The sequence below is a fragment of the Pituophis catenifer genome, unplaced genomic scaffold (genome assembly GCF_029215685.1).
Source record: "Pituophis catenifer annectens isolate HBS135680 unplaced genomic scaffold, rPitCat1.0.hap2 SCAF_16, whole genome shotgun sequence".
Lineage (NCBI taxonomy): Eukaryota > Metazoa > Chordata > Lepidosauria > Squamata > Colubridae > Pituophis > Pituophis catenifer.
Genome location: NW_027256896.1, coordinates 678948 through 967305, shown reverse-complemented (window position 1 = coordinate 967305; position 288358 = coordinate 678948). Strand labels below are relative to the sequence as shown.

General features: G+C 43.2%; 7 protein-coding genes and 2 non-coding genes across 10 annotated transcripts; 4 read left to right on the top strand and 5 right to left on the bottom strand.

Moving 5' to 3' along the window:
• Positions 1-10092: 10092 nt before the first annotated feature.
• GFER (growth factor, augmenter of liver regeneration) lies at positions 10093-17031 on the bottom strand. Its single transcript, XM_070955061.1, has 3 exons — positions 16864-17031; positions 12586-12788; positions 10093-11990 (listed from the first exon to the last, which is right to left on the bottom strand). Exons 1-3 carry the CDS (start codon positions 17029-17031, stop codon positions 11828-11830), a joined length of 534 nt encoding a protein of 177 aa, XP_070811162.1. The 3' UTR covers positions 10093-11827.
• Positions 17032-65636: 48605 nt separating this feature from the next.
• Positions 65637-80943, top strand: NOXO1 (NADPH oxidase organizer 1). Its single transcript, XM_070955315.1, has 7 exons — positions 65637-65711; positions 65796-65871; positions 66739-66919; positions 71153-71346; positions 78174-78278; positions 79284-79401; positions 80304-80943. Exons 1-7 carry the CDS (start codon positions 65637-65639, stop codon positions 80941-80943), a joined length of 1389 nt encoding a protein of 462 aa, XP_070811416.1.
• Positions 80944-82927: 1984 nt separating this feature from the next.
• Positions 82928-137504, bottom strand: TBL3 (transducin beta like 3). Of its 2 annotated transcripts, XM_070955459.1 has the most exons (23): positions 137406-137504; positions 124538-124589; positions 124349-124444; positions 123719-123766; positions 123073-123214; positions 122808-122892; positions 119018-119188; positions 118061-118136; positions 117081-117177; positions 112842-113050; positions 111967-112108; positions 107762-107820; positions 104013-104116; positions 100025-100166; positions 97932-98162; positions 97114-97184; positions 95770-95926; positions 91752-91810; positions 90445-90548; positions 88964-89035; positions 86301-86459; positions 84179-84262; positions 83056-83128 (listed from the first exon to the last, which is right to left on the bottom strand). In XM_070955459.1, exons 1-22 carry the CDS (start codon positions 137441-137443, stop codon positions 84186-84188), a joined length of 2391 nt encoding a protein of 796 aa, XP_070811560.1. In that variant the 5' UTR covers positions 137444-137504; the 3' UTR covers positions 83056-83128; positions 84179-84185. The 2 variants fall into 2 exon arrangements, with proteins under 2 accessions (XP_070811559.1, XP_070811560.1); XM_070955458.1 differs by lacking the exon at positions 84179-84262 and having other exon boundaries at positions 82928-83128.
• Positions 137505-139275: 1771 nt separating this feature from the next.
• On the bottom strand, positions 139276-139405 carry LOC139325539 (small nucleolar RNA ACA64). The gene has a single exon (XR_011601098.1). It is a non-coding gene; the product is annotated as a small nucleolar RNA ACA64 (small nucleolar RNA).
• A 2457-nt stretch (positions 139406-141862) lies between these two features.
• RPS2 (ribosomal protein S2) lies at positions 141863-149781 on the top strand. The gene is made up of 7 exons (XM_070955033.1): positions 141863-142054; positions 142680-142769; positions 143272-143379; positions 145264-145437; positions 145624-145783; positions 149393-149484; positions 149655-149781. The coding sequence occupies exons 1-7, from the start codon at positions 141884-141886 to the stop codon at positions 149736-149738; spliced, it is 879 nt and encodes a 292-aa protein (XP_070811134.1). The 5' UTR covers positions 141863-141883; the 3' UTR covers positions 149739-149781.
• Positions 148006-148145, top strand: LOC139325537 (small nucleolar RNA SNORA64/SNORA10 family). The gene has a single exon (XR_011601096.1). It is a non-coding gene; the product is annotated as a small nucleolar RNA SNORA64/SNORA10 family (small nucleolar RNA).
• Positions 149782-151864: 2083 nt separating the features above from the next.
• On the bottom strand, positions 151865-154519 carry NDUFB10 (NADH:ubiquinone oxidoreductase subunit B10). The gene is made up of 4 exons (XM_070955231.1): positions 154320-154519; positions 153432-153570; positions 152684-152823; positions 151865-152124 (listed from the first exon to the last, which is right to left on the bottom strand). Exons 1-4 carry the CDS (start codon positions 154465-154467, stop codon positions 152021-152023), a joined length of 531 nt encoding a protein of 176 aa, XP_070811332.1. The 5' UTR covers positions 154468-154519; the 3' UTR covers positions 151865-152020.
• Positions 154520-156160: 1641 nt separating this feature from the next.
• Positions 156161-212153, top strand: RPL3L (ribosomal protein L3 like). The gene is made up of 10 exons (XM_070954835.1): positions 156161-156264; positions 170519-170711; positions 172075-172243; positions 201147-201282; positions 202810-202996; positions 205491-205651; positions 206722-206823; positions 208167-208262; positions 209338-209457; positions 211627-212153. Exons 1-10 carry the CDS (start codon positions 156262-156264, stop codon positions 211681-211683), a joined length of 1224 nt encoding a protein of 407 aa, XP_070810936.1. The 5' UTR covers positions 156161-156261; the 3' UTR covers positions 211684-212153.
• Positions 212154-213909: 1756 nt separating this feature from the next.
• On the bottom strand, positions 213910-263535 carry LOC139325371 (testis-expressed protein 2-like). The gene is made up of 12 exons (XM_070955208.1): positions 263514-263535; positions 249400-250742; positions 245305-245505; positions 239505-239820; positions 238608-238828; positions 237564-237710; positions 236519-236618; positions 235103-235235; positions 228499-228636; positions 216620-216832; positions 215533-215653; positions 213910-214441 (listed from the first exon to the last, which is right to left on the bottom strand). Exons 2-12 carry the CDS (start codon positions 250714-250716, stop codon positions 214316-214318), a joined length of 3033 nt encoding a protein of 1010 aa, XP_070811309.1. The 5' UTR covers positions 250717-250742; positions 263514-263535; the 3' UTR covers positions 213910-214315.
• Between the last annotated feature and the right edge of the window lie 24823 nt (positions 263536-288358).

The following is a 288358-nucleotide window of genomic DNA, read 5'->3' as shown; positions in this document are numbered from 1 at the left end:
CTGTTTCATTGGTTCATCGCTGCCATCTCACCACAAGAGGGGGCTGACCAGCTAACCTAACCACCGTGAGAGGGTGGTAGGATCTATTGCCCCCCTTGGATTGTGGTCATCTTGGTTCTGGACTTTGTCCCCTGTTGTGAGGGGACAGTGGACTTGGTCCTGTAAATATGTTTCTGAGATCCCCCATTTCTTTGTCTTCTCCCCTGGTCCTTTTATAGACCCTTAGGATATGGTTGTGCTACCTGTTTGGTTAAGATATATTCAGCGGTGGAGCTTCTTGGTCTGTGAGACTCCCCACTCTCACAGGCTTGGCCCTCCACTCTATCGAGGGCCTACCTCGATGACGGGCTTTGGAATCCCGAGAGGTGGCATGCCACAAAGAGGGGGCTGCGGGGTTTTTTGAAACTGTCTTTGTCTAAACTTTTAAGGGGTCTGGGGAGGGGGGAGGGGGGTTGGACAGGAACTAGGGTCATGGGTTTGGGGGATAACCCACTTAGGGGAGGGTCGGGCCGGGCCGGGGTTGCGCGGCGGGGGTGGGGGCGATCCGGGGGTAATAGGGGGGGGTCAAGCTTGTCCAGACTGTATTTCCATCATCGGTACTGTGAGTGGGAGGGGTAGATATGGCGGGAGCAGGGGGCCATATCATGTTAAGGGAGCACGCACCCGCTGTCTTCAAGCGGTAGGGCGCTCCGGCCCCCAAAGCTCTACTCGTTTTCCAGGTTGCACAGACCCTCAGGGCCTGGGCCTTCGACTGATGTTGTGCAACGCCAGGTCTGTAGTAAATAAAGCCCCCCTTATTCAGGAGGGGGGAGCGGACCTGGCGGGTATTACGGAGACCTGGTTGGGCCTGGAGGGAGGGGTCCCTCTGGTAGAAATGTGCCAACCAGGCTTCCATGCAATTCCATCAACCGAGGCCTCAGGGGAGGGGAGGGGGAGTAGTGGTTATTATTAGAGAAGGCCTTAGGCTGAGGGAAACCACTGTTCCTCAGATGGCCGGTTGTGAGTCCCTCCTTGTGAAGTGGGGTTCAGATGGGCTTGTTGATCACGTACCTGGCTCCCTGCCATGTGGATGCAGCCCTGCCCGAGCTACTCAATGTTATTGCCGCGGTGGCGGTTGATACCCCCAGACTTATGGTCATGGGGGATTTTAACCTGCCATCCACGGGTGAGGCATCTGAGGTGGCTCGGGAGTTCATGGCTTCCATGATGGCCATGGACCTGACCCAGCTAATTCATGACCCTACGCACAGGGGGGAGAACACACTGGACCTGGTTTTTGTCTCTGGACAGTGGTTGAGTGATCTTGAGATAGGGGACATAGTCATCGAGCCCTTGTCATGGAGATCACTCTCTCCTTCGCCTTGACCTTCGAACCGCGGTACCCCGCCGCAGGGAGGCGGAACCGGTAAGATGGTACCGCCCCAGGCGCCTGATGGAACCTGATAGGTTCCAGATGGAGCTTGGGCCAATCCCCGAGGATCTTGCACACGCCTCGACTGGAGACCTAGTGACCGCCTGGGATAGAGCGGCTGCTGGAGCTCTGTTTCGAGTCGTGCCTTTGCGGCCTCTGACCTGGCGCCGTTCTCACCTGACTCCTTGGTTTACCAAGGAGCTGAGGGAGATGAAGCGCCAGAAAAGATGCCTAGAGAGTAGTTGGAGGGCTAGTCTTTCTGAATCAGACCGGACACTGGTAAGATCTCATATTAAGAATTACCTAGTGGCGATAAAGGCAGCAAAATGTACTCATTTTGCTGCTCTTATTACGTCATCAGATAATCGCTCGGCCACCCTGTTTAGGGTGACCCGCTCCCTGCTCCACCAGAAAGCGCGGGAGGACCCCTTGGAGGGAAGAGCTGAGGATTTTGTTCAATATCTGCATGACAAAATCACTCAGATTCGGGAAGGTCTGGACTCCGACTGGGTAGGTCCAGCGAGGGTGACGGAGGCAGGTCTTGAGAATGTTATCTGGGACGAGTTTGATCCTGTGACCCTAGATGACATGGACAGGATTCTGGGTAGATTGAACGCGACCACATGTTTGTTGGACCCATGTCCCTCCTGGTTAGTGCTGGCTTCCCGGGAGGTGACGCGAGGCTGGCTCCAGGGGATCATAAATGCTTCATTGGGTGAGGGTGCCTTCCCCGCCACCTTGAAGGAGGCGGTGGTGAGGCCTCTCCTCAAGAAGCCTTCCCTGGACCCAGCAGTATTGGCTAATTATCGTCCAGTCTCCAACCTTCGCTTTGTTGCGAAGGTTGTTGAGAGTGTGGTTGCGTGACAGCTTCCCCAGTACCTGGATGAAACGTCGTATCTAGATCCGTTCCAGTCGGGTTTCAGGCCTGGGTACAGCATGGAAACGGCATTGGTCGCGTTGGTTGATAATCTCTGGAGGCCTCGGGACAGGGGTTGCTCCTCTGTCTTGGTCCTGTTAGATCTCTCAGTGGCTTTTGATACCATTGACCATGGTATCATGCTGCAGCGGTTGACAGGGTTAGGAATAGGGGGCACCGTTCTGCGGTGGTTCTCCTCCTTTCTCTCTGACCGGTCGCAGTCTGCGTTGACAAGGGGGCAGAAGTCGACCCCAAGGCCCCTCATATGTGGGGTGCCACAGGGATCGGTCCTCTCGCCCCTTTTGTTCAACATTTATGTGAAGCCGCTGGGCGAGATCATCCGTGGTTTTGGGGTGAAGTACCATCAGTACGCTGATGACACCCAGCTGTACATCTCCACCCCGGACCACCCCAATGATGCCCTTGAAGTGATGTCCCGATGCCTGGAGGCCGTACGGATCTGGATGGGGAGGAACAGGTTCTGGCTCAACCCATCCAAAACTGAGTGGCTGTGGTTTCCGACGTCCCGATATAGTCAGCTGGTGCCATCGCTGACTATTGGGGGCGAATCACTGGCCCCCATGGAAAGGGCTCGCAACTTGGGCGTCCTCCTGGATTCACGGCTGTCTTTAGAAGAGCACTTGACGGCCGTGACCGGGAGGATTTTTCATCAGGTCCGCCTGATCCGGCAGTTGCATCCCTTTCTAGATCGGGACTCCCTACACACAGTCACTCATGCCCTCGTCACCTCTCGTCTGGACTATTGTAACGTTCTCTACATGGGGCTCCCCTTGAGGTGCACTCAGAGGCTCCAACTGGCGCAGAGTGCGGCCGCGCGGGTGGTTATAGGAGCAACGTGGAGCTCCCATGTAACACCTCTCCTGCGCGAGCTGCACTGGCTCCCGGTGGTCTTCTGAGTGCACTTCAAGGTTCTGGTTATCACCTTTAAAGCGCTCCATGGCTTAGGACCTGGTTATCTACGGGACCACCTGATACCACCAATAGCCTCCCACTGGCCAGTACACTCCCATAGAGAGGGGCTCCTCCGGGTGCCGTCGGCCAAACAATGTCGACTGGCGGCCCCTAGGGGGAGAGCCTTTTCTGTGGGGGCACCTACGATCTGGAACGAGCTCCCCCCGGAGATACAGAGGATCCCAGATCTGCGCACCTTCCGTCGCGCGCTTAAAACGTTTTTATTTCATCAAGCTGGCCTGGCCTAAATCTTCTCCCCTTTTAAATATAAATTTTAAATACAAATTTTAATCTGTTTAAATTATGGGTTATTTTAAATTCAGCCAAATTATTTAATTTGTTTTTAATCTATTTTAAAGTTTTGTATCTCTGTGTTTTATCTTCTGACTGTTCACCGCCCTGAGTCCTTCGGGAGAAGGGCGGTATAGAAATTTAATAAAATAAATAAATAAAAATAAATAAATGATCTTGGCTTACGGGTTATACGGTTGAAAACCCTATAACTTTTGAACAGATGGATGGGTCGTTGTTGGGTGGGGCACCGGTGACCCACATAACAGTGGGTGTGCACCTGAGTATCGGAGAGCATACCGAAACCATCCGGTTTATTATAGTGGAGAAAATGTTTGAACCAATAATTTTGGGTTTAGCATGACTTGATAAATGGGGCCCTACGATATGGTGGGAAGGGAGTTTCTGCAAACTCCGGTTGACACTGGGACCAAACCCACCTGACAAGGTAACGGAAAGTGCAGGGGGAACAGAATCGGGGAAGCCATCTACAACCCCAACATTCCCTAGTGTCTATAGGGACCTAGCTACTGTTTTCAGTGAGGAGGAATGTGAAACTCTGCCCCCTCATCGGTCAACGGATTGTGCTATCGAGTTGATTCCTGGGGCTAAGTTACCAAAACCTAGGATGTACTCGATGACACAAACAGAATTAGAGGAGTTGCGGAAATACAAGAACCTTGCTAGGGGCTTCATCAAACCCAGTAGGTCTAGGATGGCGGCTCCTGTATTGTTTTGTGGGAAAAAAGATGGGGGCTTACGTTTGTGCGTCGACTTCAGGGATCTCAATGCCGTGTGTGTGGAGCACTTATACCCACTCCCGTTAATGAAAGACCTATTGGCCACCCTGGCGACCGGTCGTATCTTTACAAAACTCGACCTACGCGAGGCGTACTATAGGGTACGAATTAAAGCAGGGGATGAGTGGAAAACCACGTTCAATTGTCCCCTGGGAAGCTATCAATTCCAGGTCATGCCGTTCGGGCTGCAGGGCACCCCTGCAGTTTTCATGCAGCTGATCAACAAGGTCTTGGTGGGCGTCACATCCTTCCGAGGTGTGGACGGACCATAAAAACCTAGAAGCCCTGCAAACGCCCAGACAATTATCTCTGAAACAAATAAGGTGGGCACAATACTTCCAGCATTTCTCTTTCCGATTACTATATGTCCTGGTTGGGAAGAATTTCCTGGCAGATGCACTATTCCACATGCCACAGTATAACAGCAAATGAGAGGAGGTCATAGAAGCTCTTATCCCGCCTTCCCAAAAAACCTTAACAATCACAGAATTGGATAACCCATTCCGTACTGAAATGAAAACAGCCATACAACACGATCAGTGGTTATCCCAAAACCCATCCATAATAACCTACAAGGATGGGTTAGCTTGGAGGGAGGATAGGATGTATATTCCGGAATGCCTCCGGAATGTGGTATTACGAAGATGCCATGATGCCAAATCGGCAGGGCACTTTGTATACCTAAAAACCCTACATCTCATCAGAAGGCAATTCTGGTGGCCATGGATGCGTAGAGAGATCAAAAAGTATGTGAAAAGTTGCACAACATGTGCAACAGCCAAACCCTGGTCTGGACGACCATTAGGATTATTATAGACAGTAGCAAACCCTAATAAGCATTGGGAGGAGATCGCTATGGATTTCATAGTCGATCTCCCCTCCAGCCATGGTTATACTGTGATTTGGACGGTAGTGGATTTATTTTCAAAGCAGGCCCATTTTGTGCCATGTAGGGGCATACCGTCTGCACGGCAGCTAACCGAACTATTTTTGCAACATATCTACCGACTCCATGGGGCACCAAAAAGGATTATATCTGATTGTGGTGTTCAATTTACTTCTAAATTCTGGAGACTTTTTATTCGATTGATCGGGTCCTCTCAAGGGTTGAGCTCGGCCTTTCATCCGAGTACCAACGGAGTGGTTGAACGGGCCAATGCCATGGTCGAAAGGTACATTAGATGCTATGTCTCATATCAACAGTCCAATTGGTCAGGTCTCCTACCGTTCGCCGAGGTGGCCTATAATAACATACCGCATCATAGTATGGGCCTTTCCCCTTTTCAGGTAACATATGGCCGAGATTTTTTAGCCATTCCAGAACTGGATCCCCCTGTAACAGACAGTGACACTCCATGCGGGTGGGCAGAGAAAATAGGCTATGTGTGGCCAAGTGTAAAGATAGCTTTACAAAAAGTGGCAGACGAGTACAAAACATATGCTGACAGGAAAAGAGGGGATCCAAAACCATTTCAAGTGGGAGATAAAGTCTATCTGTCAACTAAATATCTCAAACTGAGGTTACCCAGTAGAAAATTAGGACCAAAGTATATAGGGCCTTTCCCAGTAACTCGGTAATCAATCCTGTTACTGTAGTTCTTAAACTCCCCCGTCTTCTAAGTAGGATACATCCTGTATTCCACAGCAGCCTGTTAAAACCCGTGACAATAGAAAGACCCAGTACGTCATCTAGTCCACTGGGTCCTGTGCATATGGATCAATATGAAATAGATCGGATATTAGACTCCAGGGTTCGTAGAGGGGTTCTGCAATATCTAGTGAGATGGAAGGGATATCCTGTAGCACAGGCTACATGGGTAGCAGCACCTGATGTTCATGCTGCCCGATTAATAAGACAATTTCATCGCAAATACCCAGACAAACCAGATGCGAGAACTTAACAGTTACTTTAACATCTGCACTTTCTGTTTACAGGTAAGCTCCTGGTAGAGGAGAGCAGCCTGTCGAGTCCTATCGGAGCTCGCCATTGCTGGGGGGTGGGGTCTGGGAAGCTGCCAGGACGTTGCCCATGTGGAACGGGAAGCCGAGAGGTGAGATGGCCAGTGCAAAATGGTGCGGCACACACATCCATCAGCCTCCCACTCGGTTCCTGATCGGTGACGTTCGCTGTCGGCAGTGTTTGATGACATCAGGATCCATCAGAATCACCGTACCTGCTACACAGCTGATTGGAGGGGGGGTTTATTGGTCTATTAAGTGCTGGATGCTAGTTTGAGGGTTAATTTTGTGATAAATAGCGTTGTGCTGCGGTTGCGCACAGCGCTGACTTTGAACCAAACAACCAACTTGTGCTTTGCTTTTGGCTGTGAATCTACAAAAACCTGAGTAAACCTTGAAATCTCATCCCTGCTTGTGGTGGTTTATTATGTTCGCAGCTCGAGACGAAAGACAAGCCGAGATGTAGGAATGGAGGAAAACATAAAGCTGGACAATAACTAAAACAAAATGCTATGAACCAGCTAAACAAATGAAGTTAGGAGTGGAGGGAAGCATGATTCTGGAGAACAGTGAAAGAAAAGCTGTGATCCATTCTTACAAATAAGGTAGGAGTGGAAGAAAGCTGGAGAACAGTTAAAGCAAAACTGGGAACCAGTTAAAAAAAAAAAGAGTTAGGAGTGGAGGAAAGCACGTGCTAGAAAACAGTTAAAGTAAAGCTGTGAACCAGCCAATAAATAGAGTTAGGAGTGGAGGAAAGCATACACTGGGTAACAGTTAAAGCAAAACTGTGAACTAGCCATAAAATAAAAAGTTAGGAGTGGAGGAAAATATATCTGGAGATCAACTGAAATAAAGTTGTGAACCAATTAAGAATAGGGGTTGGAGCGGAGGAAAGCATTGCTGGAAAGCAACTATTTGAGTTGTGAACCAGTTTCATAATAGATCTAGGAGGAGTGAAGGAGGTAATGTCAGTGTGTGGTTAAAATTATATTGTGAACCAGCCTAAATAAGTAAGGTTAGAAGTGGAGAAAAGCATCGCTGGAAAGCAGCTGATTAAGTTGTGAACCAGTCAAAAAATAAACCTAGGAGGAAGTGGAGGAGATAATACCGGAGAATAGTTAAGCCAAACTGTGAACCAGTTAAACAAATAGAGATAGAAGTGGTGGAAAATACCGCTGGGAAATAGCTACTTAAATTATGAATCAGCTAAATTCAGACTTATTAGTATTAGAGAACAAGCCTGAAGTAAATGAAATAAAGTATTTTGGGAGTAACAAATTATAGATGGAAATGTTGATTGATTTTGAAATGACTTTAAGAGAGGAGGAAAATATTCTTTGTCAAGATCATGGATACTAGCTGCCATTTAAGAGAAGTAGAATATAGATTTGATGTAATGGGTCTTAGGAATGAGGAATATATATGAAGTATTGATTGTTAAAATGACAAAGATTTGGAATGGTGTTTGTTTGGAAATAATTGTTTAGAATTTTGGGTGATATAGTAGAAAGATAAATGTTTAGAATAAGATTTTTTTCTTTTCTTTTTCTTTCTTTTTTTTAAAGATATAAATGGAAAAATTTGGAACAAAATTGGTTGAGGGAATGTGAGTAATTGTACTTATTTTATTTCGGATCAAATCCTTGCTCTAAAAAGATGTATTTTATGTTGTATGTCTAAAAAAATAAAAAAAATATTCAAAAAAATTATTCTATTCTAGCCGTCACTAATAGTAAGCCATGGCTAATGAATGCTTCAGAAGTTATCTAATACACATTTTACTTGCTCCAGGCCATCTATATTCCTAATTTCTAGCTGAGGTCTGCAAAATGCCTAACTCTTAGTTACCTTTATCAGCTTTTTAACCACCCAGAATTGTTACAAGCTTTACACGCACGTGTATTCCCTGCAAATAAGCATTCTTTTGTTCTCGCTACACAGACTCCACAATTAGAGGCATCCCAGTTCATTTCAAGTGTATGCCATAACCTTGCTTTGCTTTGGCAGACAGCCCATCAGTATCTTGATGGATAACAATCTGAATATAAGCCAAAAGAATGATGCAGCTGCAAACAAAGTGAACGTGATGCCTGGCTGTTTCAAAAGAAGCAGAGGTTCAAGGCCAAGAAATGCCTTTTCTCTTAATTTGTAATCTTGGAGTAGGCATGCAAGGTGACAGGGAATTGCACAGCAGGTGTCCAAATGGAGTCAGAGATGCTGACATGAACTTCTAGTTTTATATAAATAAATATATTTTACATCTATATATACAGCAAACTAGATAGTCAGGCACGTCCCTACATCATGAGGTAAATCATAGAGCACATAGAGGACACAGAAGAAAAAGAAGAAAAAGGCCCTCCACACCCACAGCAACCAATTACAGTGCAGGAGCTAGCACAATCCAACCAATCAGCTGTAACTGTGTGTATCCCCACTGATCCAGCTACTGTATTTAAGTCTCTTTAGCGGTATGTGAGAACTTCCCTGGGGGGGGGACTGCACCTCACAGGACTCAGGAAGGGCGTTATTGGAGAGCCACTGGCTCTGTTTGGCCAAAGAACTTTAAATCTGGAAAGGGAGGGAGACTAATCTTTAGGACCTAATCCCAAAACAACCAATCCAATGCAGGTAGTCCTCAATTTATAACAATTCATTTAGTGACCAGTTACAATGGCAGTGAAAAAAGTGACGTATGACAGTTTTTCACACTTATGACTGTTGCAGGATCCTTATAGTCATGTGACCAAAATTTGGACATTGTCAACTGGCATATATTTATGACAGTTCAGTGTCCTGGGGTCATGTAATCTCCATTTGCGACCTTCTGACAAGCAGTCAATGGGGATGTCAGATTCATTTAACAATTGTGTTACCAACGTAACTGCAGGGATTCACTGAACAACTCTGGCAAGAAGTCATTAAATGGGACAAAATTCACTTAACAACCATCTCAGCAACAGAATTTTGGGGCTCAATTATGGTCATAAGTCAAGGACTACCTACTGTAGTGTGAAAGAAGGGGAACTCAGATATAAAACGGACCCTAGGAAGCAAATGCAAGGTCAGCCATAAAAGGCTCAGATGCCAATACGCTAATGCTCAAAGTATGGGGGACACCTGAGCTAAATTTCAAGTGTTGTTGCAAAAGGTCTGAATACTTATGCCAATGTGACATTTCAATTTTTTCTTTTTAATAAATTTAGACATTTCTAAAAATCTGTTTTCGCTTTGTCATTATGATGTACTGAGTGTAGATTAATGAGCAAAAAATGAACTTCTACTGTAGAATCAGGCTGTAGCATAACAAAATTGACAAAAGTGAAGGTCTGAATGCACTATATATGGAGAATTTGGGAAAACTGTTTTTTGTAAGTCACTGTCCTGCAGATCAGGCACAGCTCCTGGGGATGTAAGCGAGGCATCCAGTTTTCTTGCCAACGGTACAGAAGCAATTTGCCACTGTCATCTTCTAGGTCTAAGATGTTTTCTTTCCAACTCAGCCTATCCATCCTATTGCTTGATATTCCTTGCAAGTTTGTTTTCAACTTGGTACATCAATCATCCTTGAATGATAAATATTATCTGAAGAGATACAGTAATATCCTGACTCCAACACTATATAACATTGGGAAAATGTTTACTTTTCTTTTAAAAAATGGCGAGGAAAACAAATGAATATTTACTTTTATTTGATTAGCAAGCACAAAAATAAATTCTGAGACACACTTAAAATTGCCCTCACCAAATGCATTTAAACAATTAATGTTTTTACCAATGAAAAGCATACCACACATCTGCCAACAGAAATTTGATTTTTATTATCTTAGATACAAAACCTTAGACCTTTCCTTCATCAAACATCCATTTAACTTTAGTAAGAGTTGTGTAGTGCTTGCCAAATCCATGGCCACAGGGCATGGCTGTCCTTTTAAACGCTTCTAAGAAGGTCCTTTGAAAAGGACCAGATGCCATTTCATCACCAGCCTTATTTCTCTGCTGCAAGTTTTCAGATACTGAACCAGAGTAAACAGAGAAAGAAGACCGGAAGAGTTGTTCTTCACTGTGCTTTGCTTATCTGCATGTGTATTCACTTTGCATTAATTAATGGGACCTGCTTTGCTTGGGCAATAAACCTGGACCTTAACCAACCTCTGTAAAATTAAAATATTCAGGTTAACGTATCTTTTCGTAGTAGGATCCCCAAATTTAATAGGTCAAGTAGAACCGACACCGAGAAATAAATTCATCAATCTATAATTATAATTAACAGGGTTTGATAATTATCTTTTCTGTTAAATGTTGTATATCCAAGCCAAAGTTTCCCATATTCAGATAAAAGAAAGTAAATTCTTGCAAACCATAAATTTCTTCCTAGAAGTAGCTTATCAAAAACTGATATATAAACATGGTTACCTCTGAACAATCAATGTCTCCCACATTTATCTCTTTAATCAGTTTTGATTTCATTGGTGATCTTATATATTGTGGTATAAAATAGAACTTGAAATGAAAAACTTCCTTCATATTTATTCACTCCAACCTTCTGCTTTTCCTCACAAGGCAACGGTTGGTAGTTTATTGTAGCCAACCTGCTCTACCACAAACATGATTCACCTTCAAGGTGGTATCTCAGAGCACACTTGTTTTCCGCTTCCAGGTCATGAGACACACCAAGTTCAGATAGGTAAAAAGAACACTTACTTGAAATGGGAACTCAGCAATTTACTGAGGAATGAATACAACCTTCACAATCCCCCAATCCCAAGAGCCGTGCATTTTGATATATAACATGAGCTCATGATTTCTATGGCTTATTTCATTAATCAAAAGTAAATTAATCTAGATTGTCCTCTTTTGTGAGTCTGGCCAAAAGGAACATAAAAAGAAGATACCCTTTGCTCACACCTTAAATGAGACCCTGTTCTACTGCAGGGCTCTATGCTGCAGAAAAGTAAGCAGACCTAATTTATACTGTAGCACTTTAAAAAAAATAGAATTAAGTGTAGAGTTTGGGGGGGGGGGGAATCTGCTCAACACAAAAATGCAAGCAACACAATGAAGGCAAATGATGCTGTGCTCAGGGGAAGGCTGCAAATAGTTGCAGATGGGCCATCTCAGATTTCCAGGGATTAAATCAGTACTGAGCTGAGAAAGCACAATGTCTTCATGTTCAGAATAGTTTCTTCTAGCATAGTCTAGGCTTCTGAAGAAAGCAATTGCTGGTATTTGAAATAATTCAAGTGATCAGGAAAACAGCACAATCAACAGGTAGAGGTTCCATATGGAAAATTATTACAGAGATCCATATTAAAATTTCAAAACCAGAAATGGAAAATACATATCAAAGCCCTTTGCCTGTTTCCATCACCTCCATTAACAAATGCACAATTTTGTCTCCATTAATGGTCCATAATGGATTGCTTTTGGGGTGTTTTGTTGATTTTTTTAATCAAGTTGGAAAAATATCCAGCAGATCTAATCACAGGATCCATCCTTCCATCCATCTCGCCATCGCTGGTCTACAAGAGAGCAGTCAAATTCAGGCTTCCCCAGCTTCTTGTTTACTTCGTTATGAATCTGGCAAAACCACTGTGTTAAATTACGTCTGTTGCTCGCATCAGGTTGGTTTTTTTGTATTCTGTGTCAAAGGAAACCAAATGCAATTAGTTGCCATTTTATTTTAAACTCCACCTCACTTCATCACAAGGTTTTGGTTGGAAACATACAGCTGCAATACTTGTGAAATGTGATTAACCCCCATCATGGATTTCTTTCTGCTACACTCAAGAATGCACTTTAATGTATTGTAGCAATTTATTACCTGGATCATGTGCAACTCAGTAAACAGCTCCATTCAGTAGCCCCACTCCCACCCCAAATGAAAGGATTACAGGGTCATTAAAAAAAAGAACAAATTATCTGGATCTTGCACAACTAGACTCAAGATTGGGGTTTAATGACATCAATTCGGACTTAATGTAAATATTTCCATGAAAGAAACATTAAGTACATGAGTAGCTTATATAGATAATAGTGGCAAATTCACCTTTACTTTTTTGATAGTTCATTGTTAAAAGATTCACAAGTCTGCTTAATTTTAACAGAAAAAAAAAGTCACAGAACTAGAGTTTCTACTATGTTAAAATTAAACCATCTCATAGCAGAAAGTTAATTCCTTTAAGATAAAGGATACATAAATTTCAGACATTCAAAAAAAACCCCAAATCCCTCACCTATTCCTGAAATCTTCTCCACATTCATCACAAGGAAAAACTTTGGAAAATAATTGGATAAACTGTATCATTTCTTGCTGCTGAATTTTACTGGGCCGGTTAGGATAAAATGCTGCCATTGTATGTAGAAATGACCACGAACATCTTCCTAGTTCTTCTCTGTCTAGGGGACAATTAGATGTTGATTCCTGGACATTTGTTTCCTAGTTAGAAGAACACAGTACAAGTGAGAGAAGGCAGACAAAATGCCTACACACTATGCAAACAATACATGAAACATCTTAAGCAAATTTCACAATACAGGAGATTCTTGGTGGAGGTTCTGAGAAGTTGAAGTTTGGCAGGCAAGTTTACTTCCTGTTTCTCCTCCTCCTCTGATTCAGGAAACTCTTCTCACAGTCCTGTTTCAGGATGTCCCTATATTGTCTTTTAAGAATCCTCCCGAACAAAAGCCACAAACAAAGGCTTATTCCCATAGCAAGGTTATCTGCAAGATGTCTACCTCCACTGAAATTGGCAGCATTTGAAATGCTTATTTTTTTACGATTCCAGTGACATGAAGTCACCCCCAGTTCATGTCACTGGGGGCACCCCCAGTGCCACACAATAGAATGAGCTCCTATCCTCCCCCCATCTCCCGCCCATCTAGCAAATGTGAGTAGATTAATAAGTACCACTTTACTGGGAAGGTAACAACATTCCATGCGCCTTTGGCTCATGGCCATGCTGGCCACATGACCATGGACAACGCTGGCTCCCTCAGTAAGACACCCTGACCCCTGGAGTCAGACACCAGTGGACAGGGAAACCTTTACCTTTTGGCTTCTTTGCCCCTATATCATTCAGCAAAGAGGAGTAAGGGTGTAAGGGTCTGCCGCAACTCCTCTCCCAAGAAAGCAAAACTCTTGAAACCAGTCAGATTTCAAAAGGAACTTTTACTGAGAGACAGTGACTGCAGAAACGTCAGGCAGAGTCTGAGTATCAGGCGCCAAGCGTAAAGCTAATTTTCCCTCTCAGCCCCCACCCCAATACCCCATTGTGTCCCTCGTTAGCCAAACATCTGCCGCAAAGGTGTTTTGACTTCACCGAGAAGGCCTGGTGCAGAAATGTCGATGGAAATGGTGTGAACCTCAAGCTCCCAAGCAGTTACAGCGAAGCAAAAGCCTGTCAGTTATTTCTTTTTTTTTTATTGTAAAAATTTTACCATTACATTTTCACCCCATTTTCACCCCCCTAACCCACCCCAACCTCCCCAAACCCCCCCTCCCTAACCCCCCCTAACCCTCCCCTCCCCCCCGGACTTCCATAGAATGTACCCCATCATTATCCCCTTTATATAAAAAAAACCTTGAACTCTAAACCCCCCCCAACCCCCATATCATTTTTCATCTTCACATAGTTCAAATATTTCTATCTTAGTATAATATAATATAATACTATCTTAATATAATACTACTTTCAGTGAAAAGCTATTTGATACTTCCTAGTTTGATATTTGTTCTGCACATAATCTATCCACTTTTTCCATTCACATTCATAAGTCTCTTGCGAGCGGTCTTTTAAATATGCTGAAATCTTCGCCATCTCAGCGAAACTGGCCATCTTCAAAGTCCATTCTTGAACAGTAGGCAAAGCTTCATTTTTCCAATATTTACCTATCAACAATCTCGCTGCTGTAATCATATACAAAATCAATTTCGTTTCATCCACTGTAAAACCCTTAACTATACCCAAAAGAAACAATTGTGGAGAAAATTGATTTTTTTTCTTCAAAACATTCTGCATGACCCACCAAATTTTTATCCAAAAAGCCTTAACTTTCTTACAGGTCCACCAAATATGATAATATGTAGCATCTGTGCAATCACACCTCCAACATTTTGGCTGAACATTAGGGTACATACACGACAATTTCTTAGGATCTAAATGCCATCTATAAAACATTTTGTAAAAATTTTCCCTCAAATTCTGCGACTGTGTAAATTTAACATTCTGAACCCAAATTTTTTCCCATGTTTCCAACATCACTGGTTCTTCAAAATTTTGTGCCCACTTAATCATACAGTCTTTAACTAGTTCAGTTTCTGAGTCCCTTTCTAACAAAACATTATAAAGTCTTTTAATATGCATTGGACCTTTCTCTTTTATATGTCTAACCAGCTCTTCCTCATGCAACATAATACCAATTTTTTGGTCCTCTTTCCATCTCAATTGTAGTTGATTATATTGAAACCAAGTTAAATTAATCCCTTCGTCCAACAGTGTCTGTAAAGTCTTCAACTGCCATCTGCCCTACCACCTTCATCTGCTTCTATAATTTTAGCAGACAATCTTTTATTTACATAAATAACCACACCGTTCTTTTTTTCCGAAGTTGAAGCTATAAAATGTGTTCCTAATTTAGAGTTTATCAAGTATTTATGATCTTGAGTTCGAATATGAGTTTCTTGTAGACAAATTATGTCATTATTAAATTGTCTCAGATATGTAAATAACTTCTGCCTTTTTTGTGGTGAATTTAATCCGTTAACATTCCAAGATAAAAGCCTAATTGTCATCTTGACCTTTCTGAAGCGATGAGCTGCCTTGCCTCGCTTCTTCTGAGGTCTTCGGCCTCGCTCCCCCCATGGCTTCACTTTGTGTGGTGCTTTTAGCTCCCCTTTTATGTTGACTTTCTTGTTGTTGTTTTTCTTTTATTTGCTTAGAAATTGCACGAGGTATGCGCTGGTCCTTAACTTCAGGGATCCGAGCTAGATCCAAAGCGGCATCTCTTGTTGACAAAATTGGTGAAGATTCTAACAGGGATTCCTCCATAAAACCTCCTCCTCCAACAGCTCCCTGCATTTCCACTAATTCCATCTGCTTGGACTGTTGTTCCCTCTCATGCTGAGGTTGCTTTTCCTTGTCACTTTTTGTCTCCAACATTGTAGATGTACGTGGGGATGATGATCTTTCTTTAAGAATATTATAATAAAAATATTCCGCCTTCTGAAAAGTATTCAATCGATGGCTCTCTCCATTATATTTCAAAATTATACCAGTTGGGGCATCCCACCGGAATGGTATTTCTTGCTTTTGCAATTCATTCACTAGAAACCTATATTCTTTTCGATCTTTTAACATCTTAGGTGGTAATTCCTTGTAGATTCCAATTTGAGCTCCCTCCACTTGCACAGAGGAAAGAAAGGATCTTTGCAAAATATCATTTCTTATTCTTCTGTCAGTAAAATATATCACCACATCTCTGGGCAATTTTCTTTGTCTAGCCACCCATGAGTTCACTCTGTAAATTTTGTCTATTTTATAAACCACGTCTGCTGGGTCAATTTTTAACAATACAGCCAGGGCATCCGAACAAATCTGTCTCAAATCTTGCCTATCATTCTCTTTTATTCCTCGAAGCCTTATAGCAAATTCCATGGATCGAAACTGTATCATTGTAATTTCATTTTCAACTCTCTGCACTTTATTGTCCACATCAACAATTTTAGAATCAGTATCCTTCATTTTGACATTAACTTCTGATTTGAATTCTTCCAGTTTGGAATCCACTTTGGTAATGGTTTCTGCCAAATCAGAAACCACATTTGACAATTTGTCAGACACCTTGTCATAATTCTCTTTCATTGCCTCTTTAAATTCATTAATTTCTTTCTTCATTTCCTGTTGTGATTTTTGAAATTTATCATCCAGAGCCTGGGTAATAAAATCTTTCAAACTTTGAACATCAAAATCCTTTCCCTCACTCTGCTGACTGGGAGGGGGCTGCTGTTCCGGTTTGTGAGTGGGAGATCCCTCCCCTGCAGCCTTTCCTTCCTGTTTCTTTGAAGCCATTCTGCCAAGTAAATTAACTTTTCTGAAAAAAGTTTCTGTCAGTTATTTCCCAATTCCCTCCATGGCAGCGTTCGGACAGGAACCTGACAAATGCGGGGAACCTGTAATTATGAGATCTACAAGGGAACTTTTATGTCTGCAGGATAAAAGAGCACCTTAGAAGCTTATTTATTTTCTTATGAGATTTCCGGTATTCCCCCCTCCCCCCATATTGACAATGAGCGGGCTTGGATCCCCATGGAGCGGTCCCGGGGGCGCCCTCTGGCGGCCACCAGCGATAGTTCTCGCCCAGCCTTCAGTGCCAAAGGTCTATTAACCCCCCCCCCCCTTCCGCCTCAACGCAGAGGTGGGGAAAGGAGCTTACCTCTGCCGTGCCACAGCGGTGCCCCTCCCTTTCAGCCCAGCCCGCCTCGGCCCCAGCAGCCCGGCCACCCACTTCCTCACCGGGCCCGCCTGCTTCTTCTGCTCCCGCATCCAGCTCCTGAAGTCCGTACAAGCCCGGCAGGGCGGCTTCTTCCGCCTTTTCTCCTCCGACGGCGGCTCCTCGTTCGCGGGATGCTCGCTCGGAGAGCCCGGGAAGGGGAAAGCGCGCCCTGGGCTGGGCGCTGCCATTTTGCCCGCGCGCAAGGCACGCTGGGTCGGAGGCGGCCTGCCCAGGCATGGACCGCTGCCGTTACCATGGCGACGGGGGAGCGGAAGGCCGGATGCAGGAATTGAACATCCCCGACCCGACAGAGCCAAGAGCTCTTTTTAATGATGCCGCAGAAAGCCCGGGCTGCTATCCAGCGGCTGAAGCTTTCAGAGAAAATAGGAAGGTAGAGAAAGTCCGAGGCAGAGCTTTCTGTGGCTCTGGCTTTGGAGGCCAGTTAGTGCCGGGATTTGGTGGTCCAGGGAGCTTTGAATTCAATACTCCTCCAGGGCCTGCCCAGCGGTTGGCACCATGCTTTGAAAAGTTCAGACTATGTGTTGGCTCCTCCTAACACATTGATGTGGAAGTGAAGAAACCTCCATTGCAAGCTCTGCTCTTTTGTGCTTGCATCCTGAGGTTGTACTTCAGTGCAAGGTAGCAGAGTTGGTGGATTCCTATGGATTCCTTGTGGATTCCTATGGATCGTGCAGCAAGCATGAGCAAAGGATTGAGGGCCTGAGTTCTCAACCTTGAAAGCACTTCATTTAAAAAGGAACATATTCTTTTCAATTCTTTTCAGTCTGCTTTCGTCTTGTTTGCATAGAGAGTCAGAACAGGAAGCTGCCAGCAGCTTAGCTAAATCAGAACAATAGTTGCACACTTGATAAGGAACACTGAAAGCAGACCCTGCAGAGAAACCATAGCCAAGGGTGCCCAGGATGTGCGCCTAGCAGATTGTTGCAGCTTAGGTTGAGGGGCCAGCAGGGGTTTAGGTTTCTTAGCAAGTCATGCTAAGAATGTCTGAACAAGCATGACTTGTACAGTGCTATTCTACACTGAACTACATTACTTATACACCTGCTATATTGATAAGAAATTTGTAACCAATCATTGTATTGCTAGTTTGAATTTCCTGTATCTTGAGGTATAAAAACAGAATGCCAGTCCTGCTCAGTGCTCCTCCCAGCTACTTTCCTACAGAGAGCCCCTTTGCTCTGATCAGAGATAAAGTGATACATTTCCACTTTCCTAGGCCCTGCATTATTGACTGGCTCTTGCGCTGGGTAAACAACTCCAGATTGGTGCTTGGCCAACAGAACCAAAAAGAAGATTTAGGGAGATGAGTGTGAGTAGCTTTGAGAAGGCTGTTGTGGGCAAGCTGAGTGAGGAATCTCCATGAGTACTTAAAAGGACACCCAGGAAGAGGTCAGGACCGGATTTCTTTCATTCCAGAATGTAGGATCAAGGATAATGAATTTAAGGTACAGGAAGGCATAGTCCATTTGAATTCCTAACAGACCGGTTGGACAATAAATGACCCAGAGGTGGGAGGGGGAGACATCTCTCTGCTAGATGTGAGGTTTTGGGTTGGCATGTATTGATGTCAATGATCAAATTAGTAATTCCAACTTCAGAAATTTGTGGTTGAGCTCATGCAGTATGCCAGCACTGCATGTGGTTTACGTGGTTTTAGCTTAACTATGTGCGGGACCCCTGCTATTGTCAACTAAGGCTTTAATGGCTGGTGGGTTATAGTCTGATCCCAACCAGTTCACTTACTACTATTTATCAAATTTTGAAACTGCCCATTTATCTCACAAAGGGACTCCATATAAGAAGCCTATCCCAGATGGATGTAAACATTTTTGTACAATTTAGCTTGTCGAAAATTTGTTACAAAAGAAATTGTAGAAAAGAATATAGAAAGACAAAAAATAAATCAGCCAGGAATTCCAGTGTGAACAAAAATAACAGAAGGGGGATTTTATTTTGCATATATTTTTGGCAGAAATAATTACATTTTAAATCTTAAAATATTAATTTAGGTTTTTTAGGTGGTCAAGTTAAAACAATAATCTTTTAAAATGTGTGTAGTGTTTTGTTTTTCCTCTGTGCTTGTCAACTATTTCTCCAAATCAAGCAATGACTGGCAATGACTCTTGTTGCTTTTTCCTCTGGGCATTTCAATTTCTCTACTCATCTTACAATGCCTTATGGTACAGTCTGTTGGAACAGTTGTAATACAAGTATGGTACTTATTTATAATCCCTGTTTATAATATCTCAAAATAACCCTAATTAGCAAAAAGAATTATCTTTCATTAATGCTACAATCTGTAGGCTATTTATTTTGAATTAGCTCCTTTATTGTTTAATTTCTTTTGCACATGGATATTCCTTGGAATAGGGCTGGAAGGTATCTTGGAGGTCTTCTAAGTCAACTGGCTGCCCAGGGCAGGAGACCTTGCATCCTGGAGAAATGGGTATGCAATCTTTTCTTGAAGACCACCAGCGATGGAGCACCCACAACTCTGGGAGTTAAGCTGTTTTTAAGTTTGGGTCAGTGTGTCCTGGAGCTGATTCTATATATGTGGTTGTTAAGAGCTGACACCAACTTCATGGAACATAGTTTTTGCAGAGAAAATTGCCTACAAGGAAGAACTTTTTGAAGTTCTTTCATGATTATATACAGTTTAAAAGTATGCTAATTAAACAAATTTAGAGACAGCTTGGGAAGGATTCCATGGATGAAAATCTTAAAGAGGAAGACAACTCAAGAACCTTGGGAAACTGAAAAATATGATTATAAAAGCACAGTCCAGCACAATACCACTGAAAAAGAAAAATAAGAAATCCAAGAAGAAACCAACATGGCTGCACAAAGATCTCTCTTATAAGCTAAAGGACAAAAAAGAAAAGGACAAAAAATGGAAAGAGGGACACATAACTAAGACAGAATATCAGCAGATAGCCAGAATCTGCAAAGACGAAGTCAGGAAAGCAAAGGTTCAGAATGAACAAAGACTTGCAACAAAAGTCAAAGATAATTTAAAAAGTTTCTTTCAACATATAAATAACAAGAAAAAAATCAAAGAAACAGTCGGTCCATTAAAGAGAGAAGACAGCAAGGAAGTAACAGGCAGGAGACAGAAAGCAGAGCTGCTTAACTCATTCTTTGCATCTGTCTTCACACACAACCCCCTCCCCCAAAAGCTATAGCCCAACCTACCAAAAACACAACTGTAAAAGACCAATTAGAAATAAAAGTTAAAATAAGCAAAAAAAAGGGGGGGTATGATCCTGTCTGATCTTGATGAATATAAATCACCGGGACCTGGTGGATTACATCCCAGAGTTCTAAAGGAGTTGGCAGATGTCATCTCAGAACCACTGTACCACATCTTTCAAAAATCCTGGCGCACCGGGGAATTACCAGAGGACTGGAAAAGAGCTGATGTGGTTCCCATCTTCAAAAAAAAAAAAAAAAGGGGGGGGGAAACAGACCCAGGAAACTACAGACCAATCAGCCTAACATCAATACCTGGGAAGCTCCTGGAAAAGATTATCAAAAACAGATCTGCCAACATCTAGAAACGAGTAAAGTAATAACTAGATCAGCACGGGTTTGTTAAAAACAGATCATGCCAAACTAATCTTATTTCATTCTTTGACAAAGTGACTAAATTAGTAGGCCAACTAAATGCTGTGACCACGCCCCACCCACCCGACACCCATGGATTCCTTCCCCAACCCCACCCGGTCCCCACAGGCACCACCCCACGACATCAAGCTGGCCATGCCCCCAGGCCACACCCAATTTTATTTCATTCTTTGACATGATTAAATTAGTGGATCAGCAAAATGCTATGGGCATATGTGCTTGGAGTTCAGTAAGGCATTTGACAAAATAGATCACAACCTATTTCTTAGTTAAAAAAATGTGGGATAGACAGCATCTCCACCAGATGGATTTGTAACCAGCTGACAAACTGCACTCAATATGTAATAATAATAATAATAATAATAATAATAATAATAATAATAATAACAACAACAACAACACGCCATGACCGTGTTGCTAAAATCATTCACTGGAAATTGTGCCAGAAGTTTGGATTTGAGTACAGCAAAAACCACTGGGAACATCAGGTTGAGAAAGTTTTAGAGAATGAGAAACTCAAGATCTTGTGGGACTTTAGGATTCAGACTGACAGGCATTTGGTCCACAACACACCTGACATAACAATAGTTGAAAAGAAAAAAGTATGGTTCATTGACATTGCAATACCTGGTGATGCACAAATTGAAGATAAGCAGCAAGAAAAAATCACAAAGTACCGGGACTTACAAATTGAAGTTGAGCGACTGTGGAAAAAGAAATCGTGTGTTGTCCCGATTGTAATTGGAGCCCTCGGAGCAATACCCAAAGGGCTACCCCGCTATTTAGAAATTCTAAATTTGCCGGACTTGAACATTTTGACTCTACAAAAAACCACCTTACTCGGAACAGCTTACATCCTCCGACGATACCTTAACAGTTCCTAGGTCCTTGGTTAGGACTCGAGCTGCTGAGCTATTAACCAGCCTCAAAGGCTGTGAATCTCACTAAAGATTAACCAATAAATAATAATAATAATAATAATTTTATTTCTATACCGCCTTTCTCCCGAAGGACTCAGGGCGGTGTACAGTCTATTAAAAACACAAAACAACATCAGTTAAAATAGTTTAAAATTATTAAATAAATTCGGCTGAATTTTAAAACCCCAGAATTTTAAAACCCAATTTAAAATTGTTATGTTGATAGCCCAGCCTGGCGGAACAACAGGGTCTTGAGTGCGCAACGAAATACCCGGAGGTCGGAGATCTTACGTATTTCCGGGGGCAGTTCATTCCACAGGGCTAGGGCACCCACAGAGAAGGCCCTCCCCCTGGGTGTCGCCAGCCGACATAACTTGGCCGATGGCACCCTGAGGAGGCCCTCTCTGTGGGAGCGAACTGGCCGGTGGGAGGCTATTGGTGGCAGAAGTCGGTCTCAAAGGTACCCGGGTCCTATGCCATGGAGCGCTTTAAAGGTGGTGACCAGCACCTTGAATCGCACCCGGAAGACCACTGGGAGCCAGTGCAGCTCGCGCAGGAGGGGTGTCACGTGGGCGCAACGAGTTGCGCCCATAACCACCCGCGCGGCCGCATTCTGGACCATCTGGAGCCTCCGAGTGCTCTTCAGGGGGAGCCCCATGTAGAGAGCATTACAATAGTCCAGCCGGGAGATGACAAGGGTGTGAGTGACCGTGCGCAAGGCGTCCCGGTCCAGAAATGGCTGCAACTGGCGAATCAGGCGAACCTGATAAAAGGCCCCCCTGGCCACGGCCGTCATATGCTCTTCTAAAGACAGCCGTGCGTCCAGGAGGACACCCAGATTGCGAGCCCTCTCTGTGGGGGGCAGGGATTCACCCCCAATAGTCAGAGATGGCACCTGCTGACTATATTGGGACGCCGGGAGCCACAGCCACTCGGTCTTGGAGGGGTTGAGTCTGAGCCTGTTCCTCCCCATCCAGACCCGCACGGCCTCCAGGCAGCGAGACATCACTTCAAGGGCATCGTTGGGGTGGTCAGGGGTGGAGATGTACAGCTGAGTATCATCAGCGTACAGATGACACTTCACCCCAAAACCACGGATGATCTCGCCCAGCGGCTTCACATAAATGTTGAACAGAAGGGGCGAGAGGACCGATCCTTGCGGCACTCCCCATGCGAGGTGCCTCGAGGTCGACTTCTGCCCCCCTGTCAATACGAACTGCGAGCGGTCAGAGAGGAAGGAGGAGAACCACCGCAGAACGTTGCCCCCTATTCCTAACCCTGTCAACCGCTGCAGCATGATACCATGGTCGATGGTATCAAAAGCCGCTGAGAGATCTAATAGGACTAGGACAGAGGAGCAACCCCTGTCCCGAGCCCACCAGAGATCATCCACCAACGCGACCAATGCTGTTTCAGTGCTGTACCCCTGCCTGAATCCCGACTGGTACGGGTCCAGATAGATAGCTTCATCCAGGTGCCGGGGAAGCTGTCGTGCCACCACGCTCTCAACAACCTTCGCCACAAAATGAAGGTTGGAGACTGGACGGTAGTTAGCTAATTCAGCCAGATCCAGGGAAGGCTTCTTGAGGAGGGGCCTCACTACCGCCTCTTTCAAGGCGGCAGGAAAGGCACCCTCTCTCAGAGAAGCACTTATAATTCCCTGGAGCCAGCTTCGTGTAACCTCCCGGGAGGCCAGTACCAACCAGGAGGGACACGGGTCCAATAAACACGTGGCGGCACTAAACTTACCCAAAACCCTGTCCACATCCTCGGGAGCCACAGGATCAAACTCCTCCCAGATAACATTCTCAAGACCTGCCCTCATCTCCTCCCCTGGACACATCCAATCGGAGTCCAAGCCCTCCCGAATCCGAGCAACTTTATCATGCAGGAATTGCACAAAATCCTCAGCACGACCCTGCAAGGGATCTTCCCGCACTCCCCCCCGAAGAAGGGAGTGGGTTACGCTAAACAGAGCAGCTGGGCGGTTCTCTGCAGATGCGATAAGAGTGGAAAAATGGTTAGATTTTGCCCCTTTTATCGCCACTAGGTAGGTCTTGATATAAGACCTCACCTGTGTCGGAATCGGATTGACTAGTCTTCCAAATGCTCTCTAGGCGTCTTTTCCGATGCTTCATCTCTCTCAGCTCCTCAGAGAACCAAGGAGCCAATTGAGATCAGCATCGGGTCAGAGGCCGCAAAGGCACGACGCGGTCCAAAGCTCCGGCGGCCGCACTCTCCCAGGCGGCCACCAGCTCTTCAGTCGAGTCGTGTGTCAGAGTCTCAGGGAACGGTCCAAGCTCCGTCAGGAACCTTTCGGGGTAATCCTGGACTACACCTACATGGAGGGAAGTAAGCAATGGAGTACATCAAGGTTTTGTCTTATATCTTCATAAAATGATTTTAATGAGGGAATAGAAGGGGAATTCTTCAAGCTGGCAGGATAGCCAATACCGCAGAAGATAGACTCAAGATACGGTGGATATGTCTAGTCTACTGAAAAGAAGGACTAGGGCTGCCACAAAGAAGAGGGGACCAACTTATTTTCCAAAGCACTAGAAGGCAAGACAAGAAACAATGGATGGAAACTAATCAAGGAGAGAAACAACCTAGAACTAAGGAGAAACTTCTTAATAGTAAGAAGAATTAACCAGTGGAATGGCATCCCTTCAGAAGTTATGAATTCTCCATTACTGGAGGTTTTTAGGAAGAGATTGGACAGCCATTTGTCCAAAATGGTATACGGTCTCCTGCTTGTGCAGGGGGCTGGACTAGAAGACCTCCAAGGTCCCTTCCAACTCTTGTTATTATGTTAATTCTTGAACAAAATTCAACAGACAATCAGATGCGTTGCTTACTCGTGATGCAGAGGAGAAATGGAGAGACTTTCCTGAAAAGAGCATCCATCAATGATTTTAAGATCTGGGCAGTCTTATGAAGATGGAAGGAATCCTTCACATACCCAGACCCTGGAGTCATTTACATCAGAGGTAAAGTACCTGCAAGTTCCAAGATGTGGTTATACTACAATTCCCATTATCTCCTCCCAACCAACTACGCTAGTTAAAGCTGCTTGACCGCTACTTCAGCAAGTCTGGGCAGTCAAAAACCTTCTGACTTTGGTTTACAGTTTTGGAGAAACCCTAAACATTGTACTGTTTGTACATTGTACTGTTTGGCTTTGCTATAAGTAATGGAGAGTCTTGAATAGGTTATTCTGGACTACTTAACTTGGAGATCAGGCTAATAGTAATCTAATTAAAACAATCATAAAATGTGCCAAAGTGTTAATCTGCTTTCTGAAGAGTCGCTGAAAAAAATGGAACAGCTGTTCAATGTAAGCAAGCCTTACAATACTGAGAAATTAAAGAGTCATCACTTTGGCTTCAACTGATTAATTTGGCTATTCTTTTAGAATTTATAACAGTTTTCCATAATACAAGCCTTCTAGATTGTTCTATGTCACAGATCAAGACCCGCTCCCTTCTCCATCTGGGATCACGGGAGGACCCCTTGCAGGGCCGAGCTGAGGACTTTGTACAGTATCTGGATGATAAAATAACTCAGATTCGGGAAGACTTGGCCGCCGACCGGGTTAGTTCAGACGTGTCCCTCCTGGTTGGTGCTGGCTTCCCGGGAGGTTACACGAGGCTGGCTCCAGGGGATTATCAACGCTTCCTTGAGTGAGGGTGTCCTGCCGGCCGCCTTGAAAGAGGCAATGGTGAGGCCTCTCCTCAAGAAGCCATCCCTGGATCTGGCTGTTTTGGCTAACTATCGTCCAGTCTCCAACCTTCGTTTTATTGCAAAGGTTGTTGAGAGTGTGGTGGCGCGACAGCTTCCCCAGTACCTGGATGAAGCTGTCTATTTGGATCCGCTCCAGTCCGGCTTCAGACCTGGGTACAGCACAGAAATGGCATTGGTCGCGTTGGTGGATGATCTCTGGAGGGCCCGGGATAGGGGTTATTCCTCTATCCTGGTCCTATTAGACCTCTCAGCGGCTTTTGATACCATCGACCATGGTATCATGTTGCGCCGGCTGGAGGGACTGGGAGTGGGGGGCACCGTTTTGCGGTGGTTCTCCTCCTAACTCTCCGACCGGTCGCAATCCGTGTTGATGGGGCAGCGGTCGACCCCAAGGCGCCTTGTTTGTGGGGTGCCACAAGGGTCGGTCCTCTCGCCCCTCCTGTTCAACATTTATGTGAAGCCGTTGGGTGAGGTCATCTGTGGTTTTGGGGTGGAGTTCCATCAGTACGCTGATGATACTCAGCTGTACATTTCCACCCCAGACCATCCCAACGATGCCTTGGAAGTGATGTCCCAGTGCCTGGAGGCTGTGCGGGTCTGGATGGGGAGAAACAGGCTTCGACTCAACCCTTCCAAGACCAAGTGGCTGTGGCTGCCGGCGTCCCGGTATAGCCAGCTGACGCCATCGCTGGTTATTGGGGGCGAATCATTGGCCCCCACGGAGAGGGCCCGCAACTTGGGTGTCCTCCTGGACGCACAGCTGTCTTTAGAAGGGCACATGACGGCCGTGGCCAGGGGGGCTTTTTATCAGGTTTGCCTGATACGCCAGTTGCGCCCCTTTCTGGACCGGGACTCCCTACTCACGGTCACTCAAGCACTCGTCACCTCTCGTCTGGACTATTGTAACGCTCTCTACATGGGGCTCCCCTTGGGGTACACCCGGAGGCTCCAACTGGTGCAGAATGCTGCCGCGCGGGGGATTATGGGAGTGACGGGGCGCTCCCATGTGACTCCTCTCCTGTGCGAGCTGCATTGGCTTCCAGTGGACTTCCAGGTGCGCTTCAAGGTGTTGGTGATCACCTTTAAAGCGCTCCATGGCTTAGGGCCGGGGTACTTACGGGACCGCCTTCTGCCACCAATAGCCTCCCACCGGCCGGTTCACTCCCACAGAAAGGGCCTCCTCAGGGTGCCGTCGGCCAGACAATGCCGGCTGGCGACCCCCAGGAGGAGAGCCTTCTCTGTGGTGGCACCTACCCTTTGGAACAATCTACCCCCAGAGATACAAGTGATCTCCGACCTCCGGACTTTTTGTAGGGCCCTAAAAACTTACTTTTTTCAGTTAGCCAGTCTGTCTTGATTTTAGGATTGGTTTTAAAATTTTGATACTGATTTTAAATTGACAAGTTTTAAATTACGGGCCAAATTTATTAATTATTTTAAGTTTGAATATTTATTTATTGATTGATTGATTGATTGATTGATTGATTGGTTCGATTTATATGCCGCCCTTTTCCGGAGACTCAGGGCGGCTTACAATGCGTTAAGCAATAGCCTTCATACTTTTGCATATACCTGCTCAGTAGGGCTTTTGGCCCACCCTAAGCGGTGTTCTTTTTTTTTTTTTAATACAAAGTCACTTTATTGCCCCCACAATCCGGGTCCTCATTTTACCTACCTCGAAAGGATGGAAGGCTGAGTCAACCTTGAGCCTGGTGAGATTTGAACTTGCAGTAATTGCAGGCAGCTGGTGCTACTTTAACAGCACTTAGTCAGCTGCGCCACCAAGGCTCCTAATGATTTCATGAAATGATTTCATGAAAATCATTTAAATTTTCATTTTTTGCAACTCCCCTCTTTGTAAAATGATAAACCTGTGATATTCTCAAAAGTGCTTTTTCAAAAGGCAACTGAACTATGTTTTTCCTTTTCCTTTTCCTTTTTACTTCTCATCCAAGAAGCAAAGAGTTAGAGGTCTCCATTCGTTCTCTGAATTTGTGTCCCAGATATGGTAGCTTTATGCAAAGCTTTGCTATGGAATTGCTCTGACTACAAGCAGTCCTTGTTTAGCTACTGCATTTGGGAGCAGAAACTTGGTCATTAAGTAAAGCAGTTTCACTGATTTTACTTCAGATTTTCTTTGATTTACAGACCTGCAAAACTCATAAATACAGCCGTCGGTCACTAAGTTACTTTTTCACCACCATTATAGCTACAGATGGCTGCTGCCTAGGCAGTTGCTAAGAGAGGAAAATACCTGCAGTGCAGTGGTGTCATTGCCCTAAACTGGCCGCAGCTGTGAAATTATCACAGAAGCCTTAAAATAGGCTTAGCCCATAAAAGGTAAACAAAATAATGTATCTGGGGGGGGGGAGTGGTGCAGTCACTTGGCCTTCTTAGACTCAGGGTGGTGCTTAGTGCCCTCCCTGTCCCTTCCCCTCCCAAGGCCATCTAGCCCAGCAGCCTGAAGAAGGGAGTCCCAGGTCCATGAAAACGATGAGTAGCTTCACTTGAAGCTGGGACTACAGTGATGGCTGTCTGAGCCCAAGAAAGAAAGAGGAACAAGCAAGCAAACTCAACCACCACAAATGACAGGCTTAACACGTTCCTCTCTCTTTTGCCTGTAAACCAGCTCCAATCTATGACCCAGCAACTAGTTTGGACTTCAGTTCCAATAGTTCCCAAGAGTTCCTCATTTTTCCCTCTTTACATTTTCTGCTTTTCCCTCTTACCTCTGTGTTTGCTTTCTTTGGCCTCCTTTGCTTGTAACGCCTGTAGGTTTTCCTCCGGACAAGAAGAGACTTTGAAGGTACTGAATAGATGGTCGTTTTCTCCTGAGGTGGGACTTTATATCTGGTGCTTCTCCTGGGATGAGGGGGCTTTGCTTTGCTCCTGGTGAAGTAGGGTGAAACATGGGGCTCCTTGCAAGTGGAGGAAGATATATATGAATTGGCAGATGTGGGACATAATTTCTTATCTGAGACCCTCTTCTTCACCCAATAGAACACCAGCATCAAATGGCGCCTTTTCTTCTTGCTTTTCTCTTCCATTTTAGCTGTGTGGGGCTAAAAGTTTGGGTAGTAGTCATCAGATTGTCTAAAGTGGAATATTGTTCCTGCAGTAATGCAGGAAATTGCCTGAAGGTGACAGCAAATTCACCCAAATGTTAATTCAAACACAGAGAATTCTCAAACTCCAGTGAGGAGAGAATTCTTCAAACACTATAAAACCTTGGTGTGGTCTTAACTGACTGAAAGCCATTGTCTTCTCTCCTCTGCTGACTCCTGTGTATCATCTTGCTGAAATGGGTTGTGTCATAATGGGTCTTTCAGGCCTAAAAAGCAGGTTGTCAGCTTGAAAACTGTCCATATTCAGTAATGAATCCTTAGGCAAAAAGGTATTGCTTGAAAGTAAGTTTCCACTGGTTAAACACAAGGGGTTGCGGTGCATTGAGCTTCATTGCAAATAAATCACTTTAAAGGTTTTGGTAGAAAAGCAGGATATAAAGAACAAATTTGAACTGTATAGTTAAGTCATGCTGGTCATTCCATTTTGATGCAACATAGAGTTCTAGGTATCAATAAAATCCAGCATAATTGGTTTTTGGTGACCTCAGTTCATTAAGAGATTTTCCTGGCACCAGCTCCATAGTTCTAGAGTTCTCCCTTTCTGATCTGTTTCCTGTATGGCCCCTTTGAGTGTTCAGAACTTCAGTTTTTCACAAAGCCACATTTGATTTCTTCTATCGTAACTTTCACTATGATTGCATATTTTATAATATTGTCTTCCACCAGGGATGAAATCCAGCAGGTTCTAGAGAACCGGCAGCGGAAATTTTGAGTAGTTCAGAGAACTGGCAAATACCACCTCTGGCTGGCCCCAAAGTGGGGTGGGAATGGAGATTTTGCAGTATCCTTCCCCTGCCACGCCCACCAAGCCACGCCCACAGAACCAGTAATAAAAAAATTTAGATTTTACCACTGCCTTCCACCCACCTTGAGCTGCTTTTCTTGCTAAGAGATATTTCTTTTTGCTTTGACTTCATTAAAATCTGTTTTTTAAAAATCCAGCCAAATGTTTATTCACATATTTATTGAATATGTTATATTCACATTTATTTTCCCTCAAAATAGGTTTATTCCAGGAATACCTGAGTAAGGTCCCAGAAGTTTCCCCGAGCCACTGAGATGCCAAAGGGAGTTGACACTCAAGACAAGGCTTGCAAAAACAACAGCTTTTTTTTATTCTTTGGCCAAAGCAAAAAAGAGATGGGTGCTACTATTTCCAAAACACAGACAAAAACATGTAAGGAATAGCCACACCCTGCAAGAGTGGCTCAGAGTATTATATACATTTTACGCCGATAGAATCAAAGTTTATCCAATCAGAGACAAAGGTTTGTCACCAACGTGATCTTTAAAGCGTTCTTTGTTCAGGCCCCTGTCTCCATGCTTTGCTATCTTACAGAGTATCCCTTGTCCTTGTGTGTTGGGCTCCTAGGCAGCCCTCCCTCCCCTTATCTATGGAGCAGGATGTTCCTGAGAACTGTCTCCAAGGATGTGCCTAGCTCTGAAGCAAATTACAAACGCGAGAAACTAGATAGAAAAGGATACAATTCTCTTACAGAATGAATTTCTAACAATTCCTAATTCCTAACCATAGCAAAATATTATAAACAACTTTAACAGAAGGAAAGAGCAAAGGTTAGATTGATTTGTGTCAATTTAAAATTTCATTTTATTACTGACTTCCTGTTCTTCAGATTCCTCAGCTGGGTCTTCCCTGTTGATTAGCATCACGTCAAGGTTGGTTATTCTCTTCTGGCGCAGAAGGAAAGTCAGGGATTTCCTGGAGGGATCCTGCTTGCCAGTTTGTTTCCTGACCGATGCCAGGTTAATTCAAACCTCCCATCCCTGTGACTACTCCCTGCCTCGCAGAAGGCTCTGCAATTTGCTTTGGGAAGGCAGCAGCTGCACAGTCTCTTCTTCTTGGGGGGCAGGAGTGGGAAACTAGACTCCAACAGCTGGACTGCGTATAGTTTACAGATCCCTCCCAATAGTGCTGGCAAGTTCATTGACTTGGATTCGGAGCAGGAGTGGGACTCTACCACACATGTCCAACTTCTTCTTTCTTTGTCCTCTGTTCCTTTTGAATGCATCTTATCCTTCAGGTGCTCAAGTCATGGCAATCACTCCATCAGGACTCTGCCATACCTATTAAATCACACTGGTTTTTTCCTTCTAAGAATTCACCCTCTTGTTTATTTCCATATGCTGAGCGCTAGTCGATGTATAATGAAGGTGGCATTCCACACCCCCAGACAGAAGTTTGACAGCTGCTCCTCTGACAGGAAATTGAGAAACTTTGCCATTAAAACCAAAAGCACATGAATTTGAGCAAATATGCAACATTTTCCCCAACTCCTCCCTTTCTACTAGTCAGGAGAATATTTTTTCTTTTTTAAAACCAGTCGCTAGAAATAGTTGGAGCAGAGTCCTAAGCTATGACCAAAATAAAGGTTTGGTTTGATTTTCATTTAACTGGAGGAGAGGCAGAAAATAGAGGGATTTACCCACCACCCTCAGGAAGCTGGATTTTCCATGGCGCAAACTGCCACAGAGTAACATCTGCTCCAAAGCAGATCCGTTTTCTAGAGGAATATATGGAAAAGTTAATGAAGGACTGTATTATTTCTTTTCTGTGTCCTCTTCTGTGTTGTGATATTTATGTTTTCCCAATACTTGTGAAAGAGGTATATAACTATAAGCAAGTTTCTTGAAATTACAAGCAGATCAAAATCGTATTGTGTGATCTAGCCAAGATTTTACACATTCCTTTCTCTTTTGTGGACTCTTTTAAATTGCTTTCTGTGTCTATTTTGCTGTTAAATGTTTGATATGTAACTACTCTCAATGCTAAAATAGAATTTTTGAATTCTCATTTTTCTATTGCCAATTAACCATTTTGCAGTTTGCTCATTTTAATGAAATAAACATCGAGCTATTTTTTTTTGCTACTGTGTTAAGTAAACATGCTCTGAACTGAATATAAGGGTTGACGGGAAATGTGCTGGGTACAATTTCAATGAGAAATTACCAGCAGAAATTTTCCACGTGCATCTCCCCCCAAAGTGGAAAAAATGTAATAGAGAATATCTGTCACTCAGGGTGGGAACTGTGAAGTTCTTGGTGCTGATGATCTGACCTAGCTGGGTAATGAAATATCTGCAGGCAAACAACCAAGCAAGCTTGAAGACCAACTAAGAATTCCACAATGGAAAGGTTTAAACCCCGGAACTAGACTGCATTCGTCAGAGGACCAAGCTCCTCCGTTGGAAAGGGGGAAACTGAAGAGCAGAGAGCCTTCTCCTGTGACTGAGCCGTCATCCCCAGAAGCACCCGTGGAAGAGGCGGCTTTCCAACATACAGGGAGGATGGGCTTCTTCACCATTTTCTGGACAATCTTGAAGGTTGTAGTGATCACAATGACTGTGGGGTCACCAGATATCTGAAGAAGCAAAGAAGGCTATAGACAGTTGGAAAGGAGGAAATAACATGACAAAAAGTAGTGAAAAACTTTTTAAAAAAGTACTTAGGCCTACATGCCTACGAAATTACTTTTTCTGGCATCAGAAAAAGTGGTTCTTCTATCGCAATATTTTTCCAACAGATCTTTATTTATAGAAACAAACCCTACTATTAGTACAGAACTGGCAATGATGTGCTTTCCAAATTTTCCAAATCATGTTTCCAAATAGAAACATGAGTGAAGTGATCCAGAAACCTCAGTGACCATAGATTTGAAGGGCTGCAATCCAGGAGTATGTAGACAGTTGAGTTTGTTGACATGCAAAAAACTATATATAATTTATGAGATCATAATGCAAATGTTTGAATGTTGTCAAGCAGTTGTGAAAACAATCCATTTTAAAAAAAAACAAACAAACCCTAAGATACTCAAAAAGCTGGAAATACATTGTAAGGCTTATTCCTGCCAGATGGAGAAGACAAGGAGAAAAAAGATCGATCACCTGCTAACCTTATTCGCCCCTCCATCCATGGGTTGGCAGAAAGTTATACCAATATGAAAATTGAGGTCGCTGTTGCTGAAAGCCTGGAGACTAATGGAAACTAATTAAAGGGAGAAGAAACCTGGAATTAAGGAGAAACTTCCTAACAGTGAGGACAATTAACCAGAGGAACAGCTTGCCTTCAGAAATCGTGGGCAATCACTGGAGATTTTTAAGCAGAGTCTAGACCCTTGATGGTGAACCTATGGCCTTGAAGAGCCTTGGTGGTGCCGCGGACTAAGTGCTGTTATGTAGCACTTAGCTGCCAGCTGCCTGCAATTAGTGCGAGTTCAAATCTCACCAGGCTCAAGGTTGACTCAGCCTTCCATCCTTCCGAGGTAGGTAAATGGAGGACCCGGATTGTAGGGGCAATAAACTGACTTTGTAGAAACACCGCTTATGGGGGGCCAAAAGCCCTAATAAGCAGGTATATAAAAGAATGAAGGCTATTGCTATAATTGCATTGTAAGCTGCCCTGAGTCTTCGGAGAAGAGCGGCATATAAATTGAACAAATAAATAAATAAATGACACACATGCCAGAAGTGGCATGCAGAGCCATTTTTCCGGGCACCCAACTCACCAGCAGCTGCACATGCACACACGCTCCAGCTGGTGTTTGGGCCTCTGGTGCGCATGCGAGCAATTCAGGGGACCCAGCTGTTTCTTTGGAACAGCTCTCCTGCGCATGTGTGCACATTTGCACATGCGTGCAAGAGTACTGGTGTGCAGCATGCGCATGCACAGATGGCATTCGCGTGCATGCATTGCATGTGTGAAAACTATGCACATGCACAGATTGTGTGATTGCGTGTGCAGTATAAGGTGGGCGTGCGAAAGCTGCGCTTGTGCAGATTGTGTGCTTGCGCACACAGAGCATGGCATGTGAAAGCTGCACATTTGGATAGCGCATGTATAGATGGTGTGGTTGCGCACACAGCACACGGGGCTCGTGAAAGCTGTGTGCATGCGCCGATGGTGTGGTTGCGCATGCAGCACATGGGGAGGAGCCGCACGTTAGTGCAGATGGCACGCGCGTGTTCAAAGCATGGGAAGCACGTACCCATTCGGCACTGAGTAAAATGTTCACCACCACTGGTTTAGACAGTCACTTATCTGAAATAGTATAGATTCTCCTGCTTGAGCAGGGGGCTGGACTAGAAGACCTCCAAGGTCCCTTCCAGTTCTATTCTATTCTATTCTATTCTATTCTATTCTATTCTATTCTATTCTATTCTATTCTATTCTATTCTATTCTATTCTAAATACAATTTACCAAGCACATTTTATTCATATAAAGTATTATTGAATCTCAGTGTCGCCTCTAAAGGGCAGGTGTGTTAAGGATATTGTTGTTGTGTTACCAACCAGCAGAGTGTAGAGCACAGAGAAACGTTGCCGAGAGCAATGAATAAGAGATATGCAAACTGGTTTATCAAAAGTTTACTTTATAGTGAAAAAACAATCTCATAGTCTTTAAATCAATCCAAGTCTTTGCCAGTTAAATCAGTCCAGTGGTACAAAATCTTCTTACCACACAAACAGTAGTTGGTTAGAATAACAAACTCACTCTGGTTCACAAACCACGATGGTAGCAGATCCATCCAACCGATGATAGCACAATGGTTGCAACTCCACACACAATAGTAGCTTATCATCAACTGAATACGTTACAGTACCTTCCTTAAATACGTTCACAACTAATTACAGCATGACTCAGCATTACAATGAATCAGCAGTAAAACTTTAAAGTCACACAATATATATCCATGTTAAAGTTACAGTACACATATATTGCCTGGACAACTTGTTAGGCTCAAACCATATCCTAACAAGGTGTCAAATATATGAGATGGTGGATGCAGTGTTGCAACTAAAGTTCCAAATCTTTTGTACATGCCGCAATATTGCACACAGGTAGAAAAGGTGTGGGGCTTTGATTGTAAAGCTGGCCTGCCATTCTCTCCCATACTTATTCTGCTCCCCTTTGCCAATGCCCACCCAGATCCCTCTACTGCTTGGTTGCCTCTATTCCCTTTCACTGCAATCTCCTGACTTCCTTCCATTCGAATAAAAATCCGGTCCAGTTCCAAGCTGGGAGAAAAACGCTGGAAATAAAATGGAGGCTGGCTACAAGGAAAGAAGGTCTCTGTTTATTTGGTTTTCCAGAAACATCTGTGAAAGTAGCATGTTTCTGGGGTGGCTGACCCATTGGCTGGGTGAGTAGATGGATTTTTATAGGGTTCTGGGCTTTTGTGATTGAGATGCTTCAGAGGTTGTGCAATGTGGCAAGCCTTGTGTCTTGCTATTCTAATGGTGGTGGGCAAATCCTTTTATGTTTTAAAGGTCACATCCTGTCCTTGGAATTGGGTAGGGGAATGCAGATTTTAAGTCTTTATTTTTCTATGCTTTAATCCCATCACCCCCAGCTTTCTGTGAGACTGGTGGCTGAAAGCGTTTTGTTTATGAATAGGTTGGCCAGGGAGTTTAGTGGAACTAAGATGGTGGACAGGCAGCAATAGCTGTAAAGAGCTCTTCCAAAAGTAAAAAGGTTTTTTTTTACTTTGTACTTTTAACCCATTTTAACCCATATCTGACTTTTTATAAAAGCATATATATTGGAGAGGCTACCAATTTGTTTTAGCTACATTTTAACAGTACTAGAAGCCAGAATTTTTAAGAATTGGGAAAAGGAGAAAGAGACAGCACTCTGCAGCACAGAAATCATCCAAGCCATTGAAGCAGCAGAAAATGGAAGATTATACTGCAAGCAGACAGTCTGCTCCAGTAAGTAACTCATCTGCAGTCTCCTTACCAGATAGATCTAATTTATGTAGCTCATTGGAATGGGACTTATAAACCCGAAGTTGAAAGCAAACAGCATATAAAACTTTCTTCTTCTCTCACAGAAAATATCTCTCCTCCTTGGAACTAAGTGGTCTGCTCGGCAGCCGCTTTCCTTGCACAGGATGGGAATGTAATAAATTTAAAAGGGGAGACTGTAACAGATTTCCTTTCAAGACAATGTTTGCTTACAGCTCAAACGGTAAATTCAACCTATGAACTTTTATCAACTGTAATAAATAAGGTTGACTGCTTGAAAGCAGGGCCGGATTTAGATGAAAAGAGGCCCTAGGCTATTCCACTTATGAGGCCCTTTCACCTATAGTGAAAGTGTAATTTTAATTTTGCTAACAATTTGAATGTAGGCCCCTCTTGATCTTGAGGCCCTAGGCTGAAGCCTAGTTAGCCTATAGGAAAATCCGGCCCTGCTTGAAAGAGTCTGGGAAGAAATATCCATCTGGTTCAGTTCCAAGCTGGGAGAAAGACACTGGAAGCATGGAAACTGATTGGAAAGAGGGTTTAATGATGAACAGAACTACCAGGGTTTGTGGTTCTGGTGCAGCTGACCAAATGGAGTTGAGAATGGTGTGTGTGTGTTATACCTTCTTTGGATTTTGTACTTGAGCTTCCTGTTCCTGTGCAAGAACATGTCCTTTAATATTCTGTTGGCTGTTGTCAGATTCCTATGGGGTCATGTAGCGATTATGTAGGCAAAAGAGCTCTATAGGCAAAAGAGGAAATGCAAATCCTAGGTGTTTGTCTGAGCTAATCTGATCAACCTCTGGTTTATTGTTTATCAGAGCTCCCAGGTTTACTGCTCTGGGTGTGGTGCAATGAAGAGGTCTGAAAGGATGTTGGGGAATTCCTATTGTGGCTAACAGCTTCTCTCCTGTGTTGGATCTTGGGTGAGGAGTTGCTTCTAATCCTATCACTCTGCTTTTGTTAGCAATCAAACTGTTGTAAGCAGTTTCAAAATACCCTGTCTTGAATAGATTTTCTGCCTGCAGTATTTGCTTTGCTTATGAATAGAGCCATCTAGATAGTAGGCTTCTTCTTTCAATAAGCTCTTTGTCTCTTAAGTGCTGACATCTGCTGTGGGCTATTAAGAAAAAGTGCCTCTAAAAAACACGTTTCTTCATTTCTCCCTTTGGGGAAATATAATATTCTGCTTTTTTAATATTCCTCAAAATATTTCATTCTTCTAGGAGCGGGGGCTTCCCACAAGTCTTTCAAAAAGTTTATTAAGAGTCACTCAAATTTTGCAGAAGGACTCAGGAGGACATCTACTGATAGACATGGGGTGGCTAATTCAGAAACTGAAACTAGAGCAGGCCCTTCTCTCCCTCCCAAAAACGTGAGAGGAAAGAACACATAAAGAAAATAACACTCAATCAGATAAAGATCCAAGAGGGAATCAATATAACTTCTGTTTGCAGACCAACCAGGTTACCTTGCAAATTTACGAGATTGAACGAATAGAGGGCGTTGGAGTGACAGGAAAGTTTTGTTGCTTATGATGACCCCATAGCAGTGGTGAAATACTGCCGGCTCATGTGAGCTGGTAATGCTGGTGGTGCATGGTTCAGCGAACCAATAGTACGAGGCTGCGCCCACCCACCCAGACATCATTACTTCCTGGTTTTTAAACCTCTACGCATGCGCAGAGGGTCAAAAATTGGATGTGATGATGGCATGCACACTTCTGAACCGGTAGGGAAGGTATTCACCCCTGCCCCATAGTCTTGCAAAACCCCTGCCCCATAGTCTTGCAAAACAGGCCTAATTCTTGGTTAAATGCAGGGGTGGGATTCAGCCGATTCGGACAGTTGCAAGGACTGGCTGACCACGCCCACCCCGCCCCACACCTCCCAGGAGTCTCCACGCGGCCTGTTTTGGATGCGAGGTAAGTGCAGGGCCCGCGTGGAGGCTCTGGGAGGGTGAAAAACAGGCCCCCAGAAGTACTGGAAATCTGGAAATGGATCCATTTCTGGCCTCTGGAGCCTGGAGGAGGCTGTTTTCGCCCTCCTGGAGGCTCGAGGAAAGCCTCTGTAGCCTGGGGAGAGTGAAACACCCCCCCCTTGCCGTGGTGCAGGAGGCTGAGTAGGCCACACCCCAATGGCCATGCCCACCCAGCAACTGGGCAGAGAACCGATTGCTAAAATTTTTCAATCCCACCCCTGGTTAAATGCATCTAATAACAAACAGTATCTAGCTTTTGATGACAACATCACCCCTCATAATTATCTTCCAACAAGCGCCCCTACTGAGAACACGAGCTGGCAATGCGAAGACCAGTGCAAGAAAAATACTTTAAACATTATGTCATGGAATGTAGCTGGATGGTATCTATTCAGAGACCTTAATTACTCTGATCTTCTGATAGGTAAGGATATCATTTTGGTGCAAGAGACTTGGATTGTTGATGACCTCCTGCTTAATGGCTATCATTTGTATAAGTTAGAAGCAAGGCCAGGCAGAGGCCCAGGCGGACAGAAAGGAGGGCTGGGTATATTTATTTCTACCAACTTGAGAGCAGAGCCCGCACTTATTACCCCTTTAAAAGATATGGCTATGGCCCTTCTTCTCAAGTTGCACTCAGTTCTGCTTTTAATAATATTTATTTCCTTCCATCACTAAGAAAAGCTGAAATCACTGCTGTATGGATGGAGTTGGAACACTATGTTAGTAAACTCCTCATTGAACACCCAAATGCCAGGGTCCTACTAGAGGGAGACTTCAGTGCTAGTTTGGGACCAAATGATTATACATTATTGATGAAATCAATACCCACCATTGGAGGTTCCCATACAAACTAGCACCTCCCTCATATGACTCTTGTTATGTATCATAGGAAGTGTTATGACCATATAAGGAGTGAGTCATAGGCTTCACTCAGGTCCTCCAAAACGGCGGGAAAGTACTTGAAGCTCACTGGTTGCACTGGTCTACTAATAAAGAGCTGTTGTCAGTAAAGAAGCAGTGTCCATCTCTTCCATCATCGAATCAACGAGGATGGGATTGGAAGTGTTAGATCAGGCGCAGGAACAGAAGACGTGACCAGCTCGATACATTTAATAACTTTATTAGTTACAAAAGTAGCAAGACAAGACTGCTGGCGCGCTGCCGGAGCTCTCCTTATATTCGCTCCCGGCAGACGCACCGCCCCCTTGACAGGGATTCAAATCTCCCGCCCGATGGCTAGCAGCCAATCAGGGCGGATGTCCTTATAAGGACATAACACTCCTCCCCCCTTAGTCCGAACTGTCAAATCTCATCCACAAAAGTCACGTAATCGCGCAGGTACGTAGGACGCCTCGGCACCCTAGCTGACCTGCGCAGTCTCACTTCTTCTCCGTCTCCGGCCTGGATGGACGGGGCTCCTTCGTCTCCTGGTTCCCTCTCCGGAACCGGGCTCGGTTCGGCTGTCGAGTGAGCGGGGTCACCCCCAGCGCCTCCGGCCGGACCGCACACCTTGGTTGGCTGGTTCTGTTGGTCTTCCTCCTGGCCTGTGGATCTATCGCCTCGTCTCGGTTGCTCGGTTCCGACCCGGGAAGAGCGTCTGAGTCTCGGTAAGTCCGTCGCTTGCTCCTCCCTGGTCTCCCGGGCGCTGCGGTTCGGTCGCGGTCCGGCCTGCTGCCGGTTGGGTGGTGGTTCCGCTCGGTGCTCTCGGGTCCGGTCCGCCGGCTGCGGGTGGTGCTGGCTATGCTGGCTACCGTTGTGCTGTCCGACCTCGCAGGGGTGGCGTTGGTCCCCTCGGTTGGGCTGGTGTTGGTCTACCCCGTCTGGTTGGTGGTGGTCGACCTGGTCGGGACGTTGTTGCGGGACTACCTCTGCGGAGCGGCAGAGGTCTTCCCTGCCGGGGTGGTGTAGGTCTCCCTGGCCGGGTTGTTGTTGGCTTTCCCTTCCCCCTAGTCCCTGGTCTACCGTCGGGTGGTGCCTGGGGTCATCCGGGTCGGGTTGTTGTTTCCTGGCTGTCTTCTGTGATGGGCGGGGGTCCCTCTCACCGGGGAGTCGTGTGCCACCCTCGCCCATGGGTGGTGGGGTGCCCGTCTTGGCTGGGTCCCGGTCTACTCGCCTGGAACTGCGGTCTCCCTGGCTGGGCTGGCGGCGGCTGCCGTCACTGGTGGGGTGCGCTGCTCCTCCTCTGGGCAGGCCCTGGTCTACTTGCGGGCTGGGTTGGTAGTCCCTGGCCCTGTTGTGCCGGGTGCCCACCTGGCTGGGTTGGTGTTGGCATCCCCCGTGAGGTTGGCCCCGGTCTACTTCGCTGGACTGCCGACGTGACAGTACCTGGTAGTGTGCCGGGCCGACCTTGTCGGGATGGCGTTGCTCTGCCTCGCAGGGGTGTGGTAGGCCTACCTCGTCGGGGTGTCGTAGGCCTACCTCGCCGGGGTGTTGTAGGCCTACCTCGTCTGGGTGTGGTAGGCCTACCTCGCCAGGGTGTTGGAGGCCTACCTCGTCTGGGTGTTGTAGGCCTCCCTCGTCAGGCTGGTTTTCGTGTGCTCCCCCCCACCTTATGGATCCCTCTTGCCTTTATCATCGCGGCGGCTGCTTGCTCCGATGTTTCGGCTGCTGTCGCCTCGTCGAGGATGTCTTTGAGCGGGATCCTCTTTCGGCTGAGGAATTTCTTCTGCAGCCCCACATCTCGCATTCCAAAAACAACGCGGTCTCGGATGGCATTATCCACGTTGTCGAACTCGCAGTTGGCAGCGATTTGGCGAAGCGCTGCCACGAATTCCTTGATGGATTCACCTTCCCGCTGGTTTCTTTGCTGGAAGGTGAACCTGTTTGCGATGGGGGTGCCTGTAGGTGCGTAGTGCTCCTGTAGGACTTCCTGCAGGTCGTTCCAGGACATCTCCTCAATGTCCCTGGGTGCCACGAGGTCAATCGCCATCTCTAGGACATCCGATCCGCAATGAGCCAGGAAGAGGGCTCTTTTCCGCTCATCATCGAGGTTCTGGTAGCCATTACCTCGCAGGAACTGTCGGAATCGGACCATGTATGACCTCCACTTCTCCCGGGATGGGTCGAATGGGTTCAGCGCGGTCATCGGGGCTTGCGGGGTAGCCATTCTGGAAGTCGCTGTGGTGTAGTGACTTCAGCTCGGTGGCGATCGTGCTGTGAGTCTTTCTCAGGTTCTCTTCTCTTAGTCCTTCGTCGCCAGTGTTAGATCAGGCGCAGGAACAGAAGACGTGACCAGCTCGATACATTTAATAACTTTATTAGTTACAAAAGTAGCAAGACAAGACTGCTGGCGCGCTGCCGGAGCTCTCCTTATATTCGCTCCCGGCAGACGCACCGCCCCCTTGACAGGGATTCAAATCTCCCGCCCGATGGCTAGCAGCCAATCAGGGCGGATGTCCTTATAAGGACATAACAGGAAGAATAAGGACTCGTAGACCGGAAACCCAGCAGAGTAGGGAGCAACCGGCATTGCCTGCCAGCATGATGACCGCGTATGCCCCACTGGCTCCGTTCAACCCAGCCACCGACAATTGGGACTCATATGAATCGTTTCGAGTGCTTCATGGAGGCAAACGACCTCCTGGGACTGTCCGCAAGTGAGCACTGTTCCTCAGTTATTGCAGTATAGATGTGTTCGACACGGCCAAGGCACTCATCGAACCAGTCGCAGTTCAAGCGGTACCATGGGCCACGCTACAGAACACACTACGGGTGCATTATGCCCCAGTGCAGTCAAAGTTTGTACTATGGCATGAGTTTCACTGCAGAATGCAGGAAGAAGGCGAGTCCATGAACCACTATGTAGCAGCACTTAGAAAAGCCACCGCATACTGTGAGTTCCGAGAGCTGGAGGATGTGCTGTTAGAGCAACTCATAAGTGGGGTGAGGGATGTTAGCCTATAATAGCAGTTGTTAGCCAAGCCAGCCCTCACTTTACAGACGGCCTTAGATGAGGCCAGAGTGGCAGAGAACTCACAGAAATCATCCACTGCCCTGCAAAAAGCAGGAAACGTGCCGACTTCGCACCAAACCACCACAGTGCATCAAGAGAACACTGAGCTGATCAGGTTGTCGGAAGATGAAAATGATATCTACCGGCTACAAGATGACAAGAAAAGAGCCTAACCCGATGCAAAATGGAGACAACCCTTGTGGGCAGGGTGCGGAGGGCCACATTTCAGAGCAACAAGGATACTGTGTGCCAGAAGTGTGACCATAAGGGATATCTGGCTCAGGTCTGCCGTACTAATATGCCATCTGCATTCAGAGCTATACAACAACTGGTGGCCTCTGCAACGCTCGAAAAGAGGAAACCCAGACCATGGAAACCCAACCACAGGGAGAAATCTCCAGCTACTGACAGAGAGGCGTATCAGATGAATATACGACAGACCAGCTCTTCGGCCAAAAAGATCCATGTGACAGTATTGATTGAGGGGACAGAGTGCAAGATGGAAATTGACATGGGATCAACCCTAACCATTGTTGCATGGAACACCATGATGAACATTATCCTGGGCATAAGGAAGAAAGACTTGAGGCCATAGGGGTTTTAACTCAAAGACTACCAAGGAAACCGCATCCCCGTTGTGGGCAGTGGAACATTCCAAGCGCAATTTTGGGGGTTTTCAGGTCCTTTGAAAATAACAGAGGTCGAAGGGGCTTTGCCAAGCCTGCTCGGCTTGGACTGGTTCGAGGCCCTGGGCATGGGAGTGACTGGTATCAACGCCATCGCAGACGCAGATGCCGAGAACCTCATGAAGGAGTTCGAGGACGTATTCATCAGTGGCTTAGGCAAGTACAAAGGAACGTCTATCTCTTTCAGCCTAGATCCCAAGGTGGCACCAATTCAAATTAAGCCCCGTAGGGTTCCCCTTGTAATTAGACCTAAAATTGATAAGGAATTGGATAAATTGATTGGCCAGGGAACCCTTGAGCCGGTAGACCATGCCCATTGGGAGACCCCCATGCCAGTCAAAGCTGACAGCTCGGTCCACATCTCTGCGGACTATAAGTGCACGATCAACAAAGCCTTGCAGCCTATCCCATTCCCATCGTTCAACACCTACTGCATTCATTGGGAATGGGAACTACATTTGCCAAACTCGATCTCTCGCAAGCATACCAACAACTACCGGTCGATGACAAACGGATGAAGCCCAAACTATTGTCACCCATAGGGGTGTGTTTAAATGCCGCCGCTTGCAATTTGGGGTCAGCGTGGCATCAGGATTGTTCCAAAGTTTAATGGAATGGCTGTTACATGGCATCCCTGGAGTGGTGCTCTATTTTGATGATGTCCTGGTGTCTGCTACTGATAAACCTGCCCTCTTTGCCAGTCTCAGGATTGTCCTGTCCAGATTCAGAGAAGTGGGCCTTAAAGTTAAGTGGGAAAAATGCCACATTGCAGTGCCCTGGGTGGAATTCCTAGGATACATGATCGATGGCTCAATTTCTACAGCATAAATTTCTCGCAAAAGGCCACTGTGGCTGAACCCTTTCATAGGCTGCTAGGGAAAAAGGTTTCCTGGTATTGGGGTCCAGCCGAGGCAGCTGCCTTCGCCACAGTAAAGAAACTGTTGACATCTGACAGAATGTTGGTCCATTATAATGACTCCCTACCCCTGATCCTGACTTGTGATGCCTCGCCTTTTGGGGTGGGGGCTTTTCTCAGCCATCAGCTTCCTACTGGATGGGAGCAGTGCTGTGGAGTCGGAGTCGGAGTCGGAGTCGAGGAGTCGGAGTCGGAGGAAATTTTGGGTACCTGGAGTCGGAGTCGGAGTCGGCAAACAATGCACCGACTCCGACTCCGACTCCTACTAAATTTAGATTGGAATTTTAAAAAAAGCAAGTTTAAATGTCCCAATTCACAAAAAGTTATAATTAATGACTTCTCTACTGTAAGAATAAAGACCAATGCATGCAGTGCCTCACGTAACCGCAAAATGAACACGTTAAGTGACCGTGAAGAAGCATGCTTTTCATGTGCTTCACTATAAGGCACGCAACGCACAATTAGGAGTGGCAATACTTATACTTTCCATAGTGTTGTGTTCTGCTGTTACAGGGAACGCAGCGCCCATGGGTAACCTAGCCTCTCACTGATAAGGGATTAAGTAAATATGTTTTTTGCAGGACTAGAGACACTTGCATAAGTGAAGGGAATGGAGGGTCAATAGTTCAAGACTGAAGCTGTAAACCATTGGAAAAACTGCTGTCATTCAGCTAAGGCTATAAAAACTTGTAACTCTGATTGTTAGCTTAAACTTTAAACATGACTAAACACTGTTTAAATTTATGAACCGGCCAAATACTCTGTTCAAAGAAAATACATTGTATGTTTGTATGTGTGTTTCTAATTATTGTTATTTATTCATATTTGTTCTCTTTTATTCTTTAAAGTTTAACAATTCATTCTTTATCTTAATATCTTTATATTTCTTTGGGGTTGGCTTTCTTCCCTTTCATCTTTTTTATTGTACAGCAATCTTTCTCCTCAAACCTACCACCTCTCTCTTTTCTTTCCTTCTTACTTTCTCTTCCTCACCCTCTTCTTCTCCTCCCTACTTCCTCTTCCTTTCTCCTTCTCCTCCTCTCTTCCTCCCTCTCTTACCCTCACTCCTACTCTAATTTCCCTTCCCTTCCTTCATCCCTCTCTATTGCTGTATCCTTTTATGCAGAGCTGTGGAGTCGGGAGATAAATGTTCCGACTCCGACTCCGACTCCGACTCCTCAGTTTTTTGTACTTCCGACTCCGACTCCGACTCCGACTCCCCGACTCCGACTCCTCTGTATTAATATGCGAATGTATTTTATACATTCCTTGAAGGAAAGAAAGGCAACATACATGTCATTACCACAGGACTACTGGCTGGGAAGCCAACAGTCTACTGTATTGAACAGTTTAAGCAAAAGACAAACACAATGAAAACAACAAAGTTTTATTAATTTTTTTTTATTAATTTAATTAATCAAGTTGCTGGATAGTAGCAGCAGGCATAAACATCAGGAACAGGAACTTTACCAGTTCAAAAATACAAACCACATTATTTGGTTGTTTTAGAACAAAAACAAAGCTTATCTATATGAACCAAAAACAAAATCTGTAAAACCTAGAAATGGTTTATATTAATCTTGAAATGTAGTTATAGGCTTAGCAAATGCAAATCAATTCAATGTAGAGTTCTAAGGAAGAGAATTGCCTCTGCCAGATCCTCTTTCATAGAGGCTCTTAAGTCAGACTTTATTATTTTTAGGGCTGAAAATAATCTTTCGACACTGACTTGGGTGGGTGGCATTGCAGTAACTATTCTGGCCACATCACTAACGATCTCTGGATAAACAAGGATGGCTTCTTCAACAGTAAGTTTTGATGAGCGATCATACTTTTCAACTTCTTTTAGTGCTTTATAAAACTCCTGTTGGAATTTTTTTATTTGGACATTTACTGGTTCTGTAACGCTTATGCGACGTCGCTTTCCTTTAGCAACTTCCATTTTGTCTAAGAAGGAATCAAAGTCTAATTCTTCGTTTGAAGAAGATGATTCTGAGTTACCACTATTGCTTAAAAGAACTCCATCCTCCTGTGGAGGTATTTCAGGTCGTAATCCCTTCATGCGAACTGCTACATCATAGAGGGCCTTTTTCCCAGTAGCAATCTGTTTACTGTTCAATAAAAGTCGGCTCATTGGGTCGACATAAATAGCCACTAACAAGATTTCATTTTCCAGCAAAAGACTCTCTCTTTTCATCATTGAAGATGCAATGCCCTCAGCTATTAACCCTCCATTTTTGTTCAGGCGATATAACAGGCTCTTCCATTCCAAGAGGAATTTACCCGGGGTTAGATCATCACATTGCAACCTCTTGGTGACAGTGAAGGGGTGAGAAAGAAGGTTCTCCAGCTCTTTTGTTTGTGTCCACTGGCTTGCAGTTAATGCAAGATTTTCATTGTCCATTTCTTCTATGAAGTCTTTAAGTTCAAGCAAACGCTTCACCATTAAATAAGTGCTTCCCCAGCGAGTTGTTTGATCCAAAATGGCTCCTTTTCCTGCACGTCTTTTCAAAATTGCATCTGTTTTTGGGGCCCTGGCTGCAACAGTTACTTGCCGTAATTTGCCAATTAATGTAGCTGCATGGCGATCTTTTAATCCATCTCTTATGGCAAGTTGCAGTGTATGAACAGCACATCGCATATGATGAATAGTAGCAAGCTTCAATGCTTCTTCAACAAAGTTGTCTAAAAAAATGTCAGCATTCTCTTCAGTTTCTAAACTTTCTCTAATACTTGCAGAGCTGTCTTCCTCTAAGTCTAATATCTGTTTGATACCTTCTTCATCTGCCTTCATCTTCTCAATTGTGCTCAACATGTTAGAAGCGTTATCTGTCACAACACATAAAATCTGTTCCTTTTTAATTTCAAAATCTTCTAGAACACCCTCCACTAACTTCTGAAGGTAATCACTGGTGTGATGTGCCTGAGTGTCCTTTACTCCGAGGGTCCGTGTTATTGTTTTGTTATTTTCATCCACAAATCTAACATTAATAGCGAAATAATTGACTCTGTGACGTGTGCATGCATCCATTTTAAGGAAGACAAAACGTCCTTTCATAACTTTCTGTAGTTCTTCCTTTTTACATTTGGCCTCCTCAATTATAAGTTTCCTTATACTTTCTCTTTCCAGAGAAACACCAAGTTTTTTTGCCATTTCTCCATTTAGGCCTAAAAAGGCTGTCTGTGAAAAGAAGGATAGTGGTACACTATTCTTTACTACCATTTCAATAATGTGGTGTTTGAATTTTTCTGGTGTCATCCTTATGGTAACTTTGTCAGATATAAAGAATTTTCTTATTTGTGATTGTTCTCCAGTAGATTTCTGAACGTTTTTTGTCACAGAAGTAGATGCAATGTTTTCATTGCTATCTTTCTCATTCACGGCTTCTAACACTTTGGGATGAAAACGCTGTAAGTGTCTTTTCAAATTTGATGCTCTTGTAGGTGCATTTTTATCAGGCCCACTGAAACTGCTAATTTTTGCATCACATTGTTTTTCACCATCATCATCTTTTCTAATACATTGGCACACGTAATGTTTTCCATCACTTGATAATGCAAAGTGCTCATAAACAGTAGACTTTGTTGTGTTTGTTGTTAGCAGTCTTTTTGCCATTGTTTAGGATGCCTCTTTCCCTAAAATATAAAATATGTTATACTAACTGGCATATAATTAGATTTTTAATATCAACATACACAGTCTTGTAAGTTGTACGTACATGGCTTTATACAAACAAATAAGCTATATATCCCAGCACTAAACCTAGACATGATTTGTCCTATACAATATAAACACTTACAGTTGAATCCAAGAAGCTGTTCCACCAAGTTCTTCTAAGCCAGTGGTTCTCAACCTTCCTAATGCCGCGACCCTTTAATACAGTTCCTCATGTTGTGGTGACCCCCAACCAGGGGTGGGTTCTAAATTTTTTTACTACCGGTTCTGTGGGCGTGGCTTATTTTGTGGGCATGGCTTGGAGGTTATGTGACTGGGTGGGTGTGGCTAGCTGGTCATGTGACCGGGTGGCCATGGCTATGTGTATAGAGGGCTGAAAAAAGTCATTTCTGACAGGTCCTCGCACTTTTGACTGGTCCTCACACTTATGACCATCCTCACATTTATGCCCGTGCAGCATTTTTAACAACCATGTCACTCATTTCACAACTGCTTCTCTTCACCATGGTGACAAGATAGGGCAAAAACGTAAAATGTGAGGACAGTCGTAAGTTCGAGGACTGGTCAAAAGGGAGAGGACCAGTCAGAAATAACTTTTTCAGCCCTCTGAGTAGTCCATATACATAAAAGGATACAGCAATAGAGAGGGATGAAGGAAGGGAAGGGAAATTAGAGTAGGAGTGAGGGTAAGAGAGGGAGGAAGAGAGGAGGAGAAGGAGAAAGGAAGAGGAAGTAGGGAGGAGAAGAAGAGGGTGAGGAAGAGAAAGTAAGAAGGAAAGAAAAGAGAGAGGTGGTAGGTTTGAGGAGAAAGATTGCTGTACAATAAAAAAGATGAAAGGGAAGAAAGCCAACCCCAAACAAATATAAAGATATTAAGATAAAGAATGAATTGTTAAACTTTAAAGAATAAAAGAGAACAAATATGAATAAATAACAATAATTAGAAACACACATACAAACATACAATGTATTTTCTTTGAACAGAGTATTTGGCCGGTTCATAAATTTAAACAGTGTTTAGTCATTTCAATTAAATTTACAATTTCTATATTTCCTTTTTGCCATATTTATTCCTCATCTATTTTTGTAAAAAACCAATATTACCCTTCATCCTCATCTCTAATCTTAATCAAATTCAATTTTTCCCTTCTATTCTATATTATACCCCTTCCCATTGTCATCTATTTTTATATCCATCCTCACATTGGTTAATTATGTAATATTACAGTTGTTTAATATGAATTCAACATTTTAATATAAATCAATTAGTTATATAACTACCTTTTTTGTATATTAATCAATATGAACATGAATATTCCAATTATTTCCATGCAATCCAATTTCTTACAAATCAATTAATTATATTTACCAATAATAATAAACCAAATAATTTCCCCCATATATTCCTCCAAACCACAACTTAACCATTTCTGCTTTCAACACAATATACAATTAATAGTATCTCAATTATTACAATTCCCTAGTTAAATAGAGCTTTTTTTCTTTTGTGTTTTAAAATCTCCTTTTTTCCCTAAATTTCCCGTTGTTTGCACCTACCTTTTTTGGTGAGGAAAAAGAAAAGAAATCTGCCTGCCTAATTTTCTAACATGCAAAACCAACAGCCTGCTTTACTTTCTCTTTCGTTTTTCAGTATAGCTAGGGGGGGAAAAATCTGCAGTCTTTCCAAGCAAGCAAAAGAGCACTGAGCAAAACAGGTAGTTGGGCAGAAGCTGCTGCCTTCTCCTTTTTGTGTGCTGATCTGCTGCTGAAGATAGGGCAGTGGGAGGATCCAGGAAGGGGCATTTATTATAAAACATGATTTCCCTAGTAGAATCCCATAGTCATGTTTAAAGTTTAAGCTAACAATCAGAGTTTACAAGTTTTTATAGCCTTAGCTGAATGACAGCAGTTTTTCCAATGGTTTACAGCTTCAGTCTTGAACTATTGACCCTCCATTCCCTTCACTTATGCAAGTGTCTCTAGTCCTGCAAAAAACATATTTACTTAATCCCTTATCAGTGAGAGGCTAGGTTACCCATGGGCGCTGCGTTCCCTGTAACAGCAGAACACAACACTATGGAAAGTATAAGTATTGCCACTCCTAATTGTGCGTTGCGTGCCTTATAGTGAAGCACATGAAAAGCATGCTTCTTCACGGTCACTTAACGTGTTCATTTTGCGGTTACGTGAGGCACTGCATGCATTGGTCTTTATTCTTACAGTAGAGAAGTCATTAATTATAACTTTTTGTGAATTGGGACATTTAAACTTGCTTTTTTTAAAATTCCAATCTAAATTTAGTAGGAGTCGGAGTCGGAGTCGGTGCATTGTTTGCCGACTCCGACTCCGACTCCAGGTACCCAAAATTTCCTCCGACTCCGACTCCTCGACTCCGACTCCGACTCCGACTCCACAGCACTGGGTTACCCATGGGCGCTGCGTTCCCTGTAACAGCAGAACACAACACTATGGAAAGTATAAGAATTGCCACTCCTAATTGTGCGTTGCGTGCCTTATAGTGAAGCACATGAAAAGCATGCTTCTTCACGGTCACTTAACGTGTTCATTTTGCGGTTACGTGAGGCACTGCATGCATTGGTCTTTATTCTTACAGTAGAGAAGTCATTAATTATAACTTTTTGTGAATTGGGACATTTAAACTTGCTTTTTTTAAAATTCCAATCTAAATTTAGTAGGAGTCGGAGTCGGAGTCGGTGCATTGTTTGCCGACTCCGACTCCGACTCCAGGTACCCAAAATTTCCTCCGACTCCGACTCCTCGACTCCGACTCCGACTCCGACTCCACAGCACTGCTTTTATGTATATGGACTACTCAGAGGGCTGAAAAAGTTATTTCTGACTGGTCCTCTCCCTTTTGACCAGTCCTCGAACTTACGACTGTCCTCACATTTTACGTTTTTGCCCTATCTTGTCACCATGGTGAAGAGAAGCAGTTGTGAAATGAGTGACATGGTTGTTAAAAATGCTGCACGGGCATAAATGTGAGGATGGTCATAAGTGTGAGGACCAGTCAAAAGTGCGAGGACCTGTCAGAAATGACTTTTTTCAGCCCTCTATACACATAGCCATGGCCACCCGGTCACATGACCAGCTAGCCACACCCACCCAGTCACATAACCTCCAAGCCATGCCCACAAAATAAGCCACGCCCACAGAACCGGTAGTAAAAAAATTTAGAACCCACCCCTGGTTGGGGGTCACCACAACATGAGGAACTGTATTAAAGGGTCGCGGCATTAGGAAGGTTGAGAACCACTGGCTTAGAAGAACTTGGTGGAACAGCTTCTTGGATTCAACTGTAAGTGTTTATATTGTATAGGACAAATCATGTCTAGGTTTAATGCTGGGATATATAGCTTATTTGTTTGTATAAAGCCATGTACGTACAACTTACAAGACTGTGTATGTTGATATTAAAAATCTAATTATATGCCAGTTAGTATAACATATTTTATATTTTAGGGAAAGAGGCATCCTAAACAATGGCAAAAAGACTGCTAACAACAAACACAACAAAGTCTACTGTTTATGAGCACTTTGCATTATCAAGTGATGGAAAACATTACGTGTGCCAATGTATTAGAAAAGATGATGATGGTGAAAAACAATGTGATGCAAAAATTAGCAGTTTCAGTGGGCCTGATAAAAATGCACCTACAAGAGCATCAAATTTGAAAAGACACTTACAGCGTTTTCATCCCAAAGTGTTAGAAGCCGTGAATGAGAAAGATAGCAATGAAAACTTTGCCTCTACTTCTGTGACAAAAAACGTTCAGAAATCTACTGGAGAACAATCACAAATAAGAAAATTCTTTATATCTGACAAAGTTACCATAAGGATGACACCAGAAAAATTCAAAAACCACATTATTGAAATGGTAGTAAAGAATAGTGTACCACTATCCTTCTTTTCACAGACAGCCTTTTTAGGCCTAAATGGAGAAATGGCAAAAAAACTTGGTGTTTCTCTGGAAAGAGAAAGTATAAGGAAACTTATAATTGAGGAGGCCAAATGTAAAAAGGAAGAACTACAGAAAGTTATGAAAGGACGTTTTGTCTTCCTTAAAATGGATGCATGCACACGTCACAGAGTCAATTATTTCGCTATTAATGTTAGATTTGTGGATGAAAATAACAAAACAATAACACAGACCCTCGGAGTAAAGGACACTCAGGCACATCACACCAGTGATTACCTTCAGAAGTTAGTGGAGGGTGTTCTAGAAGATTTTGAAATTAAAAAGGAACAGATTTTATGTGTTGTGACAGATAACGCTTCTAACATGTTGAGCACAATTGAGAAGATGAAGGCAGATGAAGAAGGTATCAAACAGATATTAGACTTAGAGGAAGACAGCTCTGCAAGTATTAGAGAAAGTTTAGAAACTGAAGAGAATGCTGACATTTTTTTAGACAACTTTGTTGAAGAAGCATTGAAGCTTGCTACTATTCATCATATGCGATGTGCTGTTCATACACTGCAACTTGCCATAAGAGATGGATTAAAAGATCGCCATGCAGCTACATTAATTGGCAAATTACGGCAAGTAACTGTTGCAGCCAGGGCCCCAAAAACAGATGCAATTTTGAAAAGACGTGCAGGAAAAGGAGCCATTTTGGATCAAACAACTCGCTGGGGAAGCACTTATTTAATGGTGAAGCGTTTGCTTGAACTTAAAGACTTCATAGAAGAAATGGACAATGAAAATCTTGCATTAACTGCAAGCCAGTGGACACAAACAAAAGAGCTGGAGAACCTTCTTTCTCACCCCTTCACTGTCACCAAGAGGTTGCAATGTGATGATCTAACCCCGGGTAAATTCCTCTTGGAATGGAAGAGCCTGTTATATCGCCTGAACAAAAATGGAGGGTTAATAGCTGAGGGCATTGCATCTTCAATGATGAAAAGAGAGAGTCTTTTGCTGGAAAATGAAATCTTGTTAGCGGCTATTTATGTCGACCCAATGAGCCGACTTTTATTGAACAGTAAACAGATTGCTACTGGGAAAAAGGCCCTCTATGATGTAGCAGTTCGCATGAAGGGATTACGACCTGAAATACCTCCACAGGAGGATGGAGTTCTTTTAAGCAATAGTGGTAACTCAGAATCATCTTCTTCAAACGAAGAATTAGACTTTGATTCCTTCTTAGACAAAATGGAAGTTGCTAAAGGAAAGCGACGTCGCATAAGCGTTACAGAACCAGTAAATGTCCAAATAAAAAAATTCCAACAGGAGTTTTATAAAGCACTAAAAGAAGTTGAAAAGTATGATCGCTCATCAAAACTTACTGTTGAAGAAGCCATCCTTGTTTATCCAGAGATCGTTAGTGATGTGGCCAGAATAGTTACTGCAATGCCACCCACCCAAGTCAGTGTCGAAAGATTATTTTCAGCCCTAAAAATAATAAAGTCTGACTTAAGAGCCTCTATGAAAGAGGATCTGGCAGAGGCAATTCTCTTCCTTAGAACTCTACATTGAATTGATTTGCATTTGCTAAGCCTATAACTACATTTCAAGATTAATATAAACCATTTCTAGGTTTTACAGATTTTGTTTTTGGTTCATATAGATAAGCTTTGTTTTTGTTCTAAAACAACCAAATAATGTGGTTTGTATTTTTGAACTGGTAAAGTTCCTGTTCCTGATGTTTATGCCTGCTGCTACTATCCAGCAACTTGATTAATTAAATTAATAAAAAAAAATTAATAAAACTTTGTTGTTTTCATTGTGTTTGTCTTTTGCTTAAACTGTTCAATACAGTAGACTGTTGGCTTCCCAGCCAGTAGTCCTGTGGTAATGACATGTATGTTGCCTTTCTTTCCTTCAAGGAATGTATAAAATACATTCGCATATTAATACAGAGGAGTCGGAGTCGGGGAGTCGGAGTCGGAGTCGGAGTCGGAAGTACAAAAAACTGAGGAGTCGGAGTCGGAGTCGGAGTCGGAACATTTATCTCCCGACTCCACAGCTCTGGATGGGAGGCTCCTTTTTATTCCCGCACCTTGTCTGCCATCGAGCGAAACTATAGCCAGCTGGACAGAGAAGCACTGGCTGTGGTCGCTGTGGTCCGGCGGTTCCATGACTATTTGTATGGCAGACATTTTACCCTTGTGACTGACCACAAGCCCCTGCTGGGTTTGTTGGCAGGGGACTGCCTGACTCCGACCGTCATGCCACCTCGAATGGTGCGATGGTTGCTATTCTTGGCAGCCTACAGCTACTGGCTAATTCACTGGTCCAGAAAGTCCCTGGGCCATGCTGATGTGCTGAGCCACTGCCCCCTGCCTGCTCTGATGGAAGACCCTGCCAAGTCCTCCTGTTAGAGGACATTGCTTTGGGGCCGATCACAGTTGGACTGAATGTATCCAAATTATATTGCTGACACTCCCCCTGATTCCACTGGGAAAATTAGGAAGTTTGAGATTGGGGACAAGGTTTATGCCCACGATTATGTCGGGGGCGCTCTCTGGATTCCTGGCACAGTTGTGGAACTATCTGGTCCTCGCTTGTACAAGGTTGAGCTAGAGGACAGGAGATTGTGGCATCATCATGTGGACCAACTCCGCAGCCAGATTTCAAACTCTTTGCTTTGCACGCCAGACCAAACTCAAACCGACAAGAGGTTAGACCCTGACTGTTTTAAACTGTTAAATCCAATGTCTAACACTAACTCAAACCCGATTGTACAGCTTGATTTCCCACCTGTGGAACCAAGACTCCAGTGCAGACTTCCTGAGGGGTTGGGCCTTCCAACTCCTACCACGCCCAGCGACGTGTTCCAGGAGGTTCCATTGGCGGGTCCAGAGACTGTAAGTAATCCACCCGCTCAAGTCAACGCCCAGGAACAAACTGAAATGCGCAGGTCTACTAGGGCTCGCACCAGCCCCAGCTACTTGTATGATTACGTCTGTAAATATGTACATATATTGACTTAAGTATTTGTATTCTAGGAGGGAAGGGGTGTTATGTATCATAGGAAGTGTTATGGCCATATAAGGAGTGAGTCATAGGCTTCACTCAAGTCCTCCAAAATGGCAGGAAAATACTTGAAGCTCATTGGTTAAGTTGTCTGGCCGCTCTCTATAAAAGAGGACATTGCCAGACAAGCAGGTTGTTGGGTTGCATTGGTCTACTAATAAAGAGCTGTTGTCACTAAAGAAGCTGTGTCCGTCTCTTCCATCATCGAATCTAACAACTCTAAAGACAATAGAGCAAATTATGCTGGTCTCTGTCTTGCAAACATGGCAAATAAACTTAATTTTTTCATATTCAATGGTTCATGGGCTGGCGACTATCCTAGTGAGTTTATATTTATGGCAGGGACCAAACTAGCACCATTGATTATATCCTAATTTCTATGGATTTACTACATTACATAGACATTTTTGAAGTCCTAGAAAGTGATCATTTACCACTGTGTATACTATACACATGAAGCCCTTTATCTGGCAGATGCCCTCTGGGGACCGCTTTATTCCTGCAATTTCTCCAGCTGGCCTAACTTAGATGTCAGGCCAAATGGACCCAACAATTTGACTAGAAGGTAGGAGATCCCTAAGAGGACAACTTTCAAAAACTCCGTTCAGCCTTTATATCAGCCAACCCTACTTAAGATTTACTAGAACTATATAAAAACATAGTTCATAAGCTACAACTACTACTAGCACATGACTGAAATGTCTCAGCTAAGAGGCCCTGCATTGCCTTCAAACCATGGTTTGACAAGGACTGTGTAGAAGCCAAGATAGCTCTTACCTTGGCATATAAGATGTACAAACGTGAGAGTGGAAATGCAATAAAACAACTCTTAAATATCTCAATTTAAACAATTGATTGCACTTGAGAAGAGACACGATACAAGGTCTTCCTGGGAACAGCTTATTGAGGCAGCAAAGCAAAAGAACTCTTCTCTATTCTGGCATCTAAAAGCTTGCCACTCTGACAGAATTTCTACCACATTAGACTCCCATATACCTCCTACAATCTGGGAACTTCACTTTTGGAGAATATATGAAGACCCCTCCAGTGAGAGAGTAAGTCATACAATGAAGGATTTACCTGAGTGGCCCCCAGTCTCAGACTCTGAAATTAAATCTCATTGGCCAACTCAGGACTAGGAAGGCCCCAGGAGCTGACTTCATTTCTGCTCAGCTATTAAAGAATGATATGGAGTGGTGAATACCAGATCTGGCGGCGCTATTCACCTGTATCGACTCCACTGGCCATGTCCCAGAGGATTGGGGCTTGGCAATCATTGTCACAATTTTTAAAAAGGGAAAGAGAGATGACCCTGCCAGTTTCAGACCAATAAGTTTGCTAAATATAATCAGCAAACTCTACGCCAAACATCTCCAAGATAAATGAGTGGCTGGATTTTGAGAACTTGATTGCTGAAGAGCAAACTGGGTTTAGAGAGGGGAGAGGCTCCATACATCAGTGCTTAGTTCTCCATCATTTGATTGAAAAATACATATCAAATAGATCTGTATAATTATATGCCGCCTTTATAGATCTCAAGGCAGCTTTTGATACAGTTGCCAGGACTAAGCTATAGGAGAAGTAGGAAGCTCTGTAATAAGCAAGGGCCCCTCTCGAGGTTGGTCAAAACTCAAAAGGGGATTAAACAGGGGTGCATTTTGGCCTCCTTGCTTTTCAACTTTTATATAAATGACAAAATAAAATGGTTAAATAAACCAAGTTACCCAAAAATAGGTGACGGAAGCATCACCCTGCTGCTCTGTGCAGATGTTGCTGTGATCCTCTCTAGGACACCTGTAGGCCTTAAAAGAGCCTTGCAAGCCCTTGTCCAGTATTGTAATTACAATAAACTGGACATAAATTACCAGAAAACCAAAAGTTATGACATTTGCAAAAAGGCCAAAATGCTGCTCCTGGTATCTTAATGGTTATAATATAGAGCAAGTAACCACTTTTAAGTACCATCCATGCCACTGGCTCAAGAAAAACACATGGTGAATATGTGGCTGCCTCTGGCCAAAGATCAGCGAACACCATTCTCAAATTCTTCTGCACAAAGGGAGGACCCTACGTGTCTGCCACAATTAAGCTCTTTCTGGCCAAGTTGTCGGCACAGTTTCTTTATGGGGCCTTGCTCGGACCCTCAACTTCGTGTTTCACACCATTGGAAAGAGTTCAATCCAAATTTATTAGAGCAATTCTCCAGATGCCGTGTTGTGTCTCAGATGCACTTCTGCACCTGGAGACAGGGTTGATAAAACTTGAAGCAAGAATCTGTATAGCTTCTTTAAACCTTTGGCTGAAGCTTAATTTCTTCCCGCAAGGCCTTGCTCCATTAATCCTCACGACTCTCGTCATCATGGATCAAGGCTGTCAAGTTCAAACTTGCCAAACTAGGCTTTTCTCCAGCCTCACTACTCAAATTGGACCAAGACCAACAAAACAAACCTTGCAACAAAGGATAGAGGACATCTACAGGCAAACGGACTTAGGGAAAGCTCCGTCATTTCTGGCTCCAGACTCTATTAGATATGTTGTTACTCCTGCCAGTTATCATAGCTAGTTGGAAATGGTGAACCACCGGAAATCATTTTTGTTCGCACAGTGCCATGCGCTTCCATTGACTGTTCTATATGGCAAGTATAAAAAGATACCATTGACTGAAAGACTCTGCTTCTGTGGCTCAGGAGAGCTGGAGACCATTGGACACATACTCCTTCAATGCTCTTTCTATAGAGATATTCAAAAAAAACTTATCCTCCCAGTAATCAATAGGTATCCTGGCCGTTCCAACAATGATTATCTCCAGTGGCTGCTTAAGGATGAACAGACTGTGATTACAGCGCAGGTGGCTAAATTCTGCAGAGCAGCACTGGGGATTCATCAGAAACACCATAGCTATTTTACACAACTAATGTAGCAAATCTTTTTGCATTACTACTCTTTTGCATTTTAGTATTTAATGACTGTGGACCTCACAGTTTAAGGGTTGATATTATAGTATAGTTAGGCCATGTGTAACTAACAGATTGGATGCCAAATTGTGATTTTAACATAGATTTCATCTGTTAAGTATTATTTTATTCTAGAATTTTTAATTTTTAAAAATCTCCATCTCTAAAGACTTCAGGCTTTCCTATAGCAAGAAGACTGGGGCTGCTTTCTGCCTTTAAGAACATGTTTCTCCTCTTTTCCTTTAGGGAAAATATAATATTCTGCCTCTTTTAATATTCCCCAGAATATTTCATTCTGGGGGGGAAGGGCTTCCCACAATTCCAAGGAAATAAGGGAGAAAAATATCATTTTAACTACTACTATAGCTAAGCTATACTAAGGCTGTTTAAGGCCGTTTTATTTCCAGGCAACGCCATGAGGACATGGCAGACAAAAGGCTTGCTGTGGTTTGTTTGCTTTGTGCTGTACAGCAAGCAGGGAAGAGCTGCTTATTCGGAGCCTGCCCTGCAGGGTTGGGCACTTCCTGGTCAGATTTCATTTCCTTTGAATCGGTTTCAGTTTAGAAAATTCCCAGCACTGAAGTTGAATGTGTGTCCGTGTCCTTCCGAACTTCAGAGTGCCCACTTGTTTGTAAGTCTGAATTTGGGCTGCCCTATATCTCTGTCCCTTTTATAATATTTATTTCATCAGGGTTCAATGGTGAATCAAATCAAATGATAATGAAATTCTAGGAAAAATGTAACATTTGATAGCGCTGTTACTTCTAGGGTTACTTAATTCAGGGAAGTGTTACCACCAACTTGTCTGCTGGGAAGTTGCTGATTTGGGCTCCGTGTGTTGCTGCTAACAGAGCCAGAGATTTAAAGACCTTTCATGAACTCTAAAAGGAATAATTTGCCTCTGAACATAAATCTGAGGCTTTATGTATCAGTTGGAAGGTAAATCGAACCCAATTGAAGGCATCAGTCAGTACTTTTATCAATGTCTGATATGTACAGATAGACTGCCTTTCAAGAAGAAGGTTCTACTGTATGTATTGCATGTTCAAATTATATTGAAAAATATATTATTTTAAAAAATATCTATATGCAGCAGTCTGCATGGTTTTCTGCAGGCTTCAATGTGCAGGTGTGCCATCTCTCCTGCGGGAGCTGCATTGGCTGCTGATTTGCTTCTGGGTTCAATTCAAGGGGCTGCTACATGGCTTAGGACCAGGTCCTTTGAAGAACCATCTTTTCCTCGTCACATCTACCCAACCACCAGAGCAGGGAGGCAGGGAATGTTACACGTCCCCTCTCCTAAAGAGGCCCATCCAATGGGACCAAGAAGGGCTGTCTCCATCGTGGCTCCCTTCCTGTGGAACATCATCCCCACAGAGATAAGATTAGCCCCACTTTGACATCTTTTAGAAGCTGCTAAAGATGTGGCTTTGCTGACAAGCTTGGGGACCTCAGAGAGGGATGGAGCCCATCAAATGGCATATATGATTGTTGTTGATGGGGGAGGAGGAAGAGTTTTTCCAGAGTCACTGAGAGTGAATTGGGCAGTCATATAAATTTTCTTACATAAATAAATATCCTGTTCTTTGTAATAAACACAACTTCAGCAAAACAACTTTAGGAATCTTACAGAGCAGTGGTTCTCAACCTTGGTTGCTTTAAGATGTGTGACTTCATCGTAATGTGAATAAGGTAAATAAAATAGGAATCATACAGAGTCAGCTACATGGACTCTAAAAGACCTCTCTATTGTAAGAAAGAAATGTGCTGGTTTGGAAGAACAATATTTGTTTGGAAGATTACACTAAGTCAGATAAATTACATCCTGGATAATATATATATCTTCTGAAGGGACCTAGTTGTCAAGGACCGCTGGGTGAGATCATCCGTGGTTTCGGGGTGAAGTACCATCAGTATGCTGACGATACTCAGCTGTACATCTCCATCCCGGACCACCCCAACGATGCCCTTGAAGTGATGTCCCGGTGCCTGGAGGCCATGCGGATCTGGATGGGGAGAAACAGACTCAGGTTCAACCCATCCAAGACCGAGTGGCTGTGGTTTCCGACATCCCGATATAGTCAGTTGGTGCCATCACTGACTATTGGGGGCAAGTCATTGGCCCCCACGGAGAGGGCTCGCAACTTGGGTGTCCTCCTGGACTCACGGCTGTCTTTGGAAGAGCACTTGACGGCCATGGCCAGGGGGACTTTTTATCAGGTCCGCCTGATTCGCCAGTTGCATCCCTTTCTGGATCGGGTCTTGTTAAATACGGTCACTCATGCTCTCGTTACTTCCCGCCTGGACTACTGCAATGCTCTCTACATGGGGCTCCCCTTGAGGAGCACCCGGAGGCTCCAGCTGATCCAGAACGCGGCCGCGCGAGTGGTTATGGGAGCGGTGTGGTGCTCCCATGTGACTCCCCTCCTGCGCGAGCTGCACTGGCTCCCGGTGGTCTTCCGGGTGCACTTCAAGGTTTTGGTTACCACCTTTAGAGCGCTCCATGGCATCGGACCGGGGTATTTACGAGACCGCCTTCTGCTACCAATAGCCTCTCACTGACCAGTACGCTCCCATAGAGAGGGGCTTCTCAGGGTGCCGTTGGCCAAACAGTGTCGACTGGCGGCCCCCAGGGGGAGAGCCTGTGGGGGCACCTACCATCTGGAACGAGCTCCCCCCAGAGATACGGAGGATCCCGGATCTGCGCACGTTTCGTCATGCTCTCAAAACTTTTTTATTTCAGCAGGCTGGCCTGGCCTAACTCTCCCTTTTAAATTTTTTAAATCGTTTGATTTGTTTTATAAATTGGGTGTTTTAATCTATGTTTCGGCCAAAATATTTAATAATTTTAAGGGACTTTTAATGTTTGTATTATCTGTATTTTATCTCAGCTGTTCACTGCCCTGAGTCCTCCGGGAGTAGGGTGGTATAGAAATTTGATAATAAATAAATAAATAAATAAATAAATAAATAAATAAATAAATAAATAAATAAATAAATAAATAAATAATAAATAAATAAATAAATAAATAAATAAATAAATAATAAATAAATAAATAAATAAATAAATAACATCCTGGGTAATATATATATATCTTCTGAAGGGGCCTAGTTGTCAAGGATGTAAGGACATCCATATGGAACCAAGGAAAACATAAATCTATGCATCAGCAATCACAGAACTAATAAAGGATGTTTAGCTACAATAATCTTATGAACTAGAAAATATAGGAATTTAGTAATTAGAAAATGTCAAACGACAAGCCGAGAATTATCTTATAATGGATGTATGTTAACCATATATGGAAAACTGCTGTGCCAGCAAAGTCCTTTGTCTTGGATATGTATAAAAGCAGTCCTACCAGGGCTCTTTCTTTGTTCAGATAGCAAGAACCAATCTGCCTCTGAACCTTGCGCAATAAAAACTGTCTCTGGCTGACCCAGGAATGTTGTTTGGTCCTATCATTCCATATCAATCGCATGGCTGCTTGGAAAATTCTGGGAGTTGAAGTACACAATTACACAATCTTAAAGTTGGTAAGGTTGAGAAGCAGTTGTATAGATTCTCAAAGCAAGAGGTAAGCACACTTTAAATAAACAGTTTTCAGTTAGCTTGTAACGTCCATTAGAGAAGAACAGTAAACTGTCAAAAATGAGGCCTATTAAACATGGGCTCTGCTCACTGTTTCTCTCCTATTATTCTGGTCTGGCTTAGCCCATCCCAAATCTGATTCTTCTAGATGGGCTGAGATTACACCTCCTAGCAGTTTCCCAAAGTCATTGGGTACGTGAGGGTGACACTCAAGCCAACCTTATTTCATTATCACTAAATGCCAGAGTTTCAATCTACTTGTCAGTCAACCCCAGGACACTGTTGGTTGTGCAATTGGGGCAATCAGGTATAAGTGCTGCATGTAATCAGAAAGAAGTGCTTCATATCACAATTGAGAAATGGACACAAACATCTGAATTTAAAAATGGTTGATCCCTAATTGTACACATATAATAATCTCAGGACATGTTGGGACACCAAATTGTAAAAAGTTGGTTTAGCTCATATTAGCCAGAAAGGTGTTTTCCCAAGGAAGTAGGATAAGAAATTATTGTAACTGAGGTGTGATGTGTGCAGGAATCAGGGAAATATTTGCACTGAATCATGAGGAAATCAGATGGCACAAATAAAACTCCTGCAATACATTGTCAATATTTGACCATCTTTTACTGACATTGGAATAGATTTTTGACACTACTTTCTTTATTCAATTATATCAAAAATGGTTTTCCATCAGCCTTGCCAGTTACCACCAGAGGCCAAGTTTCTGAAGCAGAACTTAAAGTGAGATGGTTATGATAAAGGAAAAAGATTTCTGCTACCTTACATGAATTGTGGGATGCCCATAAATTCTACAGTGGCAGCTAGAAGTAGACACACATGGAAATTCCCCAATGAATTTGTGGGCAGAGGAATAAAAAGCTCAATCTTACATGGACATTGCCATTAATTTAGGGTTGCCAAGTCTGCTTCCAAAAAATAGCGGACAAGCGGGGTGGGGGGTGGGGGTGGGGGTTAAGTAGTAAAAAAATAAAAAAAAAATTTATAATTAAATTATATATTTTCTTACAAACATTTTAACATGTATTAAAATAATCACTTCAAAACTTTACTTAAAATTAAAAACATCAAATATATTATAATAATATGTAAAATATTAAATTACATTTTACTTTGCTGTGTTTTTTATTTGACTGCGCAGCTTTGATCAATTCTTTGTGTTTAAGGAATAATTCTTTAATTTCAGTACAACGTTGAGAAATATTAAAAAACATACAATCATAAAGCTTTTGAATAAAAAAAATGTCCACTATTTTGTGAAAAAAAATAGTGAACATAATGTGAAAAAAGCAGACTGTCCGCTCAAATAGTGGACACCTGGCAACCTTAGTTATGCTTTCTTGGTTGCAGTACACAAAGGGTACTGCAACCATTGCTTTCCTCCAGAATGTATTGCCACCATCTGAATTTAGCTTACAGGACTGATAGTTCCTGGCAATTGCCCATCCAAGTGCTAACCATGTCTGACTCTAATTAGCTCCAAAGCACCAATTGTGTTGGTTACCAGCACCTGCTGAGACAACTGGACAACTGAGAACCCACCTGGAACTAAGGAAAAAATTCCTGACAGTAAGGATTACAGAATGACAGACTTGAAAGGGTCATGGAAGTCTTCTAATCTAAACCCAGTGATGGGATTCAGCCAGTTCGCACCACTTCGGGAGAACCGGTTGTTAACTTTCTGAGCAGTTTGGTGAACTGGTTATTGGAAGAAATCATTAGGGCAGAGAACTGGTTGTTAAATAACTTGAATCCCACCACTGTCTAAACCTCTGCTCAAGCAGGAGACCCTACACCCGTGATGGCAAACCTATGGCACGCGTGCCAGAGGTGGCACACAACGCCCTCTCTGATGGCACGTGAGCAGTGGCACCAGTTCAGCTCTGCTGCACATACATGTGCGCAGCTGGCAGCTGGTCTTCAAGTCTCTGCCACGCATACTCAGGGGCAGGATGCGTGCGGGGGGCTGTGTGTGCATGCACATGGGGGTGGGATGCATGTGGGGCACATGCATGGGGTGGGGTGCATGCAGGGAGCCGTACACCCATGCACGGAGGCAGAATGCATACAGGGAGCCATGCCCACATGCACGGGGGTGGGGTGCATGCACGGGGGCCACACATGCATTGGATTTTGGGAGTTTGGGTGTGTTAGCCATTACTGCCCTACACCATTTCATATAAATGGCTGTCCAATCTCTTAAAATGTCCAGTGATGGACAACTTCTCAAGGCAAGTCATTCCATTGATTGATTGTTCTATCAGGAATTTTCTTCTGATTTCTAGGTTGGTTCTCTCTTTAATGATCTTTCACCTGTTACTTCTTGTTGCTTTGGAAAATAGGTTGACCCCCTCTTCTCTGTGACAGCCTCCCAAATATTGGAAGACTGCTATCATGTCACTCCAATCCTTCTTTTTGCTGGACTAGTCACTATATTCCCAGTTACTGCACCTGTTCATCATATGGTTGAATCTCCCAGTCCCTTAGTCATCTTTTTTGCTCTTCTCTGCACTCTTTCTTATACTTTCTTATACTGTGGTGACCAAAACTGTCGTAGCATTCTAAGTGTGGCCTTACCAGTACAGTATAAAGCGGTACTAATAGATCACATGATCTTGATTCTATCCCTCTGTTAATGCAGCCTAGGATTGCATTGGCTTTTCTGGCAGCTGCAGCACACGGCTGGCTCATATTTAAGGGATTTAAGTCCACTAGGACTCCTAGACCCTCTCAGTTACTGCTGTTGAGCCAGGTACCACCTATTTTATATTTGGATTTTTTTTTTTTGCCTAAGTGTAAAACCTTACTTTTCTCACCACTGAATTGCATTTTGTTGGATAATGCCCAGTGTTCAAGTCTGTTAAGATCCTGAGTCTATCTTCCAAAATGTTGGCAAATCTCCCCCCCCCACTTGTTTGGGTGTCATTTGCAAATTTGATGAGTTCTCCTTCTATCCCTTCAACTAAATTACTTATGAAGATGTTGAAGATTACTGGGCCCAAGACTGAACCTTGAGATACCCCACTGCATGCTTCCCTCCAGGTAGATGTAGCTCCACACTACACACACTGAGTTTGCTTGTTAGCCAATTATTAATCCAGCCGACTCTATGATCACATGGTGATTGAAGGTGAGATGGGAGGTGTAGAAATGTGATAAATAAATAAAATAATGTGACCATCATATTGATTCTTTTGATCCCTCACCCTTCTCCCATGCCTACTATTATTTGCTTCTCCTGCATGGTTTGTGGGAGACATAATTCTTTTTCCACCTTCGATTTAAAAGGATGGCCTTGTCCTTTCCCCCAGATCAACTGAAAGTTTAGTTATCTTGATCAGTATTTGATCAGTGCTTCTAACTTCATGAGTCTCATGATCTCTTTACACTTTTTATGTCTTGACAAAAATAAATAAAATGCTAGAATGTTTCCAAATTTCCTCCTTTTATGGGCATCAAGCCATTTCTTTCTTGAAAACTCACTTAAGAGTCACATCTGAGTCAGAAGGCAGATACATCAGAAATGGGGAACTGATGGGGTCCCTGAGCAACATGCTTGTGCTACCTGGAACGTGCTTTTTTTTTCCCAAGGGGCAACTGGACTTGTTTTTCTTTGAGGATGTTTCGCTTCTCATCCAAGAAGCTTTTTCAGCTCTGACTGGATGGTGGGGAATAGAAGGATTTATACTCCTTGCAGACAGCTGGTCATTTGCATTCTTTTAGAGAGTTGTTGAGGCTCTTGGAGGTTTATCAGTGTCCTCAGGGTCACATGAGTGGTGCAATTGGGTGTGGAGCCTTCTTGGAACTGTCAAAAAGTCTGTGTTGTAGACTGTAGTTAGATGATGTTGTAGCCCACCCCCTCTGTTGTGAAGGGTTGTTCAATTTTGTCATAGATGGCCTCTTTGATCCCTCTTTTAAACCATCGGTCCTCTCTGTCCAAAATGTGGACTTTGCTGTCTTCAAAAGAGTGGCCTTTGTCTTTCAAATTCAGATGGACTGCTGAATCTTGTCCTGTTGGATTTGTTCTCCTATGTTGTGCCATGTGTTTATGAAGTGGTTGTTTTGTTTCCCCAATGTACAGATCTACACATAGCTCACTGCATTGTACTGCATATAATGGATAATGACATGAAATCTTTCCATTCCCGACCATCCAATCAGAGCTGAAGAAGCTTCTTGGATAAGAAGTGAAACGTCTTCAAAGAAAAACAAAGTCCAGTTGCCTCTTGCGGGAAAAAAAGCACCTTCGGGACAACCATGACCTGGATGACTGAGAATCTCCATATTTACCTGAAACATTCTTACAGATTTTATGGCCCAACTGTTCAAATCAGTCTTAATCATTTATTTTTTTATGCCACCTTCATTATTTTTATAAATAACTCAAGGCGGCGAACATACCCAATACTCTTCCTTCCTCCTGTTTCCCCAGCACAACAACCCAGGGGTGAGTTGAGCTGAGAGGCAGCAACTGGCTCAAAGTCACCTAGGCAGCCTTCCTGCCGTTTCCCACCGTTCCCATGAAAATTGTAGGTAAGCACAACTGGCAAAGTGATGGGGCTACGGCACACAAACCCACACAGGGGAGGTTGGGGGGGGGGCTTGGTAATCAAGATTGGGGTGGCAGGCAGAGCAGCTGCTGCTTCCAGATAGCACACAAGAAGGCAGCATGACCACCCACTGAAATGAGGAAATGATGCCTGGGGCTTTTGATTCCTCTTTGGGTAGGGCAAGGGACTGTGTGTATTTTTTCTACACCTTTTCCTTAAAGGATGCATGGCAGCAAAAATCTCTCCCCCCTCCTCCCCCTCTCTCATTCTCTGAAGGGGATGGCTTCACTGCTGGTCCAGAGTGAGCCTTGCCAAGTGGAGTTTGAATTGTGTGTGTGTGTGTGTTTCTAACCGAGAAAAGCCTTGGCGTCCGCTCTGCATCCTGCAGTGCTTGGCAAGGGCAGGTCCTGTGGAGGGGAGGGGCAGAGGGGCGGGCAAGGTGGGCCGGCCAGTGGCCCCTCCTCCCTGCCACTGCTGCGGCTGCTAAGACACCTGTCTGCCCAGGCAGGGCTCCAGAGCTCCTCTCCAGAGCAAGTCAGAAGGATGGGCAGCAGCAGGTTTCCTGTGGAGGTGAATGCTGTGGGCTTGCTGAAGCATGGCCGGCAGAAGGTAGTTTGGCCCTGAACCGAGTCGTGAGACCCCCTGGTAATCTGCAGGAGGTCCTTGGGAAGCCTGGGCTTTTATGTGGCTTTTTGGTACTAATTTCCATTTTTCCACCTATTTTGAATATTTTGAAATTTGGATGGCATTGTAATGAAGTCTTTTCAGATGGTTTGGATCCGTGTTAATTGCCAGGGCTGGGGTGAGACATGCCATTTTTGGAGCCATTGTTGGCAACTGCAGTTTTTTTGGCCCGCTGCTCCAGCGCCAGCTGCTTCTGTTCCTGCCTTGGCACAGCTGTAACTGCCGTCAGAGCTTTCCAGGCTCAAATTAGCCCACGAAGGCGAATTCTTTTCCAGCCAGTTTCCATCTTAGCATCTGAATGACAGGTTGGGTCATAGTGGTAACCCAGCCCTGGCAAGGTGGCAACTTTGGATACTTTGGACTTCTCTTTTGCTCCCTGGAAGATGCCTCAAGGCTTAATCTGTTCTCCATTGCAACTAAGTTGCCTGCCTGTTATGACTAACATTGTATTCTTTTTATGTCTTTAAAATAAAAGAAATTGGTATTTCTTGGTAATTGACTTGAGTTCCACTTCTGCTAGAAAGAGAGCATTGTATGATTTAGATTAAAGTGGATTTCGTGTGTTTTTTTCCCCAGACCAGCATGCTTTCTGTCTCCTGGTCTGACCAAACCCAGGTTCTCATTTACAGGACATTTGAAGAATTTAGGACCCTCCATGTAAGTTTAAGTTGAACTCGAGTTTGACCGTTTCCCTGCAGAGCTGGCCAAACAGCACAAGCTCATTTCTGGTTTTCTTTTCAGAAAGGGCTGAAGAGAAAATTCCCCATTGAGAGTGGCTTATTGAAAAAGTCCGACCGGACCCTCCCAAGATTTCGAGGTAAAAGGGAAGACTGGGCTTTTGTTGGGTTTTACCTTGAATTAGACTGGTGACACATTCTGCTCACCATCCTTGCTGCTCTCATCAACACTCAGGAAGATTGAGAGAGATACGTAATTTATGGCTGGACACCTGTGACCAACTAAAATGGCAGCTCCCCTCCTGGTAATGGAGGTGCTAAATCAGCAGCCCCTTGTTATAAACCATCCACACCATCCAACCATCCATCATGTAAACTGAAACACATAGTGGCTTCATGCAGAGGGGAGTAAATCTGGGGGGTGCATTTATTTGGCCTTTGGAGGCCACAGAATGTGTTGGGTACCTTATGATGTGGGCTTTAGGGGAGACTTGGAGGACAGGGGGAAAATGGGCACTTTAAGTTTTGCCGAAGTTTGCCTAATATTCTCTAGTAGAAAAAATACCATTTTAGTTTAAGGGATACATTAATTTAATAAGGCTTAAAACTCTTCAACTGTCCACTCCCAGGTCTACAAATGCAGGCTTTGTCTGGCCACAAAGATCACAACAGAGGGGCTGCTTTGGGCTCAGGGGAATTACAAATTAAAAACAGCTTCTTATCATCCCAGATCTCTGTTCTTTGTTCAGTCATGGGAAGAAAGATTTGCCAAATACAATATATAATTTAGCTTCATTCCCTCCTCCAAAGGAATGATTTTACAGCATTGATGCCCCTTTAAGTTCACAATGAAAAGGTCTGTTTGTGCTTTTCCACTCCTGCAGAATTCCACAGTGCCAGGGTCTTCCAGAGTTGGACATTTCACCCCACACAAATTGTAGTGCTGCATGGAAGCATGCCCAGAGGGGGAACTCCTTCAGGTGTAATTCTCCCCTCCCCCTTCGCAGATGCCAATGCGATGCTGAGGAAGAATCAGAAGCTGAGCCGCTGCATGGAGACTCTGAGGCTGCTGGAGGTCTATTGCCAGGAGCTGCTAAAGACTCAAGCCAAAATCTCCCGAGGAGAAGACGTGGTTAAGTTTTTTGAAGCCCACAGCCAGGATCTGGAGCCCCCCTTTCCAGAAAACAGGTACATCTAAGAAAAGCGGTTTCTTGGGGAAGAGCAGGGAAGAAACATGCATTTCAGGAGGCTTAGTGGCATAACATTGAGTTCAAGCCACTCAAAGTGGAGTTTTCCAATAGTTCTTTTATTCTTGTGTGATTCAGACAAAAAGCAAGGCAAGCGTGCAATTAAGCTTAATTAGTTCTTTTATATTTGTAGTTATACTTGTCTAATTTCAAAGTTATCTTACTACAATAAGTTATGCCCACTCAAGTTGCTGTAAGCATTTGCTGCCCAACTAGGCTACTCATTCACACAATGCTCACCTACACTCTCAACACAGGTGATGTGTTAGAGCCTGCGTTAGAGTGGGCTGGGAAGCAGACTTGGGGCGTCCCCTTCATCCTGAACTTAGGGTCTGGGTTCAGCTTTCTCTTTATACCCAACACATTTATTCAGAATCCACGTGGATAGTACATCTTGCCCCATCCACGTCAGGAACTTTACACCCTCACTGTTTGTTCCAAGACTCCACTGATTTCCTCACACCCACTCTGCCTGGTATCACCAACAATAAATCACTCATACACACACTCAGAAACTTTCCTTACACACATTCCAGCAACATGAGTTTCCCAGGGAGTTCATGAAAAGGCTAACTATGGTTGCATTACAGGCCCTCTATACTCATAACTTATATTTGTGATATATTTGTAACATATAACATAAAATACATTATACCAGTTGAAACATCAAATTATGTTGTGGTTTGAAGGCAGAATTACCGGCAGCCATAGTTCAAGCCATGGCCCTGCTTTCATCTCCAGAATGCTTTTCCTGGAGACCCAGAGACAAGGGGGGAGGGGAACCCCTTGACGTACACTTGACATACAGTATTTGTTGCCTCCTGGGGAGAAGAAAAGTTGCCTCAGGTGAGGATTTCCCTGTCTTGGTGAACTCTGACTTCAGGCTTCATGGCTGTGAGGCCATGCAGTGGGGAGGTGCCTGACTCATCTTTGGGAGGCCTCCCTTAGGCACGTAAGTCAGCTGGGAGATTTTGAACCAGCACAACCTACCTCACTCTTGCTGTGGGAAAAAGGGAAGGCCAGAGCATTATGCATACCATTTGGATTTGTAAGAGAATAAAGGTGGGATGTAATAATAGTTGCAGATATGCCTCCTCCATAACTCTCATCCATGCCCAAGGTTGCAAAGTACTTCATAACAAACCAAAAGCAAACCAATCAAATTATGCCTTTTTATGAAATACTTCCTTTTCATCACCCACCCTGAAGCAAAACTTATTGAACATGGAGAACAGCCCATTGTTTGGCTAGAGTTGTTATTCCAGGAGAGTTGGAAACAATTTGTATCTCTCTAAAATAGCTGGTATACACACACATGCGCGCGCACACACACACACACACACACACACACACATACACAATTTTAGAGAAATGCAAATTGTTTCCGATTCTCCTGGAATAACAACTCTAGCCAAGCAATGGACTGTTCTCCATGTTCAATATGTTTTGCTCCAGGGTGGGTGATGAAAAGGAAGTATTTCATAAAAAGACAGGCAAAATCACCAACTCTGGTATCTCGGAGAGTCCTGGAGAAGGACCAGGGAGAACAGACTGCCAAGTATCCCCCCACCTCCAACCACCGAGAATAAGTACCTGGGAGTCAGGCACCTACTTCTATTCCTATCAGGTTGTGGTTGTACCTGAGGGGAAACTCAGATGCAAGCCATCTCAGAGGAAAGGCTAAGTACCCGAGAGCTGGTGTCCACATCAGCAGAGGAAAACAATTTCAGTTCTGCCATTACAAGAATAAGAGACAGGTGGAACAGACTCTCCTGCCAACTAGCTCTTTGTACTGTGAGACTCAGAAGTATGGACTTTGATTTCACTTGCTTTCCATAGACAACAGTAATTTGAATTCTTTCATGTTGGCTTCTTAGCTTTCCTTCGGTAGCTTCTTGGCAAAGGTTCCAGGATTTCTGCCAGCCTGCTTCAAATGGCTTCAATCCAACCTGCAGAGGAGAAAAATTCAACAAGAATTGTTTTCTGATATTCAGAAAAGATACAACAAAATAGCTTTAGGCTACACAACTTCATTACTTGGCTTCATTAAGGTTGAGAGGGCGGCTTTGTCATTCCAGAGGTTCTTCCATTGCTCTCTTCTGTGTCTGTGGGTGGCGGTGCCAAAGGTCACTGCCCCCCCCACTCATGCCAGCTGTCATTTTGACCCTAACATCCTGCACACTCTACTCTAATAGGCTGCCTCTCCAGGTGAGCTTGCAATAATAGCTGCTGTTATCTCCATAAAGTATCACTAAAACACCGGACTCACATAATTTGCATAATTTAACATAGTTCCAATATACATTTTAAAAACAACAACATCATAGTTTAGCAGAAACAAAATGCATCAAAGCAATCTCTTCCAATCTGCATAGCATCTGGGGACGATAGTAGTCCGACCATCATCTGAAGGGCACTGGCTGCATCAGAAGTCAACTCTAACCATTGACTTGCTGGTAGTACAGCATTCAGATTTCATCATTTTAACTGTGTGCAATGCTAGATAGGACAGTAAAAGCTTTTGTTTATCAGATGAAATGTTAATAAATCATCTGTTTGGCTGTGAATGTAAGTTATTTATTCAGATTTATTTTTTTTAGAAAATTTATATAGCTGCCCATGTTCCACACTTAAATGACATAATTTAGTTAATTGTAAACCAATTCATAGTTTACTCAACCAATTTATGAGGTTCACATGATACATAGGACAGAACTCTAGCTAAATACCTGGGTTGGATTTGCCCCACCTTGTGAGGATAAAATGTAGTTTAGCAAGTCATCCATCCTTTGAGGTGAAACTGAAGCCTTTTGTGATTTGCTGCACGTTGCTTAGCATGAATGCAAGAGCACTAAGTGCCCATGGAAGAAGCTCGCCCTACAACCACAATTGGGGCCAGGGCTGCTGTTGCTAACCAATGCAATCGTAAAGTGCAACCGATTTGCTTAGCAACAGGAACCCAGGAAGTCCCGGTTGCCATCGTTAAGTGAATGCCAGGTCGTTAGACAAAGCTATTTCCTGCTGACTTCTCACAATGAAGCCAGTGGGATGTTACAAGCCCAGACGCTGCTGGGTAGGGAGGGAGGTTCGGGGGTGGGAGTTTGGCCAAGGGTCAGGTAGTGGCCAGGTGCCAGACAATTTGATCTTTGAGGATCCAGAGATGAGGATGAATGCAATAGGTAAGGAGATTTTAAGCTTTATTGTTGAATTGTAGCAGGCAAATTAAACAGAAACACATCAAACAGGATGTTCTCCCTTCAACTCTGGGAGCCATTTTGACAACAGTGGAGATACTCCAAAGCCCTGGGAGCACAGCACAGAGGGCTCAACTTGTGCAGAAGATCAGAATTAAAAGGGAAATTTTATTAAAATTTGGCATCAAGATTTCATGCCCTGCTTCCAAATGTATAAATATAAGTGGTCCTCGACTTACAATCACAATAGAATTTTTTATTGGCAAAGTGTGATTGGACACACAAGGAATTTGTCTTGGTGCATATGCTCTCAGTGTACATAAAAGAAAAGATACGTTTGTCAAGAATCATAAGGTACAACACTTAATGACAGTCATAGCGTACAAATAAGCAATCAAATCATATTAGGAAACAGTCAATATAAATGGTAAGGATACAGTACAAGCAACAAGGTTACAGTCATTCAGTCATTAGTGGAAGGAGATGGCTGATAGGAACAAAATATGAACCAATTGCCAAGCATCTGAATTTTGATCATGTGGGGATGCTGCAAAAGTTGTAAGTGTGAAAAACAGTCATTTTTTCAGTGCTGTTGTAATTTTGAATGGCCACTAAATGAACTGTTATAAGTCAAGGACTACCTGTAATTGAATTGTGAGACTGCAAGATCTGATCTTTACTGGGTAACTCTGGGATGGGAAAGAAAAGTCAGAACTTCACAAGCTGTTTTCCTTTATTGGCAGAGATCGGGGACCTTCCCTGCCAACTTCCCCCGCTGACTGGCCAAGCACCCAGATGGCAATCAGGTGGCCGCAAGGGCCTCCCAAGCCCCTTCATTCAGCGCTGGGGTACTTTGAGCATTCGCTGAACAAAGAGTCATAAGCTGAGGACTGCCTGCAACGCTGTTACAAGCTTTAGGATTCTCTAGAAGAAACTGCGGTTGCAACATCTATTTGAATGTCATGACTTTCCTCTTGCAGCATCATCGTTTTGCCTTCTGAAATGGGAGACAGGAAGAAAGAGGCTCCCAGGGCTCCCATCCTGACCATCACACAGCCGGTCATCTCCCAGATGTACCAATGCGTTGCACCCTTTCGAACACAAGACACCCAGAACAAGCCCTTCGAAGCCACCAAGGCAGAAAAGCTGGAAGTGCTGATGAAGGACAGGACAGGTAGGGAGCCCAAAAATGGGCCTTTCGGCAGAAACTGCATGCCATGGCCTGGCTGTATGTTGTCTGCGGTCACTCCTAAACCATGGTTCATTTGTTATCTATTTATATAATTTAATGAATTTATTTATATCTGCCTTTATTATTTGTAGAAGTAATTCAAAGGGGTAAACATCTCTAATACTCCTTCCTATTTTCCCCACAACCACCACTCTGTGAGCTGGGCTGGGCTGAGAGAGATTGACTGGCCCAAAGTCACCCAGCCAGCCGAAGGCGGAACTAGAACTCCCACTTCCCTGATGACTCAATTGGCTTTCTTCCTTTCTTTTTTTAATATTCTTTTTATTTTTATTTCTTATAAACTTATTTACATGTACAGTCATTTCCATCATTTTTCATTCATCTTTTCTTTTAACTTTCATTGTTCATTTTTACTTTTTCGGGACTGCTCTTTTGCCTTTTACCTTTACTCCAACTTTTCTTCTTCTCCTCCCCTTCTCTTCCTTCCTCTCTCTTCTCCTACTTCCTTTGTTCTTTCTCTCCTTCTCTTTCCTACTTCCCTTTCTATTTCCCACTCCTCTCTTCTTCCCCCTTTCTAACCTTCTCCTCTGCTCCTCTTTCCCCTCCCTTTTCTTCCTCTCCTTTTCCCTTTCTTCTTTCTCCTCTCCTCTCCTCTCCTCTCCTCTCCTCTCCTCTCCTCTCCCTTCCTCTCTCTCTACTCCTTCCCCTCTCTCCTCGTTTCCCTTTTCAGTTCAATCTAAAGTGGTATTCGAGCAGCCCCGATTTTCTAATTATCTTTATTCTCATTTCAATTTCTTATTCAATTATTATTTATTTTTATTTCGTCATTTGCGTACATTTTTATAAAATCTACACTTTTCCCTTTTACCTCCCCTCCCCTTTCTCCTTGACATCATCTGGATATCTATTTTTCTAATTGTTTTCTCCCATCTATCCTCTATTTATTTTATTTCTATATCCTTATTCATATTTCTTTTCTAACCAATCATAACATTTATCCCATGTCTTGAAATACATCGATTCCTCTTTATCTTTTATTCTCAATGTTAATCTATTCATTTCTGCACATTCTAAAATTTTCTTTATAATTTCTCCTTCCAACGGGATTTTATCTGCTTTCCAGTTTTGTGCAAATACAATTCTAGCCGCTGTTATTATATGAATAATCAAATATGTATCTTCTTTACTATATTTCTCTGGTACAATTCCCAATAAGAATATCTCTGGTTTTAACTCTATATGTTGCTGCAGCATTCCCTCTAACCATGTTTGTATTTTCATCCAATATTGTTTTGCTTCTTTACACAACCACCACGTACAGTGGGGCAAAAAAGTATTTAGTCAGCCACCAATTGTGCAAGTTCTCCCACTTAAAAAGATGAGAGAGGCCTGTAATTGTCATCATAGGTAGACCTCAACTATGAGAGACAAAATGAGAAAACAAATCCAGACAATCACATTGTCTGATTTGGAAATAATTTATTTGCAAATTATGATGGAAAATAAGTATTTGGTCAATATCAAAAGTTCATCTCAATACTTTGTTATATATCCTTTGTTGGCAATAACAGAGGTCAAACGTTTTCTGTAAGTCTTCACAAGGTTGGCACACACTGTTGCTGGTATGTTGGCCCATTCCTCCATGCAGATCTCCTCTAGAGCAGTGATGTTTTGGGGCTGTCGCTGGGCAACACGGACTTTCAACTCCCTCCAAAGGTTTTCTATGGGGTTGAGATCTGGAGACTGGCTAGGCCACTCCAGGACCTTGAAATGCTTCTTACGAAGCCACTCCTTCATTCCCTGGGCGGTGTGTCTGGGATCATTGTCATGCTGAAAGACCCAGCCACGTTTCATCTTCAATGCCCTTGCTGATGGAAGGAGGTTTGCACTCAAAATCTCACGATACATGGCCCCATTCATTCTTTCCTGTACACTGTCGTCCTGGTCCCTTTGCAGAGAAACAGCCCCAAAGCATGATGTTGCCACCCCCATGCTTCACAGTAGGTATGGTGTTCTTTGGATGTAACTCAGCATTCTCTCTCCTCCAAACACGACGAGTTGTGTTTCTACCAAACAGTTCTACTTTGGTTTCATCTGACCATATGACATTCTCCCAATCCTCTTCTGGATCATCCAAATGCTCTCTAGCAAACTTCAGATGGGCCCGGACATGTACTGGCTTAAGCAGGGGGACACGTCTGGCACTGCAGGATCTGAGTCCCTGGCGGCGTAGTGTGTTACTGATGGTAGCCTTTGTTACGTTGGTCCCAGCTCTCTGCAGGTCATCCACTAGATCCCCCCATGTAGTTTTTTTTTTTTTAAATTTGATTTATATGCCGCCCTTCTCCGGAGACTCAGGGCGGCTTACAATGCGTTAAGCAATAGCCTTCATTCTTTTGTATATTTATACAAAGTCAGCTTATTGCCCCCACAACTGGGTCCTCAATTTACCTACCTTAGAAAGGATGGAAGGCTGAGTCAACCTTGAGCCTTGGCAAGATTCGAACCTGCAGTAATTGCAGGCAGCTGTTCTTAATAACAGGGTGCTTTAGACCACTGTACTACCAAGGCTCTAGTTCTGGGATTTTTGCTCACCGTTCTTGTGATCATTTTGACCCCACGGGGTGAGATTTTGCGTGGAGCCCCAGATCGAGGGAGATTATCAGTGGTCTTGTATGTCTTCCATTTTCTAATTATTGCTCCCACAGTTGATTTTGTCACACCAAGCTGCTTGCCTATTGCAGATTCAGTCTTCCCAGCCTGGTGCAGGTCTACAATTTTGTTTCTGGTGTCCTTCGACAGCTCTTTGGTCTTCACCATAGTTGAGTTTGGAGTGTGACTGTTTGAGGTTGTGGACAGGTATCTTTTATACTGATAACAAGTTCAAACAGGTGCCATTAATACAGGTAATGAGTGGAGAACAGAGGAGCCTCTTAAAGAAGAAGTTACAGGTCTGTGAGAGCCAGAAATCTTGCTTATTTGTAGGTGACCAAATACTTATTTTCCATCATAATTTGCAAATAAATTCTTTCCAAATCAGATAATGTGATTGTCTGGATTTGTTATCTCATTTTGTCTCTCATAGTTGAGGTCTACCTATGATGACAATTACAGGCTTCTCTCATCTTTTTAAGTGGGAGAACTTGCACAATTGGTGGCTGACTAAATACTTTTTTGCCCCACTGTATGATAGTATGATCCTGGCAACTGGTGACATTTCCAACACTTAGCTGATTTATCTTTAAACATCTTAGCTAATCTTTCTGGTGGCAATGCCATCTATAAAACATCTTATACAAATTTTCTTTATAGGCTGTTGCCATTGTTAATTTGTAGTTTCTTTCCCAAAATTCTCCAATTCTATGGTGTATCCAAAATTCTTTGCCAATGCTATCATTGTTTCTTTTAGTTCTTCATCTTCTAGTCTAATACGCAGTAAATAATTATATAATTTCTTAATAATTTTCTCATCTATTCCTGTCAATATTTTGTCCAGTTCTGATTTCCCTAAGTTAAAGCCATATTGTCTACGATCTGCTTCATATCTTGATTGCATTTGCAGTCTTGTATACCAATCTATCTCAGTCCCTTGACTCTCTAGTTCTTCTTTTTGTTTCAGTTCTCCCCGATCTGTCAAAATGTCTTTATATCTAACAATATTCCCCATGTTCACAATATTTGGATATGTCACCGCTTCTATTGTAGAAAGCCACATTGGAATATTCAAATAATGTTTTTCTTTCACTCTCTCCCACATTGATAATAAACCATTTCTTACAGCCAGAGCCAGATTGTTGGGGGCAATATGCTATTTAGTATACTGTCTTTGGTGTAAGCTGTCCAGAGTCCTCGGAGAGTGGGCGGCATAGAAATATGAAAAATAAATAAATAAATTAATTAATAAATTAATTAATAAAGTCTTTGAAATATCCATGTATCTTTGTTTCCCGTACCATAAAAAGGCATGCCAACCCAGTTGTAAATCATGACTCTCCAATGTCAATAGTCTTGTATTCCTTAATAAAATCCATTCTTTAATCCATGTTAACACTGCCGCTTGATAATACAATTCCCAATTCAGAAGGCCAAACCCACCTCTAATTCATGAATCTTGTAGCAGGAAAAGGAAATAAAAGGAATAAAAATCAAAAAAGAAGAATATAAACTACAAGCATTTGCGGATGATTTGGTGTTTATCATGGAAGACCCAATAGAGACAGTGCCAAAACTATTAGAACAAATAGAAGAATATGGGAAAGTAGCAGGTCTGAAAATCAATAAAGATAAGACAAAAATATTAGTTAAAAATATAAGAGAAAAGCAAAAGAAGGAAATGATGAGAAACTGGACATCCAAATTGTGAAGAAAGTGAAATATTTGGGCATCTGTCTGACATCAAGATGTGCAACGCTTAAGGAAGACAATTATCATAAACTGAAAAAACAAATTGAAAGAGACCTGGAGAAATGGAGAAACTTGCAATTATCACTAATGGGAAGAATAGCATTAATAAAAATGAATGTATTACCAAAGATATTATTTTTATTTCAAACTATGCCAATAAAACCGGAGAAAAAATATTTTGAAGAGTTGAAGAAAATAACATGGAAATATGTGTGGCAAAGAAAGAGAGCAAGGATCAACATAAAAATGCTACAAGATTCGAACACTCAATTGGCTTCCATGCCTAAGGCTGGACTAGAACTCACCATCTTCGCTTTAACAAAATTGGCTAGGTTTGCACAACAGTATGCCTTATAATCCCATACAGGCATAGTTTATAAACCACTTCTAAGCCACAAATCATGATTTACAAGCTACCCCTGGAAAGTTCGTACAACAGGCTGAACCAAAACCAAACCAACCATATCATGCAGAGGAATAAACCCAACCGAGGATAATAAGAACGGTATTCTTTATCCAAGCCTGCTTCTGCAGCATACTCCTTAGATTAGCCAGATTTATTTTCATCCTGGGCTTCCCTACCTTGCAAAAAGCTGGGAGGAGTGCAAAACCTTTCAAATTTCGTGCAGAGAGTAGCTTTTCCAGGAATGTTTGCTGCTCAAGTGGTCTGGATGGACAGAGCAGGAGGAGTCAGAGCAGGGTTTCTCAACCTTGGTCACTTTAAACTGTGGACTTCAACTCCCAGAATTCCGCAGCTAGCCATGATGTTTGGTGAATTTTGGGAGTTGATGTCCACACAGCCAAGGTTGAGAAATCCTGGTTAGAGTGCCAATCCCTTTTCAGAATTCCCTGGGCTTCAGCAAACGACTCCCTTCCATTGGCTGCTAGGTGCTGAAAGAACCCCCCCCCCTTTTGAATTGGGCTCTTCGTGGCTCTGGCTTGTTTCTCTGGCAACAACAGAAGTAATTTGCCCCTGCTGTTTACGTAATCTCCCATTTAAGTATTTTTTAAAAAGATTTTTTAAATTCCTGCCTTTATTATTTTTATAAATCATTCCAGGCAGCAATCGTATCTCATCTTCCTTCCTCTTCTTCCTTTCCACCCCACCACAACCTTGTGAGGCAAATAACAGTAAGCAACAGTAACAGAATTGGAAGGGACTTTGGAGGTCATCTAGTCCAATTCCCTACTCTTACATGAGACCTATACTATTTCTGATAAATGGCTGTCCAGTCTCTTAAAAGCCTTCAGTGATGGGGCACCTACAACTTTTGAAGGCAATTTTAATTGTTCTCCCTGTTAGGAAATTTCTCTTTAGTTCTGTGTTGCTTCTCTCCTTGGTTAGTTTCCATCCGTTGTTTCTTGTCCTGCCTTCAGGTACTTTGGTAAATAGGTTGACCTCCTCTTCTTTGGGACAGCCCTTCAAGAATTGGAAGATTGCTATCATGTCACCCCAGACCTTCTTTTCACTAGACTAGGTATACCTAGTTCCTGCAATCTTTCTTTGTATGTTTTAGGTTCTAGGCCCCTAATCATTTTTGTTGCTCTTCTCTGAACTCTTTCCAAAGTCTCAAAATCTTGTTTGTATTGGTGTGACCAAAACTGGATGCAGTATTCTAGGTGTGGTCTTACTAAAGCTTTATAGAGTGGTATTAGTACCTCACTTCATCTTGATTGTATTCCTCTGTTAATGCAATTTAGGATTGCATTGGCTTTTTGGCTGCCGCTGCACACTCTTGGCTCATATTTTGACTGTCCACTAGGATTCCAAGATCCCTCTCACAGTTACTAGTGTTGAGCCAGGTTTCACCTAGTCTGTACCTGTACTTTTTATTTTTCTTACCTAAGTTTAAGACCTTGCTTTTCTGTACATTAAATTTCATTTTGTTAGATAGGGCCCAGTGTTCAAATCTGTCGAGATCCAGCTGGATCTTGAGCCTATCATCCTGGGTGTTGGCTCTTCCTGCCAGCTAGATGTCATCTACAAATTTGATGAGTTCTCCTTCTGTTCCCTCATCTAAATCGTTTATGAAGATGTTGAAGAGTACTGGGCCTAATACAGAACCTTGTTCTGTATTATGAAGCCCCCAGTATCCCAGGTCAACTGAAGGAAAACTTTGGAAGCACCTCAATGCAAATGGAGGGGAATCATTTGCTGAGGCCCAGGAGAGGCCCAGATCCAAGCCTAGCTGGCCGTTCACCAGGCCGTGTCAATAGGTCTTCTCCCTTGACCTGCTTTTAAGGTCCAATTATGGCTCTCAAAGGAAGCTAAGTGCCTTTGGGTGGGAATAGAAGATCGATGCCAATTTGCAATTCCTCTATGCCTGCATGTCTATCTTTTCCCCCAAAGAATGCCAGGGAGCACCCAGCTCATTTCTTGACCCCTTCATGATCTTTTGTCTTAGGATGGTGGCTAGTGGAAAACAACCGAAAGCAAATTGCCTGGTTCCCAGCTCCGTACCTGGAGGACAACAAAGAAATGCCCATCATGGAAGAAAATGACGAGGAAGGTGAATCCTAACTGCTCCCCTAACTCTTTCTTACAGATCGTATTTTCCAAACATTATAACTTTATAGCTTATTAACTTTATAACTTCAACTCCCTTTGGGTCCTTCTGGGAGCCAAAGTCCACATATCTTAAAGTTGCTAAGATTGGAAAATACTATTGTAGTACAGAGATAATGGCATTAAATCGTGCAGATCCAACTATTTTTTTCTGTTTCTAAAGGCTGTGGAGTCAATCCATAGCCAGATTTTCAACTCAGGAATTGGTGTTGTGTTCTGGTGGTCCCAGTGTCCCTGCAGACACTTCAGTCTGTTTTAGATTATTTTACTTTTTTAAAAGGAATGTTATTTGGCAAGAAAGTTCACATGAGCCCACTGGCATTTTTACAATATGGGCAGTCCTTGACTTATGACTGTTTCTTTAAAGACAGTTCAAAGTTACAAGGTCTTGGAAAAAGTGACTTACAACCTGTACTAGCGCCACTCTGCAAGTACTGGCTCACAATTCAGCCACTTGATGACCAGCTCACATTTGTGACTGGTTGTGGTTACATGATTGCAATGTGCAATCTTTTTTGCAAATTTTTGGCAAAAAATGCCCATGGAGGAAGCTGGATGCACTTAATGATTGCTGTAAAAATTGTCGTAAAATCAGGTCTGTCTCAACTTACAACTGCAACGATTTACAGTGGAAATTCCAATCCCGGTTGTGGTTGGAAGTCAAGGACTATTTATATTACACTCAAAATAGATTCAAGGACTAGTTGGCCACTTCTAGCACTTTTTTGTGAAAAGAACACATCTCACAGCATATCCCACTTTGTGATAGCAGAATTCTCAAAATACTGAAAGCGTCCATTGCCTCAAATAATTGCCTATCTAAGTAGAAACTGTTTCCTGAGTTAATGTCTCTTGTTTTGAAGCTGGATGGGAACTGATGCAGCTGCTTTGTAATAAGAGAGATAGTGGCGTCTTTGCACTCACACTTCTTCTTTCCTTATTCTGCCAGGGATGCTATATTATGTCACCCAGGCCTACAGAGCCAAGCAACCAGATGAACTCTCCCTTGAGTTTGGGATTGTGGTGGAAGTGCTGGAGAAAACAGACAGTGGCTGGTGGCTGGTTTGGTAAGGCAGGAGGTGGGCTGGACTGTGGGGGAGGAACTCTGTGCACACCAATGTGGCACTGGTCAGTTTCTGCCCACAGACCATGACATGGTGTCTACTGGTTGTTGAAAGCCTGATAAAAAATACCGAATACTGCATTATACTTGCTTCCTTGAAAGATTAATAGACAAAATCTTGGGATCTCTTAACATCAGGAGGATCTGGTAGCACCTTTTCAGATTAACAAATGTTATGAAGAGATTGCCTTTCCTGAGTTGTAGTTCACTTGGTCAGAAACAATGGAATGATTAGACATTAATTCTGTGGAGGTCCTGGGAGTGCTGTGTTTCTTGTTGGGCTGGGTTGGATTTCAAGGACAATCAGTGACGCATCCTGGAAGAACGAAAGCTTGCAATCAGGGAGGCAGGCCTAGCAAAGGCCCCTGAGGAGCTGGGAAAGGTTACCTAAGATCCTCCACAGGTTGATCAGCTCTTAGCTGTAGCATGATTTGTGTTGAGGAATGAGGGGAATTATGATCCATTGGAACTGGAGTCTCCAACAATGGCTGTTGTCCCCTTTCTTGCTTTCTCCTCTTTGGGGAACAGCATCCAAATCTCTGTGGAGCTAAAGGAGAGTTCAAAATTTCTTCCAAAATTCTTTCCCAAAAGTAGAAATTTTGCAAGAGAGTTAATATTAGAAATCAGTTTTTATTGAAGAGATTGGGGAAATCCGTCTTCCCACAATGCCATGGATCCAGTTCTGTAGTTGCTGAGAAGCAGCAAACTTAAGATGTTACTGCTGACCCAACAAAAAGGAATTCCCTCTGTGTTGTGTTGTGTTGGGTTAGGCTAATCAAGCAGACCGTGTCATGGAGCTGAAGTGATGTCCTCTCCTCTTGACCTGTCCCCCTTTTGGCTTTCCAGGTACAATGGAACCACAGGCATTGTTCCCTCCATGTTTCTCCAGCCATACAGAAACCCACTTAGCAAATTCCTGGCTCTTGCCTCTCCCTCCTTATGCAGCTCCTTGCCAAACCTCACTGAAGCCCCCAGTCTCAGCAGCAAGAATTGTGCAGTCCAGCAAAAGGGGAATCAGGTTTATCTCAGCCAGAAGATGCAAAGCAAAAACACTGGCTCACTTGAGGGCAAAGGCATTCGTTCTCCAAGTATAAGTTCCACCTCAGGAAATTCCAGTCCAGCCTCTGGGAAAGAGAATTGGTCCAGCAGCTCCGGGAACATGAGTGACCAAGGATTCTGTGGTCCCTGTGATCCTGAGGTCCACATTGTCCTCACAGAGACCCTTTTACAGACATCTGGCAACCCAGGAAGAGCCTCCTTAAGCCAGCAGAACAATTCGGGCTTTGAAGAGGAATCTTCTGGAGACCCTGTCCATTTGCTTCCTTCCTCTGGTATGGGCTCCTTGCCTAGTTGGCCCATTGTGCCCCCACGCCCCTCCCCTCATGAAATCCTCCAGAAATGCAGCAGCCTAACCAGAAGGGCTCTGCAGAGATCTCTGGAGCAGCCCAACTGGTTCCCAGCTGTAGAAAGCAAAGGTGCCATCTGACATCATTGGACTCTGAGGTTTATTAATGTACAAAATACCTGTTGTGTGTGGAAGGAATCACTCAGTTCCTTATGCAGGGTTAGAATTGGGATGTCCTTCTAGTCAGACTGAAGCGGCTCAAGGGATGATGTTCTTCCAAAATGGACACACCTCCATTTTCCTAAAGAGAGATCAAGTTGAAAGCACCACTTTAAGAGCTTTTATCTTGGAGTCAATCCCTTGGAAGGGAAAGGAGGGTACATTTTTCACCAGGTTGGGTGACATCACCTCCTGCAATTGAGGCACCATTTGGCCATGCTGGATGGAGCACTGAGAATATTTTGTGGACTTAACCCAATCCTGCCTGAACAAGAGAGACAGGCAGGTAGAACTAAGGCCCACGTGGCCCTTTGAAGCTAATAGTCCTACCTTCTGCTCAACTATCAACACTCATGAGTTGTTGACTGCCGTATCCAAGTTGGGGTCTACAGTAGATATTTATTTAATAATATAATATACTGGAATGGACACATTTTAATACTTTTAGGTATTCCTTATTAAGTACCTGATTTCTGTCTAGAGGCTTAAGGGTTATTAGACTATACAAATATGAATTAATAAAATGGCATGTAATTAATATGCTGTACTTTCAAATTCCAAGCAATCTGCCTGTGAAAAATAAAATTACTTAGTTTGCAATTTCTTTGGAAAGTCTCTTCCCATTTTTTTAAAAAAAGTTCAACATGTTGCATTTCACAGAACCTTTCCTCACTTCTCTCACTTGCAGAATAAAAATTCCCGTTATGGGGAACAACTTCATCCACTCATGAACGTAACAGGTTATGTATTAAATTTGGAAATTAGTGCGCAACTCACTGCTAGACATCTACATTTAAATAAGCAAATAAAGCACATAAAGCAGCTGGGTTGCTTATTTTTTATTTATTTCTTAAATTTGTTTGCCACCCATCCCGCCACAAGGCAATTCTGGCCATTTTACAAGTTGAAGTCTTCTATACTGTAAAAATGCTATCCAGATAATAATCATGGGCACTAGAGTCACTGAATTTGATGGGGTAAGCCTGGCAGCTCTGCTGTGATTGCTTACAATCTGTGTGGTGGGTGGTACTCTTTCTTACTCTGCTCTTTGTCATCCTAATGTCCAGCAGTTTTAATGTTTGTAAGCTGCTCAAAGGAAGGCACATAAATCTACTACATTAATAAATAAAACAGCCCTTTGAGGTAGGTGCAGATCAGCAAGCAGACTCCGGAAGGACTATTGGAACTATCCTTTATTGTTAAAGGGTGTAATAACGGAACTCTGAAAGTCTGAGCAAGATGTTCTCTCCCCACCCCCTTCTTATAGCAACGAGAATCCAAGTGAGGAATCTGGAGTTTCTTCCTCACTTCATCCTGTTTTGGGGCTAAGCTGGTGTTAAGCTAAAGGTTGCTGCATCCCTACTGTGATGCACTCTGCAAGCTCCTATTCATCACAGCTGCAAGAGATGGGAAGCAGGTCCTGCAAGACAAAACCCTTCGCCTGTATCCCAATCTGCTTCATCTCGCCCAAAGCTTACAACCATCCCTGAGGAAAGTCAGACCAGCAGAGACTTTGCTGTCCTCTTGGATCTCCAAACTCTCCTTCCTGCCTTTATGGCCATGACATCTTCCTGCAGAAGCGAGACCTAATTCATGCATTCTACTGGATTATCATTTGGTTTGTTTGGTTTAGCCTCAACATGTTGTTCCAACCATATCAACTGTGGCTTGTTCAATCATCTATGGTGAAGAGCAACCAGGGTCACTAAGCCATGCCGTCCACCACCCTCCCAAAAGGTGACTGTGAAAGTATGTAGATTAGTTCATCTGTGAAAGATCAGTATTGTTAAGGAATTAAGTGTGTTATTTTTTAAAAGACACTGGGGTGGAGAACTTGTATGGCCCAGCAAATGAGAGACAAGTTTATTTATACAAATAAGTATGTATTTATTATATATTTATTATATAAAGCATTCTTTAAAACATTGTTGGTGAGGGAGTGTCAAACTGTTTTGGGATGTGGACAAGTACTGGCAGATGAGCTTCAGCCATCATGTCTCCATCTCTTCGTCCCACCTGGGAGCCTCAGCCAACCTCATGTTTTGCCACATGAAATCAAGGAACATGGAGGCCTGGAGTAGCCGGCCCAGCCTCTGGAAGTGGCGTTCTGCAAAGAGGAAAAAAGAAATGAAAACTAAGGAGGCAGGCAAGGGCAGCTGTCCTTGGTAATGGTTGGTTACCTACTCAGCCTCACTGGAAGTTGGTGGTTTTTAAGGCTGGGACCAAATTTATCACATTCTTTCATGGGAAGATTGCTTCCCTCCCCTTTGATAACATGCCGTGAAAGGCAATGTCAAGTGTAGTTAAGGTAATGCTCTCAGTGGTGGTGGCATTAAGGAGGCTTGGCTACCTCCATGAGTGACAAGAGGTAGGAAATGTGGCTGCCAGATGACAGTCCAGTCTCTTCTTGAAAGCTTCCAGGGATGAACCTCAACTTCTGAAGGCAACTTCTGTTCCAATAGTTGATTGTTCTCACTGTCAGAAAATTCCTCCTTATTTCCAGGTTGAATCTCTCCTTGATCAGTTTCCATCCATTGTTCCTGGTCTGGCCTTCAGGTGCTTTGGAAAATAGCTTGCCCCCCCCCCATCTCTGTGTGGCAGCCCCTCAAATATTGGAAGGCTGCTATCATGTGTCCCCTAGTCCTTCTCTTCACTAAACTAGCCATGCCCAGTTCTTGCAACCATTCTTCATATGTTTTAGTCTCCAGCCCCCTAATCATCTTTCTTTAGGACAATTGGGCTGACCTTTTACCTTTTGCAAGGTAGCCTACAACAATTCTTGGCATTGGAGCACAGGGTTCAACCCACTTAAGATGGCCTCTGGTCAGAATTTTGTAGCTATGCCAGAGCTGCCCCAAGAAAAACAAGAAATACCTTCCCTAATGGACTGGACAGCACAACTCCAGAGCACTTGGCCAGTAGCCCGTAAGGCACTGGAAGATGCACATCAGGCACAATAGAAACAAGCCGACTAAAAACCGTGTGAAGCCAAAAGATTTTAAAGAAGGTGATAGAGTTTACCGCTCCATGAAATATTTACAGTCCACCCAACAGTTGAAGAAACTGGGACCTAAATATGTGGGGCCATTCCCCATTGTTAAGGTAATTAATCCAGTCACTATGCATTGGAGTTGCCTAAGAATCTCAGCGTATTCACCTGGGTTTCACTGCAGCTTGTTGAAACCTGAAACTGTGACGCCTCTTTGCCTTGCATCTGATGCCTCTCCTGGGCCAATTTTAACTGAAGGAGAGAAAGCAGCACTTTGAAATTAAGGAAATTCTGGATTCAAGGAAACATAGAGGCAGGCCCCAATAACTAGCTGTGGGGAAACATTTTCCCTCTGCACAGTCCAAACGGACTCTAAACATGTCTGAGCTCCTAAACTCCTCCAAAACTTTCACCGACCGTACCCTGAAAGCCCTGAATGTGTCAATGTCCTTCTGTGCTGATGTGTTATTTTGTTCTGTGTATTTTGTGTTTTTCTTTCTTGTAGGGCTGAAGCCCTGTGACGGGAGGGGGGGAGGGGCACGGATGTCAGCTTCCTTCTTCACTTGCTTGCTGTCAGCTGCCATGGGAAGGGGAGGGGGGGAGCGATGGGCACGTGTGTGTGTGTGGGGGGGGGGGGGAAGCGTGCAGGAGGAGACCGTGGAAATTTTTCATGAGGCTTTGCAATGGCCAGCTTGGACTTTGCTTATCTGTCCAAGACCATTTCTTTAAGCTCTGGTATGCAGCAGCCAGAGATGATGCATCTGAATCAAAGACTTTTGGCCATTGTTTGAACTCTGGTTGCCTAGTTAGGGCTCTTGGGGTTGTTTCATGTGGTTTTGCCTCAGATCTTGCCTGGATTAACTGCAGTAAAAATACTTTCCTAGTAAAAGTCCCTTTTCTCTAAATCTATGGACTGAAGGGTTTTTCTTTCCTAGGATTTGAGTAGAGGCAGACCTGACAACTCTGCAACCACAATATTTTTCCTGTAGGAAATCTACTATAACCAAGAGAAACAGAGGGCACTTGAAGCAGAGGGCAAAAATAAATATACTGGTGCATTGTAGAAGACATAGCTGTCTCTTGTCAATATCTGAACTCAATTTTTCCAACAAGGAGCAACGTGAAGAATTGTCGATCAAATTTCTGTTCCATGATCACATATTTCTAGGCAATTTCTTATTTAACACATAATTATTTAGATCCTATGAGGTAATAGTTTGAATTGATAAAATATGCATGGCTTCAGTTGCATGGTCAAAGTCACTGTTCTAGCTTCTTTAGCACACACACACAGGTGTGGCTGTCCCTGCATCATCTTTCTTCATTTATATCCTTCAGATGTATTGGACCCATAATATCTTCCAGCCTTTGCTGAACCAGCTGAGGATTAAGACAAATGCAGTTATTTGGGAATCTTTTCCAAGGCTGAGAAAAAAAAACCCTCAGCAGAGAAACATTTAGTTTCACATTCAAAGCAACAGAAGAAGATGCTGCAGGCCCACCAGGAAAATTGGAAGTTACATAATTACTCTGATCACATAATAATGAAACACCCTAATCTTTGCTTTCTTGGAACTTTCTCAGTCCCCAAGCTGCCCTCTAATGGCCTGGGAATTTCCCTTTTGCCTGGAGCTACAGGAAGTGTGTGGGGGCGGGCGGTGTGCTTGGGTCTAGAGAAGACTACATGGAGGGATTTTTCTGCCTTGATGAGGCCTTCCTGGAAGGATCAGAACCCATCTATACTCTAAGGCCCCTTTTGGCCTCTGAGGAGCTCACACTCGCACGTACACCCACCCTGAAACCAGGTTCATGATGATGCAGGAACTAATTTCTGCCTGGCAGAAAAAGCTGATTTGCATCGAGTCTCACTGAGCAGCCGGATGATGTAAGAGGAAATCAGGACCCGCCCACTGAAAATTTTCTTGACCTGAAAGGCTGAAAATGGGGCTGGGGGGCAGGGTCATTGTCCCACATATATTGTTTGCTTCAGATTCAGACAATATAAGGTACCCGGGTGTCAGGCCCCACTTTGAAGGTGAGCCACGATAGGCTGAAAAGTAGAAACGTGATGAAGAGCCCAGACCTGCAGACCAATCAGAGTTGTTAGCTTGTGATAAGGCTGTCACTAAAAACTGAGCCTGAGCACACAAGAACTTGTGTGTATTTCCCAAAATATCAAATGTACATTTCAACTGTTAAAGTCAAAGCCATTTAATCCTATTTAAGAGCAGATTTCTTGGAGAAACAAGGGCCACCATTTACTGATGAAGTTGGAAGAAGAGCTACTTGCCTGTGTATGGCAGGAGAGACTCCACCGCAGTTTTGATCCCTTCATACTTCAAGAGATCCTCTGGATTCTCGTGCTTGAGGAGGATTTCCACCACTGCCTGGGCTTCGTGGCAGTTCCGTGTGTTGGTGTTCCACGTGATGGAAAACTTCAGAACTGCCTCTGGGGAAAAAAGCACAAGAAAGACACATTAGCAATGAGGGGCCGCTGAATTCATACTTACCCTGTTAAGGGTTGTGAGATTAGATGCCTCTTACCTGCCTGCTTTATTAAACAAACTAACAAACAAACATGGCCAGTTAACTCATACAAGATGATCCCAGGCAGCTTACCATATGAACATTTCACCATGTAAGAGCCCATAAACATACCATCCCACCTTCCAGCCCCCATGACAGCAACCATGCAATCACACCAGCCGCCTTATTGGCTCTGTATCAACCAGGGGTCTCCATGTCTTCAGGGATTTCCAGAAAGTAGAAAGTTGGGAGGGAGGATCAATCTTATCTCCAGGTAAATGGTATTCCAAAGGGAGGAGCCACCACAGAAGAGGACTTTTTCCTTAGTCCCACTAAACGTACTTCCCTAAAAGATGGGATCTGCAACATACTGTGCCTTCCTGCTCTGATGGGCTGGAGTAGGCCTTTAAAGGTGATAACTAGCCCCTTAGGTTGTTAATCAGTAACCAATGCAGGTCCCATAAAAAAGGGACTTGTGCAGAAGTATGTGGACTGCTGCATTTTGAACCAACTTAGAAGTTTTGAAACATAATACAATGAGACTTTGAAAGTTGGACACTAGAGGAAATTAGAAGGAACTAAAGATTACAATTAAAGAAAAAGAACACTTGCATTTGACTTACAAATACAATATGGAACAAAATATATGTATTTTAACATTCAACACACTGAAGGATATTTTTTAACAATGGACCCACAAGTTAATATTAAGCATCTGCCTCTAAATATAGTATTTAAAATACGTTATAGAAGAGAAACAAATTTTATCAGACAAGGCTGTGACGTGAGACTGATCTGAAAATGGATTTATAAATTACAGGCTACAAGAATATGTAAAAAGATGCTACTCTGGATATACAAAATAATTCTGTTGATGTCTTAATAATTAAAAGGGATATACAAGTAACAAACCAAGAAGTGACCTGGATAATTTTCCTATATAAGAGGCTTGTTAAAGCTTTGAATAATTTTGTGAAAAGGAACAAAGAAAAAAAGGAAAAAAAGGAAAAAAAAAACCCAGGTTCTAGAATATTAATTTGAAGGAACTAAAGATCAAGACTGTTAAAAAGAAGAGCATACTTAAAAGACAGGACTCAAGAGACTTATGTATGGGAGTGGAAGAAATGGATAGATTATGTGCAGAATAAATATCAAACTAGGAAGTACCAGATAGCTTTTAGCTAAATGTTGTGTAGAAATGTATAGTTTATAGGGGGCAAAATAGTTTATTGTTATGTAGAAATGTATAGTGCACAGGGGGGAAAATAGAGGGGTGGTAAAGTATGTTATAATATAATGTGGATGGATTTCACCTTGGGGAAGTCACAGGGAGAGGGGCGGGCTTGGGGGGTTAGGGAGGGATGGGGGGGAAATGGGGGAAAATTGATATTTGTAAAACTTTTTCAATAAAAAAAAAGATTGTTAAAAAGAAGGAATATAAAGTTGGTTTATTTGATCAAATTTTAAATAGATATGTGGTTATCTCTGGGCCCTTAATAAACTTTTGATGATCAGGACTTAAATGATGAGCTTTTAAGGGTTTGTTTATAGATATGAGATGGGAAAAGCAGATTTGTTTCATTTTTAGAAAAGGTGATAAGTTATTAAAATCATTTATACTTGTGAAGGAGGAAGTCATTTCTTTATATATTTCTTTTCATTTTCTTTACTACACTCTTATTTTTTCTTTTGTTTCTATTTTCCTTTTTCTGTGACATTTTTATTCCTATTTTTAGTTTATATTAGTTTTTTATTGTTGCACCTCTATTTTTTAATAAAATTACTATAAAAAAAGAAGAGTGGCATTCTTCCAGCTGGACTAATGTTTCCTGGCTCTGAAAGGCAAAGATTCTTAGTTTGAGTTTCTTGGCTAGAGGAGGAAGTCCCCAGGAGAACTGTTCTATCTGTAAAGGAAAATAGGTAACTAGGTTGACTTGTTTCCAGTCAGGAGAAAAAACGTCGGGAATGGGAGTATTTAACCAGAAAAAAGAAGGGGGCAAAGGTCAAGCTGCTCAATGGTCTTTTGTTCCAAAGGGATTATTCCCCCTTCTGTTCAATCAAGTCTGATTCTCGGAGACTGCCTGGACAAGTCCTATCTTTGCAAGTTTTTTTCAGAAGTGGTTTGCTATTGAGTCTTTCTTAAAGCTAAGCGACTCCAGCCCAAGGACACCTAGCTGGATTTTGTCTAATGTGGGACTAGAACTCACAGTCTCCTTTTCTGCAGCCTGATGTCTTAACTACTATACCACACTGTGTCCCTCCAAAGGGCCAATTTTCAATAAAAAGAAAGAAGTTTGGACCGAGAACTTCCTCCTATGACCTGCCTAGTTTGTCTTTTGTAAACACGCATAGATGTCTGCATGCACCTGTATACATAAAAAAACCCATGTGCACGCAGAAGCTGGGCCAACTGGGGTGCATACTGACCCTTTTGGTCTTTCCGTAACTTCATCAAGTTCTTTGCCAAGTCTTCTTTTCCTCTGGGCTCCTTTAGGATGGCTGAGGGAGACAAGGTAACCAAACGTTATCAAATTCCCGGTGGACAGAAAACAAGGGGACAAAAATGATCACTCCACCTGTGATCCTGCTCTTTACTGAGAAAGACACCCTCCCTCCATCATATTCTCAGGGCTGCGTTGGACAAACTACAAACCTTAACTTATGACTGTAATTGAGCCTGGAATTATGGTCATAAGTCATGGCAGCCATTGCCATGTGACCACACCCAAATTTATGACCATTTCTGTGATGATCATTAAATGAATCCATTATACACAATGGGTGTCTTTTGCTGTAAACCAGAAATAAATGCTGAACACAGCCAAAAAACCTTGAAAACTGCAGTCACGTGCTGCAGGACTCTGCAAACGCAAGCTGGTTACCAAGCACCCAAAATCGATCATGGCGTGGCCATCAGGCTTTCGAAAACAGATGGTAAGTAGTTCCGGAGAGGTCCATTATAACTTTGAACAGTCCCTAAATGACCACCGGTGGTGTGATTGCACACCCAGGCTGCAAATTTTTACCAGTCTCATCTGAATAAATGTAGTATGCTGCAGATATCTCTTAAAATTAATACCCTTAAAGGACATTACAAGGACAATATAGTTATAATATATAATTATATATTTACTTATATAATAATATAATTATAATCCTTGACGTCCTTGTATGTCAAGATGTACAATGTTTTGGGACCTAGAATCCTGTCCCTTTAGATGTTGCACCAGGGGATATACACTTCATAAGAAAATAAGATCACAACCAAAATGGATCAATTTAGGACAAAATTAAATTGGATTTAATGAAATAGAACAAATGTTATTCTTCCTGTGTATTTACCATAGCTTTAAAAATCATGATTTTCTGGCAACATTTAGATTGGCTCTTGAGCTAAAATTTCAGATTTAACCCAAGCTGCTGGTAGCTCTCTAAATATGTTTTCTTTCGGTTTCCCCCCCCCCCTCCCAATAGCAATATGTCCCAAAGAGGCAAGAGCCACTATTAGCACAAATACACATTTTTTGGGGGGGGGGGGGGGGAGAGGCCGCTAGGTGAAGGAAATCCAGCAACCACTGTGTTCTTCGAAGTGAATACCTCCCCATCCAGCAAACTGGTAATTATGATTAGAGTGTGATTCTAGCTGCACATTCTGTATAGACACCCCATAACATCTCTGGATGATTCACATACAAAACAACTCTATTATGAAATCTGGGAAAAATTTAAAAACCCTTTGAAAAAGTAATGTTTGGGCTGTCTTGGAAATAAGCCTATGGAGGCTGATCAGACCTCCTTAGGTGTGATGTGCAGCGTCAGGCCACTGAGTGGGACTCGGGGCGGGGGGGAAGGTCTGAAGCCAGAGGAAAGTGAAAGCCTTTCGGGCTTCCTCTGAAACAAGGTCTCACCCTTGATGACGGTCAGCACTGTATGAGGCCAGTCCAGGGAGAGCGCCAAGCCCAGGGCCTTCAGGAACTGCTTCTTGTGCAGCAGATTAGCCAGCTCCTGCTCTCTGGAAGACATGGAGAAGCAAATGGGGGCTGGGCTAAACTGAAAGCAGCAAATCCACCCAAGGCAGCTGAGATTCTTAGATTCACAGGGGGAGTTTTTTCTATACCTGAGTTCTACCCCTATTCCTCTGTTGTGTTGGCCATTTAGCTTTTACCACAACGTTAAAGTTTGTCTGACTGAAACACAAAGTAGCCCAGGGAAACACACTCATACAGCCACTGACTGACAGACCAAAGCCAGCAATATGGAGATAGGTGGCAGCAAGAGATGATGTCCTTCTGCCAGCCCAACAGGTAGGGAATGGCTGCCTTTCTAATAGTAATTCAGCAAAGGTGAGCGCAAGGTAATTAAAAGGCACTGGGCAATTTGGCAAGGATTTCCCAAAATGTTCATAACAGCAAAGATCACAAAGAGTGTTGCTCTGCTGTAAGGCCTGGTTCCACTTCTGAAAACAAACTCCTAAATTTAAAATTCCTAAGTATGTGCTTTCTACTTTGTTTGGACTGGTAGTTTTTCATCCTGCTCTGAAGCATCTAGTCCATCTTTTCCACAATCTAATTGTGCTGGAACTATTCTCGATGCATTAGCTGGGAATTATGGAGGTGGCCACACTGTGCGAACGAGACCGAGACCCCAGTCAGTATTAATTATATAATCCTTTCAAATAGCCACTTGCCTGGGTAGAAGAAGAATTGCTGAGAAGCTGTCATACATGAAAATTGTTCAAGTGTTTTTTTAGCTGAAGCTCCCTAGTCCAAGTATAGCATTCCTTCATAACAGGCAAATGAATTAGACATTTTATGCAAATTCATACTTTTCATAATCTTATTTGCAAGCCTGCAACTTGTACACTATATCTATTGCAGTTAATTAAGCAATGTATTAAAAAGCAATTAGATGCCACCAATTACATGCGATTTGGAAACTTGATTTTTATCTAAATAACCACATTCAAAATAAATATACACAACACATGGCAGATTCCCAAAACAAATTTAGAGACTTCTCTTTGCACAATTACACTTTTTCAAAATACCTAAAAGCAAAGCACAGATATTCGCTAACTATATGCAAATATATAACTATATGTAATCAACGAGAAAAGCAAACCCTGCCATGCCAGCCAGAGATGACGGCGCCTCTTGCCTAACAACTAGAAGACGCCAGATGAAAACATGCTAAAATGCTGCTTGGGGATACTCACTTCAGGATCTGTTCCTCTTGCTTTGCTTGCTCTTCTTCGAGTTCTGTTTGAGTGACATCCTTTTAACAGACAGAGACATGAAACACAAATAGAAAAATCGCCAAATGGAGTGGTTGGTGCTTCAGAAGAGAATAAAACCTTTGAACCACATGAGATCCTGCCAGCTTTTTGGAACCAAAGCAACAGCCATGCATAGAACACAATATTGTTTCAAACTGTTGGGCACATAGCCATGAAAAGGTGCAACCACATTAATTTGTCAATAATACCGATTATTCTGAGTCCAGAGTAAAATTATATAGGAAACTTTAAGAACATATTGGAAGTGATTTTATGTTTTAAAATCTTTGGATGGCTTTGAAAGGAAAGCAACAGACCATAGATCTGTCCAATAGACGGGGAGCATGTGACAACCTCCCCTCTTCTCCCCTCCATCAGCGGCAATGGCACCAGTAAGCATCACTCTCCACGAACTTTGGACAGTGGGTCTCTGGCAGCCCCAGAGCATCAGGTGGGGCTGGTGTTTGAACACTTTTCCCCTTCAGGATTCTACTCTGCAGAAGGTTAAGAGCTGGAAAGACAGCATCTTCTCTTAATCACTGTTCTTCTTGCTGCTTGTAGAAAGTATCATAAGTACAATTTTTACTGGACAAATTTAATATAGTGATTTGAGTCGCTTGGCTATTGCCTAAGTTATCCCATGAGGGAGGACTGAAAACAATCTGGGTATCGCTAAATTTGTTTCATAATTTCGTGAACATATTTCCTTGGTGGCAGCACTGATTCTTCCTGCCTCTCTTGGAAGGCCACTTGATCTTGAATTTCTCCATTCATCTCTGGAATGCTCTAAAATGAGATGTTATTAGGCTGCATTGACTCTTTTACATATAACTAATTTGGAATTGGATTCAGGCACGTACAAAACCAGAGGAGGAGAAAATGTCTGTCAATCCTCACTTTCTCTTCAGCAGCCTTGGAAGACAAAATTCAATCAACCACTTCGGCTCCAATACCTGGCTTCAGATTTGGGGTTGAAATATGAAAATCCCTCTTTTAAAAATTAACTAAGTAATCCAATACTATATTGACTGACTGAAACATGCTCAATGATACGGATATGTTTTATATGAAAAGGTTCAATTTTTAATGAATTTATTATTTAATTTTTAAAAATTACAGACTACCTACCATTCAGGAGATCTCCTGATAGGTTATAATCCAATTTGTTACATATCTATTAAAAATGTATCTAATTAATTATGTCATGATGTACCTTCAATTATGTCTTTTAATATTTTTCCTATAGTGATTGATCTTTAGGCAGCTTGGTCTACATGATACCCGCTGGTTGTCTCCAAGCTATATCGATAATTAAAATAACATACTACTACAATAACTCTCACTCTGTTTCTGAGATCTTATTCTTGTGCTACTAGACTGGAGGGCCAAATTTCCATTCTTCTATTGGTAGAAGTACATCTACAGTATAACCATAGAATGACACCAATAAAAGTTGCTAGCAGAATTTGAAAATTTTGCGCATCTGCAAATCAAGTTCAACATTTCCTTTGCAGTGTTAAAAGTTCTGACTCAGACTAAAGTCTATTTCTATTTCCTCCTCTGAAGTTGGAGACAAAGCTCTGATCAGGAAGAAAATATGGTATCAAATCCTCTCAGTGGCTTTTGACTCTTTCTAAAGTTGAGGAGTCCTAAGTATGAAAGCCAACACAAGAGGAAATGGTGGAACTATAGGAGGAAGTTCAGAGCAGCTCACTGGACTTTAGGATTTACTTGGATGGGATCCCTCCCTGGAAGAGTCTTGGAGGTTTAACAACTGAATTTTAGTTGCTGTTACAGTTGCTATCTTGGCACCTACCTGAAAATGAGCCTTTCAGGTAAGCTATTAAAGTGCAAAACAATCTATTAGCACTCCTGGAATGAGAAGATCCATCCTAAGTATTCTAAAAAATGGGAGATGCACCACAAACACAGAACAATCTTCCCGATGAATTCATGCTACAAAATTTTTCTCTCATATAAAGTAAAAATAGTAGACTACAGTTGAAGAAGCAGCTTCATTAAGTGGAAGGGCTTAGCAGACTGTCTTGTTTTTAAATGAAACTGCTATAAAGCAACAATTCATCCATAAACCCTTTGGAAGAGTTCCAGCCTATCTCAAGTACTGAATGCCTTCTATCAGTCTGAAGAAATGCAATACTGAAATAAAAATGCTGACTGCAATCTCAACTGCCAAGATTCTTCTTGGTAAGAACTGTATTTATATTAAATTTAGAAGCTGGAATGCTCTCTGGTAATCTGCAATCCAAGCAAACACAGCACTATTGAAGAAGGACAGATCTAAGACTCTTTTAGGTACATACAATATGGGAAACTTACCAAATTTGTGACAGCTTGCAAAATTAATTCATAGATTTTTTTAAATTAAGATTAAAAAGGACTCAACCAAGAAAGCATTGTATATATATTCTCTTACCAAATGTTATTACATTCAATCCTTTACCTGTATTAATGAACTAGAGAAAAACAAACAAACAAACAAATAAATAAAAATAGCTGGACAAAGTACATTTGGGGGAAAAGTCGATTTAAAATACTGAAATTCAGGAGCTATCCTAAAAAACACAGGTGTGCTTTTATCCTCTCTACTGCTGATCTAGATGAGATGGGGTCTCTAGGTGGATTCCTTCCCTGAAGAATCAGGAAGGTAAAGAAGGTGACTTCTAGACCGCAGTGCTTTGCACAAAAGAAGCAGCAAGCTAAGTAAAATAGTAACACCCAGCAGAGAATGCTGGTTTGCAAAATGTGGCCATGTAAGAGCCCTGGTGGAGCAGTGGTTAGAATGCATATTTCAGGCTGACTCTGCCCACAGCCAGGAATTCAATCCTGACTGGCTCAAGGTTGACTCAGCCTTCCATCCTTCCGAGGTCAGTAAAATGAGGACGCAGATTGTTGGGAGAAACATGCTAACATTGTAAATGGCCCAGAGAGTGGTGTAAAGCACTATTGGGTGGTATATAAGTCTAGGTACTATTGCTATATCTGCAAGAAGCAGATTTGGCTTGCATTTGGTTGTATTCATACAATAATACTGAAAAGCTCTTTCAAAGGGGCTTTCAAAAGTTCAGCTGTGCAGAATGCTTTTGGAAATAAAACTCTGAGTATATCACACCAAATTTGTATCAGTTGCTCTAGTACTTGTTTGTTTCAATTTAAGATTCTGGCTCTATTTTGTATAGGACCAGATTATTTGAGGTTCCATCTATATTCATGTGAAATATAAGAGCCTTGATAGTACAGGGGTTTAGTGCACCCTGTTATTAACACAGCTGCCTGCAATTTCTGCTGGTTCGAATCTCTCCAAGGCTCAAGGTTGACTCAGCCCTCCATCCTTTCTAAAGTAGGTGAAATGAGGACCCAGTTTGTGGGGGCAATAAGCTGACTTTGTATAAAATATACAAAAGAATGAAGGCTATTGCTTAACGCATTGTAAGCCGCCCTGAGTCTCCGGAGAAGGGCGGCATATAAATCAAATTAAAAAAACAAACAAACAAAAAACAAACAAAAAAAAAAAACTTCCCAGGTCCTAAGATCAACCAATCTTTTTCTCTGGCCTTCCATTAACATCAACCAAGTTAACAGGTATAACAATAAGATATGTTCAGTCGTAGCTCTATGTTTGTGGGGAAATGAAGAATTCCGGGATGACTTCAGTTTCCAAATTTTAAATCAATGGCACAGATTGATAAACTGATGGGCTTGGCTCCATGAAGAAATGAACAAGTAGCATTGACCAATGTCGTTGAGAAATGGCAGCCCTTTATTACAGATTGAATCAATACTGTGACAGGATCCTTTAGCTTTTTGTGAAGAATACTTAGTCCTAGGGAAGCCTAATAAGGAGAATGATAAAAATCAAAAATAAGAAAAAAAAGAAGGTAAAGCACATAAGCCAGGCTAGAATTGGGAATTTAAGATCAGCCAACTTTGCAGGTTCTACCTTCCACAATAAGACCCGTGAATCTGTGGAGCCGGTCACCACGGTATCATCCTTCTTGTTAGCATGCAAGGCCCATACTTTGTTGTCGTGAGCATCTAAGGTCTTCACACACTCATTGTTTTTGATTGTCCAGAGTTTCAGGAGACCATCAGCACCACTTGGGGAAAGAGAAGCAAGAATTAAGAATGACCTGGGGTTAAGTCTGTGGCATTTATAAGTTGGTATCCCCACCCATCTTTGGAAAGGAAAATTCACTCAAAATAGTTTACTTGTCAGAATTAAAATAATGGGAGGAAAACCCAGCAAAGTCAGAAGAGGAAAAACCCAAACAGAAGTAAAACTATCTACAAATGTATGTAGAAATAAGTATTCTTCTAAGAGGAGCAGTGAGGAAGCCAGGCCAAAGCCATGAAATCTCACATGGCTGATAATTTGTCAGTAATGTTCTTCCTTGTAGAAGAGAGGTGGACAGGCAGTGTGGGAATTTGAGGCCAGACACTGATTTTGGATGAGGGGTGGTTTCTCCCCACTTCACCCAAAAAGTATGTCCAGGAAAGGAGGAATCCTAAGTGGGAATCCAAACTCAGTACAGTAAAGATAAACTGGAACAGAATCAACCAAAGAGAAAAAAAAATCCATTCTAATCTTGTGACCAGCAAATTTCCTTTCCTTTTCCTCAGAAAACATAGCAAAACTTCATTACACAAGAATGAGCCAGAGTGGAGCCCAACCCTTAGCCACCCAGCCTGTTTTATCCCATGTGCTAACTGGGATGTCTGAATGGAGGCATCAGAGGAGAGGGAACTTTGTGCTGATCACTGAATCCCACTTTATCTTAGTTGGGGATGTGGATCAGGCCTGCATCTCTGCACCCCCCCCCCAGGCGGCTCTTCCCTAGAAAGCTGTTTTCAAGAAGTCCTATCATAAGTGAAACTGCTTGCACACTCAGGACACATAAGAAACCATGGAAAACCTTGTTCCCAAATACCATGGTTTGGGAAGGAGATCAACTATGTGCCATTCTTCTGTTTATCTGACTTTGACTTGTTCTACAAATAAGAGTTTAGCAGTGCTGTTTCTTTTCAACAGGGGCAGAAACAGGGAATAAGATTCCTGTGCTGGGGGGAATAAGAAACTTAACAAATTTTTTAACCAGCCAAGACATGAAGAAATTTTTTGCCTATCTTCACTGAAAGATAACATTTCAAATACCTTTGACAACGCAGATTAAGCACCCTGGCCAGCACCAGCTCTCCAAGCCAGAGTTTTACTAGCCCTGCTTGGAGATGTTGAAGTTCTGCCACATCAGCCTCAGCAAACAATCCCTTTCTCTGGTAGCCATACCTGCTAAGCACCTGTCCTCCTTCGCTCACAAAGATGACCTTCAAAACAGAGGCATCATGACCTTCGAAAGTCTGATGAGGAAGGAAAGATGAGAGATGAGCATGATATTGAGGACACTCTAATTCCTTCAGGCACATAAATAGCTGCATAGGTCAGAGAAATGGTAAAAAATGTGTAAAAATACTCATTTGCTTTCATGCAAAACAAAATCTGTTATTCCAATCAAAGAAAAGCTAAGAACCATATGACTTTGCTTAACAACTGCCCTGTTTAGCAACCTTTCAAAGTTATGCTAGCACTGAAAAAGTAATTTTATGACCAGTCCTTGCACTTGCAACTGTCACAGTGTCATGTGGTCATGTGCCCACTATTTGTGCACTCCACAACTGGCTTCTGATAAGCAGAATCAATGCTTTCTTAGCAGTAAAACCGCAAATCACGGTCATGTGATAACATGTTTAATGACCTGCAATGCCAAGTTAGAACAGTTTTCTAGTCCTATTTTTTTCTTTGAAAATGTCTACTTCTGCTGTTATTTATAAGACACAACTATTTAATAAAAGTGATGCTTTGTTCATTTTTGAAACATTTAGTCTTATTCAATAATGAAGGGAACTATTTAGCCTTCCATAATTTTCAATATCTTTTTTTGCAGAGTATTTTTTTTCTTGCTTGCTCCTATAATAGATAAATTCCACCTTCTCTCAGATAAACAGTTTTTAACTTCTTGTAGATTATTCCACCCACCCTGTAATTTTTATTTCTCTACTAGATGGAAATGCATTTATGTAAGCTGCTAAGTTTTTTCTCCACAATACCTTCAGACAGCTAAAGTCCTGCAGATCCCAGATTTTCACAGTCCCGTCTGCTGAAGAGGTGGCCAAGACCTGGTCTACTGGGGAGAACTGCACACACCAGATGCCACGTTTGTGTCCGGAGAAGACTCCAAGTAGCACACAATTTTCACAGTTCCACAGCTTGGCTGTCTTGTCCTGGGAACCTGTGGCGACTAGCTTGTCATTTGGAGACACTGCCACACTATTAACATCCTAAAAATGAAGAGAGAACAGTGGTGTACCTGCAGGTTATAGGAACATTTATTATGGGGTAAATTGCTACATTCTGCCCTGCAGCATGCAAGATCCCCAGAACCTCAACAGCTCAAGCTCCTCTCAGGTAGGTGTGTTTCACACAGGGGTGAAATCCAAAATTTTTCCCTAACAGTTCTGTGGGCGTGGCAGGTGAAGGACATTGCAAAATCTCCATTCCCACTCCACTCCAGGGGAAGGATACTGCAAAATCTCCATTCCCTCCCCTCCTGGGAGAAGGATATTGCAAAATCTCCATTCCCTCCCCTCCTGGGAGAAGGATATTGCAAAATTTCCATTCCCACCCCACTCTGGGGCCAGCCAGAGGTGGTTTTGCCAGTTCTCTGAACTACTCAAAATTTCCGCTACCGGTTCTCCAGAACCTGTCAGAACCTGCTGGATTTCACCCCTGGTTTCACATCACTTCAAGTCTAGTTTATGAAATCTGCAATTATTTCATTTATTTGACCTAGTGGTTAAGGCACCAGGCTAGAAGTGGGAAACTGCAAGTTCTTAGACATGGGTGACTAGGTGACTCTGGGCCAGTCACTCTCTCTCAGCTCAATCCACCTCACAGGGTCATCGTTGTGTGAAAAAATCTAATAGTAATTAATAAATAAATAACGTATAGCCAAGACATAGATTGCTTTTCTTTGATTATGAATCTAGTCAGGCAACTTAATAGATGTGGATCTCTCTCTCTTTCTCTCTGTGTCTGTGTAAGTTAGACTACTTATAACATCATATTTCTGATTTGATACGACAATAAAGCTTGAGGGATTGTTATAGGAAAGCAATAAAACAACAATCTAAACTTTTAAATAGCCATTCCAAAATCAGTATTTTTGGCTATCCATATGAAAAAGCAAATTGGTTAAAAACACTTTCCTTTTTCCTTTTAGCTTTTTAAAATCCACTTTCTGGCCTAGTGTGATCTGCATGGTAACCACATTTTGGCTGAGTTAATCTAATCTAGTTTCTATACCACAAGCCAAAGGATGTTATGGGTTCAGCTGCCTCCTGCTGTTCATTTTAGGGATGTAATTGTGGTAAGTATGATATCAAGATTTATTCCCACCAGTTTTAAAAAAAGGTTTGAAATTCTATCTCCTACTCTTAAACCATAGGGATGATGTCCTTATTTCATCCACAGATTTACTTTTGTTAAAAAAATACAGAATATTTAATGCCAAAATACAGAAATTCTGGTCTGAAACCAAGCACAACCAGAGTTAAAATGCATGCAAACATAATACTGCCTTAAAATTAGTGATTGGAAAAGGATGGGAGGATTCAGGTGGAAAAGGGTAGAGGTGACAGATATTGACAAGATATTACCCATATCTTGATTATGGTCAGGAAATTAAACATAGAGTGATCTATATATGGAGAACTGTTCATTGCGCATCCTGAACATGACATGCTGCAGATCCAGAAACTTCCAGGGAACCCACCGGTTGCCTTTGGTGAGGCTCTTTGACTGGATTCTGCAGAGCATAGAGATGTCTATCCAACCCACTCTATTTGCTTTTGTAACGGGCATCTGCATCGGAGAGGCAGGTTGGTGTAATGGTTAAGGCACCAGATTAGTTCTAGTCCTGCCTTAGGCACAAAGCCAGCTGACTGACCTTGGACCAGCCCGAGGAAGGAGGCAATATCAAATCATAGCAGAAATGTGGCCAAAACCTTGCAGGGACTTGTCCAGGCAGTAGCTGGAGTCCAGTCTGATTTGAAGGCATACACACACTTACACACACACACAAACCACCTCCCCCAGCATCCACATCCAATCCCCAGCTTTTCAGATCTTCTTAATGTATTACCTTATCATGTGCCACTTCTGTTTTTGTGGCTTGTAACACCACTATCTGGTTCTCTTTTTCATTGATAGTAGCAAATTTAGGAAGAAGCCACACTTTGATTGTGCGATCTTGGCTGGCTGTGATCAGAAAATTCTCTTTTGTTCTGGAAAAAAGACAAACCAGGTAGAAAAAGAGTGATAGAAAAAGGTGATGATGATCATTATTATTTTTGTTGTTTTCATATTGCTTTTCCTTAAAACTCTCTGGGATGTTTATGTTAAAAATGAGGCACGGCAAATACATTAAAGCACCCAACACTCATATGATTAGGACTCAATACTGCTACAATGATTAAATGCCAAATTGAATGGTGGGCATAAAGGTGTCCTGAAGCCCTGTAAAGAAAACATTTAGTAGCAGCACTGCCCACACTGGAAGGCGAAACCCAGGTTTAGAGCACTGCTTGTCAACTACGACAAGTTCCAGGGACAAGGTTCAGCTTCCCAGGATGACCAACTGCCAGAATTCTCAACAATAAGTCCACCTTCTAAAATTTGCCATTCTGAAGGTTGTCAAAATTCCTCCAAGATCCCAGAGGTTATCATCTTATTCAACCATTTAAACATTTGGTTGTAGCTACTGGGAATAATCTCTAGAGTAGTGTTTCTCAACCTTGGCAACCTGAAGAGGTGAGGACTCCCAACTCTCAGAATTCTGTAGCCAGCTTTCTGGACAATTTGCTCGGTGGAGAATTCTGGGAGTTGAAGTCCATACATCTTCAAATTGCCAAGGTTGACAAACACTGCTCTACAGGCTCACAGGATGTGTGCTATACTGAAGTGAGAAGCCAGAGCAGGGAAGTTGTTGAGGGCCACAGTGAGTGGAATTTAGGGAGCACACTGTAAGCATTCTCACAAAATAGCTGCTATTTTATTTTATAGTCCAATTTATACTCTGCCTTTGTTTATTCCAATAATCAAAGAAATGTCTTTGATATGGAATAATATATGGAAGCTTGCTCATTACTGCCCCCTTCTGCTCCTCCCTTCTAACCTGGCCTTTTTTTACCCTTTTAACATACATACATACAAATATTTACAGAAATTTAGGCCCCACAAAGAACCCCCTGGAGTACTGGAGACTTTTACTGATATGTTTGATTTGTCTTTTAGTCAATGGGTGCCAGGTGACTGGCCATGCCCCCTTATAGTAGCTGTTTTGTGACAGCAAAGTTGAGTGTGTGCCTCTATCACACTCATGTTCTAAATATGGCCACAAACCGACCCCTCATCTACAGGGTCATTCCAAGAGGAGAGATATACATCCAGTAGAAACAAGTTTTTACATTTAGTCCTCAAATTACAACCATTTATTTAGTGACAGTTCAAAGTTATAATGGCACTGAAAAAAATGGTCTGTGTTTTCCACACTTATGACCATTGCACCCTCATGGTCATGTGATCAAATGGCACCTGCAACTGGCATTGTTTATGACAGTCTGGGGTCATGTGATCCCCATCTGTAACCTTCCTAGCCAGCTTCCCACAAGAATAAGTCAATGGCGGAAGCCAGATTTCCTTAATGACCACATGATTCACTAAACAACTGTGGCAGAAAATGTCATAAAATGGGGCAAAGCTCACTTAACAACTGCCTTGCTTAGTAACAGACATTTTGGGCTCAATTGTGGTTGTAAATTGAGGACTACCTGTACTGTGGGTGAAAAACTTTAGAAAAAAAAATACTGTAGGCTAAACTCTACTCATAACAGAGCATTAAAGAGTCTGGAGATGATGACTGTGAAGAGAAAATGCAAAACTGATTAAATAAACCCTAATTCACACCTGAAGAAGAGGATGAGAAAAAAACCCTCAAGACAGCCTGACCATGAGCCTCTTTTAGTATAAGGGACAGAGGGAAACGATATCAGACATTGAAGATTCTCTTACTCTACTACATATTCCGACCAGCAGAGTCCAGAAAGGCTTCTGGCCCCAGAAGTGAGGCCTTCTGGAAGGGTCGGAAGAGCCGGCTCTGCCCACTTGCTTGGGGTTCACAGAGTGGCTGGGTTGACTGGAGCCTGGCAGGCCCTCCTTCCCTTCCTCACCGGTTTGACTTTAAGTGCCTCTTGATGGGATATATCATTTATATGGGTTTTTTGGTTTAAATGCATACTGCCCAGAGTCACTCTGAGTAAGATGAGTGCTTTCCAAATAACAAGCATGCACGCACGCACACACACACACACACAGCCACTGTACTACAACAGGTAGTTCTTCTGGTGTTTGTTTCCTGATTTGACATGAATTAATGTGCCTGGCTGGAACCCTGACCAAATAAATACACCCCATGGTGCAACTTGTTGTCATTGACAAGAAATTCTGTCCAGATTTTTTAAATATAGCTTTGGAAGCATTGCTATGTATTGGTATTTGAAATTTCCTCCCCATGTCCTTCAAAACAGGGACTGCTTTTATAAACTGACACAAAGAAAGCCACACAAAGAATTTCAAAGATGTTTTTTTTTATTTAGACTTCTATACCACTTCATAGTGCTTTACAGCCCTCTCTAAGTGGTTTACAAAGTTAGCATATAGCATATTGCATATTAGCATATTGCATTAGCATTAGCATATTGCCCCCAACAATCTGGGTCCTCATTTTACCCACCTCGGAAGGATGGAAGGCTGAGTCAACCTTGAGCCGGTGAGATTTGATCTGCTGATCTGCTGAACTAGCAGTCAGCTGAAGTAGCTGCAGTACTGCACTCTAACCACTGCGCCACCTCAGCTCTTTCCTGTTCCAGCCTCATGCATTATTTTTGTCCTGGCATCATCTCAAAATGAAGAAATTTGATCTATCTATTTCTGTCTTCAACCCCCCCCCCCCCCCCGACTGTGATATATGCCCACAAGATTTCAGGTGCACAGCACACACCTTGAGGAGTTACTAGCACCTGGTACACCTGTTTTCTGCCAAGAATCTCATAGCTTTCAGCGGCTGCTTTCCTGGGCTGAAGCCAGCTCAGAGAAGCAGCTGGTTTACTTGCAGTGCAGCAGTTGAAAAGGAGTCACAATGAGGAGGGTTTCCATAATGCATTTGTAGCAGCCCAATGGGGCCAGAGAGGTTCTTCTGGGCTCCCCAAAAGTGGGAGGGGATCATCACCTCCGACACTTGCCCTCCAGCAACTGATACTAAAAGGCACGCTATGTCACTCCTGGAGATAATACATAGTACAAAAACCAAGTCCTCCCTGAATTGATTTAATTAACAGATTAACAGAGTTGGAGGGACCTTGTAGGTCTTCTAGTCCAACCCCCCGCCCAAGCAGGAGACCCTACACCATTTCTGACAAATGGCAATCCAGTCTCTTCCTGAAAGCTTCCAATGATGAAGCTCCCACAACCTCCAAAGGCAACTTCTGTTTCATTGGTTGATTGTTCTCACTGTCAGAAAATTCCTCCTTATTTCCAGGTTTAATCACTCCTTGTTCAGTTCAGTTTCCATCCATTATTCCTTGTCTGGTCTTTGGGTGCTTTGGAAAACAGGTTGACCCCCCCCCCCCTCTGTGGCAGCCCCTCAAATATTGGAAGACTGTTATCATGTCTCCCTTGGTCCTTCTCCTCACTAGACTAGCCGTGCCGAGTACTTGGCTTCTCCCAAATGCCTGGATGAAAGAGCCAAATCTGTTAGGCCCTGTTCTAGTGGAAGACTCTGTTTAAGAATCGGGGTGCACATATAGAATGTGCCAAAGGAGAAGCTACTATCACTTTCCTGGCATTTGCAGGGTACTGAACACTTGATAGTTTGGGATCATAAGCATGGCTGAAAGGTTGTGTCCCAACCCTCATCACAGTGTGAAGCAGCTTCCTTGAAAGTATGGCCACCTGCCACATGACCTGTGCCCTCACCCCATCCTGAGGATAGGAAAAGCCACCAGGTATCCCAGCCATCGTGCACAAGGGACTGTCCTCAAAAGCAGATGAGAGGGAGGGAAGACTTCTCTTACTTGGAGCAGGCAAGGGCACCCACTTGATGGGTGTGGCCCAGCCCTTGAGCCACACACGACACCTGGCCATCTTCTGTCATTTGCCAAATCCGGAAGGTCTTATCCTGAAAGCAGAAGAAGTCTTTTGTTTTGTTCTGAATGTCAGAAAAGGCTTGAAAAGATCACACTGAGATCCTAACAGGTTATGGAAGAAGTTGCTTGGTAACACAGAAACAAGTCTCCAATGTACTTTGATGTCTACAGCCCACACCAACACCTCAGTAGAGTTTGCGAGGGAGGGAGGGAGGAATGGCAAAATGAGTGTTGTAACAGTACAACGCAAAAAACATAACATATATACCTTTATCAACCATTACAATGGAAGTACTAAGCTGAGTCCCTTTTGGGATGTTGCACTGTTGTTACTCTGATGTGAACATCATTTATTATGATGAATGCCACTGTCGCCATCATATTGCCTCATCCTCAGTGACCTCAAGCTTTAGGCCCCAATCCACGGCTCTTTTTAGCTGGCTTCTCTACCTCATCCACCTCTTTGGTTCTGCATCCTGCAAAGAAACTTCTCCCTTTCCCCACCAAACCATCAAAATCAGTTGTGCTACTCTGCTCCCTTAATTCCCAACCCGTTTTCCTTTGGGGCACTAAGCACTTGTAGGAACTGCTCCCCTGAACAGCAGGGCCTTGCTGAAATGAGAGGAAAGTCTTAAAATACCTATCTTCCTCCAGCCTGCCTCTACCAGAGTTGGGCTTTTAAACATGGCTCAGGGGTTACATTCCCTTTACACAGATCTTTAATATCAGCCTTTTGATTTTCATTTGTTTTACCATATCAACATTTTCCTTGGCTCTCTGATCTCTGTTTATATTACTGTTCAACACCAAGAGAATCTTTTGTACATACAGTCAGGTCCAGAAATATTGGGACATCGATACAATTCTAACATCTTTGGCTCTATACACCACCACAATGGAGTTGGAATGAAACAAACACAATGTGCGTTAACTGCAGACTGTCAGCTTTAATTTGAGGGTATGTACATCCAACTCAGGTGAACGGTGTAGTACTTACAGCAGTTTGTATATGTACCTCCCACTTGTTAAGGGACCAAAAGTAATGGGACAATTGGCTTCTCAGCTGTTCCATGGCCATGTGTGTGATATTCCCTCATTACCCCAATTACAATGTGTAGATAAAAGGCCCAGAGTTCATTTCAAGTGTGCTATTTGCGTTTGGAATCTGTTGCTGTCAACTCTCAAGATAAGATCCAAAGAGCTGTCACTATCAGTGAAGCAAGCCATCATTAGGCTGAAGAAACAAAACAAACCCATCAGAGAGATAGCAAGAATATTAGGCGTGGCCAGAACAACTGTTTGAAACATTCTCAAAAAGAAGGAATGCACCGGTGAGCTCAGCAACACCAAAAGACCCGGGAGACCACGGAAAACAAGTGTGGTGGATGACCAAAGAATTCTTTCCCTGGTGAAGAAAACACCCTTCACAACAGTTGGCCAGATCAAGAACACTCTCCAGGAGGTAGGTGTATGTGTGTCAAAGTCAACAATCAAGAGAAGACTTCACCAGAGTGAATACAGAGGGTTCACCACAAGATGTAAACCATTGGTGAGCCTCAAAAACAGGAAGGCCAGATTAGAGTTTGCCAAACAACATCTAACAAAGCCTTCACAGTTCTGGAACAAGATCCTATGGACAGATGAGACCAAGATCGACTTGTACCAGAGTGATGGGAAGAGAACAGTATGGAGAAGGAAAGGAACTGCTCATGATCCTAAGCATACCACCTCATCAGTGAAGCATGGTGGTGGCAGTGTCATGGCATGGGCATTTATGGCTGCCAATGGAACTGGTTCTCTTGTATTTATTGATGATGTGACTGCTGACAAAAGCAGCAGGATGAATTCTGAAGTGTTTCGGGCAATATTATCTGCTCACATTCAGCCAAATGCTGCAGAACTCATTGAACAGCGCTTCACAGTGCAGATGGACAATGACCCAAAGCATACTGCAAAAGCAACCAAAGAGTTTTTGAAGGGACAGAACTGGAATGTTATGCAATGGCCAAGTCTATCACCTGACCTGAATCCCATTGAGCATGCATTTCACTTGCTGAAGACAAAACTGAAGGGAAAATGCCCCAAGAACAAGCAGGAACTGAAGACAGTTGCAGTAGAGGCCTGGCAGAGTGTCACCAGGGATGAAACCCAGCGTCTGGTGATGTCTATGCGTTCCAGACTTCAGGCTGTGATTGACTGCAAAGGATTTGCAAGCAAGTATTAAGAAGGGAAAGTTTGATTTATGATTATTATTCTGTCCCATTACTTTTGGTCCCTTAACAAGTGGGAGGAACATATGCAAACTGCTGTAAGTCCTACACTGTTCACCTGAGTTGGATGTACATACCCTTAAATTAAAGCTGACAGTCTGCAGTTAAAGCACATTGTATTTGTTTCATTCCAACTCCATTGTGGTGGTGTATAGAGCCAAAGATGTTAGAATTGTTTCGATGTCCCAATATTTCTAGACCTGACTGTATATTCTCCTATAAATCAGTAAATCCTAGGTAAACTAACAAATCCATAGGCATAGGGAGCCCCTCGAAAAAAATGAAGGGATTTATTTCCTGCAGGACCAGTTTGGGCAGTAGAGGGCAGAACTCTCTCTGAGCAGCAGGACGTTCAAATACTCAGGTGGAGGGTGGCAGTGCAACTATTCAAATGCTTTCCAAACAACTTTACTGCCAGAGTTATCTCTGTATGCATGTTGCCCTTAATCTACAGCAAACAGGAAAGTTTTTTTTAACATATGCCATTATATATTCCTCAACTCCTGAGTTAAACTCTACAAGACAAGATGAAGTGCCATTTCCTTATTTAGTGCACGGCATCTCACACATGAACTAGCAATATATACTAACATTAATTCATGAAGTGCCATTAATTCAATATTAGTGCAGAAAGCACATCTGAAATATGCCTGCAGGTAGCCCTCAGCTATGACCATCACTGAGCCCAGAATTGTGGTCCTGCAGCTGTTAAGCCAGTCCTCACATGCTTGGCCTGCATTTTATGAGGAAATCTTTTCGGTGGTGGTTGTTGGCCAAACGCTGCAGCTGTTCAGTCAGAGCGGCAGTTACTAAAAAAACCTATGATACCCAACGGGCATTTTTTTTTGCCGGAAACGGGACATAAATGCTGATTTTCAGCCAGACACCCTGAAAACCTGTCATGGGACCCTGGGATGCTATAAACAGCCATAAATGCAGGCCAAGTGCTCAAACTGCAATCACGTGACCGCATTGGTGGGGGGGATTTGAACTTTGAAACCAGGCTACGTGCAGGTCCACTACAACTCTGAACAGTTGCCAAGCTGTAATTGCGGAAGGGGGGAACTGACCTACATGGCAACTATAGAGCAACACCCTCCCGCAAAAGTGCTGTCCTCAGGGACCCTCCCATTGCTGAGTCTGCTCTCCTTCCAAAAGGGGAAGGACACACAAGATGGGTTTTCCAGTTTTGAATGGGAAACTCTGCAAGTCTCTGAATTTTGTTCATGATTTCCTAAGAGGTCATGAAGAATAGTTTGACAACTTCCAGCTTAACAAGACAGGTGAAATGTCTTCGAGTTGCTAAATTTGCTTACATCCCAACAGCTACTATGCATGAAGTTCCTAATTCAAACTCTAATATTCCTGTTACTTCTGAAATGAATTAAAAATTAAAATGCTTGATACCTTTGAACAGCTAGCAAATAACCTCCCCTTTCGGAAGACGTCCAAGGCAAGAACAATATCTGCAAGAAAGTTGCAGAGGACGAATAAATCACATGAACACAGGAGAAGACACAGCTTTTGAGCAATCATTTCATATTGATATCTGGTATCCAGCAAATGTTCAGAGAATTGTTGTAATTAGACTAGCAACTTCCTGGTCCTAGTTATTTGTTAAGTTTTCAAGAAGTCATGGAATGCTTGCAAATATTTCTTCACTACTCTGGATGTATTTGGCAGCAAACATAGTAGTTTCTGAAATGGAAACAAATCTGAAAAAGGGAGGGTTTTTTTAATTTAGCGTATGGCATCTACGCATTACAAGACTAATTAAACATGTAATACAAACAGAAATATGTTTAAATAAAGCATCGGTGTGTGTATGTATGTATGTATGTATGTATGTATGTATGTATGTATGTATATGGTCCTATGGTTTTATGTATCAGGACATAATACAAATCATCTCAGCAGTTCTTTAAAATAGGTAAATACAACCTCAGATGAAGAACAAGAAGTAGCATTTTATACCATGTCATCATTTATTTTACAAAAAGAAAGCAGAGAAGCTTTGTGTGAAAACTTGAGTACCCTAACTGCTTCCATAGGTATGAGGAGGCTAAGTAGCAGCCAGGAGCTGCTAATCTGGTGCCCCTGATCAACTGAGCATCAGCAATTGTGACAACCTCTAAATCATTGGCATCCTTCAGTCTCAAGAGACTATGGTATCGTGCTCTGGAAAGAGTTCCTAAAACAGCATCTAGTGTGACTAAAAAGGCCAATTTGAGAGTGGCAATCCCTTCCACACTGAGGGCAGATACATTCTGTCCCCTGCCCAACCCCCAGATTTCGCTGGTTCCGGGACTGCCTCTTTGCCTCGGCCTGCCGAACAAGTGTCTCTTCGAATTGGAGAAGGCCATGCTGCGTCTTTAGCCTCCAAGCTGAATGATTGGAGGTCAAAGTTTCCCAATTGTTAATGTCCATTCCCAGGGTCCTTAGGTCCCTCTTGCAGATATCCTTATATCGCAGCTGTGGTCTCCCTCTGAGGCACTTTCCCTGCACTAATTCTCCATACAGGAGATCTTTCGGAATCCGACTATCAGCCATTCTCATGACATGCCCCAGTCAGCGTAGACGTCACTGTTTCAATAGTGTATACATGCTAGAAATTCCAGCATGTTCCAAGACTGCGCTATTTGGAACTTTATCCTGCCAGATGATGCCAAGAATTCGTTGGAGACAGTGCATATGAAAGGTGTTCAACTTTCTCTCCTGCCGTGCACAGAGGGTCCAAGACTCACTGCAGTACAAGAATGTGCTCAGGACGCAGGCTCTATAGACCTGGATCTTTGTATGTTCTGTCAGCTTCTTATTAAGCCATACTCTCTTTGTAAGTCTGGAAAATGTGGTGTCTGTTTTACCAATATGTTTATTCAGCTCAATATATAGAGTGTCAGAGAGAGTTGAGCTGAGGTACACAAAGTCATGGATGACCTCCAGTTCTTGTGCAGAGATTGTAATACAGGGAGGTGAATCCATGACTTGTGTTTTTTTCAGGCTGATTGTTAGTCCAAAGTCTTGGCAGACCTTGCTAAAACTGTCCATAAGTTGTTGAAGGTCTTCAGCAGAGTGAGCAGTGACAGCAGCAGCAGCGAAGAGGAAATCCCGTAAGCATTTCAGCTGGACTTTAGACTTTGTTCTCAATCTAGAAAGATTAAAGAGTTTTCCGTCTGATCTGGTCCGGAGGTAAATACCCTCTGTTGCAGTTCCAAAAGCATGTTTCAGCATGACAGCAAAAAAGATCCTGAATAAAGTTGGCGCGAGGACACAGCCCTGCTTCACTCCACTTCAAATATCAAAGGAATCTGAAGTTAAGCCATCAAAAACTACAGTGCCCTTCATTTCCTCATGAAAGGACCTGATGATGTTGAGGAGCTGAGGTGGACATCCAATTTTGGGGAGAATTTTATAAAGGCCATCCCTGCTAACCAAGTCAAAACCCTTCGTAAGATCTATGAAGGCTACGAAAAGTGGCTGTCTTTGTTCCCTGCATTTCTCCTGCAACTGTCTTAAGGGAAAATACCATGTCAATAGTGGACCTATTGGCTCGAAATCCACACTGTGATTCTGGATAGACTCTCTCAGCAAGCACCTGGAGCCTCTTCAGTATGACATGGGCAAGCAGCTTCCCTACAACACTAAGAAGAGCGATGCCGCGGTAGTTGTTACAGTCACCCCTGTCACCTTTGTTCTTGTACAGTGTGACGATATTTGCATCCTTCATGTCCTGTGGTACTCCACCTTTCCTCCAACAAAGACAGAAGATTTCATACAGCTCAGTGGAGATGTTCTCTTTGCAGCACTTCAGAACTTCGGCAGGAATGTTATCTTTCCCGGGTGCCTTGCCAGATGCAAGGGAGTCCAGGCCGCATTTAGTTCTTCTAAAGTTGGTTCACTGTCAAGCTCCTCCAAGACAGGCAGGCAATCAATGTTATTTAATGCTTCTTCAGTTACCACATTTTCTCTGGAATATAACTCAGAGTAGTGCTGCTACTACCAGAGTAGGTTGCACTCACTAGAACAGGCTTTATATGCAATTAGAGCTCTCCTTTTTTCCTCGATGGCTGGTGTCAACTCCTCCGAATGGGCTTCAAACCAATCTGCTTTCTGATCTCCTTAACAAATACTGACAAGGCTCTAGAAAAGCCAAAGTTTTAGGAGTTTGCTGGTCCCCAGCACTGAGCTGTGTGTTCACACAATGCCAAAGAAAGAGGACATCAGAAATGATTTTCAGAGAAGCAATTGATGCTGCCCATCAATTTGAGAAGGCTATTATAAAGGCTATTTCCAGATAATTTAAAGTCCATCGTTCTATAGAGAGGAAGATTATTCACCAGGGGAAAACATTCAAGGCAGTGCCAGTCTTCCAGGAGTGGATGTCCCAGCAAACCCCAAGGTCAGGCCATGCAACGCTCAAGAGAAATTGCAAAAAATCCAAGTTACATCTTGGACTCTACAGGCCTCTGTTAGCAAGTTAAATATTAAAGTCCACAACAATACAATTACAAAAAGTCTGAACAAGTATGGTTTGTTTGGAAGGGACACCAGAAAGAAAGCTTCCTTTCTTGAAAGAACATGCCAGCATGGCTTCAGTTTGCAGAGCTGCATCTGAACAAATCACAAGACTCATGGAACACTGTCCTTTGGACAGACGAAACCTTTGGCCATAATGCAGGATCATGGGTATCGAAAACCAAACACAGCCAAGGAGCACAAACAACTCATACCAACTGCCAAGCATAGTGGCTGAGGAATCATGATTTAGACTTGTTTTGCAGCCATAGGACCTGCGGCACCTTGTAGTCATCGACTTGACCATGAACTTCTCTGCATACTGAAGTGTTCTAGAGTCAAATGTGAGGCCATCTATCCGACTGCTAAAGCCTGGGCGATGCTGGGTGCATCAACAGATGCCTACAAACCTCAATGAACTGAAGCAAGGTAAAGAGTGGGCCAAAATGCCTCCACAATGATCTGAGAGACTAATAAAAACAAGTTATTGTTCCTAAAGGTGGTTCTACAAGCTATTGAATCATAAGGTGTACTTAATTCTTCACACATGGCTTCTCCATTTAGCTTTTTTTTTTTTGTAAAAAAAAATGATGACATAGTTTGATATATCATGTGTTGCTGTTAATCTGTATTTAAACTGCCAAGTACAGATGAATTCTAGTGTTGGAGAAGACTTCTGAGAATACCACAGATAGCCAAGAAAATGAATGAATGGATCTTAGAAATCAGAGTTCTCACTTGAGAATCTGTCCATATTGTATTTGGACACATTATGTGTAGCTCCTAATGTGGGAGTTGCATTGGCTGCCAATTTGTTTCTGGATGCAATTCAAGGTGCTGGTCGTCACCTTTAAAGCCCTACATGGCATGAGACCAGGTTGTCTAAAGGACTGTCTCTCCCCACTTACGACTACCTGACCCACCAGAGCGGGGAAGCAGGGAATGTTGCAGGTCCCGTCTCCTAAGGATGTACATCTTGCGGGACCCAGGAGAGTTAAGAACAGAGCTGATTACTTTCTCCATTTGCCAAATGGACTTGCACACTCATAACACTGTAAAGGTCAAAGATGGAAACTGCAGTGTTTCCCATCACTCACCTGAATGGCCTGGCAGAATCTGACAGTTTGAAGATGACAACTCAAATACTTTCAGCTGGGGGCTATTGGTCGCCACAACTATGTGTGAGTCCTTTGGACCCAGGAACCGGACATCCAACACTTCTCCATTATAACCTGAAAACTAAGGGAGAAATGTAAGAACCAGAGTGTCACATTAAAGACATGAGTAGCAAATAAATTTAATAAATAAGTAACTAAATAAGAACCAAAGAATCTGTCAATGCAAGAAAGCTTTAATGTAGGAAGAAAGAAAAGAAACCAGAGGAGAAAGTCTTGTCCACTTTGAATACGATGTGGATAGGAAACCTCTGTTCTGGCCTAGGCAGGCTGGCCAAGTTTAGGACTGCTGAAATCAGTGGGAATCCTATTAATCAGCTTGGTGCCACACTAAAGATCTGCCAGTCTACAGCATTGTCAGAATACAGCAAGGATCACAGGTATGGATGGATGAAATGGATAAAATTCTGTGAACTCAGCAAAATTTGTAAGACATGGGCATAACAGAAATGTTTAATTCAATTTGAAATCTTTAAATTTCATCATTGCTCATAATCAAATACAATCCCTTGCAAGAACTGATGATTATGGGAAATGTTTACTTTTTTAATTTTTAAAAAACACTGTTTCGATTTAGCTTTGGGGTCCTATGTGTGCAATCTGGGAGATGGGGGTCTTGAACATCATAGTATCTGCAGATGCCACATCCCATTCATAAAAGATTCATAAAACCTTTTGGTGATAACATAGTGGCCCACATAAAAATACTTCTAAAGGCCAATAGGTATCTGCATGCCTTTCTCCTCCATTATGTTATCTGCGGCTTTGCTTCCTTGGAAAGTGATAAAATTGGGTACCTGTTTCTTGAGTTCAAGCGTCTGTGCATCATACAAGCATATATTGCGATCAACGTTCACAGACACCAATTCACTTTTGATTGGCACTAGACTGCAATGCATGAGGCTGTGCTGTCCAATCATGTCCACTTTAGACTCTGCTGGCAGGTGAGGCAGGGACTGGCTATGTACGCAGGTAGCTGTGGATGCGTCCCACACTCGGAGGACCCCTAAAGTACAGCACACAAATCGCCTGTCATCCAATAACTCCTAGAGCTGGCAAAATTGGAACCCAGACATCCCCCTACCCCCGAAGAATGGTGCACATTTAAACAAACCCAAAATGACTATTAAGGAGACCTGCAGGAGGCTGGATTTGGAGACATTAAGGATCTTATAACTCTGAGTTTAAGAGTCCCATTTTGTCCCTTAAAAATTCTCTCTTTTCCTGGGTTTCAGAATTTGGGAGAGGTGGAATGGCTGCCTTGGACCTCTTAAAGCCTCTCCCAAAGCCCTTCACTTCTTGCACCCCCTCCAATTAACAAAATATTGCCAGAAAGTGCATGATGATGATGATGATGATGATGATGATGATGATGATGATGATAATAATAATAATAATAATAATAATAATAATAATAATAATAATAATAATAATATTTATATACTGCCCTCCTCTCAAAGGACTCGGGGCGGTGTACAGCCTGAATTAAAATATAAATATACAATATCATAGTTAAAATTAATTAAAATCATTAAATAGTTTTGGCCAAATTTTAAAACCCAAAATTAAAACCCAATTTAAAATCATTCAGTTAGACAGTCCCGCCTGTCGGAACAGTAGGATCTTGAGGGCACAGCGAAAGACCCGGAGGTCAGAGATGTTACGAATATCCGTGGGCAATTCCTTCCAAAGGGCAGGAGCTCCGACAGAGGAAGCTCTACTCCTGGGTGTCGCCAGCCGACATAACTTGGCCGACGGTACCCTGAGGAGTCCCTCTCTGTGGGAGCAAACTGGTCGGTGGGAGGCTGTTGGTGGCAGAAGGCGGTCCTGTAGATATTCTGGTCCTATGCCATGGAGCGCTTTAAAGGTGGTGACCAACACCTTGAATTGCACTCGGAAGACCACTGGGAGCCAGTGCAGCTCGCACAGGAGAAGTGTTACATGGGCGTACCGAGGTGCGCCCATAACCACCCGCGCAGCCGCATTCTGGACCAGCTGGAGCCTCCGAGTGCTCTTCAAGGGGAGCCCCATGTAGAGAGCATTACAATAGTCCAGCCGGGAGGTGACGAGGGTGTGAGTGACCATGCACAAGGCGTCCCGGTCCAGAAAGGGATGCAACTGGCGGATCAGGCGAACCTGATAAAAAGCCCCCCTGGCTACGGCCGTCATATGCTCTTCTAAAGACAGCCGTGACTCCAGGAGGACACCCAGATTGTGGGCCCTCTCTGTGGGGGGCAAAGATTCACCCCCAATAGTCAGCGATGGCACCAGCTGACTATACCGGGTCGCCGGGAGCCACAGCCACTCAGTCTTGGAAGGGTTGAGCTTGAGTCTATTTCTCCCCATCCAGACCCGCACGGCCTCCAGGCAGCGGGACATCACATCAAGGGCATCATTGGGGTGGTTTGGGGTGGAGATGTACAGCTGGGTGTCATCAGCGTACTGGTGGACTCTCACCCCAAAACCACGGATGATCTCACCCAGCGGCTTCACATAAATGTTGAACAGAAGGGGCAAGAGGACCAACCCCTGCGGCACCCCCCAAGCGAGGCGCCTCGAGGTCAAACTCTGCCCCCCTGCCAACACAAACTGCGAGCGGTCGGAGAGGTAGGAGGAGAACCACCATAACACGGTGCCTCCAATTCCTAACCCCCCTCAACCACTGCAGCAGGATACCATGGTCGATGGTATCAAAAGCCGCTGAGAGATCTAATAGGACCAGGACAGAGGAACAACCCCTGTCCCGAGCCCTCTAGAGATCTTCAACCAATGCAACCAATGCCATTTCTGTGCTGTACCCCTGCCTGAAGCCCGACTGGTACGGGTCCAGATAGACAGCTTCCTCCAGGTACTGGGGTAGCTTCACCACAAAATGAAGGTTGGAGACCGGACGGTAGTTAGCTAGTTCAGCCGGGTCCAGGGAAGGCTTCTTGAGGAGGGGTCTCACCACCGCCTCTTTCAAGGCGGTGGGAAAGGCACCCTCACTCAAAGAAGCATTTATAATACCCTGGAGCCAGCCTCGTGTAACCTCCCGGGAGGCCAGTACCAACCAGGAGGGACACGGGTCCAATAAACATGTGGCAGCACTAAGCCTACCCAGAATCCTGTCCACATCCTCGGGAGCCATGGGTCAAACTCTTCCCAGATAATATTCTCAAGACTCACCCCCGTCTCCCTCCCCGGACTCACCCAGTTGGAGTCCAAGCCTTACCGAATCTGAGCGACTTTATCATGCAGGAATTGCACAAAATCCTCAGCTCGACCTTGCAAGGGATCTTCCCGCACTCCCACCCAAAGGAGGGAGTGGGTCACCCTAAACAGAGCGGCTGGGCGGTTCTCTGCAGATGCGATAAGAGCGGAAAAATAGTTAGATTTTGCCGCTTTTATCGCCACTAGGTAGGTCTTGATGTAAGACCTCACCTGTGTCCGGTCAGATTCGGATTGACTAGTCCTCCAAACACTCTCTAGGCATCTTTTCCGACGATTCATCTCTCTCAGCTCCTCGGAGAACCAAGGAGCCAATTGAGATCGGCATCGGGTCAGAAGCCGCAAAGGCACGACGCGATCCAAAGCCCCTGCGGCCGCACTATCCCAGGCAGCCACCAGGTCTTCAGTCGAGTCGTGTGCCAGAGTCTCAGGAAACGGCCCAAGCTCCGTCTGGAACCTTTCAGGATCCATCAGGCGCCTGGGACGGAACCATCTAGTCTAAGTGAAGGAGCGAATGATCTGGGTTTAATGTCTAGGTCCCCTCTACCAAGATCATTCAGTCACTGACCAGAGATGAAAATCAAGTCCAGAGTGTGTCTCCCTATGAGTGGGGCCTTGCACTAACTGGGTCAGGTCCATGGCTGTTATGGAAGCCATGAACTCCCGCCACCTCTGACGTCTCACCGACGGATGGAAGGTTGAAATCCCCTATAACAATAAATCTGGGGGTATCTTCCGCCACTCCGGCAATCACGTCGAGTAGCTCAGGCAGGGTCGCCACCACGTGGCAGGGAGCCAGGTACGTAGTCAGCAAACCCATCTGCATCCCACGACCCCACTTCACAAAAAGGGACTCACATCCGGCTATCTGAGGAACAGTGGCCTCCCTCGGACAAAGACTTTCTCTAATAATTGCTGGTACTCCCCCACCCCTCCCCTGAGCCCTCGGCTGATGAAATGCATGGAAACCTGGAGGGCACATTTCAACGAGGGGAACCCCCCCCCCCGGCCCAACCAGGTCTCCATAATCCCAGCCAGATCTACACCCCCCTCCACAATAAGATCACAAATGAGGGGGGCTTTATTAATTACCGACCTGGCATTACATAACATCAGTCGAGGACCCAGGGCCTGAAACTCTGTGCAATCCAGGACATGAGCCACACTATGGGGGCCGGAGTGTGCAATCGCTGGAAGACAGCACGTGCCCACCCCCAGAACCTGATATGGCCCCCTGCGCCCACCATACCTGCCCCTCCCACTTATCACTTTGATGGAACTGCCCTTCGTTTCGCCCCCTGGTGCCTCGGTCAGATTACCCTTCTCCTCTCCTCCGCTGTGCCCATCTAACCCACCACCCTGCACAGTGGCTATATTGACCCCCCCCCCCAGTCCATCTCTACAGCTCCCTCCTCGCCTCCCGGGTCCCCTTAAAAGCATCCCTGCTACCCTTTTTTAAAAAAACCCTCAACCCCCTCTTTTTCATATGCCACCTCTCCGGGTCCCAAGACCCGTCATTGAGGTAGGCCCTCGATAATGTGGAGGGCCACGTCTGCAAGAGGGGGGCATCTCGCAGTGCAATTAGCTCAGACACCAAATACATCCACTAAGAAGACCAAATGGAACTGGTATCCGGGTAGGGGTTCCCCTATCCTGAAAATGGATCATTGGGGGTCTGCATCCTTCAATGGAACACCTAGCCCCCCCGCACCCACTTCTCCCACCCCCACCCCGCAAAAGCTCAGCTTTAGTCTCTTCACAGGCAGCGGAGACCGAAGGCTCATTCCCCACTACTTGCATGAGGAGCCCATCATAAAAGCTTGACTCACCTTTGCTACCGGCAGTGAGAAAGTGAGTGCTGGATTTAGTCACACCCAAGTTCGATAAATCCAGTTCTTGTGGTAATAAGACTACAGATTCAATGGTCTAATATGGAAGAAGAAGCCAGTCTGAGGAACAGTGATCAGCAAAGGTGTCAGAGAACATAAATTGCTAACAGAGTGCACTGAAGTTCACAAAAGTTGACTCTCACGTTACTACTGTCAAAGTTTGCCTGGGAACCCGAAACCTTATATAAACTGGGAACAAATAATCCATTTAGATACTGAATAAGGCCCTTTGGGTGGGACTGAGAACTCTATCCATCGGAGCTCAGTGATCTATGGTCCCACAAAGAAGAGCTGCCAATGGATGCCAGAACTCTCCTCCGCTCAACCTTTCTGAGGAGAAAGTGGAATAGAGGACTTCTGGAAGGGATGAAGCCAGGAAACTCAAGTTTATTGATTTCTTCATTTAAAATGTAGCAGTTTGGCTTCTGGGTCCCTGAAGAAGCCAAGGCGGCATTGCAGCAGAGGTTAGCAGTCAGTGGGCAAATTCTGGCCTGTGCTGTCTTTCTAGATAAAGGAGAGACCATGAGACGTCCACTGGTTCTCCAGACAGCTGCTCCTTGTGAAAGTTGGAAATGTAGACAAAAAAGGACTTGCTTTTTTTGCGGATTCGCAAAAAAAGCTAGAAAATTTTGGATTCAGAGCCTTTTAAAGATTAATATTTTTTATTTTATTTTTTTATTTTATTTAAATTTGTATACCGCCCTTCTCCTAGTGGACTCAGGGCGGTGCACAGCCAAGTAAAAAACATCCAATACAAAATTTAAAAATTTAAAAGAATTATACCCTTTGGCCAAAAATTAAGAACCTTACGACTCAATATACAATTGAGACCAAGGGTCTTTCTTTTGGGACTGATGGACAAACAGTTTCTATGGAAGCTCAATGTAATTGACTCAGGCAAAAACTAGAAGGTACTTCACCTCATAGACAGGGATGGTGCTTTTAACTTTTTTGGCTTTCAGATCCCATACGGTGCAAATCTTATCACGGCCAGAACTGCAATCAAAACACAGACCGTAAACTCAACACAGCTAAATGAACATAACACCTTCTGTCTAAGCAAGAAACCATATTATGGTTTGCATAACAAGGTCGTACATGCAATTCTGAGATAAGAGCTGGCTTTTCACAAATGCTGAACCATAAGTAAACAATCTAGTCCGTGAGTTGTGCAAAACCAGCTGCAAGATCATTATCAAACAGTTGCAAGTAGGAAACTGGATGCAGTTATAAATATAAGAACAAAAGTGTCTATACTGCGTTTTGAAAGTCTCGCTGAGTGTAAAACAGTCACAACGTCCATACTGTATTACATGGCAAGAGACTCAGAGGGATCAATCAGACATCTTATATTGCTGCCTAAGCTTAAATCAGAATTGAAATTCTGTATGTGTTCTATTCCTGTAAAAGCATGCAGTTTTATTTAGTTTTAATTCCATTTGCTGTACATTTGCTTTTGCTCAATTTCAGCAGAGGCTGCATTTCACCTCCTCCTGCCTTCAATGACGGCATTTCTGTGCGAAACCATTTAATTGATTTTGTATCACAGCATATCACCCAGACCCTGACAGTGAAATGGGAACAACCAGCCCACAGGCAATGTTACAAGGCCATCAGCCAGGAAAAGCGAGAAGCACATTCATATATGCAAGGCTGCACAAATGCCAAAAGGCAGCCAAACTGACCCCTTTCAAAAAAGGGGGCAAGGCAGTTTTCCAGGAATCTGGTTGTCAAGGTTGACTCAGCCTTCCATCCTTTCTAAGGTAGGTAATACAAAAAGGATGAAGGCTATTGCTGAGCACATTGTAAGCCGCCCTGAGTCTCCGGAGAAAGGCGGCATATAAATCAAATTTAAAAAAAAAAAAAAAAAATCTCACCTGATGAGGGTCTCATTGTCTGGGCAGAATGAAAGCGAGGTGACTAAGCTGTAGTGGTTGTCCAGCTGGCTGACACACTGGCTGGACTTCAGGTCCCAAAGCCGGATGCTGTTGTCCATAGAGGAGGAGAACAGCTGAGGCTGAGAGATGTCCGGGTGGAACTTGACGAGGCTGGCAAAGAGACAAACCAGAAAAGTTCTCTCTCTTCAAGGGTAGCAAACACAACTCTTTCTCCTAGTCACCTACACAAGGTCTTCCCATGTGGAAAAGAGCCAGCTGGCTTAGTGGTTAAACTGCCAGACTAGAAACTGGGTTACTGTGAGTTCTACTCCCCGCTTTGGCTGAGAACAGAATGGATGACTTTGGGCCAGTCATTCTCTCAATCCAACCCATCGCACATGTTGTGGGGAAAATAGAAGGGAGAGAGGAAGAAGAATTAAGTACATCACCTTGAGTTGTAAAAATTAAAGGCAGAATATCAAATAAATAGAAAAACAGAGACCCAGCTATACATCACATTCAGGACCTTCTATCTTGTATTTAAGCTGCCCTCATGGGACTGGCTGGGGAGGAGCAGAAAGAGGGCTACTCTGTGGATGGAGCTAAGTTTTCACTTAGAAGTAAGAAAGACTTCTAAGAATGAATGAATGAATGAATGGTCACATCTCACTCATTCCACTTGAGAGGTAATCAAAATGTACCTCTTTGCCCTCCTCTCAGTTTCCTTTTCCTCACAATATACCCACTAGAAGTAGATCCCTACTTCTCCTCTCCATCCAGCAGAAGAACACTCAACTATTTTGGCAAATTGTTGCCAGTTCGTTACCTGGTCATCAAGAACTCCCTCTCTGTTGTATCTCCAACAGAGATTGGGAAAACCATTTTGGGTCAATCTTCCAGGCTTCAATAGTCATGACCGGATTTGGACCACAACTGCCCCCTGTAATTCCGGACTGGCATCCTGTGACTCACGCTGAGATTAGTGAATTTATCTCTGAACTAAAGTCAGGCAAAGCCCCTGGCCCTGATGCTATACCCCCTGATTTGCTAAAATCTAATCCCGAGTGGTGGATTCCTCTTTTAGCAACACTCTTCACCCATATTAATACCTCTGGCAGGATCCCTTCCTCCTGGAGTCTAGCAATCATTGTTCCTGTTTTTAAATGAGGAAATAGGAACAACCCAGCCGATTATCGTCCTATAAGTCTGCTCTCCACCACTGGAAAATTGTATGCTAAATATCTCCACTGCAGATTCCTCACCTGGGTCGAGGAATCCAACATTATTGCTGTTGAACAGAGTGGTTCAAAGCGGGCTGTACCACATTGGACTGCTTTGTCCTAGCGCACCTGGTTGATAAATACGCCACCATACCAGGTGGTAAACTTTTTACTGCTTTTATTGATCTAAAAGCAGTGTTTGATTCAATCCCAAGGGCCGTGATGGCGAACCTATGGCACGCGTGCCACAGGTGGCATGCAGAGCCATATCTGCGGGCACGCAGGTTTTGCCCTAGCTCAGCTCCAGCGCTCATACGTGCGCTGGTCATCTGATTTTCGGGCCTTCTGGGCCTACTGGAAGCTGGGAAATGGACTTTTTCTGGCCTCCAGAGGGCCTCCGCGGGGGTGGGGAAGGCTGTTTTCACCCTCCCAGGCTCCTAGAAAGCCTCTGGAGCCTGGGGAGGGCGAAAAATAGGCCTACCAGGCCCACGGTGCCATCGCATGCCAAAAGTGGGGGTCGGCGAGGGGTTGCGCGTGCATGTGGGGGGCGGACCGCAGCATTGAATTATGGGTGTGGGCACACACACGCGCAACCCTCCCCATGCTCTCCCCGCTTTTGGCACACGACGGCAGAAAAGTTAGCCATCCCTGCCCAAGGGAATTGTTGTGGTCAAAATTGCTCAAAAGTTCCATTGATAGACATTTTCTGTTCTTAATTAGATCCCTACATAATCAGACTTTTAGTCAGATCAGGTGCGGTTTGCAGGGAGAACTCTCAAATCCTATCCCGATAAAGAGCGGAGTAAGGCAGGGCTGTGTCCTGGCTCTTCTTCTGTTTAACTTATTCTTATCTGACTTGGCCTCTTACATTGGACGTACTGAGTCCCAAACCCCAAAGTTGTCAACTACGAAGATCCCGCTTCTCCTTTATGCTGACGATGCGGTCCTCCTATCACTGTCAAGGCTTGGTCTGAAAAGGCTACTTTCTGCATTTGGGTCCTACTGCGCTGAGAACCACTTGTCCATTAATTATGATAAATCAAAAGTCTTGGTGTTCTCTAGAGCCCGGAAGCTATACAACTGGGCTATTAAGGGTAATGCTGTTAAGCAGGTTCTCCATTTTAAGTATTTAGGTATCCATTTTCAGAACACCAGTGCTTGGACTAGACATCGAACTCAGGTGCTGAATTCGGCCTCCTGTAGCCATCAGCAGATTCTAAGATTTTTCTATACCCAAGGAGGCCAGTTTATTCCTTCTGCTCTGCATATTTACAAAGTCAAAACCCTGGCCCAAACTCTTTACGGAATTCCGATATGGATACGGGGCTCCAAAGAGTATATTGAAAGAACTCAGGCTGCTTTTTTTAGGGAACTCTTGGGCCTCCCTCCCTGTGTTGGCTTTGTTTCGATGTACCTGGAATTGAGCATTCAATCAGTCGAATGCATGGCATGGATTAACACCTCTAAATGGTGGTTTTGGGCGCTCTTTTTGGCAGCCCCTGGTAGCTACCTCTCCCTGGTGTTAGCTGACTCCTATACTTCTTGATGGGAGAGGGAGATGACGAAGAAACTCCACCTGCTAGGTTTTTTGGGGGATGCATTGGGAGACTATGGCCTTAAGGACACCCAATCTAGGGTAGTCCAATGGCTTGTGGACATAGACTTGCAATATCGAAGAACTAGAGCTAATAAAACCTGCTCCCCTCTGATCTTCAGCCAATTTAACAATTATGGACTGAGGATGGCCTCATATTTTTACACTTTAACCATCCCTAAGTATAGAAGAGTCTTCTCCCTTGCTCGTTTCAACGTCTTGCCCTCAGCATTGCTGGACAGATGATTTAAGAGGCTCCCAATAAGTGAGCGGTTATGCCCCTGTGATAGAGCTGAGGTTGAAACTGTGGAGCATGTTCTTTTATACTGCCCTATGTATAACGCAGGCAGAACTAAATTACTGTCTCTCTTAGAAACAGATCTCTCTGGATCCAATCCTAGTAATTTGACCTTATATTGTTTAGGGGATGGCTCCTCACACATTACTTTTCAGGTTTCTAAATTTTTTTTAAGAGCTGTAACTATTAGAGGAGAATGCTGTGATTCCTCAGCCAAGGCTTCTGGTAGCCAATTGTTTATGATGTTACTTTCCCCATGTTCTTTTGCAATTATATTTGTATTTTGGTCTGTGACCGCAAATAAAAGTTATTATTATTACCCACTAAGTTCCCAGAAGAAACCTGATTTCCTGCATGAAGAACCCTACAAAGCACCCAGAGCAATGACAGTATCACTCTGCATCGCAGAATTGATTTACATTCACTCCTGAAATGATTCTTACCCAGGAGGAAAGAGAGCAGAAGGCATCAGGGGTATCTGTGTCTGTAAATGCATTTGTAAAATTTGCATCTGCAAATGTAAAATAATCAAAACAGCAGTACACCAGTAGCATTACATTTACTGCAAGTAGCCAGGTGATTCAGAGAAAAAAGAAAAAAAAGAATTTCCCACCCATTTATTAAGCATTCCCAAATTCCCGAGACTAAACTTCCCCACTGCAAAGAGGGAATCCTTACTGAACAACCCCAGAAGAGCCTTTCAGGTTGTGGGTGCAGTACTGCCGGGGAATGTCCCAGATCTTGATGGTGCTATCACAGCCACCTGGAGGGAGCAAGGAAGAGAAGTGGCAAAGAAGTCAGACCAGCTCTGAGCAGCCTGCAGGGTTTAGCTGCAAAGAAAGCAAGCATTCAGCAGGAGCTGAGCCTCCCCCAGAGATTATCCCTGCCAGAAAGGCAGAGGGCTTGCTCTGATTGCAGCTGTCTGCTCAGCCTCAGGCCATACCTGTGGCTAACAAAGTGGAAGAGGGGTCAAAGGTCATGCTGGCCACAGGAGCTGTATGCACAGCCTTCCATGTCCGTGTGCACTTATTTCCTAGCCAGTCCCATTGTTTCAGCAGTAGTGCTTGGCTTCCTGTTACCAAGATCTAATGCAACGGAAGAAAAATAGAAAGAAAAATACGGTACATTTTCATTTCTCAAATAAAATTTGAAATGAGTTTCAGCTTTGTTAATAATAAAAAACAAAATCAACCCCTTCATGCTATGAAAAATGCATTTTTGATAACAGCTGAAGCAATTCAAGTAATGAGAGGTGTATGTGTAACACAGTACAAAATATCAACTGGTGAGATGCTTAATTTCTCTTCATTTTTTTCCTCAGTATGAAGTTTTTGTCTGAACATAGACATATTTTTAAATAATAGGTTGATTTTATATTTTTAAACATGGGAAGAAGCATGTGTAAATCAGGAAGGAAGAGCACAGCCTGTTGTCCCTCAGGGTATAGGGAATGTGAAATGCTTCCAGTGCAGCTACCGCAATATCCCCTGGGAAGCAAGCTGGCTTTGCACAGTGCGTGCATTAGTATTACGGGACCAGCTTCCTGCCCCAGTGCTAGAAGAATCCCTGGCAGCCCTGCTGTCGTCTACCTCATCATCATTGCTGAGGGCGAATACCGTAATCTCGGTTTCATCATCCTGAAACAAAGAGAGGAAGAACAACTATCAGGGGACTTATTTGCATCATTCTTCTAATTAAACAGTAACTGTGTTTTCAAGTATTATGTCTATTAAACTAATTGATAATTAATAAGAATTAATAATTTATAAATTATTCTTAATTGGCTTGTTTTATATTTATTCTTGTACTACCTACGGTAAATATCTCTTCAATCAGAATGTATAAATGTAAATATTTTTGATAATTATGTAGCATAAATTATTCTAGTTATTCAGTAATCTAAAGCCATTATACTTCAACACCAATTTCCTTTCCCCCTTTTGATGATCCCATTCCAGTGTCACATTTGTTTAACTGGACAGTTCAATTGTCTAACTGCATAGCAGTAATATTTTCTCAGTAATTATGACTTCCAATACTGTACTATCACTTCCAGAATATAAACAGAATGGTGAAGCTGAAAAAAAGATAATCCCATAAAGTGAATTTATGAACTCATGACAAAGGAAAGGTTTAGAGGCTCAACTGCATTTTTAGTGTCTATGTCATATACATCTTTACTGGATAGGTGCTTTTTAGGATAGGGTATGTTTTAGTACCTGTTCAATACTGTGTATGATATCTCCTGTTTCAATGTCCACTATATTGACCTTGCTCCCACAAGCACAAAACATATAATCCCCAGCTTGAGTAACCTAGGCCAAAAACAGAGTGCATAGTAGGTTTTTCAGCAAATGATGGTCATTCATAATAAATGCAAGTAGTAGTAAATTTCTGTTGACTATTACCTGAATGGGTCCTCCTGTGTAGAAAGACTCAATTTTTCTGAACACGGCATAACTGAAAGATTACCAGAGACACACCAACAATGAAAAAAACTGAGCAGATTTTACTGTGTCATGTTAACAATTACAGCAGTTACCCAGAAGCAGAAACCAAGTAGCAGTGAAAGGTTTATTCTTTTAATCTGAGCTGATTGATAAAGCTCAAATGCAAAGAATCATACTACCCACATACAGTATAGTATCAATGCAGCCCACCCTGGATCCTGCACCTTCCTTCCCCTCGTGTGACCTTACCTCATCAGTGGGACATGTGGGGTTGCCTTTGCCACGTGTTTCTGAAAAATGACTAAAAACCATGAGATTGTAACAGCATTCAGCTGCTTTATGGTGAAGTGATAAAGCCAAGAGGGTAAGTTTATGACTTCTCTTTTTTTTAAACAGCAAAATGGCTGAAATGTGTTAAGTTACTACTGCCAATGGCAACAAAAACAGATAAATTGCTCCAATGGGATGGGGGGTATTTAGTGATATATGCTAGTATATACTGTATATATATGCATGCATATATGACTTCGTCGAAACGTCGCCAAGACACTTCCAATTTTACGCAGGAGAAAACCCAAATAACCAAAGACCTACATACAAACACCCGCGAAAACCTCAGAAAACAAATATCGTACCTCTACGGGGAGGAAATCCACCATCTGACCAGGACCTATGAAAAACTCGAAGTCCAAAGAGCTTCCATTTTATGTGACCTCGCATTCCTACACAACTGCCGAGATCAAAATTTAATCCCCACATGCTTCCAATTGAAATATCACTCCAACTCTGCAGCCACCAAACGCATCCTGAAAAGAACAGAATTGGCCCTAATCAGAAATGAACTTCACACAAAAAGATTCCTCCTAGACCTAATCAACAAAGATCTCCTCACACTTCACCTCAAACTCAGCAACAAGATCCACCCCACACTTTGGGACAAATCCAAACAACTCGCCATCTGGAGAGCCGAAACATAGACCACCCTCAAGACAGACACACACACCAACAAACTCCGAAGACTACAAGAACGCCAGAAACAAACTCCTCCCCCCTCACAGCCACACATGAAACAAACAGTGCATAACATCTCAGATAGGATCCTCACCAAAGCCGAAACCAATGTCCTTTCCAAAGGATTCAACTTTGCAGTCGCTCCCAAACACATCCCCACTGAAACCATTATATGCGGAGTTGAAACCAGCCTGACCAAAATCAACCCTGACGACGCTAACAGAACAAGACTCGAAATCACCAACATCCTCTGCACCAGCAAGCCACCCAAAAGCAACTTACCCAAAGACGAACAGACAGCACTACTTAACCTGAAAGAAGACACCAGCATAATAATCCTACCAGCTGACAAGGGCAACGCCACGGTAGTTATGAACACATCTGACTACCAAACCAAATTAACCAACCTACTCCAAGACTCCACATACACACCCCTAAACACAGATCCCACCACCTACCTGGAAAATACCACTAGATCCAAAATAAAAGCCTCCCCCATCAGTGAAGAGATCCAGCAAAGAATCATTCCCAGAGAGAAATCATCCAGATGCCCTAAGCATAGGCTCTCCCCAAGATACACAAAGAAGGAACCCCACTTAGACCCATAGTCAGCTCCATAGGCTCACCTCTACAAAACCTAGCCAAATTTCTCACCAAACAACTACAGCCCTATGCAGAATCCATCACCTCGCACGTAAAAAACTCATTCCAGTTCATAGAGATTATAAAGAAACAAAACGTACAGCCCAGCGACCTACTCGTGAGCTTCGATGTCATATCCCTCTTCACCCAAGTGCCAATCAAAGAAGCCTTGACAGTTATCCAAAACAAATATAAGCCCCCCAAGCACATCCTAGATCTGACCACTGCCTATCCAACACATACTTCATCTATAACGGACAAAAATAGAAACAAATAGAAGGAGCACCCATGGGATCAGCCCCTCACCTGTCATTGCAAACGTCTACATGGAACACTTTGAAACCCAGCTCTAGAAAAATCTGATCACAAACCCAAACTCTGGTTCAGATACGTAGACAACACCTTCATAATTTGGCCACACGGGAAAGAAAAACTGGACAACTTCCTCACACACCTCAACAGCCTACACTCCAAAATACAGTTCACCATGGAAACAGAAGCTAACAACCAACTTCCCTTCCTGGATGTCTTAGTCTACAAGAAATCCAATGGCTCCCTAGGACACACCATCTACCAGAAGAAAACACACACAAACCGCTAGCTGCACACACTCTCACACCACCACCCAGCACAGATCAACTCCGTAGCCAAGACACTCATCTCCAGAACAAAACGCTTAGCTGACGAACAACATCTAAAAACTGAACTACACACCCTCACTAACGTACTAACATCCAACGGATTCCAAAGAAATAAGATTACCAACCTAATCCAAAAAGAAACCCCCACTAAAATCCAAGACAGAGAACAAGAAAATGGCAAAGCCCTCCTCCCATACATAAAAGGCACCACAGACAGAATCAGCAAGATCCTCCACAAACACAACATCAAGACAGCATTCTGCACAAACCAAAAAATATCCACCATCCTAAGAAACCCCAAAGAAAAAATTGAGTTAGAAAATCAAGGAGTATATGAAATCCCATGCACCGCCTGCCCCACCACATACATCGGACAAACCAACAGACGAATAAGTGCACGCATTGAAGAACACAAGAACTCACAAGAACTCAATCAGAAAAGAAGAACCAACTTCTTCCCTGGTCCAGCACCTTAGAGCCACAGGACATGAAATTGACTTTAAAAAGACCAGAACTATCGCCAAAACTTTAACACTTTAACCACAGAATAATCAGAGAAGCCATCGAGATAGAAAAACGCCCACACAGCATGAATAAACGAGATGATACCTCCCGCCTACCAGCCATTTGGAAACCCGCCCTTACTGACAAACGAGTCCCTAACACAAAGAATGACACCAGACCCCACTCACGAAAACCACACAGGATGGCACCACCACACATCCACGCAAAAAACAAACCCAAATCCACACCGATGAGGCACAACCACAAACCAGAAGCCAGACCACAGCTGCATCATTAGCCACTTTAAACCCCTCCAATCCATACATGAAGCAAACTGACACCCACCATGAAGATGTGGCACGACCACGAAGGCGAAGCCAAACAACAGCAATGCAGCACACCAGCTCAAATCCCCCTGCAACTCAGACTAACCCGAGCACAACCAAGCCCCTACCTAAAACAGAACACACCCCCATCCAATCAGAGCACAGCCAAACCACCAACCAATCAGAACACATCTCCACCCAATCAGAACACAGCCAAGCTTCCATCCAATCAGTTCACACCCCCACTGGCAGTTAAAAGGAAGAAACAGCTCCGATCACACATTGCTCCTAGAAGCATGAAGCCGAAAACACCAGCCTGAAGATGACGAATGAGACTTCGTCGAAACGTCGCCAAGACACTTCCAATTTTACACGGGAGAAAACCCGAATAACCAAAGACCTACATACATACATACATACATACATACATACATACATACATACATATATATATACACAACATCCTTATCCAGAAAAAAATCCACTTACTAAACTATCTGATTGGACCAAGCTTGACCTTGAGTTAGACAACCTACTGCGATGGACACTATTGTGCCCACAGCACAACCCATCTATTTCCCTCCCCTCCCCGCCTTAAACAAATGTTTTAATTAAAACAAACAATAAGTAGGCAAACCATTAGGATTCAGGAGCTTTTAGTGGTTCACCACAAATGACACAGAGATTGAATAAATAGCCTTCTTTGTCAGAAGTAACCTCAAATATATTTTTTTGGAAAATTTATATTGCTGCCTATTCGCTGATGGCGACTCAAGGCAGTTTACAAGAAATAAAATCACAATATCAAAGAAATAACAGTAACTAAAAATAAAAATAATAAAAAACTCCACCCCACCCACCCCCAACACACATTTAATGGGCTCCATCCCGCTCTGGATTCCCCAGGCCTGCTGGTAGAACCAGGTCTTCAGGGCCTTCTAAAAGAGTGTCAGAGTGGGGGCCATTCTAATTTCCAGAGGGAGGGAGCTACCACGAGAAGGCCCTCCAGATGCATCTCCTTAGGGGAATGGGATGCATGACATTCCTTGCCTCCCCGCTCTAGTGGGTCGGGTGGATGTGACCGGCAAGAGACAGTCCCTCAGATAACGTGGTCCTAAGCCATGAAGGGCTTCAAAGGTGACAACCAGCACCTTGAATTGCATCCAAAAGCAAATCAGCAACCAATGCAGCTTCCACAGTGACACATGTGCACACCGAGGTCTGCACAAAACCATGAGGGGCAATGCATTTTGCACCAACTGAAGCTTCCGGATGCTTTTCAAGGACAGCCCCATGTACAGCATGTTGCAATAGTCAAGCCTCTTGGTGACTAAGGCATGAGTGACTGTGAGTAGGGATTGTTGGTCCAGGAAAGGGCGTAACTGGCGCACAACCCACAGTTGCACAAAGACCCTCCTGGCCATGACTGCCACCTCCTCTTCGAGCAGGAGTCGTGAATCCGGGAGAACCCCCAGATTACATACTGGATCTGTTTGGGGCAATGCCACCCCATCCAAGACCAAAGGTGGCAATTCTCCATGGACCAAAGAATCCCAAACCCAGAGCCTGCCAGGATTCAGTTGCTCCCCATCCAGCCCCTAACAGCCTCCAGGCACTGTGAGAGGGAGGTCATGGCATCCCTTAACTCATCACAAGATATGATATATGGCTGAGTATCATCAGCATACTGATAATATCTCAGTCTGTGGTGACGGATGATCTCACCCAATGGCTTCATGTGGATGTTGAATAGGAGCAGAGAGGACCGGCACTACATATCGGACTTTAATACAATTGAATGTGTCCAGAAATATTTCACAAGAAGAGTCCTCCATTCCTCTGCTCGAAACAAAATACTTTATGCCACCAGACTTGAAATTCTGGGTTTAGAAAACTTAGAACGATGTCGTCTTCGGTATGACCTAAGTGTAGCTCAAAAAAGCATCTCCTACAATATCCTGTCAATGACTACTTCAGCTTCAACCACAACAATACACGAGCACACAATAGAAACAAATTTAAAGTGAACCGCTCCAAACTCGATTGCAGAAAATATGACTTCAGCAACAGAGTGGTCAATGCCTGGAATGCACTACCTGACTCTGTGGTTTCATCCCAAACCCCACAAAACTTTAACCTTAGACTGTCTACTGTCGACCTCACCCCATTCCTAAGAGGTCTGTAAGGGGTGTGCATAAGAGCACCAGCGTGTCTTCCGTCCCTGTCCTAATGTTTCCTCTATTTGTATCTATTTTATGTATCCCATCCATGTTTATACTTATTACCTAATAAGTTCTTGACAAATAAAAATAAATTAAAAAAATAAAATAAATAGAGAGGGACCTGCAAAGCAGTGTGCGAGGGCTAGATCTCTCACCTCCTATTAACTGAGAGCAGCTACAGAGGAAAGAAGTGAACCAGGACAGCACAAAGCCTCCCACTCCCAACCCCATGGTCGATGGTATCCAAAGCCCCAAGAGGTCAAGTAGAGCAAGGATGGATGCACTATCCCACTCCCACCAGAGATCATCAAAAAGTGCAACTGGTGCCATTTCTCTCCCATATCCAGGCCTGAATCCTGACTGAATCTAGATAATCCGTTTCATCCAGAAACCTCTGGAGCTGCCGCGCAATCACCTTCTCAACCACCTTCCCCAAAAAGATTGGAGACAGGTCAGAAATTATCCAACAGGGTGGAATACAGCAATGGCTTCTTGAGAAGAGGGTAGACCATAGCCTCATTAAAGTGCTGGGGCACTACCCCCTCCTGTAAGAAGTCCACCTGCCTGTCACCTCTCGGGAAGCTTTCACAAGTCTGAAGGGACACGGGTCTAAAACACAGGCGCTTGCACGCATACTCCCTAGAATCCTGTCTGCTTCCTCAGGAGCGACAGAGTCAAACCCTTCCCAGATAACATGGCAAGAACTTGCCCCAGGGGCCTCCACCAGACCAGCAACCATGCCGGTATCTAACTGGGAACGGTCGAGCAATTTTGTCTTCCAGAAAAATCTGCAAATTCCTCAGCCTGTCCCCTTCAGGGGGACTCAGCTTCCTCCTTCCATAGGAGGAGATGGTTCACCTTAAAGAGGGTCACTGGTCGATTATCTGCAGTCACAATTAGTGCGAAGAAGTATTTACACTTTGCTGCATGAGTCACCACCTGGTAGGCCTTAAAAGCAGCTCTTATCCGTGTTCGATCGAGTTCATCCCTTGGCTTCCACCAGCAACACTCTAGATGTCTCTTCATCAGTTTCATCCCTCTCAGTTCCTCTTTATACCAAGGAGGACAGAGAGGTCTACAGGTGAGGAGAAGTCACATGGGCACAATCCTATCCAGAGCCTCAGTCACCTTCCTATTCCAAAGAGTGACTAAGAGCTAAGCCAGACTGCGCAACAGATCCGCAGTTATAACCCCCAGTTCCTTCTGGACATCCATCTGGTCCAGTAGTGGCTGGGGCCAGATCAATCTATTAAGACTTGCCTCTCTGCAGGGAGAGGTTACAGCTCTTGAGAAACTCATTGCCACCCGACTGTGATCTGACCATGACAGGAGAATCAAAGGCAAGTTCACCAATTCCAGATCACATAGGTACTGCTCTGACAAGAATACCAAATCGGATGTGTGGCCACTATTCCTAGTTGGGCCCTTGATAATCTGGGACAGGCCCATAGAAGTCATGGGTTCCACGAAATCCCTGGCTACCTCCAAACCCATCCCCACGAATGGCAGGTTGAAGTCTCCCAGAACTATAACCTGGGGAGCTTCACCGCCAGCCCTGCGGTGAAGTCCAGGAACCCAGGTAGGGAAGCTGCCACACAGCAGGGAGGCTGGTACAGCAGCAGCAATCCCACCTGATCCCTTCAACTCAACGTAAGAAAAAGGGTCTCACAGCCAGGCACTTATAGAGCAGTGTCCCTGGAGGCTGCCAGATTCTTTGATAACAACAGCCACAGCCACACACACACACACACAATCCTGAGGTCTAGGTGGTGCCATGCTCGATAACCCAATGCGCACATTTCTGAGAAGGGAATACCTTCCTCTGGGCCTAGCCAGGTCTCGGTTATACAAGCCAGATCAGCTTTCTCTTCAAGAATCAAATCACCAATAAGGCTAGCCTTACTGCAGGCTTATCTGACATCTAACAGCCAATCTCAAAGAACACCAAGGACCCAACAATTACCAATATAGAAATGCCCTTTTATATGATTATAGCGAGATCTCTTCTGAAACACTATGCTGTTCTGGACATCAGTGCTGTGGAGTCGGAGTCGGAGTCGGAGTTGAGGAGTCGGAGTCGGAGGAAATTTTGGGTACCTGGAGTCGGAGTCGGCAAACAATGCACCGACTCCGACTCCGACTCCTACTAAATTTAGATTGGAATTTTAAAAAAAGCAAGTTTAAATGTCCCAATTCACAAAAAGTTATAATTAATGACTTCTCTACTGTAAGAATAAAGACCAATGCATGCAGTGCCTCACGTAACCGCAAAATGAACACGTTAAGTGACCGTGAAGAAGCATGCTTTTCATGTGCTTCACTATAAGGCACGCAACGCACAATTAGGAGTGGCAATACTTATACTTTCCATAGTGTTGTGTTCTGCTGTTACAGGGAACGCAGCGCCCATGGGTAACCTAGCCTCTCACTGATAAGGGATTAAGTAAATATGTTTTTTGCAGGACTAGAGACACTTGCATAAGTGAAGGGAATGGAGGGTCAATAGTTCAAGACTGAAGCTGTAAACCATTGGAAAAACTGCTGTCATTCAGCTAAGGCTATAAAAACTTGTAACTCTGATTGTTAGCTTAAACTTTAAACATGACTAAACACTGTTTAAATTTATGAACCGGCCAAATACTCTGTTCAAAGAAAATACATTGTATGTTTGTATGTGTGTTTCTAATTATTGTTATTTATTCATATTTGTTCTCTTTTATTCTTTAAAGTTTAACAATTCATTCTTTATCTTAATATCTTTATATTTGTTTGGGGTTGGCTTTCTTCCCTTTCATCTTTTTTATTGTACAGCAATCTTTCTCCTCAAACCTACCACCTCTCTCTTTTCTTTCCTTCTTACTTTCTCTTCCTCACCCTCTTCTTCTCCTCCCTACTTCCTCTTCCTTTCTCCTTCTCCTCCTCTCTTCCTCCCTCTCTTACCCTCACTCCTACTCTAATTTCCCTTCCCTTCCTTCATCCCTCTCTATTGCTGTATCCTTTTATGTATATGGACTACTCAGAGGGCTGAAAAAGTTATTTCTGACTGGTCCTCTCCCTTTTGACCAGTCCTCGAACTTACGACTGTCCTCACATTTTACGTTTTTGCCCTATCTTGTCACCATGGTGAAGAGAAGCAGTTGTGAAATGAGTGACATGGTTGTTAAAAATGCTGCACGGGCATAAATGTGAGGATGGTCATAAGTGTGAGGACCAGTCAAAAGTGCGAGGACCTGTCAGAAATGACTTTTTTCAGCCCTCTATACACATAGCCATGGCCACCCGGTCACATGACCAGCTAGCCACACCCACCCAGTCACATAACCTCCAAGCCATGCCCACAAAATAAGCCACGCCCACAGAACCGGTAGTAAAAAAATTTAGAACCCACCCCTGGTTGGGGGTCACCACAACATGAGGAACTGTATTAAAGGGTCGCGGCATTAGGAAGGTTGAGAACCACTGGCTTAGAAGAACTTGGTGGAACAGCTTCTTGGATTCAACTGTAAGTGTTTATATTGTATAGGACAAATCATGTCTAGGTTTAGTGCTGGGATATATAGCTTATTTGTTTGTATAAAGCCATGTACGTACAACTTACAAGACTGTGTATGTTGATATTAAAAATCTAATTATATGCCAGTTAGTATAACATATTTTATATTTTAGGGAAAGAGGCATCCTAAACAATGGCAAAAAGACTGCTAACAACAAACACAACAAAGTCTACTGTTTATGAGCACTTTGCATTATCAAGTGATGGAAAACATTACGTGTGCCAATGTATTAGAAAAGATGATGATGGTGAAAAACAATGTGATGCAAAAATTAGCAGTTTCAGTGGGCCTGATAAAAATGCACCTACAAGAGCATCAAATTTGAAAAGACACTTACAGCGTTTTCATCCCAAAGTGTTAGAAGCCGTGAATGAGAAAGATAGCAATGAAAACATTGCATCTACTTCTGTGACAAAAAACGTTCAGAAATCTACTGGAGAACAATCACAAATAAGAAAATTCTTTATATCTGACAAAGTTACCATAAGGATGACACCAGAAAAATTCAAACACCACATTATTGAAATGGTAGTAAAGAATAGTGTACCACTATCCTTCTTTTCACAGACAGCCTTTTTAGGCCTAAATGGAGAAATGGCAAAAAAACTTGGTGTTTCTCTGGAAAGAGAAAGTATAAGGAAACTTATAATTGAGGAGGCCAAATGTAAAAAGGAAGAACTACAGAAAGTTATGAAAGGACGTTTTGTCTTCCTTAAAATGGATGCATGCACACGTCACAGAGTCAATTATTTCGCTATTAATGTTAGATTTGTGGATGAAAATAACAAAACAATAACACGGACCCTCGGAGTAAAGGACACTCAGGCACATCACACCAGTGATTACCTTCAGAAGTTAGTGGAGGGTGTTCTAGAAGATTTTGAAATTAAAAAGGAACAGATTTTATGTGTTGTGACAGATAACGCTTCTAACATGTTGAGCACAATTGAGAAGATGAAGGCAGATGAAGAAGGTATCAAACAGATATTAGACTTAGAGGAAGACAGCTCTGCAAGTATTAGAGAAAGTTTAGAAACTGAAGAGAATGCTGACATTTTTTTAGACAACTTTGTTGAAGAAGCATTGAAGCTTGCTACTATTCATCATATGCGATGTGCTGTTCATACACTGCAACTTGCCATAAGAGATGGATTAAAAGATCGCCATGCAGCTACATTAATTGGCAAATTACGGCAAGTAACTGTTGCAGCCAGGGCCCCAAAAACAGATGCAATTTTGAAAAGACGTGCAGGAAAAGGAGCCATTTTGGATCAAACAACTCGCTGGGGAAGCACTTATTTAATGGTGAAGCGTTTGCTTGAACTTAAAGACTTCATAGAAGAAATGGACAATGAAAATCTTGCATTAACTGCAAGCCAGTGGACACAAACAAAAGAGCTGGAGAACCTTCTTTCTCACCCCTTCACTGTCACCAAGAGGTTGCAATGTGATGATCTAACCCCGGGTAAATTCCTCTTGGAATGGAAGAGCCTGTTATATCGCCTGAACAAAAATGGAGGGTTAATAGCTGAGGGCATTGCATCTTCAATGATGAAAAGAGAGAGTCTTTTGCTGGAAAATGAAATCTTGTTAGTGGCTATTTATGTCGACCCAATGAGCCGACTTTTATTGAACAGTAAACAGATTGCTACTGGGAAAAAGGCCCTCTATGATGTAGCAGTTCGCATGAAGGGATTACGACCTGAAATACCTCCACAGGAGGATGGAGTTCTTTTAAGCAATAGTGGTAACTCAGAATCATCTTCTTCAAACGAAGAATTAGACTTTGATTCCTTCTTAGACAAAATGGAAGTTGCTAAAGGAAAGCGACGTCGCATAAGCGTTACAGAACCAGTAAATGTCCAAATAAAAAAATTCCAACAGGAGTTTTATAAAGCACTAAAAGAAGTTGAAAAGTATGATCGCTCATCAAAACTTACTGTTGAAGAAGCCATCCTTGTTTATCCAGAGATCGTTAGTGATGTGGCCAGAATAGTTACTGCAATGCCACCCACCCAAGTCAGTGTCGAAAGATTATTTTCAGCCCTAAAAATAATAAAGTCTGACTTAAGAGCCTCTATGAAAGAGGATCTGGCAGAGGCAATTCTCTTCCTTAGAACTCTACATTGAATTGATTTGCATTTGCTAAGCCTATAACTACATTTCAAGATTAATATAAACCATTTCTAGGTTTTACAGATTTTGTTTTTGGTTCATATAGATAAGCTTTGTTTTTGTTCTAAAACAACCAAATAATGTGGTTTGTATTTTTGAACTGGTAAAGTTCCTGTTCCTGATGTTTATGCCTGCTGCTACTATCCAGCAACTTGATTAATTAAATTAATAAAAAAAAATTAATAAAACTTTGTTGTTTTCATTGTGTTTGTCTTTTGCTTAAACTGTTCAATACAGTAGACTGTTGGCTTCCCAGCCAGTAGTCCTGTGGTAATGACATGTATGTTGCCTTTCTTTCCTTCAAGGAATGTATAAAATACATTCGCATATTAATACAGAGGAGTCGGAGTCGGGGAGTCGGAGTCGGAGTCGGAGTCGGAAGTACAAAAAACTGAGGAGTCGGAGTCGGAGTCGGAACATTTATCTCCCGACTCCACAGCTCTGCTGGACATTGCATTTAAAAGGTAGAAAAAGACAGCCAGGTTTACCAATAGGAATTCAATAATGTTGTTTTACAACATTAGAAGTCATGGGATCAATAGCTCTTTGAAGACTAACTGCTAAGAGACAAAAAGGTGGGCCTCTTGGGAAAATGGTATCTGAAAACAGATTGTTGGACTAGATGTGGCTTGACCCAGTTAAGGCCCTGTTTTATAAATCTGTACAAATTGCTGAATGTGAGGTGATCCATTGAGGATAAATGGTAAGCAATTCAGCATAGTAAGAAAGAGGATTTTTCCTCCAAGATTCACGTCCCCTTTAAGAGATGGAAACTCACTTTGCCATCTGAGGCCAGTCAAAACTATCACATCTTAAACTGCCTCACAAGGTGGTGGTGGGTGAAAATTATTATTTTCCTCGATACACCAGAGCCTATTCAACTGAAGAATACATCACTGAAGAATACATTGGACAACCATTTGTCTGGAAGGGTCTCTTGCTCGGGCAGAAGGTTGGACTAGATGACCTCCAGGGTCCATCCCAACTCTGATATTCTGAACTCTCTCAGCAACCATTAAATCGGTCATTAAATCAAGTGAATATTTCCATCACTGGAAGCACATTTCATGCCCGTTGATTTTTTTTTAATGGTAGCTGGTTGGTCACAGCCAAGCCACATTTCGCCTGTGTTTGTGGGTGTTTATATGAGGGTTCTCTCATCTGTGGTTCAGCGGGCTCCACAAAGGGTCCAAGCTGGGCTACTCTTCTGCGAAAGGGTCAAGCGCCGCTGCGACCAGGAGATGCCAGTCCGGTTCCTCCTTTAGCAGCCCAGGAAGCCTTCAAAGGGGCTGTGCCGCCAAGTGCTCTGAGCTGCAGACGAAGATCTCCGAGTCAGGACGATCCAACTCTTCTTGTCCGCATTACACAGCGCTGTGCCCCTCGCTCCTCCGGGAGGCTTCGCTTTGTCCTGCTACGCGCTACAGTCCTGGGATCGCCCAGAGGCCTCCCATCCAAGCATTAAGCAACCCCGACTCTGCCTGGCTTTCCGAGCTGGGCTGGAGCCGCCACCGTCGGCCTGGGCTCCCTACTCGCTGGCTCTCTCGCAAGCCGGTTCTGGTGAGAAAAACCCTCTGCGTACGCTCGGTCCAACTAAGCACAGCGTGTGCCCAAGCCGAGCGCGCGCAGCCAGCCAAAGGCCCCCAAACCGCAACGCGGTCGCTATGGCGACGGCGCACTTTCCTCCCCCCCCCCGTCGACAACAGTCGCGGCTCCCGTGGCCCCCCTCCCCCCCGGCGCCTCCCTTTCCTCACTTGCTTTTCAAGTTAGCCGAGGAGCGCGAGACCGCCATCCTCGAGCCCCGGCTCGGTCGCTCCGTGGTTCCAGTCCCCTCGCCTGGACGCCCGGAAGACCTCCACGTGCTTCCGGGAAAATGCGTTTACTTCCGGCGCGTCGCCGTGGCGCAAGCAAAGCAGAGGGATGAAAACGTGGAGAGGGGCGAACTGAGGCGCGAAGGGGCAGCTTCCTGCTCCCTTTCGCAAGTCGCCCTTCGCGGAGGCGACACGGCAAGCGCAACTTCCCCAACCCCGCCGGGAGCAGCAGGGCCGGCTGGTAGCGGGGGAGAAGGTCCTTTTTCATTCGGAGGACCAATTCCTGGCAGACTCACGACTCTTCCGTTCACTTTTTTCTGGCAGAGAGAGGTTGAGTTGCCATGGCTTCTTCCAGGGCTTGACTTGTGGGGTCCCTGGAAATCTCTGAGCTTCTTTTCTTGCATAGGTGTCATTGCTCACCTGGGTAACGCCATCAGTGCTACAAAGGAGCAGTTTGTTCTCATTTTATACACCATTGGCTTGCTTTGTCAGCATTGGTGGGAGGGTTCTTGGTGGCTCTTTGGTTGAACTGCTTGCCTGAGTTTCCATACTTCTTGGATTGGGGTATTGTTTACTGCTTGATTGTGATCTAGTGTTAATCCCTTCCAGCACTGAGGTTAATTCACTGGGTAATGAAATCTCTGCAAGAAAACAACCAATTCAACCCTGAACTACAAATATTCCCAGTGGCTTGACTTGTCAGACTGGCCTTCTGTCACAGTTTCTGGGTAACTGGGTTTCTAGCCCTAACCCATCCAAAGGCTAACCAGGGTTATCCCGATAAACTTTGCAAACCTAACCAATAGAGCTGAATATGCTTCTGATAAGATACATCTAGCTGGCTGTCCTTCAAATCAGTGGTTGAATATACACATGTATGCACACAAACACAAACCTTAATTGGAGGGGGAAAATGTATATCTTTTGCTGATAAGAGCAATGAGGCCACATCAAACCCCTCCCCCCCCCAACCTCAAGGCAGAAATGTTCTGGCCTACCCATTCTTGTAATTGAAAATTAATGGAAATAGGAGTTTTGCATCAGTTAGGCTTTGTTATTGATGTTAGTTCTTAATTTTCATAGTGAAGTGGAACATGGCAGCTGCTTGGTATACATACATTGGGATATTACATAAGCTCAAGAACTAGATAAATAATTCACAAACAAAACATATATACATCACAAAAATGTTTATTTTATAAATCAAAAAACCTTGCAAATGTTAAGTCTCCTCACAAATACATTTTCATTCCTTTGGAGGAAAGGCTATAGTTAATATAAAATCATATATATTCCTCTGCCAACTAATCAATATGCACAATAGCTTGGCACATCTAAATAGCAATAGCACTTAGACTTCACAGTGCTTTCCAGCCCTCTCTAAGGGGTTTACAGAGTCAGCACATTGCCCCCAACAATCTGGGTCCTCATTTTATCAACCTCGGAAGGCTGAGTCAATGGTGGTCCGTGAGAAAATTTGGTGGTCCACAGAAAAATTATTTGCATTTTTTATACTGCACTAAATACTATTTATCTTTTTTTAAAAATCATATTACTGGTCAGTGGGATTTAAAATTATGAATTTAGTGGTCCCTGAGGTCCAAAAGGTTGGTGACCCCTGCTCTAAATGTTGAGTCTCCTCCAATAGTTGTGGGGAAGGGAACACACCTTCTTCCAGAGGTATGTAGTTAAGATCTTGCAGCATATATGTCTTCAAAGTGTATCTTCCTCTGCAGCATCTGTTGAGAAAAATATATGTTAGTATTTTGAATCTTAATTTTGAATCTTATTTCAACCATGTTGTATTTTCATGAGATATAGGAGCCTGGGTTTTATTGCCCAAAGACTGTGCTTAAGGCAATAAGCTTACTGCTCCTTTTTGCTTTGGGCACAGTTATCTTATCCAAGGCCACAAAGGAAGCCAAGGACTATTTTCAGACAGTGCCCTAAAACCCCAGAAGTCATAGTATTACAATGCAAAGCAGCTTCTTTTAACAGCTGAAAAGTTTCTAATATAAACTTCCAGCATTCCAAATTCAGCCTTGAGCGAACTCCCAGCCGAGGGTTCTCTCTTGAGCAAACCAAGATAAACTCTACATTAGAAACTTGTACATAAGCAGAAAACACCCTACAATGTCCAACAGCTGCTAGCCAATAGCCAGCAAAGTGGTGGAACTGGGACATGGAATGTTGTTAGTACCAATCATGGTAGTGCAACTATTGAACAGAATGTAGGCTTGCCACCTACTCTATTTCAGAGATCTGTTTGTTACATAATTTTAAAAGAATGTTCCCTTTGAAGTTACAATCCCTTTATAGGGATGAAGGATAATATTGTCCATAAATGCAAAAGGCAATTTTAATTGCACTTGCCATCTGTATATGCTGTATACATCTCTGGTGTCAGCATGCGAGGAACCCATCTTGCACAAACCTTCCGATACTGAAGAATATCAATAATGTGTCCCACACGTTCCTGTGAAATGCCAAGTTTGGCAGCAATTTCTCTTTGCGTGATCTGCCGATTGTCCTTGATCAGTTCATCAACCTTTTTCACATGAAACTGATCAGTGGCCGTCACTGGTCTTCCACTGCGTTCTTGATCACATAAATCAGTTCTTCCTGGTTTACCACCTTTACATTTTTTGGCCCAGCGACGCACAGTACTCACATCCACACAATCATCACCATAAACAGCAAGCATTTGGCGGTGAATTTCAATTGGGGGAACTCCTTCTGCAGTCAAAAATTCAATCACCGCACGTTGTTTAAAGCGTACTGAGGAATATTCAGTGAAGGCTTCCATTTCACAAGCAATGGCAACACCACCTTTTCTCACAGCAACTTCCCACCAACGGAGGTGAAAGAACAGATGCTAAAGAATATATCGGGGCTTCTAACACAGGACTGGATTTGGGAGGCATCCCTTTTCATTCAACCCTCATGGTACCCAACACAACAACATCCATCAGCTCTAGCTGCAGCAACCACCGGTCTTGATTATGTCGTAGGCTTGTCATCCACTCTATTTCAGGAACCTGTTACATAAAATTGAAAGGGAGGGTTTCTTTTTCAAAGTATCAAAAATGCAGTTGTGCAGCTCTTTTTATAGGTGAAGGACAACATAATGCTAAAGGTAGTTTCAACTACACTTCCCACCTGTATCATTTGCAAAAGTGCAAAAATCACGCAAGTTATTTTGAAAAGGACAGCATTTCAGGATTGCCTTTTTAAAGAAAAGTGCAGAATAAGATATTCGGCAGAAACGACGAACCCAGCCACACCAAAAGAGCCTTTATTAAGACAAGCTACGTCTGATGTGGCCGTGAATTCTAGGAATCCTGGGTTTCTAGAGGCAGCAAACAAAGGCTAAAGCAATTCCTGTACAACAGGACCAAAGTGCTCCGAGACATACAACGCACCGCTCACTGGGCATTATACAAACCACCCGCGCCAGCCAAGGCTGAACCCACCGACGACCTCAAGCACAGGCGGCACCTCTTACCTTCCCGGAAAACGCGCGCCAAGCCCGCTCGCCGCCGCTCCTTTTATATCCTTGGTGTTCTAATTCATGCTCGATCCGGCCAAGAGCGCGGCACGGAGCGAGCGTCTGTGCGCCTGCGCGATCGGTTTAGGAAGTAGGGAAATAGGACCTCGCGCACGCGCTTTGAGAGATAACGGATCTCGCGAGAGGAGCCGATATTAAATACCCCTCCCCGCGCGCGTTCGGCCTTCTATTCTATCGCACGTAAGTAGTTGCCGGTGCTGTTCGCGGCGGTATCCGCCGCCATCACTTTCGGGGGGGCCGCGGCGCTGGGTCCGGTTCTGGGGAGCGGCTAGGAAGGGTCTCCGTCCTCCAGAGAGCAGGGTTTTTTGGGGGGGGGGGTCCCCGCTTTCGATGAGGACGGACCGCAGCGGGAATCCGCTGTGAAGGAACCCGGAAGTCGTGCGGCTCCGCTGCTCGGGAGCTCGTGCCGCGCACGTGGCTCCAGTAGCCGGGCGCGCGAATCGGCGGGCGGGAGGGCGATGCGTCAGGAGGGGGAGGTTTCGGGGTCAGGTGCCCTTCCCTCCTCAGAGCGTTTCTGCGCTGGGTCCATTGGCCACAGAAGAGCCCCAAGGCCCTCCCCGTCCAAATGCCGAGAGCGCCTGAATGGCCCTCCGCTCTGTGCCGTCTGGCTTGCAGGGCCCCGGGGCTTGCCTGGCCCCCATCCCCCCCTTCCCGCTGGCTTGCTTCGTTCTCCGCTTGCTTTAGGGCCGCTTCAGGCTGGAAATGGGACTTGGAACACGGCTCTGGGTACAGGCCGAAGGGTGGCTTTCTTTCCGTCCGGTTTTTCTGCTTGGTCATTTTTGCCTTCTGCAGCACCCTTCGTATATGTGTTCTGAAATAATTCATACGGTTGCAAATCCCCCCCCCCTAGCAAATGGCGGATGACGCCGGTGCTGCGGGAGGGGCAGGAGCAGGAGGAGCTGCTGCCGCCGCCAGAGGAGGCTTCCGAGGTGGCTTCGGCAGTGGAGGCCGGGGCCGTGGAAGAGGTCGGGGCCGTGGTCGGGGCCGTGGTCGCGGGGCTCGAGGCAAAGCTGAGGACAAAGAAGTGAGTAGAATTACCCTGGTACCCTTTTTGAAGTCTGGAGAAAATGTCCTGTATTTTCATTGAAACAAATGGAAATGGCTTTTCTAGATGTACTTCCAGGCATGCCATTCTCTGGTAATAAATAAAAGATTTTAGGAATGCTGATTATGTTTTCATTTTTATTAGGATTGAATAAATCAAAGGCAGAATACTTAACTGAAATGGGCAACCAACAAATCTAATAAAGCAAGCAAGCCCTCTGGATGTATGCACTGGTCTGTTTCAAGCCAGACAGAATTCAGCAGAGGCCACTATAGTTAGAGGACCTTTAGTTATGTTAATACATTTTTCTCCATTTATGATAGTTACAGAAATTAAACCTTCTGATTGATTCCTGTAGAACAGAACTGGACTTTGCTCTCTGGGGTCAAGTGCAACATATAATTGGGTGTCGGCTGCATAACAAAGAAAACATGCAAATAGGAAGGAAGGGGATGGATTGTTAAAATGCATACCATCCTCCAAGTACCATGTACTATTTTTTTAAAATTGTAACTGCTCCAACTGGTTGCTTTTTATATATGAAACTTACATTGTTGCTGAAGGAAGTTTGAGTTCTTTAATAGACTCATTTCTATTTTTGCAGTGGATGCCTGTGACCAAACTAGGCCGACTGGTAAAGGACATGAAGATCAAATCTCTGGAAGAGATCTACCTTTTCTCTCTTCCAATCAAGGTATATTACTCTTAAAAACTTGGAGAACTCATTACTTTCTCAGAGGATAACAGATAGCTGCAGGGATGGGGACAGGGTAAGCTCAATTGTGTAATAACCCAGTAAAATTGGTGAGACAGTCCAGACAAAATTTGAAAGAAATTGTTCTCTTTAAGTTATTGTTGCATGGTGTATTATTAATTTTGAGTTTTAAAAGGAGCTAGAGAAAATCCATTTTAGTGAGAGCTTGTTTGACACACAATTAAAAGCTGCAGATCAACTTCTAGTCCTACCTTAATTTTGAAAATCATCTGGATGACTTGCCCAGTTACTTTCAGCCCTAGGAAGAACCTACTGGCAGGCCACTCCCAAAAATATTGCAAAGAAAATTGTATCTACTTGTTCTGGGGGTCTGCAGAAACCAGGATTGACTTGTCAACCAAGTCAACAATGAAGAGAGTTGATGTTATTGTGAAATTTCTTGCAGTATAGAGAGGTAGTTTATCGTATATTGATTTTTCAGGAGTCTGAAATCATTGACTTCTTCCTGGGTTCCTCGCTGAAGGATGAGGTTTTGAAAATCATGCCAGTGCAGAAGCAAACACGGGCAGGCCAGCGCACCAGGTTCAAGGTAACCTCAGCTGCATTTTGCTTCCTGTGCTTGGGAGGTGTAGTTTCTATGGCAATAGAAATTCCTGATGTAACTTATAGCTAAACCATCCTCCTTTTTTCTTGGTATGTTTACTTGTTAAAGCAGACTTCCCAATCTGGGATTCATTTGTTTCAAGCTGGGAAAGTAAGCAAACTTTACATTGAAAGTTTGTTCAATGTAAAGAATGAACTTTTCCTGATATCTGAAGGAACTGAATATCTGAAGGATATTCTGAAGGAGCAGACGTGGTTTTGGAACCACTGAATCATATCTTTTAAAAATCCTGAAACACCGGAGGACTGGAATTAGCAAAAGAAAAGTGCTCCAGAATTCCAAAACCATCATGCCAGACAAACCTTATTGCATTCTTGCTGTATACATGGCATACTTCAATAAGTATTTCACAGTAGATCACAATCTACTTCTTGTTAAGATAGAACAATGTGAGATAGACAGCTTCACCATCAGAGGGATTCGTAACTGGCTGAACACCCGCATTCAGCATGTGGTCCTCAATGGAACTATATTGACCTGGAGGGAAGCATGCAGCGGGGTATTCCAAGGCTCTGTCTTAGGCCCAGTACTCATCTTCATAAATTATCTAGATGAGGAGATAGAAGGGGAACAATCAGAATCAAAAATGCAGATAAAAACCAACCTGGAGGAAATAGCAAATCCATTAGATTCAGAAGGACCTTGGCAGACTTGAGCAGTGGGCCCTACCAACAAAATGCAGTTCAGTGAAAGGTAAGGTTTGCCCTTAAGCAAGAAAAACCAAATGCACAGTATAGAATGGATAGTACCTGATTCAACAGCAGAGATCTAGGAGTCCTAGTGGACAAACAAATATAGGCCAACAGTGGGTTGCAGCCGTCAGAAAAGCCAATGCAATCCAATCAACAGAGGAATAGAGTCAAGATCATGTGAATTGTTATACTGCACTGGTAAGACCACACTTGGAATGTTGCATTCAGTGATTGAATGCTCTTTTTATACTCAAAAAGATGTTGAGTCTCTAGAAAGAGTGCAGGGAAGAACAACAAAGCTGATTAAAGGACTGGAGGATAAAGCGTACAACGAATAGTTGTGGGAACTGGGTATTTCTAGTCCAACAAAGAAAAGGACTAAGGTAACATGGTAGTCCTCCAGTACTTGAGGGGCTGTCACAGAGAAGAGGGGGTTGACGTGTTCTCCAAAGCACCCGAGGGCAGAACAAGGACTAATGGATGGAAACATAACAGATCCAACCTAGAATTAAGGCGGCATTCCCTTTCAGTGAGACCAGTCAGTGAACTGCTCACTTTCAGTGAACAGTCAGGCAGGGCCTGCAGGATGGCGGTGGCCTTGGGCTGTGGAATTGGGGTGGCTGGCCACAGCTTGGGGTGCCCCTGGGCTGACATAGAGCCCTGGGAGCAACAGTGGAGAGCTGAGACTGCTGAAAGCCTCAGCCTCTACGTCAGCCCCAGCGCCACTGCTGGAGGAGGCCGTGCGCAAAGTAGCCAAAAGGGCAAGGAGAAGGAAGGAGATTGGGCGGGGCCTGAAACACCCCTTTGGCTGGAAACATGGGTGAGTTGTCAAGTACCTGAATTCTGACCACAAGGACACTGCTGTGCCCGTAACTTGGGGGCCAGGGTAAACCTCATTCTTTCATGCTGCTTGAATTTCAAATGGTTGCTGAATGAATGGTCATAACCCGAGGACTGCCTGTGATAAACTGTGCTCAGTATCAGGTTTTTTGGCTAGGTGTTTGCAGAGTTCAAGTTGGGCTGGCTGTCAGGGTGGTTGGTGCCTTTGTGTGTATTTATGGCAACGGGTGTTTGCATTTCTGGTGTGGAATTATGGGTTATCTCTTTTTCTCCTTAGGCCTTTGTTGCAATTGGGGATTACAATGGTCATGTTGGTCTCGGGGTCAAGTGCTCTAAAGAAGTTGCCACGGCCATTCGTGGGGCCATCATCCTGGCAAAACTCTCCATCGTGCCAGTGAGGCGAGGCTATTGGGGAAACAAGATTGGCAAGCCTCACACTGTGCCGTGCAAGGTAACACTTCTAGTTTTGTGGAGCTTTTGCATTGACTGAATAGCAAGAGCACTTAGACTTCTATACCGCTTCGCAGTGTTTTATAGCCCTACTGCCCCCCCTCCACACACACACACACACAAACACAATCTGGGTCCTCATGAACTACTTTACTATGTGAACCTCTTGTCTGGTTTGCATTTGTAGGTGACAGGCCGGTGTGGGTCCGTCCTGGTTCGCCTCATTCCTGCCCCACGTGGCACAGGGATTGTGTCTGCCCCCGTTCCCAAGAAGCTACTGATGATGGCGGGAATCGATGACTGCTACACCTCAGCCAGGGGCTGCACTGCTACCTTGGGCAATTTTGGTACGTCTTGGTGGAACTGAAGTAAATGGGTGTAATTTGGGAAATGGCAACCTTGTGCCACAGAATTCTTAGCTTGCCAGTAGCTTATTTATTTACCGTATTTTTCGGAGAATAAGACACACCTTTTCCCCCAAAAAAAGAGGGTGAAAATCTGGATGCATTTTATACTCCGAATGTAGCCCCGCTCAGCTTTTTTCAGAGGCTGAAAGAAGCTTCAGAAAAGAAGCCCCCAAACAGAGCTTCAGAGGCTTTTTTTCTGAAGCTCTGTTTTGGAGGCTTTCAGAGGCAGGAAAAAAAGTTTTTTCTGAAACAGAGTTTCAGAAGTTTGAGAGGCAGAAAAAAAAAAGGCAAGGCACAGAGCTAACAACCAAGGACCCTGTTGCTAAAATTTACCTCTGGGAACAGCTGATTGGGGGTATTCCAGGAGGCCGATCCACCCGCCAATCAGCTTTTTTCTTATTTTCCTCCCCAAAAAGTAAGGTGCATCTTATACTCCGAAAAATACAATAATTTATAGAGCTGTCAATCTCAACAATGTGGCTCTGGGTTGTATACAACCAAGCAAAGCAAATATAACAATTGAAAACAATTTTCAAGTGCAATTAACAATCTTGCAAGTTTGTCAAAGGGCCCCCAAAGTTGTTGGAAGAACTGTGTTTGTGCTTCTAGTCTGCTTTCTGGACTATTTCGCCTTACGAACTCTACGTAATGCATATGTCATTCTTGCTGTCATCTTGGCTTGAAGATGGCCAAGAGGAGCTTGGCATCACAGTTCTTAGTACTCAAGAGAACAGATCCACAACCTAAAATTCCAGAGCTTTATGCACCCTCTAGAGTTTTTCAGACAATGAAACTTGTTTTAAAATTCCCTGATCAAGAAACAAACAGGTCTGGTGAAAAATGGCTGTGTTCAAGTTACATTTTTTAGTCTGTGAACAATAAAGTTCCTGGAACATGGTTTGAAAAATCCTGCTGTAGGAAACCCCACCCCACCCCCCAAAAAAACCATCCTGAAGTAAGCTTCCAAATAGTAATTGTTTGCATTATGCGTAGAGAAGCTCTTAAATTCAAGAATTATATTAAGTGTACATGAACAAGTCAAATCTAGTTTTTATTCTGGCTTTTGGAATACCACCCGTAGCATATCCCTTGGAAGCGAAGTGGAACCTGCAGCCCATAAAATAATGAGCACACCCTTGATTTGAAACTGCAAGAGGAGATGAGGTGACCCTGGAGTGGAAGGCAGTCTGAATGCAGAGAGTGATAAAGACCATCTCTTGCATATTTGCAGGCTTCATGGCCCTGGCCTCTCTAAAGCAGGGAGAGAGACATCGATAGATTTTGAATGTTATAGGTTAATTTATTTTATATAAGGGGACCTCCCCCTCACACAAAGAGACAGTACCACTGCACAGATCCACCCCTTGGTCATCTGTCAGGCTGTCAGGAGGGGCAGGATCTTGTTCTGACCTAGGTTTCCTTAGAAATTAAACAGCACAAACTTAGTCCCGGCAAACCTCTTTAATTCATACGATTCTAAATTACTTTCATTTAAAGTCTCAAGACTTGATAAACAGTCTTTCTGAGGAAGGTTATCAACACCCACCTATCTCCAGTGGAACGCTGCCAAAGAGCAAATTTCCAGACACAGGGCAAGGCCAAACCTGGCATAGTCACAAGTTTCAAATCTTGAATCAGCCAGATGAACTAATTGCTTCCTGCAAAAGCTCATGTCCCATTTGCTTCTCTTTTATGTCTTATGGGAGGGGCCAATCATCTCTCAGCCTTACTCCCAAATCGACCCTGTTTCCTTAATTGTTCCTGTCTCCTGGCATCTCTGCGCATGAGCACACTGGGAACAGGCTCCTGTTCTTCTGCCTCGCTGATGTCAGACTCCAGAGGCGGCAAAGAACTACCAGATAGCCTTGGCCCCCGCTCTGCCTCCGACTCAGAGCCCTCGTCCGAGCCTTCCCCAGACTCCAGGACTGGCCCACATTCCTCCCCAAACTCCTCACCGTCTGAATCTGCTGCCAGCTCTGCTGGCCACTGGCAGGCCACAACAGATCTAACATAGGTGACTAAGGTAACATTTAGTGCTGGCTGGCTCCTGTTATAGGAGTATAAATGGCTGCTCCGTGGACTTGATAAATAAATTGGCCAAATCCCAGCCTAGTATCATTTTGCGCTGGTGTTTTGGTTCTTTGGAAATGCTCAATTCTAGAACTCTCTCAGCTCTGCTCAGTTGCACCTGACTCCAGTGGTGCAGCTGTCGTTTTCGAGAGGGAAAGCAAATGAGTTCAAATTTGCACGGCAGTGAGTTCGGCTGCAGTGGTCTCTCTGTTCCTTATCAAACTCAACAGGTTTGAATATATGAGTGTGCATTATAAAAGAATACTAGCTGATAACTCTGTGTTGCCTGGGTATTTATTGCCAGCTCCCCCCTCTGTGTGTATCTTTCTCTCTCTCTCTCTCTCTCTCTCTCTCTCTCTATTGGTTCGATTTATAGGCCGCCCTTCTCCGGAGAGTCAGGGCGGCTTACAATGCATTAAGCAATAGCCTTCATACTTTTGTATATACCTGCTTAGTAGGGTTTTGCCCCCCCCCAGCGGTATTCTTTTTTATACAAAGTCAGCTTATTGCCCCCACAATCCGGGTCCTCATTTTATCTACCTCGAAAGGATGGAAGGCTGAGTCAACCTTGAGCCTGGTGAGATTAATTGCAGGCAGCTGGTGTTACTTAACAATACTTTAGTCTGCTGCGCCACCAAGGCTCTTCTCTATTCCCCCCCCCTCTGTATCTTCCTCCCTGCCCTCTCGCCCCCCCCCCCCCCCCCGGGCAGGCCATGAGGCACTCTTGCAGCACCTTGCACAGTTTAGTGAACTTTAGTGTGCTTCACAATGGGGGAGATGGGGTCCCCTCCTCCTCCTGGAGCCCATTTCAACGTGGAGCGACAATGCGTTCTTGCGTTACTCGCCCCTAGCAACAAGATGCGACTTACATCTCTGAGCCCGAAGCAGCGGGAGGGCTGCCTTGACTGCAAATGTGGCACGAAGGCAAGGACAGGGTCCCTTCGCTCCTTCACTAAGGCTCTGGCCATCGCCTTGCCGTGTCCTCCATTCCCCCCCCCCCCTCCTCCCCGCAGGTCTTTGGCTGAGCTCGGTGGGCCTGAACTCCAGCCCGAAGTGGCAGGAGCCAAGGCTGCCTTGAGCACAAATGTGGCGCAAAGACAAGTATAGAACCGCTTCGCTCCTGCACTAAGGCTCTTGTGGCCCTCCTCTTCCTTCCCTTCTCCTCTCGCAACCCTTGGCCAGTGGTGGTGCCGGGAGGTGTGCCATTACCATGACAACTCCACTGTACAACAAGAGTTGTGATCTTAGCAGAGCACACACACCTAGGGGTGTCTTACCCCACAGTATTTTTTTTCCAGAGAGTGAGTCATCTGTGTACCAAGTTTGGTTGAAATTGCTCAAGGCGTTCCAGTTACGCTGGAACATACATACATACATACATACATACATACATACATACATACATACATACATACATACAGCCTTTTTTATATATATAGAAGATTGTGAGTACTGAGGTGACTTCAATTTTTATTTCAGCTAAAGCCACCTTTGATGCTATCTCCAAGACCTACAGTTATCTGACCCCTGATCTCTGGAAAGAAACTGTCTTCACTAAATCTCCTTATCAGGTAAGGAGTTTATGCCTTTCCTTTCCAACGAGACAGACATGGAGGCTCCTCTCATTTTATCCTACTAACCCTGTGATGGAGTGAAGTCACTGAACAGAATTCCTGCCTGCCTCCTAGAGCTGTATTTTATGGGGGGCGGAAATTGATGAACCTTTTCCCCTTTTCTACAGGAGTTCACTGATCATCTGGCGAAGACACACACCACCAGAGTGTCTGTGCAAAGAACTCAGGCAGCTGCTGTGGCAACCACCTAAAAGATCCTGTACATTATCAATAAAGTAATCCTTACGTTTTAAACCAACCTAGTACATGCTGTATTTGTTCCTTGGGCAGGTTCCTTCATTGGGAGAAATGCCAATGTTCCAAAAAATGCATCTTGAACATAAACAATATCCTTGAGTAAGGAAGGTTTGGGGGATCTTCAGGAGTTGTGATTGCTTTGCTTGTATGTTTCAGTGGTTGGCCGCAAGATTGGATATCGGCAAGGTGAGAGGCCAAGAGAAGGACTTGGTTGTTCTTTCCTCCCAAGCTTAGCTCTTGATAACCATCACTGATGTTCTCGTTGCCTTCTGCAGTGTCATCACTTTCCATCATTGGATTCTTCTCAACATTCTTCATCCTTGTCTCAGAATGTTCTGGGTTACCATAGGGACAGGAATTTTAAATGATTGAACTTTACTGGCCACATTTTACCGGATGTCAGTTAGGTTAACATTTGTTTTTCCCATCATTTGAAATATAGCTTCTCTCTCATTTGATCTCTAACAAACACTACCTTTCTCAACAAATGGAGCCATTGATCGTTTTTATCTAGAGGCTTAAGTTGTTGCAGACTTGACAGTAAGCCAGAACTGCATTCTTTTAATTCACCTGGAGGATTAACCTACCCTTGGGAATTTTGCAACCGTTAGAACCATGGCTAGCTCTGGTAAATACCAAGCGGAGCTGGAACCTAGGGAAGAATTATATTATGGGACAGACGTCATACAAATGTATCAACTTTTGATCGTTTTCCTTTTTCTTGATTTGAATATTTAATTTAATCAATCATATTTCTATGCCGCCCAACTCCCAAGGGACTCTGGGCGGCTTACAACAAAAATAATACAATGAACACAATTTTTTTAAAAAAAAAAAACATAAAAGCATTTTAAAAACACATGCACACCATCCATGGCCGGATCTCGCAAGATTGAACAGCGAGATCAGCGGCCCCAGGCCTGCCAGAAAAGCCAGGTCTTCACCGCTTTTCGGAAGGCCAATAGGGTGGGGATGGTCCGGACCTCAGGAGGTAACTGGTTCCAGAGAGCTGGGGCAGCCACAGAGAAGGCCCTCCCCTGCGGGCCCGCCAGCCGGCATTGTTTAGCTGATGGGACCCAGAGACCAACTCTGTGGGATCTTGCCGGTTGCTGGGAGCTATGCAGTAGAAGGCGGTCTCGAAGATAGCCTGGCATTGAGCCATGTAGGGCTTTAAAGGTAATAACCAACACCTTGAATTGTGCCCGGAGACCAATAGGGAGCCAGTGCAGCTCGCAGAGAATTGGTGTATGTGGGTGCATCTAGGTGCACCCATGATAGCTTGCGCAGCTACATTCTGGACCAACTGTAGTCTCCGAACACTCTTGAAGGGTAGCCCCATCTAATGTGACAAGCAGAGAGCGTGCTCAGAGGCAATGTCTTTACTGATGCATTTATGAACAATTGGCTTGGATTTCATTGCCACCTGGCACTAAGCCCCTGCCACCCTGTGCCCACCGATCCAGCTGACAACTCCCATTGCAAACGTGGCTACGGGGAGGAGGGGAGAGAGCCAAAAACAGCCCTTCAGCTGCTATGGGTCAAAAATCCCCTTTGTAAAGAGGTCCTGGGTAGTGCAGTGCTTTGCAGTCTAAAATTCATTTAAAGTATGTTGAATAGTCTGAGCCTGAGCAATGTGCAAAATGTTCTGTGAATAGAGCAGTTTCAGGTGATCTGCTTAGGGACAAAAATGGGCACGCATGTGAGATACTAGAGAAAAGGGAATAGTTTGATAGTTTATTAATTGTACTGTTGTACAATTGTACTGTTCCATTGAACCATCCCGACTCCAAAATATTGGATAATCATTTGTCCAGGATAGAACAGGGACTCCTGCAGGGGGTTGGAACCTCCAAAGTCTCTTCTAGCCCTGTTTCTACCCTGCTCAAATTCAAGGATAGCAGCAGTAGCAAGGAAAAGGGTAGGGTGCACCATCCATAACTTACCTAGTGATCTCCTCCCAGATTCTGTTTTGGCTGAAAACTGGAATGGTTCAAGTTCCAGGGAATTTTCTAGCCCGGTTCCAGAGCCACCATGTTTTCTTTGCATTTGGCTCCGTAAGCCATTAACGAACAAGACAAAATTTTGCTATGCTGAAATGTCTTTATTTTATACAAAGAACATTAAGGAATTGATAAAGATTATATATTTATTCATTTTACAGCTGAGTTGCACTTCAGCCTCATCTGCTACAGAATTGCACCAGGGTTGTCCCCTGATTTCCCACCAAAGACGCAGCTCATTTCTTTTCTGCCTCTGCTTGGGCCTTCCTTTCTGCAATCATCCGATGTTTCTGCTTCATTAAACACCTGCGAGCAGATCCAAAACCACCTAGGTCATCATCTAAAATAAAAAAACCCAGGTTACACAATAATCTGCCAAAAAGATTACTGCGCGGTGACACTGCCAAGCAAGGAACTTTCTTGAAAGGCAGAATTCTCCCTGAGTCCTCCTGACTCACTGGGATTGAACACTGATTTAAAAAGCTTCTTTTTAATTCTCAAAACGTAAAGCAACTTGAAAAGAAATCCAAGTTCATTGCTGAAGAGGATACTTAGGGACATTTTTTATTGTTTTTCTTCATTAAAAACAATCTTCATGAAGTACATTTAATTGAATTTCACAGCAAGTTGAACCCAAGTAAAAACTAAATTTTAAAAACATTCACGCATGGGAAAAAAAAGTCAAAGTCCCAAATCTTCTCCATAAAGAAGTCAGGAACTAATTCTTACTAAGTGTGAAGTAAAATAACCCACATAAACCAAAACTTATTAACACCCTCAATCATTTTGACATATGTAAATAGGATCCTTATACCAAAAAGTTTTGAGAACCACTGGCCTAGAATATGGGATCTGGTTTTACATAATTTTAATGTAAAAAATGTCAGGGGTTGACTTACATCGATCCCTATAAGCTTTGGCTACATCTTTAAAAAGCTGTAGGTCCTTTGCACAATTTTCAGCGGCATTCACGCCTTCCCGGACATTGCAAGCACCTAACCTCTCCCGTATGATTTTCACAATTTCCTGGTCAACATGCCTATGAAAGCAGAAAAACAATTTGGAGAATGCTGTAACACACGTAACTGTTCCTCCAGTTAGCCATGCAACCTCAGTGCCCAGCATCTTTTTAGGCTCATACTCCCATTGAACAGATGGCTCTTTTAATGAACAGCACACAAGTGTTGTGCTCATGTGGGGTTTGAACCACTAACAAATCTTTATCAAAGCAAGCCCAGCCTTACTATGATTCTACCTTCAAACAAAATGTTTGCATTAGATAAAATACTGAAGATTTGTTTTCATAACTTTTCTTTACCAAAGGAACCACTTCTCGCTTTCCTGATGTGACTGCAAAGAGCCCCTTTAGAAGATGAGCTTTCTGCTCTCCTCCTTCCTTATTTGTTCCACCACTGTAATTTAAGTCCAGGAAAAAGCCTGATCATAGGCCATTTTAGACCCTTCTCCTGGAATACCTGTGGCCCTACCTATATTCCCAAGCTTGCCATCTTTTAACTGCTGCCTGTGCTGATAGTTACCTAACAGGCTACAAAATACTTCCAAATAATTTAAGCACATAAAGCTGCAGATAACAGTGGCCTGCATAACAGATCATTTGAGACAAACTCGGGAAAGATACAGACATACAAATCTCTTTTCCACTGCATCTCAGCTTCATAGATGCACAGGTAGTCATCCTCCAAGCATTCTGTAATGTCCGGCACACGGCGGAACTCCCGGTGATAGTAATAAATCTTATTGTTTGAACGCTGGCGTTCCATCCATTCTGTTAAAAAAAAATAATAAGTCCATTCCAGACAGGAGCTAGAGAGCTCTTTTAATCAGCAAGGTTAAAGATGAAGTGATTGCTAGGATCTTAAGACAGCTTGCCTTTTTTTGTACACAATTTGTATTAAAACTATTCACAAGAAGATAGAAACTAAGAAACTAATGTATAGTGAGGAAGAAAAAAGAAGTAAGAAAAAGAAATCAAAGAAAGAGCAAAAGCTGGAAGAAAAGAAAGTTGAAGAGTGATAGAAATGAAAGAAGTGGCTTCTGATATTCTTCACAGCAGTCCGGTGGGCCTGATTTCTAGGAAGCCATCCTGGAAAGGCTGCCCTGCTCCCCATCTGAACCTCAGGCGCGGCCCGCCCGGCCGAAGGGCTGAAACTCGCCTGCCACCGGCTCACCGTTGCGTCTCGTTTCTGTCCGACGGAGCCTCCAGGGAAGGCAGGCAAACCGAGTCAGCCGCTGATCTCTGCAGAAGACGCGCTATGGGGCCCTCCAGCCCTCCTTGCGCGAGCGGAGAAGGCGCTGCAGCTGGACGGAGCCTCAGCCGGTCAGGCCAGCGCTTCCCCAACCTTGGCAACTGCAGGGTATGTGGACTTCGGCTCCCAGAATCCTTACCAAGAGTCATGCAGGCTGCGGAATTGTGGGAGCCGGAGTCCATACGCCTGAAAGAAGCCCCGCCTTCCAACCGCTACGGCTGAGGATGACGGGAGTTGTAGTTGCAAAAGCACCGTCCCTCCTCCTCACCTCTGTACAGGGTGACCGGTCTGTCTACCGTGTAGTAAAAGAGCTTCTCGAAGAAGAGAGTCGGGCCGGAAGAGGGCACCGGGGGTCCAGGCTCCGGAACATCGATCGGGGGCAAGTTATACGCCGCCCGCTCCGAGTCCTTCGACATCTCCGCAGCCTCCGGAACGTCTGATCGGACAAAATGGCGGCGGAAGACAAGTGCGCATGCGTATGCTAGCGAGAATGCTTTCGCTTTCCGCCGGCCAATCGGTGGGGAGGCGTTTCTGCGCGTGCGCGCCGAGGGGGGTGTCTGCGTTTGCCGAGTGGGCGTTCCTGTCCGCCCTTTAATTTGGCGGCCGACGCGATGAGTCCAGTAGGGGGCGTCAGGGAGCTCCCAGCCGCGTGGCCGGCGCGTTTCTCCCTCTGAGGTCCGCTGTGCCGGCCGCCCAGACGGAGCTTCCGGCCCCCCCCCCCGCCTTCCTCACTTCACGATGGTTGGGGCTGGGGAAGGGGCGCCTCCGCTTCCATCTTTAGCCCCGGGGCGGAATTTGCAGCGGCGCGGGCGGAGCCCCCGGCAAACGGCTCAGGACCCGGAAGGCGGGTTTCCTCTCTTCCGGAAGGGGGCCGAGCCCGTGCTCGGAGACCCCCCATTGGCCCCCGCCCTGCAGGTGCAAGAGCGGCCGTCCAAGGCTCAGATCGGGGCCGCCCTTTGGCTGCAGCCCAGAAGCTCTGAAGAAGCCAGGAGCCCCTCCCCCCCGTGCCCCTTTCCCCCTTGGGAGGCGGAGGAGTGGTCGTGGAGGGGGGGGCAGGGAAAGGCCGCGTGGCTTTAGACAGCGGTTCTCAACCTTGGAAGCTTGAAGATGGGTGGACTTCAACTCCCAGAATCCCCCAGCGATTCTGGGAGTTGAAGTCCACCCATCTTCAAGCTTCCAAGGTTGAGAACCGCTGTCTAGAGCCTGACTCCGCTGCTGGGATTAGACGCCGTAACTGACAGCGCCTGAAATGCCAGCAGTAAAAAGGCCGGAAGGCAAAGAAATGGAGAGGAGCCATCTCGATGATTCCCACTCGTTCTTGGCACCTGTTTGCCTAACTCATAATTGGGTTTACATGCCATGTCAACCAGGCACGCACAGTCTGACGATGGCTGGTCTCTTGTGTAGCACCAGAAACCAAAGATTTATGGATATGGAGTGTGTATCCTGAACGTGGTTTGGGATGAAGAATGTTGAATTTGTTGAATGTTTTTATTTATTCTGGAGCTAATAAAAGCACAGAAAATGCCTCCCGACAGATTCTTGGCAAAGATTTAAACATTTCCACTTTTAGAAAGAAAAAAACCTTGTTGATGCTACAAATCCTTTTAATCTGAAAAAATCTGAAAGTAGAGAAGGGAACCCCCAGGGCTCTTGTATTTTGACAGCCTGGCAGAACCTCACTTCCTTTTAGCCAGAGGGAGCTGTTTTTTAGACTGGAAAATCTAAAAAACTTGGCATAGGGAGAAATTGCCCCATGATACACTCGGAGTCTTTCTTCAACAGGATAAAAGAGAAGCCTTGGGCAGGACACTTTTTTTAGACAAAGCCATTTGGGGGCTGCATGCCCCCCCCCCAGGGAAGCCCATTTTGTCTGGGCTCAGGGCTGAATGGCAAAGGGACAGAAGAGGCTCCCCTCTCCATCGGCTTCCTACTCGGCTGTGGGGTGGGCTGCACCAAGAAGTAGAATTGCGTTTGGGGAGGCAGTGGCTGGTGGTGGGTGATATATTTGTCGAGAGTGACCTTTCATCTCCCTCCCAACGTGCTCAACCCGTCAGCCCTCCCGAGGGTGAAATGGATAGTGCACCAGAATGAAGCCAGCTGCTAAATTTATGTCTTGGGGAGAGAGAAACATCTTTGGCATTAGGCAAGCCAGGCACTTGCTGGTAGCCTCTTTCTCTCTCGGCAGCCTCGGCTGAAGACGTCGGATAATGGTACTGGCAAGTGATGGGCCTGGCCTTTGTGGGGCCATGGAGAGAGGTGGCGGTGGGGGGTAGTTGGTGTCTGAAGGCAACGACTTGCAGGAGGCTTTCAAGGGAAGGCCAGTTGGGATCCCCACTTCTGCCCCTCGGCAGGCATCAACAGGGCTTTCTCCCTCTTGTTCTGATTTCAGTGTCCTCCCACAGCAGATTGCCTCCCCTCCCCAATTTGGTGCTTCCTATTTGGGCCCTTTTCCCCTTCAATAGGTAGCCTTGCACCAACTGCTGATGATGACAGGGCTCAAGTTTAAATTAGATACAGACTGGTCAGAATGTTAAACAGCGGATAGCAAATTATGAAGACCTGAGATGAGTTTTCCCCCTGCCTCTTGGAGCTGATCCCTCTGGGGAAGAAAGGCTCTTTGCAGGAGATTTTCTTCAAAGCCATCAAGCCACCACCTGCTGTGTACCTCTGGACATGCAGGTGAGCCCCTGCAGCTCTGTTCCTCAGAGGTTTTCATATCTGCAATTGGTATAGACCAAATCTTGACATCTACACTAAAGGGTTTCTTGTACTTGTGGGTTTTTTTTTGGGGGGGGGGCAGTTCTATTTAGTATTTTAGCCCATACAAAATGGTAGAGTGGAATAGGAACCCCTGGAAGTAAGTGTAGCTGGTATCAAAGGCAGCCACACAAACCACACATTTACTGCCCCTAGCCTTAATTAGCAGCTATAGACTACCGGGGCAAGAAGATCCAGTAAAATACTTTACAGGAGGAAAAGACCCATTAATGAATTATTGCTATCACTGACCGATTTGGAATGATTGTTTTTTTTTTGGAAAGTTAAAAACTTTAAAAATTTCTTTTTTTTAAATGGGAATGGACTATGTTTGAAGAGAAAAAGAGGAAAGAGGCGATAAACAGGAATTTTTTAAAACAAAGGGAAAAGACAAGCGGATAACTATACAATAAAAAAAATGGAGATGCTGTGACGAAGTGAAAGTGCAAATGTGGATTGCTTGCGGCTTGGAAGAGAAATTATGTGTCTTGCTATTTAAACTGGATTATTTTGGCAACAATCGAGGTTTGACTCTGGAGATATCCAATCTGTCTAGTGGATGTTTTATTGATGGAAAGAAAGAAGAAATAAAATGGAACAATTATAATTGAACTAATAAGCGCAGCAACAAAAGAAAAGGATGTGGTAATAAAAGAAAAGACGATACCATATATGGAAAAGAAGACACAAAAGAACTAAACTTTATAGAACTTCTAACTTTGATAATATTGAAATTGAAAAGGAACAGTTTTGGACAGATGGGGGGGGGAAGAAATGGAATATAGTGGTCTGCAAGATAAGAAAAATAATATAATTTGATTAAAATGGAAATGTAATGTTTAATGCATATCTGAAGCCTGAATACTAATATGAGGTGTTTTCTTTCTCTTTCTTTCCCCTTTGATTTCTTTCTTTTCCTTCTTTTGTTATTTTTTTTCCTCTTTACTTTTACTCTCTCCTCTCTCTCTCTGTTTCCTTTTTTACTTTTTACTTCCATTCCTTTTAAACTTGATTATATAAATACACATTTACTAATTTGGTCATGAAATAAGATTATAAATGATTGAATGAGAATATGAGCTTTTAAATGTTTTGAATGCTTAAATGAATTTTTGAATTTTAAAATAAATATGAAGAGTGATGACTTAAAGGAAATTTACAATCCAGGAGAAAATATGTGAGAAGATATCTGTTAAAATAATGTTGAGTTAAAAATTGTGGGTGAATGCGTTGAAAAAGCAATTTATATAATATGCTGTGAATTTGTTAAAATAGAACAGCTAAAATAATAGAAGTAGGCGTGGAGGAAAGCATGCTGGTATATCAGCTACACGTGGTGGAGATTTGGAGGAGAATATGCTGGAAGTCAGCCAAAATAAAATATGCTGGAAATCAGCCAAATAATAGTGGGAGGTTTGGAGGAGACTGCTGGAAATCAGCCAAAACATAATATGCTGGAAATCAGCCAAACAATGGATGGAGGTATGGAGGTGACTATGCTGGAAATCAGCCAAAATAAAACATGCTGGAAATCAGCCAAAAATTGGAGGTATGGAGGAGAATATGCTGGAAATCAGCCAAAATAAAATATGCTGGAAATCAGCCAAACAATAGGTGGAGAAATGGAGGAGGATATGGATTTTGAGATAAATCTATGTAATATGAAATATGTAAAATTAAAGGTAAATTGATAAAGTTTAAGATTTAAAGATTTGATGAAGGGGTCTAGAGACTAAGAAATATGGATAGAACTTTGATTTATAAATTGAAATAAAAAATAGAGCTGTAGTCAATTTGAAACTAAGATGTATGTTGATAAAATTGTAATGTTATGAGATGGTACCACCCCAGGTGCCTGATGGAACCTGATAGGTTCCAGACAGAGCTTGGGCCATTCCCTGAGGCTCTGGCTCACGCCTCGACTGAAGACCTAGTAGGTGCCTGGGATAGGGCGGCTGCTGGAGCTTTGGATCGGGTTGTGCCTTTGCGGCCTCTGACCCGGGGCCGGTCTCACCGGGCTCCTTGGTTCACCGAGGAGCTGAGGGAGATGAAGCGCCGGAAAAGATTCCTGGAGAGCAGTTGGAGGGCCAGCCTTTCTGAATCCGACTGAACACTGGTAAGATCCCATATTAAGACTTATCTAGTGGCGATAAAAGCGGCAAAATGTAACTATTTTGCCACTCATTGCATCATCAGATAATCACCCAGCCGCCCTGTTTAGAGTGACCCGCTCCCTGCTCCACCAGGAGCGCGGGAGGACTCCTTGAAGGGCAGGGCCGAGGACTTTGTGCAGTATCTGTATGATAAAATCGCTCAGATTCAGGAAGACTTGGACTCTGACTGGGTAGATTCAGGAGGGATGATGGAGGCAGGTCTTGAGAATGTTATCTGGGAAGAGTTTGATCCTGTGACTCCCAAAGACGTGGACAGGATTCTGGGTAGACTGAGCGTAGCCACATGTTTATTGGACCTGTGTCCTCCTGGTTGGTGCCGGCCTTTCGGGAGATGACATGAGGCTGGCTCCAGGGGATTATAAATGCTTCATTGAGTGAGGGCGACTTTCCCGCCGCCTTGAAAGAGGTGGTGGTGAGGCCTCTCAAGAAGCCTTTCCTGGACCCGGCAGTGTTAGCAAATTATCATCCAGTCTCCAGCCTTCGCTTTGTGGCGAAGGTTGTTGAGAGTGTGGTGGCGCGACAGCTTCCCCAGTACCTGGATGAAATGGTTTATCTGGATCTGTTCCAGTTGGGCTTCAGGCCTGGGTACAGCACGGAAATGGCTGGTTGATGATCTCTGGAGGGCTCGGGACAGGGATTGTTCCTCTGTCCTGGTCCTATTAGACCTCTCAGCGGCTTTTGATACCATCGACCATGGTATCATGCTGCACCGGTTGGAAGAGTTGGGGGTGGGGGGCACCGTGTTGCAGTGGTTCTCCTCCTTTCTCTCCAACCAGTCGCAGTCTGTGTTGGCAGGGGGGCAGAGGTTGACCCCGAGGCACCTTATATGTGGGGTGCCACAAGGGTCGGTCCTCTCGCCCCTTCTGTTCAACATTTATGTGAAGCCACTGGGTGAGGTCATCCGTGGTTTCGGGGTGAAGTACCATCAGTATGCCGATGATACCTAGCTGTACATCTCCACCCCGGACCACCCCAATGATGCCCTTGAAGTGATGTCCCGGTGCCTGGAGGCCGTGCGGATCTGGATGGGGAGAAACAGACTCAGGCTCAACCCATCCAAGACTGAGTGGCTGTGGTTTCCAGCGTTCTGATATAGTCAGTTGGTGCCATCACTGACTGGGGGTGATGGGGGTGAGTCATTGGCCCCCACGGAGAGGGCTCGCAACTTGGGTGTCCTCCTGGATTCACGGCTGTCTTTAGAAGAGCATTTGACAGCTGTGGCCGGGAGGCATTTTTATTAGATCCTCCTGATTCGCCAGTTGCGTCCCTTTCTGGATCAGGACTCCTTACGCACGGTCACTCATGCCCTCGTCACTTCCTGCCTGGACTACTGTAATGCTCTCTACATGGGGCTCCCCTTGAGGAACACCCGGAGGCTCCAACTGGTTCAGAGTGCGGCCACGCGGGTGGTTATGGGAGCGACGTGGCGATCCCATGTAACACCTCTCCTGCGCGAGCTGCACTGGCTCCTGGTGGTATTCCGGGTGCGCTTCAAGGTTTTGGTTACCACCTTTAGAGCGCTCCATGGCTTAGGACCTGGTTACTTACGGGACCACCTTCTGCCACCAGTAGCCTTTCACCGGCCAGTATGCTCCCATAGAGAGGGGCTCCTCAGGGTGCTGTTGGCCAAACAGTGTCGACTGGTGGCCCCCACAGAGAGAGCCTTCTCTGTGGGGGCACCTGCCATCTGGAATGAGTTCTCCCCGGAGATACGGAGGGTCCCGGATTTACACATTTTCCGCCGCTCCTCAAAACATTTTTATTCCAGCAGGCTGGTGTGGCTTGACTCTCCCTTTTAATTTGCTTTTAAGTTTTATACAAATTGGGTGTTTTTAAATTCGTTTTTTGGGCCAAAATTATTTAATGTACTTTTAAATGGTTTTTAACTTTTGTATGATGTATTTTTATCTTGTGGCTGTTCACCACCCTGAATCCTTCGGGAGTAGGGCGCTTTATAAATTAAATTAAATAAAAATAAAATAAATAAATGGGTATATAAAATCTATTTGGAAATTAAATTGGTGGTGATATAATAGAACAGTTCTGGTCAAGATATTAGATAAGATAATTAAAAAAAAAATTTTTTTGGGTTCTGATTTTTAATTTTAAAAGATGTAATGGAAGATTGTGAATGGAGCTTTTTAATATCTAAGTGATTGTACCTATCTATGACCGGATCAAGACTTCGCTCTTGAAAGATATATTTTATGTTTTATGTTGGAAAAAAATAAAAAAATACTTTAAAAAAAAAAACAACCCACACACTTACAGGCTGCATTAGTACAGAAACTGAGTCCATCGCTTCTCCCTCCAGCACAGCAGCCACAGTAAAATCTATTATTTATCAACTGCAAACCATACTATTCGCCTCGTGAATTTTCCTCATTTCTTCTTGTTATGTCCTTATAAGGACACCCGTCCGGATTGGCTGCCACCCTGGGGCGGGAAGTTTGAATAGCTGTCTAGGGGCGGTGCGTTTGCCGGAGAGAATATAAGGAGAGCTCCGGCAGCGCACAGCCAGTCTTGTTACTGTTTCAATAAAGTTACTAACTGTATTGAGCTGGTCACATCTTCATTTCCTGCGCCTGATCTAACACTGGTGACGAAGGACTAGAGAAGAGAACCTGAGCAAGACTCGTGGCACGATCGCCTAACCGAGCTGAAGTCACTCAACTGCGGCATCTTACAGAATGGCAACCCCACAAGCACCGATCGCTTCGCTGAATCCATTCAACCCGGCAAGAGAGAAATGGAGATCGTACATGGTGAGGTTCCGGCAATTCCTCCGAGGGAACGGTTACCAGAACCTCGACAATGAACGCAAGAGAGCCCTGTTCTTGGCCCACTGCGGCTCTGATGTCCTGGAGATGGCCATCGACCTCATGGCGCCCAGAGATATTGAGGAGATGTCCTGGAGTGACCTGCAGGAAGTCCTACAGGAACACTACACACCCACAGGCACCCCGATCGCAAACAGATTCACCTTCCAGCAGAGGAATCAACGGGAAGGTGAATCCATCAAAGAGTTCGTGGCAGCACTTCGTCAAATCGCTGCCAATTGCAAATTTGATAACGTGGATAATGCCATCCGGGACCGCATTGTCTTCGGGATGTGAGATGTGGGTCTCCAGAAGAAGTTCCTGAGCCGCAAGAGAACTCCGCTCAAGGAAGTCCTCGAAGAAGCCACAGCCGCCGAGACTTCCGAGAAAGCAGCCGCCGCGATGGTGAAAGCCAGAGGGATCCACAAGATCCACAAGTTGGGCCCAAACTCCTCAGACGACTCCGCCACGCCATCAGAATCCGATGAGGAAATGGCCGTTCACAAGGTTTCCCGCCCCCCCAGGTGGGAAAACCCCCAACATGGCGACTGGGGGGAACGGTGCGGCAGTTGCAAAGGCGATCACCCCAGAGCAAACTGCAGATGGAGGGACACGACCTGCCACCGCTGCCTGAAGAGGGGACACATAGCCGAAGCATGCAGAGCAGCAGATCCAGCCCCGGAACCACCCAGGCCAAGATTCCGCGAAAACCGCAGAGAAACCCAGAGGACATCCAAACGGTCCTCGAACCAGTCCAGGCGCGGGGATGACAAATATCCCCACAACAGAGCAGTGCACCAGACCACAATCGCCCACACAAGCGACGACGGTGCCACCAAATTCAACGTGACACTGCTGGCAGAGGGCTCACTATGCACAATGGAAGTAGATTCCATCTACTCCATCATGGACTGGCAACATCTGAAGCGCCTGAAGCCAACCTGTGAAAAGAACCAGCTAAAACCCCTGAGGTCGAGGCTCGTGGATTTCAGCGGAAACCCCACTGGTGTTTTGGGCAGAACCACTCTCCACATCACCTTCAAGGACTTCCAAGGCAAACTTCCTATCACAGTCGTGGAACACAGCCAACCGAACCTGCTAGGAGTGGAGTGGTTTAAGCCGCTAGGGTTATCAATCGGAGGCATCCATCAAATTTAGAGGGACGAACTCGACAACCTCATCGAAGAGTTAAAGGAAGTCTTCGATGGTAAACTGGGGAAATTTGTGGGAAGCCAATCTCTTTTAATCTGGATAAGGGAGTCACCCCAATCAGGCTGAAGCCCCGCCGAGTTCCGTTTGCCTTGCGGCCAAAAGTAGACGCTCAGCTAGATAAGCTGATCGCCCAGGGCGTTCTGGAACCAATCGATCATGCTTCATGGGAAACCCCCATTGTGACCCCAATGAAGCATGATGGGTCTGTGCGCATCTGCGCCGACTATAAGTGTACAATCAATAAGGCGTTGCCGCAGAGCGCATACCCAGTCCCAGTGGTGCAACATCTGCTGCATTCTCTGGGGACTGGCTCAATTTTTGCCAAACTGGACCTGGCCCAGGCTTACCAGCAGCTGCCAGTGGACGAAAAGACGGCGGAGGCCCAAACAATAGTCACCCACAGGGGGGCATTCAAATGCAACCGTCTCCAATTTGGAGTCAGCGCTGCCCCCGGAATCTTCCAATCAATGATGGAACACCTCCAAGGCGTTCCAGGAATGGTGCCATACTTTGACGATGTATTAATCTCCGGAGATTCCAAAGCACAACTCCTTGAAAGACTCAGGCTTGTCCTGCAGCAATTCAAGGCCAAGGGCTTGAGAGTCAGGAGAGATAAATGCATCTTAGGAGTCCAGGAGGTCGAGTTCCTGGGCTATCTCATAGATGGCATGGGCATCCACCCCACCAAATCAAAAGTGAAAGCTATCCATGAAACTCCCAGCCCAAAAAACAAAACGGAGCTTCAGGCATTCCTTGGATTGCTTAACTTCTATGCCATGTTCCTCAAACAGAAAGCCACGATTGCTGAGCCACTCCACCGCCTGCTGGGGAAAGTGGCTTCCTGGAAGTGGGACCAAGAGGAGGAAGCAGCATTCCGGGCCGTCAAAGGACTTCTAACATCCAAAAGCATCCTCATACAATACAACGAGACGCTCCCAATCAAGCTCACCTGCGATGCATCACCATACGGGGTGGGGACAGTCCTCAGCCATGAACTTCCGAATGGCTCAGAAGCCCCAATAGCATACTTTTCCAAGACGATGTCCAGTGCAGAACGCAATTACAGCCAGCTGGACAAAGAGGCTCTGGCTATCGTCGCAGGAGTAAGACATTTCCACGAGTACATCTATGGAAGGAGCTTCACCATAGTGACCGACCACAAGCCGCTTCTGGGGCTCCTCGCAGGCGACCAACCAACCCCGACCTTCATGTCCCCGCGGATGATAAGATGGGCCATCTTCCTAGCCGGCTATTCCTACAGGCTCGTGCACCAGCCAGGCACGTCCATTGGGAACGCCGATGCGCTGAGCAGATGCCCATCAAAGGATCCAGTGGAAGACCCAGCTCCCACGCTCGACCTCTTCCACATCGACAACGACGACAGCTGCCCAGTCTCATCTGCAGATGTGGCCGCCCACACTCAAAAGGACCCCACACTCCGCCAAGTGAGATCCTGGATCCTCAGAGGGTGGCCGACGGAGAAGGCAGAGGAGAAATTCAGCCCCTTCGTCAGAAAGCAAAAGGAGCTGTCCACCATGAGAGGCTGTTTGCTATGGGGAGACAGAGTGCTGATTCCCAGCACTCTGCAAAGAAGAACGCTAGAGACCTTGCATAATGGGCACCCCGGCATCGTCCGCATGAAAGCCCTGGCACAGAGTTACGTCTGGTGGCCATCACTGGACAGAGACATCGAAGAATGGGTCTCCAGATGTGACCCGTGCCAAGAAGTACGCCCAGTGCCACCCCAAGCCGAACCAACGAAGTGGAAGACCCCCAGCAGCCCCTGGTCTAGGATCCACATCGACTTCACGGGTCTGATGCAGGGGCGCCACCTACTCATCGTCGTCAACGCCTTCTCCAAGTGGCTCGAGGTGGTACCGATGGCATCTACCACAACGGAAGCGACGATCCAGGCTCTACGCCGTCTCTTCGCCACCCATGGACTGCCGGATGTGCTGGTTTCCGACAACGGGCCCCAACTCACGTCCTTGGCCATGGAGGCATTCCTGGCCGGACTGGGCATTCGCCATGCCCTGTCAGCCCCCTACAGGCCAGCTGGGAACGGACAGGTGAGACTCACCAAGGAGGCACTCACCAAAATGGGCACGGGCGACTGGCAGGAAAGAATTGACACCTTCCTCCTCACCCAACACATCACACTGCATGCCACCACCCACAAGAGCCCAGCTGAGATGTTGATGGGCAGAAGGCTGAGGTCACCATTGGACCGGCTGCACCCACAATACAGCCCAGAAGTGACTGCAATGGCCAGCCGCCCGCTTCACGCCTTCAGCATAGGAGATCCGGTTTTCGCATTGAATTTCCACGGCTCTCCGAAATGGCTGAAGGGGAAGATGGAAAGCTCAACCGGCCCGAAGTCCTACAGAGTAGAGCTGGAAGATGGACAGGTCTGTAAACGTCACATTGACCAGCTCCGGAAAAGGTGGAGGGAAGTAGGACAAAACCACCCCGACGAGGTAGGCCTACAACACCCCGATGAGGTAGGCCTACAACACCCCGACGAGGCAGGCCAACAACACCCCGTCGAGGTTGACCAACAACACTCCGGCGAGGTCGGCCTACCAGACCCCGGCAAGGCAGGCCAACAACACCCTGACGAGGTGGGGAGGCAACGACCCGACCAACCAGGGCAGCAGGATGCCAGAGAAGTAGACCGGGGACTTCTCACCCAGGGCGAACCCCGGCCACCCGGCTGGGGCAGCAGACGGGCCCAGAACACGGAGGACTGCCAACCAAGAACAACAGTAGACCGGGGACCACCCGAGGTGGGCACACCACAGCTTGCGGGTGAAGATGGCACACAACACCCTGGCGAGGGGGACCTCCACCCAGCACAGAGGGCAGCCCAGCAACAACACCCCAGCACGAAAGACCCCAGCCACCGACCTGCGGTAGACCAGGGACTAGTGCGAAAGGAAAGCCTACAACAACCCGGCCAGGGAGGCCAGCGCCACCCCGGCAGGGGAGACCTCCACTGCCCCGTGGAGGTAGCCCCACAACAACAACCCGACCAGGACGACCACCGCTGACCCGACGGGGTAGGCCAACGCCAGCCCGGCAAGGAAGGCCTCTGCCACCCCGACCAAGGAGGCCTGCACCAACTCGGTGAGGTCGGACCACAAGACCAAGGTCAACACCGCCCACCGCTGGGAGATCGGACCCGAGGGCACCGATCCGAGACATCCCCCTGACAACGGGAAACCGAACCGCAGCCGAACCACAGAGCCCAGGAGACCGGGGAGGAGCAAATGACAACCAGAGACTTACCGAGACTCAGACGCTCTTCCTGGGTCAGCACCGAGCGGCCACAGCGAGACGACCGATGCACAGGCCAGGAGGAAGACCATCAGAACCAGCAGTCCGAGGTCCAAGGTTCGGCCGGAGGCGCTGGGAGGACCCCGCACACTCGCCAGCCGAACCAAGTCCGGTTCTGGGGAGGGAACCAGGAGACACAGGAGCCCCGTCCGTCCAGGTCGGCGTCGACAAAGAAGTGAGACTGCGCAGGTCAACTAGGGCGCCGAGGCGTCCCACGTACCTGCGCGATTACGTGACGTTCATTGACTTTGAGTGACTGTTTTCTAACTAGGAGGGGAGGAGTGTTATGTCCTTATAAGGACACCTGTCCGGATTGGCTGCCAGCCTCGGGCGGGAAGTTTGAATAGCTGTCTAGGGGCGGTGCATCTGCCGGAGAGAATATAAGGAGAGCTCCGGCAGCGCACAGCCAGTCTTGTTACTGTTTCAATAAAGTTACTAACTGTATCGAACTGGTCACGTCTTCATTTCCTGCGCCTGATCTAACACTTCTAATTGCTGTTTATGTCCCACCACAAGCCTGTGTGCATTATGAACTCTAGCTGACCAGATTGTGGAGGCTGAGGCCAAATATCCTGATTCACTGGCCATTATTTTGGGAGATCTAAACAAGGCAAACTTAAGGAAAGAGCTACCAAAATGCTTTCAGCATGTCAATTGTCCCACTAGAGGCAAGAATACTTTAGACCATTGCTACACAACACTAAAAGATGCTTATCGGTCCTTACCATGAGCAGCTGTGGGACACTCTGATCGTTGCATGATTCACCTTGTACCTGCTTACAGGCAAAGACTTAAAACCACAAAACCAACAATTAAATCAGTGAAGACCTGGACGGAGGAGGCAAAGTTAAAGCTACAGGCCTGCCTTGACTGCACTGATTGGAATATTTTTGAAAGTACCTCTGCAGTCATAGATGAACTCACAGTCTTCAGTGTGTCAGCTTCTGTGTACCCACCAGGAAAATGGGAATATACAGTAACAACAAACCTTAGTTCACAGCTAAACTTAAGCAGCTACATCCTTCCAAAGAGGAAGCCTACAGAAAAGGTGATAAAATGCTGTACTATCAGGCCAGAAATGTATTAACAAGGGAGATCAGAGCAGCAAAAAGAAACTACTCTGAAAAGCTAAGGAATCAGTTCTTAACAAATGAACCAGCAAACATGGAAAACTCTTAAAAATATCACCGGCTATGGCAAACCTTCTGAGGCTGAAGGAAATCAGCAACTGGCAGATGACCTGAACGTGTTTTACTGCAGGTTTGAAAGGAAATTACAGCCACCCATCTCCACAACCCCCATCTCAGACACACCAACACCAGCCAAGCCTCCTACAACTGACCCATTGGGTTCACAACCCCTAGTGATCACAGAAAAGGAAGTGCAAGACCTATTTCACAGACAAAAGCCAGGAAAAGCTCCAGGCCCAGACAAGATAACTCCTTGCTTTTGTCTGTGCTGACCAATTGGCCCCCACCTTCACCCGTATCTTCAACGGGTAAAAATGACACCTAGATTTGGTCCAGGGAGCAGAGCGAGAGGGACGTCATTGAGTTCGTACTTTGTAGCCTTTCGTCAATTACGTCTTTTAGATCAGCAGTTCTCAAACTGGCCTGCACTCCCCAAAGGATTCAAAGGGAAAAGAGCATTTTGAAGGGTGCAAAGATAGCTCCATCAAACAAGGACCCAGGATCCTCTTCCCTGCCTTGGAGCATCACCTTCTCTTTGAAACCAAATCTTCCATTTTTAAAAAGTGATTCTCTTCAAAATCAAATGGAATAGAATGAAGCATGAGGAGCAGAGGTGTAACTACTTCTCTCTTCACTGATGACCAGAAATTGTCTCTTCAAAAGTGTCAAAAATTCTAAATAGGCACAGAATTGCACCCACAGGAAAATGAGTGAATGAGGAAAAACTGGAGTTGGAGAGAAGAGAAGAGTTTGTGGAAAACAAAGTTTTATTTGGATGCAAAGTTTTACTGTGGTGACTTCAACTGAGTAGTGTGACTGTCGGCACTCTTTGTTGGGGAAAGAAAGCGACAAATCACAGCAATTCAGCATTTATTATCTTATATAAACTGTACTGTACTCTTTAATTTTTTCAATATTAACTACATAGTTTTTTAATCATTAACTCTACATACTTTCAAAGATACAATTGAAAAATGAATTAGGCACAAATCTTTGGAAAGGTAGGTTTTTTCCTCCAACCATAAGCACTGCGTATTATATTATAACCTCTGAGCTGATCTTTATATTTTATATGAACTAAATGATTCTGAATGAACTGAATATAAATGTTTATATTGAACGATCCTGAGAAATCTGAATGATCCTTTATTCAAGACTTTGTTTACACTACAAGGCTTTGCTTACACTAGAGAGTCTGTGGCTGTTTCAAGGTAAGGCTTATTTCCATAAACCACGAAGCAAGATTGCAAATTCATGAGGATTGTAAACTGATTTACAAGGATAATAAAACTGCAGTAAGATATGGTAGATTCTATGCATCTGCAATTATCACTTTACCACCTGTAACGACTACAACATTTTTAAAGGAAATAACCTCTTCAGTATTATTATTTCATTCTTTACTCTCAGCTGAAATACTATTTTTTCTTTTCAGCTGATATTTTATTCTTTTCATCTTTTATTCATATGCCATTTTTTTAACACATCTGTGGATTACAAACTATATCTAGAGTACAATCTTATTTGCATTTAAATTCAACTTAAACATTAGCCTCCCTCCAGAGGTTTACAGGAGGTTTGTAAGCAGAGATTGGACAACCATTTATCCAAGATGGCATAAATCTCCTTCTTGAGCAGGGGGTTGGATTAGGTAACCTTCAAGGCCCTTTTCAACTCCGTTATTCAGCTGCAGGACTCTGCTCATCACACCTTAAGTGGGAGAGTAGTGGGGAGGAACACAGCATCTTGGAAATAGTGTACAAAATTATTGAAATGCTCTGGAGCCATCAGACCATCTTTGCTTAAAGTAGTTAATAATCTCCTCCAAGTGGGAATCTCATTGGGAGAGGAAAAGGGCTCCTGATGTGAATGCTTAGACCAAGCCAGTCACAGGCAGAATTGGGTGCACAAACTCTTAAGATCTGGGCTATCCCAGTTCTTAGAATAGTAACTAAAAAGTAATATTTGATGCCAGAGTTTAGACATTTGTAACGTAAACTGAATTGGGGGGGGAGGGAATTCTGTAAGTTTTGTTGAACTTTACTTTTTCATATTGTATCTGAATTGGGAAGAAAATGATTGTTCATTAAGAAGCATTAGGAAAATATACCAATTTAAGAGTTGCAAATGTGAGTGTAGTTTTTACTTCAATGGCCTTTAATTCACTGGATTCTGAAGTGACGATATTCTCTGCAAAATGTGTCAAAAGCACATGTGAATTAGTGCCTTATTAGGAATTAGTACTCTGTTTGTTCACCCAGCACCAAAGGCCAAAATGTGATTTGCTTTTTGACAGCTTTAGGGCATGTCAGGGCATCCAGGAAGCCAAGTAATGTGGGATGGCAGCCAAGGTTTATTACATGAACCCAATGGGGATATGGCTTATTCACTTATTTATTTATTTGCTTGTTTGTTTGTTTACTCACTTATTTACTTAGCATATTGTATGAACAGGGTGGAGAAACCTCTTTCTTTGTTGTGAGATTACTAAACCTAAAAATAGATGATTTCACATATGGAGCAGACTTTACTCAACCTGGAATAGAATAGAATCTTTATTGCAATCAATAACAAATACATAATAAAACTTGATACCATAAACAGATTACATATATGAAAGCCATGCCCCTTTTATATCCCTTCTGAGCCAGACAGAATGCCTTCTTGTATTTGGAGAGTATAGTTTAGCTTAAATATTTGGTGTGTCTAAAGAGGGCAAAGGAATTGGCTGGTAATCGATCCTTAGAAAGAGTTGCCTAGTCTAGTTGAATATTATCACCCTTAATCTGTTGCCTCAAGCCTAGTATTGCACATTTTGTGCCTGAGTCTGCTGAGAATCCAAAGTTTTTTCACACATCTGCTCCAGATGTGTTGGGACTTTTTATTTCCTGTCTTCTCTGACAAGGTTTTCATGATATTTGCAAGATCACAGTAGTAACTAGCTGCTCTTCCCCACCCCTCCCCTAACTTTTCCAGTCTCATCGGAAGTTTTCAGCTCCCAGGCATGGCCACCTGGGCTTTCTTCCTCATAAGAGGAGCCGCCGACATCGAGGAAAAGTGAAGAGTTGGCCCAAGGATGATCTCAGCAAACCAGTCCACCTGACAGCCTTCCTGGGCTATAAAGCTGGCATGACTCACATCCTGCGGGAACTTCATAGACCAGGACTAAGTATGTGCCATGTTTGCTTAATTCTATTCCTCACTTTCATGGACCTCAGCAACTGGAAGGGGCTACAGTGGCCACCAAGTCCATGCAAATTAAAGCATGCCTGACAAGTGGCCCGCTATCAGGCTTCTATTTGAACTCACCCATAAAAGGGCAGACCACTATTACCTTAGGTACTGGTTTCTTTGGCAAACTACTCTTTCTTGTAAGAGTTTGTTTTCAAATTTAATACCAAGTTTTTCCTCCTCCTCAAGGTAAGTTCACTCCTGGTTACATCCATGTACTTAGGGAAGTCGTTTGCTTCTTGTTCTCTTTAGTCTTTTTGTCTAGTTACCACACAGGTTTCCTGATGCTCTCCTAGTCAAATACAGGACTCACAGCTCTGTCTTTGCCTAGGTTATTCCATGTCCCACATGCTGGCAGGATCTTGGCCTATTTGAAATCTCCAGGCGCTTGAAAAGTGTTATCATGTTCCATCCTTACTTTCAGCCTTCTTGTGAGGTCCCAAGAACCAGAAACAACATCTGGAATTACTTCTGAGCAGTTTCTTGTATTGCTCTTCACTTACAGAGAGAATCTTGCCAGAATAAAGCAACTATTTGCATCACTATGGATATACTTTAGAAATAATTGGGGGGAGCCATTTTTTAACCCTCTCTCCTGATCAAACTTTCCATGCTCCACTGCCCCTCCCTCCTCGGAATCCAGACTACATTCCACCACAGGTCTCTTCTCAAGGCCAAACATACCCAGTTTCTTTGATCCATCTCTTCCTCTAATCTTCCTCATTCCTTCCTTTTATCTTCCACTTTCAATCCTTCCTAGAATATTGTGCTCAGACCAGGGCAGAGTATTCAAGGTAGTACTCTGCCCTAGTCTGACCAAGGCAGAAGAGAATGGAAGTATCTGATACTTGTGGGAAATGGAAACACTCAAGGTATACATTTCTATGTGACTTATTGTGGGGATTTTTTTTTGTAGAAAAACTCTACCCAAACCAGCCTCTCCCAAAGTGTTGGGACTGCCACCCATGTGCAGAGGGTACATGGTTTGAGAATGCTGGTGTGGAAGGAGGCCCTCACCAATGGATATCAAATCGGAAATACATTGAACTGCATAAATATTGTATTTATCTGTGGTTGCTTTTTGTTAATTCAACAAACCTCAACTGGCTGGGTTTTTGCAACAATTTAGCCATAACCCATGGTTTATATTTTACAATGGTAGGCTTCATATGTCCCCTCCCAAAGAACTATAAATCATGGTTTGTGAAAGAAATCACCTTATGGCTTAGTTGGATATGGGAACCCCACCATGAAGCCTTCCTGGATCACATCCTCAGTCTTTTTCTTCCTTTAATTTCCAGAAATCTCTAAACGAGAGGAAGTGGAAGCTGTCACTATTATCGAAACTCCGCCATTGGTGGTCGTTGGGCTAGTGGGCTATATCGAGACGCCAAGGGGGCTGAGAAATTTCAAAACCATCTTTGCAGAACATATAAGTGATGAATGCCGAAGACGTTTCTACAAGAACTGGTGAGGAGGGGGTCAGTGTGAGTGAGCAAGGGTAAAGCTCTACTTAAACAGGAAAACTTTGACTCATAGCTGTGCTTTGGAAATGCTTTGTAGGCTAAAAGTGTAATTATGAATACACACCCAATGTTTTGGAACAGTAAAATCAGTGGTTCTGCTGGACTGTAGGTATTTGAAGGATTGAAGGACTAGGAGAGACATGATAGCAGTGTTCCAATATCTCAGTGGTTGCCACAGAGAAGAGGGAGTCAAACTATTCTCCAAAGCACCTGAGGGCAGAACAAGAAGCAATGGGTGGAAACTCATCAAGGAGAGAAGCAACTTAGAACTAAGGAGAAATTTCCTGACAGTGTGACCAATTAATAAGTGGAACAACTTGCCTGCAGAAGTTGTGAATGCTCCAACAGTGGAAATTTTAAAAAAGATATTGGATAACCATTTGTCAGAAGTGGCGTACGGTTTCCTGCCTAAGCAGGGGGTTTTATTTTTATTTATTTATTTATTTATTTATTTATTTATTTATTTATTTATTTATTTATTTATTTATTTATTTGATTTCTATACCGCCCTACTCCCGAAGGACTCAGGGCGGTGCACAGCCAAACAATAAAACACATACATACAAAATTTAAAAGTAGAATAAAATCAAATTAAATAATTTTGGCCCCGACAAATTTAAAACCCCAAACTTTTAAAACCAATTTAAAATTGAATGTATAAAATACTAAAAGATATTTAAAAATTAAATAGAGGGAGAAAATTAGGCCAGGCCCGCCTGGTGAAATAGTAATGTCTTTAAAGCGCAGCGGAAGGTGCGCAGATCCGGGATCCTCTGTATCTCTGGGGGGAGCTCGTTCCAGATAGTAGGTGCCCCCACAGAGAGGGCTCTTCCCCTGGGGGCCGCCAGTCGGCATTGTTTGGCTGACGGCACCCTGAGGAGCCCCTCTCTATGGGAGCGTACCGGCCGATGGGAGGCTATTGGTGGTAGTAGGCAGTCCCGCAAGTACCCAGGTCCTAAGCCATGGAGCGCTTTAAAGGTGGTAACCAAAACCTTGAAGCGCACCCGGAAGACCACCGGGAGCCAGTGCAGCTCGCGCAGGAGGGGTGTTACATGGGAACGCCATGTTGCTCCCATTACCACCCGCGCAGCCGCACTCTGCGCCAGTTGGAGCCTCTGGGTGCTCCTCAAGGGGAGCCCCATGTAGAGAGCGTTGCAATAGTCCAGGCGGGAGGTGACAAGGGCATGAGTGACCGTGCATAACGAGTCCTGATCCAGAAAGGGACGCAACTGGTGAATCAGGTGAACCTGATGAAAAATCCTCCCAGTCACGGCTGTCAAGTGCTCTTCTAAAGACAGCCGTGAATCCAGGAGGACGCCCAAGTTGCGAGCCCTCTCCGTGGGGGCCAATGATTCGCCCCCAATAGTCAGTGATGGCGGAAACCACAGCTACTCGGTCTTGGGTGGGTTGAGCCTGAGCCTGTTCCTCCCCATCCAGATCCGTAGGGCCTCCAGGCACCGGGACATCACTTCAAGGGCATCGTTGGGGTGATCCGGGGTGGAGATGTACAGCTGGGTGTCGTCAGTGTACTGATGGTACTCCACCCCGAAACCATGGATGATCTCGCCCAGCGGCTTCACATAAATGTTGAACAGGAGAGGCGAGAGGATCGACCCTTGCGGCACCCCGCATATGAGGGGCCTCAGGGTCGACCTCTGTCCCCCTGTCAACATAGACTGCGACCGGTCAGAGAGAAAGGAGGAGAACCACCGCAACACAGTGCCTCCCACCCCTAACTCTTCCAACCGGTGCAGCATGATACCGTGGTCGATGGTATCAAAAGCCGCTGAGAGATCTAACAGGACCAGGACAGAGGAGCACCCCCTGTCCCGAGCCTTCCAGAGATCATCAACCAACGTGACCAATGCCGTTTCCATGCTGTACCCGGGCCTGAAGCCCGACTGGAACGGATCCAGATACGTCATTTCATCCAGGTGCTGGGGGAGCTGTTGCGCGACCACACTCTCAACAACCTTCGCCACAAAGCCAAGGTTGGAGACCAGACGATAATTTACCAACATTGCCGGGTCCAGGGAAGGCTTCTTGAGGAGAGGCCTCACCACCGCCTCTTTCAAGGCGGCGGGAAAGTCACCCTCACCCAGCGAAGCGTTTATAATCCCCTGGAGCCAGCCTCGTGTCACTTCCCGGGAAGCCAGTACTAACCAGGAAGGACACGGGTCCAATAAACAAGTGGTCGTGTTCAGTCTACCCAGAATCCTGTCCACGTCCTCAGGGGTCACAGGATCAAACTCATCCCAGATAACATTCTCAAGACCTGCCCCTGTCTCTCCCCCTGAGACTACCCAGTCAGAGTCCAAATCTTCCCGAATCTGAGTGATTTTGTCATACAGATACTGAACAAAATCCTCAGCTCTACCCTCCAAGGGGTCCTCCCGCGCTAGTGTCTGGTCAGATTCAGAAAGACTGGCCCTCCAACTACTCTCTAGGCATCTTTTCCGGCGCTTCAACTCCCTCAGCTCCTCGGTAAACCAAGGAGCCAATTGAGATCGGTGCCGGGTCAGAGGCCGCAAAGGCACGACCCGATCCAGAGCTCCAGCAGCCGCCCTCTCCCAGGCGGCCACCAGGTCTCCAGTCGAGGCGTGTGCCAGAACCTCAGGAAATGGCCCAAGCTCCGTCTGGAATCTGTCAGGTTCCATCAGGCGCCTGGGGCAGAACCATCTTACCGGCTCCGCCTCCCTGCGGCGGGGTGCAGCGGTTCGAAAGTCGAGACGAAGGAGAGAGTGATCGGACCATGACAAGGGTTCAGTAACTATATCCCCTATCTCAAGATCCCTCAACCACTGTCCAGAGACGAAAACCAGATCCAGCGTGTTTCCCCCTGTGTGGGTAGGGCCATGAATTAACTGGGTCAGGTCCATAGCTGTCATGGAAGCCATGAACTCCCAAGCCATCTCCGACGTCTCACCCACGGACGGCAGGTTGAAATCTCCCATGACCATAAGCCTAGGGGTATCAACTGCCACCGCTCAACGATGACGTTGAGTAGCTCGGGCAGGGCTGTTGCCACGTGGCAGGGAGCCAGGTATGTGATCAGCAAACCCATCTGAACCCCATGACCCCATTTCACAAAAAGGGATTCACAGCCGGCCGTCTGAGGAACAGTGGCTTCCCTCGGTCTCAGACCTTCTTTTTTTTTTTTTTTATTGCAAAAGTTTTACAATTACATTTTCACCCCTTTTTTCACCCCCCCACCACCCTCCCCAAACTTCCCATCCTCCCTAACCCTCCCTAACCCTCCCCCCCCAGACTTCCCTATTACATACTCATAACTAATAACACTAATAAATAAACCTGAACCCATCCCTCCCCCTATATAATTTTTCCTCTTTGTCTCTTTACATTAAAATATTTCTAATACATTATTTTCAAATAAAAGCTATTTGATACTTTCTAGTTTGGTATTTGTTCTGAACATATTCTATCCACCTTTTCCATTCCCATTCATAAGTCTCTTGTGAACAATCTTTTAAATACGCTGAAATCTTCGCCATCTCTGCAAAACTGGCCATCTTCAAAGTCCATTCCTCGATAGTAGGCAAAGCTTCATTCTTCCAGTATTTACCTATCAACAATCTTGCTGCTGTTATCATATACAATATTAGTTTTATTTCACCCTGTGTAAAACCCTTAACTATACCCAATAAAAACAATTGTGGAGAAAATTGAATTTTTTTCTTCAAAACATTCTGCATGACCCACCAAATTTTTATCCAAAAAGCCTTAACTTTCCTACAGGTCCACCATACATGATAATACGTAGCATCCAAACATTCGCATCTCCAACATTTTGGCTGAACATTAGGGTACATACATGACAACTTTTTAGGATCTAAATGCCATCTATAAAACATTTTATAAAAATTTTCTCTCAGGTTTTGCGACTGTGTAAATTTAACATTCTGAACCCAAATTTTTTCCCAAGTTTCCAGCATCACTGGTTCTTCAAAATTCTGTGCCCACTTAATCATACAATCTTTAACTAATTCCGTTTCTGAATCTCTTTCTAACAAAACATTATAAAGCCTTTTAATATGCATTGGACCTTTCTCTCTTATATGTCTAACCAATTCTTCCTCATGCAACATAATACCAGTTTTTTGGTCCTCTTTCCATCTCATTTGTAATTGATTATATTGTAACCAGGTTAAATTAATCCCTTCGTCCAACAGTGTCTGCAATGTCTTCAGCTGCCATCTGCCCGCATCTGTAAAAAGAACCTCTTTATATAAAAACCCCCCGAGTGACATTATATTTGTATTCCACAAGGTATGACCAAGATCCAGCCATAGCGGTATTTTATAATCCCATTTGAGTCGGTGCTTCTTCCAAACTTTCATCAGGGAGTCTCTAAGTATATGACTTTTAAATACTTTATCCACTTTATTTTCATAGAATAAGTAAGCATGCCATCCAAATTCAAGATCAAAACTTTCTGCATTCAATATTCCAGCCTTTTTATTTCCAAACCAGTCACTTGTTAAAGTTAAAGCTGCTGCATCATAATATAACTGTAGGTTTGGGAGTTTAAGGCCTCCTCTTTCTGGAACATCTTGCATAATTTTCAATTTCACTCTCGGCTTTTTCTCGTTCCAGACAAACTTATTCACACCAGACTGCCAGACTTTCAGTTGTTTATCACTTTTAAGCACCGGAATCATTTGGAACAAAAACAGAAATCTTGGCAAAATATTCATCTTAACTGCTGCTATTCTTCCAAGTAAAGACAGTTGCAGCTTTTTCCAAGTCTCCATGTCTTTCTGAACCTCTCGCCACAACACCTCATAATTATTTTGAAACAATTTCATATTTGATTCTGCAACCTGAATTCCAAGATATTTTACCTTAGGTACAATTTCGAAACCTGCCCTCCTTTCAAGCTCGTATTTACGATCTTGTGTCATATTCTTAACTATCATTTTAGTCTTTTTTGAGTTCAGTTTAAAACCTGAAACTCTACCATAGTCTTGTATAATGTCGTTCATCAGGATTATTGATTCCATTGGTTGTGATAGGGTAACAACCAGATCATCTGCAAATGCCTTTATTCTATAATCCTCTTGCCTTATCACTATACCTTTCAAAGTTTTTGAGTCCCGTATTGTATTTAGCAAGACTTCCAATGTTAATATAAATAAAAGTGGGGACAACGGACATCCCTGTCTTGTTCCTTTTTCAATTTTAAACTCTGTCGTCAAACTTCCATTAATAATAATCTGTGCTTTTTGCTCTTGATAAATTGCTGAAATCGACTGTATAAATTGGTCCCCAAAGCCCATCTTTTTTAAAGTCTTTAGTAGAAAGTTCCAATCCACTCTATCAAAGGCTTTCTCCGCATCCAAAAAAACCAGCACTGCAGAAATCTGTTTATTCTTATCAAGATATTCCAATAAGTCTATTACTTGCCTTACATTATCCTTCATATATCTGCCCTCAATAAATCCCGCTTGGTCCTCATGAATTACTTTTTGGATTACTGGCATCAACCTGTTGGCTAATACCTTCGCATAAATTTTATAGTCTGTGTTCAAAAGAGATATTGGTCTGTAGTTCTCTGGTTTTTTAGGACCAACTTGTTCCTTTGGTATCAGAGATATATAAGCAGTTGTCCAAGATGGGGGTATTTTACCCCCTTGTTGAATATTGCAAAATAAATCTCTAAGTTGTTCCACCATTTCAGCTTGTAAAGTTTTGTAATACACTGCAGTCAAACCATCCGTGCCAGGAGCTTTGGCTGTTTTTAACTGCTTAATTGCTGCTATTATCTCCTCCTCTGTTATAGGATAATTCATTCTTTCCTTTTGTTGATCAGTAATTTTTGTAACTCTCTTATCCTTTAAATATTTTTCTATAAGTCCATTCTGCACCTCTTCTTTGGCATATAATTTAGTATAATAATCCACAAAAGCTTCTTTAATTAATTTTTGTTGAAAAATTTCTTTCCCTCCAATGTTAATACTATCAATAGTCCGTATACTTTGTTTTTTCCTCAGTGTGTAAGCCAACCATCTGCCCGGTTTATTGGCATTGCAAAATGTATTATGCTTCGCGTATTGTAAACTTGTTGCAACTTGTTCCGCCATAAGCATTTGAAATTGGTCTTTCAAAAGTTTTATAGCACTTCGTATTCTTTCATCTGTTGGGTTTTTAATAAGTAATTGTTCCTTATTCTTTATTTCCATTTCCAACTCAGATCTTTTCTTTTGTCGGAACAGTCTATGTTTAGAATTCATGTAGATAAGTACCCCTCTCATATAAGCTTTACTAGCGTCCCAAACAATTTCAATTGGGGTACCTTTATTCAAATTTATCTCAAAAAATTCTTTCAAATGCTTTTTAAGTTCTATTGTATTTTTTTCATATCTAAACAAATTCTCATTTAATCTCCAAGAACGTCTCTCAACCTTATCCATCTCAATTTCTATCCATACAGGGCTATGGTCAGTCAAAGTTCTTGGAAAAATCTTTGTTCTTTTTGTCTTAATAAGTAGATCATTTGACAACAGGATAAAATCAATCCTAGAAAAGGATCTATGTCTATCGGAAAAGAAAGTGTAATCCAATTCATTTGGATTATGTATTCTCCAAACATCTTTTAGTTCCATATCTTCTTTCAAATCAAAAAAAGTCTGCGGTAGTCTAATTCTAGACTTTGCCAAGCTCTTTTTGTCTAATTTAGAATCAATTACTCCATTCCAATCTCCCATAAGTAAAATAGATCTATAGTCCCATTGCACTATTTTAGTATGTAACATCTTGTAAAAACAATCCTGTTGTTGGTTGGGAGCATAAATTCCAATCAAAAGAATTTGACCATTTGCTGTAAGCAATTCAATTGCTACAAACCTACCATCTTGATCTACTTCTATAACTTTTGCTGTTAATTTTTTATTTACATAAATAACCACACCATTCTTTTTCTGCGAAGTTGAAGATATATAATGTACTCCTAATTTTGAATTTATCAGATATTTCTGATCTTGAGTTGTAATATGCGTTTCTTGTAAACATATTATATCATTATTAAATTGTTTCAAATATGTAAATAGTTTCTTCCTTTTCTGTGCTGAATTCAACCCATTAACATTCCAAGATAAACACTTAAGGGTCATCGGCCTGTTTCTGGAGCGCAGAGCAAAATATTTGAAGTTCATCCAAGAGCTTCGATCTTGCTCCTCCCATAGCTCCACTCTCTTGTGGGGTACTCTTTGCTGCCTTCTTGTCTTGTCTTTCCTGTTGTTGTTGTTGCTTTTGTTTAAGTAATTTGGATTGAGCTCTAGTTATATGTTGATCTTTAACTTCAGTCAACTGAATCAAATCCAAAATTGGAGAAGAATCCAGCAAGGGCTCACTCAGAAAACCTCCTTCTGCACCTTGCACATTTTCTAATTCCTGCTTAGGCTGTTCTTCCAATTGCCTCTCTTCACTCTCCTTAATCTCCAAAACTGTAGATGTACGTGGAGATGGTGTTCTTTCCTTAAGAATAGTACTATAAAAATGTTGTGCCTTCTCCACAGTATTCAATCGATATCCTTCTCCCTTATATCTAAAAATTATCCCAGCTGGCGCATCCCACCGGAAGGGTATCTGTAAGTCTTTCAATTCCTTAACAAGAAAACCAAATTCTTTTCTAGCTTTCAGCATTTTAGGAGGTAATTCTTTAAAAATTACAAGTCGTGAGCCCCCCACTTGTACAGAGGTGTGAAAAGATTTTTGGAGGATTTCATTTCTAATTTCTCTCTCAGTAAAATATATGACCACATCTCTAGGCAGTTGTCTTTGTCTGGCCACCCAAGAGTTCACTCTGTAAATTTTATCTATTTTGTGAAATACCAGATCAGGGTTAACTTGTAAGATCTTAGCCAGGGCTTCAGAGCAAACTTGTCTCAAGTCCTGTCTCTCCTCCTCTCGAATTCCCCGAAGCCGTATGGCAAATTCCATCGCCCGGAATTGTATCATGACAATCTCATCTTCAATTCTCTGCATTTTATTATCAGCTTCTTCAATTTTATAGTCATTATCTTTCATCCTAACATTAACTTCTAATTTGAGTTCTTCAACTTTAAAATCAACTTTCCCAATAAAATTTGCCAGGCCAGACGCCACTTCTGATATTTTTTTGGTCACCATATTTTGATTCTGCTTCACCATATCTTTAACTTCATTAATTTCCTGCAGAAATTCCTCATGTGATTTTTGAAGTTTATGATCTATTTCCTGTTGAGATTCTTGAAATTTTTCATCCAAAGTTTTAGAAATAAAGTCTTTTAAATCTCCCACATCAATTTCTTTTTTCTGAGTTTGTAACTGTTGAGCAGGGGGAAGTTGCGTTTGATGTTTATGTGTGGGGGATCCCCCCCCTGATGCCTTCCCTTCCTGCTTCTTTGAAGCCATTGTGCCACGTAAGCTAATTTTTCTAAAGAGGGAAGTTCTTTTTCCTTTCCCTCTTCCACAAAAGCTTCTAAAAAAGTCCCCCAGATTTAATCAAGTGAAGCTGAAGTAAAACAAAGTCAAATTTTAGAAAAAGAAATTTTTTCTTTAGATAGAGCAACTTTGTAGCAGCTTTATAACTTTGTAACAAAGCAGGAAGGCTTCACAAATCCACTTTCATTAGCTCGTTAACTCAAATGCTGGGCGCCATTTTTTTCAAATCACTTTCACTCACTCACTTTCTCTTTTAAATTAGAAAGTCAACAAAGCACTGATACTTGCAGTTTTCAAGTTTCTGGATTCAAGTTGATATTTCCGTTGTTTGTTAAAATTAGTTCCTTTCGCTTTAAGAGTTTGCTGCTGCCGGCTTGTTCTGCTAATTAGCAGAAACGTCCCACGCCGCCCGGAGTTTCAGCAGGTTGGAAGGGAGCCACACCTGTTTCCTCCCCAGAAACAGTTCCCTGGGGGGTTACAGGGGCTCAACCTGTACCCTGCTATCTCTTCTCCTTCAATCTTCAAGATTTTGGAGTTTTCGAGCCGCTCCTCGATCGCGGGGCGGCTCTACAGGCGGCGGGGCTGGCGGTCTTTAAAGAAACACCGCCGTCGCCGAGGCTCGCAAACCGGAAGTCTCGGTCTCAGACCTTCTTTAATGATAACCGCTACCCCCCCGCCCCTCCCCTGTGACCTCAGCTGATGGAATGCTTGGAAACCTGGCGGGCACATTTCAATGAGGGGAACCCCCCCTCCTGGCCCAACCAGGTCTCCGTAATACCTGCCAGGTCCGCACCCCCCTCCTGAACAAGATCACAGATGAGGGGGGCTTTATTTACTATGGACCTGGCATTGCACAGCATCAGCCGAAGGCCTGGGTCCTGAGGGTCTATGCAACCTGAGGAGCGAGTAGAGCCTTGGGGGCCGGAGCACGCCACCCTCATAGACAGCGTGTGTGCACTCCCCTAACATGATATGGCCCCCTGCTCCCGCCATATCTACCCCTCCCACCTACAGTACTGATGTTCAAAAAACCATCCGGACAAGCTCTAACCCCCCCCTCGACCCCGGGTCCCCCACCCCCCACTTCACTGCCAGACCCGACCCTCCCCCTTGTGGGTTATCCCCCATACCCACAACCCGAATTCCAATCTGACCCTCCCCCTCCCTGGGACCCCTTAAAAATTTGACTAAAAATTTCGATAGAAAACCCCTCAATCCCCTAGTTTGCACATGCCACCTCTCTGGGTCCCAAAACCCGTCCTTGAGGTGGGCCCTCAGTAGTGAGGAGGGCCATATCTGCGAGAGGGGGGAATCTCGCAGCGCAAGAAGATCCGCTGTCGTGTACATCTCCAAGATACAGCGATGGAGGCACGGAGCTCAAGCAGGGGACTTCACAAAAGATGTAACACAGCCATTTGTTCATTGATGTACTATTGGTATCTCTACTGTCCTCCCACGACAGTAGGAGGGTCCTGATTATTTCATCCAATGGGAACGGCCTCCGGCCCGCCCTCTCACGGCAGGGCCCCCAGGGGGCTGTAGATCGAAAAAACTTCTCCGACAGACGAGACTCATGATGTAATAAAGGACCCCTCAACAGTTGCATCAATTGGCTGACCCATGGTCAGAGGAAGAGTTTATCAGTCTATCAGTCAGTCAGTGAGTCACTTCAGGGGCAAAAATGGAAAATCCTTGGCATAGTCTTATACTCAAGATCACATCCGAGTAAGTCCCGATGAAAAGTCCCGATGAAAAAAGGGGAGGGAGGGACTTCCGGTTTCCTTGTTTTCGGCGACGGCGGTGCCTTTTGAAGCTCCGCCAGCCCCGCCGCCTGTAGAGCCGCTTCGCGACCCAGAGCGGCTCGAAAACTTCAAAATCCTCAGGATTGCTGAAGCAGAGATCGCAGGGCACAGGTCGAGCCCCTGTAACCCCCCAGGGAATTGTTTCTGGGGAGAGAAAAGGCGTGGCTCCCTCCCAACCTGCTGAAACTCCGGGCGGCGTGGGACGATTCTGCCTTTGCAGAACAAGCCGGCTGCAGGAAACTTAAAGCGAAAGGAACCAGCCTTAGTAAACAGCGAAACTACTTGAACCCTGAAACTTGGAAACGCAAGTATTAGCGCTTTGTTGACTCTTTAACCTGAGAAAAATGCGAATGAGTGAAAGTGCTTTGAAAAAACATGGCGCTCAGCCTTAGAATTAACGAGCCAGCGAGTGTGGATTGGTGAAGTTATCTTGCTTTGTTACAAAGTTTCCAAGTTGCTACAAAGTTGCCTCGTTTGTAATAAGAGAAATAAGTGAAAAATTTCTCCCTTTTCAACACTTGACTTTGCTTTACTTCAGTTTTTATTTGATTAAATCTGGGGGACTTTTTTAGAAGTCTCTGTGGAGGAGGGAAAGGAAAAGGAACTTCCCTCTTCAGAAAAACTAGCCTACGTGGCAGGATGGCTTCAAAGAAGCAGGAAGGGAAGGCAACAGGGGGGGGATCCCCCACACACAAACATGAAACGCAGCTTCCCCCTGCCCAACAGCTACAGACTCAGAAAAAAGAATTTGATGTGGGAGATTTAAAAGAATTTATTTCTAAAATTCTGGTGTCAGGTTTCGGTGCTATCTTAAATGAGTTTCATTTTCAAGCGCAATCTCTCTAATGAAACATTTTTATTTAAGAACGTAAAAAACCGACAATCCTGATTTCATTTTTGCAGCCAAACTGGCCCCTCCTTCCAACCCCCTCCTCTTCCGCTCTCCAACCCCAACGTCCCATTGGCCATCATGCAGATCCATCTCTACCTCCCGGCACGTTCTTTTCACAGGAATGTAGCCCCCACCCTCGTCTCCCAGGAAACACTATCTGTACATACAAAACTAGGTAAAAGTTCATCTTGTTATTGCCATCCAGTTGGTCAAACTGACTGAGGAAGGGGGCTCCCTCGGGTATTCTGGCATGGGAACAAAATCCATGCCACTCACTATTTTGAACGGGGTTAGCCCCGTGCTGCTGTGGACAGCATTATTATATGCAACCTCCGCAAAAGATAGGAGGTCTGCCCAATTGGACTGCTGGTAGTCGACGTAGCATCTTAAATACTGTTCTACCATAGCGTTCAGTCTTTCTGCCCCCCCATTGGTGCTCGGGTGAAATGCTGAGCTGAGCCCTTGGGATGAACCTATGGATCGTAGAAACTCCCTCCAGAACTTTGCTGTGAACTGGACCCCTCTGTCGGAAATGATTCTCCTGGGGACTCCATGTAGGCGGTAAATGTGTTTCAGGAACAGTTTGGATAACTGACGGGCTGAAGGCAGTCCACTACAAGGTATGAAGTGTGCCTGTTTGGAGAATAAGTCTATTACAGTCCAGATCACTGTATTTCCACTGCTCCTTGGTAGGTCTACTATAAAGTCCATTGCAATCTCCTCCCATGGTCTTGTTGGCTCAGCTACTGGTTGCAACAATCCAGGCGGGCACCCTGGCCTTGTCTTCATCGTGGCACAAATGGTGCAGCTTTTTACATAACTGTCTACGTCCTTTCTCATGTGTGGCCACCAGAACTGCCTTCGTACTAGGTGCAGAGTCTTTAGGAACCCGAAGTGTCCTGCTGGTTTAACGTCGTGGCTCCTCTTGAGAATCAGGATGCGTAAACTCTGTGGGACATAGAGTTTTGTCCCCCTCCATGCTAGTTCATCTCTTTTTGTCAAGAGATGTTGATTGTCCCAATACCAGGGGTCGGTCAGCGTTTCATTCTTTAATTTTGCAGTTAAGTCACTTGCAAGTTGGCCTTGCTGGTCACGTCGTTGCCGTCTGGTGATCACTTGGGCCGCAGCTTGGGTGGAGGGGATGATGGCATTCACTACCTGCTCCCGCTCACTGTTGTATTGGGGCATCCGGGAGAGGGCATCAGCCAGGAAATTTCTCCCTCCTGGGATGTGCTTAAGCTCGAAATTGAAACGATTGAAGTATTGTGCCCACCGCACTTGCCTGGGCGACAGTTTTCGTGGGGTTTTTAGAGCTTCTAGGTTTTTATGATCAGTCCAGACTTCAAATGGTTTCTGGCCTCCCTCTAGAAGGTGCCGCCAGGTCAACAAGGCCCACCTTACAGCAAACGCTTCCTTCTCCCACGCCGCCCATCGCCTCTCCGTATCGGTGAGTTTGCGGGAGGTGTAGGCGCAGGGTTGTAGATCACCTTGGTTGTTCTTTTGGAGCAACACGGCGCCTACTGCCACATCACTTGTGTCTGCTTGGATGACAAAAGGCTGTTCTGGATCCGGGTGTTTTAAGACAGGTTCTTTCGCGAACAGTCCTTTTAGCATCTCAAATGCCTGTTGGCAGGTCAGGTCCCACTGTAGGGGTTGTCCCGGGCGAGGTTTCATCGCTGGGCTTCCTGTCTTTAGGAGATCCATCAAAGGTTTGGCAATCTTCGCGAACGAGGGGATGAATTGTCTGTAGAAATTCGCAAAGCCTAGAAAACTTTGCAGTTGTCTGTGGGTGCGAGGGGGCTGCCATTGTAGAACTGATTGGACCTTGGCTGGGTCCATCTCTATCCCCTCATTTGATACTCGGTAGCCCAGGTAGTCTAGCCGTGATTGGTGGAAATCGCATTTTGGCAGTTTGACATATAGGTTTGCCAGTAGCAGTTTTTTCAGTACTTGGCGGACGAGGGGTATGTGTTCGTCTATGGTCTCCGTGTAGATAAGAATATCATCCAGGTAGACGAGGACCCCTTTGTAAAGGTGTTCATGTAAGACTTCGTTTATTAACTGCATGAATACTGCCGGGGCTCCTTGCAATCCAAAAGGCATTACTTTAAACTGGAAACTACCCAGGGGGCAGTTGAATGCTGTTTTCCATTCATCTCCTGCCTTTATGCGTACTCGGTAATAAGCTTCTCGAAGGTCTAGTTTGGTGAAAACCTTCCCTTTAGCTAGGTGGGCTAACATGTCTTTCATGAGGGGGAGGGGGTACAAGTTGTGTACGCAAACAGCGTTGATACTTCGAAAGTCGACTACCAGTCTCATGGAGCCGTCCTTTTTCTCTTTAAACATGACCGGCGCCGCTACCCTTGGTTTCACTGGCTCAATAAATCCCCTTTGTAAGTTTTTGTCTATGTAGTCCCGCATTTCCTGCATTTCTCGGGGCGTCATAGCATACATTTTAGGTTTGGGTAGTTTCGCTCCTGGGATAATCTCGATGGCACAATCGGTCTCGCGGTGGGGGGGCAGAATGTCACACTCGGCCTCGCTGAATACCCCCGCAAGGTCTTGGTACTCCCTTGGGATCTGGTTTGCGTTACAAGCGGTGGTGGGTGCGGCTGCCAATTGCTTTGCTGCACCTTCTGGGAGGGACCCTTGTGTTGGTGGTGTTTTCTTCTGTAGTGGAGGGCTGCTTTGGGGTTTCAGCGTGGGAGGGAATTCTTCTGGTCGGGGCGGCAGGGGTTGGGGCCCCTTTGCTATTCTCAGCCTGCAGGTTCCTTCTTGCCACCAAATGATTGGGCCCCATTTGTCGAGCCATGAGAGTCCCAATATGACTGGTTCTGTCATCTTGGGGGCTATTATGAAGCGGATCGTCTCCCAGTGATCTGCGAGTTCTAGTCTCATGGGTTCAGTCAAGTGTGTGGCGTACGTTCCTCCCACTAGGGACCCATCAACTTGCTCGAAGCGAATTGGTTGTTTGAGCTGTTTAGCTCGGATTCCCAATTTTAGAACTGTGGGTAGGTTGATTAGGCACCGTGTGCTACCCGAGTCTATTAGGGCTTGGAAAGTCTCTTGGGCCCCTGTTTTGGGGGCTGTTAGGCGTATGGGGAAAAGAAAAGGATGGACGGGTCCACTCACCATTGGGTCATCCTCGCCTTCGTCTTCCGTGTCATAGGGTTCGGGGGACTGATCTCCCTCCACTGGGATTCCTCTGGTTTCGGTCAGATGAGCGAAAAACTCAGGGATTTGGGGAGCTTCCCGCGGTACGTGGGTGACGCGCTTGGGCCCTCGTTCCGGTCATGCTTTGGGCGGTGGAGCTGGTCCCGGTCTAGGCGTTCCACATCTTGCTGCTATGTGGCCGTTTCCTCCACATCTGTAGCATTTCAGTGGGCTCCGTGGGGCAGTTGGTCTGTAGGAGGGCTGTGATGTTGGGGTTTCTCGTCTGTTGAGTGGCCCCTGGTCTGGTCGGCCTCTCTCCTTTTCCTCTGGTGGTTTTGACGTGTCACTCGCCCGCAGCCCTCTGTCGACTTTTTTTTTTTTTTTTTTTAATTGCAAAAGTTTTACAATTACATTTTCACCCCTTTTTTTTTTTCACCCCCCCACCTCCCTCCCAAACTTCCCGTCCTCCCTAACCCTCCCTAATCCTCCCCCCCCAGACTTCCCTATTATGTACTCATAACTAATAACACTGATATATAAACCTGAACCCATCCCTCCCCCTATATAATTTTTCCTCTTTTCTCTTTACATTAAGATATTTCTAATACATTATTTTCAAATAAAAGCTATTTGATACTTTCTAGTTTGGTATTTGTTCTGAACATATTCTATCCACCTTTTCCATTCCCATTCATAAGTCTCTTGTGAACAATCCTTTAAGTATGCTGAAATCTTCGCCATCTCTGCAAAACTAGCCATCTTCAAAGTCCATTCCTCGATAGTAGGCAAAGCTTCATTCTTCCAATATTTACCTATCAACAATCTTGCTGCAGTTATCATATACAATATTAATTTTATTTCACCCCGTGTAAAACCCTTAACTATACCCAATAAAAACAATTGTGGAGAGAATTGAATTTTTTTCTTCAAAACATTCTGCATAACCCACCATATTTTTATCCAAAAAGCCTTAACTTTCCTACAGGTCCACCAAACATGATAATACGTAGCATCCAAACATTCGCATCTCCAACATTTTGGCTGAACATTAGGGTACATACATGACAACTTTTTAGGATCTAAATGCCATCTATAAAACATTTTATAAAAGTTTTCCCTCAGGTTCTGCGACTGTGTAAATTTAACATTTTGAACCCAAATTTTTTCCCATGTTTCCAACATCACTGGTTCTTCAAAATTTTGTGCCCACTTAATCATACAATCTTTAACTAATTCAGTTTCTGAATCCCTTTCTAGCAAAACATTATAAAGCCTTTTAATATGCATTGGACCTTTCTCTCTTATATGTCTGACCAATTCTTCCTCATGCAACATAATACCAGTTTTTTGGTCCTCTTTCCATCTCAATTGTAGTTGATTATATTGTAACCAAGTTAAATTAATTCCTTCATCCAACAGTGTCTGTAATGTCTTCAGCTGCCATCTGCCCGCATCTGTAAAAAGAACCTCTTTATATAAAAACCCCCCGAGTGACATTATATTTGTATTCCACATAGTATGACCAAGATCCAGCCATAACGGTATTTTGTAATCCCATTTGAGTCGGTGCTTCTTCCAAACTCTCATCAAAGATTCTCTAAGTATATGACTTTTAAATACTTTATCTACTTTGTCGTCATAGAATAAATAAGCATGCCATCCAAATTCAAGATCAAAACTTTCTGCATTCAATATTCCAGTCTTTTTACTTCCAAACCAATCACTTATTAAAGTTAAAGTTGCTGCATCATAATATAACTGTAGGTTTGGGAGTTTAAGGCCTCCTCTTTCTGGAACATCTTGCATAATTTTCAATTTCACTCTCGGCTTCTTCTCATTCCAGACAAACTTATTCACACCAGACTGCCAAACTTTCAGTTGTTTATCACTTTTAAGCACCGGAATCATTTGAAACAAAAACAAAAATCTTGGCAAAATGTTCATCTTAACTGCTGCTATTCTTCCAAGTAAAGACAGTTGCAGCTTTTTCCAAATCTCCATGTCTTTCTGAACCTCTCGCCACAACACCTCATAATTATTTTGAAACAATTTCATGTTTGATTCTGCAACCTGGACTCCAAGATATTTTACCTTAGGTACAATTTCAAAACCTGCCCTCCTTTGAAGCTCATGTTTACGATCTTGTGTCATATTTTTAACTATCATTTTAGTCTTTTTTGAATTCAGTCTGAAACCTGAAACTCTACCATAGTCTTGTATAATGTCGTTCATCAAGATTATTGATTCCATTGGTTGTGATAGGGTAACCACCAGATCATCTGCAAATGCCTTTATTCTATAATCCTCTTGCCTTATCATTATACCTTTCAAAATTTTAGAGTCCCGTATTGTATTTAGCAAGACTTCCAATGTTAAAATAAATAAAAGTGGGGACAACGGACATCCCTGTCTTGTTCCTTTTTCAATTTTAAACTCAGTCGTCAGACTTCCATTAATAATAATCTGTGCTTTTTGCTCTTGATAAATTGCTGAAATCGCCTGTATAAATTGGTCCCCAAAGCCCATCTTTTTTAAAGTCTTTAGTAGAAAATTCCAATCCACTCTATCAAAGGCCTTCTCTGCATCCAGAAAAACCAGCACTGCAGGGATCTGTTTATTCTTATCAAGATATTCCAATAAGTCTATTACTTGCCTTACGTTGTCCTTCATATATCTGCCCTCAATAAATCCCGCTTGGTCCTCATGAATCACCTTTTGAATTACTGGCATCAACCTGTTGGCTAATACCTTCGCATAAATTTTATAGTCTGTGTTCAAAAGAGATATTGGTCTGTAATTCTCCGGTTTTTTAGGACCAACTTGTTCTTTTGGTATCAAAGATATATAAGCAGTTGTCCAAGATGGGGGTATTTTACCCCCTTGTTGAATATTGCAAAATAAATCTCTAAGTTGTCCCACCATTTCAGCTTGTAGAGTTTTATAATACACTGCAGTCAAACCATCCGTGCCAGGAGCTTTGGCTGTTTTTAACTGTTTAATTGCTGCTGTTATCTCCTCCTCTGTTATAAGATAATTCATTCTTTCCTTTTGTTGATCAGTAATTTTTATAACTCTCTTATCATTTAAATATTTTTCTATAAGTCCATTCTGCACCTCTTCTTTGGCATATAGTTTAGTATAATAGTCCACAAAAGCTTCTTTAATTAAATTTTGTTGAAAAATTTCTTTCCCTCCGATATCAATACTATCAATAGTCCGTGTACTTTGTTTTTTCCTCAATGTATAAGCCAACCATCTGCCCGGTTTGTTAGCGTTGCAAAATGTATTATGCTTCGCGTATTGTAGGCTTGTTGCAACTTGTTCCGCCATAAGCATTTGAAATTGGTCTTTCAAAAGTTTTATAGCACTTCGTATTCTTTCATCTGTTGGATTTTTAATAAGTAACTGTTCTTTATTCTTTATTTCCATTTCCAACTCAGATCTTTTCTTTTGTCGGAACAGTCTATGTTTAGAATTCATATAGATAAGTACCCCTCTCATATAAGCTTTACTTGCGTCCCAAACAATTTCAATTGGGGTACCTTTATTCAAATTTATTTCAAAAAATTCTTTCAAATGCTTTTTCAGTTCTATTGTATTTTTTTCATATCTAAACAAGTTCTCATTTAATCTCCAAGAACGTCTCTCAACCTTATCCATCTCAATTTCTATCCATACAGGGCTATGGTCAGTCAAAGTTCTTGGAAAGATCTTTGTTCTTTTTGTTTTAACAAGTAGATCATTTGACAACAGGATAAAATCAATCCTAGAAAAGGATCTGTGTCTATCAGAAAAGAAAGTATAATCCAATTCATTTGGATTATGTATTCTCCAAACATCTTTTAGTTCCATATCTTCTTTCATATCAAAAAAAGTCTGTGGTAGTCTAATTCTAGACTTTGCCAAGCTCTTTTTATCTAGTTTAGAATCAATTACTCCATTCCAGTCTCCCATAATTAAAATAGATCTATAGTCCCATTGCAATATTTTAGTATGTAACATCTTATAAAAATAGTCCTGTTGTTGATTGGGAGCATAAATTCCAATCAGAAGAATTTGACCATTTGCTGTGGACAATTCAATTGCTACAAACCTACCATCTTGATCTACTTCTATAACTTTCGCTGTTAATTTTTTATTTACATAAATAACCACACCATTCTTTTTCTGCGAAGTTGAAGATATATAATGTGCTCCTAGTTTTGAGTTTATCAAATATTTTTGATCTTGAGTTGTAATATGCGTTTCTTGTAAACATATTATGTCATTATTAAATTGTTTCAAATATGTAAATAATTTCTTCCTTTTCTGTGCTGAATTCAACCCATTGACATTCCAAGATAGACACTTAAAGGTCATCAGCCTCTTTCTGGAGCGCAGAGCAAAATATTTGAAGTTCATCCGAGAGCTTCGATCTCGCTCCTCCCATAGCGCCACTCTCTTGTATGATACTCTTAACTGCCTTCTTGTCTTGTCTTTCCTGTTGTTGTTGTTGCTTTTGTTTAAGTAGCTTAGATTGAGCTCTAGTTATACGTTGATCTTTAACTTCAGTCAATTGAATCAAATCCAAAATTGGAGAAGAATCCAACAAGGGCTCACTCAGAAAACCTCCTTCTGCACCTTGCACTATTTCTAATTCCTGCTTAGACTGTTCTTTCAATTGCCTCTCTTCACTCTCCTTAATCTCCAAAACTGTAGATGTACGTGGAGATGGTGTTCTTTCCTTAAGAATAGTACTGTAAAAGTGTTGTGCCTTCTCCACGGTATTCAACCGATATCCTTCTCCCTTATATCTGAAAATTATCCCAGCTGGTGCGTCCCACCGGAAGGGTATCTGTAAATTTTTCAATTCCTTAACAAGAAAACCAAATTCTTTTCTAGCTTTCAGCATTTTAGGAGGTAATTCTTTAAAAATTTCAAGTCGTGAACCCCCCACTTGTACAGAGGTGTGAAAAGATTTTTGCAGGATATCATTTCTAATTTCTCTATCAGTAAAGTATATGACCACATCTCTGGGCAGTTGTCTTTGTCTGGCCACCCAAGAGTTCACTCTGTATATTTTATCTATTTTATGAAATACCAAATCAGGATTAGCTTGTAAAATCTTAGCCAAGGCTTCAGAGCAAACTTGTCTCAAATCCTGTCTCTCCTCCTCTCGAATTCCCCGAAGCCGTATGGCGAATTCCATCGCCCGGAATTGTATCATAACAATCTCATCTTCAATTCTCTGCATTTTATTGTCAACCTCATCAATTTTATAATCATTGTCTTTCATTTTAACATTAACTTCTGATTTAAATTCTTCAACTTTAAAATCAACTGTCCCAATAAATTTTGCCAGGCCAGACGCCACTTCTGAAATTTTTTTGGTCACCTTATTTTGATTCTGTTTCACCATGTCTTTAACTTCATTAATTTCCTGCATAAATTCCTGATGTGATTTTTGAAGTTTATCATCTATCTCCTGTTGAGATTTTTGAAATTTATCATCCAAAGTTTTAGAAATAAATTCTTTTAAATCTCCCACATCAAATTCTTTTTTCTGAGTTTGTAACTGTTGAGCAGGGGGAAGTTGCGTTTCATGTTTGTGTGTGGGGGATCCCCCCCCTAATGCCTTCCCTTCCTGCTTCTTTGAAGCCATCCTGGCTCGTGATCTAGTTTTTCTAAAGAGGGAAGTTCCTTTTCCTTTCCCTCCTGCACAAAGACTTCTAAAAAAGTCCCCCAGATTTGTTCAATTAAAAGCTAAAGTAGAGCAAAGTCCAATATTAGAAAGGGAGAAATTTTTCACTTGCTTCTCTAACAAACAAGGCAACTTTGCAACAACTTGAAGACTTGTAACACAAAATAACTTCACCAATCCACACTCATTGGCTCGTTAACTTTAAGGCTAAGCGCCATGTTTTTTTCCAAAGCACTTTCACTCACTCAAATGTCTCAGTTTGAAAATCAGCAAAGCGCTAATACTTGCGTCTCCAAATTTGAGGGTTCCGATAGGTTCGCTGTTTATTAAAACTTATTCTTTTCAAATTACGTTTCCTGCAGCCGGCTTGTTTTGCGAGAGCAAAGTCGTCCCACGTCGCCCGGAGTTTCCGCAGGTTGGGAGGGAGCCTCGCCCGTTCTCACCCCAGAAACAGTTCCCTGGGGGACAACGGGGGCTCAACCTGTGCCCTGCGATCTCTACTTCTTCAATCCTTGGGATTTTGAAGCTTTCAAGCCGCTTCTGAGTAGCGAAGCGGCTCTACGGGCGGCGGGGCTGGCGGAGCTCCGAAAGGCACCGCCGTCGCCGAAGGCAGAGAAACCGGAAGTCGCCCTCTGTCGACTTTTATCGCTACCCGGAACCATTCAGCGAGTCGGTTTGGGATGTCACGATAGGCAGTCACTTGGGAAATTCTTTTATCTAGGCTTGTTCTAAAAAAATACACCAGCAATTGCTCTGGTAGGGGAGGCAGTGTCCCAATGACTCTCCTGAATTCACGGATATGCTCTCTGATAGGCTTCCCCCTCTGCATTCGGTTTCTGAGCTCGTCTTCCACATAGGGGTCCTCCTCCTCCTCCTCATAACGGGCTCTCAATAGTTGCAAGAACCCATCCGCATTTTGTAGCTGGGGGGCCCTGTATTTGTAGAGTGATGCTGCCCACCTCTTTGCTTCTCCCTCCAGCCCTTCCGAGATAGCATTCACTAGGGCTCTGGGGAAAGGGTAGAGGTGTCCGAACCGCTCTATGTATATCTCAGCTGAATCAAGGAATTGGGCGAGGTTGTCTGGGTCACCATCAAATTTCCCTCTGAACTGGGGTGGTTCCTCCCTCTCTGCCCTCTCCTCTCTGTGCTGAGCTCTGGAGGGCCAGCCTTGGTGTTGGTAGTCCTCTGCCTCGTCTCTCATCCTGGGGTGGGGAGGTGCTGCCTTGTCTGGGCTTCGCTGCCATTCCCATCCCCAGCTCGCCCTTCCCAATTCACTTAGGGGTTTTTCTTTATCTTTTACCTTTGTATTTTCCAAGTTGGCTGGAATCACAACCGCTTCTGCTCCTCCCGTTTCTTGAAGCAGGCTTTCCTCCGAGAGCTTGGCTTCAGCCATAGTCCGTCCGACCAGATGTCTGGGAGGGAACAGGATGATTTAAACTCAGCCAGCCTGGATTTGGAGGGGAGTTTTGGCTGTCTGTCAGGTTTCGGTGCTATCTTAAATGAGTTTCATTTTCAAGCGCAATCTCTCTAATGAAACATTTTTATTTAAGAACGTAAAAAACCGACAATCCTGATTTCATTTTTGCAGCCAAACTGGCCCCTCCTTCCAACCCCCTCCTCTTCCGCTCTCCAACCCCAATGTCCCATTGGCCATCATGCAGATCCATCTCTACCTCCCGGCACGTTCTTTTCACAGGAATGTAGCCCCCACCCTCGTCTCCCAGGAAACACTATCTGTACATACAAAACTAGGTAAAAGTTCATCTTGTTATGTCAGCGCTGGAAGAGAGCCTAATTTGGAACGCTGACATCTGGATGATAAATTTCAAAAATCCCAACAGGAAATAGATGACAAAATTCAAAAATCTCATCAGGAAATTATGCAGGAAATTAATGAAGTTAAAGATATGGTGAAACAGAATCAAAATAAGGTGACCAAAAAAATATCAGAAGTTGCGTCTGGCCTGGCAGAATTTATTATCAAAGTTGATTCTAAAGTGAAAGAATTTAAATCAGAAGTTAATGTCAAGATGAAAGATAATGACTATAAAATTTCTGATGTTGATGATAAAATGCAGAAAGTCGAGAACGAAATTGTTATGATGAAATTCAGGGCAATGGAATTCGCTATACGGCTTTGAGGAATTCGAGAAGATGACAGACAGGATTTGAGACAGGTCTGCTCTGAGGCTCTGGCTGTGATTTTAAAAATTAATCCTGATGTGGTTTTTTACAAAATAGATAAAATTTACAGAGTGAATTCTTGGGTGGCCAGACAAAGACAACTGCCTAGAGATGTGGTCATATATTTTACAGATAGAGCAATAAGGAATGACATCCTGCAAAAATCTTTTCATACTTCTGTACAAGTGGGGGGCTCACAAATTGGAGTCTATAAAGAGTTACCACCTAAAATGTTGAAAACCAGAAAGGACTTTGGCTTTCTTGTTAAAGAATTGCAAAACCAACAGATACCATTTCGGTGGGATGCCCCAGCTGGTATAATTTTGAGATACAAGGGAGAAAGACATCGCTTGAACACTGTGGAGAAAGCGGAGCATTTTTACACTACTATTTTTAAAGAAAGAACACCATCTCCGCGCATATCCACAGTTCTGGAGATTAAGGAGAGTGATAAGAAGCAACTTCAACAAGAACCTCAAGAACAGTCTAAGCAGGAACCAGAGGAAACGCAGGGCGCTGAAGGAGGTTTTCTGGATGAGCTTTTGCTGGAATCTTCTCCAATCTTGGACCCGGTGCAGATGGTTGAATTTAAGGATCAGCGTATAACCCGAGCTAAGTCTAAGCAACTTAAAGAAAAGCAACAACAGCGACAAGATAAAAAGGAAGCTAAGAGTACTACACAAGAGACTGGAGCCATGGGGGGAGCGAGACCGAAGATTTTGGAAGACATTCGGTTATTCTGCTCTTTGTTCCAGGAAGATAAAGATGATGAGTAAGTGTTTATCTTGGAATGTGAATGGGTTGAACTCAGTACAGAAAAGGAAGAAATTATTTGCATATTTGAAACAATTTAATAATGATATAATTTGTTTACAAGAAACGCATATTACAGTTCAAGATCAAAAATATTTGATAAACTCCAAACTAGGAATGCATTTTATATCTTCAACTTTGCAAAAAAAGAATGGTGTGGTTATTTATGTAAATAAAAAATTTTCGGCTAAAGTTATAGAAGCAGATGAAGATGGTAGGTTTGTAGCAATTGAATTATTTACAACAAACGGCCAAATTCTTCTGATTGGAATTTATGCTCCCAATCAACAACAGGATCACTTCTACAAAATGCTACATACTAAAATACTGCAATGGGATTATAGATCTATTTTAATCATGGGAGACTGGAATTGACTCCAAATTAGATAAATTTAATCATGGGAGACTGGAGTAATTGACTCCAAATTAGATAAAAAAAGTTTGGCGAAGTCTAGGATTAGGCTACCACAGACTTTTTTTGATATGAAAGAAGATTTGGAATTAAAAGATATTTGGAGAATACACAACCCAAAAGAATTGGACTATACTTTTTTTTCAGACAGACATAGATCCTTCTCTAGGATTGATTTCATTTTGTTGTCAGATGATTTACTCGTTAAGACAAAAAGAACAAAGATTTTTCCAAGAATTTTGACTGACCATAGCCCAGTATGGATAGAAATTGAGATAGGCAAGACTGAGAGACGCTCTTGGAGATTAAATGAGAACTTGTTCAGATATGAAAAAAATATAACAGAACTTAAAAAGCACCTGAAAGAATTTTTTCAACTAAATTTGAATAAAGGCACCCCAATAGAAATTGTGTGGGATGCAAGCAAAGCTTATATGAGAGGGGTGCTTATCTATATGAATTCTAAACATAGACTGATTCGACAAAAGAAAAGATCTGAATTGGAAGCAGAAATAAAGAATAAAGAACAGTTACTTATTAAAAATCCAACAGATGAAAGAATGCGTGGTGCTATAAAACTTTTGAAAGACCAATTTCAAATGCTTATGGCGGAACAAGTTGCAACAAACTTACAATATGCGAAGCATAATACATTTTGTAATGCTAATAAACCGGGCAGATGGTTGGCCTATACACTGAGGAAAAAACAGAGTATACGGACTATTGATAGTATTGATATTGGAGGGAAAGAAATTTTTCAACAAAAATTAATTAAAGAAGCTTTTGTGGATTATTATACTAAATTATATGCTAAAGAGGATGTGCAGAATGGACTTATAGAAAAATATCTAGATGATAAAAAAATTATAAAAATTACTGATCAACAAAAGGAAAGAATGAATTATCCTATAACAGAGGAGGAGATAATAGTAGCAATTAAACAATTAAAAACAGCTAAAGCTCCTGGTACGGATGGCTTGACTGCAGTCTATTATAAAACTTTGCAAGCCGAAATGGTGGAACAACTTAGAGATTTATTTTGCAATATTCAACAAGGGGGCAAAATACCCCCATCATGGACAACAGCTTACATATCTTTGATACCAAAAGAGCAAGCCGGTCCCAAAAAACCGGAGAATTATAGACCAATATCTCTTCTGAATTCTGATTATAAAATTTATGCGAAAGTATTAGCCAACAGGTTGATGCCAGTAATTCAAAAAGTGATTCATGACGATCAAGTGGGATTTATCGAGGGTAGATACATGAAGGACAATGTAAGGCAAGTAATAGATCTATTGGAATATCTTGAGAAGAATAAACAGATCCCTGCAGTGCTGGTTTTCTTGGATGCAGAGAAGGCCTTTGATAGAGTGGATTGGAATTTTCTACTAAAGACTTTAAAAAAGATGAATTTTGGGGATCAATTTGTACAGGCGATTTCAGCAATTTATCAAGAGCAAAAGGCACAGATTATTATTAATGGAAGCTTGACAACAGAGTTTAAAATTGAAAAAGGAACAAGACAGGGATGTCCGCTGTCCCCACTTTTATTTATCTTAACACTAGAAGTCTTGTTAAATACAATACGGGACTCTAATATCTTGAAAGGTATAACAATAAGGCAAGACGATTACAGAATAAAGGCATTTGCAGACGATCTAGTTGTTACCCTAACACAGCCAATGGAATCAATAATCCTGATGAAGGACATTATACAAGACTATGGTAAAGTCTCAGGTTTTAGACTGAATCACAAAAAGACTAAGATGATAGTTAAAAATATGACACAAGATCGTAAACACGAGCTTGAAAGGAGGGCAGGTTTTGAGGTTGTACCAAGGGTAAAATATCTAGGAGTCCAGGTTGCAGAATCAAATATGAAATTGTTTCAAAATAATTATGAGGTGTTGTGGCGAGAGGTGCAGAAAGATATGGAGACTTGGAAAAAACTGCAACTGTCTCTACTTGGAAGAATAGCAGCAGTTAAGATGAACATTTTGCCAAGATTTCTCTTTTTGTTTCAAATGATTCCGGTGCTTAAAAGTGATAAACAATTGAAAGTGTGGCAAGCTGGAGTGAATAAGTTTGTCTGGAACGAGAAAAAGCCGAGAGTGAAATTGAAAATTATGTAAGATGTTCCAGAAAGGGGAGGTCTTAAACTACCAAACCTACAGCTATATTATGATGCAGCAGCTTTGACTCTAACAAGTGATTGGTTTGGAAGGAAAAAGACTGGAATATTGAATGTGGAAAGTTTTGATCTTGAATTTGGATGGCATGCCTACTTATTTTATGATAACAAAGTTGACAAAGTATTTAAAAGCCATATACTTAGAGACTCTTTGATGAGAGTTTGGAAGAAGCACCGATTCAAATGGGATTATAAAATACCGCTATGGCTGGATCTTGGTCATACTTTGTGGAATACAAATATAATGTCACTCGGGGGGTTTTTATATAAAGAGGTTCTTTTTACAGATGCGGGCAGATGGCAGCTGAAGACACTACAGACACTGTTGGCTGAAGGGATTAATTTAACTTGGCTACAATATAATCAATTGCAATTGAGATGGAAAGAGGACCAAAAAACTGGTATTATGTTGCACGAGGAAGAATTGGTTAGACACATAAAAGAGAAAGGTCCAATGTATATTAAAAGGCTTTATAATGTTTTGTTAGAAAGGGATTCAGAAACCGAACTAGTTAAAGATTGTATGATTAAGTGGGCTCAAAATTTTGAAGAACCAGTGATGTTGGAAACATGGGAAAAAATTTGGGTTCAGAACGTTAAATTTACACAGTCGCAGAATTTGAGAGAAAATTTCTATAAAATGTTTTATAGATGGCACTTAGACCCCAAAAAGTTATCATGTATGTACCCTAATGTTCAGCCAAAATGTTGGAGATGTGAATGTTTGGATGCTACATATTATCATGTTTGGTGGACCTGTAGGAAAGTTAAGGCTTTTTGGATAAAAATTTGGTGGGTCATGCAGAATGTTTTGAAGAAAAAAATTCAATTCTCTCCACAATTGTTTTTATTGGGTATAGTTAAGGGTTTTACATTGGGTGAAACAAAATTGATATTGTATATGATAACAGCAGCAAGATTGTTGATAGGTAAATACTGGAAGAATGAAGCCTTGCCCACTATTGAGGAATGGACTTTGAAGATGGCCAGTTTTGCAGAGATGGCGAAGATTTCAGCATACTTAAAAGATTGTTCACAAGAGACTTATGAATGGGAATGGAAAAAGTGGATAGAATATGTTCAGAACAAATATCAAACTAGGAAGTATCAAATAGCTTTTACTTGAAAATAATGTATTAGAAACTTTTTAATGTAATGAAGATAAAAAGAGAAATTATAAGGGGGAGAGAGGGGTTCAAGTTTTATACAAGTTTTATACTAAGGGGGGTTTTGTATCGGATATGAGTATATTGTGTGGAAGTCTGGGGGGAGGGGAGGGTTAGGGAGGGTTAGGGAGGTTAGGAAGTTTGGGGTGGGTGGTGGGGGGGGGAAAAAGGGGAGAAAATGTAATTGTAAAACTTTTGCAATAAAAAAAAAAAGGGGAGGGAGAAGAAAGGAGGGGGAAGAAGGGAAAAGGGGAAGAAAGGGGGGGGAGAGAGAGAGGACTCACTCAGGGCAAATAATGAGCCCATTTAGGCGGACACAGTACCCGGGAGGGGGAGGAAAAAGGGCTGGTATCCAAACGAGGGAAAACCCTCTGGGTTGGACTAGAAGACCTCCAAGGTCCCTTCCAACTCTGTTATTCTATTTTCCTGGCTACCAATTGCAATTTTTACTGTGATCTTTACTTTCTTAAGTATATTCAGCACAATTAAAATATAGTTGAATTCTCATACAATGTGAGACTTCGCTGCTTTGGGAACAGAGCAGGGGTGAAATCTAAATTTTTTTGCTACCGGTTCTATGGGCGTGGCTTAATTAGTGGGCGGGGTTTGGTGGTAAGGTGACTGGGTGGGCGTGGCCAAGTCAATGTCACTTCTTTGCCCTTTTTTAACCTACAAAACACAACACAACACAACTGGCTCACCCACAATGTAAAAGCAGATGTGCTAGTCTCAAAATGGCCCTTGCAACAAGCAGGAACCTCACACAGCCACAAAAAGCCCCAAAAAACAACTTTCACACTTTACACACACACAACACAACACAACACAACACAACACAACACAACACAACACAACACAACACAACTGGCTCACTCACAATGTAAAAGCAGCTGTGTTAGACCCAAAATGGCCCCTGCAACAAGCAGGAACCTCACACAGCCACAAAAAGCCCAAAAAAACAACTTTCACACTTTACACACACAAAATTCCACATATAGCTTTGTGAGATTTTGTGTGTTTGTGTAGTTAGAGTGAAACACTACGGAAACACACTAAATCTCAGAAAGCTGCACAAATATTATTTTATTTTTATTTATTTTTATTTTTATATAAAAGCAGCTAAATTTAAAACTTCCTAAAGTTTAAATGGCTAGGTCTAAAAAAAGAACGACTAAAAAAAAACCCCAATTAACTATTTTTTTTAAAGCTCCTAAAGGGGAAAATAACTTACCCAATAGAACAGGGGTCTCCAACCTTGGCAACTTTAAGACTTGTGGACTTCAACTCCCAGAATTCCTCAGCCAGCTTTGCTGGGAGTTGAAGTCCATAAGTCTAGGTAGGAAGGCAGGCAGGCAGGCAGGCAGAAAGAGCTACTCACCAATGAGCTTGATTGCAGGCAGGGAGATTCAGTTGCTTGCTGATGCATGGATTGCAATCGTCATGCGATCAGCAGCTAAGGTAGGTAAGCAAGCTGGAGGCTGTGGGGGGGGGAGAAAAAAAGAAACTTTTTTTCTTTTACATGGCTCTGGCAATCCAAGCTGAGTTGCCTGATTAGCAGGCAACTCAGCTGGGATGTCAGAGCTTGGCTGGTCAGAGCCATTTAAAAGGAAAAAAAAGGCTCTGATGATCGCGGGGCTCAGCTGGGCATGGGGGGCGGGGGCAGGGATTTTTGCTACCGGTTCTCCAAACTGCCCGCCGCCATCGCTACCTACTTGCCTGAGCCGGTCCGAACCGGGAGCATTTCACCCCTGGACCAGAGCCCTGAATTGTGAACCTCCATGTTAAATCAGAATATCAGTTTAATATTTTCATAAACCAGTCTCAGAATTATGGGTGTTACCTGATTGTAACATCTGGTGGCTTTGATAGGACTTGTCCTTCTGGGAGGTGAGTATCCAACCGTTACCTGAAGAATCTGAAGTTGAGCCCCACTGTCTGTGGATTGGTAAACTCCCACTGGAGCAAGGGGCTTCTTGCTATCCTGCTCTCAAGCCATGGAGGCTGGCGGTGGATATCAGGACAGGCTCTGCACTGTTTTCTTGCCAAAGCCTGGTTGGAAATAATTCCTGTTGTCCTTGGATCTGATTTTTTCCTGCCTTTTCTTTTCAGGCACAAGAGCAAAAAGAAGGCATTCACTAAGTACTGCAAGAAATGGCAAGATGAGACTGGGAAGAAGCAGCTGGAGAAGGACTTTGTGTCCATGAAGAAATACTGTAAGATCATCCGTGTCATTGTGCACACCCAGGTGAACATTTTCCACATGTCTCTGGAACACTCAGATTAATACATCTAGGAGGGTTGTCTGACCCACTGGCTAGTCAAACTCACTCATGATTTGTTACTGGTTCTTTCTGCTTGATTGGACAAAGTCTTCATTGCCAGATGTTGTCTGCTGTGCAACATGGGTTTCATTTTCAGAATCTGAATACTTTTCCCTGAAGGACAGCTGGGGTTCCAGCTCTAAGCATGCACAGAATTTCTATCTCTCACTTCTGGTTTTGATTAAGAAACACAAACACAACATGCTTAAATGAAGCCAGAACAGAGAATTCAGTAATTTTTGGTTCAGCACTGCAAAGTCTAGGTCCTGGTTGAAGTGCTCCAGACTTCCCACAAACACAGCCCCGCTCTTCAAGTCAGTTAAAGCAGCCTCTGAGTTGGGGGTTGGGGTCTGGGGTGGCTTCTGCCTTGGTTTGAAAAATCTTTTGCTGCTTTGAGGAGTTACTCAAATAACGGCAGCCTCACTAGTCCAGTGTTTGGGTCACACAATGGCCCACTGGGGGCATTGAGGAAACCCCCAAGCCAACAATGGAGGGTGGGAGCCCTCTTTCCTGTCCTTATACAGCAGCATTCTTGATGGCCTGATGCCAAGGGGAGGGGAGACAAGAGCCATCAGTTTTAGTGGCCATTGGGGGCCTAGCCCTCCAGGTATTCACCCAGATCTCTTTTCAAACTAACTGATCGCAACTGATGGCAATTACACCATTCTAATTTAAGCAATTTCTTCACTACAGCATCTTCATAGCAGCCTCACATAGTACACAGAACATAGAATAATGGGGTTGGAAGGGACCTTGGAGGTCTTCCAGTCCAACCTGCTGTTCAGGCAGGAGATCCAATACCATTCCAGACAAATGACTGTCCAATTTTTGGCTTCATAGACCTCTTTTGTTCCAGGTTAGAGAGCCCTCATCTCTGCCATACTTCTTCAAAGGAGAGGGAGGTAAAGGAATCTGACCCTCAGAGCCCCCACTGGTGATCCAGGAAAGGCCCAGGCTGGGAGACCCCAGAGAGCAGCACAGTTGAGAATCCCTCTCTCTCCACCATGTAGCCCAAGTCAGAATGGTGGCCCAATTATTCCCTGCAGCTAATGAAGGAACATTTGACAGTGAATTCTGATTGGAACTTTCCATTACAACCCAATTTCTATAGCCTCAACTCTCCTGCTCAGAAGACTGAGTAGGCCCCTTTTTCACTGAACATTGGTACTCTCACAATGTAGTTGGCCAGGTGAGAGAGAGCACATGAATCCAAAAGGAAGTGCTCTCCCTGATCCCAAACACACCTATTCCCACATACTAAGCTTCTCAAGTGTGTCATGAGACGATAGCTGCAAAGTCCCAACCCTTGCAGTAGCCAAATTCTGCAAGCAGGTGGAAGGTTCGGAGAGGCTAGAACTCCTGCACCTTACCTTTGTGGCCAGTTAAGTGTTGAACATGAACATTTGCCACCTCTGCTGCATGGTGCAATTTTTGAGGTTTTTTGGTTGCAGATGAAGCTCCTGCCAATGCGGCAGAAGAAAGCACATATTATGGAGATCCAGCTCAATGGAGGCTCTGTGGCAGAGAAAGTTGACTGGGCTCGGGAGAAGCTGGAAAAGCAGGTGTCTGTGCACAGTGTCTTCAGCCAGAATGAGATGATCGATGTCATTGGAGTCACCAAAGGGCATGGGATGAAAGGTAGGAGGGAGCAGACCTGAAATCCGGAAACTTCTTGGATCAAAGGCTGATAGGAAGTAGTATGACTACAGATTGTATTCCAGATGAATGACTCTGGAAGCCATTCAAGATATGGGGAAAAGTAGCTTTTTCTTTATTGAAAAAGTTTTACAATTACATTTTCTCCCCAATTTCCCCCCCCAACCCTCCCTGACCTCCCTAACCCTCCCTAACCCCCTCTAACCCTCCCCTCCCCACCAGACTTCCTCAAAATATAATCCAAATCAAAATCCCCTTTTTATAAAACTTGAACCCGTCCACCCCCTGTATATTTTTCACATCTTCACAAAATTCTATTATTCTATCCCTATATAATACTTTCAGTTAAAAGCTATCTGATATTTCCTAGTTTTGTTATTTGTGATAACAAAATAACTATATCCTAGTTTCTGATATTTGTTCTGCACATAATCTATCCACTTTTTCCACTCCCATACATAAGTCTCTTGTGAGCGATCTTTTAAATATGCTGAAATCTTCGCCATCTCTGCAAAACTGGCCATCTTCAAAGTCCATTCTTCAATAGTAGGCATAGCTTCATTTTTCCAATATTGACCTATCAGTAATCTCACTGCTACAATACAATATCAACTTTGTTTCACCCAATGTAAAACCCTTAACTATACCCAATAAAAACAATTGTGGAGAAAACTGAATTTTTTTCTTCAAAACATTCTGCATAACCCACCAGATTTTTATCCAAAAAGCCTTCACTTTCTTACAAGTCCACCACACATGATAATATGTAGCATCTGCTTTTTCTTTATTTCTGACCAGAAATATCCACACCTTCCCTGGAGCCTGATAGGTTCCATCCTCAACCTAACTTCAAATTCTTTTAAGATTTTTAAAACGACTGGATGGAAAATTATGGGAGTTGAAATCACACATTTTCAACCTACCAAAGTTGAGAAGCATTGGTTTAAAGTTTGGCTTGAAGCATCCCATGTTTTCTGCTGGAATAATATTTTAGAAGAGGGTCAGGAGACTACTATGCCTCAAAGGAGGCAATGGCCCCTTTAATGAGTGGTTACACCCCATGTTGTGTTGGGGGAGGTGATCAGCTTGCATTAAAAGCCAGTTGGTAGAGAGCATTTTGGGGAAAGGGAGGAACAAACCAGTTTGTGGCAGCTGGCAGGACTGATTGTTGGTATAGACAGAAGGGTGTGGTGTAACCGCAACAGGAAATGAAAACCAGGACAGCCATTTTTTGAGAGTGCCTACAATACACTTCCATAAGTGTATTGTAGGCACGGTTATGATTTGTTCTTTTTCAGCCCCTTTTCTTCTCTAATAAAGGGATGCTGATCCTCAATCTAGGAAAGCCAAGTCAGGAAAGAGGAATGGCTGACATGACAGAGATGCTGTTTATTATTGTAGGGTAGAATACAGTCATGGAATCTTGGAAGCCTACTGCACCTTATACCAAACAAAACAAAGGATTTTGAATTTCTCCTGAGTTTTACTTTCTCAGTTGTCTTTTCTAAAACTCTTCTTTTAATGCTTCATTCATTTCCTCTCCATCCAAAGGCTAGATTTTTTGTCCTTCTAGATATTGCAGGTAGTCCATGGCTTACAAACATTCATTTAGTGACGTAAAGATACAATGGCATTGCAGAAAGTGACTTAACACCTAGTTGCAGCATCCCCACTGTCATACAATCAAAATCCAGATACTTGGCAATTGGCATTAGGATGGCTATGTCAACTGTCCAACTAGTGCACCCAAAACAAGTAAGCACTCTCAGGAGCTTTGAATTCCCAAAAGTGAAATTTTATTGGATATACCATTTGGTACTGGAGAATCAGAACTGGCTCTGGTTTTCCCATGCAAATGTTTGCCTAATGTGATCACATTGTCCAATTATGAGATGTCTTTTTGTTATGGGAACAGTCTACCTCCTTCTCAAGCACCTGCAGTTGTGACCTTGATGGCTTCCAGGCTCTCATGGTCCATACACAAATTCTCAGTACTCCATCCCACCCTTCCCTCCCCCCAGTTCACTGGCAAATTGAATAGCGGTAAGGTTTGAAAGAAGCAAAGTGGTTCAATCTTGACAGGCTGCCTGTCCTGGGGTCATGTGATCGCCAGTTGTGACTTTCCCAGATCGCTTTCAACAAACAGAGTCTATGGAGGAAGCCCATAGGGGGAAGCCATTCACTTACCAACCATGTCGTTTACTTAACGACTATGGTGATTTGCTTAATGGCCGGCAGCAAAAAGGGTCATAAAATTGTGGAAACTCACTTAACAACCACATAGTGATGGAAGTTCCCATCCCAATTATAATATGGTATGGTAGCTATAACTAAAACTCGAGCAGCCCCAACCGTGTGGCTAATGGTGAAGGAGGGCAGTTCAGCCGCATCTGGAAGGCCACCAGTTTCCCATCCCCACCTCAGACACTTAGAGGTTCATCATCCTGTCTCTAACCTCAAGGCTGCCTTTCTACAGGGGTGACGAGTCGCTGGCATACCAAGAAACTCCCAAGGAAGACTCACAAAGGCCTGCGGAAGGTTGCCTGCATTGGAGCCTGGCACCCTGCCCGCGTGGGCTACTCGATTGCCCGGGCTGGCCAGAAGGGCTACCATCACCGCACAGAACTCAACAAGAAGGTATGATTCCCCTCCAGCCAATTCATTTGAAGCCCAAACACACAAACAGCCTCCAATTGCACCCACCTCTGGCGGAATCAGAGTGCCTTGGGAACAGAAGCTGCAACGCACTGATCCATCTTTCCTCCTCACCCACCAGCTGTTTGATATATAAGGCTGGTAGGTGTGGCGTTATCGGGTTTAGCAAGTGCATGGCAAGGCTCATCTGGGAGCAGAGAATTCAGGATTAGACCCATTTTATAAATATGGCAGGACTGCAACTTCCCGTTCCTTGCTGAAATTGCTGTTAAAATTCTGAGAAAGCCTATGCAAAGCACACCTCTAATTCTGCATCTTCTGCAAGATGGGAGTGGGGGGGGGTTTACCAAGAAACTGGTAGCAAGAAACAAACAAGGTCCAAGATTTTAGGAGAGCTTCTTTATGTCATTTTTGCTTGGCCTTCTGTAGGTGAACACTTAATACTACAAAACTGATATATAACAATTGAAGTCTTTAACAACTGAAGCCTCCCCTTTTAATATAATCAATTACATAATTTATTATATAAAACCTAAGTTATATTTGCAATCCAAAGCTATCTGTCCCATATAATCTACCTTTTTTTTCCTTCTTGCTTTCCTCTCTATAGATTATTCTTACAACATTAGTGGTAGCCTTTATATTATGCCATATTTTGAAAGTGCGCTTGCAAAGGCTATCGGTAGATTTAAAAGACCAGGAAAACTTTTCTGAAAAGGGCAAATTGATTTTGTGTTCTGTTGCCTAGAAAGCTGCAGGGTCATATCCCTGAAGTCTCCAGGCGCCAACTCAGAGGAGCCCTTTGCTTCTAGAATTCATAAGCCGCAGCTTTCAACAGCTCAGAGGAAATCTGATTTTTGCGGGGCGGGAGGGACCGGAACAATGCAGCATCTGGTGCCTCCTTTGTGCTGATGTGGCCTGTAAGAGCAGGATTGAGGGCCAGGAATCAAGGGTGCAAAAGGAGACAGGGCTTAGGCATCACTGGGCAAGGTAGACGTGGCCATTCTCTTTCATTCTCCTGTTGGATAACTTGGAAAATCTTTTTCTTTTAGGTTTATCGCATTGGCCGTGGGATCCATGTGGAAGATGGCAAAGTCATAAAAAACAATGCATCCACCAATTATGACCCAACAGAGAAAACCATAACTCCACTGGTAAGGAGGCCGGAAGGAAAGTTAGTTCTTCTGGCTGGAGAATGATCCTTTGGATGTCTCATCACGAATCCTTCTCTTCATGCACCATCTTTTTAAGAAGATGAAAACCTATGCTTTAAAGCAATATCTTGTCTTCGAAATGCATTTTCCCCCAAATGCATTCTAAATTTCTAATGCTGTTCTGGGAACAGTGGGAGAATTTTTGGAAGCACCGGGGGACTTTCTTTGACCAAGTCCTGACTATTATTTCAGCTCAGGAGATGCACAGGTGAGATCCCTGAGTAGATGCAGGGCTTCCCTATCTTGGATCACTTGATGGAAAAGTCTCTTCTGTGCTGGAGACAAGGCTAGAAAATGGTGGCTCCTGGGGAAAGCTATCCGGATTTGATGGGTTAAATAGATCAGAGGACTCAGCCCAGCTCTAGGCAGTTTGGTACAAAGGAAATTCAGGATTGTCTACCAGGAAGGGATCAAAACAGTCAAAATGGGGGTCATGACTACACAGTTGAAGACCAACCCCCTTTTTTTACTTATGCCATGCACGCAGTTTCAAATTTATTTTAAGTTTAAAAATCCACATGGAATGCTATAATTGTAGGAGCCCTGCTGGCGCAGAGGTTAGAATGCAGCATTGCAGGCTGACTGTGCCCACAGCCAGGAGTTTGATCCTGACTGGCTCAAGCCTTTCATCCTTCCAAGCAGTGGTGGGTTGCCCCCAGTTCGGACCGGTTCTATAGAACCGGTAGTAAAACCGGCAGGAGGCTCTGCCCACCGACCCCGATGTCATCAGAAAGCTTCTGCGCAGAAGCGTGTGCATGCGTGGCCCCATTGCAAACCGGTACTAAAGGTAAGTAGAACCCATCCCTGCTTCCACGGTTGGTAAAATGAGGACCCAGATTGTTCAGGCAACAGGCTGACTCTGTAAAGCTCTGTGGAGTAGTATATAAGTCTAAGGGCTATTGCTATTACTAGGAAGCAGCCTGCTGCTTTTGGAATTTTCTGCACATTAAGTACCATAATGCTTTAGGATTCCATTTGTGCCCATTGATGTGTTTATAAAATGACTGCAACTAAAAAATGGGAATAAGTTGACAGGGGGCATTATAAGCGTCACTGAAAGTATTCCAGTCACGGCATTGGCATGTTTACAATTGGCCATCCTTGCAAAGGCAGCCATTTTGTACATGGTGAAATTTATTTGTGGCAGCCATTTCTTTTGAATGCCGTGACATGCTTCCCAAGTGTCAGACGTATCTTCTGGGGAGGACCACTATCTATCTGGGGTCATCAATGAATAAATACCACCCTCATGCAGATGTCCATTCTACCTTTCTGTCTTCCAGGGTGGATTCCCTCAGTATGGAGAAGTCAACAATGACTTTGTCATTGTGAAGGGCTGTGTGTTGGGTACCAGGAAGCGGGTGCTGACCCTGAGGAAGGTGAGGGCTTGACTGAGTGTTGTGAAGGGCAGTCCAGGGATGAAGGACAAGTGTGGCTCTTTGGCGGGAGGGTTGATCTGTGGGAGTTGACCGATCCAAAGTGGTTTCTGCTGCTCTCCAGAGGGTGAGGCTGGGAGGATTCAGCCTGAGCAAATCAGCATTTCAGCTGCTTTGGGAGCAGGGCAGCAAACCTGGAAGCCATCAACAAGAGGCTCAGCAGCGCCATTGCTTGCACACTAGAGTCTTGTGCAGGGATCACCACAAAATGGGATGGGAAATTTACTATTTATTAATTATTTGGATTAAAATGGGATTTTATTGTACTTGTTTCTTAACTTGTGTTCGCCGCCCTGAGTCCTTTGGGAGAATGGCGGCATATAAATACATGTAATAAATAATAAATAAATAAATTCAGTGAAAGCCCTACAGAAATGGCCTGAATTTCTCAGAGGAAACACAGGAGGTAGTAAATGTTAGGAACAAAAAGAAATATATTTAGTCATCATTATCTAAGTCAAGTATCTAGGCCCTCTAGACTGTACCTAGTTTTGGGCTCAATTTCGCCTACGAAAGGCTTTTGCAATCTTTATTTATTCATTAAATTTGTTTGCCACTCCTCTTGCCGCGATGTGCAATGATTGTGCATTAGTTAAAATACATTCTGAGCACTAAATTTAAGTGAGGGGCATGGGAAATAGCCCCGTAGATTTGTAGCTGCCCTCTGCTATGAACTCCAGCTCCCAGATCATGTGCACTTATGACACTTAAATCCTGACTTTTCTCAAGGAGATCAAGGCAGCAGAAATGAGGGTCCCCCTTCACTTCACTGCTGCCACATACCCCTGAGCTGAGAAAATGTGCCTGGCCCAGAGACTCCTGATGAGCTTCCAGGGCTGAGGAGGGAGCTGCCTCCCCAGCCCAAGCCCAACATTTTGATCTCTGCCCTGTGCTGGTTTCCTGGAAAGTATCCAGCCAGTGTTTGGACCTGTTGCCTGGAGAAGTCTCCACCATTCTGGGGCTCTGAACTGCCTCTCCTCTGGGCTTCTGCTGTAACCCTTTCCTCCTGCTTCCCCAGTCCCTTCTGGTCCACACAAGCCGAAAAGCTCTGGAGGCCGTGGAGCTGAAATTCATCGACACCACCTCCAAGTTTGGCCATGGCTGCTTCCAGACAGCCCAAGAGAAGCGAGCCTTCATGGTGAGTTTGTGCTGGGAAATACCCCTCCCAAGCTGGAGAAACGAACTGGTGGGAGTTCTCTATATGAAACCATGATTTGTTTCGGTCATCCAAGATTGGAGGAGTTTTGTGGGAAGTATTCTGTTGGTCCATTCACAAATTAACTTCAGGATTCAATCAAAACTGGTTATTTCCTTTAGCAGCTGGAAACCCGCCTTTTAGGAAGGGCGGAAGGAAGCAGTGAGATTCAGAGTGAGATTATTCTGGAACAATTTTTCTGTTTATTTTCATTATATATGGTAGTAAAGCTTGAATTATCCCTCTATTTTAAGTTTTTATTCTAAGGACACTGGGAAACCTATTTCCATTCACAAATTGTTCTAGTGCATCTTAATCTCCTTTCTGTTCCCAATGAGGTTTAGTTCTAACAATTATGTTTTTAATCAAGATTCTAAAGATTTATGAAATGTTCACATCAGCTTCTTTTCTTTGTTGCTAAACAATAATATGGAAGCTCTTTCTTTGGCCTCATCTCCACCCTCCTTGTCTGAGACACCCTCCTTTCGCTGTCAAAAGAGAGCCTCCATCTTGACCCCAGCAGAATTGGATCAAAGTGACCCAGAAAGAAAGGTTTTCGGCCAGGAAGTCTAACATAGCACCATGCAAGCCCCAGTTTCCAGGGAGGAGGAACCTGAGGGTAATAGGCACAGCTGTAATTGGCCTCTGCCAGACAGACCCCTCCTAGCTGCTGTGGGGATCAGCCTTGGGAGAAAATCTCTGGCCAAGCCAAGTTTGCATTTTTCTTTGTGGGCTTGGACAGCCTAATCCATCGCCGAGAGGACCTCCGTTGCTTAGTTTTTCCCCTTCCAGCAGATGTGCCAGGGAGGAGAGAGCCTAGGGATTTCCTTTTTGCCATATGGAAGACAGAAGAGAATTGCATGTAAAAATACATTAAATTTTGCAAACTAGGATTCTTCCTTCTCGGCAATTGGACATGGCAGGTGTGGGGGAACATGGAGAGGCAACCTCGTCCCCCTCTGGCTTCAGACATGGTCTTTGTTTCCTTTCTTCCCCTCTGAGGAAGGCTCCTCTCTTCAACCATCTTGGACATTTTGATCACAATCCAATATAGGCCACCATGCAGAATTTTTCTTAAAAGGGGGCACAAAGGCCACGGGTAGGGCTTCTGCATAATTCTCATTTACAGATCCTGCAGTTTAGCCCTAAGTGATGATAAGACAGGCCTTATAAACTGCTATGATATGAAACGAATGAACAAGGAGAAATGTTTTCCCTTTCACGTGTGGCTAATGTTTGGGGTCCCCAAGAAAAACTGAACAGGGGAAGATTCAGGCTACTGCAGAAGTTCTTTAAAGATCACAAAACCAACTGAAATGTAATCACCTTTTTTAAAATGGAGAAAAATCTGCCCAACTACTGTTTCTTCCTGGAAATGTGGAATGAAGTCATAGAAAAATGAATCAGGTATTACTGTATTGTTGAACCTTTCTTCTCCTATCTATCTTCTTCTTGTTGTGCCATATCCATCATCGGACACTGGCAATCCTATCATACCTATCTAGAAGACTAAAATGCCTCCATTGCTCAGTCAGAGCCATCACATTAACTGATATTCAGAATAACAGTTGGAAGGTACCGTGGAGGTTTTCTAGTCCAACTCCCTGCTCAAATAGGAAACTATACCATATCAGACAAATGGTTGTCCAATCTTTTCTTTAAAACCTTCAGGGTTGGAGCCCCCACAACTTCTGGAGGCAAGTTGTTCCACTGATTCATTGTTCTAAGTGTCAGGAAATTTCTCCAGTTAGAACTTCTCCTGACAGTTAGACTTTCAAAGGCAGTTTTGCAGTGTTTAGATGGGGCCTCGCTGCAACCTGACTCTGAAGATGGCCAAGAAATAGAACTGCAACATCTGGACTGCAAAACGTCAGACCATCCCCAGATGGCAGCAGAGATCTGGATAATATGAAATATTTGCTGCCATTTAGGGGTGAAGTTGCAGCTCAAATAGCCCATCCGAGGACATGTCTAGAACATATGAAGGAATATACAGAGGTAAGGCAGGCCTTTCCACAGAAATCCATCAGGAGCCCTTGACATACAATTTTGCCCATTTAATTGTAGCAGTCTGAGATGTTGACAACCACTTTTTTTCTGCTTTGATTTCAGGGCCCTCAGAAGAAACACCTGCTGAAAGGGAAGCCAGAAACTCCAGAGGAATTATAAAGGTGTTTCTCTGAAGGAGATATTTCTAAATTGTTTGTGTCTGGAGCTATATCAAATATGAGTGCAAACATGGTCTCTGTTTTTGAAATGGAATAGTTTTTGTCAGTCTTAAGAAAAAAGATCACTGCGTTGAAAGAGAAAACCCAATATTTATAATAAGGGTTATACAGGGAGGATTAAAAAAACCAAAATGGCACTTGTGATAGCATGATTGAAGTGGTTGTCATCTTGACTTTTTTTACCATTTCACCCATGACAATTCTGAACAACCCAGATATTTGCTTATATTTTTGCACTTTTGGCTGGTGCTAATAAAGGTATTGTCATATTATGTAAGATTGATTTTTTTCTGTCACTTTCTGAAATCTCTCAGGACTTTATTGCAAAACTGATCACTTATGTGAGCATACAGTATATCTGGCCAAATGAGCAGATGTTTGGTCAAAACGTTAAAGAGAAAATTCTAATAATTAGGTCAATCATTTTCCATGAAAGTAATTTTGTCCCATTTGAAATTCTTGATTGAATTGGTTCCTTAGTTCTTCATCTATTAAAACCTTTTTTAAAAAATAAACAACAAGCAGTTTGATAACGAATATTATTTTTTCAGGTTACCAGAGGAACGTTCATGAGATTTGTGGGGGGGAATCAAGGGGGAAGTGACATCATCACAGGTGATATGCCTTGTACCTGACACCTATGAAACACGATTCATCCAGCAATCTGAGGTGAAGATAATGCTACTCCCGTGGCTTCCAACCACATCATAGGAAATTTTGATTTTCAAGGCAATGTTCTTGGGCATTAAATTGTATACTCAACACACTTTGGAAGCCTTTGAAGGATGCTAAAAATGGATGAACTCCTAAATAGAAATGTAATTTCTGGCCAATATCTATAAACAATATTTAAGATGTGTAAAAAGTCAGTTAAAAATCAGTTAACCTTTGCAAAAATAACTATTTATAAAAATACTGTCTCAAAGTTAGCTTGCGTTTAAAGTTTAAAGCTTAAAAAAGAATTTCTATCCCAAATGGATCAGTTGTCACAGGAAACATACTTGTGTGAAACTCAAAAACAGGATAGCTCTTTCTGCTGCAACTGTTTTATGTCACTGCTAATGTCAACTAGTTAAAGCCTTTGAACAAGAAAAAATGTTTTGAAATTTCATTTTTATGCCAATCTCTAGATCTCAAGTAAATAGTCTTTACCCATGAAACATGAGGATTTTTTTAAAATTTTGGAAACAGCATGACCATTAGGGTGAATTAGCTATGGCTTATTTAATCATGATTTGTTGACTAAATTCAAATCCATACTACATAAGTGGTGCCAGAATGCTTTAATGTTTAATTTCTCTGTCATATGAGTAATAATAATTTATTAAATGTATATACTGCCAAACTCCCAATGATTCTGGGCAGTTAGGAACAAGTGCAGCAGGAAAGGAAAAAAACCCACTTCAAGGACTGATTTGAGCCTTTATTTTCTTTCACTTTCCCTCCTGTTCTTGCAGTCATCGGATGTATATTATCCCAGGTTGGCAAAGCCCTTAGGGAAGTGTCTAGTTCACTAATGTCAGCTTGTGCATTGCTATTGCTTTCTTGAAATGATGCATTGTGAAGAGGATAAGAGGCCTGGTGGCAGCTCTGCTATGTGGCCCTGTGCCTCCCCTTATCAGCTTCAAGTCTCCTGCAGTTTGCTGTGGGTGTAGATAGGAAGACAATCCAGGAGGGTGGGGATAAAGACAGGTAAAGAATCCATGCACTCAGGTAGAAAAGCACCCTGGTCCCCTGGTGGCAGCCGTTGGTTCTTTGACTTAATGCTCAGAGAAGAGGTTCCCTGTCAGCGTTCACCTTCTTCCTGGCCCCAGGAGTTTCTGAACTGAAGCACATTTTAAAACTCAGACTAGGTCATGTTTCTTTTGAGACCTTTGGATCAGGACAGAGGAGTGTTGGTGGCTCCCTTGCCCTGTATTCTTAGTCTTCAGCCTATACTGGGGTCAGAGTGAGTTCAGAATCAAAGCTTCAGTACCCAGCTTTCAGATTGCCAATAGCCAAGAAACAGGGAGAGGCTGTAAATAGCCCAGATTGTTCACTCACTCCTTTTTTTCAAAAACTGTCAGTCAAGCATCTTTCCTTCTTCAAGGCTCAAATGGAAATTGCTGAGCAGTTTTGAGTCTTGGAGTCCCCAACTCTAATTGGCTTCTATCTCCCCCACCCCCGTTATCCCTTTTGCACTAGCTGAAGGGGTCTTTCACTCTTATTTCCTCCTTCACAAAGACCCTGTTCAATGTTATTGATGGTTCTGCCATTTAACTGATACTTAAAACTAAAGTTGCTTGCAGAGATGCAACGTGGAGAGAATTCCAAACAGCCAGGGGTCTTGGCATCTCTGCTGCCTTTTTTTTCTTGACCACACAGGGTGCTTGTAACCTACCTGGAATATCTTCTTCTTCAAAAAGCCATATCCAGACAAATCTCCTTCATCTGAAAACAGTTCCAGAGAGAAGAGAGGCCAGCGGGGAGACTTGGAGGAGAACCTTTATTCTCAAGCACAGGTTTCCCTATGACCAGGTATCTGGTTAGCTCCCTCAAGAGATTGAGCAGGTCAACCACCAGAGGACAGCACCTCACATGTTTCTGACATCCTCAGCTAGAAGTTCTTCCTGTGGTCCTTCTGTAAGAGGCTGGGATTCCAAACCAGAATGCATCAGAGGTAAGATGATATCATCCATATTTGGCATCACTAAAATTTTCTGATGGGAAGGAGGAATGAAAAATTAAAATTAAATCTGCCTGGAGGTTTGCAAGGCTTGGTGAAGCATTGTAGCCTCCTACACTCTTACAGTGAGACGATGAGTATGGCTGTGGAAGGGAAGCCAATGGTCTATGTGGTGGAACTGAACGTTTCAGAGAATGCACAACTACAGTTAATAAGGACAGCTCCTTGCTATTGCAACAAGTTCCAGGCCTCTCAATGGTAGAATGACCGGTGGCAGCTGCTTGGCTTAGTCATTTAAATTATTTCATCCCCATCTTTCTATTCTTGAGTGTGCACAAGAGAGTACACTTTAGCAATACAATTACTGCAAACAATAATTAAAAGGATCCAGATTAAGCAAAGAGGAAGAGGGTTGCACACTTTGCAGGTAGAATACATCCCTAGCTCGATTCAGAAGTAAACACTGCAACTTTCAATGTTAATTAATGCCTTTCAATGTTAATTAATAATTAACTAATACTAATTAAGTAGCTAATGGAAATGTGTGTGGTAAGGAAACTTCAGACTGGAAAGCAAGTAAAGTTACAAGTAGGGGGGTCACACCTATCAACTTTTTAGCCACTTCCATCAACGATGTAGATACTGTATATGCACAACACATAAGTTTGGTCAGAATTATCTTCACTTGTTTCTTTGGTTTTGGGCATGGTTTAATAAGTTGCAAATCAACCCACTGCGCAGTTTAACAAATTGGGTGGACTCAAGAAAATGGTTTAATTCAGAACTGGGATTCAGTCATCCTGCGCTACCCAAAACCGCCGCTTGTTTGCTTTTTCCTTTCTGCAGCAATTAAAAACGATGGAAGTAAAGACAAGCCAGGGAGCTTTCCACGTCATCTAAACCTCTTGCCAAATTGAACAGAGAGAAATGGGTCTTGCACTTTAAAAGCCTCCTGAGGAACAGGGTTTGGCCACCACACATTAAGTTGCTTCCAGCTTGATTCCTTATCAAATGCACTTAAGTAGGGGGCTCTCAACACCTCTTACGGCTGCAGGTTTATCGCTAAGAGACCTGAACTGAGTTCAGTTTAAGATCCCTTCATCATGGGTTACATCAACCAAGTACCTGGAATTCATGCTGGAGCTTCTTCTCAATCCACTCAGTAACATGGGGGAAGGTGACTTCCCGTTCTCCTAGCTGTGGCCGAACCTTCATATCCAACTGCGGAGGGATCCGGAAGCTGTACCTGGGGCAGGGAGGCAAAAGTGATTTTACTTCCTTTCCCTCTGAAGCATTCTTATACTTCCTCTGTTTTTTCTGCTGGAAGTTGGATGTTTTCCAGTAGGCAGGAAGAACATAGAATACCACATTCACCCTTCTTTGCTCGCCTAAAATGAGACTGTGTCTGGGAATCTTATCCCAGCAAACTAGGATTAAAGGTTCTCTAGTTCTTAATGGGAGTTCAAAAGAAAGAAGGCCAAACTTATCTGTTTACAACTAGCACTCTGCCTTTTATTACACTTCTGTCTTACTCATGGTCCAGATGTGGTTGAACTACAACTCCCAACATCTCTCAACACTGACCTTGCTGCCTAATTTCTAGGAGTTGTACTATATTTATAGAAAACACTGAATTAAAGATGACTACATCTTTCCTTTCCTGTAAATAAATACATAAAATGAGTTACATTTGAATAAACCCAGAGGATCTGTAATTCTTGACGTATTGAACTAGTCTCTGAAATCCTCATAAACGAAAATAAGTTGAGGTTCAGACTGAGCACAACGATGGGCCCCATCATTTCACATAGGCTGGAGACTTCTGGAATCAAATTCTATTTTGTAAAAAAATATTAAAGGTAAATGTGGAAAAATATAATTGAATGTTCTGTTCTTTGACAGGAATTGTTGCTTCGCCTTTGCTTAATCCATATGTAGAGACCATTTTCATGCCCTAGAATTCCAGAACTCAGGAGAATTTACAAGAAGGGCTACCAAGACCATCTAAACCATTTATGAACTTTCCTTTTGCCTGCTGCTGTCCTGGTTACTGCCAGGGATATGGTGATGGGGCAGTATACTAAAAAGTCTCCACTTCTCCTTCCACATCCATGATGCCTCTCTAGAATAATGCTCAAATCTCATGCAGTCTCATCTTTGCTAGACCCAACCAGAAGGTCTGTTCCCCTACTTCTGCTCTTTGGGCACCTACCAGATTCGATCTGTTGGAGGTGGAGGGATGTTCACAGCCAATGTGCCTGTCAAATCTTGGACCTCCACAGTCAAAAGCAGGGGAGTATTGGAGACCTCTTCCATCTTCTTCTTAATGAATTCATTTTCAGTGGCCTTCTGGAAATATTTGGACTTAGCAATCTTGTCCACAAAACGCAAAATCTTCCGACTGGTGCTACCACCACTGATGTAGCTAAGAGAAAAGTGGAAGCAGATCACCTTTGGCAGGGATTAGAAATTGATAAATCCAAATGGAGATATATTCTTTTGCTCAATCTCTATGATGAGCTACTCTCCAGGCACTGTATGACATTGGCCAAATGTGAGACATGACAAAGGTGAGTTGAGTCACAGTCTAGTTTAGGGACATAAAATTGCATAAACCCTGCTGAGTTTAAGAATGTGCTGCAACTATATTCCCTGAATTTAAGCCAAAGACAACTAAACTGGTGGTAAAGACAAATCAGAATGTTTCCAAAAGCAAGTACCAACTCAGATTGGTACTGTATGGCTGGATGACATGTAGAAACATGCACATTAACTTTGGCACCCACAAAGTGGCATTTTGGCAAAAAACTGGAATCTTGAGTCAACCACATTGAGGATCTGGCAACTGAGGCAGCTCATTGGGGATCTGCCTGCTATACTCACACCCATTTCATGGCTTCCTTGCAAGAATTCTGCCAAGAACGAATGCCTGAGAATTCCCAATTACAAGATTTTTAACCTGTTGCAAGTAGAACCACTATTCCCTGTGGAGAACAAATTATTATGAATGGTGGATCAGGTTGGAGTACAAGGTTCTGGAGGCCCAATGCTATTTGCTGCTGGTCTCTTTAATTTGCATATGAAAACTTTTCTGCTCTGAATACAATTTTGATTTTATTTTTTCTGGAAATTTTTGAGGTTTAAAACGCTTACTTAAACCTATATAAAAGAAATGATTTTGAAATATTTTTTTAATCTGACTTGCATTTTACTAAAGGCAGAGAATTGAGGCTAAAGTTTGATCCAAATATATTTCAGAGCATTGATCTAAAGTACCTCATTTAGATTGTTTGTTTTATTTTAATGTCCTTATGTCTGTGCATTTTGAATGCTTAGGTGCTCCTTCATATAGCATTGTTGTTTGTTTGTTTGCTTGCTAGTAGCATAAGCTGCTGCCTTTTTAGGAATTGTTACAGTGATGAGTTAGAAATTACAATATGTAGTAAGAGAGATTCAGTGGCATTTTTGTCTAAAATGTTAGATTCTGTCTCGAGAGTATGCTTGTTTTTGTCCACTTCAGTTTACAAGGAGATCAGATATTGGTGCTGAGGAACTAATTTGTTTATAGAAAGGATATACGGTAGTTGAAGGAAGAGAGGAAGCTTTAAGGGAAGTCAGAAAGTTGCCTTTAAGTTGGTCTACACAGACTTGTGCTGACAGCGGTAGGAGAATTGTATAAGAAGGAGTTAGAGAAAGTAGAATTGATGGAAGGAAGAAGGTATGTGATTTGTTTTTGGAAAGTTATGGAAGTTGGCAGAATGAAATGTGGAAGTGCTAAGAAGTAGAAGAGAAGTGGTGATATGGGCAGGGAAGACAGCGTTAAAGATTGCCCGATCCAAAGAAAAGGAAGTGGTGTTTTTCATTGACAGAGATCAGATTAAGTGAACAAAGCATTTGAATACACTTAATCAGTGAAGGGAGTGTTGGAAGATTTGAGAAGCTCAATATTAAAAGCACAAGAAAATTCCCCTAAAGAAAATAAGCAGAAACTCAGGCAGAGTTCAGCCCCCACCTTTACCAGTGGGCCATTAAGAAACTGAGACGCCACCTTATTTTCCACAACAAAAGAAGAATAAAAGATGTGTTTGTTTGTTTCTTGCTTGCCTTACTAGGAACAATAAACTGATTCCAGGAGTTTTGAATTCAGGAAGGGAAAGCTCTGCCTTTCAGCAATCTTTAAAGGGAAAGACTCCCCCCCCCCCCGACAGGAGTAGTAAACAAAAATCACTCCTGATAGAAAGGAGGGGTGGCATCTCCGCCTCCATCTATAAACAAGCAAGAATTAAGACAATTCTATGCAAAATTAATTGAATCTGGACCTTGGAGTTTGAAATGGGAGGGACATGAAAGAGGAAGCCTTGAAAATTTGAAACAGGCTTTAACCAGGGCTCCTGTATTGGGTTTGCCAAATTTGAAAAAGCCATTCGGTCTCTTTGTAGGCACACACACACACACACACACACACACACACACACTGAATTGCACGAGGGATGTTGGCTCAGAAAGTAGGAAATTGACCTTTGGGGGAGCCCTCATTGTAAGCACCCCACATCAAGTCAGAACTATCCTTCAGTGGTGGTTATCTGATTCAAAATTCTAAACAAAAATAAAACAATTTTAATGCAGCAGACAGATTTGATTTTACCTACAGATCACAATTTGAATCAAGCACAATTCTTAACCAACACCAGATCAATGGATCACCTTGGATGAGAACATTATGGTGTTGAAATAATTGGTTTCCATACAAAAAATAAGACCAGATTTGGAGGGACACCCCCTGGAGACAAATTGCCTCGAAATTGGTCTGCTCAAACCTTTGAATTGTATTCATTAAATTAAGCTCTATGGACAGGGAGCCTGGATAGCTCAGTGGATAAATGCATTGTAATTTAACACCAGCTGTCTGCAATTACTGTAAATTCAAATCTCACCAGGCTCAAGGTTGACTCAGCCTTCCATCCTTTCTAAGGTAGGTGAATTGAGGACCCAGTTTGTGGGGGGCAATAAGCTGACTTTATGATGGCTATTGCTTAATGCATTGTAACCCTTAGTCTCTGGACATCATTTGGCAAAATATGGGTGGAGTCATTGGGGACTTCAAGCTATTGTGGATGAACTTTTAAACTAAGCTATGGTTGTATTGGGATATATCCTTTAGTAACATCACTTATAAACAAATGTTTGGTTTGTAAAAAGGTGAATGAACATGCTGTCAGAAAACAACAGATGGGTAAGAGGTACCACCAGCTTTAAGACCATTTCAATGTATTCATGTGGATTTTACAGAATTACCAAAAGTGGGGAGTGTAAAATATTTATTAGTCATAGTGAACCACCTCACAGGGTGGGTTGCAGCTTTTATCTGCAGTAATGCTACAGCAACAGTAGTGTCAAGAGTTTTACCCAACCTAGACAGATTATCATCATATGAACTGTTGTTTGAAGTAGTTTTCACTACAGGAAGCATATGCATTAATTCCCTGGAAACCAGAGACAAAGTATTGAAACAATATGTGTATAACCTGTCCAGATATTTTGAAGTTTTTAGGAAACAAGGACTATTAGCCCAAACACCACCTTTGAAGTTTCCAGTCCACAAATTCCACCACGATGATTGGATGTTAATCCAAACTGGACGGAAGTTAGACCCCAAGTGAACGGGCCCAATCTCATCAAGGAAATCCATTGAAGTTGATGATCCAAAAGACCCAAGGGACTGGTAGGCAGCCACCAGTGGGAATAGCGTTCTTCATCATCTGGACTATTTTTGTATTTTTTCTTTCTTAGGATTCAGTGGTTGCCTATGCTGTTTCCCAACTGAAAAGGACTACAACTGCTCAGATTCCTTTGCGCACTCGCCCAGATGTATTGGTTTTGTAATTGTGTTTTTAAGCTCTTAGAAGGACGATCCTGGATCCACTGGATGAGACTGATACCAGGTAACAAAAAACTGACAGGCCATTGGCGCGGAAGTTTAAGAAGAATACACCCTGCTGAGTCCTACTGGCAACGGGCTCTCTATGCACGGTGGTGATCATCAGCCTTGCTGAATCACTCCGGAAGCTGATTCTCAACGCACGGCGGAAGATTTGTAAAGAGGACAACTGCCTTCACATTGTACATATACATATTATTAGCTTTAATATAACACTTTCTTACACATGCTAATGTTATTAGAATTTTTTGAGTGCGTTTTGTGGGTACTTGTTTTTCTAATCTTGCTAGTAATTTTGTTTTACATATATAAGGAACGGTTTTGTGGTAGACCTAGGATTTTTCTTGCTACTCCTGTTTCCCAAACCACACACACCACTAACCCTCTCCCTGACATGGTGAGCTTCACACCATAGTTGATTATGATTTGTTTATGGCTTTGGACATTATTCGCACTAGCACTCTCAGGTGAACATAAGATGAACATTGATTCCCCAAGTAGAGACACTTTAGGTCAAGTTCGCTCCCGCCAAAAACGCATTGTCTATGCACAGGGTTCTTACTTTAGACCTAAGTCGACTCCACCACCTAAGGTTGCACTATTGACATTCCCAGCTGAGGGGGGAATAGATAAGGAAAAAGGGCCTCTACAACAATTGCATAGAGGAGACTATATATCACGGATTTTGGAATAAAGTCAAGATCTTGTTTGTCCTGTCAAACCACAACTCTGGGTTAGAACAAAGGCTACCAGAAATAAACTTTAAGAAGGGAAAGTAGGGTGGATGGAATCTGTCCAAGACCATTTCAACCTCCAGAATTTCTGCTCCGGTTCAACTTAAAGTCCAAATCAGGTTTGTCTATCCTTTTTCCACCTGGAAATACTATCTCTCGATATGTTTTTGAAGGACCAATTCTCAGAGATAAACAGAAGGACCCCTCACTGGAAGTCCCATTGCAACCACTGGCAGGAATGTTTGTGGCAGGGACTTAGAGGTCTGGATTAATGCAAGGAACTACTGAGTGCATGCCTTCTCCATAAATCTTCTTATGTGGAAAGGATGCATATTTGTGTTTACCAACAAACTGGACAGGAACATGTAACGAATCAGGTGTGGTCAGAGAAATTGCCAAGGAATTGCAGGATAGGGCTTCCAGGATAGGTCAGAGGTTATAAACAACTGACATGTGGTTTTCTTGGTTGACTGGATCCGGGTGGATTAATATAGCTGTGGCAGGCCTAGCTTTTATTCCTTGTGCAATCCCTATGCTGAAACATCTATCAATAAGAGCAGTAAAGGAGATTCAAGTTGAAAAGGAACTAGCTTTGATAGAACATTTTCTTAATCAACTTGGTCCCTATCCTGTGGAAGAACATAAAGATTCTGAGGCAGACCCATATGAGGAAATGGAACCTGTAGAAAGAGGTAGAGAATCTCCCCAAGAATCAAGAGAGTAAAAAAATAATCAAGAACTACCTATCCTTTACTTTTATTAATTATCTTTTGTTAGACCCTATATATTATAGATTGGTTTATTGGAACCTTGTATACTCAGAAGTTAAACTTATATGAGAATAGTGAAAGTTTCTGCATTGAAAAACTTTCAGAGGGGGGAATAATGTAAATGAAGCGGGCTCTGATAGATGACCACTGGATAACTTTCTATTCACTCTATTCTAAAAAGCAATGCATCCGGTTGGAAAAAATACAAACTCAGCCAAAATCCTTTTGGTTCCTCTAGGAGGCCTCTAAGTTGTCAGAAGAAAGGAACATTCTAATGACATACAGCTTAAAGGTTGGTTAGGTCAAGGGGATCCACATGAGTTAAAAGTTGTCTATCGTCAGAAGATGATTTGAATCTATGCTTCGGTAATCTACAAAAAGAATTATAACTGTTTTGCAAAGAAACTCTGTAATTAGGAAATATCAATTAAAAATGATAAATGTATATGACCATATGAATTGCTGAGTTAACAGAATCCTTTGTCTAGAAGGGTATAAAACCATTGTACCTAATTTCTGTCTTTGTTCAACGCTTCATGTACAGAGCCTTGAACCTATTGCGCAATATATAAATTTGTCTCTGATTAACCCAAAGGTTGTGTTTGTCTTATTAAATCCACAACAATCTGGGTTGACTGCCTCCACCAGTGGGGTACTGTAGCATGAATTTGGGGATATTGCCTGAGTGTCTCTAGTCTCACCAGCCTGACCTTCCTCTTTGGTATCTCCCAAGCTTCACTATCCATCAAAGAGATACACCCAAACAATACAACTGTACATTCCAAACAGATCAAGCTGCTTTAAGGATTACACACAAGACAACTAACATTGGACACTGGTCTACAAGGAGAGCTATCATTCTATTACTTACTTTAATTCACTTCTTCAGTGTCACTCTCCTATGATTGTACTAAGTGCAGTTGTACGGTTTCCTAGCATGATAGGACCTAAACAAATTTGATTGTCTTTTAACCACGAATGAAAGCAAATAATATTGCAGGATCCAATCTGGGTCAGTCTCCAGGACCAGAGGTTTTGTCTTCTGAGCTTTCAGACTTGTACTGGAGCCCATCTTCAGCGAGTGTCTCTCTAGCTCCAGCATGAGTCTGAAAGCTCGGAAGACAAAACCTCTGGTCCCGGAGACTGACCCAGATTGGATCCTGTCTTTTAACCATCCTGTCTTTTAATCATTCCATCATACCTTGCATGCTCCTCAAAGTGAAATATCTTCTTTCTGTTTTTCAAATGTATTCACTGCATGTTTTCCGAGATGGAAAAAGGACTGAACTCTGTGGCTTAACATCTCAAGCAGAGACTTCCCTGCCTCATGCCTTGGACAGTGTGCCAAATGATAAGAACACAGCAACTCAGCATCTTTAGTGTCCTTGACTAAGACACTGCTCAAATAATCATATTGAAACTATGCAAAAAAATATTGGCACAGATGAAGTTCCAGAAACAGGATTAATTAACTATTTTTGATGCCTTACCAAATTGCAAATAAGAAGAAATACTTGAATCCTGCAATCAAACAACTCCACCAAAGCAGGAAAACAACCCACATCCCAGCAAGTCCACATGTCCTTCTACTCTGAAGCAGCCCAAACTGATTCCATGGGGGCGCAGTGGTTAGGATGCAGCATTCATCCTTTCCAACAAAGATGATCGGGACTGGAGGCTAAAACATATAAAGAATGGTTGCTGGAATTGGGTATGTCTAGTTTAATGAAAAGAAGGACTAGGAATGACATGATAGCAGTGCTCCAATATTTCAGGGGTTGTCACGCTATTCAGGGGACTCAAGCTATTCTCCAAAGCACATGAAGGCAAGAAAGAAGCAATGGATGAAAACTAATCAAGGAGAGAACTACTTAGAACTAAGGAGAAATTTCCTGACATGGAGAACAATCAACCAGTAGAACAAATTGCCTCCAGAAGTTGTGAATGCTCCAGCACTGGAAGTTTTTAAGAAGAGATTGGACAACCATTGGTTGATCAGTCGGAACCTTGACATTTGTCTGAAATGGTACAGGGTTTCCTGCCTGAGCAGGGATTTGGACTAGAAGACCTCTAAGGTCCCTTCCAACTCTGTTATTCTATTCTGTATTGCATGCTGATTTTGCCCAGGGACCAGGAATTCGATCCTGACCTGTTCAAGGTTGATTCAGCCTTCCATCCTTCTGAGGTTAATAAAACGAGGACCCAAATTGCTGGGGGCAATATGTTGACACTATGTAAAACACTTAGAGAGTGCTGTAAAGCACTATGAAGCGGTATATAAGTCTAAGTGCTATTGCTACTGCTATTCCATCTTGTTCTGTTTCAGATAATGACAATCTGTTTCATTCTGTTCTATCTGAGGGCCTAGATCAGAAATGAGGACGAAGTTGCTATTCCAAGGATAGTGCCACCTTTGGTCTTGGATGGGGTGGCACTACCCCAAACAGACCCTGTGCGTAATCTAGGGGTTTTCCCGGACTCATGACTCCTGCTCAAAGAGCAGGTGGTGGTTGTGGTCAGGAGGTTGTACGCCAGTTATGCCCTTTCCTGGACCAATAGTACCTACTCACAGTCACTCATGTCCTAATCACTTCCCGTCTTGAGCATTGCAAGACACTCTACGTGGGGCTGTCCTTGAAGAGCATCCAGAAGCTCCAGTTTATTTATTTATTTATTTATTAGTTTGATTTAAATGCCGCCCTTCTCTGGAGACTCAGGGTGGCTTACAATGCGTTAAACAATAGCCTTCATACTTTTGTATATACCTGCTTAGTCGGGCTTTCGCCCCCTCCTAAGAGGTGTTCTTTTTTATACAAAGTCAGCTTATTGCCCTCACAATCCGGGTCCTCATTTTACCTACCTCGAAAGGATGGAAGGCTGAGTCAACCTTGAGCCTGGTGAGATTTGAACTTGCAGTAATTGCAGGCAGCTGGCAACTAAGTGCTACTTTAATAGCACTTAGTCTACTGCGCCACCAAAGCTCTTTTGGTGCAAAATGCAGTGGCCCGCATGGTTTTGTGCAGACCCCGGTGTGCACATGTATTCAATTCAATTCAAATCTTTATTGTCAGTGCACAACATACTGTATGTACAATGAGATTGGTTGAGCTCCCTCAGTGCACCCCCCCCCAGCACAATACAACTCACAGTGAAGACAGAAAATCCCTAACCCAATAAATCATATTAACAAAACAGTCCTATTGCACCAGTGTGAACATGTTAGACATTGCGTCGGCCCTGCAGTCAATCATGCTACATAGTTATGATGTTATTTCTCATTCAGGAGTCTGACAGCCCACAGATAAAAATTGTTCATCAGCCTGTTTGTGCGGTTGGCTATACTTCTATATCTCCTTCCCGATGGTAGGAGGGTAAAGAAGTGGTGACCAGGGTGAGAGCCATCCCTGAGGATTTTCCTCATTCTTCTAAGGCAACGAGCCCTAGTGATCTCATCTAGTAGTATAAGGGGACAGCCTATGATGTTTTGTGCTGTACTCACCATCCTCTGTAATGTTTTTCTATCCATGGCTGTCAGACCAGCATGCCATACCACAACGCTTTCTATTGTGGACCGGTAAAAGGAGGTCATCAGTTGTTGTTCCACCCTGTTTTTACACAAGACCCTAAGGAAATGGAGTCTCTGTTGGGCCTTCCTGACCACCTGGATCGTGTTCTTTTTCCAGGTGAGGTCTTTGCTGAGATGGACACCCAGGAATTTAAAGGAGGAAACTCTCTCTACACAGCCCCCCTCAGTGTATAGTGGGGCAGGTTCCTCTCTCTTTCTCTGGAAATCCAACACCATCTCCTTGGCCTTGCTGATCTTCAGGTGCAGGTTGTTTTTTAAGCACCATGTGGAAAGTTTTTGAACCTCTCCCCCTGTACGCTGTTTCGTATCACCTCTCCTGTGAGAGCATGCACTGGTTGCTGATTTGCTCCTGGGTGCAATTCAAGTTGCTGGTTGTCACCTTTAAAGCCCTTCATGGCTTGGGACCAGGTTATCTGAGGGACTGTCAGTCACATCTACCTGACTCATCAGAGCAGAGAGGCAGGGAAAGTTGTGGGTCCTATCCCAGAGGGAGATACACCTGGTGGGACCCAGGAGAAGGGCCTTCTTCATGGTGGCTCCCTCTCTCTGGAACATCTAATCCCCCTCACAGAGATTAGAATGGCCCCCACTCTAATACTCTTCTGGAAGGTACTGAAGACCTGGTTCTGCCAGCAGGCCTGGGGAACCCAGAGCGGGATGGAGTTCATTAAATGGCTCATGTGATCTGTTGTTGCCGGGGCAGGGGGTGGGAGGTGATTTTGTTATATTGTACTAGATTAATTTATTTGATTCTTTTTGTTAGGTTTTATTGTTTTAAATGTGGTCTTTTATTCTGTAATCCACCTTGAGTCACCATGGGCGAATAGGTGGCAATATAAATTCAATAAACAAATGAATAAATAGATCAGTTTAATACGAACATCTTCTTGCACCTAGACAAGAATATAATGTTTTAAATGCCACCAATGCCACTTCTAAGGCTCCAGGTTACACACAAGCCATCTCTTGGGATTTCTAGGTGACACAAAAAATTAGTGGATACCTGTGCACCTATGAAAATTTAATATCATTTCATTACAGGAGACCTGGTGCCTGGATATGTCTTCTCCTTCCTTGCTAGGATTCTTCTCATATACCTTCCCTGTCATTAAAGTGAGTCTGTATGGAAGAGCAAGTGTGTTTTCAATTTTGATCTCAACTGATCTGGAAAGACTATACAACAAAGGCCAGATGATGATTGTATCCAGGTAGTAGTATAGACAGAGAGCAATTATTTTGAGTTAATTATTTGCATTAATATTTACTTTCCAAATGGAAGGAATCCCAATCTATAGTTTAAGTTGTGGTCTGTGCAAACCCTGGTGGAGAAGTTGAGCAAATATTACCAATACCAATCTTCTCTGGGCTGGTGATTATAACACCAGAAGTGGCGATGATATCAGCATCTATAGGAAGATATTGTGGAATAGACAACATCACCACCAGATGGATTTGTAACTGGATGACAAACCACATTCAAAGAGTAGTCCTTAATGGTACTACCTCCACATGGAGAGAAATAGTGGGGTACCATAAGGCTCCGTCTTAGGCCCAGTACTCTTCAATATCTTCATATATGACTTAGATAAGGAAATAGAATGGGAACTCATCAAATTTGCAGATGACATTAAACTGGCAGGAATAGCCAACACCCCAGAAGACAAGCTCAGGATCCAAAAAGATATTGACATACTTGACAATGGGCCCTAGCCACCAAAATAAATTTCAATGTGGAGAAAAGCAAAGTTTTACATTTAGGCAGGAAAAATCAAAGGTATTAGGTGAGACCTCAAAAACAGTAACTTGGAGTCCTAGTGGATGATCACTTAAATATGAGCCAGCAGTGTGCAGCAATGGCCAAAAAAGCTAATACAATTCTGGCATAGAATCAAGATCTAGTGAAATATTAGTACCAGTTTATAAAACCCTAGTAAGACCACACCTGAAATACTGCAACCAATTTTGGTCACCATATTACAAAAAAGATGTTGAGATCTTGGAAAAAGTTCAGAGAAGAGCAACTAAGACGATCAAAGGCCTGGAGACTAAACCATATGAAAAACGGCTGTAGGATTTGGGCTTGGCTAGTCTAAAGAAAAGAAGAATTAGGGGCGACATGATAGCAGTATTCCAGTATTTGAGGGGATGCCACAAAGAGGAGGTCAAATTATTCTACAAAGCACCTGAAGGCAGGACAAGAAACAATGGTTGGAAACTAACCAAAGAGAGAAGCTACCTGGAATTAAGGAGAAACGTCTTAACAGTGAGGACAATTAACTAATGGAATAGTTTGCCTTCAGAAATCGTGGGCGCTTCATCACTGGAAGTTTTAAAGAAGAAACTGAACAGCCACTTATCTGAAATAGTATAGATTCTCCTGCTTGAGCAGCCTCCAAAGTCCCTTCCAGCTCTATTCTATTCTAAATTCTATTCTAAAGTTCTATATTAGGAAGATGGAATGTTGCCCAGAGGATGAATGGGTCCTTGGTCCTCAATGGACACAGTACTAAACACACGAGCGGTGTCTTTATTGATTCTGCCTTTAGGTACAGGTTGTTAAATCTAGGCTGTAAGGTGGCAAACATTTCTAATAATCCTTCCTCTTCCTTCTTTCTCCACAACAACCCTGTGAGGTAACTTGGGTTGAGAGATTGACTGGCCCACAGTCACCCAGCATGTTTTCATGCCTGAAATGGGACTAGAACTCATAGTCTAGTCTGGTGTCCTAGCAAACTGGCTTCATGACTTGTGGTTATAGCAGAGCATTTAATTACTCAATGCCTCCCAACACTCCCAAAACATCCCTCTGCTCACACCCAAAGCAGCCCAATTGATTTGTCTCTAAGATAATGGGGGGTCAAGCAAGCCCCCCCGCCCAGGTACTCTGGTGGGAAAGGACTGGCTCAAGGAGGAAAATGCTATTCTAACCTCAGTACAGCTAAGGAGGGCTTTAGTTCTCCCCCTCCTCAGCTGGAGACGACGTCTACCTGCTGGGACCAGGTCATGACTGAGGAATGCTAAATGTGAAAGTGGGGACAGAGCCATGGTCACCCAAGGGGTTACCCTTCAACGCCAGGAGGGATTTTCCTTTCTCCGGGGATCCCCGAGAGCTCCACAACAGGCATGTCTTCCTCCTCAGAAGAACCGGCACTGGACGACTCCACATCACTCTCAGCCAACAGGTCTACACGGGGTTTTATGCTGCAAGGAGAAGGAGACCAGGGTGAGAAGCTGGCAGCCTTTGCAAGATTTGTCCTTTTCAGTGCCATGGGGGTCAGGCTTACAGTCTGCACTGCGGTTTTAATTCCCTTTCCAGAGATTAAGAAGTGAATCCTAAGGACAGTGACCTACATATAGAATAAGAATAAAAAGGATTTGTTAACAGGGGGAGGAAATGGCTGGAGAATAGAACAGCTTCTTAAATAGCTCAGCAGGAGGTCAGTGAGTGCCCCATCACTGGAAGCATTAAAGAAGAGAATGGACAACCATTTGTCTGCAATGCTATAGACTAGACTAGAGTATCTTGCTTGAACAGGGGTTGGACTAGAAAACCTGCAAGGTCCCTTCCAATACTGGTATTCTATGACATTCCCCATCTGAAAAGGCTGTATCTGAATCATCCTTCCTAGCTATTTTTTTTTTAATTTGATTTATATGCCGCCCTTCTCTGGAGACTCAGGGCGGCTTACAATGCATTAAGCAATAGCCTTCATACTTTTGTATATTTATACAAAGTCAGCTTATTGCCCCCACAAACTGGGTCCTCAATTTACCTACTTAGAAAGGATGGAAGGCTGAGTCAACCTTGAGCCTGGTGAGATTCGAACTTACAGTAATTACAGACAGCTGGTGTTAATCACAATGCTATCAGTCTGCTGAGCCACCAGGCACCAGCTATCTTTTTCACATTTCCATATCAGAGACAGTTGGACAAAGGGGTGTCACACAAATCAGCTCTTGCATTCCTAATTCTCCAATCCACAAAATCTGATCTTCCATTTGATTACATTCTGGAGTCTTTCTTAGACTGAACAAATTGCCAGACAGATCTTGGTAAATAATGATCTGATGGAACAACTTTGGGGAGGCTGCCACTTAATCTAATTTTTCATACAGTGTCAGCAGAGGGGCTGGGTCAATAAGTCAAGATAGTGACCACGAACTGCACAATTGAAGCCCCTAAGCTTTTAATGTGCATCCCTCATGTAAAAGGTAGCCATCCAGGCAGATTATGGATCTTTCATTGAAATTGGTTTCCTTCCCTGAACTAGGGCGTCAATGCAAGGGTTTCCTACCCTTCTGCAAATAAACAAGTAATTTGTGGAGAGTACAGCTTTAAGGAGGAAAAACAAGGCCCAGGAGAGGAGAAGCCTCTCTACTTACTTACTTACTTACTTACTTACTTACTTACTTACTTACTTACTTACTTATTTATTTATTTATTTATTTATTTGTTCAACTTGTATGCCGCCTTTCTCCGAAGACTCAAGGCAGTTTAGAATGCATTTAAAACCCATATATAAAAACATTAAAAATTAAAACATTAAAAACAATTAAAACCCATTCACACCATTCATGGCCGGATCTCGCCAGATTGCAACAGCGAGATCAACAGCCCCAGGCCTGCTGGAAAAGCCAGGTCTTCACTGCTTTTCGGAAGGCCAATAGGGTGGGGATGGTCCGGATCTCAGGAGGTAACTGGTTCCAGAGAGCTGGGGCAGCCACAGAGAAGGCCCCCCCCCCGCACGGGCCCGCCAGTCGGCATTGTTTAGCTGACGGGACCTGGAGGAGACCAACTCTGTGGGATCTTACCGGTCGTAGGGAGCTACTTGCCCTCCTTTTCACTAACTTTGCTTTTTTTTTGATGACCCTCACATAGGACATCTCCTGTGTCACTGTGTTTTTTTGTATTTGTCAGCTGGGCTCCCATTCTGAGATTTACGGTAGACTGTCTGACTCTTATCTCAGAAGCCACCGCGCATGTCCACATTCTTTCACTTTCTTCTAACTTTCTTTGTTCGCCTGCCAAGAGGTACGGCAGGAATGCTGCCAAGATGTAATCATTAGCTAGTAAGACTGTTTTTACTTCTTTATAGTAAAATATGTTTATTACAATATATCTCGAGTTTATTTTCTTAAAGTATACTTCAAGAAAAAGCTATGATCCATTCTCTAATCAAGGTGCAATTACCCAAAAGCAAAATGGGATTAATTGCCACCCTAACAGAGGATGGTTTGGATTGAATTATAGCTTTTTCCTTGCTTGTTACTTTGATGATAAGCGTCTAGGCTAATTAGACAGATGATTAATTTCGGCGACTGAGGAACACTGATTATTTTTTGCAAATATGCCGAGAAAGAAAAAGAAATACAGAACGCATTCTGCTGAAGATATAGATATCTCTGATCTCTCTAATGAAGAAGCGAAAAGAATTTTAAAGAGGCTTTCAACTTTTCAAACACCGCTTGCTTCAGCAACCAGAATTGATGGAGGTGCTGTTGGGGGAGCTGCTTTTGAAGGCAATGTGCTACAACTGAGGTCCGTGACGTCTCCTTCTGAATATGCATGCTCTCAAACAGTCTCCCCAGAACCTTCTGAATTTGAAACGCTTGGTGCAAGGCCAAAGTTTTCACAAACTGTCAAGCATTTTTCCTCCCACGCAGAGAGAAATAACCCATTACTCTCCTCGAAGGTCTGAGCTCACCGTGGATGAGCAAACTATAAAAGCCTATCATGACCATATAAAATTTTTTGAACATGAGCTATCCCAGGCAAAAATAGCTTTATCTATGCTCAAGCAAGATAAGAGAGAGTCTCGTGCTTTTAAAAATCTTGAAACCGCCATCTTAGCTTCTTCTTCGAAGCCTAAACCACACCTCCAAGAGGGTCTTGTGTCAGGCCAATCAGAATAGAGAGCTGTACTCACGTCACATTTGCCTCGTGATCTGGTGTCTTCTCAAATTACACATGCCACGAAGGCAGAAAAATTATCTGAGCTGCCCGAAACTAAAGGTGCAGCACCATCTGCTGGTGAAAGTAATTTACAAGATAAAGCTGAAATGCATCGCAGTTTGCAAGAACATTTTCAAGTATTGCATAAGACTTTATCAAACATGTCCTTAACTCACACAGATATTCAGACTGCAGTGCAACAAGTGTCTCCACAGGCCCAATCTTCAGCACCCCCTGATGGTGCTGGTGTCCTTTTAGATGGAGCACAACAACGCTTAATGCAGCAAAGGCAAATGACTGCGTCTCCAGCAGGCCATGTTAATATTGCAGCTCAAATGCAACAGGTCCAAGCTCAAGCAATGGCAGCTGGAGCACAGCAGATCCCAATGCAACAGCCTCAGCCACAAGTGCACGCACAAGTGCCTCCAGGACCATTTGTTGGTCCACAATAAGCACAGCAAATACCACAGGTATTTTTACCGGCACAGCCAGCATACCAAATGCATGTACCTCAACAGGCATTTTCTGTTGCTCCACTAGCTGGTGAGTCGAAATTAACCTGACCCAAAGGTCTTTTCATGATTTACACACCAAGGGGCAAAGGAAGCCCCGCAGCTGAAAATGGGAGCCTGAGCTGCAGGGCCGTTGCCTCACTCACAACTCAGCTACTCATTGGCATCAGCTCAGCTCTCAGGCCAGTTCAGATCAGCTGAATGCAGTACATGCAATCCTCACCTTTTTAATCTCTTTGAGATATAATTAATTTACAGTTGAAAAGAGGGCTTGGAAAATGAAGGGTCAAAGAAAATTTCTTGATGATTCACCTTCTTTCTGAATTACAGAGAAAATAAGGAGGAAAATAATACTTTTAAAAGACTATAAAACAACAGCAAAGAAAAGTTTAACCAAGATTTTGATGAAGAAAGTTTCAAATGGATAAAGGGAATTGTATTAATTTGAAAGATAAAGATTTTGGTGAATGTGCTTTTAGTATTAGGTGAATTAAATAAACACACTAGATCTTTATGGGAATGTTGATTGTCTGACCTTTAGAGTGAAAAAATAATGGTGGAATTTTTCAAAACAATGAGATAAATATAATAGAAGATGGTCTCATCAAAACTAGAAAAAGACAGAATGGACTAAGGATATAAAGAGAAAAAATGTGAGGAAAAAGAATTCTGACTTTTATCATCAGCTTTATAACTGATTTACTTTTACTTTTAGATTATAAGTAAAAAAATGGCGATTCCAGAAACAAAGGAAGAAGAGATTCATTAGAGCAATTGCCAGAAAAGGAAATTACTCCAGAAAAATTACAAGAATTGCTTGAGAAAGCAGATACTTGACTTTGTTAAATGTGTTAAAAGCTGGTAAGGCGTATTTGAAGAGAATGAAAAAAAGCTGCATGCCACAGGCCCCGCCATGCACCACTTTCCTCCCAGTGTTGACAAGATGCGGCTGGCCTGGCCCTGCGCGAGGCAACTGGTGGCGGTGCCAGGCCTTCTTCCGAGGCCACTTGCCCTGTTCTTGGGATGCTTCGGAAGGCTGTTTGGAGAACGACAGGAATTATTTGGTGAACACCTGAGCAGCCTCGGGATGAAGGTTCACGAAGGGCAAGGCCAGGCGCCTTGTCAGCAGCAGAAGGAAGATGGCGAAGGGCCTTGGAGTGGCAGAGCCAGTGGAGCACAGGGCAGCTGGGGTTTTGCACTGTGACAGCTTTTTTATACATGTAGCCGGGTGGCAGCTTCATGCCATACTGCTGGGCACATGTGTGCTGCAGTGCTGCGTGGTAGCTTTGTACTGAGGCTTCCTGTGGCAAGTGGAGTGCTGGCTTTGCACCAAATTGCATGCGGCTCAGGGACTCCACTGTGCCAAGAAGCCTGAGAGTGGCAAGCAGCCCCAGATCCACCCAGTAGGGCAGCCAAAGGGGGGAGGAGATAGGCAGAGTGGGGGGATTGAAGAGCAGACAGCCCCTTTCCTTATCGAGACTCAAGATTCGGAGCTGGGATGGACCAAGCTCAGAATGGCTTGGATTGGGGTGGAGACCTGCAATTATCGGTTAACAATGTCAACGGGAAGCTGTTGCTAAGCAATGTGATCACATGATATCTCACATCACTTAAGTGACAGAAATTCTAGGCTCAATACGTTAAGGTGAATATAGATTTTAAGAATCATTGAACAGGTAGTCCTTGACTTACAACAGCTCATTTAGTGACTGTTCAAAGTTACATTGGCACTGAAAAAAGTGACTTATGACCATTTTCCACACTTATGACCATTGCAGTATCTGTGTGGTCATGTGATCAAAATTCAGATGCTTGGCAACTGACTAATATTTATGATGGTTATAGTGTCCTTGGGTAACATGATCCCCTTTTGTGACCTTCTGACAAGCAAAGTCAATGGGGAAGTAGCTTCACTTAACAACCGTGCTACTAACTTAACAACCGCAGTGATTCATTTAACAATGGCAGCAAGAAAGGTGGCAAAATGGGGCAAAACTCAATAACTGTCTTTCTTAGCAACAGAAATTTTGGGCTCAGTTGTGTCGAGGGCTACCTGAGCAGCAGAAGACAGAAGTTGAAATTGAACTAAATGATGAACATGTAATTACTAAAACATAAACACTTTTGAAATTTGAAATGGAAGAAGTAGAAGACTATATGGTAAAATGGGCTAAGTACTTTGGACCTGGTATACTGATGGAACAAAGGGAAAATATGTGATTACAAAGTTTGAAAATTACATATTATAACTTAAAAGAGAATTTTTGTAAAATGATGTACTGTTGGTATATGACCCCAGAAAAATTGTTTAGAATGTATAAAGATACTTCAATTTGTGCTGGAAATGTGGACAACGTGAATGGTCATTTTACATGCTTAGTGTACTTATAAAAAATCCAGAAATTTCTGGGTTCAAATACATGTGATGATTCAAAGAATTTTAAAGATCAACACTCAACTGAAATCAGAACTGTTCTTGCTGGAATTAATGGGCAATCAATTAGAAAAGAGTCATGGAGGAATATTTTTACATATGATTTCTTGTGCGAGACGATAAGTACAAAAATGGAAACATTCCAAAATATCCATGACGGAGTTTGGTGAAAGTAACAGAAATAGTAGAGATAGAAAAAATAACTTCTTTAATAGGCAAAAGATCAACAATTACTTTATGCCTTATGGACTTTTTGCTGAAAAAAGAGAAAAGGGAACTTGATTCACAGATTTGAAGATTAGAAAGGGGAGCTTATGGAAAGAAGGAAATTATGATGTAACTTCAGATAGAGAAGGTAACATATAAATGCATTTATAACCACTGTCAAAAAGATCAAACCTGCCTTTTTATAAATTGCTCTAATGTAATCTAATATTTTTTCTTCTGTTTTTTCTTTTTCTATTTTTTCTTATTATTTGCTATTATTCCTTTTTTTGTTTATTCTCTTCTAATATTTCTATTGTTTTTATTTTGTTAAAAATTCTTCAATAAAAATTATAATTAAAAATAAAAAGAATAACAAAACAAACTTTCTCTTATAGCTGGTTGTTCCAGGAAAGAATGCGAAGACAGATAGTACCATAAAGATCTCAGGGCAGGTGACAGTAAAGCTCTTTCTGGGAGCTTTCTAGGGAGTTTCTTAAAGGAGGATGGCATCTGTCCTAGGAGCTCAGCTGGCAGCTAAAAAAAGGGCCCAAGAAGTCTCACCCTTTTCTGTCCTTATCTGCTTTCCCGTTTTCCTCCTCCAGGTCTTCTTTGCCTAATTTATACAAGTTCATCTTGGTCTCCAGGGTCATCTTCAGAGTTCCTTGATAGGTCACTTCCATATCCACCCAAAGGCCTGCAGAGCCGAAAAGAAGGCCAAAGGAGAATTACAGGTTATGGTTTGGCTTCTGGGATTTGATCTGGTGCCAGCTGGGCTGGATTATATACAAAATGCATATGGTTTGTTGTAGAACAGTGTTTCTTAAACCTTTTCTTTCTCAGGACCCTTTCCCACATTTGAAAAATATGGAGAACCCCCAAAAGACCTTCTGTTTGTATGGTTTATATTTATCAATATTTACTATATTAAAAATTAAAATTGGCACATTCTTTGCTGCTACCACTTTTCAAAATTGTTTGATGATATTTTAATAGTGTATTATTTTTCAACATAGGCTGACAAATAGTTTTGATTTTAGAAGGTCTTAGGGGATCCCAGGGGATCTAGGACCACACTTTAAGAAACACTGCTCTAGAAAAATGGCTGGTGGAAAGAGGACGATCATTCCTGGTTGATGAACTACTTGAAGAATAGATCAGGGATTATGGCTCTACTCTGAACTAAGAAAATCCCTACTGTAGTTCTGTCCTCCCTTCTCTGGTTGAACATGTAAGGTCACCTAAGGCTGGTACATCTCCTGTCCTCCAAAGCAGATGGCTGACTTCACATACCAATTTAGGCCCTATGCTTGCTCTACTTTAACTCTGCCATTGTTATTTGTATGACTCGGTATACTATAGTTTTATTCCTTAAATTATGGCTAAATAAACCATGGCTAATAATAATGTGTAAACCCACCTAATGGTAGGCTATGTGAAACATTGCCCTGTTAAACATGTTTCATGTTTAACTCAAGTATTTTTATTTTGTTTTGGTATACACCTTAACATATGGACAGAGGCATTCACAGGGAGCATGTGACATCATGATATTCTTGGAGAAATTATGCAGACTGACATGATGATATATGGATGGTATCATTCTGGCTTTGATGTCTGTGTGCATAGAGGCAAGAAACCATCCTCCCACAGGACCAGTTATTCCAAATCCTGAAGTGGCTGCTTTTGCTGAAGGAATATAGCATATCCAGGCTGGTCCTTTCTAGAGTCTGAATAATTCCTTGTTTTGTCAATCGGATTTCTTCTTTCAATTATCAATCTTTCCCGTCCACACCATGTCCCACTATTTCCAAGTATGCAAATATGGAACAGATAACTTGAAAAAACAAAGCTCCTTTCCAGAGGTGTCTGGAGGAAAGCTGCCAGTCCAGGCTGCTCCGTTTCCAAACATTCCAGGTGCACATGGGCCACAAGAAGACAGAAATGGGAATCACAGGCTGGCTGGTCACCAAAACGTACCTCGGTTATCCACAGTGGGGCTAGAAGTGCCAAGAATGTGTGGGATGGAGGTCCCCATCTCCAGATCAGTTAGGGTGAGCTCATTCATGAAATATGGCAACTGCACCAGAGCAAAGGAAGAAGGAAACGAACCAACCATCAGGGAAAGTCAAAGAGAAGAAGAAAGTTGCTGTCAGGCTGGCATTCTTTACTAGTCAAGGTCAGGCCCCAAAGGCCACATACAAACAAGAAAGCAAGATTCACAGAGTATCTCTGGGTTAGATTTCTTGCAAAGAAATTGGTGGGTAACACAATCTTGGAAACCAGATTTGTATATTTTACCTTCACTTATCAGAAAGAACATTAAGATGCCCTTCATGCCTTTGATCCTCTTTCTAACTGCCTCTTGACTTGAGGTGGAAAAGTTACTAACCATTTAAAAGATACAAAAGAAATGTTCATCTATTCTTCTGTAGTCTTTCACAAATGTCCAGTCTCATTCCTAGAGCCAGCTAATTCTCTGATGGAATTAGAGAAGTGCACTGTGTCTCTAGTGCCTTGTTGTGGTCCACTAGGAACCAGGGTGAGGGGGGGGGGGGGAGGAACTTTAGCTGAGAATGATACCGTATCAGCCAATCCATTTGCATCCAGTCTCTCTGGCTGCTTGGTCTAAATATGGTGAGACAGTCTGCAGCACTCAAAAATTAAACATCTAGAAGAAAGTATTGGGTTTGCACTATATGGTTTACTCAACTGATTTGGGGTGGGGAGGTTTGCATTATTTATAAAACCATAATCTAATAATGTGTGCTGAGTTAGTTGCATGACATTCTAGGCTGAAATGTGGTTGGTGAATTTGTGAATGTGCTGTGGGAACGTAGGGTGAGGTACGTGCCTACGCAACATGTGGATGAGCAAATCTGCTTCCAAATCTGCCTTTGGACCCAGGAAGCAATGCCTTCTGGGTATCTCAGCTGCCTTCCTGGACAGCAGGGCAGGACTGGGCAGGGTTTCTTTGCCCCCTGGAAGTTTGCTCAAGAAGACAAGGGAAAGCAGCTTTTCTCACCTTGATTCTGCCCAGTTTCTTCTGAATTTTATCTGAAACTTGATCTGCCCAATATTTTTCCCTTAGGAAGTCCCAAAACATTCGGCCAAGCATTGCATTGACCCAAATTGTAGGGGGGTTGGGGGTCAGATTTTCATCTCCAGGGAACTGAAAAGAACAAAAGGGAAAGAAATCACTCATTTTACCGGACTATAATGGCCACATGTGCTGGGGAGATCTAACCACCCTTTAAAGTTCTCACTATGTAAATCAGGGGAATTGGCAAAAATAAGTGGGGGTGTTTAAGGACTGGGAAGCACAACATACATAAAAACAAGAGTGGAGTTTCTGTTGCATAGCTATCGCCATCATCTTACTATTTTTGACACCCACCCCCCTTTTGCAAATGTCTCAGTGGTATTTTATTTTGTTGGTAAGATGGTATGTTTACCTTATGGGTCTGAAAGTTGGTATTCAGAATATTTTAGCAAAATCTGAATACTCGGGGATGGTACCATCAGCTTTAATTTTTCAGCAAATGGAATGTCACACACCTTACCAGCATCCATAAACTCAGTGCAGCATGTCTCTCTTGTCTTATCAAAAAAATAAAGATTTTTAAATTTATTTTGTAAGACTGAAGATCTGAGGACATAAAATGGGGAGTTTTGGAGGAACAATTTTGGCTGAAGCAGAGAATAAACAACTTCTAAATAGCAAAGAATAATAGGTATCTTACAAAATGTCCAAGATAAATTCTGAATAATCAAAGCTCATTGATCACATTAGACCATTTTTTGTTCAATTTTTTAAAAAGGAGCTTTGAAAAACAATTCCTAATCTTTAAATTGCATTTGATACATTTTTTAAAAATACAATGTTTAATTTGTTCAATTTTATACACATATAAAGTCCTTGTTTAACAACTGCCTCATTCAGTGACTGTTCGCGGTTACAACAGTGATGAAAAAGTAACTTTGCAACCAATCCTTTGTAAGATCAAACTCACAGTTGCAGTTTCACTTAGTAACTGCTTTTCCTGGGATTTCAGCAAGATTTCCTCACCTTTTTGGAACCAGGGCTGTCTGCTACATTGGAGCAGGACTTTGGGTCGGAGTCAGTAACTACCGGAATGATTTGGGACATGTACACATTGTAATCCAATAAGAGTTTTTCTCGGCTACTGATGCTCAGCTCCTTGGGCTTAGTGGCAGGGAACAGGTCTTCCGTGCTGCCGCTGCTGTGATTGTGGATCTCCTTTCCTGCAGGAATGGGCTGGATTATACCTGAGCAATAGAAGGAAGGGTTGCTATAACAGATAATGACGAGACGGGTCAGGACTGGGAGTGCAGCAATATCAATGTCATGAAATTTGGGGCTGTTTGCGGAAACAACAGGGGTAGTTGCTGATGCCCAGAATTTGCTGTCCTTTAACAGGAGCTTTTAGTGATAAGGGTTTTGTTTCTGATGAAAATCATTCCAATTGGGTTTAAGTGAGAAACCCCTCAGTAGGTTCTAATCCAACTTGGTCCTCAATGTTATTTTCTTCCTTAAAAAATCAATCTTACACTTGCTAACTGAAGAAACACCTGCTTGGCTCAAGTGAGACTGTAAGAAGCTTGCCTTTTCTTTATCTAGAGGGTGCAGAAGAAGACAGCATCTGCAGGGGGAGTCAAAAAAGTCAAAACCTTTTTTCCCACCCCCACCCAGGTGGATGCTCTAGCATTGCAAGCATTACCCTCGGTCTTAAAATGGTATCCCCTGTGCCCAGGATAGATGTGGCAACAAAGAACTGGATTGGACTGGGATTGGATTGGGTCAAGACAAAAACAGATGCCATTCAATTTAAGTATACAAAACATTATTTCATCCCAGGATTTCCTCATTCTGTTTCTGAAAATTAAGAGGCAATCAATTCAAGGAACCCTGGGAGTTGGACCCATGGTTCCCAGCCTGCTTTACCTGAGAGGAGTTCACCTTGGCTGGTGTGGTGTAGCTCATGGTGTTCAGCTTGGCAGGCCCTTGCAAGATATTGATACCACTCTTCCTTATCCCTACCCGTTCTGCCAAAGAGATAAAGTGTCCTTTCTTGGGCCTCAGCTTGGCATTGCCCTGATACTTCTTTCTTCTTTGGGTTCTCCTCTCCTGGAGAGTCCACATCTTGGTCTTTTGTTGCTAGTGTTTTGATCTTCAGATCCACTTCTGGGAAAAGAATGCATATGGGATATTTTTTGTTCCACATCCTTTTGCGAGCCAGCCCAGATGGGAAGAGGAAGACCTGAAAAATAACAGACAATTTAAACAAGAGACAAGAGGATCAAGTCACTTGAATGACTTGAATTACAATAGCAACGTCATTGCATGACTTGACAATCCTCTCAAGGAGTCCTGTGTTCAATCTTGGTGTTTGAATCCCATGAAACCTTGCCTTAGAATGCCCAAATCTTGTGATCTCATAGTAAGAATGATTATCCTAAGACATCTCCCATAAAGTTTCCCAAATCTCACAAGAATGAATCACTCAATGATAAATGGTTCTGGCTGAGAAATGATTCTCAGCCATTTCAATTTTAACTTCCTTCTGAGACAGTTTTGTGGGGTAGTAGCTGCCTGATCATCCTATTTTATAAGTAATAAACTAAAAATTTGTTTAAGAAGTTAGTATGACTGCCAAGAGGCAAAGGCAAAGGCAAAAGAAATGCTGATAATGTGGAGCACTTTGTTGTGGTGCACCAATTTAAATTAAATGATCTTCCTTTTGACTGAATATCTTTTTAAAAACCCAGGGTCCAGCTTGAATCAATACAGTAGGAAGAGAAGGACTTTAAACCCTTCTGGATCACACTAGAAGAAAGGCTTCATTTGCAGAAAGGAATGGGAGCTCTTCCCGTAGGGTCTCAAATACCCCCAATTTATCTAAGAGGCATCTCTTAGACCAGTGATAGCTAACCTTTTTGCCGCCATGTGCCAAAAGCAGGGGGAGCGGGGGGGGGGGTGTCAAAGTATAGTATAGTTTGTTGAATAGCCCGAAGGCCTTTTCAAACAAAACAGAAAAGAAAAAGGGGAAAAAATAAAACAGTTACAAAAATAGCAATCTAAAAATATATGATAGATGACATTAAAATTTTACAATATCAAATTTCAATAGCTAAGTTGCCAAGACTAGATAACCCAAATAGGATAGCTCCTCTCTAACTGAGCTCATCTTCCTTACAATCGATAAAAATTTTTTTGATATAACTGGCTCGTATTGCCGTCATTCTTTTAAGGTATCGAGTGATCGCTCTTACCAGGGGAGGAGAGTCAGCCCTCAACAGAAATGCTAATTTTTGGCTTATATTCCAGTGGGGAAATTTATTTATAATTGGGGACAGATATTGTTTTCTTACTTCTTGATAGAGACTACATTTGAATATTATATGCGCCGTGTCCTCCATGACGTTTACCCCACATATGCATATTCTTTTGTCATACGGGATTTTCCGATAACGGCCGAATCTAACGTTGGTATCTAGAAGTTTGAATCTAAACTTAACAAATTACTGTCTCTCCACTGATGGCATTTCTAAATGTAAATACTTTTCCAGAGTGAAAGTTGTTTTAACTGCTGTCAGCAGTTTAAGGGAATGATTAGTTGAAAGGGTTGCCATGTCCATTTGCCCATGTATATCTTTAATCCGTTGTTTAACTTGGTTCAGTGTGTCACACAACGGGAACCCTACGCCATATCGGTTCAATATTTCTGACAGCCGGGTTAGCCAGGAATACCTTTGAGGATTTGAAATCTGCTGTTCCTCTAGACATATTTTAGGGAGTCTGCTGGCATCCATCTGGGTCATTTTTAACCAGTAGGCTACCACCCTAGTGATTGTATAGGTGTACAGTGAGAAATGTCCCAATTCAGCTTTGACGGCTGCAGCTGAAGTGGAATTGTTTACCCCAAGCATCCTCCTTAACAAATTATTTTGAGTTCTCTCTAATATAGGGGCCTCTGTAAGACCCCAAATTTCAGCACCATAGAGCATGATCAGAACAAATTTAGCCTGAAAGACTTTACGAAGAGGTAAAATGGAGGTTGGTTGGATTCGTTTACTTAATTTGGATACAAGACTTGCTCCTGCTCTGACCTTTTGAGAAAGGTATTGATGGTGCGGAGTCCAACCTCCTGCACTGGAAAAAACAATTCCAAGATAAGTATATTGGGTAACTTGCTCAATTTTTGTGTCATTAATCTGCCAATTGTGCTTTTTATTCTTATTGCCAAAGACTAAAACTTTTGATTTAGCTACATTTATAGTCAAGTGGTTTGCAGTACAGTAACGTGTGAGCTTGTCAAGAAGTCTCCTCATTCCTATTTGGGTTCTAGAAAACAACACTAAGTCATTGGCATACATTAATACGTTAATAAATCTAGAGCCTATTTGGGGACTGTGCGTCAGAAGATCATCCAGCTGCGCTGGGATATCATTTATATAAAGGTTAAAAAGAGTAGGCAGGCAGCCCTGCCTCACTCCTCTAGTTGTCGGTATGCTGTTTGTTGAGGCCCCATTTGCTGCATATCTGACTCTAATTGCCGTATTAGTATAGAGAATCCTGATCAACAAAATAAGTCTGGGGTCCATCGCCATAACTTGTAGTTTCCTCCACAAGTGGTTCCTATCTATAGAATCAAAAGCAGTAGTAAGGTCAATAAAGGCGGTATACAGCTTTTTCCCCTGGGTCTTGTATTTATTAATTAAGTGGGAAAGGACAAAACAATTGTCTATGGTAGACCTACCTGATCTAAAACCTGCCTGCTCATTTGCCAGAATTTCCTTATCCAAGCACCAGTCCTCTATTTTATTTAGGAGATGTTTCATATACATTTTTGAAATTATATTAAGAAGACTGATGGGTCGGTAGTTGGATGGGGCAGCTCTGTCACCTTTCTTAAAAATTGGAAAAACTATAGCTAACCTCCACCCTTCAGGGATTATCCCTACTTTATCGATATAAGTAAACAGTGCTACCAGCACCGGTACCCAAAAGTCAATGTTGGACCTAAAGAGTTCAGGAGGCAACAAGTCCTCTCCAGGGGCCTTCCCGGCCTTTAAGGATTGAATTATATGTTTAACTTCGGTAGGAGTAGCTGGTGTCCATTCCGGACATTTCCTTAATTCTTGCTGGAGGATATCCAATTGCAAGACATTTGTTGTATTGTTACCATCAAATAAAGCAAGATAGTGCTTCTCCCATTTTACTGCTGATATATCAGTGTCCATAAATGGGGAACGTTGTTTTAATATACCGGCTATCTTATGCCAAAAGATTGTAGGGAATTGGGATTTCGCTGCCATTTCTACCTCTTTCCACATCCTGGTGTTATAGCTACTTTTCTTGTTTTTCAGTAGGGATTTGTATGCTCTCCTGAGTTGAACCATATTTGAATAATCACCATCCTGTCTGGATCGGTTAACTTTCTTAACTGCGGCTCTTAGATTTGACCTCAAGTTATGGCAATCATCATCAAACCACTTTCTAGAGATCCCATCTACTTTTCTATCGTTCTGGATCATTAAGTTCCTAAGAGTAGAAGTTAGCTCTGTATAAGCTGGCATTGGGGTGTTGTCTCCGGGCTTAGATTGGGAGATTTCCCTTGCTAGGTGTCTGGCTTCGTCTGAGCCCAAATAAGTGGTGACAGATTTGACATCAAGTCTGTGCCAATATAACCTTTTATAGTTATAAACCTGGGCGTTTGCTAAGGTGTCCATTTCCTCTCTTGAATGAGGCCTAACTTCTGAAGAGAGTGAAACCAGAGCCGTGATGGGAAAGTGGTCACTTTCCTCTCTAAATATAGCTCTTACTTCTGAAAAATGGTGTACTAAACTAGAGGAAGTGCAGATATAATCGATAGAGGTTGAGGTTTTGTTGGATGAGAAAGTATAGGGATATATATACCCATCACTCGAGCCACTAAGTACTTGCATATCATTCATAAACAGCAGGGAAATTAACCTCTGGGCATATTTATTGGTCCTCTTGTCCATTGAGGACCAAGTGAACTCATTATAAAAGTAACCAGTTGGTACCAGGCCTCGGTTAGCATAGCTCTTCATTGAGGGACCTAGTCTTGCATTAGTATCTCCAGCTAATATAATTTTTGCTTGGGGAAAGCGTCCCTTTAAGGTAGCTAATACTGAATCTAATTCATCCCACAAATCCCTTCCTAGAAGGTGGAATGAAAATGGAGCGATATATACATTAATTAAGATTAAGTCCATCCCCCTGAACGTACATCTAATAGGCAGAATATATTGGAATTGAGGATCTAAAGAAATTTCTTCACCCTTCCATCCTGTATCCCTTTTGACCAACGTGGTTAAGCCCCCAATTGCCCTCCCTCTTAAATTGACTTTGCCTGCCAGTTTATGCCATGAGGCAAAACCCGGTAAGCTGATCTGTGGATCATTAGTAGTCAGCCAGGTTTCTTGAAGGAGGATGAGATGATGTGTTGAAATCAATTTTATAAAATCCATCCGGTTTGCAATGCCTTTCCAGCCCGCTATATTCCAGGACAGCAGGGAAAGGCTAGGGATATAAGATACCCTAGTTGTTGGCCATTTGTTGTCTAGTCAGTCACCCCTAGGCACTACTCCTTGTGTCTCTTCCTCCACCCTTCTGGTGGAGGGGTCCGGAATTACTACCACCGCCTTCTCTGGAGTGCCAAAGGAGTCAAAAGTGGCCTCTGTTTGTTGCGGAAGTGCCTCCTCCGTTCTTAAGGAAGATGAGACAGGTGAGGGTAGTTGCACTGTTGGGGGAGGGTGAACTTCTGCCGCTATGTTCATGGTCTTTGTTTCTTTGAAAAGACTTTTGCCTTCCCTTCTATCCCACTGGATGGACTTAACGACTTTAGGCCTTGTCTGCACATGCTTTCCCCGTTCTTCCGACTTGGATAGCCTTCTCGTTGAACTACAGGCTTCTGCTAGTGAAGATCTTAATAAATCAAATTCAATTAGCATCGACCTTTGCTCCTTTGGAGACAAGGAGACAAATTCGCTGATTATAACATCCTCTGGTTTGTCGGTGCTTGCCTTCATATGTGGGACCTCCCTGATCTGGCCTGCCTCCATAGTTTCTCCGGATTCTGGAGGAAAGACCCTGGAGGTAGCAGAGTGGTTCCTAGGTACCATTTTTGATGTTTGGTTAAGTCCTTGTAAAAGCGGTTTAATAGGCCCACTCGAGAAGACTCTCCGCCCTTTCTCCAACAAGCAAAGTCCGGGGGGGTGGGTCACGCATGCACGTGCCCACACCCATCATTCAATGTACCATGCTCCCCTGTGCATGCATGCACAATCCCCCCATGCTCCCTCCGCTTTTGGCACGTGATGGCCCGGTGGGCCCGGTAGGCCCGTTTTTCACCCTCCCCAGGCTCCAGAGCCTTTCTAGGAGGCTGGGGAGGGCAAAAATGGCCTTCCCCATCCCTGGAGGCCCTCCGGAGGCTGGAAACAGCCTGTTTCCCAACTTCCGGTGGGCCCAGAAGGCCCAAAAATCAGCTGGCCAGCGTACACATGCGTGCCGGAGATGAGCTAGGGCAACGCTCGCATGCCCACCAATATGGCTCCGCGTGCCATCTGTGGCACACGTGCCATAGGTCTTAGACTGAACCATATCTGCAGATGGAGGAATGAAAGGATGAAAGCTCTCCTGGCCTCCACCAAATTTCAAATCTGTACTTACTACACATACCCACCACCCCATCAGATACGTTATTGATGAATCTTACCTTGGCTCCACTCATATCATAAAGTCGGTGGGTCACAAAAGCCACCTCAAAGTTCTCTTCCCCAAAGGTGGCTCGCCGAGGGATGCTGCTTTGGGGATAAGATAACATCAGGTTGGAGTTTTCTAAGGTCACAAATACGGAATGGGTCAGAGAAGGATGATAAATCTCAGGATCATAAAAATGCATTTCATTCATCCAACCCTGGAAAAGAAGAATTCATTTTAGTAAGGGAATGTTCAAAAGAAGAATAAAAAGATATCTGTCACCATTCTGCTTGATATTATTTATTGACCTCGATTTGCTAGAATAAAAGAAAGTATTTCTTCAAAAATAACAAGGTGGGCAACCTGAAATTCTGGATTCTGAAAAAACACCTCAAAGCTCTTTTCTCCATTCCCTGTCCTCTTTCTGACAACTGCAGAAGCCAGGTATGTATGCTCCTGCCATACTGATAAAAGAACACATTATAATGTACCTCTGTATGTACAGAGCCACCACATGGTTACCCACCTCCACATTAAAGTAAGTGTTGCATGAAAAATGTCCCAGAGAAATTTGCCTGCTTTTCCTAACAATATAATGAAAGAGAATCTGCTTCCTACATTTCGGTCTGAATGTCTTGATTCGCATTCCATCATTGCTTCTCCATCTCCTTGCTATCCACATTTCCTAATCTGTTGTCTTCTTCGGGATTTAATGAAGGTACCCTCAAATTATTGCAATCAAAGCTTGGAAGTGCTAGAAAGCTATACACTGTTCAAATGAAAAGAACCAATTAAAAAAAGGGGGGGGAATAATTGCATTGTATGTAAAGAATTACCGTATTTTTCGCACTATAAGACCCACTGGACTATAAGACGCACATTAGCTTTAGAGGGGGAAAACAAGAAAAAAGAATTCTAATTCTGTCTCCCAGTATCAATCCAGTATTCATCTAATTAGCATCCGTGCAGCAAACAGCAAAGAGCCCGGTCAGCTTCAGCACGTTATTGCAGCCCCAGCATGCGGCTCGTCAGTGCTCTGCTCCGTTGCACCCACCACGCTCAACTGAGTGGAGCTGCTGCCGCCGGCAAAAAACACTGAAGCCTTCACTGCCAAGCAGCTGATGGGCAGTTGGATCAGCCTCCTGGAATACTGCCGATCAGCTGTTCTAGGCAGCAGGGATTGCTGTCACTGCCAATTGCCGCTGTTTGCTATTGCTGCTTGCTGCTGCTGCAGTTTGCCACCTATCATTGCTGTTTGCTGCCACTGCTGTTTGCCACTGCCGTTCGCCATCTATCCAATCCCTGCTGCCTAGAACAGTTGATCGGCGGTATTTCAGGAGGCTGATCCCAACCACCAATCAGCTGCTCAGCAGCGAAAGCTTGAGTGTTTCCTGATGGTGGCGAATGGCAGCAGCAGTGACAGTGGCAAACAATGACTCTGCATCAACCCCTCTCCCCCACCACAATATTCGCTCTATAAGATGCACAGACATTTCTACCCACATTTTTTTGGGGGGGGAAGTGCATTTTATAGTGCAAAAAATACGGTACAATACCTGTAGAGAAATATACAATACTAGAAAAGAAAGCCTTCTTGAAACTATTTGAGTGGATATTAGAGGAAAAAGAAACAATATTGCTCTAGGTCTTTAGCACAGGCCACCTAGCCAAGAGAAGGAAATAAATGAACTCCTTGATAGTCAGTTAACTAATGAGTGCAGGAAACACACCATTGTAATAATGGGGGACTTTAACTACCCCAACATCAACTGGGAAACAAATTCTGCAGTGAGTGGGAAATAGAACAGGTTTCTGATGTTCCTGGCTGACAACTTTGTCACCCAAAAGATGGAGGTGAGAACTAGAGAGTGAGCTATACTGGACTTAAACCTTACTAATAGGGATGAAATGATTGAGGGAGTTTGCAGGAATGACCATGTCATACTAGAATTTGTCATAATGCAGGCACAGGTGACTGAACAAAGTCACACTAGTGTTTTAGATTTTAAGATGGCCAACTTCAACAACTAAAAGAAAGAATAGGAAGGATTCCATGGATGGAAATCTTAGGGGAAAAAACAGTTCAAGAGCCATGGTGGCCCAGTGGTTAGAATGCAGTACTGCAGGCTAACTCACTGCCCACTCCAGGAATTCGATTCTGAGCGGCTCACGGTTGACTCAGCCTTCCATCCTTCCGAGGTTGGTAAAATGAGGGCCCAGGTTGTTGGGGGCAATAGGCTGACTCTGTAAACTGCTTAGAGAGGGCTGGAAAGCACTGTGAAAGGAGTATATAAGTCTAAGTGCTATTGCTATTTATTTATTTATTTAATTGAATTTATTTGCTGCTCATCTTGTTGCAAATGACTCTGGGTGTCTGAGGTGACATAGCATGCATGGGAAACTTGAAAATGAAATACTAAAAGTGAAAACAAAAACAATAGCACAGAGAAAGAAAAACACCAGACACCAGACAAGACCAGCATGGTTACAGAAAGAGCTTGCTGACAAGAAGGGCAAGTATAAAAATAGAAACAGGGTCAAATAATTAAAACAGGTGTTCAAGAAAAAACTGGACAGCCATTTGTATGGGATGCAATAAGATATCTTGCCTTAGGCAGGGGGTTGGACTGGAAGACCTAAGAAGTCCCTTTCAGCCCTATGATCCCATGATTCTATGAAATAATCTCTATCCTGTTTCGAAACAGGCCCTCCACTTCCTTCCCATTAAAAAAAAATGATTCCACACACAAAAAATGGATGGTCCCAATCCCGAGAGCCTTCTGTACAGCTGTGAAAAGCAGATTCTTCCCATCAGGTATTAGGTTGGGAAGCAAGCTCAATCCATCCAGAATGAAAGGTTTTACAGAGTATTATATTAGGATTTGGCCTCAGTTATTTAGTTATCCTTCTATTTTGCTATTCTGTCAGTCTAACTTTGGTTCTCAATGTTTCTTGTGGTTGTTTTTAGTTACTTTTTTATGCTTCTATCCAACCTGCTCAGAGCTGTTTTTGCAAGTTAGGTGTCGCACACCAAAGCTGCAATAAACTTGTGGTATATTCCCCTTCTTCTGCCTCTCTATAGCCCTGGTGTAACCTGGGGCAGAGTCCACCAATCCAAGGGCCTTGGGCTAGATTGGACAATAATTCCCATTATCCCAAGCTAGCAGCCCTGGATTTGGTGTCCTGCCCACCATCAGCTTAAATACCTACAAGTACACATCAAAGAGAACTTGCTCAGGCAGGCTGTAGCTGCAGTGGTTGCATGACGGGAAATGTAGTTTGTGCCAATTATGTCAAACAGACAATTTGCTCTTTTGGCTGATGGAATTCAGCTTTCCCACTGAAGGATTGTTGCTGGTCAGGGAGGAAAGTCCTACAGAGAGCTATCAAATAACAACAAAGTGTTATTTGCTATTTATTGGGATTCTATGCATCAATTAGGGTTTATTGTCAGAATTTTCCAAGGGACCCCTCATCCAGTCTTGCTTCAATCTCTAGCACCATTAGAATTAGATGTTCTAAATTTTAAACACCTTTCATTTTTCTTTTCCTTTTTCCACCTTAAAGCTGAATAATTACAAATAATTTATTTCCATGATACATTTCAAGGCCTTCCAAGTATTGAGGAATGCTGTGGCTCGAATATTCGCATGCTGGACGTCAGGGGACAATGGGAAAGGGACACTAGTGAGTGTCCAACAGGCTATACAAGTAGCCTTCACTTTGTGACCACAGTTGGGACTGGCAACTGTCGTTAAATGACACAATTGCTAAGGAGGCATCAAATGATTCCAATTCACAATTTTATTGCTGACTTCTCCATGGACTCTGCTTGTTGGAAGCTAGCTATAAAGCACACAAATAGTGACTGATCATATGACCGTGTGACACTGCAATTGTCATAAATACGAGGACTGGTTATATTTTCAGCACCATTGTAACTTTGGCAGTTCACTAAACAGATCAGTTGTTAAACACCGTCTGCCTGAATTTGCTTTTCCTGTATAATTAAAGAGTCTGTTTTCTAAAGAAAAGAAGCAAGTTCAGGAGCCAGCCAGCTCTGGGCTTCCTCCCACTGATCCCATAGGGGGCACCAGGGACCCCACCCTACCTTGAGCACATGGAGGTCCCATGGCTGTTGAGGGATCACTTGCAAGGGCAGCATGCCCTGAGGAGGGGGTCTTTTCTGTGGGGACAGGGCACACTTCGGCACCAGCAGTAAAATAACCAGGAGACCAAGAAGGAACCCGCAGGCTAAGCCAAGGCAGAGGCCGGAGATATAAGGAGGCAATGGGAGGACCAGGTAATTGTAGGCCAAGATGGCAATCCAGGTGAGAACTTTACATGGCACTGGGCTGCAGCACTTGGGGGGCTGGACTGCCCCAAGAGGCAAGAGAGTCTGCATTTCGCCTGTGGCCTTGCTTTTTTTCTCAGTTGTGTCAGCCTCCTGGAAGACATCCCCATAGGGGCCCACTTCATGCTGGCAATGTGGAGAGGAGCCCCACTTCCGCTCTTCCATTTCCCCTCTCCCCAATGAAATGGTCTCAGTCCAATCTGTCTCATGGAGGGGAGGTTCCAAATTGCTCTCCAAGATGGGAGAGCCCTTGAAATGATGAGAAAGGAAATCAGCACCTTGCTGGTGCCCGGAGAGGGGTAATCGAAGCTTGGGGGACACATTATTTTCATCCCCAATGATTTTGCTGAGCCTGCTGAGTGGCTCCTGCATGGCTTCTGAAAACCTCCTTCTGGTGTCTTCAAACTTGGCTTCCTGAGCCTTGAAGAAGCTGCCCTTGTTCTCTGAAGGAGAATGGTTGGGAGATGATGGAGCAGTCCTGGAATCGCCATTTTTGTTCCTGGGCTGGGTGATTTGTCGCCAGAGATGAACGTTGAGTTTAGAGTCTGATTTGGACAGTGTCACCTCAGGCTCCAAGCGAGAAATTTCAGTGGAAATGGATTTGACCAAGCTCAACAAAGGCTGGGGTTTGAGAGATGGGCTTTCCCGAGGCTCAATTTCAGTTGACAGGGATTTCACCAAGTTGATTAAGGGTTTGGGGTTGTGTGAGTTTTCCAAGCCAGTTGATCTCTGAGATGCTGAGTGAGTTGGAGACAGGGAGTGAGAAATAGGGAGTGCAGGTGAGAAATCTGATTCAAGAGGAAACAGAGGAGAGGATGATCCACAGAAGGTAGGCTCTTGGCAATCATCTTCCTGAAAGAAAAAACTGTTGGCTGAGTTTGGAGCTGGAGCTTCCTCATCATCTAAGGCAAAGATCAGCTCATTTCCATATGTATCTTCCCACACGATATCCTTTCCAGACTCAGCAGCTGAGCAATGGCTTAACCTTTGGGGAGGATGGCATATTTCTTCCCAGGGAGGGCAAGAAATATTTGCTGTAGAAGGATCTGAAGGCATCTGAGGATGGTCAGTCATCTTTCACATCCTCCCTGGGACTGAGCCTATGGAATAGGAACAAATACAGATGCTGAGAAACCTTAAATTCCAACCTAAATTCCTTCAAAGCAGCCATTTAGTCATTCATTCATCTTGTTCATGTTGACCCTTCACATCCCAAAGTAATACTTGTGATGCCATTCAGCCCACAGATATGCTCTTATCTAGAAATTCCGAGGTTCCATGAAGAGAGAGAAAGAACAGCTGACTTCCATCTATATAATTTTAAGCCAGAATTTCTAACCACAATTTGTTGAACTGCAATAGCCTGGTATTGCATATAATGCTTAGCTATCCACAGGCATATCCCAAATTCCATTAAGTTAAAAAAAAAAGAACTTTATTGCTCCTTATCACATAAATCAGTCTTACTTACTTGCTTTCAAAATTAGATCTGAAAAAATTATTTAACAACCAATCCTGCACCCCCAGTTTTGAGGACTAATGGCTGCTTAACCAATAATTCTGGTTTGACACAATAATATGGTTAAAGTAGGCTGATCTGTAATACAGGTAGCCCTTGACTTACAACTGCAATTAAGCCAAGAATTTATGTTACTAGGTGAGAAATTTGTTAAGTGAGTTTTGCCTCATTTTATGACTTTTCTTGCCATATTTGTTAAGTGAATTACTGCAGTTGTTAAATTAGTAATGTTGTCTCTAGGGATTAGAGACATTTAACAATTACATTTACTTTGAGGACACACAAAGGCTTTGACACACATATACACACAAAGACAAGGAAAAGAGAAAAGAGAAGAGAGAAAAGAAAAAAGAAAAAAGAAAAAAGAAAGGGAAAATGGGACTCTCCGGTTTACACACCTTGGTCACTCTCACCATAAATCTCAGATAATCTAAATTAGGAAAGGCAAAAATCTAGAAGGGTAGAAAGATCAATGTCACTATATTTTTTCTTTTCTTTTAAGTATCTTTATTTAGCCAAACTGTTTTTTTCAGCTTCGTCACTGAGCAGTGTCCGTTCCTCACACAACCTGCACATGTGCCTTTCCTTCATCCTTGCCTGGATGAGCAATTTTTCCTGATTCCAAATTTCTGTCTCCCAAGTGGAGATCTCGATGGGAACCTTGACTCTGAGCTCCCCATATGTAGGCTGCTCTTCCCACTGTCCCCAATGAGACTCCAATGTTTCTTTCCTGGGTCTCTCGCAACCCACAGATTTACTCTGCACCACAAGGTGAAGGTACCTTTCAGCCTGCGGTCTGCCGCCCTGGGTTTTCAGGCAAGTGGCCTGGGAGGACTCCGTCCACCTACATTAATCAGAGTACGAGCCCCTCCTTTTCTGATTAGGACTCTGCCCAGTGATTCCCTGCTGGCTGCCCAGGGGTGACCTTCTCACTCCTCAGTTTCCTTTTTCACAAAGTCTCTCTTTTCTCTAACAGAAGATCCTGCACTCTGGCTAAAGCCCCTTGCTTTTCAGAGTCTGTAGGTCATGGTCCTTTGGGACTATCAAACAGTCTGGGGGCGGTTAGAAAAGGCATGGAGGCAGCAGGATCCAGCTGTGATAGGGAGAAGGGTCTTCTTGCTCTCACACAGGCATACGCACATTTCCCTCACTCTCCTGAGCTTCAAAAGTTAAAATATACCCACCTCATTTTTTTCCTTTTTAAAATCTTTTGCTTTTCCCAATTTTCCAAATCCAAGACTTTCTCTTAGATTCTTTATATTACAGTCCACACCTTCTCTTTGTTCCACATGTATTTTCCCCCCAAATGCCAAATAGCTGATAGTCAAAGCTCAGAAAGTCTTTTAAAACTTCAATTTCAATTTTTCTTAGTATAAATTGGCATTTATCTCACCCAGTTCTAGCACTCCGTCCAATTGCCACTCCTGCACAATTCTTTGGTTCGATTGTCCCAGCTTCAAGGTGGCCACAAGATGTCCGCCACCCCCGATGCCACCTTGGGAGAGCTGTTTCTGTTCCAGCAAGGAAATTGCCAATTCCTTGCGGTCCATGAAACACCTCTCCTTTCTTCACTGTCCCTACAAGACAGCTATGGCTCGAAAGCCTCCCAGCAGGGGTTCATCCAACTGGATTTTGCACAGCTCATCAGAGCCCACTATTTTCCAGTCTGTTCCCACTGCAATGTCAACTGGAAGTCTCTCTCTTTCTCGCTCCTTCTCTTCCCCCATCTTTCCCTCCCTCTCTTTCTCTCTCCCCCCTCCCTTTCTATCTCTCTCTATATATCTTTCTGTCTCTTTCTCTTCCCTTTTTCTTTTTCTTTCTTTCTTTCTGTTATCTCTCTTTCTCTCTCTCTCTTTCATTCTCTTTCTCTCTCTCTCTCCCCTCCCTCTCCCCCATTCCCCAACCACACTCCCCAACCCACACACCCAGGGAATAACTGTAAGGAAAGTGATGGTGAAAGAAGAATTTTGGGGATTGAGAGTTTTGCAGAGTTTGAATGCGAATAAGATTTTTTGTTTCTGTGCTTACATCCACTCCAGATTTTCTCTCATGAATAAGAGGGAAACAAACAGCCAAAAACGGATCATTTGCCGCAAAGTTACAGTATAATTCTGAGGGGTGAAATTTCCTGATTTCTTTGCATGCATTTCAGCATCAACATGCATTTTTTTCACCTCAAAATATTCTATACATTTGCACCAGGTTTTATGGCTTGAGAATAAGTACAAAATTCTAGCTTCAGAAGTTTACTTCTGGCAGCCTGGGAAATGTATTTAATTTGATTCTAATGGAAGTGTAAGTTACCTGGTATTGTTTTAAAACATGTATCTCAATAAGCACAGTGATTTGTTAAGGAAAGGAACTAGAGTCTGGGGATGATCAGTTTTTAATTTGAATGTTGTTGTTGATGTTGATGATGATGATGATGATGATGATATGATGATGATGATGATGATGATGATGATAATAATAATAATAATAATAATAATAATAATAATAATAATAATAATACTCGGCCTCTCTGAGATCGGCAACAAGACAACCAAGGAATATTCATTCCGAAAATCTTTTAGCAGAATATGAATTTAACTGACATATCATTTAGAAGGTCATCGTGGACACAACAATCACAGTTCCCACTCCTCAAAAAGTTAGCATATTCCAAACACAGTTTAGGAAGCTGAAATGTTTCCTGCTCAACAAAGCTGAAAATATAAGGTGTAGCGTCACCTTTTCTACCACTTTGCAGCCTTCTCAGTATAAAGACCAAAGTTAAAAGGATTGAAAAATTTATGTCATTCTCAAATTAAACCAGTGAAATGGGAAATTAAATCCTGTGCAATTGGGGAAGCTTCTGAAAATCTTTGGATCTTGCAAAAGATATGGCACTTACTTATTTATTTATTTATTTACTACCTTTATTATTTTTACAAATAACTCAAGGCAGCGAATATATTATTATTTATTATATTATTATACTGCCCTTCTCCCAAAGGACTCATACACCGAAGGTGTATATATCCCATACACCTTCCCCAAAACAAACCTGTGAGGTAAGTTGGGCTGAGAGCAAGTAACTGGCCCAAGGTCACCCAGCTGGCTTCCATGCGAAGGTGGGACTAGAATTCACAGTCTCCCACTTTCTACATTGGTGCCTTAACCACTAGATTTGGTGCTACCTTTGGGTGCAAGTTTTAAAATGAACGTCACAGCAAATGCTTTTGCTTTAAAAAAAAGAGGGTGAAGAGCAAATATTCTGAACTGAGAGGCAAGACAGAGGAGCTTCACAACTAGTTCCCCTTGACCGAATAGCAAAATAGAATGAGGATCCACTCAGGTTTTTGTATGAGTATTTTTGTGCACATCAAAGGGTTAGAAAACTATTTTTTGAAAAAAGAAAATAAGGCTGGCTTGGCTATCATCTGTAGATCTGATGCAAGCAGGGGAGATCCCTCTGGCTGCAGAGACCATCTCAATCAGAATAGAGCTGGAAGGGACCTTGGAGGTCTTCTAGTGCAACACCCCAGAAGACCTTATACCAGGGGTGTCAAACTCAAGGCCTTAAATCTGGCCTGCGGGGCCGGCCTGGAAATAGCAAAGGACCGGCCCGGAGTGCCTCTGGCAGCCGAAACAGGGCAAGGGCGGGTGCAGGCGCCCCCCCCCCACCCCGTTTTGGCTGGCAAAGTGCTGCAGGAGGCATCCGGCCTGTCTCCCATCTCCCCCCCCCCCCACCCCAGCCTGCCCACGGAGAACTGATCTGGCTCTTGAAGAAATCCAGCTTGACACCCCTGTCCTATACCATTTCAGACATGTGATGGGTGTCCAGTCTCTTCTTAAAACTTCCAATGATGGAGTATCCATAACTTCTGGAGGCAAGCTGTTCGATTGATTAATTGTCCTCACTGGTAGGAAGTTTCTCCTTAATTCCAGGTTGCTTCTCTCCTTGACTAGTTTCCATCCATTGCTTCTTTTTTTGCCAAAAAGTTTTTTTATTTTTTTCCAAACATACAAATTACATCCTTTTGGAACAGAGCTTTGATCTGGTCATCACTTTGTTCAATTTTTAACAAAATCTTTAACAAAATTTTATCTATACTATTTTGCCATAGCACTTATTTCTAAATCTTATATCACATATTCAACTAATACCATCTTTAAAAAAATTAACATATATTTACTTAATCAAAACAATTACCCTTTTATTAACCCACCTTAATTCTTAATTAATAACTCATAATACAACAATTCTTACCCTAAATCCTCACTATTAACAATACAATTCAAACATGATATTTATATATCATTATGCTCATCAAATCTTTATTCCATTATTACTTTATCAAATTTAAATCTTATTTTTAATTTTAGAAATATAGCAATTTAACATTTAAACAGTTCTTAGTTCAAATAATGCTTTTCAACACAATTTCCCAATTATCCTTAATTCTATCTATCAAACCATACCATTTATATAACACTAATTAAGTAATTTGTGTTTATAAATCATAATCATATTGTTTCAGTTTTCTTTTCTTTTTCACTTAGGTAATAAATGTTCAAATTATCACAAATGTTATACATATTTAAACAATATCCCAATTATTATAGCTATCAATTTTCTAATTTAACCTTTTCTTTTATTCTTCCACTGTTAATCCCTATGTACAAAATACATCTTTATTCCACTGTTAATCCCAGCATAATCATCTTTATTTTTCTCACTGTTAATCCCAGTGCAATTATCTTTATTCCATTGTTAATCCCAGTGTAATCATCTTTATTCCACTGTTAATCCCAGTGTAATCATCTTTATTTTTCTCACTGTTAATCTCAGTGTAATCATTTTATTTACTGTTAATCCCAGTATAATTATCTTTATTTTTCTCACTGTTAATCTTTTACTTTTATAGTTATATTATTAAAAATATTCAAATTATAACAATTGTTATAGGTATTTAAACAATATCACAGTTATTATAACCATCAATTTCCTCAAATAGTATCTTTTAACATCTTAATAAAAAATTGGTTCATTATATCCATTGCTATATTTCTTTTAATGTAATCTATTTTCCATATATTTTAGCTTCAATCCTTATTTCATTTCTAAATATCTGTAATATAATTCTTCTCATATTTGTTTATCTCAATATAGTCATTTTATAAATCCAGGTCCTGGACTTCTTTAAATTTTTTAATATTTTCCAAGCTTTTATTCTTTTATCATTCAGTATTAATCTCCATATAATCATTATATCATTATTAATCTCATTATAATCATCACTGTGTTATTGTTAGTCTCAATATAATCTCTAGAGACTTCCTTTTTATTATTAATATTCACATTTATTTATTTATTTATTTATTTATTTATTTATTTATTTATTTATTTATTTATTTAGCAGTATTTATATGCTGCCCTTCTCCTGAAGGACTCAGGGCGGCGAACACAGGTTAAAAACATACAATGATAAAATAATAAAATCCTGTTAAAACCAAATTAAAATCAATAAATAATAAAACCCAAGAATCAGCATCAGCCCATTCGTTGGAATAGCCAAGTCTTCAGGCCTCAATGGAAGGAGAGGAGATCTGGGGCCATCCAGAGCTCGGTGGGTAGTTTGTTCCAAAGGGTAGGGGCGCCCACGGAGAATGCCCTATCCCTGGGCGTCGCCAGATGGCATTGCCTGGTTGACGGTACCCTGAGGAGAGCGGCTCTGTGAGAGCGGACAGGATGGTGGGAAGCAGGCAGGAGATGGTCCTGCAAGTACCCTGGGCCTAAGCCATGTAGGGCTTAGAACATGTAGCGCACATGTTCAATTATTTGTTCACATTTAATCACAATATCTTTATCTTCTTTATTTAATGAGCCTTGGTGGCACAGTTGACTAAGTGCTGTTAAAGTAGCACTAGCTGCCTGCAATTACTGCAAGTTCAAATCTCACCAGGCTCAAGGTTGACTCAGCCTTCCATCCTTTCAAGGTAGGTAAAATGAGGACCCAGACTGTGGGGGCAATAAGCTGACTTTGTAAAAAAAAGAATACCGCTGGGGGGGGGGGGGCAAAAGCCCTACTAAACAGGTATATACAAAAGTATGAAGGCTATTGCTTAATGCATTGTAAGCCACCCTGAGTCTCCGGAGAAGGGCAGCATATAAATAGAACCAATAAATAAATAAATAAATAAATAAATACATTTTCCACTTCTATGTCTTATTTCTCTATCTTCATTTTCTTATCCATACATATATATTCCATTTCGATTTTTATATCCTCAAATTTTGTCCACTGTGCAATATTATAGTTATTTCTTTTATTTCCATTCTCCAAATCAAATAGTTGCTCCAATTATAAAAGTTCCATTGTATTCCCTTCTATTTCTTTTTCTATTCCTCCAAAAGTCAATCCTCTTGTAGACAAGAAAATCCTCCTCTACAAGTTCTCACATTTATTATCTGGTGAAGTTCACAATTTTCCAAAACAAAGAACCAAGTTGCAATGCTCCTTTTTACTCCAGATGGTATCTCTCTGCAATCCACAATTTCCAATTGCTTAATAAATATCCATTTTGTTTCCATTACATCACGATCTTACTTGACTTCTCTTTTTTCTTTTTCAATTTAAAAATATCAAATCATATTTAAAGTCCAGTCCAAATTTAAATAGCTCTTCTCATTTTTTTCTTTTTCCCCCTTTTATTTATACATCCCCCCTTTTCTTCTTCTTCAAGCTTATTGTCCATTCTTTTATTTTTCTTGCCATTTAAAAAAGAAAGGGGGGGGGAAAGGATCTCTTTCTTTCCAATCCTTTAACCATATCCAATTATTTAAAGTTTCCAATTAGTTTATTCAGAAATCAATTTTCATTTCGATTTTTGTCTCTTCCAAATTACATTTCAAAATCCTCTTTGCCCCCATGTTCCTTAGCCGCTATTGCACATTTAGGGGTCTTATAGTTGTAAGATGTTTCTCTTGTTGTTATTCAAGACTGAGTTGGCTATCACTCACCCGGCTTCAAAAATACTTCCTTCCATTTCTTTCTTCTCTCCAGCTCTATTCTTAGCCCGGTTGTCCCAGCTTCGTGGCATCCCCCATGGCTGCCACCCCCTGCCGCCGACTCAAAGAGAGTTCCCTCTGACCTCAGAGGAACTTGCCTGTTCCTCTTGGTCATCTGAGGCGCCCCTCTTTCTTCCCCATCCTTGCAGGACGGTTCCGGTCCGAAGACCTATCGGCAGCAGTTCAGCAGCTGGGGTTTTCGTGGTGTTCATCAGAGCCCGCTATTTCCCCGACTGTCTCGCCATGACACCAAACCGGAAGTCTCCCATCCATTGTTTCTTGTCCTGCCCTCTGGTGCTTTGGAGAATAAATTGACCTCTTCCTCTCTGTGGCAACCTCTCAAATATTGGAATACTGCTATCATGTCCGTTTCCCCCCCCCCCAGTCCTTCTTTTCTCTAGACTAGCAAAACCCAGACCCTGCAACTGTTCTTCATATGTTTAAGTCTCCAGGTCTTTACTTGTCATATTTGCTCTTCTTTGCACTTTTCCCAACATCTCAACATCTTTTTTTTATAATGTGATCAAAAATAATACCAAGGATGAAATACCAAGATTAGAAATCCTAGAGAGAAAAACCATTCAGGATGCTTAGTAAACTCTGAAAAATAAACAATAAAGGCCCAAACAAAAACAGTACCATGGAGAAAAAACCCCAAGAAACTCCAGATGAAACTAACATTGATGTACAAAGAGCTTTCTGAAAAAAGAACAAGTATTAAAAATGGAAAGAGGGGCATATGACTAGAGCAGAATTCTAGCAAATAGACCAAATGTACAAGGATAGAGTCAGGAAAGCTAAGTCTCAGAATGAACTAAGGCGATTGATTACTAGAAGCTAGCATGAATACGTTAAATGCAGATCCTGCCAAATAAAACTTATTGCCTTCTTTGATAAAATGACTGAATTAGTGGATAAGGACAATCCTGTGTATGTAGTATATTTAGACTTCAGTAAGGCATTTGACAAAGTAGACCACAGCCTACTTTTTGGTGAGATTGAACCAGTGGTGTGTTTCTACTGGTTCTCCCCGATTCATGTGAACTGATAGTGGTGGCAATGGGAGGCTCCGCCCACCTGCCCAGACATCATCATGGACGTTCTACGCATGCACAGAAAATTCTGTGCATGTGCAGAAAAGCCGCGAGCGAAGCAAGCGTGTGCACATGCACGCTCAGTTCCGAACTGCTATTGGATTGAACCATGTGGGAAGACAGGATCACCACCAGATAGTTTCGCAGTTGGATGACCAATTGCACTCAGCATGTGGTCCTCAACGGAGCTACATCTGCCTGAGGGAAGCATGCAGTGGAGTAGCTCAAGGTTCTGTTTTATTTTTTTTCATTTCATTTTCATTTTTTTTTCATTTTATTTGATTTAAAACTTTTGAAGAGCGTTAGCATTAGGCCCTACTCCCGAAGGACTCAGGGCACTGAACAGGCACAAGATAAAACACATAGAATACAAAAATGTAAGAACAGAAGTAAAATCGAATTAAATCAATTTAGCCCAAGACAAATTTAAAACCCCAGGTTAAGAACAAATTAAAATTTACATTAAAATGAAAAGTTTACTGTTTTAGGCCCAGTACTCTTCAATATCTTCATAAATGACCTAGATGAGGGGACAGAAGGGGAGCTCATTAAATTTGCAGAGGATACCAAGCTGGGGGGAAATGCTAAAACTTTTGAAGTGCGTTAACATTAGGCCCTAGCCAATAAGTGGTGAGAAATTTAAGATTAGGCACTCAGGCAAGAAAAAAACAAACACACAGATATAGAAGGGGCATGTGGCTCAACAGTGATAACTGTGACTAGTATCTAGGTGTCCTCGTGGATCAGAACTAAGTATATATTTGTTAAGTATAAGAAGTTCCCAACCTTTTAGTCTTTCACAATGTAAAACCACAACAAGCCACTGTCAAGATGATGTACCAGCAAGCCCATTCTCCTCTGCCTGCCACTGCAGCCCCCTGCAAGTGGAGCAAACATTTGAACACGGAATTTACTGCAAATAGGACTTGCATCTGAAGATTTCTTAGCTCTTCTGCAATAAAGCTGCTTAGCAGAAGCTGCTGGATCGGTTTGTGCCAGTTTTACCTCATTTATTGGGAAAAGCCTGACATTACAATTACAAGAGCCTGGATAGCTCAACAGACTAAAAGCCTGTTATTAACATTTAGCTGTCTGCAATTATTGCAAGTTCGAATCTCCCCAGGCTCAAGGTTGACTCAGCCTTCCATCCTTTCTAAGGTAGGTAAATTGAGGACCCAGTTTGTGGGGGCAATAAGCTGACTTTGTATAAAATATACAAAAGTATGAAGGCTATTGCTGAGCACATTGTAAACCGCCCTGAGTCTCCGGAGAAGGGCGGCATATAAATCTAATTTAAAAAAAAAATTACAATCAAGAACTACTTCACTGTTTTATTTCCAGAACACATTTTTAAATATTACCTTTCCTCAGTAGCTAATCCTAATATTTTTTTTAAAATGGATTGTTTTTATATTGTAATACTGTTTGTATCTGTTATGAACCAATTCAGGTTTTTAATATATTGAGAAATCATTATATCATTTTTACGTAGTATTTTCAAAAGCTGCACACAGCACAGAACCTGTAATTTAAAGTCTACTTGGGAGTGGAACCCATGACTGAACAGGCCTGTTTGCCACTGAAAATACAGTGTAACATAGAGTTTGTTTACAATGAATCCTAAGTAATATGAAAACAACATTTCAGAAGGAAATGCAATTACAGATCCCCCCTCTTAATTATGTTTACAGGAAGTCCTAGTCCTTGTTTAATGACTGGTAACTTAGCAACCATTTGAAGAGCAATTTATGACCTGTTTTCAAAGGTATGATGGTTGTATCCCACCCACCAGTCACATGACATTTTGGGTGCTTGGCAGCCAGCTCATATTTCCAGCCGTTTGCAGGGTCCTGCAGCCAAGTGAGTGATATTTTGTGACAAATGCCCATTGGATATAATGAATATATTTAATGATTGTGTAACCACCACAGAAAGGATAATAAAAACGAGCATGGTCATGTGGTGACCCTCTTAATGGCTGCTATGACCATAATTCCAGACTCAATTATGGTTATAAGTCAAGGACTACCTGTACTATATTTTTATATTTGCATACACTGTACGCACACTGTGTATGCTGGTAGACAGTTAAATTCAAACCACAGTTCAATTCTTCAAGACAGTAATGTATTAAAGCCATTATTATATATTATAATTCTTTTAATGATCTGCATTAAGTGCAGATCTTCTCCCACCCGCTCTCTTCCTATCCCCTCCCCCTCCATTGTTTCCTGATGTGCAAAATATAAATTGTATGATTTTTGGGGCAGGGATTGCTCTCTCTCTCCCTCACCCCCCTCTTTTTCTTCATATGGCAAAGAGTCAGATGCAGTGATGTGCCTGTATAAACACTACCAAGCAAAGAAATAGATTTTGCAGGTTTACTGAACAAATGTGAGCCAGTTTTTACACTTAATCCTGTTGGCTTCTTTGCAGTTTGGATGCAACAGTCCACTGCAGCATTTTAGTGACAAATGATAGACAGGTGAGGGCCAAGAATGAAATGGGCAGCTCTTCCATGCTGAATTCAGCACTATTATGCCTGACAACACTAAATACATTGCCAATTGAACAAAAGGAACTCTTTTTTAAAAAAATCAGATGCAACACCTGAGCACTTAAAGCTGCATGAAGCCTTAAAGCTCTGGGTTTTGAACTCAAGGAACCTCCAAAAGGTATAATCAAATTGTACGTGGGTTGGGGAATTACTAAATAAAAGACTGAAGATATTCATATTAATTGTGTTTTATAATCATATGTAAAATGGCAATAGCTAACCAACCCACTCTGAGCTCTGATGTCAGTTTGGCCTCACTGATATTTGGATGGGAGACCCCCAGGGAATCCCAACTTCTAAAGTGCTAAGTTAAAAAAAACAAACCCAGATGAAATCAAAGAAACCCCCAGCCATACCTGGAATATTTCTGGTTTGGAAGCCTTATAAATCTAAATAGCAACCATAACAATATTAATAATCCCTATTACACAGAAAACTACATGGTTTGGAATCAATAGGGGCCTGGTGGCTCAGCAGACTGATAGCATTGTGATTAACACCAGCTGCCTGCAATTACTGCGAGTTCAATTCTCACCAGGCTCAAGGTCGACTCAGCCTTCCATCCTTTCTAAGGTGGGTAAATTGAGGACCCAGTTGTGGGGGCAATAAGCTGACTTTGTATAAATATACAAAAGTATGAAGGCTACTGCTTAACGCATTGTAAGCAGCCCTGAGTCTCCGGAGAAGGGCGGCATATAAATCAAATAAAAAAAAAATAGAAATTAGAAGTCATTTTGCCTTGAAGAAGACAAGGAGTTGAAACCTTGTAACAAATTTGAATATTGTAATAAACAAAAACAAGACTTTATATGTAAATGCTAAGTGTGGCCACCGCACTCAGAAGTCTCTGGGGGTAGAAAGGAGGTAGTAAGAGTCAAGAGGGCCATCTGAATGGGCAGAGCTTTGATTCACAATCATGCCTGGCATCTTGGTTAGATGGTCTTCCCCTTGCTGGCAGATGTTCCTCCTTGGACTGGAAAAAGTTGGGCAGCCCCGGTTTAAGCGGTAAATGAAGGCAGGAGAGTTCCATTAATCTCTATGTCCTGCCCTACGCTAATTAGGGGGAAGACAGGATCGAGGGTCCCATACATTCCATAGTTCCCATAGGCTCCCCTGCCCAAGCTACATCAAGAAAAGGTGGGCAGGTGCCTCTTTCACCTACAGAGATCTTTCCTCCTCCAGATCCTTCCCTTCTGCAGGGGGTCAACTGGGGTGTGTGTGTGCAAAGGAGGTGCTGCACCTGCCTCCAGAATGGAAGCAGTGCAACAGGGAATCTGTAGGGGGGGGGGAATGGATGAAAGCCATTCTCTCCCAAGGAGGAGAAAGAGAAGAAGGGACCAAGTTTGAACCCCCCCCCCCAAGAGTGCATCACCTCTGGTGCAAAACAGGGAGTGTAAAAGCCTCCTTTTCTCTTTTTCATTATTCTCAGCTGGCCGTTTCATAGAGTGAGTATCACATTCCCTTTCCTAAGTAATTTGTTTAGCATGAAAAGTAAATGACATTCAAAGGAATTTGTCCTTGTGTAGGATACTTATAGTATTATCTCTCTCTCTCTCTCTCACACACACACACACACAATCCCTCCCTGTTTATAAACCCTTCTCTCCTTTTTTTTCTTCCTTTGCAGTTTATCCAATAAGAAGTTACCTCTTTCTAATTTGGCCTCTGAATTCAGCAAAGGGCATATTTGACAGCCTGCAATGAGAATGAAATGGCATCAAATAAAGCTTGCATATACCTGCCGCCCCACCCCGGTCTTCGCCAAACTCACCAATCTTTTCCCACCCTCCAGGCGCAGGATCGAGGCTCCTTGGAGTCACCCCACTGCGGGTATCCTCTTCACGTGGCTTGGCAGCTGCTGGCCACCAGATTATCTCCCCGTTTGAACGGGAACGCTGTGGCTTGCCCTGCTGCTGTTTGCTTGTGCCTTAACCACATCAAAATCGAGCTTCTGGGATCCCTATGCCACTGCCGCTGCCGTACCCGTTCCCTCCAGGGCTGCAGCCGTGCGCTCAAGCCCCAAAGACGGAGCGTTTCGGATGCCCTGAGAGCTGCCTCAGTGCAGGCTGCTGCTGCTGCTGCTGCTGCTGCAGCCTGGGTCCATCTGCAGGAGGAGAGGGCTGCTTCCGAGAAGTGTCATGCCCCACTAATCTGGGGTGAGCTTGGCAAGTCCCCTCGATATCCAGGTAATTCACAGTCATGCTGCTTGCAGCCTCTAGGAGAGGAAGGGGAAACGCAGCAGAAAGCACTTCCACACACAGGTGATCTTGCAGGGATCGAAATTAACACCGCGGCTGTCCTGGGTCCCACCTACCCAGGCCCGCTTTGTGTCCTACCGTGATGGGTGCTAAAAACAGCCATCTTTCTAGACCCCTGACCTTGTTCCAAGTGTCCCCCCCGCTTCCACAGCCTACAGTACAGACATAAGCGGAGCCAGCCAATCCTGACAGAAGGGTCGGCTTCCCTCCCTCTCCCCCAATTGCCATGTGGGTCAGCCCAGGGCCGCTGTCTTGACAGAGCAGCTCTTTGCGGTACAACCGATCAAGGGTTCGCTGCGATCCAGATCCCTTGTAAGCTTTTCGTTGTTGGGGTTCATGTTCTCAGAAACGGCTTCCCTGCCTGCAATTCCTGTTCTGTCCAGATAAACGCCAACTCTTTCCCTTTGCATTAACAGCTTAAGGAGGAACTGGGGTAAAAAGCCTTCTTGGCTCCTGGTGTTAAGGCGCCTTGCGCCCGATGGCCCCCCCTCCCCCCCCACTGGAGAGGCTTGGCCTGCCGGTAGAGCAGCTTTGCTTCAGAGCCAGAATCCCCAAATGTGGAGGGGGGTTAGGCGACTGTTCAAGGCTGGAGGAGAGAATATCTTAGCTGCATTTGCACACCACTCTTTAATTACAGATTTGTATCCTTTTCTGGTGTGTATGTAACCCAGTGATGAAATCCAATTTTTTTACTACTGGTTCTGTGGACGTGGCTTGGTGGGCGTGGCAGGGGAAGGATACTGCAAAATCCCCATTCCCTCCCCACTCCTGGGAGGATATTGCAAAATCTCCATTCCCACCCCACTCTGGGGCCAGCCAGAGGTGGTATTTGCCAGTTCTCCGAACTGCTCAAAATTTCTGCTACCGGTTCTCCAGAACCTGTCAGAACCTGCTGGATTTCACCCCTGATGTAACCTAATAATATACTAACGCACTAAGCTCCCAAAACCCCTGCCCTGCCTAGCAGCTTAGCATGTTATGTAAAAGAAAGCCTGTTGTGCAAATGCCTCAGCTAAATCTTTACTCAGCTTGGGGGGGGGGGGAGTACAACTGTGCAATTGAAGCTCTGCCTAGTTGCAGTTTTCACTGCCGCTGGGACTCTTTCACAACTTCTCTTTGGATTCTTTTCTTTTTTTTATTTATTTGTATTTTGTCAAGCATGTATTTTACGCCAGATACAAGTGTAAACATAATTATAAATACATGAATTGGATATGAATAAATATCCAATTATGCTAATATGAATTAGGACAGGGACAGTAGGCACGCTGGTGCGCTTAAGCATGCCCCTTAAAGACCTCTTAGGTATGGAGTAAGGTCTACAGTGGACAGTCTAAGGTTAAAGTTTGGGGAGTTTGGGGAAGAAACCAGAGTCAAGTAGTGCATTCCAGGCGTTGACAACTCTGTTGCTGAAGTCGCATTTTCTGCAGTCTAGTTTGGATTGGTTTACCATGAGTTTGTATCTGTTGTGTGTTCTTGTATTGTTTTGGTTGAAGCTGAAGGGTTCATTGGCTGGTAGGACATTGTAGCAGATAATTTTATGTACTATGCTTAGGTCAGACCAAAGATGGCGAAGTTCTAAATTGTCTAAGCCCAAAAGTCTGGTGGCATAAGGTATTTTGTTGCGAGCAGAGGAGTGGAGGACTCTTCTCGTGAAATATCTCTGGACTAGTTTGATTGTATTAATGTCCGATATGCAGTGCATGTTACAAACAGATCAGTTGTATTCAAGAATTGGTCTGGCAAAAGTTTTGTATGCCCTAGTTTGCAGTTCAATATTACCGGAGAAGAAGCGACACAAGATTAGGTTATTTATTTATTTATTTATTTATATTTAAATTTATATACCATCCTTCTCCCGAAGGACTCAGGGCGGTGAACAGCCAAAGGTAAAAAGCATAAAATTCAAAAATTTAAAAGCTATTTAAAATATATTAAACAATTTGGCCCAACAATTAAAATACCCCATTTACTTTACTTTTACTTTACTTTATTTTCTATTTACTGTTATTACTTTATTTTGTATATACCGCCCTACTCCTGAAGGACTCAAGGCGGTGAACAGCCAAAAGATAAAACACACATAATACAAAATTTAAAAACAATGTAAAAATACATTAAATAATTTGGCCCATACAGATTAAAACACCCCTATCGTTTTAAAACAAATTTAAAATTAACAATTAAAAGGAAGTTAGGCCAGGCCAGCCTGTTGAAATAGAAAGGTCTTGAGCGCACGGTGGAAAGTGTGTAAATCCAGGATCCTCTGTATCTCCGGGGAGAGCTCGTTCCAAATGGCCGGTGCCCCCACAGAGAAGGCTCTCCCCCTGGAGGCCGCCAGTCGACACTGTTGGACCAACGGCACCCTGAGGAGCCCCTCTCTATGGGCGCTTACTGGCCGGTGAGAGGCTACTGGTGGCAGAAGGTGGTTTCGTAAGTACCCAGGCCCTAAGCCATGGAGCGCTCTAAAGGTGGTAACCAAGACCATGAAACGCACCCGGAAGACCACTGGGAGCCAGTGCAGCTCACGCAGGAGAGGTGTTACATGGGAACGCCACGTCGCTCCCATAATCACCCACGCAGCTGCATTCTGGACCAGCTGGAGCCTCCGGGTGCTCCTCAAGGGGAGCCCCATGTAGAGAGTATTACAGTAGTCCAGGCAGGAAGTGACAAGGGCATGAGTGACCGTGCATAAGGAGTCCCGATCCAGAAAGGGACGCAACTGGCGGATCAGGCGAACCTGATAAAAAGTTCTCCCGGCCACAGCCGTCAAATGCTCTTCTAAAGACAGCCATGAATCCAGGAGGACACCCAAGTTGCGAGCCCTATCCGTGGGGGCCAACGACTCGCCCCCAATAGTCAGTGATGGCACCAACTGACTATATCGGGATGCCGGAAACCACAGCCACTCGGTCTTGGATGGGTTGAGCCTGAGTCTGTTTCTCCCCATCCAGATCCGCACGACCTCTAGGCACCGGGACATCACTTCAAGGGCATTATTGGGGTGGTCCGGGGTGAAGATGTACAGCTGAGTATCATCAGCGTACTGATGGTACTTCACCCCGAAACCACGGATGATCTCACCCAGTGGCTTCACATAAATGTTGAACAGAAGGGGCGAGAGGACCGACCCCTGTGGCACCCCACATACAAGGCGCCTCGGGGTCAACCTCTGCCCCCCCCGCCAACACAGACTGCTACCGGTCAGAGAGAAAGGAGAAGAACCACTGCAACACAGTGCCCCCCACCCCCAACTCTTCCAACCGGTGCAGCATGATACCATGGTCGATGGTATCAAAAGCCGCTGAGAAGTCTAACAGGACCAGGACAGAGGAACAATCCCTGTCCCGAGCCCTCCAGAGATCATCAACCAATGCGACCAATGCCGTTTCCGTGCTGTACCCAGGCCTGAAGCCCGACTGGAACAGATCTAGATAAGCCGTTTCATCTAGGTTAGCGGTTCTCAACCTGGGGGTTGCGACCCCTTTGGGGGTCGAACGGCCATTTCACAGGGGTCGCCAAAGCCCTCTCTTGCCCCCCCCCCACGCCTTCACTCACCCTCATCCTCTGCCTCTGTTGGATCGCCGGCCATTCGCTTACCCCGCCCACTCCCAATCTATTGCTGCCTCCTGAGTCCCAGCTGATGGCTAGAGGGAAAAAAACTTTAAATTCTTGCTGCGGGGCTTCAAAGAGCCGCCCTATTCTCAACTGTTTTGCGGCGGGCTCTGTTACTAGCTAGCTGCAAAGAGGTAAATTCCTGCAGCAGATTTTTTTCCCCCTAGCTATGCTGAAAAAGCGAAATTGAAAGTAAGTAGGGTCTTTGGTGCAACGTGACAAAATGAGACAGAGAGATTTCTTTTTCTTTTTCCTCACCAAAAAAGGTAGGTGCAAAACTGCAAACAATGGGAAATTTAGGGCAAAAGAGGAGGTTCAAGATTTTAAAACACAAAAGAAAAAAAGCTCTATTTAACTAGGGAATTGTAATAATTGAGATACTATGTATATTGTGTTGAAAGCAGAAATGGTTATGTTGTGGTTTGGAGGAATATATGGGGGAAATTATTTGGTTTATTATTATTGGTAAATATAATTAATTGATTTGTAAGAAATTGGATTGCATGGAAATAATTGGAATATTCATGTTCATATTGATTAATATACAAAAAAGATAGTTATATAACTAATTGATTTATATTAAACTGTTGAATTTGTATTAAACAACTGTATTACATAATCACATAATTAACCAATGTGAGGATGGATATAAAAATAGATGACAATGTGAAGGGGTATAATATAGAATAGAAGGGAAAAATTGAATTTGATTAAGATTAGAGATGAGGATGAAGGGTAATATTGGTTTTTTTAAAAAATAGATGAGGAATAAATATGGTAAAAAGGAAATATAGAAATTGTAAATTTAATTGAAATGACTAAACACTGTGTTGGAAGAAATATCCTTCTGGGTTCTGCTCCAAGTGGGGAAAAAGACACTGGAAACATGGAGACTGCTTGGAAAGATGGTTTAATGGTGGACAGGATCACATGGCTTGAGTTCCTGAACAGAAAAGGGGCAGATACAGTAAATCCTCGGGTTTTTATGCTCTCTCTGGCTTTGCATTTCTTGGGGGTCCGAAAGAGTATCCTGATTGGTTGTCAGACTCCCAGGGGGTGGGGGTCTTAGCTAGCCTTGCTGGCTGATGGTCACATGTGCTTCCCAGGTCACATGCTTCCCAGGTCACATGTGGTGAGTTTTGGTTGCTAGATGGGGCCCATTGTGTTAGTTTCTGTTGCTATTGTGTTGCAAATGTCCTTTGACAAAGGATTGACTTTCTGCCTCTGGCCCATTAACAAAGGGTGGGGGGCAGGAAGGTGGGAGCTGTAAAATATGCTTCTCCATTTCTCATCCAGGGAAATATAATATTCTGCCTTTTTAATATTTCATTCTTCTAGGAAAGGGGTGGGTGCTAACCTCCTACAACTGTTTAAATTTGTGAACCGGCCAAATACTCTGTTCAAAGAAAATACGTTGTATGTTTGTATGAGTCTTTCTAATTATTGCTATTTATTCATATTTGTTCTCTTTTATTCTTTAAAGTTTAACAATTCATTCTTTATCTTAATATCTTTATATTTGTTTGGGGTTGGCTTTCTTCCCTTTCATCTTTTTTATTGTACAGCAATCTTTCTCCTCAAACCTACCACCCCTCTCTTTCCTTCTTACTTTCTCTTCCCCCCCCCTCTTCTTCTCCCTACTTCCTCTTCCTTTCTCCTTCTCTTCCTCTCTTCCTCCCTCTCTTACCCTCACTCCTACTGTAATTTCCCTTCCCTTCCTTCATCCCTCTCTATTGCTGTATCCTTTTATGCATATGGACTACTCAGAGGGCTGAAAAAGTTATTTTTGACTGGTCCTCGCACTTTTGACCAGTCCTCGAACTTACGACTGTCCTCAAAATTTATGTTTTTGCCCTAGTCACCATGCTGAAGAGAAGCAGTTGTGAAATGAGTGACACGCTTTTTAAGAATGCTACAATGGGCATAAATGATGACCAGTCAGAAGTGCGAAGACCGGTCAAAAGTGCAAGGACCTGTCAGAAATCACTTTTTTCAGCCCTCTGGTTAGTCCTTTTGCGCACAGGGACTACTCAGAGGGCTGAAAAAGTTATTTTTGACTGGTCCTTGCACTTTTGACCAGTCCTCGAATTTACGACTGTCCTCACATTTTACGTTTTTTGCCTTATCACCATGTTGAAGAGAAGCAGTTGTGAAATGAGTGACATGGTTGTTAAGAATCCTGCATAGGCATAAATGTGAGGATGGTCATAAGTGTGAGGACCAGTCAAAAGTCCGAGGACCTGTCAGAAATGACTTTTTTCAGCCCTCTGAGTAGTCCCTATACATATAGCCATGGTCACCCGGTCACATGACCAGCTAGCCACGCCCACCCAGTCACATGACCTCCAAGTCACACCCACAAAATAAGCCACGCCCACAGAACCGGTAGTAAAAAAATTAGAACCCACCCCTGGTTGGGGGTCACCACAACATGAGGAACTGTATTAAAGGGTCACGGTATTAGGAAGGTTGAGAACCACTGATCTAGGTACTGGGGAAGCTGTCGCGCCACCACACTCTCAACAACCTTCGCCACAAAGCGAAGGTTGGAGACTGGACGATAATTTGCTAACACTACTGGGATGGCTTCTTGAGGAGAGGCCTCACCACCGCCTCTTTCAAGGCAGCGGGAAAGTCACCCTCACTCAATGAAGCATTAATAATCCCCTGGAGCCAGCCTCATGTAACCTCCCGAGAAGCCAGCACCAACCAGGAGGGACACGGGTCCAATAAACATGTGGCCGCGCTCAGTCTACCCAGAATCCTGTCCACGTCTTCGGGATTCACAGGGTCAAACTCTTCCCAGATAACATTCTCAAGACCTGCCTCCATCATCCCTCCTGAATCTACCCAGTCAGAGTCCAAGTCTTCCCGAATCTGAGCTATTTTGTCATATAGATACTGCACAAAGTCCTCGGCCCTGCCCTCCAAGGGGTCTGCCCGCACTCCCAGGTGGAGCAGGGAGCGGGTCACCCTAAACAGGGTGGCCGGGCAATTATCTGATGATGCAATAGGAGCGGGAAAATAATTACATTTTGTCGCTTTTATCGCCACTAGGTAGGTCTTAATATGAGACCTACCATATTAAGGTCTCATCTTAATGGCTAAATTAATTGAAGTAGATGCTCAAGGAAGATATATAGCAATTGAACTTCTAATAGAAGGGAAGAAAATACTTTTAACTGGAGTATATGCACGTAATCAACAACAAGAAAAATTTTATAAGCTTTTGCATACCAAATTAATACAATGGGATTATAAATCGTGTATATTATTGGGTGACTGGAATGGAGTATTGGATACCCAAAAAGACAAAAAAGGGCTCTTACAAAACATCCAAATGCGTGCTAGACTGCTTAAATCTTTTTTTGAGATGATGGATGATATGGAACTGAGAGATATTTAGTGAGAACGGAACGTTGAAGAACAAGATTTTACATTTTTCTCTGACAGGCACCAATCCTTTTCTATAATTGATTTCATATTAATTATTAATGATTTTCTTTCTAGGGTGAAGAAGACGAAGATATGCCCAAGAATTTTAACAGATCATAGCCCGGTTTGGATGGAATTGGAATATGGAAAGGGTCTCAGGAGGTCTTGGCGGTTAAATGAAAATCTATTTAGATATGAGGAAAATGTGAAAGAACGTAAAAAATTAATGAAATAATTTTTTGTTATGAATATGCATAAGGGCACACCCATGGAAATGGTTTGGGATGCAAGCAAAGCATACATGAGAGGTGTTTTAATATATTTGAACAATACATATAGACACAGACAGGCAAAAAAACAGATGGAATTAGAAGAGGAAATAAAAAAGAAAGCAGGCATTAATATTGAATCCAGCAGATAAGAAAATAAAAGAAGCAATTATTGCGAGGGCAGTTTAATATGTTGATGGCAGATCAGGTTGCAACTAATTTGCAATATGCTAAACATAATACCTTTTGCAATGTGAACAAACAAGATAGATGGTTAGCATATTTGTTAAGGAAAAAACAAAAGTTTTGTACTATAGAAAAAATAGAATATAAAGGTAAAGAGGTGTATCAACAAAATATGATTAAAAAAGCATTTCTAGAATTTTATACGAGGTTGTATGCTAGTGATAAAATTCAAGGTATAGATATAGATAGATACCTACAGAAGGAGAATATCCCTATAGTTACAGATGAGCGAAGGGAAAGATTGAATCAACCAATAACTTCTGAGAAAATTTTCTCGGCAATTAAGCAGTTAAAAGTTGGTAAGGCTCCCGGAACAGATGGGTTGACAGCCGTTTATTATAAAAATTTGCAGTTAGAAATTGTGGAACCACTTAAGGAATTATTTAGTAAAATACAATTCGGAGGAGATGTACCCCCATCTTGGAGAACAGCCTTTATTTCTTTGATCCCGAAGGAGGAGCAAGATCGTAGTCAGCCAAAAAACTATAGGCCTATATCGCTACTTAACACAGACTACAAGATTTTTGCTAAAATATTAGCAAATAGGTTAATGTCAGTTATGCAACAAATGATTCACAATGATCAATCTGGATTTATAAATGGGAGACCAATGAAAAACAATGTAAGGCAAATTGTTAATATATTGGAGTATTTGGGAAAGAATAACCAAGTCCCTGCAGTGTTTATATTTTTGGATGCGGAGAAAGCATTTGATTGATTGAATTGGCATTTTTTACTGAAAATAATACAAAAGATGCAGTTTGGAGAGTATTTCACACAATCTATTAAGGCAATATACCAGAAACAAACAGCACAAATAATAATTAATGGTAGCTTAACAGAAACCTTTAAAATTGAAAAAGGAACAAGACAGGGGTGTCTCCTGTCCCCATTATTGTTTATTTTGACTTTGGAATTTTTGCTGAATAAAATACGTGAGTCAGATAAAGAGAATTAAAATCAGGCATTATGATTACAGATTACGAGCATTTGCAGATGACTTGGTTGTAACTTTAACCCAACCAGTGCAATCAGCTATAGGTTTAATGGATATAATTAATCAATATGGACAAGTATCTGGATTCAAAATAAATGGTGCAGTATTGGAAGAAGGAAGACTTGCCTACTATTGAAGAATGGACACTAAAAGTAGCAAATTTAGCAGAGATGGCCAAAATTTCAGCATATTTGAAGGACCACTCAAATGAAAGATATATTTGGAATGGAGAAGATGGATTGATTATATTCAAAGCAAATATCGGATTAAAAAGTTTCAAATATCTTACGAATGAACAAAGAGATTTTAGAAAAGTATTTAAATTTAGTTATGTAAAAGGGAGTTAAAGTACAAGAGGGAGATAGGAGTCTATAGATAGTTAGCATATGTTAGCATATGATTGTTAAATGCTATACCCTGTATTTTGCTCTGGGAAGTGGGGGGGGAGGGTTGGGGAGGGAGGTGGGAGGTGGGATGGGAAAACATTTGTAAAACTTTCTAAAACTTTTGAAAAAAAAATGAGACCTTACCAGTGTTCGGTCACATTCAGAAAGGCTGGCCCTCCAACCACTCTCCAGGCGTCTTTTCTGGTGCTTCATCTCCCTCAGCTCCTCGGTGAACCAAGGAGCCAGGTGAGATCGGTGCCGGGTTAAAGGCCGCAAAGGCACGACCCGGTCCAAACCTCCAGCGGCCGCCCTATCCAAGGCGGCCACTAGGTCTTCAGTCGAGGCATGAGCCAGAGCCTCAGGGAATGGCCCAAGCTCTGTCTGGAATCTATCCGGATCCATCAGGCGCCTGGGGTGGAACCACCATTTAAAAATCAAATTAAAATTAAACAATTGGAGAAGTTAGGTCAGCCCGGCTTGTGAAGGCCTGGGGGAAAGTACGTAAATCAGGAATCATCCGTATCTCCGGGGGGAGCTCATTCCAGAGGGCAGGTGCTCCCACAGAGAAAGCTCTCCCCCTGGGGGCCGCCAGTCAACATTGTTTGACCGACGGCACCCCAAGGAGCCCCTCTCTGTGGGAGTGTACTGGCCGGTGGGAGGCTCTCGGTGGCATAAGGCGGTCTCGTAGATATCCAGGTCCTAAGCCATGGCGTGCTCAGGGTGGTCACCAACACCTTGAATCGCACCCGGAGGACCACCGGAAGCCAGTGCAGCTCGCGCAGGAGAGGTGTTACATGGGAGCGCCATGACGCTCCCATAATCACCTGCGCGGCCGCATTCTGGACCAGTTGGAGCCTCCAGGTGCTCTTCAAGGGGAGCCCCATGTAGAGAGCATTACAGTAGTCCAGGCAGGAAGTGAGGGCATGAGTGGCCATGCGCAAGGAGTCCTGATCCAGAAAGGGATGCAACTGGCAAATCAGGCAAACTGATAGAAAGCCCCCCTGGCCACGGCCGTCACATGTTCTTCTAAGGACAGCCATGCATCCAGGAGGACACCCAAGTTGCGAGCCCTCTCCGTGGGGGCCAACGACTCGCCCCCAATAGTCAGAGATGGCACCAATTGACTATATCGGGACAACTGTTAATGCTTTTTTAGCAATGCTGTTAAAGTGAGCTCTGGCACTTAGATCATTTGAGATGAGTACTCCAAGGTCTTTGACAGTGAGAGTTGTCTGTTAGGTCGTATCCGCCCAGCTTGTATTTTGTGTTGATTTTTTTTTGCCAATGTGTAAGACAGAACATTTGTTGGTTGAGATTTGGAGTTGCCAATTGTTTGACCATTCTGACACATAGTCAAGGTCTTTTTGTAGAGTAGCAGCATTGTCAGTGGTGTTGAATAGTTTTACATCATCAGCGAAGAGAACACAGTTGCTTATAATATGATGGCAAAGGTCATTTATGTAACATATAAAGAGTGTGGGTCCTAAAATGCTGCCTGCTAACACTGTTAACAGGTGCAGGGTTAGATAAAGCATTCCCTATTTTGACTACTTGTTGCCTGTTTGATAGGAACACAGCTATCCACTTATGCAGGAATCCGGAAGTGCCATAAGATTTTAGTTTTAGAAGTAGCTTGTCATGTACTACTGAATCAAAGGCTCTACTGGAGCCGCATGTGGTTCTTTCATCCCTCTGCTGCGGCTCCCTGTTGCCAGTCGGTACCACAATTTTGAGAGGAGCTTCCAGTTGGGGGGAGGAGGGAAGCAGGGCTTGCCAGGAGGAGATTCTATGGCAAGGGGCTGGTTTTCTGGTCAGCTCCATAATTGATAGGGTTTTCAGTTAGGACTGAGAGGGAAAAGAACACCACACTAGGATGAGACTCTATGGTGGGGGAACCGGACTTCTGGTTGGCTCCAGAATTAAACGGGGGGCTTCCAGTTAGGACTTTTGTGGCTCTTTGAGTGTTTAAGGTTGCCGACTAAGGATTTCTGGTTGGCACCGCCAGCGTTGTGGACGGTCTCTCCGGACCGCCAGCCCCACGATCACGTTAAAGCCGCTTTGACAGCGTTAAGCAGCTGTCTGGTGGCTTGAAAACCTCTCCATCGGGAGAAGAAGGAGAGGAGAGCCGGTGGGGGTGGGTAGAGCTCCCCGTAAACCTTCTGGAATAATTCCAGAGGCTTGGAGGGTGAGAGCTCCCCGGTCAGCCCACTGAAGCTCCGGATCCAGGACGACTCTGTTTTAAACAGAGCCAGACCTCACGACCAACTCTGCAGGCAAAAGTGAGTTTGATTGAATTCAAGCGTAGACAGAGCGGAAACAGGAGAACAAGCATTTACAAGTAACAGTGCTTAACTCCGGGTTTACATTGTTTCTAATTGAATCTCTTTGAGCTGGAGGCTGGAAGATGGCGCCTTTGTTGTGGGCGTGAGAGTGAAAGTTAGAAACGAAAGTGCTTATTGAGAACTTTGCGCTCTGAGAGTGGATTAAAGCTGCTGGGAATTGAGAGCTTGTGGAGAAAAGACTATTTTGCTTGACAAACTATAAATAAACTTGTGAAAATTGTTCAAGGGATTTTGTGGCTGTGAAAGGAAAAAAGATTTTTAAAATAAAGATGGCTTCTAAACAAGTTAAGCCAGGAGTTCCTAAAAGTGGAGGAGGTTCTCCAGCAGTGTCAGTAGTGACAGAGAAAGCACAACTTCCGGCTGATTCACAGAGCCAGGAGGCGTCTATTAATGAACTTAAAGAATTTATAAAAGAAGCCATGAATAATCAAACTGCTGCTATGAATAACCAAACAGTAATTATGGAAGGGAAATTAAAAAAAATTGAGGAGGATATAAAGGCAATCAAAGATGTTGTTGAAGAAAAGCATGATGAAATAAGAGATGACATTGTTCTAGCAGTTTCAGGATTGGCAAAACACCTTGTTCAGCTGGATGAGAGAGTAGAAGAAATCAATTAAGCCAATCTGAACTTGGAAAATAAAGTAGGAGATATTATGACTAAAACAGAGAAGGTGGATGATGAATTGGTTATGCTACAATATATATCTATGGAATTTGCCTTGAGATTGAGAGGGCTGAAAGAAAATAGCCGGGAAAATTTATAGGATAAATTTAGGATATTTGTGCAGAAGCTATGGCAGGGATAATCAAAGAAAGACCAGAAGATGTGGCAATCCGAATTGATAAAATTTACAGGGTTAACTCTTGGGTTGCAAGACAAAGGCAGTTACCAAGAGATGTGGTGATTTATTTTACAACCAGGAGGATCAGAAATGACATCCTACAAGCTTCCTACAAGAATAAGGTTCAAGTGGCTGGATAAGAAGTGGTGGTTCTGAAAGAAATCCCCCCAAAAATGTTAAGAAGCAGAAAGGACTTTGGCTTCTTGGTAAATGAACTGAGAAATCACAAGTGCAGTACAGATGGGATATTCCAACTGGTTTAATAGTGAACTATGGTGGAGAAAGATATCATTTAAACACAGTTTGGAAGGCAAAAGATTTCTATGTCAATGTTTTAAAGGCTGGACACCTACCTTCACCAGGGGGTGGGGGGAGCAGAAAGAAAATGGAGATGTTACAACAAGAGAATTTATGCTGAAGCTGCAGCTGGAGGAATTATCATGGAAGAAGATTTAGAGCAATTTGGGGGCCCACCCCCAACTTTGGAACCACTCAAGAAGACAGAGGAACCAAGAGAACAACGATCGACATGAGCAACCTACAAACATCAAGAACAACAACTAAAAGTGCAACAATTTCAAGATTAATCTCAAGAAGTCAAAAAAACAAGCAGTGGGAGGGGCTAGGCTGAAGAGTAAAATGGAGGAGGATATTCAGCTGATGCTTTTGAAGCTTCGAAGGGCCAAAGATGGCAACTAAATTCCTATCCTGGAATGTTAATGGTTTAAATTCACCACACAAAAAAAAGAAAGTATTTCACTACTTGAAACAATTTAACAATGATGTTATTTGTTTGCAAGAGACACATATTAGATTATCAGGCCAAAAATATTTGATAAATTCAAGATTAGGTACACATTTTGTGGCATCAGCACTGGAGAAGAAAAATGGGTTAGTTATATATGTAAAGAAAGGATTATCAGCTAATTTAATTGAGGCAGATCCTAAAAAATTATCATGTATGTACCCAAATTTGCAAGCTAAATGTTGGAGATGTGAATGTGATGATGCAACTTATTATCATATATGGTGGACTTGTAAGAAAATTAAGGCATTTTGGATAAAAATTTGGTGGGTGATGCAGAACATCCTGAAAAAAAGGTTGAAATTTACTCCTCAATTATTTTATTGGGTATAACTACGGATTGTACAGCATTAGAGACTAAACTGATTTTAAACTTAATATCAGCAGCTAGGCTGTTGGTAGCGCAATACTGGAAGAAGGACTCTTTGCCTACTATTGAAGAATGGACATTGAAAGTAGCGAATTTAGTGGAAATGGCGAAAATTTCAGCATATTTGAAGGACTATACACAAGAAAGATATATATCGGAATGGAGAAGATGGATTGATTATATTCAAAATAAGTATCAGACAAGAAAATATCAAATAGCTTATCAATGAATGTTAAACTTTAGAAGTATTATGTTATCTATAGTGGAGTTAAGATTCCAGGGGGAGATTTGGTAGTTTAAGAATAGTTAGGTTAATTTAGCTTATGATTGTTAATTGAAATACGCTGTATTTTGCTCTGGAAAATCTGGGGGGGAGGGTGGAATGGGAAGGGGGAAAGGGGGGGTGATGGGGAGGGAAAAAGAGTGGGGGGAATATTGGGGGGGGATTTTCTTTGTAAAGTTTTTAATTAAAAAAAAAAGGTTGCCGACTAAGTGGTTCTGTGCTAAATGGTTCTGCTATGAAGGTTGAGAGCTTCTTTAGGAAGTAGGCACATAGTCCATCAGGGCCAATCGATAGAGATGGTTTTAGGTTGCATAGTGCCTTTTCAACGGCATCTTCTGTGAAATCGACATGTAGTAGATCGTTGTGATTAGTTGTGGTACGATTGGGAAATGTGGGGCATGAGCTATTGCTGTTTACAAAGACTGAACCGAAGAATGTGTTGAAGAGGTTGGCCTTAACGGTTTCATCATTACAGCCTTTCCCGTTTGGTCCTTTTAATGGTGGGATGGATCTTGAGTCTTTTAAGTTTGTTGTTTATGAAATTGTAGAAGGCCTGGGTGGATTTAGTGCTTATTAGATTTTCCTCTTGTTTGCTGTAATAAATGATGCATTCTGCCTTTATCTGTCGGCATATAGTTTTGTAGCAACTTTTGATGTTAGCTACCTAGCCAGTTTCGTTTTTGCGCCAAAGAGGGGGGTTTTTTGGTCTGAAGCTTGCTTATTGTTATGGGTAATTTATTTTTCCTGGTTGTGGGGGTTATTACTGGTACGTATAGTTTGATGATTCTTTTGACTTCTTGCAAAAAAATGTTATAATGGTCTTCTGCAGTGATGCACCCAGTGAAGAGTTTGCCAATCAAGAGATGAAAGGTCATCAGTTATGAGATCATAGTTGGCTTTTCTAAAGTTATACTTTGGGATTCCGTTATTATGATAGTCTATTTGAGGACGTAAGTTGAGATAAAAGTCTATCATGCTGTTGGTGAGTTACAGCGACATGGTGCCGAGTGAGTGATTGCTACTCCTCAGCACCGCCTGTCACCGCGTTTTGGGGATCCCTTCGGGGGCGCGGGACCTGAAGAGCCCCGCAGACAATAGAGAGAGCCGGGTGAGGGAAAAAGCGAAACGCAAATGCCTCTCGCAAGACCGGGCGGCTCTGTCAATCTAACGCGAGTGAGAGCCTTTAATGGCCGACCCGAAGCTGTAGTAGCCAGCAATGAGACAGGAGCTAGGAGATTCGGAGGCTGCAGTGCCGAAATTGGAACATACCTTTCCTGCCTAAACCAAAGGGGATATCGGAGAAGGGGCCGGCGGAGTCGGGCGATAAGGACTCAGTGAGGAAAAGAGCGGTGATCGAGATCAAAGAAGGAGATCTAAAGACGACGGAGCCCGACAAGCCGGCGCGGTGAATGGAGAGACTGGTGTGAGACCCACTGTGCAAAAAAAAAAGAGATTTGGCGGGTCCAGTGAGCAAGAAGAAAAAAGAACCCAGAAAAATTCTTCTTTTTTGTTGTCTACAGCACTGAGTCAGCGGAAAACGAGGCAACTGGGAAGAACAGGAAACGCAGCCATCTCAGTGACTGGACAGAGCAACAACTAGAAAGACTGGCTCAGAGACAATCTTGTACTGAGATCCACCATAGAGCGCAGATTCAGACCTCCGAATTTGGAAAGAAGAAAGACCTGGAGAAATCGGGAGGCTGAGCAGTAAAGAACAATACTCTGCTCCTTTCCAGATACACTTTTCTGTAGTAATCTGTCCTTCTATATACTATTACTAACTTCAACAAATATTGTAAATTTTATAGATTTATAGTCCCATTGTATTATTTTAGTATGTAAAAATTTATAAAACTTGTCTTGTTGCTGATTAGGGGCATATATTCCAATTAAAAGCATTTTTCCAGTTTGTGTTAATAATTCAATTGCAATATATCTTCCTTGATCATCTGCCTCAATTAAATTAGCTGATAATCCTTTCCTTACATAGATAACTAGCCCATTTTTCTTCTCTGGCGCTGATGCCACAAAATGTGTACCTAATCTTGAATTTATCAAATATTTTTGGTCTAATAATCTAATATGTGTTTCTTGCAAGCAAATAACATCATTGTTAATTTGTTTCAAGTAGTTAAATACTTTCTTTCTTTTTTGTGGTGAATTTAGGCCATTGACATTCCAAGATAGGAATTTAGTTGCCATCTTTAGCCTTTCGAAGCCGTATGAGCATCAGCTGAAGCTCCTCCTCCACCTTACTCTTCTGCCTAGCCCCCCCCCCCCACTGCTTCTGTTTTTTGAATTTCTTGAGATAAATCTTGAGATTGTTGCCTTTTTTATTATTGTTCTTGAAGTTTATAAGTTGATTGGGTCAGTCGTTGTACTTTCGGCTCTCCCTTCTTAGGTGGTTCCAAAGTTGGGGGTAAACCCCCAAGATCCAAATCTTCTTCCATGATAATTCCTCCAGCTGCAACTTCAGCATAAGTTTGTATCTGTTTTCCATCTTTTTCTTGTTGTAACATCTCCATTTTCTTCCTTCCTCCCCCCTCCCGGTGAGGATGGGTATTTAAAACATTTACATAAAAGTCTTTTGCCTTCCAAACTGTGTTTAACCGGTATCTTTCTCCATTATAAGTCACTATTAGACCAGTTGGAACATCCCAATTGTATGCCACTTGTTGATTTCTCAGCTCATTTACCAAAAAGCCAAAGTCTTTTCTACTTCTCAGCATCTTTGGAGGAATCTCTTTCAAAACCACCACCTCTTGCCCAGCCACCTGAACTTTATTCTTGTAGGAAGCTTGTAAAATATCATTTCTGATCCTCCTGGTTGTAAAATAAATCACCACATCTCTTGGCAGCTGTCTTTGTCTTGCCAGCCAGGAATTAACCCTGTAAATTTTATCAATTTGGCTTGCCACATCTTCTGGTCTTTCTTTAATTATCTCTGCAATAGCATCAGCACAAATATCTTTTAAATTTTCTTTGCTATTTTCTTTCAGGCCTCTCAATCTCAAAGCAAACTCCATGGACCTGTATTGTAACATTACCAATTCATCATCTACTTTCTCTGTTCTGGTCATAACATCTCCCATTTTGCTTTCCAAATTTAAATTGGCTTCATTAATTTCCTCAACTTTCCCATCAAGTTGATAACAAGGTTTGACAATCCTGATACAGCATAAACAATATCATCTCTTATTTCATCGTGTTTTTCTGCAACCACTTTCTTAATTCTCCAGTACCTGGATGAAGCGTCGTATCTAGATCTGTTCCAGTCGGGCTTCAGGCCTGGGTACAGCACGGAAACGGCATTGGTCGCGTTGGTTGATGATCTCTGGAGGGCTCGGGACAGGGGTTGTTCCTCTGTTCTGGTCCTGTTAGACCTCTCAGCGGCTTTTGATACCATCGACCATGGTATCATGCTGCACCGGCTGGAAGGGTTGGGGGTGGGAGGCACTGTTTTACGGTGGTTCTCCTCCTTTCTCTCTGACCGGTCGCAGTCTGTGTTGACAGGGGGGCAGAGATCGGCCCCGAGGCCCCTTATAAGCGGGGTGCCGCAGGGATCGGTTCTCTCGCCCCTTTTGTTCAACATTTATGTAAAGCCGCTGGGCGAGATCATCCGTGGTTTCGGGGTGAAGTACCATCTGTACGCTGACGACACCCAGCTATACATCTCCACTCCGGACCACCCCAACGATGCCCTTGAAGTGATGTCCCAGTGCCTGGAGGCCGTACAGATCTGGATGGGGAGAAACAGGCTCAGGCTCAACCCATCCAAGACTGAGTGGCTGTGGTTTCCGACGTCCCGATATAGTCAGCTGGCGCCATCGCTGGCTATTGGGGGCGAATCATTGCCCCCCACGGAAAGGGTTCGTAACTTGGGCGTCCTCCTGGATTCACGGCTGTCTTTAGAAGAGCACTTGACGGCCGTGACCGGGAGGATTTTTCATCAGGTTTGCCTGATTCGCCAGTTGCGTCCCTTTCTAGATCGGGACTCGTTACGCACAGTCACTCATGCCCTCGTCACCTCTCATCTGGACTATTGTAATGCTCTCTACATGGGGCTCCCCTTGAGGTGCACCCAGAGGCTCCAACTGGCGCAGAGTGCGGCCGCGCGGGTGGTTATGGGAGCAACGTGGAGCTCCCATGTAACTCCTCTCCTGCGTGAGCTGCACTGGCTCCCGGTGGTCTTCCGGGTGCGCTTCAAGGTTCTGGTTACCACCTTTAAAGCGCTCCATGGCTTAGACCTGGTTACTTACGGGACCGCCTACTACCATCAATAGCCTCCCACCGACCAGTACGATCCCACAGAGAGGGGCTCCTCCAGGTGCTGTCGGCCAAACAATGTCAGCTGTTGGCCCCTAGGGGGAGAGCCTTCTCTGTGGGGGCACCGACGATCTGGAATGAGCTCCCTCCAGAGATACGGAGGATTCCGGATCTGCGCACCTTCCACCGCGAGCTGAAGACGCTTTTATTTCATCAAGCTGGCTTCGCCTAAATCTTCTCCCTTTTAAGTGTAAATTTTAAATTTTTACTGTATTTTAAAATATGGGTATTTTAAATTATGGGTATTAATTCAGCCAAATTTATTTAATTCATTTTATTCGATTTTAAATTTTGTATATCTATGTGTTTTATTTCATGGCTGTGCACCGCCCTGAGTCCTTCGGGAGTAGGGCGGTATAGAAATTCAATAAAAACTAAAAACTAAAACTAAAAAACTAATTGATCTTATATCCTCCTCAACTTTCTTTAATTTCCCTTCCACAAGTAGTGTTAAATTATTAATTGCTGTGGCTTGATTATTCATAGCTTCCTTCATTGCTGTTGCTTGATTATTCATGGCTTCTTTCATAAATTCTTCAAAATCATTAAGTGCAGCCTCCTGACTCTGAGTCTGACTCTGTGAATCAGCCGGAAGTTGTGCTTTCTGTGTCACCACTGACACAACTGGAGAACCTCCCCCTCCTTTAACAACTCCTGGTTTCACTTGTTTAGAAGCCATTTTTCCCCCTTCTAAAGAGATCTTTTTTTTTCCAAAGCCACAAAGTCCCTTAAACAACTTTAAAATGTTTGTAATTTATAGTCTCTAATTTATCAGGCAGGATAGTTTTTTTTTTTCTCCACAAGCTCTCACTTCCCAGCAGTTAATAAGCAGCTAATCTACTCTCCCAGCGCAAAGTTCTCAATAAGCACTTTTGTTTCTGGCTTTCACTTTCAAAACCATAACAAAGACGCCATCTTCAGCCTCCAGCTCAATGAAATTCAGTTTGAAACAAAGTAACTCCAGAGTTAAGCTCTGTACTTTTAAAGCTTGTTCTCCTGTTTCCACTCTGCCTGCGCTTGTAATCAGTCAAACTCACTTTTGAGAGCAGGATCGGATCGCGGCTTCTCACTCTGCTTTCGCAGAGTCGTCCTGGTTTCGGAGCTTCTTGGCGGGCTGGCTGGGGAGCTCTCACCCTCCAAGCCTCTGGAAATATTCCAGAAGGCTTTCAGGGAGCTCTACTCTTGCCCACCAGCTCTCCTCTCCTTCTTTTCCCGAAGGGGAGGTTTTTCAGCCGCCAGAAAGCCGATTTACGCTGTCAGGGCGGCTTTTACGAAGACACAGGGCTGGCGGTCTAAGAAGACCGTCCACGGAGTCTGTGGTGCCGACTGGAAGTCTCTTTCATCATATCTTAAAGACCATTCAAACGAAAGATACATATCGGAATGGAGATGGATCGACTATATTCAAAACAAGTATCAGACTAAGAAGATTCATATAGCTTATGAGTGAAACAGTTTCAATCTTTAGTTTATGTTTATAGTATTTTGAGCTATAAGGAGTTAAAGACCTAGAAAGAATTTGAAGTCAACAATTTGTTAGCATATTTAGTTTTATGTTTGTGAATGCTATACCCTGTGCTTGTTCTGGGAAGTCTAGGGAGGGGGGGTGGGGGAGGGGGGAAGGATGGGTGGGAGGGCAAGGGGGGAGGGATGGGGGGAGGGGGGAAGGGTGGGGGGGGGAGAAAATGTTTGTATTTCCTATAAAACTTTTCAATAAAAAAAATACTTGGGAATTTGGATTACTAAAAGGTGCTCATCCCTAAAGGAAGATAACTATGTTCCCCTAATTAGAAAAGTGAAACAAGATTTGGACAGATGGAAGAAAATCAAACTATCATTTGTGGGCAAGATAGCTGCGATCAAGATGAACATCCTTCCCAAAATTTTATTCCTATATCAAAACATACCAGTGACCCTAGACAAAAAATTTTTTTTAGAATTAAATAAAAACATCAGGGAATTTTTATGGGATGGGAAAAAAATGAGGATCTCACTTAAAATTCTACAGGGAAAAAGGAACATGGGAGGTTTTGGACTCCCAGATTGGGAATCGTATTACAGGGCAGCCAAGCTAGTATGGATAAGGGAGTGGGCCATATTGGAAAATAGGAGAATTCTAACTCTAGAAGGCCACGACCTACAGAAGGGGTGGCATGCATACCTGTGGGGGACAGACAAAAAAAAAAAACTTATTTTCATAGGCATAAAATCAGGGAATCCCTAATCCAAACATGAAGTGGAATCAGACAGCGTTGTTCCCAAATGGGTGTCCACGATGGAGGCCTTGATTTATCCAAACAGGTGGGGAATGGAGAAAATGTGCAGATATAAAGATATATTAGATGGGGGAGGAAACCTCAAATCAATTGATACTCTGAGAGACCAAGGTATAAATCTAGATTGGTGGACCTACCTACAAGTAAAATCAAGATATCAGAAAGACAAGGAAGATTATGGCTTAGAATTAGGATATAATGGCTAGACAAAATTTTGATGGGATCGGAGAAAAAAGTTTTGGCCAAACTTTATAACTATTTATTAGATGAGGACAGAGCTGAAGAGACAGCTAAGAACCAATTGAGAGTATGGGAAAAAAACATAGGACATAGTTTAAATTTCAATGAATGGGAGGAGGCATGGAATAAAAATTATAAATTAACTAGAGCCGCGACATATAAGGAGAATCAATTCAAAATGCTCCACAGGTGGTACTTAGCACCTGCCAGACTAGCTGTTTCCCAATATGCACCCCAACTGTTGGAAATGCAGCCATGGTCAGGGTACCTTCTTTCACATGTGATGGACATGCCCCGAAGTGAAAAGATACTGGAACAGAATTTGGAGTTGGATACAAGAAATAATTGGAGAAGACATAGAATTGACACCGGAAATATTTCTCCTGGGAATAGTAAAGAAGGGGTATGGAAAGAAAAAGATCCATCTGATAATACACATAACCAAAGCTGCTAGACTGGCATATGCACAACTCTGGAAAGAGAAAATCCTGCCACCAGAAGAACTTATAATTAGGAAAATTCTGGAGTGCGCAGAGATGAGTAAATTAACGTATGAAATAAACAACAATAAGAACTCAGAGTATTATACTGTGTGGGAAAGGTGATACGAATGGTTGAACAACAGAATTAAAGGGGGCGTATAAGGTATGATAAATAAGTAGTAATAAACTAAGTGACACCAGAGACATTTTATGTATATATGTATAAACACTGCAAATCCGATGTTAATAGAAATGAAATTTTTGTCTTGTATATATATAAAACTTAATAAAGTATATTTAAAAAAAAAAGTCTATCATGCTATGGACACTGTTGGAAAAGTGTAGTTCATAAGTGTAGTCTTTTATTTGTAGTCCATAAATTGAATTTAAACTGTTGCAGAAGATGAGATCAAGGCAGTTGTTGAATTTACTGTTATTAGTTATTAGTTGATTAAGTCCGTTTAGTTACAGCATTGTACAGGGTTGCATGTATAGGTTCAGTTGTACATTTGTTTAGGGTCCAATTAATAAGAGGTAGATTTAGGTCACCAAGAAGGATAAGAGGGTCTGGGCAGGAGGCTGCCCATGTTAGTAGTGATGTTAGTTTGTTAGCATGTACAAGGTCGTAATCAAGGGCTCTGTAACAAAGTTTGAAGCGAATTGTGGTGTTTAGGGAAAGGTCTCATACGATGGTCTCAGGAAGCTAACTCCTGTGTAACTTGAATATTTATTAGATTTAGGGATTTTTTTAAATAGAAGATAGCAACACCACCCCCTCTGCGGATTTCAGTCAGACCTGTACACATGATAGTCTCTTACTGTGGTGATGGAGTCTGGGAGGGATGAATTCAGCTACATCTCGCATACAAATGTTGAATATAGTTGTGTTTAGTAGGAGGAGAAATTCTGGTATTTTGCTTACAAGGCTTCGTGCATTAAGTTGTTTGCATTTAAGGTCTGTGGCAGTGGAGTTTGAGGAAGTTTGGGGCGTGCATGCCTAGTGGTGGTTGTGTCAGCCTTGGAATCCGGATTAGGCTGGAAACTTCAATGCTGCCACCTTCTCATGTGTGGGATTAAGGAGAGGGGTTGTTAGTAGACATAATAGCATTCTTCCTGTCGGTCAATGTCAGGGTGATCCAGCATCTGGAGAAGGAGTGATGGGGGGGCTGGATTGAGATGGAGTGGACGTTGATTGGAGCATGTGACCAACTGGGGGAAAAGGAAATGGTTTTGGGAGCTTTGACTAACTGCAGGAAAACCCGGGCTTTTCAGATTCGGAAAGATTCACATTTCCCAGATGTGCCAGTTTGCCTATTCTCGTAAAGAGAACTTTGGAAAATGTTTGCTTCCGCGTCTTTACTTGGAGTTGGTTTTTTTCTGGAACGCTGACAGGTTGTTGGGGTGGTGGTTATTGGGGTGCGGACCGTTGTTCTTACTTTTAATACAGTTGGCACGGTAATCAATGCATAAGTCCACGGGACTTCTTCTCACAAGAGAAGATTCTTTGAAGTGTGGATAGGTCTGGCCTTGAGTGAAGTTTGTTATAGTTTGAGTTGCTTCTTGCAATTGAGTTGATGGTATGGATGAATTTCCTTTTGCTGATCTCATAATCAATAACATTTCAGAAACTATGGCTAAAAAGGGGTTAACCAATATGTCAAAAAAAAAAACCCCACCAATTTATTTATAAATAAATAAATATTTATTTATTTATTTATTTTATTATACTTATATGCCGCCCTTCTCCCAAAGGACTTGGGGTGGCTCACAGAAATTAAAAAAATATAACAAAATAAAAATAACTACCAAAATACACAATTAAAATCTCCCAGTTAAAAATCACCCATCAAATCAGCCAATTTGTTGGAAAAGCCATGTCTTCAGGTCATGGTGGAAAGAGCGGAGGTCGGGGGCCGTCTGGAGCCCTGTGGGTAACCTATTCCAGAGGGTCAGTGCGCCCACAGAGAATGCCCTCATCCTGGACGTGACCAGCCGACATTGTCTGGCCGATGGCATCCGGAGGAGGGCAGTCCTATGTGAGCGCACAGGGCGGTGGGAGGCAGGCAGAAGGTGGTCCTGCAAGTACCCCGGGCCCATGCCATGTAGGGCTTTATAGGTAAGTACCAGCACCTTGAAGCGGATCCGGAAGACCACTGGTAGCCAGTGCAGCTCGCGCAGGAGAGGTGTAACACGCAGGGCCGGATTTAGATGAAAAGAGGCCCTAGGCTATTCCACTTATGAGGCCCTTTCACCTATAGTGAAAGTGTAATTTTAATTTTGCTAACAATTTGAATGTAGGCCCCTCTTGATCTTGAGGGCCTAGGCTGAAGCCTAGTTAGCCTATAGGAAAATCCGGCCCTGGTAACACGGGAGTAACAAGAAGCTCCTGTAACAACCCGCGCAGCCGCATTCTGGACCAGCTGGAGCCTCCGGATACACCCCAAGGGCAGCCCCATGTAGAGGGCATTGCGGTAGTCCAAACGAGATAACGAGAGCTTGGGTGACTGTATGGAGGGCATCCCTGTCTAGGAAAGGGCATAACTGGCGCACCAGGCGAACCTGTGCAAAAGCCCCCCTTGGCCGTCAGATGGTCCACTAAGGACAGCCGCGAATCCAGGAGGACGCCTAGATTGCAAGCCCTTTCAGAGGGAGTAAGCAACTCCCCTCCCATCAAAAGTAATGGGGCCACTAGACCATGAGATGCCGGCAACCACAGCCACTCCGTCTTGGAGGGGTTGAGTCTGAGCCTGTTCCTACCCATCCAGACCCGCACCGCCTCCAGGCACTTAGACATCACGGAAAGGGCATCTCTGGGTTGGTCTTGGGTGGAGATGTAAAGCTGGGTATCATCAGCATATTGATGATATCTCACCCCAAAACTGCAAATGATCTCACCCAGCGGCTTCATATAGATGTTAAAGAGCAGGGGGGATAATAGTAAATTATTATAAATTATAAATTATCATTATAAATATATGATAATAGTACCAATAGGAGGGGGAGTAAAGGAAATAATAAGGATAAATAATACCACCATACAACATGGGTAAATACAGAGACACTCTTGAGAATTAGGTGTTCAGCAGACTGATGGCACAAGGGAAAAAACTGTCCCTGTTTTGGGATCACTCTGATCTTTGGCTTGCATTCAAAAATTTGTAAAAAAACCCCAACCCATTCCATTCTTTTAGTGATTTTTTTTCATGTTTCAATAACTTCTCAGAAATAGAATAAATATCTTGGTCTGCAACATTTAATTTTAATTGTTTTCAGCAAAGTTTCTAGTGTCCTCAAGAAAAATGCTTGAAAATTCCTCC

Excerpts from the sequence above, each read along its gene's own strand:
- NDUFB10 (XM_070955231.1), bottom strand. The coding sequence starts at position 154,467 with ATGTCGAAGGACTCGGAGCGGGCGGCGTATAACTTGCCCCCGATCGAT. Across the intron at positions 153,571-154,319 it reads ACCGGTCACCCTGTACAGAG|AATGGATGGAACGCCAGCGT; the intron begins GTGAGGAGGAGG and ends TTTTTTTAACAG. Across the intron at positions 152,125-152,683 it reads CAAAGCTTATAGGGATCGAT|ATGATGACCTAGGTGGTTTT; the intron begins GTAAGTCAACCC and ends TTTTTATTTTAG.
- NOXO1 (XM_070955315.1), top strand. The coding sequence starts at position 65,637 with ATGCTTTCTGTCTCCTGGTCTGACCAAACCCAGGTTCTCATTTACAGG. Across the intron at positions 65,872-66,738 it reads GACCCTCCCAAGATTTCGAG|ATGCCAATGCGATGCTGAGG; the intron begins GTAAAAGGGAAG and ends CCCCCTTCGCAG. Across the intron at positions 78,279-79,283 it reads GGAAGAAAATGACGAGGAAG|GGATGCTATATTATGTCACC; the intron begins GTGAATCCTAAC and ends TTATTCTGCCAG.
- LOC139325371 (XM_070955208.1), bottom strand. The coding sequence starts at position 250,716 with ATGACTGACCATCCTCAGATGCCTTCAGATCCTTCTACAGCAAATATT. Across the intron at positions 239,821-245,304 it reads ATGATATGAGTGGAGCCAAG|GTCTTCCTCTTCCCATCTGG; the intron begins GTAAGATTCATC and ends GTTATTTTTCAG. Across the intron at positions 215,654-216,619 it reads CCTCCAACAGATCGAATCTG|GTACAGCTTCCGGATCCCTC; the intron begins GTAGGTGCCCAA and ends TCCCTGCCCCAG.
- GFER (XM_070955061.1), bottom strand. The coding sequence starts at position 17,031 with ATGGCAGCGCCCAGCCCAGGGCGCGCTTTCCCCTTCCCGGGCTCTCCG. Across the intron at positions 12,789-16,863 it reads AGAAGAAGCAGGCGGGCCCG|GAAACAAATGTCCAGGAATC; the intron begins GTGAGGAAGTGG and ends TCTTCTAACTAG. Across the intron at positions 11,991-12,585 it reads GGAGAAGATTTCAGGAATAG|AATACAAAAAAACCAACCTG; the intron begins GTGAGGGATTTG and ends CCTTTGACACAG.
- TBL3 (XM_070955458.1), bottom strand. The coding sequence starts at position 137,443 with ATGGCGGTCTCGCGCTCCTCGGCTAACTTGAAAAGCAA. Across the intron at positions 100,167-104,012 it reads GGTGCCCTTGCCTGCTCCAA|AACAAAAGAGAATTTTCTGA; the intron begins GTAAGAGAAGTC and ends TCTTTTTTCCAG. Across the intron at positions 86,460-88,963 it reads GTTACGGAAAGACCAAAAGG|AGGCAGTTCTGAAGTTTTCC; the intron begins GTCAGTATGCAC and ends TTTTTTCCCCAG.
- RPL3L (XM_070954835.1), top strand. Across the intron at positions 170,712-172,074 it reads ACTTCATAGACCAGGACTAA|AAATCTCTAAACGAGAGGAA; the intron begins GTATGTGCCATG and ends TTTAATTTCCAG. Across the intron at positions 172,244-201,146 it reads AGACGTTTCTACAAGAACTG|GCACAAGAGCAAAAAGAAGG; the intron begins GTGAGGAGGGGG and ends TTTTCTTTTCAG.
- RPS2 (XM_070955033.1), top strand. The coding sequence starts at position 141,884 with ATGGCGGATGACGCCGGTGCTGCGGGAGGGGCAGGAGCAGGAGGAGCT. Across the intron at positions 142,055-142,679 it reads GCAAAGCTGAGGACAAAGAA|TGGATGCCTGTGACCAAACT; the intron begins GTGAGTAGAATT and ends CTATTTTTGCAG. Across the intron at positions 142,770-143,271 it reads TTTTCTCTCTTCCAATCAAG|GAGTCTGAAATCATTGACTT; the intron begins GTATATTACTCT and ends TTGATTTTTCAG.